This window comes from Melopsittacus undulatus, chromosome 1 (assembly GCF_012275295.1).
Source record: "Melopsittacus undulatus isolate bMelUnd1 chromosome 1, bMelUnd1.mat.Z, whole genome shotgun sequence".
Taxonomy (NCBI): domain Eukaryota; kingdom Metazoa; phylum Chordata; class Aves; order Psittaciformes; family Psittaculidae; genus Melopsittacus; species Melopsittacus undulatus.
This window is the reverse complement of record NC_047527.1, coordinates 7,887,394-8,175,751: the sequence shown is the minus strand read 5'-3', so window position 1 is coordinate 8,175,751 and position 288,358 is coordinate 7,887,394.

Genomic DNA, 288,358 nt, shown 5'->3' with positions numbered 1-288,358 from the left:
ATTTGCAGTTCCTTTGGGATGCCGTCTTTTCTACCACCCAAATTTGAAACATCGTTTCACATCAGACCTGTTTCTGAAACAGCCTTTGATTTTTTCCTCTCTATGTTCATGCATGGTTAAGTGACTCCTTGAATTGTACAGCTCAAGACAAAATATAATGCAATGAAAGAGAAGTATATTTTATGTCTGTAAGCAGTTTTGTACCACTCAAAATATCACCCTTCTCACTACAGTGATGTGCTAGCCCCAGTGAAAGACAGCTATCTCACTGGCATTTACTTCCTGCTTTTCAAATCACGATGAGGATAAATCCTGCTTATGTAGGAAAAGGTCTTCTCCATCTGAGAAACAAAATGAGGTTATTTGCTGATCAAAGCCCCCTCAATGAGCACATGTCCATCCTCACACTGGTGACTTTCCTTCTTATGCTCACTAAGCTCCTCAAGGCAATTGAGACTCAGTTTTCACTGGAGTCTGCAGGGAATGTAAATGATTTGGCATTTGCTTGGTGTATTGCAGGATAAGGCCTTATTTCATGCTGGTGTATTAAAAGGCCTGAAAGTATTTGGTTTTGTATTAAGCTATGCTTTCCTCAAACAACTGGGAACAGTATGCTTCCCTTAGGGTGGAAGTTTGTTCTGGTGATAAATATAGTGCTTTTCTGTAGCAGGTGGTCTTCTCAAAATATCACATTAAATTGATAACCTTCAAGGAAGCATTGTACTTCATGTGATGACTGCTTGGTATTTTACTATGACAGTGAAAGTTGTTTTGAGATCTCCTACTCTTCCATCTCCCATAGGACCTGCAAGGAGGTAGGTGGCACTCATGTGACACCTGCACTGGTGGCTCAGGCAACTCTCCCACCAAATCCTGTGTTATTGGTGCCTTTGACAACCGTCCTGAAGCTCAGAAGGAGGCAAGCAAGATGAGTAGGCATGAGAAATGGAGATATCCGTACGGTCACTCTATGCATGCGTGGCTAAAATGATGTCTTCAAGCTGCAGCATCTTTGTAAGTATTTCTTTCAGAATAAGGAGCTGCTTTACTTTTGTGAGCTCTGAGTTCTTTCATGGTCGTTACCCATTACAGAGAAATCAGTGCTCTTGAGTGAATGTTTTTAGAAGGCCTTGCCTTCTCCATTAAGACTAATTGAAACTGATGTAGATATGAGGATGTATATTTTCCTTTGGGGGTGGGAGACAGTTCTTTCATTAACTTAAATCTTGTCTACCAGGGAGTTTAATTAGGAAAAAAATCATGTGTAAGCTAATAAGGGCTTTTCCTAAACCCTCTGAAATCAGTGGGTGAGGTCCCATAACCCTTACCAGTTTCAGTGATTCGACCATATGCACCCACTGTTCTGAGATTACAGATGTTGCTGTTGCTCTGGTGCTGAAAGGTCTTAAATCAGGGGCAATGATAACATCATCCTAGTTCATAGATGGGCTTGGGACAGCACTGTCATTTCTATCTTGCGGACTTGCAGTCTTCTTGCCCATGTTTTTAATCACTATGTAAATTCCCTGTTTCCTTGGTTATGTACGTGTCCCACATGGCTCCTGCATAAGCATTTCAAAATAATCAAAATGCCTCCAGTCCTAAGTCCAATTTTATTACATTCTTCACAGTTTATATTTAGAGTTAGCAGGATGGACAAATTTCACTTCTGCCTAAGCAGTGCATGGCCTTTAACTTTCCTTAAAAACGGGACGCTCCATCTGTGCGATCTTTATGAAGCAAAATGTCGTTCAATTAAATCTTATCTTCTGCTCACAGCTCTTGCCAAGGTTGCTTCCACCACTGCTTTGGACCCAGCTGGCTCTACATGGACCGATTTCTATGTGAGAAAAAGCATATGGACTGAAGGGAAACTTCCTCACTTGTTATTTAACTTGGAGTGCTACACTGCTCATAGTTACCAGTACTGGATCAGGGCAGGATTAAGCTACCCCAACCACAGTGCTATTTTACAACTGTAGAATGCAAACTGTATAAGCTTCACAGTCAAGATTTCCTGTTGGTATGGTATGAGAAGCAGGTAATTGCTACTGACTGTCTCCATGTCCTCCAGCAAGTTACTTAAACCTCTGCTCTTTCCCATTTCGTTTTCAGTATCTTTGTCTCCCAGCCTGCCCTATAGTGCAGGGGAATTCATGCTTTGATACTGAAGTAATGAGCATTTTGGAAAAGAAATATCTATATTTATACATACGTGCATATATGTGTAGCTTGTATCTCTGTATCTCTCTTCATAGCTCAGTCTGTCTCCAGCCATCTTGTCTATAACATTTGGCTTATTTCAATATTGCTGGATTTCATACTAGGTACCAACAGAGCCCAAACCAAGTGTATGAGTGCTTCCCTTCTTTCCTAGAATCATAGAATGAGAGAATGGTTTGAGTTGGAAGGCACCTTAAAGATCATCAAGTTCCAACCCCTCTGCCATGAAAGTACATTTCCAAAGACATTGATTAACTGTCTGAAAAGAACACAGTGGACTTCTGTTCACAGGGGTGTAGTTGAGTCTTGGTGCAAGAATCTGGACAGCTTGTGACAGACTTTCGTATCAAAGCTCCCCAGACCAAGTTTAATCTGTTTAATATGCATTAGGCTCCCTGTGAATCAAAGTTCAGTAACCTGTTCCTTGAATTAATGTTATTATATACAAAGGAGAAGGAACACAAAAGGCTTTAAACCCATGGTATATGTCCAGGTCACTAGAAACAATACCTGAACTAGCCTAGGTATAGTTCTATCTGGACATCTTAAAATAGACCCCAGAAATGTTCCCATGTTTGCTACAAGAGAGATTTGTCTGCAGTAGAGTCCCTTGTCAGAATTGCTATGGCAGTTGTAGCAAAGATTCTTGGCAGGTAAACCATTGTCATTCTTTGAAGGATTAGATCCTGGATCACTCTTCACATCCTGGTGACATATCCTGCTATGCAGAGGGAGGGTATATAAATAGGATTGCATGCCTTGTATTCAAAGTAATTGATTGGTACACTGTACAAATTCAGTAAAGCAGCAGTAGATAAAATCCAGGACATGCAGCTATCTGGTGTTCTCACTGCATCATGAGAACAGCAGGTGAACAACACAACCCTAGGAAATTAAATAACCTTGTAAATTATGAGTACTGACTCACTTCATCTTTAACCTCACACATCTAGATGGAGGGCTTAGAGGCTCTTAGCTGATAGGTAAACAAAGTTCTCTTTAATTGTCTTGAGCAAATCTAGATGAAGTAACTTCCTGAATTCCATGGGGTGAGGAGCCAGAATTCATTTTAGGGGTCTGTAATCAAGCTCCTTTTCTGACAATAAGATTCAAAGGGTGTCTGGGAAATCAGTGACAGTGGAATCACAGCGGAGGGAGAATATAGACATGCATTAAAGGACAGCAGCAGTGACAAAGAGTTGTTCACTGCTTACAGCTAACAGCTAAAGCAATACATGGACAAGGGCTTATTTAGGGAGCAATAGGTTGTTTCATTCAATAAGGTGATAATCCGCTACTCTGTCTCCCCTTGATGGATAAAGTTCCTGTCTGAAGGCAGAGTGGATTATTCTCTATGTGGAAATTGGATTATGGCTGAAGAAAACAGAGCACTCTGCTGTTACGGCTCATTATGTACAGACTTAAACATCACCTTCCCACAGATCTGCTTGATTCCAGTGCTGTAGGAACATGCTGCAAGCGATGCCTACCAGTGCAGTTTAGGGTGCAGATGATAGCAGTTGGCAATGCTTTTGCTGCTGTGAATGTGAAACAAGGACCAGGATTCGGCAACTGGCCAGAGGAAACTCTTCTGATTTGGGTTTCACTAAACCCTCAGGGTTTAGGGTTTTAACGTTCAACTTCTTTACCAAAACAAGATCCATTTTAACCTCTTCTCTCTCCTCTTTCCACCCAGTTTTGTCTGAACAAGTCAGTTGATATAGCTAAACATCATGACCACTAGATCTAGGTTGGTTCCTTGTGAGCCTTTGCCATTGCTCATGCACATGCACTGTGCTGAAGGCAAGGCTGGAGCAACTTTCTTGTTACCAGCTCAGGGACCAGGTTACACAGACATTCCTGAGATTTCTCCTCTCTGGGCTGAAGATGGATCCTGTTATAATCTTTCTGGCTTGTCTCCAGCTTACCTCCAAATGTATTGAACAGCTACCCTAAAAGGAATGGTGTGAGTCTTGTATGGAAATAGCATGTTCTTCCTTTGCCTATCCATTGACATTGGTGTGCTCGAAGGCGGTCTTTCCAACCCACTTAACATTGAAGCAGCAGATGACATTTGAGTGATTTCAGCTGCATATGGCTAATAAATCCAAACTATATGCCTCAAGGACCATAGGAAAAGCAGCATTCAATACTGAAGGAGAATATGTGACTGCTGCCATATGGCTCTTCTAAAAATGACTGGGCAGAAAGGAGACTGAGGGACCATGCACAGCTGGGCAATAAGAGAGGACATGTCCTTTGTATTAAGCCTGTGAAGTCCCTCAGCTCTTATTTGGAGAGATTACTTCCCTCATATACCTTAACTGAAGGTAAAATTTCCTCTGGTCCTTTCCCTTTCCTTTCCTTTCCTTTCCTTTCCTTTCCTTTCCTTTCCTTTCCTTTCCTTTCCTTTCCTTTCCTTTCCCTTTCCCTTCCCTTTCCCTTCCCATTGTCTCATTCAAAGATGTGTCTAGCACCACGGGAAGCTGTCAATTCCTTTCCAACAGGAGTTAAAGAACAGATTCACTATTGAATCCTCACCACTGGCAGCCATAAATTAGGTTTCTAGGAAGTAAAAACCTTGCTGTTTTAGCCCTGAAGATGGTTTTTATTGCACATAGGGGCTGTGCAGCATTCAAAGAAAGAGGGCTACAGGGAATGAAGTGAAGTCAGAAGACCCTTTCCCAAAGCCGGGTCTCGGTGATCAATGTTCAGTGGTAGGCCTGTATCACCCATTTATCTTCCAGTGGTTTTTAAACCATCCAAGGCTGTAATTCACCGTAGGTTCCAAAATCCAATCTTTGCCTGCCCTGTCATAACTTCTTATAAAATATAAGCCACCTTTTAGTCTAAATTTGTCAAGTGTGTGCTATAGGCATAGCCGAAGGTTACAAATAAGAAGTGATTTAGTAACACAGGATATACAGCCTTTGTGGGATCAGCTTTGGAGAAGCATTCTTGAATGTAACCTTCATGTTTCATTGCATTATTTTTTAAACCAATTCTTAAATAAGCCACTGTTTGGATGAAGGATTTGCTTGTCAACTGATAATGTGTGCTCGCATCTGAGCCCTGAGATGATTAATGTCATGTAATGTAATAACAATGGTGAGAATTATTTGTCACAGGGAAAGGGCTAAGACCATGCTTTCTTCACCTGGATATTACCTGTGATAGCCCTGGCTTTGTTCTCTGATAGTGGCTCCACCTAACAGAAAAGGAAGACAGAGCATATCTTGTGTGCTCTTCATTCCACTTCCATTCATTCCACACGGCTGATTGCTCACCTGAGGTTCAGCATGTCCTTGGGAGGGATCCGGGTGTGCTTTCAGGCCTTACAGTACACCTGATGATGTGATCTAATAACCCTGTGGTGAGGTTGAACTAATGAATCTTTGGAACAGTGGACGGCAGTCACAGGGACAATAGATGAAGATATCAAATGTGAGATGCTCTGAATCCAGGTGCTTTCATTCAAGTCCTGAAAATCTATAAAAGCACAATAATTTCCCTATTGAGACAGGCCATCCTCACAGGGGGTTAAGAAAACTTTTCTGGGAAGCTCATCTGAACTGTAGACTTTGTGTAGAACATATAATGAGGGGTTGATTGCTTTCCCGAATGTGGTATCCATGGACAACCCCCCTGTTCAAAACCTAAGCCATTAAAAGTCCCATGGCTGACAGCTTTCACAGTCACAGCAATGCATAGAGGTTGTCTGTATGGAAATGATTAACAGTGAATGGTGAAAGGAAAAAATAAGAATTGCTTTAGAGATCTACTTTGATAATCAGTAGAAATACTAACAAATCACAACAACTGGATTCTTCTAACACTACCTACTCATATGCCTTACCAAAATAAGAAATCTTTAGCCTTTGCCTCACTATTTAGTACAGTCTACAGCACAGAAACAAGGTGCAGCTCTTTGCTGACCTATCCTATCTTCTGTCCTCAGTATGGGACACAGCTCTTTTCATACCTAAGTTTGTAGGGCTACCAATGTCCCAACAGTCCAGCACACAAAGCTTGGACTTCATTTTCAACAACACACAGAGGAGGCACTGGAGGCAGTGCAAAGTATTATGAAACAGAAGTGCTAATTAAATCATAACCAAGCAGAAAGATTTATTGCACCTAATTTCTGAAGATAATTATGCCTCCTTTGGGGCCTGGATGATGAAAAGTCTCCTGTGTTCATTCCCAAAACAATATAAATCTGATGGTTCTGTAGTGTCCTCACCTAGAAAATGGTTCTAGCAGTGTGGGCTGCAGTAAGATGGATTCATAGAACCATAAAATGGTTTGGGTTGGAAAGAACCTTCAAAACTCAGCTGTGCCTGGGATTGCTCCGACCCAGGTGTAGGACCTTGCACTTGGCATGGTTAACCTTCATGAGGCTGGCATCAGGCCACCTCACAAGTGTGTCAAGGTCCCTCTGGATGGCATTCCTTCCCTCTAGCGTATCAACTGAACCACACAGCTTGGTGTCATCGACAAACTTGCTGAGGGCACACTCAATCCCATTGTTCGTGTCAGCGACAAAGATGTAGAAAAAGACCAGTCCCAACACCGGTCCCTGACGGACACATCACGTACTGCTTCCTGCAAACTCTTTCCCACTTTCATTCTCCAACCCCTCCCCTGCCCTAGTTTCTGGTTTTTTTCAGTGTCCTCTCATTTTCTCTTAGTCTGCCTTTTGTCTCTTACCCTGTTCCACTGCACTCCTCCCTCCCTTCCCTCACTTAGCCTTTGATTTTCTATCAGTCTTTATCAACTTTGTCCTCTGCACAATCTCCATCACTGCTTCTTTTCTCGTTTAATGTTTCAACCTCCTCTGGTGCAGAGAAAATGCAGCTTCTCCAGTTGCTTGAAATACAGCTGACCTCTCCATGCAGGAACCAGTGATCGGAGTTTGATGTAAAAGACATCCTTAGACTCAGATGTTTTTACTTGTGACAGCAGACACTGCAATTGCCTCTAGAGACCTGACTCTCTGCGTCATTTAGGCTGTCACCAGAGGTATCTTTTTATCTATTGCAGTTCTTCTTCTCTGATCTATAGCTTCAGAGCTTCTTAGCTTGTTGCCTCTTGGACAAATTCCCCTGTGAGCTGCAGGTGGGAGCAGCCTACTTCCTTCCATGCCTGCATCATCAGGAGTATAAGGGGACATTTAAAGGGAGTTTTAGTCCACCTGGCTTTTGGGGAAGACCCTTACCTGCAAGGTACATGCTGCAGAAGTCTTGAACCCGGACATAGCAAAGAGCATCCCTGAGCAGTGAGTGTCCTAGGAAATCTATGAGTCTATGGAATAGGTATTTTCTTAGTGAGGTTTTTTTCTGTGAGGCCATACAGAGGCAGGGAACTCTGGAGAAAAGTCTGAAGGAAACCAAAAGGTTAAGAATAGAAAGTCAGCGAGGATGTGCATTTATTAGATTGGAGGGTAACTGATGAATTTACAATTGCTTCATGTCTCTGACCATCCTTCTGCCTTTCCAGCTGAGCCACATTTGCCTACACTTAAAGAGATATAGATCTTGTTAGCCCTTCAGACCAATGGACTAAAACACAGGATGTTCTCCCAAAGCCTCATCAGTCTTCAGCTTTCAACTTCTTCATAGGGTAGCTTGACACTGAAACAAACTCTTACCCTCATTTTTCATTGCAGCTCTACAGGTGAGGGACATGTGGTAGCAGGGTCTCTGGGGATGCCTGCTCTTGGAAAGCAGGAGCAGCCCTCAGTCTTCCCAAAAGGCTATGTCAAGGCAGTGCCAATTAATCATAGTTATAAAAGGATTTCTCTTGGTCTTAATAATACCAGAGGAATTCCCTGAGGAAAACTTCTCTCAGAGTTCCTCTTACTGACAATATACATGCCCAAAATAAAACAAACCAGACTCAGAAAACATCATTTATTGTGTAAAAATTCACAGTTAAAAAACCCAGATATCCCATATTTATACCTGGTTCTGTGCTCTTTTTCCTCCCCCTCCCTTGACCCCATTTAGAATTCCCAGAGGATGTACTGAGATTAACTGAAAATGTGGAATGGGCTAAAATGACAGCTCTATTCCCAGAAGATGCAGGACTTTAAACAAGATAAAGCAAGGGGTTGGTAGCCCAAATTACTGCAATACTGCTATAACCCATGCACAGTGCAATGAAAGGTAATGTAAACTCATCTAATCTGTCAACACAAAATGAATAAGGACTAGAAAGGTGAAACTTGCTTGATGCTTTTGAAACTGGTAATTTGTTATACTGATGACTGCTTGTAAAATATTTTAATTGGAAAATTAATGTCTTTTCTGTCAGGAAAGTTGTATTGTCAGAGCTCCCAAAGGATCAGCTCCAAGAGGGAAGCTTCTGAGCAGAAATAGCCATGCTGGAAATTATGGCTCTGCCTGTTTCTTTACCCACTCACGCCTCCTGCACACAAAGGGACACAAGCTCTGTGCTCCCTGGGATTCTGTGTGCTGGCAAATCCCAACGGGCAGTGAAAAGATGCTCAACAGCTTCTGTTATGTTTGAGTCTCTTGTGGCAGAGCAAACCTCATGTTATTCATTATGAGTGTGTGGTCTGGCTGCAGCAGGTAACCCAGCAGACTGGAAAAGACCCAGGCAGGGCTGGGATGGGGAAATAGCTCCTTTTCCTCTATGCTCCTCAGTTTCCCATTAAACAGTTCTCCATGGGGTTGTCCTCAGTTATGCCCCATTTATTCTTATATTTCGGCATTTCCTATTGCCTTTTGTTGATTTTCTTCTGTGTTTGAAAATCATTTAATTGGCTTATTGCTAAAAGATGGGATCAGTTGTTCTACAAAAGAAACTTATATTCTTTCATCTGTGGAGGAACGAGCCCATGCACCAGTGCATGATGGAATCACAATGGAAATCACAGCTGGAACTGTGTACTTTTGCAGTATATGGGCATGCTGGTGGGCACCAAACTGAACATAAACCAGCAATGCGTGCTTGCAGCAAAGAGGGCTAATGTTGTCCTGGGCTGCATTGGGCAGAGCACTGCTAGAAGGTTGAGGAAGGTGATCCCTCTCTGTGAGACACATCTGGATTGCTGTCTCCAGTGCTGGACTTCACAGTGCAAGAGAGACATGCACATATTGGGGAGAGTCTAGCAAAAGGGCATGAATGTGATTAAGGCAATGGAGTATTTCCCATATAGGGAAAGGCTGAGAGCTGGGACTGTTCAGCCTGGTGAAAAGAAGGCTTGGGTGGATCTTACCAATGTACATAGATACCTGAAGGGATGGTACAAAGAACATGGAGGCAGACTCTTTTCAGTAGTGCCCAGTGACAGGACCAGAGGCAATGGGCACAAAAGAAAACACAGAAGGTTCCCTCGGAACAGCAGAATGAAAAGGTAAGAGCCTGAGATTCCCAGAATTGGAGTCCTTCCCCCCACAGCTACGCCTCTGAGGGACACTTCCATGCTTCAGGGATGATGGAACAATTCCATTTCCATGACCAATCAAGCCTTGGCTTCTCTCCTGAGTCACTCAGTTTGCAGTGAGGGTTGCTGTGCTGTGGCCAGCTCTGGCTGCTCAGCAGCTCTGAGCTGACAGCAGGGAGCTGCCCACTGGAAACAGAACAACAAGAATTGGTTGCACATGTAGTGAAGATAATAGCAACTTTCTTTAGCAGGAATCACAAATGTCTGTGAGGTAAAACACCCTCCCAGCCTGCCCAGGGATGCTGCTACAAGGTCAGATCAAACCTCTCTCTTCCTCTCTTATCTCGGCCCTTTTGCTGTGCTGGAGACAAGCAGCATGCAGGATATTGGTGGAGGCAGATGCAGCCCAGCTGTGGTGGCAACAGGCACTGGTGTGTGATCTTCACGTCTGCCCAGAGCAGAGATCATGTGTTGTTGTATCTCAAGGGGCTCTCCCCGCAGTGACGAGCCAGAGCAGCTGGTTTCAACAAAAGAGGCTTTTACAGCTCAATTTTCCAGGAAGGAATAACACAGAGTAGAAATGTCTTTAAGCCCACATGATGCTTCCAGAAAAGCTTGCGGATTGGTAATGCTGTGAGCAAGCATTATGAACATCTGCTCTGAACAAGTCAGCATGCCCCAGCAGCTTTTGCTCTTAGCATCAGTGAAAGGCTCCTCAGACCCCTGGTCCCTGTCTTGTGCAGGAAACTTCCAGAAATCACTTGATTTTCTAGGCCACTGCTCAAGATGAGGCCACAGAGCACCACAGGATTCTCAGAATTTGCAGCCTGGAGTCAATCACCTATGGTTAGTCCTGCTTTTCTTGGGCAGTGTGTTTCCCTGCTCCCTAAGGCTGCCAAGACAAAGGAGAAGCCATGAGAGCTTCAGCATGAGCTCTCAGGTGAAACCATCATGGAAGTCTCCTCTGCCACTACTACATCTTTATCAGTGCTGGGACTGATGCTCATTCTCCTCCCGCCTTCCCAGCCCTTGCTCAGCAGGGTGAAGCTATGTCAACATCCCTTATTGCACAGCCCACCCCATCCCATCCCAAGTGGATATTTCTGCTTTTCCATAGCATGATTGCATCCTAGAAATAACATCTGCTTATCACAGAATCATAGAATCACAGAATAGTTAGGCTTGGAAAGGATCTTAAGATCATCCAGTTCCAGCCCCTCTGCCATGGACAAGGACATCTCACACTAAACCATGTCACCCAAGACTCCGTCCAACCTGGCCTTGAACACTGTCAGCAATGGAGCATTCACCACTTCTTTGTTGTCTGAGTCAGGTTACACTAAACCATATATTTGGCTATTATCTGAGTCTGGGATGTGACCTTTTGAGCTAGTTATATTTTGCCTAGGTGCCAGTTTGCCCGGAGTTCTATGCAGCTATTAATCCGTTATCACTTTGTAAGGAGATGCAGCCTTTAAGATATACACTGGCAGAGTGCACCCATTCTTATTTTCCAAGCAACACATGAAAAATGTGGAAAATTTCCCAGCAGCTGTCTTCAGGTGCCAGGATTTAAAACAAATCCTTTCCTTCTAACTACTTTCTGTGATGTTTGTGGAAAGTGTCTGCAAGCCTGAGTGCCCACAGACGTTTGTGAGTCTGTGAAAATTAACTTTTGTTTCAGTAAAACACACTAACTGCTGAAACATTTAAAAACCATGGTGTGTTTTGAAAGCCCACAGGAGTCTCCAGATAAAGGAAAGCTTTTTAAAATGACATATTTCACCTGGAGAAAGGGGATTTGGACTCTTCATTAGGGACTGTAGAGATAGGACAAGGGGTAATGGGTTCAAACTTAAACAGCACGGGTTTAGATTGGATATAAGGAAGAAGTTATTTACTGTGAGGGTGGTGAAGCACTGGAATGGGTTGTCCAGGGACGTTGTGAAGGCTCCATTGCTGGCAGTGTTCAAGGCCAGGCTGCATGGGGCTTGGGTGACATGGTCTACTGTGAGGTGTCCTTGCCCATGGCAGAGGGGCTGGAACTGTATGATCTTAAGGTCCCTTCCAACCCAAGTCATTCTCTGATTCTATGATTTCAAGCAGTTATAAACTTGGATATTTCTGGATCAGGAAGCTGCTTTTTGAGATATGGAGAAACGAACTCCAACTGCTGTAAATACAAAGCAGAGCAGCTGAGATCTCTGAAATTCATATACCTGATGTTTGCCATGGGGGAAGGCTGGCTCTGCCTGGTATGTATTGTGAGGCTGGAAGGAGGGTTGTAGCTCCCTCCTAATGCTGAGATCCTCGGTGGGATGCTCTGGTCCTGAGTGGGACCCTGCTCCCATAGGACAGCTATGGAGGCCAGGTAGGGTGGGCTATGCTTGTGTCCTTGCCCTGGCAGCCCTGCCAAGCTGTGCAGCTGCTTCACACTCCTGGGAAAGCCAAAATAAACAGCTCTGCCTTAGAATCATAGAATAGTTTGGATTGGAAAGAACCTTAAGATCATCCAGTTCCAATCCCCCTGCCATGCCCAGGGACACCTCACACTAAACCATATCACCCAAGGCTCTGTCCAACTTGGCCTTGAACACTGACAGGGATGGAGCATTCACAAGTTCTTTGAACAGCCTGTTCAAGTGCCTCACCACCCTCACAGTAAAGAACTTCTTATATCTCACCTGAACTTCCCCTGTTTCAGCTTGAAACAATCACCCCTTGTCCTATCGCTATGATCCCTGATGAAGAGATGGTTCTTGGAGATGGTTCTTCAGCCTCCTTGCAGAACCACCTGAATCTTACTCTTTTGCCTCATTTTGAAAGTGTTAGGGTATTATACTTTTTATGTTATTATATTAAAGAAACTCTGAAAGCTGTTCCTCAAAGAGGGAAGAGAATGGTGTTGCTGTTTCCTTCTCTCACCTCCACTGTCACCTCTCCTTTATGCCTTGATTTCCACTGCAACAACTTAATGGCACATTTCACTCTTAATGCACACTGTACACAGTTGCATTAACTTCACAGAGGCTGCATCTGCTACAGCATTAGGGTGAATTTCACCTAAAAGCTTCTCCCTCCTCTCTGACAAGTGCTTTTTTATTTACTTTTTTCTTTTTAACTCTTTTCCCTTTCTTTCTCTTTCTCTCTTTCTCTTTTTCTTTCCCTTTTCCCCCTTTCTTTGCCTCTTTTTCTCTTTCCCTTTCCTTTCCCTTTCCCTTTCCTTTCCCCTTCCCCTTCCCCTTCCCCTTCTTCTCCTCCTTCTCTTTCTCCTTCTCTTTCTCTTTCTCTTTCTCTTTCTCTTTCTCTTTCTCTTTCTCTTTCTCTTTCTCTTTCTCTTTCTCTTTCTCTTTCTCTTTCTCCTTCTCCTCCTTCTCCTTCTGCTTCTTTTTCTCTTTCTCCTTTCTCTGTTTCATGTTCTTTTTCCCTACTTTGCCATCTTAACCAGTACATGGATGGAATTCTCTGGTTCTATTGACATCACTGAAGTCGGGATATTGTTACCATTTGACTGCAACCCATAGTCACATGCTACAAGGCAGTGTGTATATGTATCTGTTTCCCTTTATCTCACCCCAAAGGTCATAACAGTTTTGATTTTAGATTAAATGCTGAATGGATCAGCTTCTACACAGGAGAATCCAAAATTCCTACAAAAACTGGATTTCCATAACAAATGCAATGACAAGCATGAAGTTATCTTACAGATGTTGATTCGACTGGCAAAAAAAGAATATACATGAAAGAAAAGGGAAACACCAAACATGTACATAAATAATCCAAAGTATTCTGGATTCTCCACTTGCATTGCCTCCTTTTAACTACAATGTAAGACTGCTGGATAAAACTGCATAGACAGCAAAAATGAGACAACCACTTGCAGTACTGCCAGACAGAGGAATCAAAATGCTCAAGCTCCTCCTTGTTCCACTGCTTTGCCCAGGAATGTCTAGGTGCCATCGTGAAAGGTGCTGCAAAGCCCTATTTGGGAAGCCAGACCATTACAGTATTGAGTGTGATACAGCCAGTACATAACTCAGCGCATAATCAGTACACCCACAGCCAGTACTTGGCATCTTGGCCATGCTTTAAACATATTTGCCTTCCCCTGTGGTAAGGTCTATTTTGTGTATCTTTTCCTTGTTCTTGGCAGTGTTTTTTCATGGAAGGAATACCTCTGGACCTTAATGGGGCTGTTCATTCCTGTAGATGCTTCCATGTTTGCACAGACAAATCAAGGATACAAATTTCTAGAGGATGCCTTAAAAGACACCTATATCCTCTCAGTGCCATTGGGATCTAAGTGTTTAATTTACTTTTTCAAAGAGCATGAATGATGTCTAAAGCATGACATAATCTTTAGGATAAGAAATGGATGTTTTTCTAGAAGGAGCCGAAAATGGCAGACTTCAAAATGGATCCCTTTTAAGCACCAAAATGCACATTTTTATCCCAGACCTTCAAAGCATCATTAGTAATTCTGGGTACACAACGTCTTGTATCAGAAGCACTTGAGAGAGTGCTGAGCATGGTGAATCCTTAAAAACCAGGTCCCTCCAAGGTCTCTTAAGACACCCATCAAAAAAAAGACTAAGTTAGGATCACAAGTCACTCTACAGATCTTTTATCGTTTTTAAATAGCTGTGTTCATCCTGTACCAAATAGACATAGAAACTCCATATCTGCTGTCCCCCAGCACTACCCTTTTGGGTGGAATTATTTGGTAGCAACCAATACTGTATGCCCTACAAAACCCATAAAGTGTAATAATGGAAGCACTGAATTATTTGTGACCTGTCAGGTTTGATTTATATCAAATGACATATTCCCTTTCAGTCTTCCTAATTACCAGGACTTTTGTGTGTGTATGTGAAATAATATCTGGGAGTATTTACTGTTATCAAATCCCTTATTTATGTCATTCCATGCAATTATCAATTTGGGAGATTAGATTATTGCTAGTTCTGGAGATGTTGCCTTGAATTATTTGGAAGGTATAAATCTGTGAAATGTAATGAATTCCAGGAGTACATTTCCATTAAATATGTATCACAGGGGTTCAGTGTGTGATTTTCTAGAGTCACACCAGGCATTTTTAATTAATTTTTAAAGCTGGCAAAGTGCAATTTCCTCAGTGTGAATAAGTTGTCTGCCAAAGGGAGTTTGTGATGCTCTGAAATGTACGCTGGGCTCTCTAGCTTGTCCTTTGACTTGTAAAAAGATAAAATAAGGCAGGGGAGACCCAAAGGCAGCTATTCCTCTGTGAGAACAGTATTGCCCACTATGCAAATACTTGGTCCTTACAGCTCCTACTTCATGATTCCTAAAATCCTAAGGCAAATCTTTAATGAACTATGACATGGCTCGCAGTTTCTGCATAGTAGCACATCACGCATTCTGTAAGTCAAGAGGACTGAAACCTTGATTAAAAAACTTTAAGTAATTTTAAAATTGAAATCATTAACTGCATCTTCTTGTTTGGTAGAGCTGTTTAAGAAATTTCTGATTTAAATGGCCAAATTCATTTTTTTCTCTATTGAAAAGCATCATTTTTTCCAAGCCGTTTTGATGTTTCATCAGGAAAACCTGTTTTACAGTCTCACAGCTGTCACAGGACAGCAAAACTGACATGAACATTTCAGATCAAGGAGCTGCAAACAGACTGCGATTAAAGAAGGGATGGTCAATCTCCTTCCTTTGCTTTCCTTCCCTTCCAGCAACAGGAGAAGGTGTGGGGAAGCAGTACTCTTCCCTCTAACCGACCGGGAAGATTTGGTGGGTTTACTTCTCAGCATTGAGGTTTGGGACCTAAAGCTGCCATTTGACCTCTCCTGGAATTTGTCCCATAAAACTTACTGAGGGTTTGTTGCTGTTGCTTTTTTTCCTTTCTGTCCATAATAGGCTCTTGTTGTGGTTTAAGCCCTGTTGGCAAGTCAGCCACACAGTCTCTACTCCCCCTCACCCCTTTTCTTCCCTTGCCTCCCCTCCCCATCCCTCTCCTGGAAGGATGGGGAGGAGAATCGAAAGAATATAACTCATACTGGTTGAGATAAGAGCAGTCCAGTAACTAAGGTATAACACAAACTACTGCTGCTGCCACCAATAATAATAGTGATAAGGGAAATAACAAGGGAAGAGAATATGATACCACCCACCAAATTGAGCCTGATCAAGTAGAGAGTGCCCTTCTGCGTAACTCCCAGTTGCATCCCGGGCATGACGTGCTGTGGTATGGAATACCTCTTTGGCTAGTTTGGGTCAGGTGTCCTGTCTCTGCTTTCTCCTGGCTTCCCCTCCTCCCTGGTAGAGCATGAGACTAAGAAAGTCCTTGATCAGACTAAACATCAGTGTTATCAGTGCTGTTCCCAGGCTGAAAGTAAAAAACAGCGCTGCAGCAGCTACTAAGAAGGAGAAAAATGCCTGCTATTGCTGAACCCAGGACAGTTCTACTGCACAGAAATGTCATTTTCAGCCTTCATCTGCTACTGTATGCTATATGGAACACAGAGCAAGATGCTAGATGAGGATGGCTAGGGAGCAGGGCAGGAGTCCCTGCCTGTGTCACTGGTTTGAAATACTCGACAGGTATTGGGCATCACCACTCATACATCTCACCACGCTGTAATCCCTGTGCCATCAAGGTGGGTATCAAGCTTCCACCTCCAAAAGCTCTGTTCTGGATACATAGAAAAGGATCCAGCCTCCCTGTTAAACCCTACACAAGCTGCTAGCAAACATTTAGATCCATCAGAAAACAGCCAACTTGAATTCTCAGTTAAAAGAGTCGTGTATATATATATATATCTCTTTGTGCTGTTGCTTGCAGCCCCTGGAAGATGTCAAAATCTTGTGGAGGAAGTATTTGCTGATCTCTATCAGCAGTGCAAATGAGATGGGTGACTCAGTGTTGCTCTGATTAATGCATGGAAAGACCTTTTCTAAAATACATTTAGTATGTTTCCCCCTGGAGACAGGAGATAATCTGCAGCAAGCACATCCTCCCACACCTCTCCTGGGCAGTAGAACTTAACAAATTCCCTATGGATGCTCTTTTACTAGGGCAGGTACTTCTGTAGCAACCATGGTAGGAAATGCAGGGTAAGTGGAGCTCAGGAATTTTGGCAATGGTTTTTAATTCCATCATCTGTATCATCTAACCATGATTCCTAATGGCATGTGCTAAAGGTCTGTCATCAAACCTAGTCTGTAAATAAAATGCTTCCGTGTGAAGGTGGGTAGACCAGTCAAAACCGGTAACATAAGTCTTTGGCATCACCTCTGAAGAGTATGGGTAATCTTTGGGACATCCTTCCTCCAGTATATTTCCATCATGGAAGTTCCTTAGTATTTTCCCAGGGTTACTTTCACGAGCATTCCTTAGCTGACTGGGAAAAAACCCTACTCAACCATGCTGCAAACAGCTAAAGACATGGCTTGAATAGAATAAAACTCCACCAATACCCTGGCAAGGCATTTGGAGGCATTTACACACTAGAAGTTAACCTTGTGTCATTTCTTTTCTCACTGGAAGGACTGACAGGGTTAATCAGTGTTCATAAAGTGGTAGAATTTCACAGCTCAGACATCTGTCAGTACCTTTGGCCAGCAGGTTCAGAGGTTATTAGTATGGATCACACAGACACAGAAAGCTTAATCAGACAATTGCACTGGTGAAAGCAGGCTTTAAATAAAAGGAGAGACAGGCAAAGAAGTGTTTATCTGGAAACTTTGACTGGAAGAGAAAATTGGTGTTACTCTGGGAGAGTGAGATAATTTCTGTTGTCTTCACATCACACCCAAAGTTTGTGCAGTTGTTGCTGCTGGGCCACAGAGCAGAGTTGTTGTCTTGAACTACCTCCTGTGAACCAGGTGGAGGCCAGTGAGACCACCCTGCAAGAAGAAGATTCTCATCCTGGAGAGGACAACAACATGATGTAAGCTTGGAGAAGAGAAGCTGTGTGGAGACCTCATAGCAGCCTTCCTCTATCTGAAGGGGGCCTACAAAATGGGGAGGGGTTGTAACAATAGGACAAGGGGTGATGGGTTTAAACTTAAATAGGTGAAGCTCAGGTTAGGTATAAGGAAGAAGTTCTTTACTGTGAGGGTGGTGAGGCTGCCCAAAGAAGTGGTAAGTGCTCCATCCCTGGCAGTGTTCAAGGCCAGGATGGACAGAGCTTTGGTTGACATGGTTTAGTGTGAGGTGTCCCTGCCCATGGCAGGGGGGTTGGAACTGGATGATCTTAAGGTTCTTTCCAATCCAAACTATTCTATGATTTTATGATTCTGTGATTCTATTCTATGTCTCTATTAACATGCCTGTCTGCAACACCTTCATCAGTGGTAACACAGGAGACCATGAAGCCTCCATTAATGGCTTTACTAGTGGTGAGTTAGCAGTGATCCTGTTTTATGCAGTCTTCCCTTCCTCCTGTGTAGTGATTTTTGGATTGTTTGCTGGGCTCATTTACCACTGCCATCTCACTCTGGGTTTCACAACCTTTTTTCTTGTGTTTGGCACCATCTCCTGTGTCAGCTGTTGTGGTGGGTTGACCTTGGCTGGCTCTCAGGTGCCCCAGGTGCCTGCCCAACTGCTCTATCACTCCTCATCATCATCAACACAGGGGGAGAAAAGATTAAAAACTAATGGGTCAAGATAAAGGCAATTTAATGAAAGAAAGCAAAAGTTATACATGAAAGAAGAAAAGAAAAACAAAAAAGAAGATTTATTCTCTACTTATCAGCAGCCAATGTCCAGTCTCTTCCTTTGTTGTTTTGGAAGATAAATGCCTTAATAACATATGCCCACCTCCCTTCCTTCCACTGGCTTTTATTGCTGAGCACGCCATTATATGGTATGAAATATCCTTTTGATCAGCTTGGGTCAGCTGCCCCAGCTGTGTCCCTGCCCAGCCTTCTGTCCACAGCCAGCCAACTGGTCGTGGAGGGGGGATAGGAATAAAAGCCTTGGATGCTGTGTACTGCTCAGCAACATTCAAAACATTGGTGTGTTTCCAACACCGTGACAGCTACAAATACAAAACACAGCACAAAGAGGGCTGCTATGGAGAAAGTTAACTCCACCCCAGCCAGATCCAGTACAGCCACTCGGAGAAGACAGGCTGAGTAGGGCTGCAATGTAATCACACTGAACTGGCCTGTGGAAATCAACCTTTTCCTTAGGCTTAAAGTGGCTATTGTCTCTACGAGGGTATGAGAAGCACCAGTTCCCTACTGTGACATTCGAGACAGGGTTCAATGAGAACTCTGCCTTGGATTGTGCAAGAGAATGTGCACAAGGCAGCCTCAGACAAACTTTCCTGGTTGTGTAAAAACTAGTAACGTAGAATCCCCAAAAGTGCTCTTTAGGTTCATTGTGTGACGTACCACAAATACTTATATCTGCATGATTGGGAAGATAACAGCCATTGCACCTGCAGTGCAAACCTGTTTGTCTTGCCTCTCTGGGAGCAGTAATGTGTGACTTTCCTGTGTGCTTCCCCATATCTGTGTGAAAACGTAAGCCATGCACACACGCAGGCTAACACCTCTCTAGGACAAGTGGCTGTCAGGTCGCAGATCTTTGTGGAGACACCAAAATTATTAGAGTTTCTTGCTCTCCACTTCCTAATTATAAGGAACTGTGGGGGATACTGTTCTTTGTGGAGTTTAGTTACTGCAGGATTAGATAAGTTTCATCCTGCATTCTCTTGTCTCTACTAACTACATACCCATTGAACCAAAGGTGCTGAGATTGATCTCTACAGATGTAGTTTTCTATATGGTATAGATCTGTAGACTGCCTTAGGAGAGTCCTAGCAACATGTGGGGGTAGATTTATGTCTTCGGGGCCATACTGGACCACATTATGTGCCATTACTCTCCACTGATAACTTCTTCCAGAGTCTACCTGGACCTGTCTATGCTGTTCGGGAGTTTCTACACAAAACCACAGGTGTTTATTGTACTTCTTAGTCAGATGTTTGTGCTCCTTGAGTTATCCCACACTCAGTATTCAGAAAGAAGAGTTGAGCTAATACCTGAGAAAACCTTATGTAAGTCATCATGCAACAAATCCAGGCTTTCCTGCTGAATTAGCAACATCTTCTGTTGTGTCAACAGAGGGCCAGCCAGGCCATTTCTGTGATATTTTTAGTCATTGACAAACACTTTGATCCAGCAAATTTATAGCGGTCTGATAAAAGCCTTCAGCTGGTGTTTGTCACACTGATTTACACTAGCTGGTTACCTACCCTGCTGTGCCTCCCAAATCAATACAAGCTTTTTGTGTTCAGTTCCTTTCTTGCTTTAAGTGCAACCAAAAAAATCCACATCCCATCCTATCAAGTAACAATGAGCACAGGACACATGAAATAAGCCCATGAAAGGAAGACATTGTCTCTTGGAAGAAAATTGAAACTCTTCTGAGAGAACATTCTGAGAACATTATAGCCTATGGCACTGTCATGTAGCTGCACTCTTGTAATGGACACAATATAATGAGTGTTGTTCATGAAAGTTGGTTATTATATTCTAGCTGGAGGTCATACTTTGGCATATATAGAGCTGGTAATTTGTACACAGTGGGAGTTCTGCTCTTCTGATTTTCTTAGATTATGTCTATATCATAAGGTATCTGCATATCCGAGCTCACATTGCTTCCCAAACTATCCAATCCTCCACAATGGAGAGATGAGTATTTGAAGCTCAGTTTTCAGCTCAAGCCCTTAAGCTTTACTGATGTCAATGCTCTTTCCTTGATCATTTTGTAGAGCAGTTTCAGCGTGGCTCTGAGCGGGTTGTTACTGAACTTGAATGCAATCAGTCCCTCCTCTGGTTTCCCACCAGTCTCAGCCCTTTTGGACTCTTTTGCTTCTGCTCTGTGTGATGTTAGACTTTGGGGTTTCCTTATGCACAATTTTCCATGAACTGTAGTTTAAGAAAAAGCTGTCATCGAGCTACTCCTTTCAGTGAGTAGCAGGGTTTGGTCTATCCTCACAAGAGTATTGACACAGAGGTTGTAGGATGGCCACAGGAAGGAAAAGATTTTGGCTGATACTCTCTTTTATGGTGTCATCCAGTCCCCCTTCAGGGACAAGGTACAAACACTTCTAGTTTCACATCTCTTATGGTGCTTCTTAGAGGAGAGGGAGCTAGTCTCTGGGTACCAGTCATATTACACCTATATCAGGGGCTCAGGGCTTAGCAATGTTTCTCTGGCCTGCACCTTGGTCCTGGGAGGTGCTGCTTTTGGGTTTGTCATGCAGCAAGAATTCTATCTGGTGGTGTTATCGCTGAAACAAAACAATTTCTGCTGGCAGGTCTGACTGTGCTCACCCCTTTGTTTGTCATTGTGAGCTCAGTAAAACCTCCAGGGTTTTTGTCTGAAAGCTTTACATTGCTGTCCTTTCAACTAAGAGAGAAGGGAGAACAGCAACTACACCAGAAGTGTTATTGAAGTAGAAAAAATCCAACAAGCAATCTAAAATGGCTAATAAAATCATGCCCTGTGCCCCAAACTACAAGCAAGATACGTTACATTGGAACTGGTACTTAATCTAATGGATAAAGCAGCTCATGTTCATACATAAAATTAATTAGGCACAAAATACTCTGTATAAGCAAGCAGTTCCTATTATCCCTGAGGTTTTATTCTCTTAAGTAAACAGAAACAGAACCAACATATTAAAAGCGTGGTCTTTTTCAATAAAGCATATTCTATAGTAGTTTGCTCTTCATCATAAAGCAGGTACCTTAGGTTACTTATTAAAATAACTGATGTGTTATGGATGAGAGGGCATCTTGAATCTGTGTTGTCCCTAGGGTCTCCTGATTTTAAGCTTGGAATAGGAACAGAGACATTTTCTATTCATGTTGTTTAGTGTGCTGAGTCTGCTCCAGAAGAAACTGCTGACTGCTAAGACATCTAAGACATCAATTGTCTTAGAAAACAAGAAGCTGCAGATCTCCACAGCAGTAGGAATATTATCACCCAAAGTTGTAGCATCTCCCTTCCTTCATGTTATCACCATATGGAAAAGATAAGAGTAGGGTCTCAAGAGTAAATCAGTGAATGGACCATTAAGGCTTCAAGTCATCAAAATTCTGCTACGATTTCCTTTCCTCCTATGTGCCTGCTTCTTCTCCAAACACTGTCCCTATCTCTTCTCCACAGAAATAGTCTTTGTTTCTTCTGTGTCTCTTCTCTTCCCTTCTTCCCATCAGTGCTACTTCCTTCCCTCCCTAAACCCCTAAGCTGGTCAAGCAATACATGCTGCCTCTCTCCATGGTTGGTTTGCTCATCATGTCACTTTACACGCCACGGATCACATAGACCTAAAAATGAGAGGAAACATATTTGCAGCTGCCTGCTCTTTGACTATGGTTTTATCCATGGATTCCCCTGAGGCAGATAGGGCAGCCAGAAATAATTTGCAGTCAAGTTTTTACATGGAAATAACATTACCAGGCTACATAAAAATGTAATGGCATCTCTGCATGACAGAGTACTCCATATAGTTGTGTTTACAGATATCTCCGCTAGCACTACAACAGGCTTAGCTACAAGTCTTGTTCTTAGCAATTTACTTTGCTATGAAGAAGGCCAACCAAACCCATGGGAGCAGGATCCTTGGCAGTACTTTCATTGTGCATTTTGAGCACAATATTTTGCCATCTGCTTCTGGGAGGAAATCTATGGGCAGTCAAGTGTCATCCAAAGCCAGGATATAGTTTAAACACTGGATTCTGATATACAAAATGTGCATCAGTAGCAGTTATTTCTGACATATCCCTGATGCTGGCATATCTTAGGAAAATTTTTAGAGTCCATAGGAAGAAACACAGTAAGCAGGAGGTGGACCATACATAGGAGTCAAGGAGTCATGGAGCAAAGATGGTTTTGATTTGCCTTCAACGCACAAGGTCTTATGTCAGGGCAAGTTTATGCTGCTATCTTTTAGCTCCTATGGCACCAGAAGAGCAAGGAACAAGGCAAAGATACTTGGAAGAGCAAAAATGTGGACATGGAGGACAGCATGGCCAGAAAGCCACTTTCAACAAGTGTAGCTCCTGAGATGCATTCTAGTGTCCCAACTGTCCCCCAGGTTGCCCTAAAAAAGCTTGGACTAGATAGGAAATGAGTCAATGAATGCAGCTTTGAAGTATCCTAGTAGTATGTGTCTAGCAAATCTCTTGTGCATAGAGAAAGAATGTTCCAAGGCTTTTTTGCCCCTTTTTTGTCTCTAAGGAGGTTATTATTTAGAGACAGTGCAAACGAGCAATAAATTTCTCCTTGAGATTTTGATGCCAATCTCCCTCCTTCCCCCCTCTGCATACAATACAATTAACAAAGAAAACACTGAATTGCCTTATGCAAACAAACTCCATGTCGGGCTTTTCTTCAACGCCAGGCAAAGTGACAGATTAAGCACAAAGGACTTTATATTTCTGTGTGGTATGAGCGCCTCCTCCCAAAATAGGGTGAAGTCCTTGTAAGAAGGGCTGTTCCCAGCAGACAGTGATGGGAGCAGCAGTTCTCAGCTTGTTGTGTGCAGCCTGGGGAAGAGACAGATGGAAATCAGTTTCTTTCTTATTTGCTCGTCTTCTTTTCTGGTTGTGGAGATAAATAACCGGTTACTGTTCAAAGGACAGTGTAAACACCCCAAAGCAGTTGAGGGGAGCACTGCCCCAGGACAGAATGAAGGAGGCAATAATGTGGCACAGCCAGATAAGGTGTCAGTGTGTACATTGTGCCAAGACATGTGTACCATACTCGCCATCCACCTACAGGAAGGCACAGCTACTGTGTTAATGCTACTCTTTGGCTGCACTCTTCTGTTATAGTTGTATTATCTGACCATGATTACCTACTTTTTAATGAATGGATTGAAAAACAAGGAGGTTGCCCTGTTGGTTGGGCAGAGGGTTCCATCTAGATCCAAATCTCTTGTCTATGGGAAAAGACATTTTTTCATCCTTTATGCGCTGGATTGGATGAATTTGAAACACTTTTTCAAGGCAAAACTTATTTCCATTCCAAAGGAGTAAGCAAGGTAACCTTTGGGGTTAAAAAAGAAGAATTCAATAGATTTTGGTTGTCTTGTTTCCAAAAAGTAGAAACAATTTGTTCAGATTTTGACATAACATTACTTTTACTTTATATTATAATTTTAAAAGGAAATGCCTATGAGACTCCGTTTTTTTTCCAACTGCACCATCTAACAAAAGACATTACTTCCCCATATAAATCCTGTTTCACTATAAAATGAAATAAGTTTCAAAACAGAAGCTAATTCAACCCTGGTATGTTTTGTTCTCCTGAGATCAAACTGCTGAGTTGTGTGGTTTTTATTTGTAACATTTTTATTTTCTACCTTTCTGTATAACAAAACTTTATCAAATCATTTCCTTTCATTTTGTAGCTCAGCAATGAGGCATTTTCCAACACAAAAGCACTTGTGACTTGTCTCTTTTGGAAACTCCATCAATTATTATTATAATTACCAGTGCATCCTAAGGACATTTCATCAATGGCAAACCGGAGGGAAGCTGAGCAACAGAATTTAGTAGTTATCCAGATTTCTGGAGTCCTTTACTAAATGTTCTAAAGGGTCTGCTTCTAGAAAGTGTAACAAAAACCCCAACACGCTAAAGCAAAGAAGCAAGAAAGCCTGTAATTATTCATAAGACAAGTGTAATGGGTGTTTGCAGAACAGCTCACATACCAAAGCACAACATGGGCAGTCGACCCAGGAACTCCAATGCTGGCATATTCCCAAGTATCTGGAGTAGGAATGGAAGGATTTAGGAAGCTGTACTCTATGTCATTAGTAGTTTGATTCGGGATTTCAGTTACTGCTTCTGCAGCTTATTCTGGTCAGCACTTTGCAGTGGCTGAGGCAGTAGGTGGCAAACTGGCACTGATGCCATGCTGTGCTCCTCTTTCTGTCGTTGTCAGTGATGCTAACGCAAAATGTTCTCTGTTTTCTACTGGTGCAAACTGATTCAAGACTTAACCAACACAGGAAAAAATAAATTCTACGTAAACGAAGAGCTCATTCCAACAATAAGATATTAATAATATGTCTCCACTGGGAAGAAAAAAACAAACCAGAAAGGAAACGTCAATAAAATTTATTTGTATGAACACTCTCAGAATTGCTGCACGTTTAATTACTGCTTCTGATTTAGAAATCTTTTTTCTCTCTTTCTAAGCAAACAATGTTTATTCAGCCAGGAACAGAGCTCCTCTCTCAACAGAAACAACACAAAAGGTCTCAGATCTGTCCTCATAGGAGGCAATGTCAAATATTTGAGAAATAAGAAATCATTCGGTGGTGATTTTTTAACTGGGTTTTGACTTGCTTCTTGCTTGGCCAGTTCAGCTTTCCCTTCCTTGGTAGAAAGCCCTGCTCCCATGTTGTCTACTCGAGCTTCACCACTTGCCACTGTTTCTTCCACACTCTGCAACTGGTGAGGACAACCCTGCTTCCATGAGTGACCTGAATGATGGTAAAGAGTCTTGGCCATAGGCATTGTTACCATCATGGGCAAAAAGTTTTCTTGAGCACTGGGCTGAAGTACGGTGACAATAAAGGGCAGCTCAGTGTCATTTTAACTGGTGTGAAAGGAAAGTCAGGCTGTAACACAGCCACCAACATACAGCCTGAGGTTAATAACAACATTGGCACAGTCTTCTCCATTGCAGCTCATTGAGTGGCAGCTGCAGCATCACCCCCGTGCATCTTTCTTGAGGACTCCTTTCTTGTTCAGCTTCTCCACATTGTCTTGCTTTGACTTTGGGTACATACCACTGGAAAACACTTTTTTCCTCTGAAACAAGATACAGCTTTCAATACCTGCTGAGTTTGTGTGAGCTGATGGACCAGCAAGAGAGGGACCTGCAGTGCAAGTCACACCCCAGAAAGCCCCTGGAAAACACCATATCTAGTTGAATATGCATATATATAAAAATATGCATATTCATATATATGCTTATCTAGACATGTATGTATATGTGTGTGTATATAAATACATGTATATACATATATATACATGTATATATATGCATATTCATACGTATGTATATATGTACGTATATATACGCATATGCATATGTGTATACACACGCACACACACACACACCTTAGGCTTAAACACTGTAGGTGAAACTGTGGGAAATCCCAGGGGAACACTGCAGATATAGATACACTTTTGTACCTTAATATGGGCATGTATGGGGTGAGGTAGCAATTTGCTAATTAAATGGTGTCAACACCAACTCTGAAATCTCACCAGAAGCATCTTACAGCATGGCTGTAGCACGGGCTGAAAACAATCCTGCTATTAGCAAAGGTAATTAGGACAGCATAAGCTTGTCATTACTTCTCTTGAATTTTGCTTCTTTTCTGTAGCCCAAGGTAGAGGCTGCATTTTCCAGCTCATAGTCTCCAGGAGATTTCCATCTAGTTCTGCATGATTTCGTCAGGATTTTGAGTCATTAAGTCATTCATTTTTTTCTCTTAGTTTCATTAAACTATATGACACAAACTGTGCACAGAAAATGGCTTCATTTGCCAACCATTAATATTTTCAAGCATTAAAAGAACACCTTATCAGCTTCTATTTCAACACACAGCTTGCCTTGTTAATGTTTCAACACAAAATTTGGTTTAGTTGTTATGAACAAAAATGTACATGTATATAGTTCTTTCTCCTACCAGTCCTATGATAGCCCAGAAGAGGGATATAGGCAATATCTATACATCATGAAAAGCCTGCAGAAAGTGAACAGGAAACAGTTCGCTCAGATGGTTGTTGTGTTTTTTTAAGCAAAACTTGATTACATTAAATAATACCACTGAGAGGCAGAGTAAAAGCATGCAAAGTAAGTACTATTCCACACAGCACATGTCTATGCTGAGGAGCTCCATTCTGTAGCTGAATTTTATAACTGACACAGCCTGGGCAACTAGATGTTTGCAGTCAAATGAATCTGTTCTGTTAATCGCACTATATTTGCACTGAATGAAAGCTTCATGTACTTTGTAATTCTTCTGCCCAAATGGGACAAAATAGAATTCCTCTCCCTCATCAGAATCTTTACATTGTCTCTTAATCCAAATTCTATCTGCTTTTGTTTTTTTTAGAAGCCTGGATGTGTGCCCTGGGATACAACTTTTCCAGAATTCCTAGAAAATAAGTTACACATCTGGCAAACTCTTGTCCAGTTATCAGAAAGTAGAACTGAAGCTCTTTTCACCTGCTGGTTCAGAAGAATCTCAGGGTATCTTCCCCTTCAAAAGATATATATCCCCTCAAAACATTTTTAGAGCTTTCATGGTAGCATTTAGACAGGAAAATTAGAGGTTCTGAAATACAAGAGGAGGCTCATGCTTCATCATTATTTTCAATTACTTCCAATTACCTCAATTACATCCAATTTTGCATTGGAACAGGATGATCTTAAGGTCCTTTCCAACTGAAACCATTCTATGATTCTATGACTCCTGTGTGAATGACATAAAAGCTCAAACCCCATTGGAAATGTGGAAAAGTTTCAAGCAGTGTGGTGAGTTACACTGCAGTGTGTTTTATGGTAACACAAGACAATGTGCAGACCCACTGATCCATTATGGCTTACATGATTAGGAATGTCTAGTTCCTTCTTCATAGCAAACTACTAAGAACAATAGACTAGTGTCCATACATACTATGTGTCTTAACAACAAGAAACCAGACGGATCTTGATGCGAAGGAATCTTACTTGCATTGCCCAGTCATTGCTGGTCATCTTATATCAATATTAATGCAGTCTGCACGCACAGAGGGAAAAGGGAGAGGCTCAGAGGCTTTGAAGAGCACACAGGAATACTCTGTTTTGAAAAAGAAGGTGCTCTGAGGAGAGCATTTGGATTTAGTAAACTGGAACCACAGAATCACAGAATCACTTTCCAGTAGTTACACAGCCCATCAACAAGCATGGTCCTGACTCCACCTGACTGCTGTCTCCTAATATATTTTGTAGACACAGTGTGGCTTCCATATATCCTGGATTAGCAATTTTTAGGATACTTTGGGAATGTTTATAACACTAACATCATCTCATCTGTGTGTGAATCTGTGTGGTTAGATGAATCATAGAATCATAGAATAGTTAGGGTTGGAAAGGACCTCAAGATCATCCAGTTCCAACCCCCCTGCCATGCCCAGGGACACCTCACACTAAACCATGTCACCCAAGGCTCTGTCCAGCCTGACCTTGAACACTGCCAGGGATGGAGCATTCACAACTTCCTTGGGCAACCCATTCCAGTACCTCACCACCCTCACAGTAAAGAATTTCTTCCTTAGATCCAATCTAAGCCTCTGCTGTTTAAGTTTGAACCCGTTACCCCTTGTCCTATCACTACAGGCCCTAATGAATAGTCCCTCCCCAGCATCCCTGTAGGCCCCCTTCAGATACTGGAAGGCTGCTATGATGTCTCCACGCAGCCTTCTCTTCTCCAGGCTGAACAGCCCCAACTTTCTCAGCCTGTCTTCATACAGGAGGTGCTCCAATCCCCTGATCATCCTCGTGGCCTCCTTTGGACTTGTTCCAACAGTTCCATGTCCTATTTATGTTGAGGACACCAGAACTGCACACAATACTCCAAGTGAGGTCTCCTGAGAGCAGAGTAGAGGGGCAGGATCACCTCCTTTGACCTGCTGGTCATGCTCCTTTTGATGCAGCCCAGAATACGGTTGCTTTCTGGGCTGAGGGGCTCACCCAAGAAGATCTTTACAAGTCCTTTTGCTTCTATGATCCCTTTAAGCCTGAAGGTGACAGGGTTTTCTGAGGAAATGGTAGACAAACATTGTGGCTGCTGCAATTCCTAACACCTTGGCAGAAATACACATTCCCAGTGTAATCCTAGCCTTATTTGAGTGTCTGTAAGTAAATCCTTGCTGTGGGAGCCCTTGGTCTGCCAGGCTTTATGAATCCTCTATGCAACCTGTAGGTGTTTGAAAATGCTTGTTGACTCACTAGATGGAGAAAATGGTGCTGGGACACTTTATGCAATGGAAGTGCCTGGTGGGAAGTGGCTCATGGTGAATAGAAAAAGTCATATAAAGCAACCAGCTCTACACAAGCTGGGTTAAAAATATCCATGTGCCAATGGCAGCTTCCTTTTATTTTTCTTTTATTAGAACAGCAGTAATGACCTTGGCATAAAGCACTGCCTGGAGACAAATGACCAGCTGGGATTAATGGTCCTTGACTTAATTTCTGCCCATCAGCGCCTCCCAGCCAGTCATTAATCCTGCTGAAATGCTCTGTGCATTGATTATTATTGATTCATTCATTGATTGTGTCCTGGGTCTGAAGTTAGAAGCTGAACTACTGAAGGCACCCTTGAGACTCTTCTAATAAAATGAGTTTGCTTAATTCGTAGACTATTTGAGGTGCTTTAGAAAAAAGCCTCATAAAAAAGGAGGTAGAAAAGGCAAAGAACACTATTAGGACAATGAGACCTAGACTCTTCTGGCTGTTAGAGTTGATGGCATGTATCAAATTACTTCGACTAGGCCTAGTATCTAAAGGAGGAATCTGACATGTATTATATGTGTTACTTCCCAAGGCAAAGTAAGATTCCAAGCAAGAAAGCCATCAAATACCACATGCTTGGGGCAGAGAAGGCATCTGCCTGATTAATGTCCTACCTATCTTATTGGAGACATCACTTTGCCTTCAGAAACAGTGATCCTCTTTTTCTGCAGATTACCTGGACATGTTTACTTCTTTTTCCCTTGTACTTCTTGCTGTCTGACCTCATCTGTTCTGCAAGGAGCTGCATCTGAATAATTAATCTATCACCCTTCAGGATATCAGATTGATTGCTTTTAATACCTGCTTTATCACAGGATTTGCAAATTGCAAGAAAGAGGAAAAACAGTTCAAAAGATGATGCAGTTTAATAACCTACTAACTCCATATTTTCTTTTCAAGTTGCCTTCCTGGGATTCAATGAAAAGGATAAATTAAAGTGAAGAGCAGAGTCTTTGGTTGAATACTTTCATGTCTTTTGATGTTCCAGTATGCATGAAATAGCAGAGGTGTATACAAAAGGGGAAAGTTGGCATTAAAAGTGTTCCCAGATACACATTGCTGAGGTGCTTCCAAAGTGCTGAAATCTGCCAAACACCTCAGAAAGGATTGGACAAATTTTCCCACTTGTGAAGAATGTGGGTAGGTTTTTCTTAATGAAAAAGAAATAATGTTGGCTGAGGAATTGTTTCTGTGTTCTTGATTTGCAAAACTTTTAAAAGATCCCAGTTATTATAAATAAGCCCCCATTTTATTCAGTGCTTGGCCAATAAGAGGAAGAAGTTTTGAGGTTGTAAAGGGCATAGAGATCTTGTTCCTGTTTATCTCTGCCCACTCATTTATTGATGACTTTGTGACCCTGTTTAAATTCATAATTGTTTTCTGTTTCACATACCTTTACCATTAAAATATAATTATTGTTTTCTTCTTCCATAGGATGCTTATATTTTAGTGGTGTAGAGAGCACTGAAGTCTTTGCATGGGAGAGATCTCCTACTGTGTTATAGTGAGTAAGCAACAAAAGAACTTGGTAAGATTAACTGTCTTCAAGCTATAAAACTGTGAACTGTTTCTTCAGAAACAATCAAATTCATATAATCAGTTTCTGATAAAAATACCTTCTGTGTGGGAGAGCAAAAAATGGACTTTAGAAAGTTGTGATCTCCCTGAGTCTGAGGTCAGCTCTCTAGAACATTTTTCTTTTGAAACTATGTGTATATAATAAAAACTGTGATGCCTTAGAGGTATTGTGGGTACCCATATAAATGCATCCATCAAAGCTCATTAGGGTCATTCTCAGTCAATGGGGAGAAATAGGAATCTTCAGGATGTGATTTAGTGCATCTATTTTACGCATCTATCTTAAAATGAGGTGGCACCTTAGATCCACTTTTAATGGGAGCTTGGGGCATCTAAGTTCCTAGTGCTATTTTAAATATCCACACTTAGGTGTATGAATCTTAAATCAAATCTATGCCAAATGTCACCAAGACATCCACAGTCTAATGATTAGGAGGTGAATCAACACAGCAGGGGTGCAAAGGAGAGACTGGGTCCTGATTATCTTCTAGAACAGAATGTGATCAGTTCACTTTCTTATCCCTCCACTTTTCTGTAGACCAGTGAGTATCTAACTAGCCTGCTGGTTTTGAACCTAGGTTTTCAGTCTCATGGATGAGGTTTGTAAGCTCTGATGTATTGGATAAAGGAAGATGAACTGCATTTTCTGTCATATTTTAGGAACAAGGTGCAGAGTGGCTGTGGAGGTTTCTTGACAATGTTGGTCCCTGAGTATCCCTGCCTGAAGCCCCAGGTTAAACACCCTGATTTGAAGAGCTGTGACACATATGATCATATCCTCCTGGATAATTTAAGCAGCCTTCCAGCTAGATTTTGCGGATCCCACTCTAAGATGTTTGACTTTTACTGACCTGCAGTGACAGCTGAGGTGTCTAATGGAGTCACATAAACTCCATGAGGTGGAAAACACCTAAAGCTTAAATGCCATCATCGCAAGCTGTTGAAAACATACAGCTTCTGTGTTTTTAGCCTGGCTTGTTTATGTCTGGGTATAGCAGCAAAGCCTTGCTATCTCCACACAGAGACCATTTCATCTCTACGTGTTTGGTTAGCTTCATTTCCCCAGGGGCATAGGATTGAATCCATCTGGGGAAACACCAAAAAGGCAGGAGTTGGCAGTGATGCTGTAGTCCTTCTTTTAACATATGGAGATATCCATGCACAGACACTGATGAATGTAACCCGTGTTTTGTGGCCACCTGCTTTCTCCCCTTCAATTGAATCTACTGAACTTTGTGTGGTTGTTTTTGTTGCTTCTGGGATACAGGCTCTGACTAATAATAATGTAACTGGGTCATGCTCTGAAATCTCCACAGGAGACCACTCACTTGTCTCAGATAGTCAAATAATTCTGCTTTCCTCCCATTTTCATTTTTAGAGATCCTAGAAGGCTTTTATAGTCTTAACAGCCCTATACAAAGATATCAGTGATAAAGACAGAAGAGCCTTACTGCTAGGGCCATCCTGAGCAGTGAGCTGCCACATCTTACACTCATTTCCAGCGTCTGTAAATCCATAAAGCTGTGAGATTCACAAAGTAAACAAACATAATCTTTTTTGGAAGATGGAATATATTGACAGGTAAATCTTAATGATAATTGCTCCTAATTAGCACTGCCACCAGATGACAAATCTTTTAGTCACAGCAGTGTCGTTTGGAAATGTGCATATTCTCATTTTGCCTTTGAAAACATCAAAGAAAAATCATGTGTATTGGGTTTTATCTGTTGCCATAAGTTTTCATTTGAAGCAGAAGAAATGAGCAGTGAAGGGCCAGAGTGGCTGTGACAAAATGAAAAATGGCTTGGACAAAGTGAGGTCTACTTTGAGGTCTATTTTAAATGGAGGTTTGTAGTCTATTCTGCAGCCAGTTTCGTACTTCAAACAGGTACTATCTAACCCTCTTACACTCACATCCAAAGCTTCTTCATGAGTGTTATGGAGAGGTTTATTTGTGAATAGTTACTGAGAGACATTCTGTTCCCTGAGTCAGGCTTTCCCTGGCTGAAGACCGAACATAGAATCATAGAATAGTTAGGGTTGGAAAGGACCTTAAGATCATCCAGTTCCAACCCCCCTGCCATGGGCAGGGACACCTCACACTGCAAGGAGTATTCTCCAGTATTCTGGGATACCATCATTAAAATACAAAAAAGACATGTTTTTCTCCTGTTCTTTTACTAGTATAGAAACTTGAATGGCCTTAAAATTGATTCTATGACACTATGCGCCTGAGGTAATCCTTCACTGGGGTCCATGGTGCCAAGCAGAGCTGCTACTGCAAATGCCCATATCACAGACAGTTAATGTGTATTTCTGGGGTTTTCTTAGAAAGTTTTAGTAAAACAATTGTGAAATTCAGAAGAATGGAAAGCATCTTCTCAGAGAAGCCTGTACTATGCATTGCTTCCCTACTGCTCTCCTTCCCAATGCACGCTAAGAAGTGTGGTAGTAACCCATCTCTTCCCATAATGTGGTGCAGCCTACTTCTTCCTCTTGCTTAAGCGAGAAATACAGCTGTCTTACACAGCCTTTTTAACAGTGTGTGATTTAATACTGCCATAGGTACATGGTAGGCATTGATAGATAGTTTTGAAGAAATAACCTTTGAATGTAGGATAAGGACTAATGAGATTCACAGTTATTTCTTACTTCCTATGGGAGCAATTTCCATTTAGGTTAAGGGCTGCTGTGCCCCAGAAGTACAGTTACCGATCTCAGGTGGGAGCACTTATGCAGGATTGCTGCCTAACCAACTTGTACCTTGTGGAATGATTATGTCTATCTAAATATGAGATTTTGCTTTTGTCTTTACAGAATGACAGAACACATTACAGAGCATTGTGTCTTTACAGAATTTACAGAGCATAATTACAGAATTATGCTCTGTTCTTTTACAAGTCATCCTATCCATTTTCTGAGATCTTTCTGAATCCTCATCCTAGTCTCCCAAATGTTTGCAAATATATTCCAGTGTTATATGAACTGTTAATTCAATGAGGACAATCTATATTTCTTCATCCAGGCCATTAAAGAAAGCATTTAACATGACCCAATGGATTTTTGCATAACACCATCCAATACCTTCTTTCAGTTTGGCACTAACCCATTGATAACTAGTCTTCCAATGCACTTCCCCATCTTTCCCTTAGTTTATGCTATACCCTCACTTCTTGAACTGTAAAGCAGAGATGACAGCATTCTTGCAACTCGCAGGAATACTGTGAAGATAAATCCAACTCTGGTTGTCAGATCTAACATGCTATAGTGGACTGAAACACAGATTTTGTCCATCTTCCTATAATCCTGGCTGTTCTCATTACGTGCAATGAAAAGTAATGCATGAATATTTATTCAGAACCCTTATCTACATCTGGAAGTGTTAATTGGAATTCCAACATTAATTAGAATTTCCTGAAATATGTCCCAACAGAGTTGGTTTTCTTTGTCAGGGGGAACAAGTTCCCTTTTGGGAACTTGATTCCCTTTAGGAATGGGAGCTGGTTCACCATATTATCTTATGTCAAAACATAAGGAATGACAAATGAAACAAGAAGAAAAAGAAATGACCAAGAGGGACACAGAATAAGTCAACCTTTTCTCCTACTTTCTGCTACAGATTTCCAAGTGCATACCTCCTGTCGGCTTACATGGGCACTGAGTAATTCAGATGTGAGAGCATATCCAGATCTGCCTAAGTCTTTTTATCCCTACCACAATCTAGCCTTTGTTTTGGCACTGTAGAATGAAACATTTAACTACAGTGGATTATACATTCCAGCTCATACCATGGCTAAATTATGACATGGTAAAACCCTCAACAATAAAGGCTATTGTTTAATTGTAGAACATAAGAGTGTGAGGACCTCAGAGAAGAAAAAACAGAGTTCTTGTTTCAAGACAAAAGAGGAATAGGTTCATCTCAATTAGAAGCTGCCCTTAAGTCAATTTATAGTCCCCCAGGGCACTGCTCACAAATGCATCATTATTTATCTTGAGCACTCCTGCTGTTACATGTCTGGTAAAAAGGTATACACAAAGGTTGATTGCAACTCATTCTACATATGTCAGTCTTCCCATTAGACATGATCCAACATTCAGGGACCACACAGACTTTGCAGGAATCATAACGAAGGAGCTTTCTTCCTCTTGCTCAAAGCTCAGATTTATTCATCCTTGTTTTGGTCCTATTGTTGTTCCAAGCTTCCACTCTGGTGAATGGAAAGGTATTCTTATCCTCAGAGGGCATCTGAGATCTCCAGACTGCTCAATTGTCTTTAGGAAACACCACCTTCTTTCTGTAGTCTATAGTAGGAACACAGGGTCCATGCCTAACTTAGGTTCCTTTGTTAAACACATTTTTTCAGTGGGGTGAATCCGCAGCTATCCATAGGTGGTTTATGATCATCAGTGAACTTAAAAGCAGCCAGAAACCTGAGATGATGTATGCTGAGTATCCTAAAGCAGTGCCAGGCCATTCCATCCATCTAAATAATGTTTCATATTGATTTCTATTCTTTCTGTCTCTAAATCAGCTGATGGGAGAAGGAAAGCCCAGTAGAGAACCCTAAAGTCTAAACATTAACATTTTGCTGCTAATTGGACATTTTTATTGTGAAGGCGATGTCAGTGGAATGATGACATGATTTAAAAATACTAGGTTTTAATAAATTTTAAGTGTATTTGTGAAATTGTCTTTACTGCCATATTGTCCATACAGCACCATTGAGACTATCTGGAAGGTAAAGTGAACCGTGTGCTTCTGCTTCCTTCTCTATCTCAGTTTCATTTTCTGGTTCTCTTGATTTTTGCTAGCACAAGGCTCTGTGTTTCTATTTCTCCATATATGAACAGTTGCTTTTCTGTGGAATACATTTCCTAATGTAAATATTTGAAATAAGAACCTTTCCCTCCATGACTTTAGATGAGGTTTTCAATTTAAAAATCAAATGATAGATCTCTTTACATTCATAATTTCCTGGTGTTTTTCCTAACAAAAGCAAAACAGTAGCTTAAAATACCTGTTCTTTTTGCCTAAGATAGGTCACGGGTTTTGCTTCTTGCTTTACTACATTTTATCAATTGCTTTTCCAGTTCTTCTAATCTTGGAAATAATTTCTGTCTCCTCCCTCTATTTTCCTCCTCTTTTTTTCCATTCTCTTTTGTTTTCTTTGCCTATTTTATTTCTTCAGTGTTTTTGTTCTTTATTTCTTTTCATCTACTATGGCTTTGTTCACTTCCTTTTTTTCATTGTCTGCTTTTTGCTGTTATTGCTGGAGTTGAATCAAAGAATATTCTGTCATAATTTTGAAATCCTTCCTTTTCTTCTAGAAAAGACATGAGTTATAGTTAATGGAACTTGCTGAAAAAGAAAACAATATAAAGTTTTGTGGCTATGCGAAGAAAAGAGATCTCCACAGCTACATTCAACTCGAGGCAGTCTTGCCCACTTCAGACAGTTTATTCCAAAGTTTAATCTGATTTTATGATTTCTTCCTGGCATTGTTAACGTCATCTGAAAGGAAAAAGGCTTTTTTGCTTGTTTGTTTCTTGCAAAAATGCAATCACCAGAAGTTGTCCATATTTCAAAATAACTTCAAGAGTGACAGGATTAGGAGAGCATTAATCCTCTTGGCTTGCAGTGAGCCTTTCTTTCTACTTATGTGCTATACACAAGTTTTGCTTTTCCTGGTGCTTTGCTCAGAATAGATAACTTCAGACTCCTGATAAATAAAAAACCTCCAGGCATTTTCTCATTCTCATTCCCATTTCGGATGGCTCTGTCTTAGATTACCTCCGAAATCCTGACACAACTGCATTGTCTGATCCAGCTGCAACTCAGCTGAGTCTTCCTGCAGGCGGACAGAGAATCAGATTGCTGCTCATGAGCAAATGTGTCAAGCTGTTCAAAGACAGCATCTCCAGCAATGTAAATTCCTCTTTAGGCACTGGCTGTAGTGCTCGTTAGCATAGTACCTGAGCCTCCAAAATGTTAATAAAGTAGACACTGCTCCAAGACAGAGAAATATCATCACTTCAGCTTTCATGATGCAGGAAACAGAGCTACGTTAAGCTGGAATCAGTGGGAGCCTGAAAATAGTAGCCTGAGGTTTTTCCCAGATTAAAGACTGAGGGATGTCACTAGGGCAACTCTGTTAAGTTACTGCTCTCAAATTTGTCCTGGAGGAAACTTCCAATATTTGCTGGTTGATTATAGAGCCTAAAGAGACAAAGTAAATATACAGCATCATGCTGGTACCCTGAGCACAGCAGGAGTCACCAGAGAGATACAGTTTTCTTGGTACAGAAGCCAAAGCCTGTCTTCCACGAGAACTTGATGTCCAGGAGCAGCTCAGTCTCTCAGCTCACTCTCCACCACCACAGGAGAGCATCTTCACTCTATGTTGCACTATCTGCTAGTTCTGTGATGGTTCTTCCCTCCTTCTCCTATGTGCTCAGTTAGCCAAAACCAACAGATGATGAGATCAGCCCATTAAGTCACTTTTGGCTCCCTCATTTTGGATTTTGGTGTTTAGAAGGGTTTGCCAGTGCCATGGGCTGGCACCCCAGTGTTCTCCCTCATTCCACACCAACAGTGGCTGTATCCTCTGATTTAGGTGAAACAAAAGGTATAATTTACACCAGTTGATTGTAACTAGGTCTGCAGCTTATCTGCACTGAAAATATTTGATAGTAGTCTTTAAAATCTTCCTGCATAATGCTACAGACAAGATGCTGCTTCTGTAAATGGTAATGAAATTTAAATGTCATGAATACAAGATCTCATTTAGAAATGGCTAAATGTTCCAAAAAGTCCAGATCCTGAAAGGGACTTGGGTATGCAATTCCTTAAAACCTATGTAGCTAAATCCCTTCGGGACGGATATAATCTGTGTTGTTGCAGGATGTTGGAATGAATGGAGATTAGGCGACTTGCTGTCAGGCCTAAGAGGAAGCTTAAGCTGCTATTGACCCAAGCATCTTCCAGTTTTCCCAAGCATTATCATTCAATCAATTGCTCATGATTGTGAGCCTGAGCAGTCCCAGTGAATTTCCAGCCTTCACAAGATCCCAAAACTGAGTCTTGAAAACAATACCAGGCTACTTGTAATATGGGATACAGCTCCTCAAGAAAGGGCAAACCACTTTCCCATCTCATTAGTATTTCTGTCTTTAGTGAAATAATACTCACTGGCAGACGCTTGTTCTTACAGTTCTTCCTTTTAGAGTCTTTGCCATCTGGGATGTCTAACTGTTCCTTTTCTAGGAGAAGACATTAACATCTGCTGACATTGTCCTTGACCTTCTTTACATTGCAATATTCTTGAATCACTGCATTCTGCAAACACTTTACACACTAAACCCAAGCAGTTGTACACTTCAGTTTCTTCCCTTGGAAAGTCGTATTTTATGACTAATCATGTCCTTAGGCTTAAGAAAATAAAAATAAGTTATGTTTATACCATCAAACTACAGTCCTGATGCTTTGTAGGCTGTTCTGTGACTCCCTCATGCATTGTATTTCAGCGTTGAGTGTAATACGAAATGAAAAATAGCTATATGGGAGCTTTCTTACTCATTTTACTTACTTAAAATGCATACTAGAGGTGACTATTCTTGCTCTGCTTCTTCACAGCTTTTCCAGGATGCAGCATCAGGGTAAGCAGCAGCAATAGGGAAAAAAAATAATCTGTTTATTTTTTAATTTCCTTTTTATTGCACCAGTCTGGAACACTTGGTACTCCATAAAGTTTAAGGCACACCAAGCACATCATTGCCAAGTAAACATATAATGTGGTATTAACTGGTGTCACTCTTTTGAAACCATGAAAATATTATGAATCGTGATGTAATTTAGCACCTTTTTTTTTTCCCCCAAGTGAATATATTTGTGAGTAAGTGGAAAGGGCAGAGGATAGCAGATTAATAAAAAACTCAATTCCAAATACTGGCGCTGTTTGTAGTATCATCTCTATATTCCACAAACAGGATGACAGGATGTAACATTTGGATTAAAGACATATTTTGGCAACCTCTGAATCAAATGTCATTATTTTAAAGATAATTTGACTATTTTAAGCATGTGACTCATAATCTTTTGCAGTCTGAGGAATGTAATATTGTACAATGAAAGAATCTGAAATATACTAGTAAGGTTTAGTGTTATTTTGCAACTACCTTTTTGTGCAAAACTACTGAAGGAGAAACCATTTACTGATGAGCAGTGCAGTGTATTCACTGCATCACAGGATGTGACTCCCTTTCTAACTTCATTTTAGCCAGTTTAAATTCCACTTCAGTGTTTATTTGTAAACATCAAGATGATATGGACCAGATCTTTTAGATGATACTGTTCCTGGAACAGTAGTTATCTGAGATTACAAGATTGAATTAACTTCAGCTTCATCATCATCTAACTCTGCTGAAATGAATGAATATATCTCCCTTAATAATAGCTTGCATCAGTCATTTCCAGGCACTGTATCTTTATTTCTGAGATAAGACACAAATAGTCCTCTAAATCCCCTTTTTCATCCTTTTCACTTAAAGAATCAAGGGGATAAAGAAATGCTTCTCTAAACAGTTCTTTTCAACTGATATCTCTCAGTTCACAGGAAAAGGGTGTAAACTTTGCTTCCTCTACAAGGAATATCTCCTGCTCTATACTGGCAGCTTACATGCAGTCTATATATCCATGAATACTGTCACAACACTTTATCAACAAGAGCAGGAAATACCCATGCCACATATGGTCTTGGCAATAATCATGACCTCACAGTAAGGAAAGGTGATTTTTCTTAACATATAAACTGAAAGAAAGAAATGCTTTCACTGATTCATGCTCTCAGTCTCACACTCATGAGCAACCGCATGTTTGTGGTGACCAGAAATCAACCCAACAGCAAGGCACCGCAATGCTTGTGTCAATATATCAGATGTAGGATCTATTGTAATGGTATGGAGGGCAAGGAACACCAATTGTAAAGTCTTTCTTGGGTTTCTCAGGATGTGCACATTTACAATATGCATTTTTGCACTCTTTTTGCGTCTAACAGTGACCAGTGCCTCCATCCTGCCCCACCTCTGTGAGTCTTCAGGTCACCACCATTCTCATGCCTAGACCCATGTCTCTGAGGGTCCTGTGAAGCTGGAGGTAGATGTGCTGGGTCCTGATGATATGCTAACCTGTGTGCCCTTAACACAGTCCGTTATGAGAGCCCTATCCCTGCTACGTGCCCAAGCTGGTGCCTCCACACCAGCTACCCCCAGGCACTCTGCATTCCCACCAATCTTAGTCTTCCTATTACAACGCTGTACACCCTGACTAACATAGATCTCTGTGATTAAATTGCAGTGTCACGTTACACTGTCTCTTAGAGTCATGCTTTGCTTCTTGATAATCTCTCCTGGAGTACTGCATTTCAATCTAATAAAATATGCAACTCAGGACAAAATTAGATTTTTATGTATTTTTCCACTTGTTCAAAACCATTGAGAGTTCACTTTGATTTTCCAGATAAGGTTGATTTTAATTGACTTCATCTATCAAGAATTAAATTTGTACCTAGTCTTTGCCAACTGGAAATGGTCACTACAATGAATCACATAGCAGCTTCGATTAGCTGCACCATCCTAAAATAGATGTTTGAAGGTAGAAGAAATCATCTTCTGATGAAAAATGTGTTTTCTTGTCACTGACAATAAGAAAGATTAGACTTTGCTTTCTCCAGACTTCTGGTTGGTTCAAGCTGCGTAAGAAGATTCCCACTTCTAAAAGAGACACAACTGGAAAAGCTTCCAGATGCTCAGCAACCTCTAAAGACCCACAGCATGTTCTGACTAGCCAGTATTTGTCAGACAGCCACTGCTGGTCTGAGAAGGTGCAGGAAACAAATGGAATTCAGGCATGTAAAGCTATAAATAAGCTGTTTAATAATTTAGAGTAGGATGAGATTTAGAATGCTTGAAATTACTGATCTACAAAAATAAGGTCCTTCTTGCCTTGTTCCTGCTGATCTAGCACCAAAGAAGAGAGACAGCCCACTGCCCCCACCGCCAGCACTGTGAACCTCCATGGCATGGGAGACCTTAATCAGAATCTGCCTTTGGAGTAAAGAAAGCCACTCTCCCAGTTCCTAAGCTTTTAAGAAGGTCAAGGTCTGGGTCTGAGTTTTGTGCATTGGGATGGAATCAAAAATGAAAGTTCAGCTGATTGTTTCTCTTTTTGGAGGGAACACAGGAAATTGTTTAACCTGTGATGGAAATCCTGCTTTTGTCTGTGGATGAGGGGACAAACCACTGCCTTTTTCCTCCTCTCTTATACTTTCACAGATACCCAGACTCTTTCTGCTCTAGCTATGCACTGTAATGGCTTACAGTATGCTCAGCATTTTCCAAGCACAGACATGAACATCAGGAATGCCACTGCTGGAAAAAAAAATCACTCTCTTACTTCTTTTACTGTAATGGTACTACCAGCCCTTGGAAATCAAGAATGAATGAGTGCTGGATAAAGTGATGTTAATAATGCACAATATATGAACTGCTTTTGTCAACAGGTGCTTAGGGATGGATATTTAGGGACTGTACTGATAGGATAAAGGGTAATGGGCTCAAACTTAAACAGGGAAGTTCAGGTTAGATATAGGGGAGAAGTTCTTTACTGTGAGGGTGCTGAGGCACTGGAATGGGTTTCTCAAAGAAGCGGTAAATGCTCCATCCCTGTCAGTGCTCAAGGCCAGGTTGGACAAAGCCTTGGGTGACATGGTTTAGTGTGAGATATCCTTGCCCACGGCAGAGGGTTTGATACTAGATGATCTTAAGGTCCTTTCCAACCCAAACCATTCTATTATTCTATGTTGCATGTGAAAAATAAGCTATGGATTGAGATATTTCCTTCCAGAAGTACTGGTGTTATTCTATGTTTCCTGATATGATAGAAAAGAATGTCTTGGAAAGCTGTTGTTGCATTGTCTGGATGAATGCCAACAAGTAGATTACAATATTTATGGAAAAAAGGCTCACCTTCTCTTTTGTAACTGCAAGGCAACACACATGTCATGGAAAAGCAGCCTCCAAATTGGAAGCAAACAGCTTTATCAGTGGTCACCACTGCCTTGAAAGCTTTACGGAAGCAGCTGCTTCTGAATATCCTCTTAAGTCCATTGAGCCTTAGTCCAGCTGTTAAAAATAACAATGTTCTTCCATAGTAATCGGATACAGCAGGACACTGCTGGGGAACGGTTGCGTAAAAGAGCTTTGATTGCATAACAGAAATGCACAGCTCACCGTGTGCCTGCGGCATCTGCCCAAGGGCTTGGACACCCTTGTGCCTCTCAAACAGGCATAGAGCTTTCTACCATGCTTGGGTGGGACATCCTCTCTGTCCTTCTGCATAGGAGGGTCAGGGAAAGAGGATGTGTCTATGCCTCATCAACTGTGTGTCACCTTAATCCTCTGGTGACACTGGTGAAAAGGCTTTGCAGTGGTCATTGCTCTGTTCTCTCTACTGCAGTATCCAGTTGCGAAGCAGGGTACAGAGCAGGGGCAGTCGCATCTTCTGACACCATGGATGCATTCACAGCAGCCACCTCTCAAAGCTCACTGTTGTTGTCTTGAACTCTGTAGCTGAGTACTAGCAACCACCCTGAGGTGATGCATCCCTTTCCTTTCTCCTGCATCCCCAGGAGCCAAGTTGACACCCACCTGGGACACATTCCTGAGGTTGTATTTTCAGATCAAGAGACCAGAAGCTCCCCAGCAGCAAAACACTTAATCACAAGCACAAGCTGAAGCATTTGAGCATTCCCTCTGGAAGTCAGTAGGGCATTCATACTGTTAAGTGCTTCTCTGGATTGGTCTCAGACAGCTTGAACTTTGCTGTGTTACTTACCATAAGATTAAGTAAGGATGAACAAAAGCGGAAACAGTTAAAACTTTCCTTTTAAAGAAGCTGAAAATGAAGACAAATATTTCCCTGAAGATTTCCCAGCAGTAAGGCTGGAGAAACTGGTGTGGAAAAGTATGAGACCTATTTTCAGAGTTTTCCCACCTATTTTTAGCAGCAAGCTTCAGCTGATCTTCCATCGTACACTCATTACTGCACTACGTGTTGCAGTTGGGGTTTTACAACATGTAGAAATCCAAAGGCAATAGCAAAGTAATAGCAGTTTTAATTAAGAGAAATTAATTCAGCTGTTCTTAACTAAACGTGCATAGGCAAGATGGAGTTTGTTCTATTACTGCCTCATGCCAGGAAATCTCCAAAGAGAGAAGAGACTTATCCAGGGAAACACCTGAAAATGCATTACACCTCAGGGCATTTTCTGTTCTTTGAAGACACATCAGCCCTGGTTGGCATGAAACTAGAGACTGGCATTGGGAGGCACTCAGAAAACATTTCCCTTCCAACTCTCCTTTTCCAGTGCTGACTATGACTAAAGCCAGCCTGCTGCTGTGAAGGGGGAAATTGCTTCTGTGAGGACCCTTTTGGCATGCACAGCGTGTAGAGGACATCCATCCAGGCATTTTGGGTACTTACCTGAACACCATTAAGAATGTTGGATAGTTCCCAGTTCACAAAGTACACACTAGAACCACACCTCCTGAGCACCTTGAAGAGGATTTTAAAGTTCATTTTCAAAGAACTCATATTAAGCCAAGCAGAAACCCTGAGGTTAATGCTGGACTATTTATTTGCTTTACCCAAAGGTAGCCTGGCTCTGAACTTCGCTGCTACCCACCCATGGGCAGAGCCTGGAGGAGGATTTCCAGCATCTGTGCTGCTCAATGTGTAGTAGATAGGCTGTGTTGGAAGGAATGATCATTCTGAAGCAGGTGTCTTCAGGTGAGTGAGGGAGGCTGCTGCTTATCATTTGAAACCTTTGGAAGAAAGGACTATTGAAAGCTATTCAGCTTCAGGAAATAACAAAGTGCAAGTAAGAAGAGCATCCTAGGACTTGCTGAACACACTTGGTAGCTCCCACCAGTACGCAGACAGAGCTGGCAAGTCCACCAGACACTTTGCTTTTCAGCCCAGGGGTGCTGGGCTCTGCCATTTCTATGGCTTCAGTGAGGCTTCTGAGAAAGCAAACCCACCTCAAACAAAACCTCATGGGTTTTGATCTGTCAAAATCATAAGACTTTAGATAGGCATATTTCACAGAGCCCTCATATTTCCCTTCCTCCTGCCTGCAGTTTTCTGTCATCTAGGGTACCATTTGTTCAATCAATTACAATGTGCTCTTGATTTCAGTCTCTTACTTTGCGACCTCAGTGCAGCTTCTTCCTGCAAAGGATCACAATATAAATCACTAGGTCAGGGAATAATGAGTTTTGTATTTTTAAAAAGGCTCCCACACACAGGCAGGGTATCGACTGATGATTCAGCAGGTGATGGGCTGTAATGAGGGGACATTTTTTCTTTTAATTGCTGCTGAAAAGGGAAAAAGGAGCAAGAAAAGTACTTGTATTTCTGAGACAAGAATCTAGGCTTCACTAGAATCACTTAATAGGCTTGAGCATAAAGAGCTGGACAAAGCTAAAAGGATAAATAAACTGATGAAAGACTCCAGTATGACTTTCCTTTCCAATCTGCAAGTCAGATTAAATACGGTTCTACCATCGTGTAAATTGTAAGAAAAGACTGACTTAATGTAATGGTCCATGAGCTGAAAGGGATGCAGGATCTCCTGGTTTCTCTGCCACACCTGTTTGACTATGACCTCAGGGGTAAATGTTCAGAATCACAAACACAAAGGCCAGAAGGGACCATTAGAGCCACCTCACTGAACTGTTGAAAAGCTGATCATAGGACATTTTTTGCCCAGTGATTTCTTCACTGAGCTAGTTAGTTCTTTGAGAGAGGTGAGTATCAACAAAGACACCTGTGTCAAGCCTGGTTGGCAAAAGCATTGGGTGCATCATGTTTTCTTTCTCAATTTAGAGGTTAAAGATGCTAACATAAGCTCTGTGAAAGGCAGAAGAAGATTTCTCAGAAGCAATATGGAGATGACATTAATGGTGTCTGTGTGAGAGGGGAACTCCCAGTTCTTGCCCATCCCTCGTGGGAATGGAATTGTGATTTCTTAACAAGCTCATTCTTAATCATGGCAGCTGCCAAGTTCAGCCCTCACCCAACCCAAGTGCGTCATCCTGGAGCTGCAAGATGCCATCTCTGGCTGTTGACCCTACAGCAACCCAACAAGATGTCAAGATGCAGTAAAGAATCTACAGCTCTTGCTGGTAGATTTCCTTTCTGCACAAGGGAGGAAAATCAAAACCTCAACCTGATGATTTATTATTTCTTGTCATGAAACTTTTCTTTCCCAGTCTTCCTATTCCTTTGAATAAAAGTTAATAGCTATCATGCTGCCAAAAGGACAGGAAAATTAATTGGGCAGCAGGTGGGATGATCTCAGAATCAAGCATTACAGAAATGAAAATGTTTTGACAGACAAAAAGTAATGTTTCAACATCTATGAGCAGATGTTGAAGCATCTGAAGTAGCTGAGTGGCCATTTCTCTAGTGAAATTATCCTGAATTGTTTTAATCTACAGCAGCTTTGTGTAACATGCTGTTTATTGTATGTAAATCCAAGGAATTCCCCCTCTTTCTTCAAATGAGTACCAGTTATACACAAAAATCCCCTCTTCACTTACCACTTTACAGAGTTGCTTTATTCCTTGAAACAAACAAAACCACAACAAAACTCCTCCAAACAAACCACACACAACCTCCTTCATAGGAAAGTTCCACCAGCCCTTAGAAATTAAAGCTTGACTACAAAGAATGCATTTGCACTGCTTGTTTCTACCCTGGCTTGTGTTTTCCCCTCATATTTTACACTCCCTCCTACCTGAAACTTTCTTATCTGAAGCTCATTCTCTCTCTCTTCTGTTTGCCCTGAGGTCAAATATGTCATTAATTTCCATGATATCCTTCAGCACTTGCATTTCCCTGTGAAGTCCTCAGCCAGTTTGCTCTTTACTAAAGATTAAAGAAGGCTGTTTTCCATGCTGTTTTGAGTAACCACAGTGTGAAACTCTGTAAATGCCTCTAGTACATGCCAGCCTCATACCAGCCTCACTGTCTGTGCCCTCTCCTCTTCACTTCCAGGAGGAGAAACAGGAGTTTCTACTCTGTCGGCCCTTTGTACAACAAGAGAGATGAGCATTACTGCAGAACTTACAGGCTGTGATGACATCCTAGTGACCCTGTGAAAGTTACTGATATACTGATATACAGAGACAGCAGAGCAAGATGATAGATAACATAGTCAAAATACCTGAATCCTAGTCTGGCAGCCTCTGATCTGCAGAGACGTTCAATTCAGAAGTAAAATCACAGCTGACCAGTTTACAGCTTTCCTCCCAAGCTGAGTAGAAGGGGAAATCTGATATGAATCTTGTGTCAACTTCTACCTGCAGGTCATCATCTTCTGCATTTACAAGGTATAGGGAATGACATAACTCTGGGTTCTAGCTGTTGCAAAAAACATAAATGGCTTTGGGGATGAAAGGAAGATGTTTCTAGGATATTGCCTTATACACTAATGCCAATTAGCAGAAAAGTAAAAGCAAATATCAAACCCAGCTAGCTACAGTGATGGTGTTGGGAGCTCAAATGAATGTGCATGAGGAAAATACTGTGGAGAGGATTTCTGAGGTGTGCAGGGGGATGGAGTTGAAAGAGACAATAATATTGCCTGGACTGTGGAGGAGAATTAAAGTTAGACAGGGAGATAGTAGGAGTGGGGAGTTCCACAGGTTAGCATGTTGTCTGGAGAAACAACCTGCTCTGGTTTGCTTTGATCCAAACCTGACAGCAGGTTTATTCAAAGTACCTAGCTGTCGACTGGCAGGGATTGGGAATAACTCTTCTCTCATCCCGGCTCACTGGGACTCATGATTTTATAGATTTCTCATAGTTCCTACTTAACTGTTTCTTATGTACTTGTAGCTTGATGGGCACTAATCTCCTTAGCTGCTTTCCATTTCCTCAAGTCACATTTTCCTTCCCCTTGAACATTTTCCCCTTTCTGAATAAAGTTTTGCAGTCTCTACTCAAATGTGCATGATGGATCTGTGTTTTTACTATAACAAAGTTCTATGCTCTTTTCCCTATTTCTTCTCTAATAATATAGCATTATTTTCTTTTCTTCTTACATTTTGTTGTTCTTTCTTTTGGGTATTTCTGTGGACAAGACAAAGGAAGAAGAAGGCATTGAACTTAGCATTGGACTACTTTTTTTCACTGAATTATCTATGACCTGGAGCACAATCAAGGGCCAGTGGGGAAAAAGAAGCACAGGAATGAGGTTGTCTATGGCGAGACACATGCTGATGCTGATTGCCAAGAAGCTGGAGAAGGCACAGAGGACAGGCAGTATGTCACATATTGAACCTGGATGGGAAGGAGGTTCCACTGAAACAGAAAAAGCAGGGGACAAAATACAGTACCAAAGTAAGCCAGCCTAAGTGATGGGAACAACCTGCTCTGCCCTCTCACCTTCCCATCTCTTTCTGTCTTTTTTTCCTAACAACTCTTTTTTTCCTCTCCTCTCCTTTATCCCAAGCCAGTTAAAGAAGCATGACAGCCCGTCGGTGATGGAGGGCTTATGAGAAGGGCTAATCGCTTTCCTTGCTTTGTTCAGATGTACACACAGACCATTACTTACAATCATTACCCAGTCATCATACATCATACAGACCAGTTCAATTTTCCAGGCACTAAATATGTCACAGGCACCGTATTTGTCACTAATTGTACAATAGGCTATGCAGGCCTGGTTTAGGAGCTAGTAATTTGTTAATATAAGATATAGGACTTTGGCTTTATCTTGAATTTCCAAATGTTATTGAGGTAGTTAAATTTCTTATTTGTTTAAGAGGCACCACGAGCCACACTTTCTGTCACTTTTATGAAATGGCATATGAATCACAGCAATGCCCATATTACGATATTACATTTGGTAATAATAGTGATATAATTCCTAAGTGCAGTTCTGAAAAATATGGCCATTTCTTCCAGGCATGTTCAAATCTTTTCATTCTGCTTTTCCTTGTCTTTATGGTTCCCAGCCCATTTAAGCTGTGTTTCAGAGCTGCTCATGTTGTCTTTCACCATTACATGAGGGCTTGTGGCAGCAGAAGCTTAAACAGAAAAGTGAAAAACTGAGAAAAAAAGGGTTTGGAGGTCCTACTCTCACCCTCAGTTACATCTAGGCAATGACAACGAATGCAATAGTGCTGCAGGGACATTCTAGGGACAGGAACTGGCCTCAAATAAATCTCTGCAGTGAGGCTATCATGTGCTGTGTAATTCCTTTACTCTCAGCCTATAGCATATGCATAGAGCCAAAATGTGTGCTTCAGTCCCTGCTCTGGCTACTGTGCAGGCTGGGGGGGATGTTCCAACTAGAAAAATGCCTTAAAACGTGTGATTCAACTTAGTTATCTTTATACTACCATATGGAAAGTATTAGCTACACAGCCAACTACAACGGCTAGATGCTGGCTAGTGTGAAAATGGGACAACTTCTTGACAATGTCTCTTTGTTTTAGGGGTATTTTGCAGGTTGTCCTGTAGGTTTTGGAAAGCATAAGTATATTGTAACACATTACTTGGATCTGATTGTTTTGTGCAACTAGTTGAAACAGGAATTTGAATACACATGTGCCAGCTACAGACCTAAATTCACAAGAGAAAACTCATCATTAGGGAAGGGTAGTGATCCTTGAGCTCCTTCACCCTGGTCTTTGTGTGAGCAGCCATTGTGGAAAGCTCCTTCTGGACCAATAGGTTCCCCCCTGACTCTGTAGTTTCCTGAAAGTTATTTTGTGGTTGGACTCAATGACCTTTTCCAACCTAAATGATTCTATGATTCTATTGGGCTCCCTGGGGTTTGTGCCCTGCTTTTTGGGTGAAGCTGCACAAAAGATTCCAATGGGAAGAGTTCTGAGACACCACCAAGAGGCTGGAACATCCATTCATGCCATGCAGAGTCTAGCTGTGATGTGTGAAGTGATGTAACCACCAAGAGTTCTTAAGCTTATAATCAACTGCCTCTCAACAAGCCTAATTTATTCAGATAGAGTTGCTGAAGTGATTATTAAGTGTCCTGCTCCAATAATTGCCTGGGTGTGGTGAGTTTGGGGACCTCTGCAAGTAGCTTGCCAATGTAAACGTGGCCTGTAAACATGGATAACATATCCAGGCACCTGAGGAGAGGATGCAAAGATGCCCTAGACAAGTTGCTCATGACTGATACATCCTCCTGTACTCTCATTGTTAAATCTGTGAGCTGCCAGTGAGCAGAATTTAAGCACTGATCTGCAATCAAAGCAGACAGACAGGTTGATGGAACTGAACCTCCAACTATCTCAGACTGTGTAATATAAATTGTCTGCCATTCCCAAAGGTCTTGTCACGAAACACAGTAATCTTTCTGCTGTTTTCTGTGATACATCTGGAGAGAGGCTACCCACTATTTAAATGTATTTCCATAGAGTTTAAAGAATGATTTTCCAGCCTGTACACCCGCCCCATCAACCTGATGGTGATTTTAAGTCAGGTGAAGTTAGAGCTGTCTTCCAAGGTGTAGCAGCCATATGGGTTTGCCACACAGAGCTCGGAGCCTGGCCTTATTTGCCAGTCTTTTCAAATGGGATTTTCTGCAAGTACCAAATCCAGACTGTTAATACCTAAGCTAATGTATCTAAACCTACATTATGCTGTGGTCAATGATGGGGGTACTCAGTCATGACATGGTAAACAGGATTAAAAAGTAAAAAAGGTAAGGGTAACAAGAAAAGTGACTTTCCTTTTATCCTGTGATATTTTTGGAAGACTTATTTTTTGGGGGGAGTGCATAATACTGATTTTAATCCTTCATAGTTGTAAATACTTGAAGTGCTGCTTAGGTATGGATGGAAAGGAGGAAACTGTTCAACTTGGAGCGAGGATAATGTCTGCCAAATGGCTCAGCACCTGCCCTATAATCCTATACACACACACTGGCAAGGATATGACATCCCTACTCCTGGTAAAATCCACCTTGAACCTATCAGGGTATGATATATAAGGCAAGATTTCTATGCTGAGCATAGACTGCTTTCTGAGCTGGTTGTTGCAGCACAAATGATAGTTTTGAGCACCCAAGTTCTAAAGAGAGAATAATTCACATCCCTCCCTGGCTCTTGCTTTCTACATTATGCTGATACATTTTTCATGGCGTTTGCTTGTGTCTGTGTATCTATAAGTCATGTATATGCTGCCAGTTACCTTTCAGAGCTACATGTAATGTGGCAGAGATTTAGTGGCTGAATGAATGCTGTCACAGTGGGCAAAATCAAACCTTCATCTCGTGGCCTTCAGCAGTGTGATGAATGGGAAACATCTCCTTCCTTTGCTTTAGAGGTTGAGCTCTTCCATTTAACAGTGTTTGGATAATGCTCACTTTGTGCTCCAGGGGGACAGTTTTCTATCGTGTCCTTCAAAGTAGAGGCAAAAAAATATATACATCCCCAAGCAAACACCACAAAAATCATCTTAACAACTCCTGCCTTCAACAGTGCCAAGAATGTAAGAGAAGTTAAAGAGAGACCTTAAGATGACTTGTACCACTGCATTTACTCCTGAAACCTCAGACCCTTTCCTGCCTTCACCATCATCACCAACATAGAAATTCAAGTTTTTCAACTCCAGAGATGCTACTCCTTGACAGACTTGTTCTGGGTCACAAGTTCCCTTGAATGTGCTCATTTGATACCTGATCTCAAGTGTACACCCTCCACATAGAAAGCCATTTTATTCCAAATGCCGGTACAGTTCTTTCTTCTCCTTCCTAAGACTTGGCAGCTGTGATGTTGCACTGACTGAATATACAACACAGGTTTGAGCTCAGACCTCTGTTCTTGCCTTATACCTCCATGTTTGGCAACTCTGAGAGAACGTCTCATTGGAAAGACCCATATTGAGCCAGCAAGATGTGAGGTTGCAAGGCCAGCACAAGGTTGATAGGACCTGAAATCTCCCCTTGTTTGATTCAGATGTCTAAATGTAGGCATCTAACAGGGTTTTGCTCCCTCACACAACCCAACTGCCTCCCAACTGCCCTTCCAGGAGAGCACAGCTTATCCATGGGTCTTATGTCATTTCTACCAGTCTTGTGTGAGTATCTAAGATAGCTGAGCAAGTCTAAAATAGACAACAGAAAATTAAGTGTAACATCCTGAGGTGTATAAAAAGGCAATAACCCCCTTGTCAAGGCAACTGGATGTCACTGGTGAGTGGTGACATGTATGTACAGACCACTCACCTGCCTCTCCCTATACAGGGCTGCTCTGAAAGTCCAGGTGATTTCTGATTGCCAAATGCAGCACCATGTGGATGGGCCTTCTGTGTGCTATTTCATGGCACTTACTCCTTAATTTCTGTGTTGCCCTTCCAGTGCCCAACATGGCAAGCAGAATAGCTCTGTTCTTTATTTTCCCAGCAAGTGACCATTTGCCTTTCCCTGGCCTTTTTCCCCTTTCAAACGAAAAAAGCCCTTGCAGTGATTTATGCTTTAAGGCAAGTTGGGATGATTATTTTCTAATTGACGTTTGGATTGTCCTTGTTAGTCATCATTTGCAATGTGCTATTGTCTTTAAATGGTCATAATTATTAACAAATAATTGGTTATGAACTTCCAGGGGTTTGCCAACTCATTACAACTAATTAAGAACATTGTTTATTGTAAGCTCGACAGCTGGCATGCACCTAAAGGAGCATTCATTGCCCAGTCTATTGCTGGTGTTGCTATAGCAGGTTCTGCACAGGAGACACCTATTCTTTTTATTCCTCTTTTAAAAGAAGTTTTTTTTTTCCAGGCTGAAAACATTCTTGTCACTGGTTCAACAAGTCAGGGAAAGGGAAGAGCAAACAGGAGGTAGAAAAGCAAGATGATGTTGCTGTTAGTGCAGGACCTGTGCAACCTTTGCTTTTCCTCCTTTTCCAGCTATGATTTTTTTTTTCCCCACAGACTTTAACAGCTGCTTTTTAAGAAATTCAGGTTCTTTTGCCCTAAATGTGTCTAAACTCAAGTTAAACTTTCATTTCCTAAGCTACTTTTCTGTTTGAATAGGGAGGACCCTTCCAGAACAGATGTAGCAAACTTTTCCAAAGGAAAGTGCTCATTTCCTAGGGAAGGACAGTGTGGTTTGCACTCCCTGCTAGTGCAGTCCTTTGAAACTCTCGCTGAAGATTACTGCCTTCTGCAGATCATGTGTGTAAGGGAGATTTAATTAACTGAAGTTCGTAAAGCACAAGGAGCTCATCAGAGAAAGGATGCTATTTAATTGCAAAGCCATAATATATTATGATTTCTCGTTATTGTTTTAATACTGTAATTATTCTTAAAATGGTTTGTGGTTCAATCCGTCTCTTCTGGCTCTTGGTGTGTTAAAGGAAGTTCTATTTACGGCTGGTTTTCCTTGATTTTTTCCTGTTGCTCATTGTCCCCCTGCTAGTAACTGCATTTAGAAATTCCAGCAGACCTATAGAGGGGAAATCCGGTTGAACAAAATAGTTCAATATCCAAAAAAGACAAATGAAAACAGTCAGAAAATTCAAATATTGTCCTCATGGGTTGAAAGCAAAATCTTTACACAACTTTCTTTGCCTGTACCATTGCAGTTCAAGGGCTTGGATCAATAGGAACTGTCTCCAGCGGGCTTTTGGTCAGGTCCTATGTGAAATTCAATTGCCTAATGAGCTCTCAGGAAGGGCAGCAAGCCATGCAGGCAGGATGCAGGGGCAGGCTCTCATTGTAGCCCTCTCAGATAAATACAATGAACAAAACCATTGCAGGTTTGAATAGCCACTGGGTTCATATAAGGATATGTTCCACACATCAAATGTATGGGCACCACATAGCCTAAAGGACCTCTATTTTTAACATGGGCTCAAGTGTTAAAGGAAAACAGGTCTCACAGTTACACACCTAACAGCTCTTGAGCTGGGCATGGCTCAAACCCTGATAGGAAAGTGCACCCTGTTTAAGTGCTTGCTTCTCTTGCCTTCCAGTAGGCAGTTCAGGAAGAGCTGAGGTGCAAGATCTGTGCTCATGGCAGGATTTGTAGGCCTCTTCACACTGCAAGAAGTGAGGAAAGCATCCTTTTGGAAGTTCCCTACCCATCCTCTCTCTGTGCAACACATTGCATGGAGACTTACAGGAGAGAGGACTGAATGCAATTACTTTACCACCTGAAGAAGAGAAAAGGCATGTCAGTACAATGTCACATTTTATCACCAGCCTGTCTTTAAGTCCTACAGGGGCTCAGATGCATAGTCACGTGCAATAAGAGCTGGGGCAGGCCTGCAATCTCAAGTGAGGTTGTAAGCACACTTCTGAGTTGAGGCTTATTTGGTTTTTATTATATTGTCAACCTGAAATGAAGGCTTGACTTAGGATCCACTTTCAATTTATAAGTCAGAATCTGTCTCCCTGTTGACCTCCCCTTTCACTGCCATCCTCACAGAATGGTTGGGGCTTTGCTAACAAGGACAGTAAGGATTTAGGACCACAGCATGATGGTGACAATTGTTCGGTGGGGGTTTTACTTTGCTTTGGGCAATATATGGCATCATCTCTGCATCTTTGAAGCCAGAATAACCTGGTGAAACCAAATCATTTTCCTTTGCCTTAGCCTTACCCTGTTTCTGACGCCCAGTTCTTGTACGTAAGTGTACTGGGTTTGGCTGGGATAAAGTTGATTTTCTTCATAGTAGCTTGTATCGGGCTATGTTTTAGATGTGTGATCAAAACTGTGCTGACAGCAAAGGGATGATTTCATTACTGCTGAGCAGTGTTTACACAAAGCCAAGGCCTTTTTTGCTCCTCACCACACCCCATCAGTGAGTAGGCTGGGAGTGCACAAGGAGCTGGGAGGGGACACAGCCAGGACAGTTGACCCCAACTGACCCAAGGGATAATCCAGACCATATGGCATCATGATCAGCATGGAAATCTGGAGAAGAAGAAGGAAGGGGGTGATGTCCAGAGTGATGGCATTTGACTTTCCGAGTCACCATTATGCATTATGGAGTCCTGCTTTCCTTGAGATGGCTGAACACCTGCATGCTGATGGGAAGTGGTGAATTAATTCCTTCTTTTGCTTTGTTTATGTGTGCAGTTTTTGCTCTACCTATTAAACTGTCCTTATCTCAATCCCCCATTTTTCTCACTTTTACTCTTCCAGTTATCTTCCCCATCCCACTGGGGTGGAACGATGAGTGGCTATGGGGGGGCTGAGGTGCCTATTGGGGTTATCATAACACTTTAGAGAACTATCAGTTGCCCATTTCTTACACATGTTTGTGTCACTTCAGGGCACTGAGCTCAGAAACGAGCCAGTGCTGGAGATGAGCTCAGAGCCCCTTACATGGTACGTCTGCCAGTTATTGAGTGATGAAGTTGCACAGATCATTGCTAGCATTCGAGTACTCAAGAATGGACATCACAGTCAAATATGATTCAGCACAGATGTTCAGATCACTGGAATATGAAATAAGCACTTTAGGCTTTGCACACAAAGCTAGGCGGCGGGTGCTTGCAGGTCTTTGAGACAGTCTGAGGCTGCAGCTCTGTGCTCAGCCATCTAATGAGTTCAAGCGGTGCTTCACTGGGCTGTTGAGATCTGTGCAGCCTTGAATCAAACCTCTTGACAGCATCTGGGTGATGTTGTGTAAGATGCACTTGGAAGAGTAAGACAGGCAGTTGATATGCAGTCCAGAGCTGGGAATAATAACAGTGCTCTCTTTGTGTGTACTGGTGGTAAAAGAGAGGCTTATGGTGGCCTAAAAGTGGCAACACCTGTGACCTGTAAGAACAGCTGTGGTCAGGGATGCATCTGGTTCAAAGGAAACTGGAAATTATATCCAGAAACTACATTCTGGGAAAGCATTAGGGGTTATAAAGTACATAATCCATTTTCATTACAAAGATAGTTTTAATAAGGTAGCATTATGGTGTCCTTATGTTCTAATGGTGCACATTTCATATACTTACAGGAGAGATTATCTACCCCACTCTACTGCTTCAGAATGCAAGTGCTGGCAGAATGTGACTGACTGAAAGTCAAGTATGATGTTGTGCTCTTTAATACCCACAGAGCTCAAACTGGCCCTAGAAAACCCTTTGCACAGCATCCAACTGACATGCCTCAGGGCTGATTTGGAAGGGACTCCTGTTAGATGGGAAAGAAGCCTAAACCCAAAGTGATTTGAAATCAAAGAAGACCTTTGACTGGCTTTAATGGATCTTGAATCAAGCCTCTGCCTAAACTAAGACTGACAGAGGGAGACTGTTGCCATTTCTAGGCTGTGCTGAGGGGTGTTGTGAAGGTGGCTACACATCCCTAGAAAAGGGGCTGGGATGGTGGTCTCATTTCTTTTCTAGCCTTGGTAAGGCTTGATGAGAGTGCAGAAAGATGGGGTCCTGGGAGAACGAGGGATAACACTCTTCCCAAACTCACAGGGGGAAAAACAGGCTAAAGAAGGTGAGGTATTCAGGTAACATGGCACTGGGGACCTCATGTGCTCCCAAGGGGCTGCTGCAATATGGTTAACTAAAGTCAAGGCCAAGCACTGAATGAATCAAATCAAGATACATGTGTTAGAGCAAGCCCAGCACCTACATATGGGATTGTATTAAAGTATCAGTTAGCTTTAGAGGAACGTCTACTTGAAAATATGATTATGGGGTAAGCAAATGATTAGATAAATTTCAGCTATGACTTAATAAGAATCTGTAAGCCTAATGTATTAATGGTAATCCCTTGCAATAAGTGACTACTAGGTATTTGAAATGGGAAAGATGTTCACTAAGGACTAGCTTCAGTGCTGAATTTTTCCTCCTCCTCACTTTCTCATTACCCATTTCCAATTACCTAATGTAATTCCTTATGCCTATAGTTTGTGATTGAGATGTGAACTGCTCCCAAGTCTTTTTGCTGCTCTATGTCCATATGGTGACTTTCCCTGAGTTGGTATATTTTCCTCTCTGAGGGTATACAGGCAGGATCAAATGTCTAGATAACGTGACTATGCCGGTTTTGTACATAAAGATGTCTTAATACACTTCCCTTAATTATAAATAATCTATAATCTCCTTAAAAATTTCATTATTTTCGGAATTTTCAGTATTTTTCTGTTTGGAACTTGAATACTTTCGTTTTTTCTTTAGCCTGATGAAAAAGCTTTTTTTTGCCCATTTCTTCTTCCTCCTTCCCCTTTCTTCCTACTGCAGTGAAGGTGAGGAAGGCCCAAAACCTTGTAATGCACTGCCCTGGGCAGCATTGCTGAGCCCAACGAGGAACTGCTCCAAGCACCAGGCACATTCCATCAAGTTTCTGGTCTGAATGAAAAGCTGAAGTGGCTTTTCTGTGCAGGGAGGATTGAAACCAGATCCTGTTATTAAATTTGCTAAACGGGAACGTAATGATTTATGAGGGAGGTAGTGAACCCTCAGAAAGAATTTGGTAATAATAATGCTGGGTGAACAGCAGTGTGGAACAGGCTTCAGGAGCAAACGATCTGTTAAAAAACCTACCAAAAACAAAGAAAAAGAAGCTAAACAAAGGTACTAAATATGAACCAGATAAAAACTTTAATTATGTCTAATGAGATCAGCAAAGCAAACAAAGGGCTGAAGTGGGATTCATCTGATATAACCAATAAGAAGTACAGACAATATCCTTTTACAGTCACGCTTGAGAAACTGAAAGCCTGCAATGTATTTAACCACACACCAGCCCTGCTGGCAGATATGTAACTAAATTCCAGGCATTGCTTTGGGGGAACAGTAATATTCAATCATCTCCATAACTTTTCTTTCTTGTGGAACACATATGGCAAAATTCAAAGGGTACTGGAAGGTTTAGGTGAGCCCTGTGTTGAGCACAGCAGGAGCTTTAGTGCTGTTTAAAAAGGCTGGCTTATTGATGCAAATTTTAGCCAGTTTGGAGAAACAATGCTTTGAATATAAGAGAAGGGGTGGGGATGTCTGTTCATGGGTTTGTGTATGTTTAAAGCTTATTCAAGAAGGGTATCTCTTCACTTAATTAAAACAATGATAATAATGAAAATAGGGGGAGGATATTGTGGCTTTCCACATTGCTCTGCAGTGTGTCCATGACACATCTGGATCACAGCAGTGAATGTTATGGACCAACACTGACTGAAGTGAAAGATCCAGATCACAGGCGAGCTGCTTGTGTGAACCCTTCCAAAGCTAACCCATCCCCTGATTTCCCTGGGACAACAGGTAGCTCATGGGGTCACTGTGGTCAGGTCCTCATCCAGGGAAAGAAAGCCAGGTGCTGAGGAAGAGGGCAATAAAAGAAAGCAACAGCTCTGAGCCAGTAACCACGTATTGCCCTCAGCTGCAATAACATATAGCAACATGTATAAAGATCTGGCTCCTATGGGCTCTGTCTGACTCAAGGGAGAATTGCTGCAATACCACCACTCCTTGAAAACAGTGGTGGCCCATTGCAGATGGAAGGAAACATTTCTATGGGATTTATTGGTTTCTGAAGGCCTGCAGGATACCTCCGCTTTGCATTCCTTTGCTTCTGGGGCTTTTTCATCACTAGACTTTTAATATTGCAGCTACATCACTTTTTCCACCCACTTTGTTTTTATCCTGTTGGTTGTTTTTATTTCTCCAGCCCCTCCACACTGTGTAACAATGTGTGTAAAAGGGAATACTTACTTCTGAACGCTACCTGCCCTGAGACCAGTAAGGCATTCCGTGTAACAGCTGTGGTCACTAATTCACTGCAACTGCAGTCTGTCTTCTCAGCATCAGCTACATTTCTTTTCCATATGTTCACTCCCTTTTAGCTTAGTTTTCCCATTACACAGCAGTAACATTGAGTAACTGTTTTGGGCTGCATTCAAATGCAAATTAATACCCGCTTCTGCCCATTAGCTCTTCTGTTTCTTGTCTAACCAAAGCAATTGGAAACAAGTGAGGAGCTTGGTTCAGTGTTTGGACAGAGGGGCCCTGTCTGGGCTGAGATTGCTGTTCATCCCCGAGAGCAGCCATGAAACAGCAGGCTGCAGAAAGGAGAGGTCCTTCATCAAGATGTTTCCTGTCAAATAACCCCTGAACTCCAACCATTCAGCATCTGCTGTAGCTCTCTTGAACTTCAGTGTTTGACATATATAATTCACACAATGCCTGTGCTGTGCTCTGGACTGGAAACATCCGGTGGGTTGACATCAAGAGACCTTTAAACAAGCACGGGTGAGCTGCAGGGAAGAGAGATGTCACTGAGCAAACTGCATGAGTCAAAACTTAAATATCATTAACGAGCCAATCTGTTAAGCTGGAGAAACCTTTAAGCAGGCACAAAGTTCCTCAAAACAGGCGATATAGCACGAACGTTGTGGATAGCACGAAGGGAGGGGAGGGGATGGATAGAAGAAAAGGAACAGAAGGAAAACTGACTTTCTTCATTCTAGGCGAACATTGTGGTCTCCTTTCTAAGCTCTTTCTTTTTCAGGATCACTTGGGACAAGAAGTGCTAGCACCACATTGGGAGGAAAAAGCTGGTGTAATTAATTCCTCTGTACCCCCATCCAGGAAATTAAGTTCCACCCATGTGAATCACCAACCCCAAAGAGGCTTATGCGTTACTACATGTCTGTGCAACTATGAGCTTCATCTTAATTTGTCTGCCACTCTAATCCTCAATCACCTACTGGTGTCAACTTTCCCTTTCCAGCACAGGCATAGGCAGTGTCTGCAAATAGCATTAGTCCATGCTAGGCTGCTATTTGGGAGAACTTTCAGTTTAAGTTGATTGCTTCCCTTTGAAAATCCCGAAAGTGAAAGGGATACAAGGACAGGAATATCATCCATTGCTTTAAAGGGCTTCAGTGCATGATAAAAAACAAAATCAGGAGGCAAATCTATGATGCTTGAACCCATGTTGAGACTAGTTCAAGCTCAGTTGCTGGTAGGCATGCTGACGTGGAGAGAGTGCATTTGTTAAGAACGGATAGGCACCAATTTTCCTACCAGAGTTGCAGCTGGTTGAATTAGCAACAACAGCCATTCAGTCAGGAGGCATCAAAGAAAACATTCTCCCTATCAGAAGATTCCCTGAAACTCTGATCAGAAATTGCTTGCAAAAGGTTATGTTCAAAATGGCTTGTACCCATTCGGTAATGGTAATGAGTAAAGGTATGTACCTAGCAAGTGAATAATCACAGAACCATAGAATTGTTAGCATTGGAAAGGACCTTAAGATCATCTAGTTCCAACCCCCTTGCCATGGGCAGGGACACCTCATTCTAGACCATGTCAAATAAAGAATAAATAATGAATAAATAAGAGATAATTGTAGTTGAATCACAAAGAGGAAGGGAGCAAAATAGTCCTGGGATAAATTACTTCCCATGAAAAAATCACTGCTGCTTGGAAAACCCACACCCTTGAGTTCATGATAAGTAAAAAGATGGTTGTTCACATTTTCCATTTCTGAGCTGTTCAGAACATTGCTTATGTTCATGTATAAGGTAGTTTCATGCGTAAGAATTCTGTTCTTCCAGGGCAGAGTAATGAATGTGTCAGCCCAGATAACTACTAAAATTCAGCCATTTGCAAGATGTTGTCATGGAAAGAGACTATTGCATGGGAGAGTTTGACTGTAGGAATTGGTCTGGAGGTTGTACTTTCTGTACAGGACCTTAGGCTTTTGGTCCTGTTTGGACAGAGTAAATCCCATGGCACATCAGTGTTGTTGTTTAACCTTAGGCACTCATAAAACAAAGGCAAAGCTCCTTCAGCACAAATGTGGGATAGAGGGGAAGGAAGTTTTGTTACAAGGTGTTGAAAAAACATTTTCTGGACAAAGATGCGAGAAGCTAATCCAGAAGTGACTGAAAGAAATCAGACAAATGCTACATGAAACAGATCAGCTTTCATCTCTTACCTACCCATAAAGGACAAGTACAAACTAAAGACAGGAAAAACAACCCTTGCCCTGCTGGCCTTTCTTATCTTTTTAGAGAGACAGCAACTGAGTCTCCAGCTTTGAAGTCCATCGAATTGTGACCCTGCTAAAACTGATTAACACATGCCTGCATGCTGGGGTGCTGATGAAAAGGGAGCTGAGAATGCAGCTCTCTGAAACAGAAATGTCTGGAAAACTGAGGCTGTGGAATCACAGAAAGACATGTACATCCCCTCTGTCAGCTGCAGCTGTGAGGGTGAGCAAAGTGAAGGAATGGTATTTCAGGCCACATTATATAGGACATTGAGAAACTTGGTCTAGTGGAAGGTGTCCCTGCCCATGGCAGGGGATTGGAACTGAATGATCTTAAGTTCCTTTCTAACCCAAACCATTCTATGATTCTATGCTGCTGAATGTGCATACTGTATTGCTCTTGCTTTTGCATCTGCAGCATTCTTTATTCTGCAGCTCTGAGCACCCACTGCATCCTGAATCCCTGAGGTCCCTCCCATCCTGTCAGAGCCTGACACCAAATATGACAGATGAAGTGCAAAAAGCCCTTGTAATGAATGATAATGAAGTAACGGGCCAGAGGGAAAGTTCCTCCCTAATAGCCAATGGTTGATTCAAGAAAAGCAGAGCAGAAATCAGGAAAAACAGAGGGAAAACTGACAGCAGGATTAGCCCTGCTATTGCTGCAGACATCCAGCTACCAAGAGCCAGAGAGTGGCAGCGGTACCAGGGTGCTAGCCTCCCTCTGCAGGATACAAATAACTCCCATTGAAATCAATGACATTTATTCATGTCCTGTGGCAACAAAATGGAGCCTCCTCTGTACTTTTCTCAGTGGTTGCTGTTGTGGCGAGATCAGTGAGGGTGAAGCATATGACCATGTGTAATTTGTGCTCTCTGTTCAAGAGCACTTAACTATCATGATACGCTGCAAAAACATTGCCAGCCTGGAAGGCAGCTTGCAGGTCCCTGTCAGAGGTAGAGGCAGAGACACAAGGCAGTGTGCAGGTGTTGGGACTGTTTGCTTGAATCCATTCCCATTTTATCTGTTGCTGGCAGATAGTTTGTCCAGTGAAGCACTCTCAAGTGCTCTTCCTTGGTCTCCCTCATATTTTGGAGTAGAAAATGACTATTCATTCCAGTTTCCCTTCTTGCCCTACAAACCCAGCTATCAGCATTAGGATGTGGGGAATGTCAGGCATGCAGCCAGAGTGGAGGCTCTGGAGTGTGGCCTCTGAAAAGGCTGAGAACTTCATTTAGGACTAAGGGACAGGCCTTGATGAGTTTGCTCACACAAGTGGATTTTCTTGGGCTTAAAGTGGGGGAATGAGACTTGGGGACACTTGCTGGAGGGCGGGCTCTGAAGCCAAAACCCTCTTGGAAATGGGGGAACTGGTGTGAGAGAAAAGGGCTTGAATCCAGAGTGGCGTGCCCAGAATGCATCAGGGATATTCTATTGTAGAAACACAGCAAGGTAAATGCTCAGGTAGTTGTTGGCATAGGCTGCAGTCAGGCTTTGAACAGCTAGCAACAGTTAGCAGCTAAAAATGAGATCAAGATTTGACTAAAACCACCAGAAAACCATTGCTGGTGATTGTTTTGTTCTGGTTAGTGAAGCATGTATATCTCCAGCAACTGCTGGAGGTATAGGTTATGCCAGTTATAGGTTAATTACAAGATCAAAGCTTTCATACCGGAAGAGCTGCACCCAGACATGGGGATAGTTACTCTGATTGAAGTAAATATTTAAAGGAAGAGAGCTGCTATCATAACCAGACTAACTCCTAAGCAGATACCCTGCGAGATGTAGAAAGTGGAATTTCTCTTCTCTTACTGGATCAGGAAGGCACTTTTTTTCCCCCCTTTCCTTTTTACTTCTCCACTGAAAATCCCATTAATTCACCAGATAGGAGCCCTGAGAGAACTGTTGCATTCCAGGGGATTAGATAACAGGCAGGGAGGAAGGGAAGGAGTTGAAGGAGCTGTTGAAGAGCCTTCCCCCCACATCGTTTCCCTAGTCTCTCATCTGCCTTGCTCTTCCCTGGTACTGAATAGCATCAGAAGTGATAAAAGCCTTGAATTCAGACACAGTTGCAGACACTTGCTGCAAATCCCCATATGGCCACATCTGTTGTGGAATTCATAGCAGTGTCTTGAATCCATTTAGTCAGCATCAGCTGGAGACCATTGGGTTTTTTCAGGTAGAGCAAAAACTCCCTGTGTAGAGAACCTTAAATTTCTAGAGCAATATTTTATGTAATTTAACTTCACTGCATTGAAAAAAAGTATAAATAAAATGAAAACCCCAACACTCAAAAAAATAAAAAGAGGACTCAGCGCTCTGAAGCTGAAATAGTTCAGCTGGAAGTGTGAATGTAAACCAATAGAAACCTTCTTATAAATATATTATTTCAATTTAGATGAACTCATCTAGAACATTGACTGATGGAGGATGTTTCATTGGAAAAACCCTGCTCGGTTCAGACTGAATTAAATTTTTCATAATCTAGAAAATATTAAAATGCATGAAAATTATCTCTGTTCAGTCAAGAGAGCTTCAGCTGTGGGGGTTGCCTGTTAATAATTTCCTTCAGAGTTTTATCCTTTATCTTGGGGCAATTCTGTTATTATAAACCTGGATTAACAACTAGTTTATGGTAATTCATCTTAAAAGGAAAGAACAGTGTCCCCGTGGCAGTCTGCTTCGTTTTAACTGATGCCTCTGTGTGTCTGAGTACCACATGGGGCTTTTATCCACATTAAACTGGAAGATCTGACTGCAGCAGATGGGAGCAGATACCTCTATGATCTAAACGGAGGTCAGCATAACTATTACTTTGTCAGAAGTGTCTGCACAACCAGCTGTCAACATCCTTCTCATCCACCAAATCTGCACCCAGCCAAAGCTGAGTATAGAAAATCTCAGTGTTTTTGGTACCTGGAGGCACTTTGGATATCACGGTGACTATTGCAACCTGAACACTAGATGTGTTCTAGTCTGGCTAGGCAACCTTCTACAATCACATCTTCTTGTGGGTAGATACATTTCTTGCATTGGACTAGGGACTGGCTTTACTTATATTCCATGACTAACACCTAGTTAAATCCACTGTAGTTGGATCAATTTTGAAAGAAATTTTGGAAGTACAGTTGAAGATCAGGACCAAGCTTCTACCAAAAAGAAATCTCAGCAGGTCTATTGCAAATGTCACTAAATGAATCATGACTGTAAGGACAAATCTACTCCATGATCTGGGGAGCGACTGAGTCTGAAATCTAATAGATGCACAATCTTTACTTTCACAAACTACACCAATATCTACTGTTTTATACGTGAGGTGCTTTCTCCAAGCATCGAGTCACCTCACACACAGGAAGAACCCATCCTTTTTAGTCTTGCAGAACATTGAAAAGTTACTGGAGGATTTTTGATAGCTGGGGGTAGGATTTGTTGCTTTTTCTCCAAAACACCCATATAGTTATTTTCAGAAGAGAGAAGTGTTTGATGAGCTCAAAGTGTAGCCAGGGTAAAAGATATACCAGTATGATATATCTTATGAGCGTCTCCATACATTCTTGTTCAAGCAATTCATCACCACGTGGAAAGGAAAGACGTGGTCAGCTGGTAGCTGTAAATCCATCCATTTCTATAACTCACTCTAGTCAGACATGTTTGCAGAAAGCCCAGGAGCAAACTCAGTCCTGTTTTAAATAGTAGCTGAGAGTTGTTCACATGTGCCTTATCAATCATAGGGCCTTAATGCAAAGGCATCCATGCTATAGATGGAAATAAAGAAAAGACCAAGCACTGCTGGGACTGTTGTTTATGCAGACAAGCAGGTTTTATTGGGCATTTTTATTCTAAAGAGCACAGAGTACCAGAAGAGTCAAACTCATTCTATTTCTGTCTTTAAAGGTCAGTGCCTGATTCTTGTCTAAGTGTACCCATGCAATTTTGCTCTCTCAAGGTAGATGTTCAGAATCTTGACAAGTCCTGGGGCTTTACCTCACCTATCTTCAGACACCTGTAAATCAGGCACCTCTTTTTCTTCTGCAACTAGCAAGAGAAGCAATACAGCAAAGTTGCTCCTGCAGTTCCTTTTCTCTGTGTTGATGATGGAGGGAACCCATGTTATGAAACTAAACAACACTTTTAGATGCTCAGTGTTGCCCCATACCTGCTTTTTGGGGTTTCGGCTACACCAAACGCACTTTTCTGACGCCCGTGGAGCCTTTGCATCACCAGCACTGGCCTCAGTGCAGCTGCAGCAGCTGGAAAGAAGGGTCGTAATTAGGACACTGTCACTTTAACTGAATGTGCACTGAGCAGGTAGAGGATGAAGTGCATCAGTGCACTTTTAGGACAAAACTTAACTCCTAATACCTAATTTAAATCTACCTTCTCTCAGTTTCAAGCCATCACCTCTTATACTATCACTGAATGCCCTTGGAAAAAGCCCTCCTCCAGATTTCTTGTATGCTCCCTTTAGGCACTGGAAGTTGCTCTAAGTTCTCCCAGGAGCCTTCTTTTCTCCAGGTTGAACAAGCCCAGTTCTCTCCGTGTCTTCATAGCAAAGGTGATCCAGCCCTCCCATCATCTCCATGGTCTCCTCTGACTCACCCCAACAGGTCCATGTCTTTTTTATGTTGGGGGCTCCAGAGCTCAATTCAGTACTCCTTATGGGGTCTCACAAACAGCAGAATAGAGGGTGGAGAAACACTTTCCTCAGTCTTATAGAAGGCCATCACATTGGTCAGGCATGATTTGCCTTTAGGGAAGCCAGGTTGGTTGTCACCGATAACCTCCTTATTTTCCACATGCTTTAGGAGTTTCCAAGAGGATCAGTTTCATGATCTTGCTGGCCACTGAGGTGAGACTGACTGACCTGTAGTTTCCTGGGTCTTCCTTCTGTCCTTTTGTAAAAATGGGGGTCATGTTTCCCCATTTCCAGTCAGTGGGAACTTCACCAGATTTCCACGACGTCTTAAATATGATGGTTAGTGGCTTGACCACTTCATCTGCCTGTTCCCTCAGGACCCAATGGTGCATCTCATCAAGTCCCATGGACTTGTGCACCTTCAGATTCATTAGATGATCTTGAACCTGTCCTGTCCTGAATCCTTCATAATCCTTATTCACACACTCCTACCCACTTAATGCTTCTGCCTGGGCCACATCCATGGCCTGACCAGTCAATTCCCACCATGCCCTGCACTCCTCAAAGAGGTATGAAGCCTGAATTAAAAGTAACGTCTTTATCCATGTGTGTTTCACACATGAAACACACAATTTGGTTTTCAAATTGCTGACAACCAGTGACTGCTTTTGGTACATTTTGCACCTCAGAGTTCAACAAATAGCATGGATGAAAATCCTGCATGTCCAGTTCACATAAGTAGGGAATTCAGATGCAGTTGCCGTGTATCTTTATGAACTCCATGAAGTGCCAGATGACCAGTCACTCTAATTGCTACATGGGTTTAGGAGAATTTGATTTCTGAGAAGCCATTATGCCTGAAATAGATTGTGCCCAAAGAAAAATGATCTGCATGGAAATGCACTTAATTATAAACTGCCACAACAGAAACAGAACCTGACAGCCCAGCTGCCCTGTAGGACTTCTGCATACACCGCTGAGCAGAAGAAATGGTTCTAAGTACCAAGCTTGTAAAATTCACTGACAGGCACCTAAAACCCCTCTGATTTTAAAAACCAATTAGTTCCCAAGCAGCATTCATAGACCCAAGGGGAATTACTGGGGACGCAGGGCATTTGAGAGGAGAATTTGCAGCCATTTATAACCATCCAGAACCAGAGGACTGATGCACCTGGAGGTTATATATGTGTGTTGCAATCTCTTGTAGAGATTGGAAGTCTGCTAAACAGTGCCATACATATCTTACCATGTATTAGGGCTTTACACCTTTCCCTTGTTAATTCCTTTGTGCTGGGATTGAAGCAGTTGCAGCTATGTATTGAGTTCATTGTGCTTTCCCTAAGGAATAAGATTCCAGATATCACACACAACCAGTGACAGTATAAGGGAAGTATTTTCTTCTACCACAAGTTCTCTGCTGTGAAAGGCAGTTGCTCATTGCAAGGCAACTACACTTAATAAGGAAGCACAGCACAACCTAAAAGTATTCTAAAATCACCGGGATTCATCAATTTCCAGACCAGAACTACTCACAAGTGTGGTAATAATGATGGAGAGCCTACAAGCATGATCATTCAGAATAAAGGAAAGAAAATAGAGCTGAAGCTTTATTACCTCTACCAAAGAGAAAAATGGCAAGAAATAAGTAAGACAGGAACAATGTCCAATCTACTGGCATGGTAAATACTGTGGATGCAGACAGAGCAAAGCTGTTGGGAGGTACTGTTTTATTTGGAAAGAAACCAATTAGTAAAAGGAATACTTGTGTAAAGAGCAAAGAAGTAGATATGGGTCTATTAGTGGAAATTCCAATTCTAGCAGATCAGAGCAGATATAAATCCTAGTAAAATGCCCACAAACAGTAAGCACAATAGGCATCTGTGAGGAAGACATCAACACAAGGGCAGCCATTGTGTAGTATAAGAATACAAGTACCAAACTAAAGCAATGGGACAAACATGACAAGTAAATTGACTGGGGATGGTCCAGTGAGTTCATTAAGAATGCACCATGGAAGGCAGAAATGAGATTCCAGGCACCCGTGCAGGGCCATGGAAGCTGTGGGAACACTGGGTGCAGTACAGCTCTCAGCAGGACTAGCTATCCTCAGTAGGGTACTGTACTAACATAGTTTAACTGCTTTTGACATCCAGTCTAATCTGTTCAGAGCAGAAAGAAGCAATATCATCCGCAACAATGCAGATCACGTAAACATCTTTTATATCCCTGCACTCAAGTAGTCTGGGCAGGAAAATCAGAAGATCCTATAGACTGGTTGTAAACCTAGGGGGATTTCTAGAGAACAGGAAAAGATCAGTGGTGTGACTATAGCATGTTCTAATGATTTAAGTGTACAGACACTGTTGAAGAAAGCCAGCCCTTCTCTTGCTACGTGAGCATCCAAACTGGCCTGATCTCACCTAGGCTATGAATCAGTCATAATAAGGAGCAAAATTCTCTTGGACACACACAGCCAAGGTCTGAGAATCAGAGCTAAAATCCAAAGGGAAAATGTAGACTGTCAGAAAAAGAAAAAAACCCCAAGAAACAAAACATGTTGTAGTTTGTCATTTGTGTTAGTTGATGTGCAGAATTATTACCTACTGTGGGACACCAGGGAGCTTAACACCAGAAATGCTCTCTGTGTCAGAATTGTCTCTATCTATAAGCACATTTTCCAAAGCAATGGGCATCTATGGGACAAATGTGAGACAGAATTAGTGTAATCTGAGCCTGGTGAAATGGTTGGATCTGTTTGATCTGCTGGTGTCAATGGAAAAGGAGTTGTCAGGACCACAGAGTTAGCAGCACGGGAAACCAGAAGGTAAATCTGAATTGGCTTAAAGCTGCCGTAGACAGCAGGATTTACTTTACCAGGATTTAAGAACACACCCAGTATTGTCTGCAGGACCAGCTGGATACCAGTGTTTCACAGATATATGTGATGACGAGGGTAAGGCCCTGCGTTGCTGCTATGTGATGAAAAAGCTGTGTACCCTGGATCTCCCAAACACAAAGATTATAACTGATGATGTTTGCATTATTGGGGGAAGCAAAGTCCAGACGAGAACATTGGCCTATAAAACTACCATGCAGGAGATCTTGAAAAGATTCTCGTAAAGATAAATGTTTAAGGTGGTGTAGAACTAAGTTCTCTTAAAACTGCAAGGTTTTACTGGGCTTCTCAGACTCTGTTAACAAATTCAGCAGTATCAGGGAATGTTCTTGAACACTGGGACATATTACTTTAAGCTGTTAAATTGCCAGACTGGTGTCTGCCATGGTTTTGGCTCAAGCAGCCTGGCACTCCACTGAATAACTTCCAGGCATGGTTTGGAAGTTAACACTGGCCAGAACTATCCCCAGTAGCAGTTTGGATATAGTCACCCCATTTCAAGGCAGGGACCTTGTGTCCTGTCTCTGCTGGTCTTCACGTCAGGAACTTTTTCTGGACATGTTACACTGCCATAGATATAACTTAGAGACTCTCTGGGCAATCCAGTGAAGATAGTTACAGAGTAAGCCTACTCCATAGCTGTCCTCCTCTCCAGAAACAAGAAAACAAATGTGTGAATGGGGCATGTTGCAGAGCTGAACATGTTTGAGTCTGACAGCAAAGACCTTGCAACCTGGTGGGAAAACACAAGTTAGGCTGGCTAAATGTGTGAGCTACAGACTCAAGGTGGTGGATGAAGCAAAACTTCCGAAGAGTGGTAGTGAACAGAAAACATATTGTACAATGCAATGTAAAGTCTAGATGCTAGGAAGACCTAGAAAGAGTATGAATGTCCATTAGCGAGCCTGAGAGAGGAAACAGAGGGCAGAGGAAACAGAGCCAACAAATTACCACGCAACAGAATGAAGATAGCAACAAGGTTCAATCAAGTTCACAATCAAGATAGTGAAAACAAATAGGGGAACGGGTTTGCAAACCAACTCATTTGAATGTATATGACTTGAAAACGCTGAAAAAGGGTTATGGTTAAAGCCACATCTGTAGGTTCAGGAACCTATTAATATCCACTTGCCTTAGTGGCAGTTAATCCTGTAAAGCACTTAAGCTAAAATTGTTCCAAATAGTGGTTTAAGCAGTCTTAGGAGGAGGAGCATGTCTTTCAGGAAGAAATTCTTTGGAGGTTTACCAAGGAGTCACTCTCTGTACATGGCTACATAGAATCACAGAATCATAAAATAGTTATGGTTGGAAAGGACCTTGAGATCTCTGCAGAAATAATAAATGTCCATTTTGTGTTGCAAACATCTCATGATATTATCAAGCACTGAGAATATGAAATGTCGCTTAGTCTTTGACTTGCACACTTGTTTTGCACAACTCGACACTTCTTCTGTAAGCAGTCTTGACCCAGACAAATGAGGAAAGATAACAACAGAAACAGTAAAACAGAGACCATGTTGTGAACTTGCTTCAGGTGATGATCAATTTCAGAAAAGAAACAAGATCTGTAAGTAAGGATGTAGAAAAGGAGGGGGAGAAAGTAAGGGAGATGTATCATGTCGCAGATCTCTCATGTCTTCATCATAAAGTCAGTTTATGATGGAGAGAAGGGGGAGATTTCATTCTAAGGTCGGCTCAGGCCAACCTCATGAAGTTTAACCATGACAAGTGCAAGGTCATACAATCCGGGTTGCAGCAATCCCAGGCACAGCTACAGGCTGGGCAGAAAAGAGATTCAGAGCAGCCCTGCAGAGAAAGACTTGAGGGTGTTGGTCAATGAGAAAATGAACATGAGCCAGCTGCAGTGTGCACTCACAGCCCAGAAAGCCAACCGTATCCTGGGCTGCATCAAAAGGAGCGTGACCAGCAGGTCAAAGGAGGTGATCCTGCCCCTCTACTCTGCTCTTGGGAGACCTCACTTGGAGTATTGTGTGCAGTTCTGGTGTCCTCAACATAAAAAGGACATGGAACTGTTGGAACAAGCCCAGAGGAGGCCACAAGGATGATCAGGGGACTGGAGCACCTCCTGTGTGAAGACAGGCTGAGAGAGTTGGGGCTGTTCAGCCTGGAGAAGAGAAGGCTGCATGGAGACCTCATAGCAGCCTTCCAGTATCTGAAAGGGGCCTATAAGGATGCTGGTGAGGGACTCTTCATTAGGGACTGTAGTGATAGGACAAGGGGTAATGGGTAAAAATTTAAACAGGGGAAGTTTAGATTGGATATAAGGAAGAAATTCTCTACTGTAAGAGTGGTGAGGCACTGGAATGGGTTGCCCAGGGAAGTTGTGAATGCTCCATCCCTGGCAGTGTTCAAGGCCAGGCTGGACAAAGCCTTGGGTGATATGGTTTAGTGTGAGATGTCCCTGGGCATGGCAGGGGTTGGAACTGGATGATCTTGAGGTCCTTTCCAATCCTAACTATTCTATGATTCTATGATTGTGTAAAAGAAAGCTGATTATCCTGTAATAAAATGTCTGACAGCAGAGAAACATCACTGTGAAGGAAATACAAATGAAAGGCAAACAAATATTTGCTTTCTGTCCTAGGATATTTGAATTGTGTAGGGCTTCATCTAAGATCCCGGATATGCTTTGGAAGGCAAAGCCATGTCCTAACCTCCTAATTTTCCTAGGTGTGTATGCCAGTTCATACCCAAACTGTTTCCTGCTCTGTGGCACCACCTCCTGGCACAGAATGACAATAGAAATCCTAAAAGAAGATGGAAAACAAACTCTCTGAAGTTGTTTTCTTTGATTTAAGTTACTGTTAGAACAGCTTTTATGAGGGAAGCAAGGAATGAGACCATATTTTGATGCAAAAGTCTAAATACATGCAATTGCATGTCATTAGCACTACAGAATTAAATCATGAGTAAGTATAATGGTGTATTTATATGCTGTTGTACAGGTAATCAAGTGATTTTTGATAGAATGTACATTCCATCCTCACCCACCCAAGCTTTCCTGTGTCTTTCAAACTTGCTATATATAAACATAGAGAAAGCAAGGAAATGCTCAATGGGAGAAATCACCAAATCCTCTTTTGTGTCATGTAGCAACAAGAGGCTTTGAAATAAGGTTTCATCCACACAGGCAGTTCTGCCACTTCTGAAGCCAGAAGGAAGCCCTGCTCTCACACTGCAGGAAAGATTCCAATCTTACTGTGCCTAAATCACAACTGGATGTTAAAGGTGCACTAGAATGAAAGCCTTCAGAGACAGTCCTTGGGCTCTGCCCAGCATCTTCCCTTCTTCCCAGAGGGGAGCTCTGCCTTCCTTCAATGTTTAGATAAGGCACAATGTGTGAAGGTACAATCAGGGAAGCAGGCACATGGCTACAAGTAAAAAAATGGTTGCTATTTTTGTTTCCTGTAGCTTTTTTATGTCTTCACCTTCAGTCTGTGCCATTGTTCAACCCCAGTCAGCAACTAAATACACACAGCCACTCTCTCGCTCTCAACACACAACCCCCCTGGCCTGGTGGGATGGGGAGAATAGGAAATAAGGTAAAAATCCATGGGTTCAGATAAGAACAGTTTAATATTTGAAAGCAAGTAAAATGCAAAAACAGCAACAATAATAAAAGGAAATCAAGAGAGAGAGGAATAAAACAAAAAATGTCAAGTGCTGCACAATACAATTGCTCACCATTCTTATTGATGCTCAACCCATGACCTAGCAGAGATCAGTGGCTCCCAGACAGCTTTTCACAGTTTATATGCTGGGCATGATGTGCTGTGGTAGGGAACACCCCTTTGGCTCGTTTGGGTCAGGTGTCCTGGCTCTGCTTCCTCCCAGCTTCCCATGCTCCTCCTCACTGGCAGAGCATGAGGGATTCAGAAGTCCTTGATTGGGGTAAGTGCTACTGAGCAACAACTAGAACATCAGTGTGTTACAAGAAGTGTTCTCAGACTACAGCCAAAACACTGTACAGCTACTAGGAAGAATTAGCTCTATTACAGCCAAAACCAGGACATTCTGTGAATTGATGAAACATCAACATTCCTGCATCCAGCAGTCTGCAATGTCCGTTTTCTATGCATACACTGATCAGCGCCATTCTTACCCTCATTTCCATATTGAAAAATGCTTCAAAATAGGAAAGCTAATAGTTTGGGTGGAAAAGCCACCTGAATATATTGGGAACACCTTGATTAAAGATTGAGAAGTGAGTTGGCAAAAATTTCTTCTCAAAAAAAAGGCAGAAAGAATTCCTTTAGGAAGAGCTGAGAAAAGTGAAGTCAGTAAATAGGTGGAAGGCAAAATTATATTCTATTTGAATAAGACATTCCTGCATTTAGGAGGACTACTCAAAAAAATAAAATTTACAGCTAGTTGCTCATTATAGTAATTTTAAAAAATTGCTTAAATGACCACAAAAGAGGAAAGGAAAAAAGTTTCTAATCCTGCCATTTTCCATTGAATATATACTTACAAAGCTATAACTTGACATCTTTATTCCATGTAGTTGAGAAAAGGAAACATATTCACCAATACAGTGGAAGAGGAGGTGCTGTGGGGAAGAGGTTCTTACTTAGCTAGATCTTCATTTTCAGCTTGCTACAAAATAGAAAACCTAAGATTGCCTTTCTTGCTATTGTGTTTACCTTGGCCACAGGAAAGTTGGGCTCAGTTCCTCCTCTTGTCTCTCCCGTGCCCATGGTTTTGTGTAAAACATCAAAACCCTCTGTATCTGATCATAAGAGGAAAATAATAGTTTCTCCTACTAGTGTGGCTGCAAAAAGCATTGGGAGTTGCTGCCAATACCTTCTGTACATAACTGTCAGGGCTGTTAGATATTAAAAGACATGTAGATGTGGCACTTCGGAACATGGTTTCGTGGTAAACTTAGTAATGTTAGGTTAACAGTTGGACTTGATGATCTTAAAGGTCTTTTTGACCCTAAATAATTCTATTATTCTACAGTCTGCATCTGAATGTCAAGACTGGATGAACTTTGCTTGTTGCAGTTTCAGTAATCTTGTAGTCTAACAACAGCACTGTTTTACAATAAAGTGCTTCTTGTTTAATAAGGAATAATAAAACCACACTCAAGAATGTTGTAGAGGCAGTCTATGGAATGCAACTCTTGTTGTAGTTATCAGAATCTTATTACCCAGGGAAAGGAGGTGAACTTGAACTAACATTCAGATTTCATAGGTTTGCCTTTCAGAACATAAAGGAAACTGAAATCCAGACACTAACTTAGATCAATGTTCTGTTGATAACAAGATTGCTAATAGGACCAGTTTTGTGATGACCTGCTTCTTGCAGAACCTCAGAAAAACTTGGCAATGAGTAAAGCAGGTTTTTGAGAACTGAGATGTCAGGCAGCTTATTCAGCAGGTATTTATATAATCTGTCCTTGTAACAGGAAATGTGCCATTGTCTTTGAGAGGATAAAATTAGATGTTAATTCTATACATTCACTGGAAGTCCTCCAATAACACATGTCAATATTCTTTGAAGTAAAGCAATACAGCAGAAAAAGAGAGGATATGATCAACACGTGGTTTTGACAAAAGTGTTCAGTAGGAGATATAACCAGTGCCAGGAATGTGAAGCTGCAGGAGTCTGGGTCTTCTTCCAGTCATGGAACGAAGGAACTGGACCATTGCATGATGTCTTAGCAAAAACAACCTTGTCAGGCAGCACCATTGGATCTCAAAACCATTTAACAATTCACCAACCCCTTTTTCTTTAACTTCTGTAGTCCAACCCCATGGTTTTTCTCAAAGGTGTCTCAGGTTTTAAGCACACTCTCTCATCTTTCAGGCTACAGGAAAGTTTCTCATGTGTTGATTAGTATTTCCCTACTGCTACCTTCTTCTCCCCTATGTATGTCCTCTACTTCCTATACTCCCAATAAAGAAATAATGTTACACAGGAGTAAGAGGATTCCTGGACTTAATTCAAGTGGTGTTTTCACATCATATTCATTGACATAATGCTTTCATGTTTAAGCACTTTGCTCAGGATATTTGCATAGATACTGGAAAAAAAGCTTAATTCTTCCTCACTTTGGTTTAAAAGCAGGGTAGTCAGTAACATAAATAACACACTTAAGGAGGAGGTCACCTCAGATAAATAGACAACTCCTTAAAAGATAGTAATGACCTACTTATAACAGCTTTTTGAGGCTGATCTCAAGCAGATGGAAACATCTGTTCTCCAGGGTTCTTCCTCTTCTGAGCAGCAGCGCTGATTGGAAAATCAAATTGCATGTGTTACAAGTTGTCTTCTCTCCAGGTTCCCAATGCATCCTAAGATGTAATTTTTGCTAGTAAATAGTGCAAAAGACACTGAAGCAAGAGACATGGCAAATTTCCTGTTGGAACAGCTGGAGTCTCTTACTATCCAAAAGAGGGTGACTGCATTCAACCTGCTTTTTGAGAACAGTCCTCGCTCCTGCTGTCCCCCAAGCTGTGTCCAGGCCTTGCCTGAGACAGGGATGGAAGCTGTGCCAGGGATCAACCTAGCAGTTTCCCAATCCAAGCCAGATCTTCAGGTGTGTGCCCCATTTACTTGAATAAGTAAGTATAGTTGAAGTTTCCAGAAGGACCTAAGCCAGGCCAATGTGCTGCCTTTAAACACATAAAAACTAGAATTACTTTAAGTATTTTATAGAATTTCATCAACTGGAAAATAAGATTTTTATTTCACATGTCACCTGGAGACACTTCCTTCCAGCAGAAGCACCAGGACTAAGGCAGGGACTGTGGGTATTTGCTGTGTGAATGCAGAGGATACTGTAGTATGTGGTGCCTAGTTCAGGTTGTGACCTGGCACAGCAACCTGGCTATGGGACCTCTCAGATCTTCTAATTGCACACTGCATTCATTGGGAAGTTAAAGATCTTGTGAGATTTATTCAATCTCTGCCTATCTCTCCCATTGTTCATGTGCAGAACACCTTAAACTTTAGAGATCTGCAGCTACCCACATCCCAGAGGCATTTCCACCCATGTGATGACCATATTCCCAGTCATCATAGTGGCATTTGGACAAGAGACCTCCTTGCCTCCAGACAGAAAGACTCTGGTTCAAACAACAGAGGCCACTGCATAGAGGCTCATTAGTTCTTATAGAGGGTTTATCCCGCTTTTTAAATTGAGGTATGGATGGGCAGATCAGGAGAAAAACTAAGGAAAGGAAGTTTGGGAAGGGAGAAGAGATGAGAATGGGTATTGGGACAAGAAACAAAAGTCACACCTAGGGCTGGCCAGAAACACGAGTTCTTCCACTCATCTTTAAAATGGGGTCATACCCCTGAACTTAACAAGCATTATTTGAGTCATTTGAATAAAAATGTGGCAATCACTGAAGATCTCCCTATAAATCACTGTTGTGATTCTCAGGGTACTCACACAAGGTGATAAGTTCCTACTGGGTAGTTTCAAACACCAACTATCTAGTGCTTACAAAGGGATTATGAGGCACCCTTTGTGAATGCTCACTATATAGCAATTGTTTAATCCTTAGCCTTTTGAAACCCAAACCAACCACTTTCAATAGCTTACCTAAGAATGTGAATAATTCAGCACTCTCCACCTCTATGGTAATGTTTTTCTAATAGACAGTCTTCTTAAGGATCTCTCTCTCTTTGGATGCCTTTATTCAGTTGTCTTGCTCCTTGGCAATCAACAGATACCTTGACACCCTATTCTGCTGTTAATAAGTGAAGTCACCAACCCTGAACGCTTTGACAAGGGCACTACCTTCTGTCTGTCTATAAAGTCTTCCTGCTGTCGAACTGCAAAGCTATGCCCTAAGGGCATTTTCATATAGTTCTCATGTGTTCTTTGGAAGGGCAAATTGTCTCTGTTCTTCATTAAGTCATGCAGTACCAGCTATGACTCAAAAATTAACAATGCTGGGTTCAGCTTTGGGCTGTGGTAGTTTCATTCATCCTTGTAATGACATTAAGAGGTATTGATTTTCATTAATTAGAGGGAGAACAAAGTTCTGTGAGAAACTTGATCACTGTCTTGATCACATGCGTTAACCATGGATAAAGAGGTGATGGGTAACTTGGGCAGTGCCTTTTCAGGGTGTTTCCTGTACCAGAATAAACAAATTCTCAATGACTGCTGTTATTTCCAGTTCCAGTGCCAAAGCCTTTTCATAGCAGTGACATTGCTTGGTTTCTTAAAATAATACAGAGGGGAGAGATGATGGGATGGGATGGGTGCAGCTTACCCTGCTATGTCACCACAGAAACTTAGCAGTGAATTCTCTTTATGCAATTCTGTTAGTCTTCAACTCTCCTGTGTGCATCCATAAACTTCATCATGATTGAAATCACACCAAATAAACACCCAGGCACATTAACTGACTTCACTTCCTTTGAAGAAACCCAAACAGGCATAGGAATAAGCTGAAGCATTAGCAGGAGATTCTGTAGAAAAGTACAACTGAAAATTCCTTATGTGTCCAAAACTACCTTTGTCTTAGTCTGGGTGTAAAAGAAAAGAGGTGCCACCTGGAAAAGATGCACAGTTCCATAAGTAGTATTTGTTAGGAAGATTCTCTGGCCTTAAATACATTACACTGCCCACATGCTGGGCAACTGATATCATAGGTACCCTGGGATGAGTTAGCTGAGATCATTCTTCTGCACCAAGACAGCTGTTCAGTTAGACAAGGCATGAAGCAAACCTTGGGAATAGCAGACCTTTTGGGCTCTGAGTGATTTAAGAGATAACACATAGTTGGTACAAGTAGGAAAATATCTGGAGTGGAAAGAATGAGGCAATCAAACGCCTCCTGAAACATCATAGAGCTTTCTGGAAATGTAAAGTGCAGCTGGAGAAAATGTGATCAGATAGATAGTCATTCTGTCTGTGTGAGCAGCGTGGTTGTGTCAAATGGGACATGCTCTGAATGTGACCCAGCTGTCAGGTGCTCTTCAGCACAAAACTGCTGGGTTACTTCAGCATCTCTCCAGGACCTGAAGGCAGAAATAGCAAAACAACAACTTGCAACAACAATGACTTTGCTTTAGGGGACAGAACAAAATAAACTTGGAAAGGGCAGCATGTGTAAGGAGATCTTTGCAGGATATCTCAGCAAGGGTCTGACACCAGCCCTTCCCTCAGACTGTCAGTGGCTCAGAATAAAGTGCATATTTAAATAGATGTGCAATATTTAGCTATATATTTAAATAGATGCTATTTTTTTCCTTGTTATTCTTCACTCACACTTGTTTATCCAAGGTGATAGAGTTCAACTTCTGTAGGAGGCCCATCTGCTGGTATAGAGAATATGTTAATCCCAGGATTCCCTGGGTACCATTTGGCTAACCCAGATAAATGGACACTGATGTTGGGTAGCAATATACCTTCACAGGATTCATTCAACAAAACTACTGCTTTCTGCACCTCTAACCTAAGCAGTTTCAGCTCTGCTTGAAACTCTAAACTTACATGTCCATTTTATCACTTCTGCATGCTATTTCAAATGAATCTATATGTGTTTCAGTTTTGCTTGCCAGTTCAAATCTGACTGTATTGCTTGATACCTTAAAACCACCTTTACACATCTCAACTTTTCTCACCACTTAGATGTTACCTTTTCTCCCTCTTAGCTTGACTTGCCACCTGCTTGTCCCTTCAAAGCTTCCTCTTTGCATTGTTGTTTGAAGGAGGACTTACGGTACATAGGACATCATCAAAGAATCTGTAAAGCACCACAGTCATGATAGCCTCTTTTGTTTCTTTTGTCATACCCAGTATTCTTACCCTGTTAGTACTACTCTTGCTGAGGTCAAGTTCACCCTTCCCTAGGTACTTCTGATATGGTACCATCATCCATTCAGCATGACATTAAAGCTGACACATGGTTGACATGAAAATAATCTGTTCAGTTAGTTCTTACTTCAACAGAGACACAGAGAAAGATGCCAGAAATGTGCTGAGATTGTCCTTCTTTGTTCTCATATCACAGAGTCACAGAGTGGTTAGAGCTGGAAGGAACCTTAAGGTCACCTAGTTCAAATCCCTGCCACAGGCAGGGGTGCCTTCCACCAGACCAGGTTTTTCCAAACCCTATCCAACCTGACCTTGAACACTGCCAGGGATGGGGTAGCCACAGTTTCTTTGGGCAATTTGTGCTAACAACTCCCCATTCTCACAATAAAAACTTTTTCCTAACATCTAATCCCCCTAAGTGAGGTTGTATAGAAATCAATAGGGAAGAGACGTATGAAACCCTTTTTTCATTCTTTAGAAGTGCAAGAGACCAATGGCACTGAAGAAGCATCCTTGGCGTAAGAACCTGCATGGATTGGTTCATACACTGGAGGGAAGGGATGATATCCAGAAGGACCTTGACATGCTTGTGAGGTGGCTGATGCCAAGCTCATGAAGTTTAACCATGCCAAGTGCAAGGTCCTACACCCGGGTCAGAGCAATCCCAGGCACAGCAACAGGTTGGGCAAAAAGGAAATTCAGTGCAGCCCTGTGGAGAAGGACTTGGGGGTGTTGGTCAATGAGAAAATGAACATGAGCCAGCTGCAGTGTGCGCTCACAGCCCAGAAAGCCAACCGTATTCTGGGCTGCATCAAGAGGAGCGTGACCAGCAGGTCAAAGAAGGTGATCCTGCCCCTCTACTCTGCTCTTGTGAGACCTCACTTGGAGTATTGTGTGCAGTTCTGGTGTCCTCAACATAAAAAGGACATGGAACTGTTGGAACAAGTCCAGAGGAGGGCCATGAGGATGATCAGGGGACTGGAGCACCTCCCATATGAAGACAGGCTGAGAAAGTTGGGGCTGTTCAGCCTGGAGAAGAAAAGGCAGCGTGGAGACCTCATAGCAGCCTTCCATTATCTGAAGGGGGACTATAAGGATGCTGGGGATGGACTATTCATTAGGGACTGTAGTGATAGGACAAGGGGTAACGGGTTAAAACTTAAACAGCAAAGGTTTTGACTGGATCTAAGGAAGAAATTCTTTACTGTGAGGGTGGTGAGGTACTGGAATGGGTTGCCCAGGGAGGTTGTGAATGCTCCATCCCTGGCAGTGTTCAAGGCCAGGTTGGATGAAGCCTTGGGTGATATGGTTTAGTGTGAGGTGTCCCTGCCCATGGCAGGGGGGTTGGAACTGGATGATCTTAATGTCCTTTCCAACCCTAACTATTCTATGATTCTGTGATTCTAAGAAAGCTGTTGAGAGAGAACAGAGCTGGACTGAAAACCACAGCCCTCCCACCTACTGAACTCATTATCACTGTCCTTGTCCTGAGGCAGTGGCTGGCAGAGAAGCTTACTTGGTTTATTGCTGTAGGGCTCACACTAGTTGAAGCAAAATAAATCAGCTTTGCCTCTCCAAACAAATGCCAAACTTCCCATGAGTACAGAGCTTAAAGAACTACATACATTTATAACAAGGAGTCACTTTCTCCTCCATACCCTGAGAGAAATTTCAGGAGAAAAAGCTGAAGTCAAATATTTTTCTACACTTGATGCATCAGCAGAATTCTGGCAGGTTCCCTAGGAAAAACAAAGCATACATTTGTGAACACTCTGTGGGCCTTTTAAGTGACATTATGTGTTGGACTGTGCTAAGCACCTAAGGTGTTTCACAGGAAAATGTAACATATTCTTGATAGCAAAATAAGTTCTGAGATTTTCTCTGTGAAATTTTGAGCTGTGGAAAAATAATAGCATTTGCAAAGCCCCTGAGGGGAGCAGGAGAGCCCTAGAACAATGGTGGGTACTGCTGTTCCTCCTGTCAGATGTGACTTAGCAGGGATTGTAATTAGCACAGTGAGGTCACAGGTAAATCACAGCAATGATGAACCCCTGCTAACACACCTGCTCCCCCGAGGAAGGATGGGCACAGAGATTAAAAGGAAGTTTTAAAGAGTTAACTATCATAGGGAAGTTAGTAGGTGAACTACTAGTATGAAAGTGCTGCTCTGTCAAGGTGTCTAAAAGACACTTGAATAGAAATCCTGCTGGAGCATGAAACCATCATAGAGTTAATCAGAGGTTCTCATTTGGAGATCTCCTGACAAAACTAAAGCCCCTGCAGGGTCGTCTCTCAGGAGGTACTGGCAGGGTGTCCTTACAGTATCTCAGTCATGTGTGCTAGGAGTGCCAAGAGAAACAACGTCAATACAGCTGGAATAAAGGAGGATATAAAAAGTTCATTTATTTCTGAGACAGCAATGTTGGCTATCTTGGAAACCAACTTTGTTGCCATTGCCAAAACGGGTCTGGCAAACGGCTCCTTGCCAATATAGACATAGTTTTGGGAGTGGGTTTTGTTTTCCCACAGCTACAGATCTGTCATTTGCAAACTGAAAACCTGGGAAAGATTTGGATTTTGGGATTACGAACACTTTTTAATGCTGGAATCCATTGCCTTTTCATGCCAGTGATGGCTCCATTGTAAGTCATTCCCTCTGTGTGTGGTCTGTGCTTCCTGTCTGTTGCTTTTGGGCTAACCTTTCACTGTCCATCAAAGAGATGACTGCACAATAATTCTTGAGTTTTGTGGTGGCCCTCTTTAGTTCACTGCTGCAGCTGTAGGGTCAGACGTGTTAGTTCACATTACCTAAATATGAAAAGTCACCATATTATATCCAAATAAAGGACCATCTATCCCAATAGTCTCTGGTAGCAAAGAATGATAGCAAGTGCAGAGTAAAGAATAAGGTAAATATAAGAGGTATTCTACAGTCTTCTAGTGACTTACAGATGTATGCCTTTGTATCCAATAGCTTTTGCCTAATTTCCTTCTGAACCTATGTCATCTTTAGCAACCACAGAATCTACAGCATACTCATGAACCTGTCCAGTTGGTAAGTTACTGATTCTGAGTGTGTTTGACATTTCATGTTATGTTAAATTCGTTGTTTGGTGGGTGAGGGTGATGCAGACCATGGGCAGCCCCCTGAGATCTGAATGAATCTGAACAAGACATCCATTAACAAGGTAAAAAACATTTCTATGAGATCATTAATTGCAATGAAACTTTCAAGATGCCCCTGGGTAGACAAATAACATCACTGGAGCATTTGGAGCTGGGCCAGAGACTTGCAACAGCTATATTGTAAGTGCTAAGAGGAATAGTATGTTAATTATGTGCTGATGCACAATGTGTGCACCTTAAGACTGTAAAAAAAGAAGACAAAGAAGACAAGAATTGATAATGGTATGATTAGGTATAACCACTGCTCTTTTTTCAAGGATTTTAAGATTTCAGAACGCTTATTTATGGAGTTGGTTAACAGCAATGACAGCAGTTTTACTTCAAGCAGAGGCATAAAGCACTGGCCCAAGCAAAGACACTTGTAAAACATGCATGAACAATGAGGATTAATTCTCTATTCTTCAGTAAGGCTTTTAGGTCTCTGAGAAGCCAAAAGATGATACAAGCAGAGCCTGAAGAAAAGTATCAGATTTGGGAGGAATAAACTGTGGGACTCAGAGGCAACTTGGGGGAGTGCTGGGGAGAGTTTGGGGAAAGAAGTTAAGACAATCACATAAATTGTGCCCTGTTTCTCTAAATAAAAGGGTTTCCATTAAACAGGTATTTGTCTCCTCCAGCAGTCTTTCCTAACTGAAGAAATCAGAGACCACCCTGTTGTAACTAACAGTTTGTGTCAAAAAGGGTGATAGGAAATAATCTGTCATTGCAAGATGCCTGTGCTGATGATCTTTACCATAAACCATGCACAGGTAAAGATAACAGAAACAAATTAGGCGAGACCTACCTATAGAAAACCAGCATCTCCACGTTCACTTTCAAGCAGTTATATTCCTAACTATTCCTTTTTTCACAGCCTTTCGTTTGCCACTTCTTTAGAAACCAGCGATCTGGCCCATCACACAATTATCTCCAGACTGAAAACACTCCTCAGTAAATCTATTCTAAACTCTTCTTGCCACAGTTTCAGTCTGTTAGCAATCTGGTCATTTTATTTTCATTCTGTATGTATGAGCTGCCTGACATAAGATGAAATCCAAGGGAATGATTTCCAATTCATATTGGCACCAATCGAATGTAACTATGCTGGCACCAGCAGCATAACGATGAGTTTCCTAAACTGTGCAGGATGGAGGGTCCTTTTGTGGTGCTGTTACCTTCTACAGGCTTTGGAAAAGCTCAGTAAACCCCACCGAATTGTGTTCAGTTAGCCTTAGTGAATAGCCAAACTCACATTCAGCTGCTTATTAACACTGCCTCAGTAGGACAGCAGAAGAAAATAGAATGAGAAACCTCAAGGGTCAGGATAGAGTCAGGGAGATCACTCACGAATCACTGTCACAGCAAACCAGTATTGATGTGGGGAAAATGAGCTTAATTTATTGCCAAGTAAAATAGATTCAGGTAGTGAGAAACGAAGACAAACATTAGATCACCTTCCCCTCCATCCCCTTTCCCATGCCCACTTTCACCCCTCTCATCGAGGCACAGGGGTGTGGAAGAGGTTGCACTCAACCCAGCAGAGCCCATCTCAGCCTCTGCTGCCTCCTCACCCATCTCTGCTCACACAGGGTCTCTCCAGCGCTGAGGGGATCCCTGCTCTGGGCCTCCAGCACCTCTTGCCCTCCTCCTCCTCCTTCACAAAGCCAGCCATTAAGTACTGATGCTTAGACCTTCTTATGGGTCTGGATTGGATCTTCCTTATGCTGACAGTGTGAGGATGTTTCTGGACAAGCTCACACCATCAGGGTGAGATGAAGGCCACCATTTCTCCTTCAATAAAGCTGAACTATGATGGAAACTGCAGCCAGCCCCACCAGTGGGAGGGATGTGAGGTGCTATCACACATGTCAGAAAGCCTGGGACTGCCTTCCAGCTGCTTTCCACCCTGTTTCATTTCCTTCATGAAATGCTGTGTCTTCAGAAGCTGTCAGATTTGGAGATGCACCTCTCCAACCTGTCAAGTCACTCACAGGAACTGACAGCTGCCTAATAGCCATGCTGGCTGTCATCTCCTCTCTTGAAGTGTTGCTCAGCAGGCAGAATGGCCTCTCCCCTCTTCATTTCCCCCTCTCAATGACCAGGAGGCATTTCAGATCAAGTAATAGAGGCTTCTTCGCATTTGTCATCATATTGGTCTCCTGCTTTCTGGTTTTCTTGTGCTTGGTCTGGGCAGTGAAGGAGGTGAGGTGGATGCACGGCTAGGATTGCAGCCACTACCTACATGTATGGTGGAAATCCAAGCCAGCAGAAAGCCTTGACAAAGTAAATGAGCAGGGGGATGTTTAACAAAGCAAAAGAATAGCAAAACCAATCAACTTGTGTAGGTTTTATTCAGCAGGAGGTTCCCAGGCCGATAACTCAGCAAGGAGTGAAAGGGAATTAGACTTTTAGTTACTGAGGTCATTCAGAGGCAGAGCAGTTCATGGTGATAATGTTTTTCAGTGGGATATCTCAGTACATGGGGCAGGGATGGCATCACTAACAAGCTCAGATTAGAATTAACTAACAGGTAGTGGAGTAGAGCAGATAATACCACATCTAACTTCTAGTTTCATCCCAGGAACGTAAGACTCTCCATATGCTGAGCTGAGGGTACCTCCAGTCTGGTCCAGCTCCAGATGCTGCCTGTGTTTGGCAGCATTCCATCTTCTTTGTGAGATACTTCATTTTTATGGAAAAGTTTTGCTTGTTTGCTTTGATTTGATGCTCATTAGTGTGTGGGAGTCAGTTTAACCACATCCCAGATTGCTTGGGAGTCACTTTCAATGTAAGAAAGTGCCTGATTCAGATTTCTCCTACTGGATAAAGCAGGTTGCTTGTAAACAGAACAGTAAAAGAGAGGGGAAGATAAATTTTCCTTTTCCTCCACGTATATTACTCAATGCAGCACATGATCCTAGTCACAAGAGAACCCAGTTCCCCTCCTCCTTCTCCTGTGCTAAAGTAAGATGTGAAAAATCATCACAGTGAGGAAAACAGCTCAGAATATTGGCTGAAGGAGCATGACATCAGGACACAGCCACATTACAGAGCTAATAGTCTCTGCTTATGGTGGCAACAGGGAACCTGATGAAAATGCTTCTTGTTGAGAAGGCAAGTTCATATAAGTTTCCAGTTGAAGAATTAAGGGCCATTATATGAGATTAGGAGCTGTAGGTAGAGTTTGTTAACAAACAGTGGTAGACCTGTGCAACTCACAGTTAAAGTATTGTGCGGCTGCAAAGAGGTTAAATGGGTTTAAGGGAGACAGGACAAGAATGAGATCCTTTTGAGGCTATGAGTAGGCAAAACACATCAGGCTTAGACTCCTTGAAACAGTCAAAGGCTGGGCGAGTGCTTGAACTTAGACATGCTTGTCCTGTTCGCTTTTTTCCCTGGGCATCTGGTTTTGTACTGTTTGCCACGGTTCTCAATAGATAAGGGATTAGGCTGACTATGTGTATGCTCTTATGAGAATAGCTGCTACTCCACGGAGCTGTAAGCATGACTGCAAAGTAATCACACTTGAAATGTTTAGATAAGACCAACTTTTTGACAAATTATAGTTTTGGAGACAAAATTAAGGTCATCCAGTCTGGTTTCCTGCTCAGACTTTCATCCAGAAATTCCTGCTGGAATAGGAGGAAGGACTCGAAGGCGTAAGAACCTTCTTGGTTTGAGGTCATTCTAATCCATTACCATACCAAATGTGTGGTTATATTGAAAGCTCTAATGTCTGTTAGTTCAAAAGAATTGTTTGGCTTTCCTCGAGTGAAGTTGCTCCTTGCAGCCTTTCAAAGGTCTTTCCTGCTCACCTTTCACCAGTGCAGAGTTCTGAACCAGCTCTGACTCCATCGGTCAGCCTACATATAGGCTGACTAGGGCTCCAGCTGTGAATTCCAAATTCCTCATCCCCAAATATAAGAGTGTGAGAGCCAGAAAAAGATGTTTGTCAGTCATAGAAATATCTCTGTATTCACCGTACCTTTCAACAGTGGTGCTTACACATCTCCTCAAACCTCATGTTTAAATTCTATTTTAAAACCTAGTGCAGGAAGAAAACTTAAAATACTTTTGCCAATAGCTGTAGACCTTGACTTTGGAGTGTGTTGGAAAGCTCAGGCGAGGCACAGGGGATGTTAGCTGTTTCAATCACCTCCACAAGCTAATATCTATTAATACAACTGCTTCAGCAGAGGTGGGAGGTTGAAAGGTGATATCCCCAAAGAGTCAATGTGTTGTGTTTTTTCTCCAGCAGCCTGGTATGTTAGCAGTTTAATAACAGCTCCTGGTAAGCTTTTTTTTCTCCATTCATCTTCACACCTACATTCCTGTGGTGTGACTTGAAAGGAATACAGGATGTAAATCTATACAAATGCCAAACATACTCCCAACTCCTGAGCTGAGTATTTCTGATTCAGAATAACACAGAATAACTGTAGAGAACAGGTTTGGAATAGTCTTAAAAAGGAGTGGAAAAAAGGACCAAACTTTACAACATTCCCATTGGAAAGCCTGTAGGTGCAAGGGTGACAGTGACAAGAACAGACTTGTCTTTGTCACCATCATAAAATTATATTAGCTATATATCAAAGAGCTGCCAGCCTAGGCCTGATTCTAGGAGAGTCTAAGCACTAGCACTTTCAGCAGTGGATTTTAAGGCTTATGAGTGTCTTGTAGGAACGCATCCACTCCCCCAGCTTTTCCTTGGAAAGTGAATGCATTTGCAAAGCTCATCTGTTGGAAACAAGCCATTCATCCTTTTAATTATGATCACAATACTGAGGCTTCATTGTTCCAGCTACCATACAAATAGTACTTCAATTCTGCATGTTACAGCAGCATTTGAGATAATGGCCTGTTTCTTGACAGTCTAAAATGTTTTAATTCATTTTGTAACATCTTTTGCTTTCTGGAGGTCTCCTGCGTAGTCCCAGGACATTGCTCATGACACATACACACAGCTTAATGTAAGTCAACACTGAGATGCAGATCTAAGTGACTTGCCAGTATCTGAGAAAGTGAAATGTTATATTAACTATATATATTTTTTATACAGCTCTTCTTATATAATTTCCTATGACTCACATTTTCTATTGAGTCTGGGGTGGGGTGAAGAAATGGACAAATGACTAGATATAAAACTACATTTGGTGCTGTTGGTGTAATACTCAAGAGCTTTCACATGTAAAAATGCACACTAAATAAACATTAAGACTGAAGATTCAAGCACGAAGAATTTAGAGACCGTTCAGGTTTAATTTTCGTGTTCACTCTTCATTCATCCTCCTCATTTGTACACATATGAACTCAGTCTTCAATGACAAATTTACGTGATATTTTTAATTTGGAGCAAATCTCCTCAGTGACTTTATAAAGCATAGAATAAATGAAAAAACCCTCTTTCCCCCACACTTTTGCTTAGTGATCATATGGCCTATATACTTTTTGCTTCTCTATGGTATTTATCACCACACTTGTGCACACACACATACTCACACATAGGTAAAAAAGTAATCTGTTTTCTCAACGCCTCTATTCAGAAGTATAGAACTGAGATTAAAATCTGGCATATATGCTCATTCTGGATATGGATATCAGCCTTTTCTGGGTTTTTTTTTAATCACTGTGTCCTCCTTTTTGGTATTCCCAATGTTAGTACCCAACTGTATTTCTGAAAATTCAGTTCTTTTCTCTTTTCATTTTTGGACAAATTTATTTTGGACATTTCATCCCCTATGAAGTACCAGTCCCTTGCTTTTCTGAGCACTAGCAGTCTTACAATTCCTGTGCCTGAAGCACAGCTTGCTATTGACTTAAAATACAACCAGACATACTGGGCAATTTTGCAAAGTAGGACTTGAGAGCCTTAGTTAGGTATGCAGAGAATGAGGAAAACACAATAGTGAGCATTACATTGAAATCTAATTTTGAAACCCAGTATTTCCAGCAAGCTGGAAACCTTCAGTTTTTGCCAGCTCTTACAGAAACAGTTTCCTTTGCATTGATGAGGCATGCAGGTAGTGGAAACACTGATGAAAAGCATGTGAATTAAAACTCAGAAAAGATGATGTGTCCTCAAGTTCCTTCAGTGATTAGATAGAGAAAAGAGAAAATACTTCTCTTTTTTGATTAATGGAAGTTCTTTCATTGACTCTAATGACAGGTAGATGAAATCTCAGGGGACAGAATCCCTCATTTCTGTGCAGTTCTCACCGATTTAATTTAATAGAGACTTATATTAGAAAGCAAAACCTCTTGCACAGTTTTCTCAGGAACCTCCCCACCCCCTCCCATCCCTGTCATTTATTTAATGAAGCTTTTTAAATCTCCCTTTTCAGAGTTTCTCAGACTGAGCTGTCACTCTGCATCCCGGTGATGAATCACATTTTGCTGCAGTGGTTGAAGGTAAAGACATCCAAAGTTCAAGGGCTACAAATTAATGGATATAATCAGTCACTTGTTATGGTGCTAATTTACCCTCCCGCTTTCTCCAGACCTGTACCTTGTTAGATGTCTGGTCCAAAAGCTTAGTGCTTTGTAAGTGTTGTCTCCAATGCATGGAGAATTAGGCTTTTCAAACCACATCATTTAAGTGAACCACCCTCCTTTTGGAGTGTTTCAAGTCTCCTTTTGAAGCCAAGATGTGCTCATTGCTAAAGGCCTTGGGGCACTGTAACTCCTGCAGTATTAACTTGGGCAGAACCTCGAAGTGGGCTGCAGCTGGACATGGGTATCAGCCTTTGCTGAGGTTTTTTTTAAACACTGTGTCCTCCTTTTCTATATTCTCAGTGTTAGTATCCAACTGTACTTCTGAGAATTCAGCTCTTTTCATTTTTGGACAAATTTAATGTACGTAGCACTAAAATTAAGGATGCTTTTAAACAGTATTTTACAAAAGAACCCTGTAGGAAAGAGGAAAGGGACATCCTGGCCTTTCTCCTCTTGATTCATTGTCTTGCAACAAAAGAGGAAAGTGACAGCTGAAACTGCATTCATCAACTTTACTGGCCTTACCTTGCCCCTTTCCTCAGTAACTACACCATGAGCTCACCCACCACTCACCAGGATCTGCTGCTCTGGTTTCACTTCTTTGTTTACATCAACATTAGCCTGAAGAATGAATCAGCAAGCAGGGGAATAATCATGTACACATAAGAGCACACACACGTGTGCATGTGGGTTTTGGAGATATGCATAAGGGTATGCACTGGACCAAAGCTTGCTACAGAAGTTAGCCATAGAGAGCAGGAAAAGGACCACAGACATCTTCTGTGGCTGGAGAGACACAAGTTAGCATCATCATCTTTGGTTCTTTATAAAGACCTATTCATTGCATGGCCTTGGATGAATCCCTGAGGTCGGTCTTTTATTCAGTGTTTCTCCAGTGGGCAATGGGGAAAAAGAGCAGAAATTCTTAAGGTCAAAGCCAAGAGACAGCAGCTTGAAAGGAAAGAATGACCAGTGCTCCTGTGGAAAGGAGAAGAGTATTGTGGCATCTTTGGCTTTGTACCTGGGAAAATAACCAGCATCTTCTCTCCTGCTATTGCTGTGTGAAACAAATGCATACTTCTGAAACAACCTTTATCCCAGTCATATTTAGGTCAAGGTTATGCTTTAATAAAAGTCATTTGCTTTGATCTGGGTGACTGTGACACTCAGGATATGCACAGACCTATTCTACCTCCAAAGTTTTATTAATTTTAATAGGTTGACATATTAAAACCAGGGCTGTGTATAAAATCTGTCACGAATACCAGAAGACTAAAGCCTGAATGAGTAAAATGTAAGTATAATTTATCTTGCAGTTGCAGCAAAACCCATGACTGGGCTCAAGGCATCACTGTGTGGGGTAGCATGTAAAAAAGGAATGAAGAGCAATCCCCAAGCTGTGTTTCAGAGAGGAAAGAAAAGGACACCCAGGAATGAGGATAGATGATATCTTGCCAAAAAAGCAGGAATCACCAATTTCCACACATAGATCTTCTGGGGAAGATGCTAGCTTTGTCTGTCAACACCAGCCACTGGCCCCACACCAAGGAGATCTTGGATCTAAACCAGAAATCACCCATAATAAGAAAAAGCCAGACATATGAAGCAATGTTCTAATGAGCTGGAGACGACCGGTTTATTCTGGTTGTAGTAGCCACATGTGTGCCAGCTGTTGAGTCAGCAGGCAGGACATGCATGTGAACCAGAAGCTTGGGAATGAGATGAATGAGGTTGTACTGCGAGCCCAGCTCTGTAGCTGGGGGCTATCCCAGCCCTTATGCTCTGTGGGCTGGCACAGATGGGCACTGTGTAACTCACTAGTGAATTATGCACACTGCTAAATGAGCATTTGAAAATCCCCATTTGTCTGGAAGGGTGTTGAACCAACAGGAAACATGCACCAAAAATCCCTGGTAGGGATATGGGCTTGATGTATTTTAATCTGAGTACCAGTGGTCTCAACACTCTTCCCTCAAGCTTACCTGAATGTCCTTATTCCTAACTGTAGCCAGAGCCATAATTCTGAGAGATAAGATACACTTCATTGAAAGGAACAGCAATGGAAAGAAACATCCATGAGCAATGTGCTCCACTTTATACAATAAGCCTTTATAATGCATGGACAATGAGGAGTTTGTTCTCAGCATCTTTCCCAGACACGGGTGCACTGTCTAGCATAAGCATATATATAGACATAGATGACACCAGACATCTGGTGCTACATTTTGACATTTCTCCTGAGACTAGGCTGATTCCTTGGGTAGTTTTGTCCCATGTCTAATGGCACTCACACAAGTCCCAGTGCAGGTAGGAAGTTAATGTGGCTGCAAACTGCTTCCAGGAGAAACTGTGAGTGCAGAAACCTTGCTCTGAAGGTGAAGGGAGTCTAAGAGTCCAGTCTGGGGCCAGTCAATGACAGCTCATGTTGGTATCAGAGATAGGTCCTGGAAATGATACTCATTTTACTAATATATTTTAACTTAGCACTATTACTCTGAATTCAATTTGATCGATCATTGTGGTTCTAGGGCCAGACAAAGCAGGTAATAAGAGCCACAAACAAATTATCTTATAAAGATCTGTATCAGCTATAGACAGAAAATATCCTCATACCTATCCAGTCCTCCTTAGACTTGAGATTCATGCATTAAGGTTAAGCCTGCCTTTGTGTTTGCTTCTCTGGGTCCATATTATCCCTTGCCCTGCTATACTTCTACAGAGGAAAAATGTAACAAAAAAGTGCTAAGACTGAGGCTGAACAAAAGGTCCCTTGTTTCTGTAGGTATGGATTAGTCCTTGCAGAAAGCAGAGAGATGAAAGCTGCTGTAAGTGTTCAGAGGATTTTTTTGGGTAATACTTTAGAGATGCATGTGCGTATGCTTTGTGAAATGGAATTTAGTGCTAAGAATAAGAAGCCTCAGAAACAGAGTTCTTCTATTTATCCATAGATATGCTACTGAATAGGTTTCCCATACTGCTTCATCAGTGTGTCACAGTCCTGAAGGGGAGTAAAAGACCATCCACAGTTTTCATTCCATTCTTTAAAAAAAGAAATAGATAAAACACACTGCACAGCCTTGTTTCCAAAGGATGTTTGCGGAACATTTTTGTTCCTCTTGAAATATCCCAACTGATTTATGGAAGGAGATTTTTAGAAAATAAAATCCATTTTTCACATATTTATTGAAAGCAAACCAATTAAAAAAAAAATTAACTTTGACGATGAGAGATTCACATTGCCCAGTGGGCTGCCAGATTGACAAGTGGTGGAGCTGTGTGGGCTATTTGATATTTGGTCTCAGTGCTGAGACTCTTCCTATTCTGAAATGCACTAGAGATCTCTGGTCCTTATTCAATACTCTGGAGCTTTTAGGAGAGGTTGAAATCCCTTCTCTCAAAGCAGCTTGTAACTTCCATGTTCAGGCCTCAGTATCAAGTCTTAACAGTTTGTTTTATGACAGAAAAATCACCAGTTCTATTCATGTGACAAGCCTGAAATGTGGTTTTTTGACATACGGTTTCTAGGGGCTCAGGAGGGGCACAGCCTGGGTACTGTAGTCTAAGATAGAAGAGATTATATATGTTCAGGGGAAACAGGGTGGTGGTCAAACCCAGAGCTCCTAGCAAGCCTTGCAAACACATCTTCAGACAGGACAGCTTCAGGTACACTGCCCAGGTTTATCCTAATGCTGCTTTTTGCAAATCCCTTCTATAATATTTGGGGTTTCATCCTTAGTGGAGTTCTTTCATTATTTGTCCAGGTCATTTGGGATCTGGTAGGAATTACAAGGGAGAACTGTGAGCCCTATTGTCAAGGAAAAAGTGCCTCAGGACAGGCGCTTGTGTCTGAATCAGGATTAGTGTCTGATACAGAAAGCCTGTCTGTCAGTCCACATTTCCCCAAGACCTCTGCTCCATTCGCACCAGCCAGGCCCAGGTCCTCAGGCAATATCTTGGCTCCCTGTTGCAATGAGCGTTAAGTGCTTATTGCTGATTCAGACTACAGTCCCTGTCTGCTGCCTACCCAAGAACCCAGTTATGTCATCCTGGGACATGTCCTTGTAGCCCCATTGCTCCATCTTGGGGTGAAACCCGGGTTTGTTTAAACTCATGCCCTGATTGTACCAAGAAGGAAACAGGGCAGCCAGGAGCTATGGAGCTCTCCATCCAATCAGGACAGCAGGAATTCATGCTAAAGCATGATTCTGTCCCCCAGCCCAACATTCTCTGTGCCATCTACCACGTAGGTTCTAGGAATTAGTCAAAGAGCTGAAGGCAGTTAAGCAGATGTACAGGTTGACTCACTTTCTGAGCTTCAGTGCCCCATCCATAGCAGCTTAGGGATTCTCCTTCCTTACAAAGTAGTGATTCAAGTTCCTGCATGAGAAACCTGGATTAATGGGAACCCTATGAATACCATAACTAGATCACTTGCTTATTAAGTCTCATACTGTAATGCATTTACCCCTGAGGAAAGAGTAGTTGCTACAGCACAGAAAATGTCAGCGCCATCAACAGAACCTGATTATATCCCTTCCTTTGATTCTGTTGAGAGTGACCTATCTCATCTAAGCAAAAATTCTTGGACCCTATTCTGCAGACAAGAAACATATATAAGGTTGTCTGCAGCAGGTGAGGTAGTTATTACACAAGAAAAGAGACTTCAGAAAGAGATCTCTTGGAGACAGGAGATTCCCGATAGGCCTTTCTTATCTGCCCTTTGCAGGATAACAAGATAAGTTCTGATCAGGACAAAGTGACGCTGTAAATTACTTTTGCACCTTCTCTGAATGCCTTCTGCCACTTCCACTCAGCAGTCCACATGCTTTGTCTTCAGTAATGGAAAAGCAATTTTCCCCAGTTGCTTATGGCAACATTTGAAGTAATTGAGAAAGGTGAAAAGACATTTTTATCGTTTTATTCCTCGCAGGTCAGGACCCTGATGTAAATTAGGCTAACCTGCAAACCTCCAGGTATTTTGATTTATGCAGAAAGTCTTCTTCCAGCTTACTTTACAATCTATCATTATAACGCATAACTTTGATAACTGCATTCAGACAGCAGGTGACTGCCGCAGCACAGGAAGGATGTGGTGTATTTGCAACAGTGATGAATAAGGTACAGGATCTTTGTCAACATCGTGGTTGGAAACTCAGCTTTACTCTTTCTTATAAACCATATTAATCGTGGGTGGAAATTCATCAAAATGATTAAATTAGCCCAAGCCTTACTGCCATGTGATCATGCACCAGTTGAAATTAGCTGAATAATATTCCCTTCTTTTAAATGCTTTTTGCTCAAAACGAGTATGAAGGATTATTAGTGGTGTCTCGTATGCATGATGTGGATTTCTTTTGCAAACAAAGGACACTGTGCTGCAAATGCCTCTTTCAAGGGAAAATTCCAGATCAATTCCTTAAGCGTTCACATGTCTGAATTAACAGCACTATCCTGTTATATCACTGAAGTTTAAAGTTTTCTATTAAACTTTCCTGTTTGCAAGGGATGTTCAAGTTAATAAAATCTTTCACAAAGATTTCAGGCAAAAAGAAGAAAAGCTTTTTCACTGGAAGAAAGTTTCCATTGTCCTTGGGAGCAAGGAAGGAGGAGAGGCTATCATCTCACCAGTCCAGTAATTTGGTTACATTTTGTCTGGGTTTGGTAAAGAAAACAATGCCTTGTTACTGTTCCTCAGTTAACAAATGTATTCTCTCTTCATAGCATATTGCAAGACTTCTTGAAATCTGCTCAAGCACCATCAAAACTTTTTGTTGCTTCTGAACAACATATATTGAATGAGAAAAACTTTTACAGCATTTTCTGTAAATGAGAAGTAAAAGAAACCTTTTCAGCAGGAAAAGCAAAAGGAACTCTCTTTTGAATAGAGCCTTCATTGCTTTCCAGTAGTTCATTCATTCCTCCTATCTATGTAATTTTATACTGTCAGTACTTATAATCTTTCAGCTTGCAAGAATAAAGGCAGGAACATCAATTTTGTGGATGAGCTTTTGAAATTGTATTAGACTAGCTTCTTCCTGTATTTCTAAAGCTAGTTGTCTTTTCCTCCTGCAAGCTTTAGTTTGCAATTTCAAATATGCTACTGTGTTTATTCATACAGATCTGAATATTCCATCTATAACTGGAAGTTTGAATAAATTATACTGAACTTGCAAATGAAAGTAAGTTGGTTCCTCAAGTTATAATGCAATTAGTTATTAATTCAGCAAGGTGCTTAAACATCTTTTAGTTCCTTTGAATTCAATTAGACTATTCCCAAGTTTACAGTTATGCCTGTGTTTAGAAGTTTCTCATTGAACAAAGTGTTATTGATTTAATTTTAGAAGTTAACCCAGACATGAAATGTAAGAAACTTTATGAGGGTTTCCAGAGATTGAAAGAATTATTAAATCATTGCGTGAGTTGATGTAAATTATAGAAACTCAGCTATAACTTAAATAAAAAGTTGGCTACATGCAATACTTTCCCCTGTCATTGCTGGTTATTTTCTGTAGACTAGAAGCTGTACTACTGATGGTTTGCAGGGTTATTTGAAGGACAGCTGTTGCTATTTTATCCCTATCTCTGTTACCATTTTAGCCCTTTCTGTGTTGCCTCTGGGAAATGTTTTGCAAGTTATTTGACAGAATCCTTCCAGGAAATAAAATTATAGTCTAGGCAGTTTGAAACAGAAAGATCAAAAACCAGTGCTATAAATGTCATAAAAGGTAAGGTGCAACTGCTGTAACTATAGACTCTGGAGCCCTCTTGCAGATGGAAAAGCCCACAGACATGCTCTTTCCCCTTGTAGGAATATCCTGTGATGGGTGAACATAAAACTGGTAAAGCAAAGGTTTCAAGCAACCCAAGCTAAACAGAAAACCGGAACCAGGTCTGGCTTTGTGTGCCAATTTACATTGCAAACAGCAAAGACTTCCCTATGCTCCAAAGATGCAAAGTTACCTCTTCCAACTGGATGTAAAAAACTTTCCAAATCTAATTTTTGGATTGTGTGAATTGCTCAGCTTGGTTGTGGCTGGTGTCTTCAGTTCTGAGTCAGGACTTCTCTTTTTTGCTTACACACTCAGAGAAGCAGCACATGGAATTGAGAATAGGAGAAAGAAAAAAGGAAATTCAATACAATACAATACATCGTAACTGGGAATCAATGGGGTGAGTACTAGTCTTAATTCTATACTGAATATTAAACAAGCCAGATTCCAATTAACTAGAAAAAGAAAACTGTGGTCATGTCACATCTCTGATCATGCTCACAGTTACTTACATGGTTAACCATCCCAAGTAAATCTATGGGGCAACTTTTGCTAGGGTGCTTTAAGTGTCTCTTTCCCAACCAATTTCCAACCTGTGTCTCACTTCCAATCAGAGTCCTTGACCGTTAGTCAAATACAAGAATAAAATCCACATAACTCAGTGTGATTGATCATTGTTGGATCTCTATCATATTAATTTTAGATATAATGGTTTGTTAGACTGATCCACAAATGATGGATGGATGCCAGAGAGAGACTCTTCATCAGAGACTGTAGTGATAGGACAAAGGGTGATGGGTTAAAACTTAAACAGGGAAAGTTTAGATTAGATATAAAGAAATTCTTTACTGTGGAGATGGTGAGGCACTGGAACAGGTTGGGCAAAGGAAGTGGTAAGTGTTCCATCCCTGGCAGTGTTCAAGGCCATGTTGGAAGAGCCTTGGGTGATATGGCAGGGTGGTTGGAACTGGATGATCTTAAGGTCCCTTCCAACCCTAACTATTCTATGATTCTATGTGGCAGGTGACCATCAGAGGCTTTCACTGGAGAAGGGTATGTGAAACTAAAGCAGAGGATTTTCTGTACCTGAACAAATTACCATCAGAGAGATGCTGATAGGCATCCTGCAATGACAGAAATGCAGGTAGATGCTAGGCTAGCAGGCAGGATTTGTCTGTGCCATCAATGTATTAAATGAGAGCTGTACAAGACTCCTGTGGTAATATAGACAGGAGAATAGGAAATATTTCCAAGTAGTATTTCAGGTTACATAGCACGAACCAAACACTTGTTCCTCATAACAATCTGAGTTTGCCACCACGCTCAGTGTATCAACAAAGAAACTAACCAGTTGGAAAGCTCTCAACAGGCACACTGTATAAAGTGATCTCAGCAAGGAGACTGTGATGCACAGTACAAGGAACTGGCTAATTGCAGGTAATGAGGATCAGGGGATTATAACCTTTTGGCTCAGGCTCTGGGAGGTTCCTGAGATGTCCTGGGCTGTCTCCTGGGCAGACACACTGCATGCACTCAGAAAGGCCCAGGGAATGGCCCTGCTGATAACCTGGTAGGCCAGATTGAGGGAGAAAATGTGTATCTTCCTGTTCAGCAAATGCAAAGTGTCCTCACAGTGGGACTGAGATAAAAGCAAGCCAAGCATTTGTTTATTCAGTAGTTCAAAAACTCCTGTTGCTGGGATGGGTAAGGCCTCTCCAGAAAGCTGTTCATGCTGTATGTCTCAGGGGAAGCACTGATTAAAGTAGGCCAAACCAAGTAGAATAGACTTACCTGTGCTCAACAAGTAAGAAAGTGTTTATGAGGTGAGCACAGTGTAGAATGAAAGGCCCATTTTCCTTCCCCAGATTTCTTCACACTTGTGGGATTAACAAAGCTCATCTTCCTGCCCCAGGATCTCAGCTATCTGAAGGACAAGAACCTATGGAATTGAGCTATCACATTTTCAGAGGTATCTCATCTTCGGAGCTATAAGATGTGCTCCTCACAGATAGCTTTCACTGGAACCTGAGTCAGACATATCCCTCTCATGAGGCCAGGTACATGGTGTGTTGTATCTTCTCTCATGAACACATGGGAGAACACATCCAAGAAAAACACATCCAGAAAGAATACACTTGAGAAATTGGTCTAACTCGTGACAATCCATTAGGATTTTATGTAATTTTTAGGGGCTTTATGTAATTTTGAAGGGCTTAATAGACAACCCTTCCTACTATGCAGGGCTCTTAAGAACCTCAAAGGCTGGAATCCACTTTCCTTGGTGCTGGCAGTGCTATCCATTTTGCCATCCTCTCCTGCTTCCTTGAATGTGCACTCTCTTTTCTGAACTCTCTCAGGAACTGCAAAATCATCCCAATAAAATATGAAAGTATAACTCTGGGCAGCACACATAAAAAGGACCACAGACACAATATTGCAGAATCAGTGAATTATCTCACTACTTTCTTTATGGCCCCTTGGCACTCCAAGAGCTGTTAACCCTGCTCAAGCAGAGGAAGGTCATTCAGTGACCTCTAAAATTGAAGCTCTTGGGAAATGCCCATTCAGTCTAGGAATATAAGTCAGCAGCTCCTGAGCAAAACGGACTTCCCGACCTGCGTGTGTCCGGACCATCACCTTTCCTGCCAGGTGGGAATTTCACCTTTACACCTTCTAACTCAACACTTGCTTTTTTAAGCTGTCCACCTATGTTTCTGCTATAAAGCTAAAGTGATTCTTCTGGGAGAGCTGACTCACACAAGTGGACACAAGCTGGATGACAACTGAAGCTGGGGCTTTCTGCCATGCGTGCAGGCTCCTCACAGCAAGGATAACTTATGTGCTTGGCAAGTGGGTCCCACTGCTTGAGGTCTGGCATTTGAAAGTAGTTTGGAGACAATTTTGTTCCCATTCTTCCAACAGATTCACAATCTTTTTTATTTAAGAGTAAAGTCACGAATTACTGGCAGCTCCGCACTGGTGTGTAGATTGTCTTCTCTTCCCTTAAATGTTATACAATTGAAAGCTAAAAGACCGATACAGTAGAAGTTAAGCTGTCATGGACCATGCAGTCATTATATATAAGTGTTGCCATTATGTAAAACTGCAGTCATTATGTATAATTACAAGGGAAGTTGTGTAACAAAGGAAGAAGTCTATCTTATAGAAATAAAAATGTTATCCCTGAGGTCGCTATTGACACACAGCCTGCTGAGACCTGCAGCTAGCCCATGCTTCTTTCCTTTCTTTTCTCTAACTCGTTATTTCTCAGATTGCCAAGATGTAAATTAAAAACAGACTTCTTTAATTAAAGGCATTCAGCAACCCTGGTGGGAAAAAAAATGGCATTTAAATGCAAAATCAAAATCAACTTATGGATTCCCTCTTTCCCACAGCCCCAACTCTCCCAAGTGCAATGAAGATGTCATTTTCTGGTCTCTGTATTCCCATTCTTAGCACGATGAAAATGAAATGATAGTTACTTGTCCCTGTTTTGTTAAAATGTCAAACTGTGTTGCAAGCAAATTGATTTCAGGCCAGTTCAGTTGCGTTCAGCTTAGCAGCACGTGAGCTTTCTTCCTGCCTCTGCTCCTTCATTGAAAGGCCACAGCAAGACTGATGGGGAGTGATGGGCTCAACCCCTATTAAAACTAATGCAGCCACAGGCAGCAAATTTAAATGGGAACCATGTAGAAAATGCTATAGTTGGAAGTGAAGACACCAACACCCAGACACAGCCACACAAGAGCAACTGAAGCCAATGGGAATTTCCTCAGCTCAGCCTGAAGATCATACAGAATCATAGAATCATAGACTTGTTTAGGTTGGAAAAGACCTTTAAGATCATCAAGTACAACCCTTAACCTAGCACTACCAAGGCCACCACAGAACTACATCCCCAAATGCCACATCTACACGTCTTTTAAATACCTCCAGGGATGGTGACTCAACCACTTCCGTGGGAAGCCTGTTCCGATGCTTGAAAACCCTTTTGGTGAAGGAATTTTTCCTAATATCCAATCTAAACTTCTTCTGGTGTAGTTTGGGGCCATTTCCTCTTGTCCTATCATTCCTTACATGTGAGAAGAGACTGATAACCATCCTGGGTTCTACAGATGAAACTTTGGATAACCAGAGCCATGGTGAGGAAAGTCTGACTGTTGGAAGGCACAGCAAAACAAGAACACCTAGCCTTGTTCTCCATATGGAGACAGAGTAAGGCAGAGGGTGTCACTAAGACAGAGTTTAAGTCCTCCTCAAAGCAGCCACTGCTTGCTTCTATCCTATGGAGCTCCTGATATAACTCTCAGAACTGTCTCAGATATCATTCTTCAGCATCTGGCACAGGCAGAATCTAAATGGCTGTAAGGAAGCTGAGGCACAGACCAGTACAAAGTCTGGGCTGTAAATCGCCCAAGGTTGTGCTCTACTTATGCTTCAGTATGTAACGTGAGCCAAATGTGACAATAATGCTGGATATGGAGAGCCCTTAATTTCTTTTCAGTAGGCTTTGCAGTAATATATGTTGACACCCAGTAACTACTTCAACCTTGCCTCATTTGTGAGGGTATATAGCATGTGTAAGAGGTCAGTGTGAACAAGATGAACCGAAATGTAACACATTTCACTGCTGAGGTGCATTTCAGACTGTCTGAGGCTCAGCCTATGTGCTTGGTCCCTGCTTGCGTGACATAAGCTGTCATTTTTCACTTTGGACTTGGTCTCAGTGCTATGTCTCCAGGAAACAAGTGTTAATTGCTGTGAGCAGAAATGAAGGTTCCTGACTTGTTACAAAGAGCAGACAAAGGGCTGTGCCATGGCTCGTCAGACAGACATTCCAGAACAGAGCTCTCTGTTATGAACTTTATGTCATTAGAAACGCTTTCAGCTTGGGAATCTGGGGGAGAAAATGGCAAGCTCAGGAGTTTAGAATGAGACCTTTATATTTGACTGCTGTTGCAGTAGGCTGTGTTCTCTGGTAAGTAAAGTCTTCCAAGGGACACTGGGAGACGTGCGGTCCTAGCTTCACATGGAGCAAGTCACTTCAAGTTTCTGTACATTTTACCTCTATTAGCCCTTCCTTCTTGTTACACTTCTATGACCGATGAGATTTTACTGTATGTTTATTGTGCTTGTATCACTACAGAACACCCATTTCTAGTGGATCTTTTAAGATGGTAATTTGATAAAAAGCAGCATATTTGAGCAGGCAGCATCTTCAACACCAGTCTGGTAACCAGTAGAGTAAGATTAACACCTTATTAAACATACTTCTGTTTTTTGGCAGGGCAGAAACTACATCATCAAATTTGAGTCATCATTTTACAGAGAGAAGTGGTTTGTGGCTTTTCATATGGCACAAACATATGAACCTTGTTATTTCTTTTCTCTCCCAGGCTACTGTTGTCAGGACACTTATACCTTGATGTGAAAATCAAGTGTTGCATTTAACTAACGTCTGCTTCTGTTCCAGCAGTAGTTGTGGAGAAGAAAAAGAATGAGGTACTAAAAGAGAGGGTTTTATAAATCAACAGCTTGAAGCAATTTGTGTCCAAGTAGTTAAAAGGACAAATAAGACCCTGGCTAGGAACTCCTGGAAAACACCCATGTCTGCAGCAGGAGAACCTGCAGGGAAAGTGAGCACAGAAGGACATTCTCCCAACATCTTTGCTGGGGTGGAATTGGTCTCTCAAATATGGAGGTAGGTTACAGACACAGAAAGGTCTGGACAGCTGCATCCCAACTCAGAGCTTGCTGACTTGAACCCAATGCTAATGCTTATCCCGGTTAGGTGAATGCATTCACATGAGTGAGAGCTGCTTGGCTTTCTGTAGAATTTATGGTTTATGTCTATGATTGATAGATTTCACATGGACATTTTACCCTTCAGTTGCTTGCTTCAGACTGGGGTCTGCCTAGATGGGTCTTCCAAGTCTAGGCATAAGGGTCTAATGATAGTGTAGACAGAAAAAGCCTCTCCAGATGTCAGCTTGCAACAACTCTGAAATAAGTGAGAAGCTACATCAGTCACAGGAACAGGCTGGATCCTGATCTCATTGACATGAAGGTAGCAGTATCCTCAGTTAATCAATTAGTCAAAGCAATAACAGTGGCCATCAACATTGAGCTCCCCTACCCTGTGCCAGACCTTGTCCCAAGCATCCACTTTGGCAGCAAAAAGCTGCTCTCCACCAATAAGATCACTCCAGCTATGAAAAAGAAAGGAGAAACTACCTTTCCTAGGTGATAAAGAAATACAAGGCAAGACGAAGCAGTGACTCCTTCTCTGACTTGCTCATCAAAGAAAAAAGCTATGTCATTTCTTTAGGGGAAAAAGATTGGAGAGGGCATTGCAGAGCTTACAAGAGATTTGGTCTGAAACAGATTAGACGACCTGCAGTTTGCCAGCCAGGTAAGTTAAACCTGAGATTAATTAGTACGGAGAAAAGAGAAAGAAAGGCAGTGGAGGTGTCTGGGGTCTAAAAGAGAACAATGTTCCAGCTCTCAAGGTGATTAATGCATGAAATGAGCAGTGGAAGGAACTGATCAATGAGCACAATGGAAAAGAAAATCAAAGTAGGTCTCCATTTTTTGAGGAGACAGAAGTGGGCTGTATAAGATGAAATTATCCAAATGTTTTCTCCTGCCATGGTAAACACCCAGTCTCAATTGGTTTACAGAGCTGGTGAGCAGTCACCTTTTTCAAGATAGGAAATATAGAGGAAAATAAGTTATAACCTGTTGGAAAAACAACCGATAATGGCAATTAGTGCTAATGAACTCTTAGTTATTTACAAAGGTCTCACAAGTCCCTCTCCCTAACTTCAGAGCAATCCCATCATAAGTGTCCTGACACTCTTAAACTACTTGCTATTGAAACCTTTAACTAACATGTCTATCTCTTTCTTTTTTTCTTGGTGCAATCCTATGAAGGCTTCTCTGACAGCAGTTTCTCTGTGCCTCTTGATAACTCTCACACGGCTTTTCCATGTGTTTTGTGGATACACACAATACTAAACTAATTCATCATCACGTTTCTTTTTCACTTTTTGAGTCTGAGTGAAACCCCTTCACCAATGCAGTGTAAATATATAAAGATGACCTTAAATGCAGTTGCTTACCTGTATTAAGCCAGATGCTAGACTGAACCCCAGTTTTATGGTGCATCAAGAAATGTTGCCAACTCTGTTGTGTCACTTGATCCCATATAGGATGAGATCCAGGTATTACTAAATGGCAGAATTAAACTAAAATGATTATTTTTTTTAATTATTTTTCATTATTGTTTTTTACACTGTATCTGTCACTCTCATTCTGTCTACAGTGATTTATCTTGGTTTTAGATTATAAAGTTTATAGGATATCTTGATTCAACCACTACATTATTAGTAGAAGAGAATTGTTGTTGAAACTGCAGATGGTTGGAGTCTTCATAGTAGGAAAGATCATACTTCCAGACTTTCCTTTCACCTCCACCCTTACCAATTTTGCTTATATATACATTTCTTAAGACAGTATTGACTTTGGGCAAAAGTTTTCCAGAGGTGAAACGCAATTCTTTGGCAGGATTGAACCCAGTCATTTTTGCTGTGACCAAATGGGGAGGAAGAGTAAAGATGGTCATCTGATTTTAAAACTATCTATGAATTTTGCAAATAATCCTATAGGGGTATACAATATATTGAAAAATTCTTAAGTGTTTATCTACTTCTGTTCCCACTGTCATCAGGCACTTTATCAAAATTAATTCAATACTGACTTTGGCAGAATTAAAACAAGGTGAAACAAAAAGTTGCAGCCCTCATGGCTTTAGAGTTCACTGGGCTAATCCTCTCTGATGCAAAAAGACTGTGACAGAATATAAATAATGGTGTTTCATGTATCTGACTGAAAGTCATGGTTAATGTAGAGTCCTTGTATAAGATCAGCTGAACCCAGCTCTTGCAAGTCCAATTTCTGTATTAGTTCCTGCTTTCCCAGAGCATCAGGCTAGGCTTGCTCTCCTGCTAATAGCATCTTTTTGCAAGGTACCCACTTGCTATCAAGTGGTGTCTGTTAATTGAGGTGGGACTGGTCTTGGCTCCCTTCAGTGGTCTACAATGCAGACACTTGTATCTGACATATTTGTCAAGTCTCCCTCAGTAGGTAATGGAGACTGATTTACTGAAGGCAATATATTTTACTGTCCTCTTTTAGCTTGGCATAAATGATCCTGCCTTTCCACTTGCTATAAAGGGAGCACAATGAGTTTAAACAAGATGGCTAGTTTGGGATGATGAAGTGAAATGCATCTCTGATGATAGAAGTATAGGGAATACAGACTTTTAAAGAATTCTTTATAGCTTATGGGGAGAGCAGATGGTATTTGAGGCTGTTCTATATCATCTTGGCATGGTCTTCTCTTCACACTTCCTCCACATTTTGCAAATCTCTTTCTTCTGTTTATCTAAGCTGGGTCTTCCTAGTACTTCCTGAAAACAATCTTTTCCTTTCATGTCTTCAGCATACTCCATTTTTCAGGTTAAGGTATTTGGATTTGTTTGATCGATTGGTTCTTTTTGTTTGAGAAGCTGTCTTTTTTAGAGAAGGCAAAGACTGCTATACCTTACCTACAAAAGTTCCTTTCAGAGGGCGCAGTAGGATGAGCACTTGCACTTGACCTTTAATAGGCTCAGAAGTAAATCAAGGGTCCAACATGCTTTAAGCAACAAAGCTCAGTTGGTGTTTCTCTCCTTCCTAAAGGAAATATGGTCTTTTTCAAGGTTAAGCATGCAATAATACAAACTATGAAAAGAGTATGACTCTCACTTAACCTAATTTGTTCCAGACAGATGGCGAAGGCAACCAGTCTTGAAGAAGGTCACAAGCTCCTCGTGTCTAAAAGTAATCAAGAATTCCCTTATGCAGGACTTCAGTGGATTAACAAATACAGCTGCATAAGCAAATACCCCTGGAACCAAGTGTTTGAAGAATCAGTAGCGGGTGTTATATTCAGTAATGCTTATCATAGGCTCAGAACATAGCAAATATAAGTCTAGAGATAAGTTGCTCTGTTAGAATAAAGTAATTCTATTTTATTTGTCTACAGTGCATTGCTTTCCCCATTAGCAGTTGGGGCATGGCATAAGCAGCTATGAGGTTTAACTTGGGATTTATTATCCACTTCCTTTGAAGACCTGAACTTGTAATGAAAACTAGATCATGCTACATCATCTCATTTTAATATAAATGCATATTAAAAATGAGTCTATAAAGCAGAAGCTGTCTGCTGGTAATGAGCTACAGTCATGAAGGCATTTGTAAGTACCTTAACTGAATAGCTTATACTCTAAGAATAGCAGGTCGATTCCCTTCACAGCATGTGTTGCAGCAGCTGTGCAGGCAGGGATGGTGGGGTCATCTGCAAGTTAATTTACAAACAAACCCAGTTTCATATCAACATTTCCACAACAAACAATTTTTTTTCCCCAAAGCTTCCTCCTCTTTGAACAGGCTCATGCAACACTATTGAAAGTTCAGTTTGGACTCTCTCAGCTGCTCTCAAGCATCAGAGCTTATTCTGTAGCAATCCACCCCCAATGCTCTGCCAGTCTTGGGCCATTTATTATTGCATGAGCAGCCTGATTCTGTATTCCTCGCTTAAGGAATATGCCCTAAGAGTGTCAGAGACTTTTCAGAAACAACCCCCATATGTGGCAGGAGGTGACATGTGGGTGTGAGAAGTAGGAGATTTTGACAAAGATTTCTTTAACGTTATCCTTGCTGTGAATGTCTTTATTTACCAGAATTAATCAATTCAGGGGTTGTGTATTGCCAGTACAAATCTTGCATTTACACCTTAGTGTAAGTCTGGACCATGGGGCTCCTTACCAGCTTATTTCTGTCTTTAAAGTGCTTGTAAAGCCTTGGGGACCCTGGTGAGGAGAAATCTCTGTGCAGTATAGGTGTGCTGTCTGGGACATTTCCATTCCCTGCTCAGCTGTAAATTTGCTCTGTGACTTTTGACAAGTCACACTGCTGGTCTTCCTGTGCTGAAACTAATAGCCAGTTACCAAACTTAAAGGCTTGCCAAGGCCTAATTTAGCCATTCTTTGGAATCTAGCTGCAAAGTATTTGAGAATTGCAAAGTCTCTTGATGGACCATCCATCACATTGTCCCCATGACCGGAGCATTTACTTCTTCACTGTTTGAAGAGCAAATACACCAGTGTTAGAGCAGTGCTGCTCTACACTACCATCTTTCAGATGCCAAGCTGTCACTGAGTGTGGCAATTTAAGAAGGTATGACAAATGTTTAACAAGATTTCTAATGGTTGTTAAACCCAGAGTCCTGGATATATTCCAATTCAGGTAATTACATTCAAGGCTGCTTAAAGACACTTTAATGGGATAGGTCATTCTCCACAGAGCCTCCAGTATGGAAAGAATATAGGAAATACACAGTGCTGCTGGCAGGCAGGGGAGGGAGGCAAGCAGGAGTATACCCAAAACAGGACAGCAAGGAGAGTCATCAGTTTGCAAGTCTTTGTGTGTGGCAGCTGAGAACAAGGAGACTTTGGTAAGGGAAATAAACTTACCTTAGAAAAGAGGAGAAAATGGCAGGCAGAACGTTAGGGAGCTGTGCTCAACTCAGCAGTTACTTGATGCCAACTTCCTTGTTTGTTGCTGCATTATAAACAAGTAGTATTTTGGAAGCTGCCATCTCAAATATCAAACCCCAGCCTCAGAAGCCTCAGGATGTTTTCCGAATAAGTAAGAAATTAGGCTTGACAAACACTATCTTCTGGTTTTGAACTCCACAGGCTCTTCTGGGTCGTGCTTTCCTAAGAGGAGATTTCTTCCCACATTTCTGTGAGTGCCAGCCTTTTAAATTTGGTAAACGTGATCACCCTGAAGGGCCCTTTATACAGCTATCAGCTCGTTCTTTTCTTACAGCTGGTCTATCTTCCTAACATGATTTCATTTTCTTACTAAGGAAATTGAGACACGCTCGCAGATCTACAGCCCCAAATTAATCTTCACATGCAAATGGATTTCAGTAAATTGGGTAATATGAATCCGTTTGAAACAGGCAGACTGCTGGCCTTTGAGGCAATGCTGTAGATAACATCTGTTTTGACAGAATTTTGAGAGGACTGAGGATATGAGGACTTGGTGAGGGGTTTTTAGTGTTGCTGATTGTCTGTCACTTGTATAAATAGTTAATTCTTAATAATTGTTTCTCTGCTAGTAGTAGGCAGAGCAATCAGAGACAAAGTGCATAACAGCAGTCAATCATCCCGCTCTATTTCAGTGATTCCAGAGTAATTCTATCAGCCATGATTACTGCTGCTGATTGGCTTTGAGCAGTGCCTACACCTGGGATAGCCACATTTTTGTTCCTATTTGCTTACTCTCTCTTATTTTCCATTGTCCACCTACCTTGCTCACCGTTTACAGCCTGTGCTATTTTATAGAATTAGCTATTTGTATTAGACTACAATCTACAGGCTTGGTTTGATTAGGAATATTCGGTCTAATTGTACCAGAAGTGATAAATAATTTAAAGCAGCTAGGTGAAATGACAGTTCAGCTCTTACCCTGATTTTGTCAGGTCAGTTTTATCCCATGCACACTGAACATCCTTCATTGTTCAAGGAGCCAGGAGGGATTAATAATGTCTTAGTTACACCACTTCTAGCTCTGAGAAGTATCTCTCAACTAAACAAGTACCGGAGTTGTTGAGATCTTACAACGACTTTATTCCCAAAATATCACTCTGCCTAGTGCCAATCTCGGAGGGCTTCACACCTCACAGCAGATTATGAATTAGACATAAAGGAGGGCTAGATGTGCTGTATAGCTTTCAGTGGAAGGTGCTGTCTTTTTTAATTGAACAGCAGATAGGGCAGGCAGGGCTCTCAGCCCTGTGACCTGCTGAACACAAATTATTTCCAGATAAATACTGAACCTCTTCACAGGCTTTACTTTTAGAAGTTTCATAAGTGTACTTAATGCTATTACTGTCTGAAAAGCAATGGTCTCCTTGGTGACAGAGATGAAAATGTTCTTTAAAAGTGAATGCATTTGACCTTCATTTTTAAAGTGGGAACCAGTTTAGAAGACAGGATTATAGACCATGGTTCAAGCTTATTACATTAGTATCAAGCATGGGTAAAACCATGGCTTTATTCTGTGTTAACCTCCAGGCTACAGTGTCTCAACTCTTTGCTGGAGTTTATTTTTGTATTGCTCTACTGCAGTAAAGCATCTAAGGATCCAAGGGCATCTAAGGGCATCAGTAGTGCCAAATCTGTTAGCTATATGATTTTTCTCATGTTCCTGGATCACGACAGCACATTAGCTGCCTTATAGACTTTCCTAGCTGGCTTTTAGACCTTCCTCTGTTTAGAACTGAGTAGCTTTGCCTGAGGAGAAAGCTAGGTATGGGATAGTTCACTGCAAGGATGACTCTTGAGAAATGTGCATCATTTTCCTCCCTCTACAACTGTGTTTCATCAAACCCTGAGAACTTTCAGCCTTGCTCTGGCACAATACAGTACCCTTGACCTTCACAGTCTCATGACTCTCACATTGCTTTGGGTCCTTTGAAATGAAAAGCCACAAAAAATCCCTATAGCCTAACACATCCGCATTGAGGCTCAGTGAACACTGGCCAAAGTTATACCCCAGCAGTGCAGGTATAGAGTATGATAGGGTGAAGGCACCAGCCTCGGAGTACTTGACTTTAGGAAAGGGCACACTGAAAGTATCAACATTTCAAGGTAGGTAAAGACAGTCTTGGATATGGTTTCACAAATGACATTGCACTTTGTCCTGTGGGTTTTCTGACAGACAGTGTGAAGGATCTGGCACTGAAAATCCTCCTGTAGTCTAGAGCAGAGAAAACATAATTCTCACACTCCTCCAGCCCTCTCCAAGCATTGTCAGGCAGAACATGCACAAATGGTTCATCCTTATCTGTGTTACCATCAATATATAACTTTGTTATTAAGATATGGAATGAGATGTGCAGAAAGCTGTAGAGAGTTGTCGTTTTAAGTCTAAATGAAGAGTTCAGTTTTGAGAAAATAATACCTTAGAAAGTAAGGCCATGTTCCAGGAGACAAAAAGGTAAAGGCTTAGTTCTTAATATTGCTTATTCTGTATCTAAATCATACGACCCAGTGTCCTATTCCAACCCCTATCCCCCTCTCCTTTATTTTAAAGGTATAACACTTCAAAACCTTCAGAGAAGGAAGATAAAGTGTGAGAAGTAGCCACAAGGAGTTCTGATACTGTAATGGTAAATACCTATATATGGTTTTATCTGGTGACTCACATTCACATAGGTCACAAAGCAGTTCATGAGGCATTGGAATTAGCATTCCCTAGCAATTACTGCAGAAAACAATTGACTTACAAACATCCAATTACAATGTCTTAGGGGTATATTCCTTATGACCACAGACTGAGTTCTTGAAACATGAAAATAAACCTAAACAAACCAGAAAGAGTAGAATCACTTGTTCAGATGGGATTTGTTCATTTCTAGGCTGCAGAGGAAGACAGCAAAATGTAACAGCTCAGCAAGTATATCCAAGACTGAAAAGATATATCTGTCTGAATTTTGCCCATGAGAGGATGATGTTCTGCTTCATGAGTCAAATACCATTGCTTGGGAGAAATGATGACTGATCTACTGTCTAGTGCTCTGCCAACAAAAGTGTGAGCTTAATTATTTCTACCGCTAAGAGAAAACAGAAACTTGAGGCCCCTGGCACTCTCTCTTTGAATTTTCCTCTTGCTTTTTGTCCTAGAGGCTTGGGCTTCTCCTTATGACAACCTCTCCTAAATGCTGCCATGGTGAGGCAATGCCATCAGCTACGCGCGACAGCTCTCCTCCTGCTGCCTCCTAGCTGAGAAATCACCTAAGGCAAACCGTAATAACTCATTATCCCACAGTCTGAGCATGAGAAATAATGAGCTGGCTGCTCAATTAAAATCCTATATCCTGTAATATAAACGCAGTGCATGGCTTACAGAACTTAAGAATCTCAGGGCTTAATAAGTATAATAAGAAATTCTGGGAGCAGTGATTTATATAGAGTGGCACATTGCAGCTTGGAATTAATACATTTTATAAGTTAAGATTGGGGTCTGGAATATGATGAGGGACTTGTATGGCTGACAGGTTGAAGAACAGGAATATACTCCCTTCTGCTAATGAACCTGGTACTTCAAAGCCTGCTACTCACCATTGTGCTGACCAATAATGTCTTGTTATTTCTCCATTCCTTATTGTCCATCTACGTGCATCCAATATCTCTTGTTTTGCACTGGGTAAGCTGATGCAGTAGGTGGCATTTGCTTCTACTTCTGTACAGCTTGATGAGGTAGATAATAAGATAGTCCTTAAAAAACAGCATAGCTATTCAGAAGGTTTAATGGCCTAGAATAACAGTGAAACTGTTAATGCTCTCCTAGTTCTTTTCTGTAATTATAAGGTCTTAGAGGAATTGGAGATAACTGGTAGTAAGAGAAGGCTCAGAGAAAAGGTCCGATTGCTCAAAGGTGGCAAGAAAGATGAATTGTTTAATCTTACAAAGGATCTCCTCAGCCAGTCCTGCCAAAAGAAAGCAGTTTAACAAGCATATCTAAAAATAACATCTATTTTTTTGTTTGATGTTAGTTTTTTGTTAACCCTGATGGTGTTGACAACAATAGGCAATGGAATGGCTACAGGTGCCATCATATCCCATGAGGGAACACTCACCTCCAGTGCAAGCATGGAGGAGACGAGTATCTGGAATAAAATGGCCTCAGCTCCAAACTGAGCAGTTCCCAGGCCACCATGCCTGGACGTGTTTGCGTTTCTATAAGCAAATGTCTGGCATTTCTGCTCAACATCTTTGTTTCATGTACTTCGACCCCTCCAGTCAATTGCATTTCATCTGGGAGGTTTTAAGCCACCTCTCAGTTCTCCAAGTCAGAACAGCCAAAGTCCTTCCTTCACTAGAACGGCTTCATAGAAAAATCTCTCACTGATGGCATTTTCAAAATGTTTTCTCTTCTAAGGTTTCTCCTAAACAGAAGGGTTGTTTTGTTTTAGAGTTGTGACACAAAAACGGTGATTTGTTTGTTATTTTATTCTGGTTTTCTGCTTTATATTTTAAACACTAATTTCTGCTTTTTATACCCCGTGGGGTAAAATAATAGTTGGAAAAGAATATGAACCAAATTTTCTAAGACTGAAGAACTGGGGAAGGTGGCTCTTCTAATTCACTGGCTGCTGTTGAAGCAGGTTCCTGTGCTCTTCCCCTCTGTGGGAAATCTGTTCCTCTTTTAAGCAGGTCACTGGCATGAAGCTTGGGAAAAACAGGCTCCAATTCCCATCCCTATTACAGCTTCAGAAATGAAAGATAGGAATGAGTGAATTCCTTCATGTGGCAAATTTGAAATGCTTTTCCTCAGGTCTCTCAGGGACTGACACAGCCTGTGTCTCCATCTCTCTCCCTTTCTCAGGGTGGAGCTACAGCCACAAAGCCAGTTACAGAGCTTCCCACCACCCTGTCTCCAGATGAACATATTGCAGGTTTTGTTCCATCCACTGAGACAATACAAGCACTTCTATAGATAGGAAATGAATCTTATTACCAAAATGGCCAACAGATCCCTGTGACATGCAGCTGGCTCCTGAGTATTTTGCATCTGAACCAGAGGATGATCCGTTAACTGACAGCAGCATCACGACTGGCTCCTCAGATCACTCACAAAGCCCTCTCTGCTCCCTCCCTTTTTCCACTCTACAGAAAACACTGTACTCATAAATTTTGTTTTTATAGGGAGTGTTGCACTCCTCAGAAATGTAATGCATGTTCATATTTCTCCATCTCCAACCGAGGTAACTGGAAACTATTAAATGCCCAAAGCAGCTACATAAAACAGCTTCTAAGTGCTTTCTTTTCCCTGGCACCCACTGCTTGCAGATACACAGTGAAGTGTTTGAGTTTTCCCTGTTTGTGTTTTCTTGCAACCTCACTCTCTGGAATGGATTTTAACTGCCCCGTTCTTCTTGAAAATGTATTTTTTATTTGACAGATTGTGTTGTTCAGTAAGAGCCAAGAAATAAGGCCCCCTACACCAGAGATCCTTCCTGGAGCTGCTGTTTAAGGACCTTCTCCTTGCTTGTTCCAGAGACCTTTTTGAGGAGCACCTTTAAGGCAGTGACAAAAAGTATGCACCTTGTCCTGGATGTGAGTAATTTAAACAGCACAGGCTGATGCAAGCTAGAAATAGCCTCCTTGGGAAAAAAAGAAGATTTCTCATAGCAGAGCTAGCTCTAATAGTCCAAACCCATTAAGTTAAGTGTGAGCAGCCTGGGCTCAGTGCTTGAAATCTGTCCTTGTCCGCTTTTTTAATTAACAGTCCAAGCATTCCTGCTCTGTCTAGTGCCTCAGAATATGAGCCTTGAGCAGCAAAGCAACAGGCTGCAGATGGGTCTTCCTAATAGTTTCTAAAGCACAGCCCTAAACAGTTTGAATCCCTGTTGCTAACAAGGCATGAAGGCTTCACAGGCATTTAGCAACTGTCATTGATGTTGCATATCACTGTATCCTCTTTGAGGTACTCTTTTGCTGTGGTTCTTGTGTCAGATCATGTTGATAATACCTTTTTTTTTTGTATTGCCTTTTGCCACTAAGGCTCTTTCCTTCTAGAAAAGAAGGAAAGATCTTGGCCTACCTACGGTGAAATGCACCATATCTTACCTGCTGTCAGGAAACTGGCTGTTATATGGAGCATGGTGAAAATTGCTATGGTGGATAGCTGCAGTTCACACTTGTGCTCATCCAGTAATGCATTTTGACTGCTCAGTGTCAGAGGCTGAAATATTTCCTTTTCAATGAGGTCAGATATTTTTAGTGTAGATTCTACAGAATTTAGATGAAACACAAGGTATGTAAAACTCTTATACCCCATGGAAATAAGGAGAGCAAAAGAGAGGGCAATTGCTCTATTGCTCTGCCTTGAATAGTGGAGTTCCTGAACACAAGAGGTCCAATTTTGAATCAGCTGCAGCTCAGCACAATTCAAGATGTGCAGAGTGTGATTCTGAAAGGAGTAGGGGTGAAGGTTTCCTGATGAAAGGAGGATGAGAAGGCAAAAGGCATTGCAATGAGCTAATTAAATTCAATGCCAGGAGAGATCTCTGATGCCTGGGTGGTGAGCAACCAGCAGGTGTCTTCATTACTTAGACTGCTGGTGACAAGCTACATAGAAAATTACAGGGTAGCTAGTTTAATTTCAGCTGCAAAGAAAGTCTCAGCAAGTCTCTGGAGAGATGGAGTGGGAGGAAAGCCCATAGAGGTTCAATATGATAGCTTGATATTTGGACAAGAAAGACTGTTCCAGAAGAGAAGACCTGGGTTCCTTTGAGCTTAAAACCTTTTTCTGTAGGAGCAAAAGAAAAGAATAAAATAAAGTGGTTTAAGAGAAAATAGGGTGGTTTAAGAGAAAAAACAATCAGCATGGCTGACTACTGCTATTTTAAATGTTTTGACCAGTATCTCAGTGGAAAGCTGTTGATTTCACACAGTCACTCTCATTTTCCACCCAGGAATGTGGGATTGACCCTTTCTCTAGCAGCCCCACTTTACGCCAAGCCATGAGATGGATGGAAGGCACTGTTATTGATGCTAATGGCAGCTCTTCAATTTTGTTCTTCAAAGGAATTGCTTGCAAGCTGGAAAAATGTTTCAGCATTAGCTGTGAGCTGTTATCAGACTTCTGCAGGTTGCAGCTATTATAGTTAAGGATGCAAAGCAGCGTTCATTCAGGCACTGGCTTCATATCAGAGCTGGGCAAATATGTGGACACATTTTAATGCAAAAATATATGAAATTTTCATTGCTTTTTCATGTTGGTTCGTACAGGTAACTTCTGTCAATGAGATTTTGATAGCCCCTGCCTTGGAGGGGTTAAAAAGCAAGTATGACATTAGACTGCAACTCCCCATTTCAGGGGCAAAGATAAAGAGGAGAGCAGCCTATTAGGAGGACATCTCTTCATCACATAATTTGAAGATGGGGTCTACAGCTTTTTTCTTCCTCCCTAGTGCTCTGTTAAATATTCTTCCAGTTGTGATAGTGCAGGAATTAGGGGGAAAGATAAGAAACAAAATATATGGAAGGAGTGGAGAAAGTGTTATTTCAGTTCTGCAGTGATGATGTTTTACAAAGGTCAAACCAGCAAGTGTTGTTCAGGTACTTTAATAGGATATAGGAACATTTTCCATACATCAAAACCCGTTCTTTTGTTACAAATCAGTAAAGTGCATTTGAAAGCCAGGACAAAATATAATTTGAAATACCAAGATATCCCCTTGTATTGACTTGCCAAGACTGGAATTTGGAATTGGGTTTATTTCAGTGTTCTTGTCCCAGTTAGGAGGAGGGTTTGAAAGATTAATGTAATGTGATGTGTCTTGCCACGAGGAAATGGGAAGCCTTTGATTTATTTTTAAATTCTTTTTGCTGACTCAGAGTAAAGGTAGGGTGAGATGGGAGATATAAAGCACTGGTTTGGATTTGCAATTGCCTTTCTGTTGGCATTGTAATGGATAGAGAAGATATGAGTGGTCCAGGTTTGACACTTAACAGTACATTCAATTAATTTTGAAGGGAAAATAAATATGTGGAATGGAGCTTAGCTAAACTTTGACCAACTGGAAACATAGCTTGTGATAAGATCTTTAAAATATGCACATTTGCTGCATCGCAAATCAATGTTTAATAATTTACATTCTATCTTTATCTTTTTAGAGCTACATTAAAGCTATGTTCATTTACTGAATAAAGTGGTGGCAGAACTGAAAAGCAAGGTGTAACAGACAATAAAAATTAACCATTTCCCCTTCAATTTCTCAACAGTAACCAAGTCCACCTTTTTTTACTGATGAAAATGAAGTATCTCTCACCCAAGATCAAGGTTGGATTGTTGGCTAAGGAAGAAACTCTGGAAACTGGAGGAACAGAGTTAGTTTTGCATCTTTATTTTACCTCTGTGAACTGCAGAAGATGATAGCTTAGCAAACCTGAGATTGCTGCCCAGGCTGTATGCATGGCAATCAGGGGAGCAATTACAGACAAACAAAACCTGGTGCCTGACACATTGAGAGGGAGTCTGATTATTTGTGTTTTTCACCTAGATCATGCAGAGAGTAAGAAATGGGCAACTGTTCCTGTGCACATTTTCTCTCTACTTAACATAAGATGTTTGTATAGTGCCTAATTAAAAGCAAGAAGGGGAAAAAATATAGCAACCCTTGAAGATAACTTAAGGATTGCAAAGGAGTGCAAAACCAACAGGGAATGGAGAAAAACTGTAGTCTGTAATGCTGTTATTTCTAGCATGAGATAGAGTTTTCATTTCTAGGTCTTTTCTTGCTAAAATTGATGTGCTTACCTATCAAGAGGGTAAAATAGGGTAAATTATGCTTGATGCTGTGAAAAGCAAAGCTGCTTCTTCGATCTGCTAAGCAAACGTGGCTCTATTTATTAAACAGCACCTTTTAAATACACAGCACAGCATATCATTATAGGTAAAGAGACCTGAAAAAAAACAGTGAGACATCTTCAGAAGAGGAAGGATGCGTGCCAAGCTTTGTTAAGTTACAATGCCAGCAAGCTATTAGCACCTCTGTAATGCAGATGTATATGTGAAAATTAACACTAGGCAGGTGTTTCCAGAAATAGATCCCCTCAATTACTTTGATAAAGACCTGACATGGAAGCAGGTCTGTATTTGCTCATTTGTCTCACCAGCAGCACCTGGGCAGGGTTCATCATTTTTGACTACACATCCAAAAAGTAAGTAGTCAGCAAAAGCAGGGGACAATATACAGGCATGTGTAACATGGGCTTTTAAAGAAGCTGAGCTATTACAGCCATTAAAGTGCCCGTGTCTCTTGACTGAGTAGAGAGGTAGCATTGGTAGTAACCCTGGGCTAGCTTCTGGTGCTGGAGGTGGTCTAGCTGCTTATAGCTTGATGGCAGCATTCAAGCGTGACATTCTGGTCTTCTCTAGCAGTGGAGAAGACCCAGTGAACAGAGTTGTTGGCATGAGTATATCCTTGGGTACGTCCATTCTCATGACTGGCGGAGTGATCTCCACCAGCTACATTGACTAGCTCTTTTTGACACTGGGGATCAGGTGTCTGCAATGTAAGCTTCTGCTGCTGAATTAGGTATGATGATAATAACAGTTCTGATTTTAACCAGGTGAAGTCAGGTGGCATGCATCTTAGCAAAACAAGATGAGTTGGTGTATTTGTTTTCAATTGGCACACAGTTCTCAGGATGTAGTACCTGAGAATCCTCCAAGCTCTATTGCACAAATCCTCACTGCATCCACCTGAAGTAAAGCAAAGACACTTTCATACAAGGAAACAGAGAACACAAGCCTGTTGATGTATCCAGTAAAGCCCATGGTCCATAAAGGCCTAGGTCTTTAAAATCTTTGTAGCTACATGAACACAGCACTACATCAGTGTCCTTCAGCACGTTAGTTTAGGCTTGGTGACATGCTCTTCAAGTTCTCCTCTGGAATGGTGGGAAATTAAACCAGGGCTTCTAGAGGTCAGGCTACATGTTGCTCATGAGCAAATCATCTCATGAACTCATCCAGATTCTCTTTTTCTCACACTTGGCAACCATATATGATCAGGGGTCAGTGCTGGAACCAATAACAATTAATGTTTTCACCAGTGACCTGCAAGACAGGACAGAATATACCCTGCACATGTGTGTAGATGAAACCAAATTAGGGAGTATGATTGACATGGTAGAGGATAGGATTGTCATTCGTGTGGATTCATCTTGACAAGCTGAAGAAATAAGCTGGCAGTAACTTTAAGAAGTCCAATGAAGAAGATAAATGCAGACACCAGGAAAGCCTCACACAATGCGCTGCTATTACCACAATGTGCTAATACTATTACCACAGCTTTCTATTTAGCTCTGAGGTGTCCAGGTGGCTGGTTATCACTGTGTGGATTTGCTCAGAAGCTATTAAAATTGTTAAAGGGCAGTTTTCTTCCTGCTACTGGATCAATTATATCTCCGGTTTATAGTCCTCATTAAAAGAAAAGGATGAAGATGCACAAACAGTACAGTAAACTTTAATGGTGGTAAACTCAGGCACTTCAATATATAGCCCTTGAAGAAATTTAGTGTGTACTTGATTTAATTTATTTTCCACTAAATCTATTTCTGAGTAATAGCTATTAATTAGCACTGTGATATAATAGGCTAGCAAGGTCATGTGTCCTTATCTTAAAAGTTTATTTGAAAACGAAGTTTGTGGCTACATCACTAAAGAAATTCAATTTCATCTTGAAACCAGCTGTCAAGCAGTAATAGTTGGTGCATGTAAAGAGTTACTGCTCTTATGGATTCTTGAGCTGAGTTTTCAGTTACCTGATGACACTTCTGTGTTGCTGAAATTGTCAGTTTGCAAGGTTCATACAAGTATCTCCTGATTAAGTCTCCCCAGGTCTTTGTAAGATTTTCAGAGAGAAAGAAAAATGTTTGGTTAAGTTTAGATGTGAAACCTGTTGCAGAGGCAAAACAGTAATATCTGTTATATTCATATACCTGAATACCCAGGTCTGTTTCTTCAATGCTGTTCTTCTTGGACTGTATCCTATGATACATCTCTATTTAGTAAAAATTTGAAGCTGAAATACATGCCTGACACCTCTGAAATCTGCTCAGGTCTGGCAAATGCTCCGTCCACACCACCCAAGACTTGGAAGGCAGACACAGGGACTGTGAAAACCTAGACCTTAGGCCCACTGTACACGACGATCTGGTTCGAGACCATCTTAAGAACCTGAATGTACACAAGCCCATGGGACCTGATGAAATCCATCCTCAGGTCCTGAAGGAGCTGGCGAATGAAGTTGCAAAGCCACTGGCCATCATATTTGAAAAATCATGGCAGTCAGGTGAAGTTCCTGATGACTGGAAAAAGGGAAATATAACCCCCATTTTCAGGAAGGGGAAAACGGATGACCCAGGGAATTACAGACCAGTCAGTCTCACATCTGTGCCTGGCAAAATCTGGGAGCAGATTCTCTTGGAAGGCATGCTAGGGCACATGAAAAACAACAAGGTGCTTGGTGACAGCCAGCATGGCTTTACTAGGGGGAAATCCTGCCTGACCAATTTGATGGCCTTCTATGATAGGCTACAAAAGTGATGGACAGGGGCGGAGCAGTTGTTGTCATCTACCTGGACTTGTGCAAAGCGTTCGACACTGTCCCACATGACATCCTTGTCTCTAAATTGGAGTGTCATCAATTTGATAGGTGGACCACTCGATGGATAAAGAACTGGCTGCATGGTCGCACTCAAAGAGTTGTGGTCAACGCTTCAATGTCTGGCTGGAGACCAGTAATGATTGGTGTCCCTCAGGGATCGGTGTTGGGACTGGTCTTGTTCAACATCTTTGTCACTGACATGGACAGTGGGATTGAGTGTGCCCTCAGCAAGTTTGCCGATGACACCAAGCTGTGTGGTTCGGTTGATACGCTAGAGGGAAGGAATGCCATCCAGAGGGACCTTGACACACTTGTGAGGTGGGCTGATGCCAACCTCATGAAGTTTAACCATGCCAAGTGCAAGGTCCTACACCTGGGTGGGAGCAATCCCAGGCACAGCTACAGGTTGGGCAAAAAGGAAATTCATGGTAGTTCTGCGGAGAAGGACTTGGGGGTGTTGGTCAATGAGAAAATGAACCTGAGCCAGCTTCAGTGTGGGCTCACAGCCCAGAAAGCCAACTGTATCCTGGGCTGCATCAAAAGGAGCATGACCAGCAGGTCAAAGGAGGTGATCCTGCCCCTCTACTCTGCTCTCGTGAGACCTCACTTGGAGTATTGTGTGCAGTTCTGGTGTCCTCAACATAAAAAGGACATGGAACTGTTGGAACAAGTCCAGAGGAGGCCACGAGGATGATCAGGGACTGGAGCACCTCCCGTATGAAGACAGGCTGAGCAAGTTGTGGCTGTTCAGCCTGGAGAAGAGAAGGCTGCGTGGAAACCTCATAGCATCCTTCCAGTATCTGAAGGGGTCCTATAAGGATGCTGGGGAGGGACTCTTTATTAGGGACTGTAGTCCTAGGAGGCCTAGTCCTAGTAGGGCAAGGGGTAACAGGTTCAAACTTAAACAGGGGAAGTTTAGATTGGATATAAGGAAGTTCTTTACTGTTAGGGTGGTGAGGCACTGGAATGGGTTGCACAAAGAAGTTGTGAATTCTTCATCCCTGAAGGTGTTCAAGTCCAGGTTGGACAAAGCCTTTGGTGCCTTGGTTAGTGTGAGACATCCCTTCCCACAGCAGGGGAGTTGCAATTTGATGATCTTAAGGTCCTTTCCAACCCTAACTATTCTATTATTCTATTGTTCTATGATTTGAAGTTCTGACCTAAATACCAAAGGACATACTTTTATCTCTAAAGACAGATTTTTAAAAGCCTTGTATATGCACAAGTGCAAAAATTACCAAAAAAGGGGCCTTAACATCAACCTCCACTACTATTCCACTAATAGGGAACTCCATTGGAAAAGGGACTACCTCCACTACTTCACTCCATCTACCTTCAGTACTCCTTGAGTAGCAGGCTTTGAACAGAAGAGTGTAAGAGCTGGGTACATGATAGGCAGGTCCAGAACTGTGTCCTACCATCAAGAAAATGTTGACATGAAATCCACCTTGTATAACAATATTATGACAAAAGTGTATGAATCGTGCATAGAACTGACACATTGACATGAATTTAAGGAGCAGAGAGACTTGCATTGAATTTTTCCCTAGTACAAGGATCAATAATTTGTTGACAGATTTAAAATTACTATAAGTGGCAGACAATCTCATTTTCAGTTCTCTGACAGATGATTTTTGCAGTAGACCTATAACTCCAGGTCATGGGAGTGTGCATATTACAGACCCCTTCTTCCCTGCTTTGCAAGAGACTACTGTATTTAGAATGTTTTTACACTGTCACTCTATTTGTAAAGTGTATGCTGCCTGCTTTAGTGCTGGAAGCCTGTCATTCAATTTTCTATCAAGAGTCATCATCACCAGAATATATTGGGCTGCACATAAATTCCCCTGTTCCTTCAAATCCTGAGTTAGGCTCTAATGAGACCTCTGGTGATGGTAGTGACTGTGATATAGTTGGCATGACATTTCTCATAAGCAGTGTGCTGAGTCAATGCAGGTCAGACTGAAAAGACTAAAAAAGCTTTTATTTATAGAACATACGAAGGAGAAGTGTACAGCACTTTATTTTCCACTGCTCTTGAGTTTGTCTTGACATCATCCTGAACTTTACCAAATGCAAAACCTGTAGAGGGTTATTTTAATTCTAAGATTGTCCTCAGTCTCTTAAGTACTGATGACAGTACACAAGTGGTTACTGTCCTAACATCCAAGCAGCCTGAGTAAGATACAGAGCGTGGTACCAACGTGTTATGTATTGCTGGAATATAATTTAAACTATTCAGGCATATAAATTGAAAACTCATTCTAAAGAATTGCTTTGCTTTCCTAAACTGAGTGTATGATAAAAACAGCCAAGACATTCAGGAGACTCATCACTGGAAATGAATGTAATAATGTAATTCATGCTGCGTAAGGCAGACTTTATTGTTGATGAATAGTGTTTGGTTGGTATTAAACTCTGATTTGCAGAATAGGAAATTCCTTAAGGAAGCAAAATTTCTTGCCAAAGCTGGCAATAAGAGTGCACAGTGATTAACAGCATGTCGAATCATTCACTAATAACTTAACTAGTCAGCCAACACAGCCACCGGCTGGTTTGAAAACACCATGAAAGCAACTTATGGACCGTTCTAAATTTAAAGTGGGGCTATATAATTGCCAGTATAATAACTCCATCTTTAACTCAAACTATTTCTTTAAATGAAAAAGATAGAAAACCCTCACCTGAACTAAGTAAAGTTGTTCTTCCTCCTCTGACCACCAGGAAAGTGTCATCTCCATTTTCTCTTTGTGCAGAACGTTATTCAGAAACAAACTGCAATTCTTAACTAACCTTTTATACAGTGCTGCCTTAAGCAATTTAGTGGGAGCTTTTCTTGGTTGAAGATGATGAGATTTTGCTGACAAGAAAGAAAATTTACTTAATATTCTGTCAAAATGACAACTCATCTCAGTCTTCCAGTATGTCAGGTTCAGACACATTTCAGATCTCCTTATCATCCCTTCTGCAACAATGTCCTCTGTAATATTTGGATATGTGATGGTGTCTTGTGTAGATGTTATTTGTTATTTAGAGATGTTATGGTGTTATTTGACATGTAGTATGTCCTGGGGATTTCTCTGTTCTTGCCAAAAAAGGTGCGTAAGGATTGAGTGGCTCCTGCAATTTATATAAGAGTTTATGAAGTCCTGTGCTGCAACAGGTCATGTCCAGCATATAGCGTTGACACAGGACAATGATGGCTGTAAATCCCCTATGTCCCCAGGTATTCCCGTAGGGAGAAGGTAGATGAACCTAGCTTATTTTATGCACTCTTTGTTCAAAACCATGAACAAGGGAATGAGACTGAGGAAGAGCTGAGAGGTCCAGCAGGCTAAGTTATGGCCATTGAATCACTTTGTCCTCTCTCTGCTAGTTTCTGAATGACTTTTGGCCAGATTTCTCCCAGACATCTTCAGGCTCATGGGCTGTTCTTTTTAAGGTGCACTAGTGATTTTATCACTACTGATGCGTAATCCTTCCTTATTTACTTCCTACCTTCCCTAGTTCCAGAAAAGAAAGTAAATCCAAGCATTGTGAACAAGGTTTGGTGGTGGCAGGTTAGAGTTGGGAAAGGAAAGAAATACTTGAATATCCATTTCCAGCTTCTGCTTCTACCAAGACAAAAGCCATTACCTGAGTTTGAAGAGCAATAATGCCACTTTCAGATTTAGTAAGCAGTGGGAAAGTACCTGCCCCAGTGACAATAAAATAAGCCATTATCTGATAGTAACAAATACAGAGTAAATTGGAGCAAACATATTGAATGGATGAGCCTCAGATGTAGCCTTTTTTTCAAGGTGTTTTCCCTGGATTTCACACAAGGACGCTTCTCTGTGAAACTATCATGTCTTAAAATAAAGAACTGGGAAGGAGCTGAAATTTCCTATGATTCCTATGAAATAAAAACCAAATAATATGTTTTTCTACCTGAAATACAAGTCCAGTTATTGGGGTTTTGTCCCACCCCCCACAATTATGGAATATTTCATTACAGCTGTTCAATATTTCTTTCTGATCTTAAATCAGAAGTATTTAGCAAAATTGTATAAGCTTCATTTCAGAAACTTTGAAATGTCAGAATTAAAATACAGCAATCAAAACTGTTAAAACAGACATTTTCTAAAGTGCTTCACACTTCAGTACATTTCTAAAACCTAGTTAGACTTGACACTCCAAAATATTTATGGGACTTAAAAGGGAAGATGCACGAGTGTGCCAACATCAATCTTACAAATTCATGAGCTCTCACTCAGAGCCAACATTGGGCATAGATCCTTTCAAAGCCTATGTGAGATAATGATAGAGTATCCTAATTTCATAGAGAAAGTACAGTTGGCCATTTGGTAACAAAAGAAACAGAGGAACAGAGATAGTTTGAGCAAGGAAACACACCAAAGGAAACAGTCAAGGTGAGCATGGGCTGAGTCTCTTAGGATGGAATAGGACTCTTGCAGGACTGAGCTGAAGACATGAGATTATTCTTCATTCTTTCAGTTGATTTAAGTACATTTGTTTTTGCCGTAGGGTTTTAGCTGCTTAATGTGGTATTGTTGTGGGGCAGGAAGCAACTGAAATGAAAGGACTGTAAGGATTATCCTCTTTCATAAACTGAGATTCTCTTTAAAATAGTCTTCTCCAACAATGAGAGTATGGTCTTCACTCACGGTAAATGTCAATGTCTCAGAAAGCACATATTCTACACCTAAAGTTGGTTATGAGATTTTGAGTTGAAATAATTTCCTTCTAGAATGGTAAAAGGGGAATGATAAAAGGGGTGTAAAATGCTGCCCTCACAATTTAAGTTCAAATATCACAACAGTTTTGGCCAGTTTGCAGCAGAATGACTTGTGAACAGGGCTTTATTTGGGAGCTCAGTAATACATTAATAGGTCTGGCTGTCAGGAAGATTCCCCTGAAACCAGCATAAATTTTTCCAATTGATTTCCACTGATCCTATATATACCTTTCTTCCTTCACTGTGTATAATTTCTTTTTCCTCGCTACCTTCAAATACTTATTGCTAGTCATGTTCCTCATTATTCATTCCCTCCAGGATCACACACAAAATTGAGCTCCTAATTCCTTGTAAATTTACTTTCCCATCCCTTTTTAGTTTTCACTAATATATATATCTAGATATATATTTATATATATTTTCCCAATAGGAACTTCAATATCTCTGATGCAGATTATGAACAAAATTGATTATGGTAATACTCCTGTTTACACTGCTTTAGTAGTTTGGGAAAGTTTCTATAGTGTGGTGTAACCCTGTTCAGAAAAGAGCATAGCAGACATGTCAGCTCAGTTAATAGACCCTTAGTTTCTTCCTAACATTTACATTTTTTTTTGTCTTTCCAAGTATTATCTGTGGCTTAGAGAAAAATAGAACACTTCATGCTTTTGATAATATTTTTACCCATATTAAAAGAATACTGATTTTTTAAAAAATTATAAAAATTAATGTGCATGGAAAACATCTGGAGTTTGTAGAATATTCACTTTTGTGCAAGCATCCAAATCCTGAAGGTAGTTTTTTGCTGTATAAAAAAATGTGGGAAAATTCAATTATTTTTGGGAGAGGGATTAGCAGACTTGAGGGGGACAACATCTTCCAATCATTTCCAAGACTCGTTTTCATCTGTTTCTAATCTTTGTGAATCATCTCTCCATTACCTCTGATATATACCCAAGAAGGATTGAGAGTTCTGTGATTACATCCCTTGACAGATGATTTTCTTGATCACTAATGACAACATCACTGTCTTAAAGAATTATTCAATAAACCAAATCAATGCACACTTAAACTTCTGAGTTCTGATGACCATCTTCAAGATCTGGATATTCAGGCTCTACCACCTTGGTGCCTCATAAGGCTACCTGGGATTAAAAGTTTCTCTTTGTAACAATATCAGTGCTTCCTATCCTGCAGGACACATGGATTTGATATACTCTTGGACTCATACCTCTTCAACTTGTCACTGTAGTAACTCTTGCTCCTCTCTATAGGCAGATTTCAATTTAATTAATGCCTCTACCTGCAAAGGATCCCACAATAAAGAGGTGATTTGAGTAGTTAACAACTTGAAAGAAGTAAAATAACTTCCTGTGGTCTTTGGTACCAATCTGTAGAACAAATGTTCCAGAGCAAGTTAGTCTTTTTGGTCTCTAACATGCCCGAGTCACTTTTGTTTTGCCCTTGGCTGTAATAGGTGATCTCCCTGTTCTTATCTCAGCCGAGTTAGGATCTCTACCCTGTCCAGTTGAGGAGGAAAAGTGATAGAAAGGCTTGGTGGGCACCCGGCATCCAGCCAAGGTTAACCAACCACAGAGACAAGGAGAAAAAAGTGTTTTCAGTGATGATCAAATGGAGCAAAAGTTTAGTAGGGAATAGTTTCCATCTGGTTTCGTTTGGCTTCACCTGGAACCATGTAATTTTCGTTTTCCTTCCTTGTATTTCTAGATAGAAGTTATGATGGCGAATGTAGACCTAGATACAACCTGCCAAGGGATTTGCACCGATTTAAGACCCAAACCCAGCTTGTGTTATTCTGACGGATAAAGGACTAGACTTTTCTCATCGGGGTAGACCAAAAATAAGGATTACCTGCATGTTTTCCAGAGTTTGATTTAAGCAGGTTGTGGAAGTTTGGATCCCGAGGGTTAGATCTGCTAAGAAACCTTGAATTCTCAGTATTAGATAATGTATGTCAGAACTGTGAGACTTTTAGCACTGCTGCTTCTGTTGCCTTTGTAAATAATAATCATTAGTTTTATAATGCAAGTAAACCCTGCTCATATCAGTGCAGTTGATCAAAGACCTTGACACCTACAGAACAATAAGGGGAAGCAGAAAAAGTGATCCTTTTTAATACCATTTACTGGGCAGCCTGGGAGGAAAGTGGATACTAGCCTCCTTATAGCATCAGGCACTGTGACTTGAGCTGATCTGATGGCCCATGGCTTGGGTCACACCAAGAACAATGTTGTTAAACCTAGAAGAAGATGTGACTTGAAAGATATTTCTCTCAAAGTTGGCAGTGTGGCGGTGGGCTATTCTGAGTATTCACAGCCTGTTCCAGTCCATGGTGGTTTGACACATACATCTCACACAAATATTACAATATCCAGTATAAGCCACATTAGGATAAAAGGTTAAAAATGGACTTTCAATAGAGTGAATAGAGATGCTGAATATCAAAGATCTCAGGAATCACTTTTATTACACTTTAACTTTGAATTTAAATGTTTTTTCCTTCTAAAGTTTTAACACTAAAATACAATTTTAATACAAAACAGAAATTTCAGGTTTCATACACCTATCATTTCTAAATAGGTATAATTACTTTTAATTATATACCTATTATTTAAAACAAGACATTGTAATGTCTCTAGATTACTCTAGCAAGTAATATATCCACTGCTGCTCCTACCTGCCAGTGTTATTGGCCTATCATATATGAACACAGTCTGCTTCTAAATCAGGCAAGTCGTGCAGTCTTCCAGATCTTTAATTAGTATCAATGAGCAAGAGGTAACACTTAATAAAGGCTTGTCTCATTCTTCTTGCAGCCCTGGTGTTATTCAGCTAAGCAATCTATGAGAGGGCATGACAGCCTGAATGTTGAGAGACTTGAGTTGCACTCTCATGTGGTTTGCATGTGACCTGAGAACCACACCACCCTCTTAAGCTCCATTTTCCCTCCTTGTGAAGTAGAAGTTAGCCACAATGATGTTAATCTCCTTTAAAGTTTAGTGCTTTGGAAAAGATTAATCTCAACATCATGGGTTTGGAATGTCTTTGTCCACATCAAATCTCTTAGTACAGTCAGCAGCATCCTAGTCACTGCATCCAGTAAAGTTTAGAATGTGATTCACCTGAAATAAATAAGGTTTCCACTATAAAATGAGATGAGTCCCCACTAAACTCTTTTAGTTTCAGCAATCAGCTCTGCTCACACTGCAAGTAAAGTCCAAGGTTATTTGCTCAAACAAAGACATTGACATAGTATATCCCCATATTCAATTAAAAATCACTCTTTAAATTATTATATTATTTTATAACAGAGTGAGTGAAAACTTTTGAGTTGTTTGGAGAACAGACTATTCTTTATTATGTCTGGAGAATTCCTAGTGCATTAAGGGTATAAGCAGAGTTCTCAGACTGCTATGGTATTTTGTGTTTGGTTTATGGAGAATTGCCATATCAACTTTTATATAATTTGTTCTAATCACAGCTTGAAATGAATGTATTTCTGGATATTTGGATTCAAAATCATAGAAAAAAAGGTTGTTGGAAGGGATTTTGGGAGCACATCTGATTTAATACCTTCTGCAGACTAGTGCCAACTCCAAAATTACATTAGGTTTTCCTGGATTTTCTCCAGTCAAGTTTTTAATATCTCTAAGGAAAGATGTGCCACAAGCAGCATTTCTCAGCATAACATATTACAATGTTTGATCGTGCTCATTTTGACTTTTCTTCTCCCTTATGTCCACTCAGAATTTCCCTTGGTGTAATTTGTGACCATTGCCTCATCTTTCCTTGAGAATCCCTGAGAAAGAGCCTGGCTCCATCTTCTCTGCATCTTATCATTGTGTACTCAGTCTTCCCATATTATTTATATTCAGTCACACTATTATATAGACTTCATTTTCATTTATGGAACAGACATGCTCTTAGTTAATAACATTCATATTTGCAGGGTAATAAAACAATATGGTGATATATCGGAAAATTCCCTGACATTTTCCACTGTCTGAATGATTGTCAGGGAGTTTCAGGATTCTTTTGAAAAGGCTTCTTCCATCAAGACATTTTAAAGACTATCTGTGTCAGCTTCTGTAGGGGGAGTTGCTGATGGTAATCATCACCTATGCGTTTTCAGCATAGATAATTGGGAAATTACCGAAGACTCCTTAATATTTTTGTTCTTTCTGTTATTTATGAGAATGAGTGAACTGTGAAATGAAGAAAGAACTGGTGAAAAGGGTCACAGTGTCTTTTCCTGTCATCTGCAGAGCTAGGCTCAGATGAATCAAATAAAAGAATTGAACTTGTGTAATTCTTTCTTGTTATGAATCCTTTGCTGTTGAAAATGAATGAAGCAATCTAAATTACTGATTCAAACTGTCCTGAAAGCATCTTCTTTACAAAACGAGAGACAGATGAGATTTTATGGCAAAAAGCACACTTTCTCTACTATATATAGACGTGATGTGGAAAAACATTGGCAAGGCGTTGCCAAATCTTTACCCAATCACTTGGTTGTTTGGGTATTTATACTACTAAATAAAACAAGCTACAACTCTCTTCTAGGGCTAACCTTCCCCACAAAAAGAAGATCTGTAACCAGTTTGTCTGCTGGGAATGGTCCTTGGGGTGTCCTTGTTGGTTTTCTCATCATTCAGGTTTTGTTGGGTGACCTAGAGCAAATACAGCCTAGAGAGTGTGCTAGCAATTAAACAGGACAAATAATCATAGAATGATAGAAACATGTAACGGTTTGGGTTGGAAGCTCATCCCCCTGCTCCAACCCCCTGCCATGGGCAGGGACACCTTCCACTAGACCAGGTCACCCCAAGCCCTGTCCAACCTGGCCTTGAACACTGCCAGAAATGGGGCAGCCACAGCTTCTCTGAGCAACTTGTGTCAATGCCTCAGCACCCTCATAGCAAAGAATCATGGCCTGGTTCTTGAACCTGAGATCTGGTCCTGTTTATTTGCTATTGTCTTTGAGTATTCAGAGAGCTGCCCTTGTCTTGTGACAAGTCTGGAGTCATTCTTTTCATTTCCAAGGATTTCAGTACCTTTCATTCTGATAGACAATCATAGTGCAATGAATCATTGGCTTTCTGTGGCTTGCTTTTTCAACATAAATTGCAAAGCTGTGGTTTAATACACATTCCCCCATTTTGCTGATGCAGCAGACAGCAGGATTTAAAACATGTCAGACCTTCATCACAGCATTACCTGTCAAATGGGTCCTTCTGCCAAGCCACATAAGTAAATTTAAGGCTAAAAACTTTCTTACTGGAAACAACAGGATTTTTCTTCCTAGACAAAGTGCCACATGTTGCCTTATTTAGTTGAAGTTGGATTGATGTTTTTACTAGCCCATTTCCACATATATTCTGAAGTCTTCAGACAAGAAGTGGATGATAAACAGGTCCTCAGCTACATTGAAACGTGCGTTTAGATACTGAAGCTAAAACTGCTCACTATGAGTAATTCTACACACTCGTAGGATCACTTAAAAAGTGTGCAGCTATTGAAAACACATGTGTAATGGGTGGGAGCAAGAGGTAGAGCTCTGCTGGGATTTATTATGTAGATCTTTGGAAAAAGTTGGCAACTTCCACTCGATTTCTACTTCACTATTTGAAATAATTGTTCTCCTCTGAGCTTTACATGTTTCATGGAAGTATTTTAGAATTAATTCCATATGTTCGGAGTTTTTCACTTGGAAAAAGCTAAAATAAAGGTAATTGTTCTGAGTAGTTGGTGTTTTGGCTTGGGTTTATTTTTGGATTGGAAAGCAGTCTCCAGAGATATTTAGTGCTAACGGTGACCTGTATGTGACTGCAGCTTATTTAAAACACCACTCTAAATGCAACCTTTTCTGTATAGTCACAGCCTTGCTTTAAATTCCAAGAGCTTGCCGGTAGCTTGATTACTTGTTCCAATATTTTTTGTGGAAATTCAAGCTGGTCTGACTGGTCCTTAACTCTCTGGCTCATTTGGTTTATCCTTTTAAAGAGACTTTCTGCCTGAATTCTATGACTATGTCCAAATTCACTGACACTGAGCCATGATCATATCTGAGCTGGTTGCTCTTCAGGGGAATGGAAGGTGTAGTTGCAGATTGCAAGGGCCTATCTGCAAGAACAGAAACCAAATCGAAGGTCTTGGATTATAGGCATAGCTGAGTGAATTCCCTTCTCTGCAAAGGATCCTGGTTATTCATGGAGTGACTTGGAATGGTGACCTACACTGAGACTTGGTAGATATTCCTGAAGAAACTAGTCCAGGATCATCTTCCTCTGAGTTACCTTATGTAAATAAAGGTAACATGTAATAAACCATTCAAGTCAATATCCAGACTCCAGTAGCAGGGATAAGACTAAGGGTCTTGCTTTGAGAAGGCCGCCACAGAGGGGTGAGGCAGTCATCAACAGGGTTTGTAACCTTCATAACTACATGGACTACAAGTAAGAGAGTAATAGAGAAGGCAGAAATGTCCAAATACTTCACCAATGGCAAGAATAGTCTTTTAATTCACAAGGGCTTGAAGGTGATCTCTACTGACTTTAAGATTGCCAGTGTGAGATGTCCAGTGGGGATTTTGGGAGATCATCTTCATCCGAAAAGGCTTCTGCTGTGTAAGAAACATCAAAGCTGAATTTTCTTTCATGTAACTTCGATGCTTTATCTTTGTTGATAATATCAATACAGTGATCATCTTGTCACAATCTTCAGGACAGAGGCAGAAGTCCTCTATCACACACTGATATCCCTCAAATAGGAATGGTCAAGATAGAAGAAAACTTCAGTGATGTTACATGGTCAATCTTTTATAGACATAAGGGTATTTATTTCATAACTGTAAGACTTTTGAATGTAAGAGATTGTACTGGAACACACAAAATCTTTTATCTTAGGGTAATTTGCACTTTGTTATTTTGTTTCTATAACTAAAGAAATATGAAGTGGATGCTCTATTGCATATGAGCTGGTGCCCAATCAAAAGAAGAGTTTAAAACGCCCCAGTGTCCAAAGGCAAAGGAGTGCCTTCAGAATGAAAACCAGCATTTAAATGTCTCATGTCTACGTACAATTGTTACGGGCTGAATGGAAAGCTGAGACCAAAGCAGTTCCAAAGCTTTACTATTATTGTTAAGATTTTGTTGAGCAGTGTTTTATACAGCTCTGTTGTCAGAGAAACAACTAATTCGGCGTGCACAACCAAGGGCAGTAGAAAGATTTACTACTTCATTTTATGTGGGTGACCAAAGCTAATTATGTAACTTGCCCAAAACCCTGGATAAGCAGAACTGAACACAGGTCTCTGTCATGTGTACAAGGCTGTCCTTCCTTCCTTCCTTAGGATTCTATAACTCAGACCTGCTGCTGTTATCTGACACATGCAGCAGTGCTGCTGATTCAGAGTGAGCACAGCCAGCAGGGCTGAGTCTGCAATCCCACACACAGATGTGATGGAGCCTCCACCAGATCCCAGCATTCAGCTGGGATGGAGGCAAAGAGAAAATTGAGGATGGATTAAAGCCTCTAAGTGTCCTTACTTTTCTATGAATTTAACATCTACTTCACAGCACAATGCAGCCATCATCTCCTTACAGCACATGCTCCAGTTATCTGCAACCTCCTGCAAAGGGGCAGGTTGTAGATCATAGTAATATAATATGGGTCTGAGGCATGGGACCCAAATTTGTTCTAATTTAGCAGCCAGAGTAAGGTTCAGAAGCATAAAGATCCTTGCATTTGCTTTTCTCTGCACAGTTCCTCATCTTTAAACCTGGGATAACACTGACCTTCCTCACACAGGGGTTAAGAGAAATCCATTACCGTTTGTGCAGTGAAATGAAAGCTAAAAGGTTAAGTGGTTGTTGTCCATGCCAATAATTCATCACACGGGCATAAAATTAGACTTCTAAGTGACCTTTACCCTTCTGAATTTCTCTTTTGGGCCAGACTCTGGTATCTCTTCTTTTGGCATAAATGCAGAATGCATACCTTCATAACAGCAGAGCTGTTGTAGGTTTACAGTGGAAAAAACTAATCAGAACATTTCACTCCCTTTTTTACATTAACAACTCTTTTTATTCATCAGATATCAAAGTTTATGCAAATCCTTTCAGGCAAATAAATATTTTTTATTGCTAGCATAAAGCTGGTGATAAATTAATTGTCCCTCATTTCCATAAATGTGTCCAAGAGGACAATAACTTTCCTAGGTAATGCAATCGCCTATTAATTATTTTGTTGTCTTTCTGAAAATGAATGTAAGAGGCAGAGACAGAAAAATTTATGTAGACAGAATAATGTAGGGGAAAACATCTCTTGCATGGATATAGCGCTTTACATAAAGATTCATTAATGATTTCTCTATCAGCTACAGATTTTCAGGGTCATAAGAGTAATTACGACTTTTGGCTCCAACTCCTGTCATAAATGAAGCTTTAGTTTTATGTACATTTTTGCAGAGGAAAGTATTACTAATCTTCAAGTCAGCAAATTCCCGAATTAGTGAAAACTTGGTACATACACATGCATGCATACAAAGCTTTGCCAAATATTCTCCTTGTCTGTTTTTTAGGGGGCCAGGGCAGGGGAAGATCATTGAAACTTCTGCAAAAAGGCTACAATACCTGACTGTTTTCTTTGCATGCCAGAGAACTGAACTGTTACATCCAGAGCCAATCTCTCCTTCAAGCATTTCCTGTCTTAAAAAACAACATATTGAATCTATGCTGTGTGACCTGAGTTGTCCAGTTGCAAAAATCGTAGTGAAGACAAAAGATTTGTAACATCACGTCAGTGTAAGTCCCCACAGCTGAGGTTTATTGCAATTAGATAAATCAATCTGAAATTAAGAGTATTTTGTCACTTCTTAACTCAGATTTAATGATCTTGATTAGTAAGTACCTCTTTCTGTGTTGAAGACAAACTCTGAGACACTGCTGTGTAAGTTGTTGATACTGGAAGCCTAGAAATCTGCCTTTTTAATTAAACAATGGAAGGCAATGATGTATCATGGTTTAAAGGAAAGAACCCAGGTCATATTTTACCCACGGCTGTAACCTCTAGAGCACCTCCATTTGCATACTTCTGTCAGCAATTTATATTACAAGTAATTGTCCAATCTTGCCTTTTATTTATTCTCTCTAATTTATTGGTTTTCAGCACACTATTCCTGAAAACTAGGTCAGAAGAAGCGGAAATGCCTGTGTCACCTGTATTAAAGATGTCTATTTCAGAAGTCCTGCTGATTGGCTCACTTCAGGTATGGATGAGTTGAAATCACCATAAGCAAACTGTCTCCATTTGGCTTTATTTTTTTTTACATTTCCTCAAGCTCAGGAATTCCTGGAATTTCTCCTGAGCAAGATTAGTTTGTAAAATATTAGAACTGCCAACATCCAAAGCGTCAGTTTGACCAGTATCTCTCCGTTGATGTTAGAACACATATCAAGCACAAGCATCAGACAAAAAGATCAAACCCTCTTGCATCAGAAACTAGTAATTGTCAGTGTTCTCCCTTCTCTTATAGAAGGAAGGGAGCAATTCCCTGTGTCTGGGAAAGCCATTCAAAGGGCTGAGCATTTCTGTCCTTTCTGAAAAATACCCAGAGACAGCCAAAAGTTCAAGACAACAATAAAGACAGGGTGTAGCAAACTGAGGGTGCCAGGACTGGGAGCAAAGCAAGCAGTGGCATTTCCAGTCTCTTGCCTTCAGTAAACCCAGCGCTAGGGAACTGAGATGAAACTGAAGTGCTGCCTTCTACTGTCATCCTGCTGCAGGCAGTTTTACCATAAAGATGCACTTTGAGGCAACTTTATTCAGAGAAGATGAAAAGCCACAGAAAATTATAGCAGGACAGAGGTACATGTGGCTCCAGGGATCTGATATACAGAGATGTGCTCTGTCTCTGGCAGCTTCACAAGGATTTCATAGAATCATAGAATAGAATCATAGAATAGTTAGGGTTGGAAAGGACCTTAAGAACATCCAGTTCCAATCCCCCTGTCATGCCCAGGTACACGTCACACTAAAGCATGCCACACAAGGCTTCATCCAACCTGGCCTTGAACACTGCCAGGGATGGAGCATTCACAACCTCCCTGGGCAATCCATTCCAGCACCTCACCACTCTTACAGTAAAGAATTTCAGGCTGTCTCCATATGAGAGACATGAGGATTTCCAAGCTGGCAGCTCTGCAAATAAACCTGCACCAGAGGAAAGGTGCTTATATGCACCATAGTGGGTATCCCTAGGGGATCGCTCGTGTTTCTGTACATGGATATGTAACTAACACCACCATAATTTGCATTGAGACCTATAATGAGCCCCAGATATTTCTCACTGGCATTCATCAGAATCCTTCCTAAGCAGTACAATCCAAGTGAAATCTCTGTATACTCACTCTTGGGTGAAAGTAGTCAGATGTAATGTTAATTGAATTGCAGGAGTAACTACACTGAGGACCAGGGCAGCAGGTGGCTAATAGTATCAATAGCTACATGCTACCAATACAGCTTCTACCTATGGAGAACATCTATAACCACCTGAAAGTCAGTTTTCTTTTCTTCTTGCCTTTGAAACCTGAGGCTGTGTCTTCACTATTAAATTCAATAGTGGCAGGGAGTATTTGTGGCTAATAGAAGTCATTGTCTCTATTTCTACATTGCTAGAATTGACTCCATCGTGTTTGTGATAGGGGTCAGAGACACAGCCCAGGAGGCAGCTCAGGCCCATTCCCAACAAGTGCTCTGAATGTCACTACCCTGATTTTAATGTTAACGGAGTTTAATAATATGAGTGCAGGTTTTACTATGCTTCAGTGCCAGAGAACAATACAGACATATTTAATTTCTTAGAACAGACGTAGCTTGAATTTCCCAGGGTTGAAATGATAATAACAAAGGAGATCAAGAATCCATCTTACACATTATGTCAGCAGAGTATGTTGTACATGATCTTAAAACATAATGTGCACTTCGGTGCTGGCGATTCTATATCTCAGTGTAGAAATCTCACTTTTGTAATTAATGTTCCTCCATTTTCTACTGGGAAATATAATTCGTGGGTGGAATGGAAAAACATCAATGAATCAATGTCACAGTGTTTAAATGCCTGAAAAACCTTCTTTTGTGGCAGTGGCAGAAAGTAGGATGGTATAAGTGATACAAGCAAGTAATCCTATCGCAAACTAACAAGACCCTTTTTATCAGCAGGGCTGAGGTAACTGATCCTCTGCCCATCCCTTTTGAAATACACCACATTTGTTTAAAATCCCTTTTACAGATACTGAAGCTCATTCCACCTGCCCAGAGATTGATTTCCTGATAGAAAACTAGTACCAGCAGCAAAAAAAATCATAAACCTTTGAAAAGGGTTAAGCTGAAATGTTTGTTCTCTTGACCAGCATGATAGAAGATGCTAAGTATGGTCAGTACCCTGCTAAGTGGGATATCATTAAGCTAATCCTGCCTTTTATAGTTGTCTGTTCATCATGGGTGAGCAGTCATTGTTTCCTTCAGTCAGTGCTTGTGTCTAGCTGTTTAAATGGTAAGGAGTCCCAGCAAAAGTGTATCACCAGTAGAATACATGGGCACCCAGAGAAGAGACCTCAAGGTTGCCTGGGATCTTGCAGCGTGCAAGCTGCCCCTTTCAACTACTGGCAATGGTCTTTCTTGTGAAATATGAGGTTGCTTAGCTGTGTCTGTGGGGTGAGAAGGGACAGTATCTTGCGTGTGACACAGAGGAGGTGACCCCACTGTGGGTGGAAATACAAGAGGAGAAATTGAAAGGTGGTGAAGTCTTGATTCACTGCTTGTTTCACAACTGGTGTAAGATAAGTTGGCTTCCAACGTGGTATAAACATCTGCTGTAGCAGCAAAGTACTGCTGAATGAAAATGAGGGAAGTTGGGGATCTTAATGGGAAACTCCTGGCTAAGCTGTTGTTTCCCTGACAGTCAATGCAAAGGATGAAGATAACATGGGATGAAGAAATCATTGACCTGCAGACCCCAAAAGAGAGTGTAACACTACTTCTGTCCACTTTCATTCCAACTCAGCTCTAAAAATCACGTGAACTAAAGCCATGAGTTTCTGCATTGCTTGTAAATATCATAAAGTGCTGTTTGAGAGCTTTGATGAAGATTTGTATGTTGGGAGATTTTTTAGTTTTTTAAATATTTTTTAAAACTTAAAGACTGTTGTCCGATAATTTAGGTTAAATAAGAGTTCAAGATGAGTGGATCTGCCAGTTCGAAGGAATCTTGTCAGAAAACTGATTTACAGAAATATAGGGCTCAAAGTTCACTAAGAGGATCAGCCTTCACTTTGACTTAAATGTCAAAATTAAAGAAAATTAACATTAAAGAAAATGAACAGTTGCTTTTTCAGCTTAAGCCAACCCAGGATCTTAGGGGTTACTAAATGTTCAGGTATCAACAGTTTGTGTTTCATCTGCTAAGTGAAGTTTCAGGAGCTTGGTGGCTTAAGAAAACCTCTGTTATTTAAACATCTGTTAAGGAAACGGCAGTTCAGTCATCACTTGCAGTTACTTTATTTTTCTGTCCCACCCATGATGTGCTATGATAGAATCATAGAATAATAGAATAGTTAGGGTTGGAAAGGACCTCAAGATCATCCAGTTCCAGCCCCCCCTGCAGTGGGCAGGGATCCCTCACACTAACCAAGTCACCCAAGGCTTCATCCAACCTGGCCTTGAATACTGCCAGGGATGGAGCATTCACAGCTTCTCTGGGCAACCCATTCCAGTGCCTCACCACCCTCACAGTAAAGAATTTCTTCCTTATATCCAATCCAAACTTCCCTTGTTTAAGTTTCAACCCATTACCCCTGGTTCTATCACTACAGTCCCTAAAGAATAGTCCCTGCCCAGCATCCCTGTAGGCCCCCTTCAGATACTGGAAGGCTGCTATGAGGTCTTCACGCAGCCTTCTCTTCTCCAGGCTGAACAGCCCCAACTTTCTCAGCCTGTCTTCATACAGGAGGTGCTCCAGTCCCCTGATCATCCTCGTGGCCTCCTCTGGACTTGTTCCAACAGTTCCATGTCCTTTTTATGTTGAGGGCACCAGAACTGTACACAATGCTCCAAGTGAGGTGTCACGAGATGATGTGGGCTTTCTATTGAAATGCTCTACAGGGACTTGAAGAACTCAGTCTTCAAAGACAAACCCTTCAAATTATGCAGTAGAACTGATGTTCAATTGTCACCTTGGGGTGTCCTTCTGGGTTGTGAGTTCAGGAAGAAATAAGAATAAAAACATAACTGAATTTCTGTTTCTGTCGTGAAAATCACATCTGAATATAAATTCAGCTACTGGGTTTTATCTGGAATTAAGAAAGAAAGAGACATTTGTATTGTTGCAGGACCATCCCTGAAGGATTGCTTATAACCAAAACACTATTCTGTGCGGAAAGTTTGGAAGCTATTAGAAATCTCTTAAATTTCTGACCTTTTCTCTTAAGTAACACAAGAAAAAAATGATTTAACCTTTTTTTTCACCATAAATTAGAAAATTTAAAGGAAAGAATGAATTTTCCAAAAATTTTGGACTTAATGCCTTTTATCTCCATCAACTCTTCCTTTAAAATGACTGCATTCCACAATGTGTCTCACAGGGAAAACATCTGCATAACCTGACTATGAGTTAAACTTGCATCCCTGAAGTACCAACAACGCTTCTTACTTGTGATGAGGTTTGCTTTGGACCAGAAGGAAGAGGTTAAGCTGTATTAACACACATCATACAGACAACTCCAAGAGTATGTACTAATGAGGCAGCTGCTCTAGCATGATTAGAATTACAGTCGTTACCTCACTCATTTGCCCTTGCAGAAGTGTTATTTCTAATTGGAAGCGGCACTCCTGAATCACCTCACCAAGTTCATTATCAAAGTCCATTGTCATGAACTAGCAGGCAGCATAATATATTTATAGGGCATTGCGTGAGCTCCTGCTCCATGCCAGCTCCATGCTTTCCCTCCCCCTGGAGCAGAAAGCTGATTAAACATTCTATCTGTTCAGGTGAAAGGGTAGGTACATAAGGGGATAGGCACAAGGACCCTCATGTGTTCTGGCAGGGCTGAACCCTTGCAGGAAAAAACCTGATTATCAATCTTGAAGTGCTCTTGAGGATGGTACCTGCCTCTGGCTGCACTGAACAGGAAAGAGGAAACTAAGGGGAGGAATTAGAGGAGAGGTGATGAATAATTACTGAAATGGGACCCAGTCTGCACTGCTCGAGCTGCAGATACAGAAACTGGTTGTGTTTGTACTCTCACAAAGGAGATTTTTGTCCTGCCTGAGATTCCCTCAGTGCTACATATGCCAGTTTTGCAGTGAAGACACATAGCGCTTTCTGTTGTGTGAGGAATGCGTCAGGCTGTCTTTGTGGTGCAATTCCTGTGGCTAGGCAGGCAGGACAGGAAGGTGAAATCAATGCAGACAGTGTCCTAAAGATAGGAACCTTGTTTTTACAACTCAGTCGTGAAAGAAGTGCCTTGAACCCTGGAGAAATCCTTTGGAAACAGTCGATGCTCCAGCATCTGGGAGGACAGTTTTGCTTTTTGCAGCCATTGCATATGAAATAACGAGCTGAAGTCTAAGTGAGTTCCACATGTACCTCTCATCTTACTGGATGGTTATGTTTGAGCAAATTAATCTGCCCTTTAGATTTAAATATCTTAATTCAGAGCTGAGTCCCATAACTTGGTTCTTTCTAGTTTTCAGATGTCTAAAACAGAAGGAAATGAATTCCTGCTTTTGTGATCGATTCCTGCTCTGGAAATATTAGAGAATAAGGATCAAAATAGAAATAATTATCTTTCTTCTGCCTTCAAGGTGACTGCAGCTGGAGTCCTTACCCGCATGCTAATTTCTATCAGATCACTGCTAACAGAAGAGCCTAGACCACAACTGAAATTTTTCATGTACCAAAATTAGATGAGATGGACCCAGCCTCACAGGTCTATTAAAAAGTCATGCCAACTTGAGGAGTATCCTAATTACCACTTGGAAGTATTGTGCATGCACTGTGTCTAATAAATATGCATCAGTAGAACACAGCACAAGTACTCCTTGCAGTGCAGTATTGTTGAATTATTTTAATTACATTTGCAAACAAATATAATGGGAAGTGAACGTCTGCCAGTTGATAGTTCCACTGTGCATCTAAGATTTCCATGCTCTTCTGGTGTGTCCCTAATCAGTATTCCTCACCCAGCACCTTTGCCTGCTGACCTAAAAGTATTACACCTTTTTCAAAACTAATGGTCTTGTTTAGGTGTGGTTTAACGCAGTGATTCTTCACCTAAGAGCTAATCTCTTCCAACCACTGGGTTATTTTGTGATGGTAATGAAGGGAGAATAATCTGTCATCTGTATAGTGCTAAGCATGCAAGTCTTTGCCTGGTATGTGAGTTATTTCTGCATTATTGGTTGAAAAGAAATGCTGGAAGGAGTTTGAGGAATGAAACGAGCCTTCTAGGATTCCAGAAATACAGAAAACCTGAAGGCATGCACATTCCTGAGAGTTTTAACCGGTTTGATGCATTATTCTCAAATGGTGACATACGTTTTCTGGAAAATGAACAAAAAATATAAATCAATAATTACTTGTACCCACCCAGAGGGTGATTTTATCCCTACTAATGTCCTTGCCTGAACCCAGAGCGCACTGGATTTAGAATGTGATTTCGATGAGCTGCATTTGTAGGCAGACCTAAGTAAACTTCCCTATAGGAATGCTCAGATAAGGTGGGTTTAGCTTTGGAAGTGTTTGTCTATATAATGTCAGTACAATGGGTTTCTGAATATTTGGAGATGCTCTGTCATATCAAAAACAAGACACATTCTTCCCTGCAGCAATACCCGGCAATTTGAGTCTAGATGAACCTACCAACTAGGGCATGTGTTGCTGTATTCCCAGTTCTTGAGCCCCAGTTTTTGTAGGATCCCAGAATTTTGTAACTGCAGGAAAAAAACCTAAATATCAGGAAAGATATGAGATTCCTTGCTAGTGGAAGGTTATAGTTATTTAGTCCATATAGCTGGATCCAACTATTTAAAGAATCTTCAAAAAGTTGTCCAAAAAGGACCCTTTTAACCAAGTACAGTAGTAATTCTTTGCTATTGATACTCTGTTCTGGGATACATTGTAGGTACTGATGTTCTTCATCTACAAAGAAAATGGCAAATTCAGTTGAACACCATGTATCTTATTTGCCAACCCCAAAGAATGCAATCAGGCTTATACTTAAAAAAAAATAACTACAAAAAGTCTGGTTATAGAAAATGACCATATATTTCTGCAAGTATGTTATTTAGACTTTATTACTACATTGCCAAAGGACATCATGAAGTCGGTCTTCCTGAGGATGACAATTATATTTCATCATATTTGAAACGATTGTGCTGCCTGAAATAAACACACGAATACAGATAATCAAAACAGATATTGTTTTCCTTTATCAAATAATAAAAATGTATTACTTTTTATACTACTTTGCCAAGGAAACAAATAAGAACTTTGAGTTCTTTTCTACCCAAAGATGGAAATGTATACCAATGTTTTTTTCCACAAAAATGAAATGGCTTCCCTTAAACTTAAATGGTGCATTTGAGTTTTGTAATTGGGAAATAAACCAAAATATGACTTCAATGTAAATTAAACAGCATCTCTTAGGGAAAAAAAAATGAAAAAAGAAGGAAAAAAATATCCATACAAAAAGGATATTTTTCCAAAAGTGTTACCAATATGATATGTTGGGATATTATTATTATTACAAACTATCAAAAACAAGTTTTACGCTAATTGTAAGCAAAATTTCAGAAAACTTCAAGGACTTTTATGCAGACATAAAGTTTTCAAGGGTATTGTTCCTAGTGCATAAAGCCACGGGCAGTAACTCCAGAACTCTTTGTATCCTACCCTAGAGAAGCCCACACCACAGGACTGTGCCAGAGCCGCACAGCCTGGTAACAATAGCTGATCATGATTACAACTAAATGAGCTGGTCATTTTCACCCCTCTTGTGTTGGGGTTCTTGGGGAAAGGCTAGATCTTACCTGTGTATGCAAGAAGGATATTTCTAAAGCACATTTTCTTTAATTTGGTTTTCTTAAAAATGATCCAAAACCGATTGAAAAATATTTAAATATCCTGTAAATCAGGACTTGAGCTCCTTCCAATTGTGGCCTAGACTCAACTCATTTTAGCAGAGTAAAGGTTTAGAATTTCTCATAACTCACTGACTCACAACATTAAAGTGCCAGTTGATACTCATGGACTAAGAAGGTAATTTAGAGAACTAATTTTGACCTGACATCTAATTGTAGTGACTGATGCTGCCTTCCCATAGAACCCACTTCATCTATGCACTTAAAAATAGTGTCTAAGAAATTTGCCAACTCTCTCACCCACCAGCAAGTACAGATTATCTAAGGATTAATAAACAAGTCCAACTTTCATTGGAGCGATTCTTTAGTGAATTATTCCAGAAGCAAAATGTATGATCTTATCAGCAGCTCTGTTTCAAAATATTGCTATATAGTCATGAATATCTGGGCATATTTTTTAACATTGTCCTGGTGAATTATGGCTTCAGCTGTTTCCTTATGAAAGGAGACACCTTGCAGCAAAGACAAGTATTTATTTTTAGTGAAAACTGTGCAAAAAGGTTAAAATGTCTATTGAAAGAGGGCACACAGTTCTTTAGTATGAGTTCCTTGTGTGGTCAGTTTGTCTCAGTTGTACTAAGCACGAATTCAACAGACTTCTATAATTCCCTTGAACCACTCATTTCTTTCAATCCAAATGTAACTTCAAATGTTAAAATATTTTTATACTACACATTCTTAATTAGATGATCCCTTCTTATGCCCTTTTGCAGTGTACCTCAGGTTTGGGTTTACTGGGGTAAGCAAAGTTCTTCCCTTGCTGTAGAATCACTCAGTGCAATCAACTCACAATACCTTTTCAACAAGAATGGCCATAAAGCTGCAGAGATCAAAATCACTTAGTGGTAATTAATCTCAGAGGCATTTATTTCACCTCTGGAACTATTTGTAGTTAGTTAACATTGCAGCAGCACAACTGAAGCATATACACTTCCTTCTCTTTAGCACATTATCCTCTAATCATTAAGTCAATGGTTTATTATTAAAAATTATGATATTCACAAGCTCAAACCTAACTCTAGATTGCTGCAATATCTCATCATCACTGCATTTAATATTGTATCTATGGAACTACAGTGTGGAAAATCTGAGAGAGAAAGATTATATATACATGTATATAGATATGACAATATGTAAGCATGTAGATGTAAATACATGAATTGTGTATCTACTTATACAAGTATTAATTTATAAAATTTGAAATTTCTAAAACCACCATCTTCTTAAAGTATTCAAATAAATAATGCTATATCTGAACAATGGTACCACTTTTTAATATTTCTCTAAACCAAAATTAACTGTACCTCGAGGCATGTGAACACACAAAGGCCATTATTACTGCATCAGAACATCTGTTGTTGCACCAGCTTTTGGGTATTATTAATTTCCCACTTACAGATTACAAAACATTACATTACCTTGAATGGCTCATCAAAATTATAAGCAATTGTTGTAACTGTATCTGCACTCCCATGAGTCTAAGCACATCAAGGTTTACACAGTCATCAAGGTAACAGAGTAGTACAAAAGTTTTGAAGGAGAATGAGGTTTATCTCCATATACCTGAAGAGTTCATTTCACATAAGGAAGAAGACCTTGAAAGAAAAATGTTTTAAGTCTTTCTCCTTTGACTGGGTTACTTAGTTCATCACCTTCACAGGCACTGCTGTAAATTAGCTGTATTTAACAATGAGAAGATAGCCTTTGTTAATTTGTTTTTCCCAACCTTAGCTTGGTCTCTGGCTGTTAATGAAATCTAAGAAACGTTCCCTATCAAATGTGCACAAAGCTTCTCAAAGTGAAGTCAAGCTTAAACACGCATAATGGTGTTGGTCTGGTGAACCTAAGGCACAACTTTTAGAAGCCAGCAGCACATAAAGGAACCTTGAACGAAGCATCTTAAGCGCCCATGTATCTACCGGTGTACCACATTTACAGCCATACCCACAATTATCTCTGCACTTAGCTCCATGGTGAGCTATTGTGTATTGAAAAGAGTCACAAATATTTACCATCTTAGACATATATTGTCTTATATCAGCAACTCTTGGATACCACTCCCTTTCAAACTTCTCTACAGCATGTTTACCCTGTAATCAGACTAAACAATTTCTGTTCAAGTCTCTGATGGCACATCAGCTTAGCTTGCTCCCCATTTGACTGCAAGCATCGCTCCCTAGACCACACAAACTGTACACATGATTCTTCAGCTCCAGGCTCCTAGCAGGAGTGAAACAGTTGGCTCCATTTACCCAGGCATGGCTGACAAGACATTCTTTTCTGGGGGATGCTCCAAGCAGTAGGAATTCGTTTTGCATTATTGGCTCGAACATACAGTCTCAGTGCCAGGCTGTGAAATCGTGTAAGGCATCAATTCATTATGTCACAAACTTCAAAGTGAAACAAAGCATAAGGATGAATCCTAACTATGCCTCAAGACAAAAGGAGTCACATAGGACCTAGAGAAGATGTCAACTGAGTGCTATGCAACATGTATACAAGCTAGTCTGCACCACGTGGGACTGGGACTCTTGCCCAGGTGTTACCCACAAAACCAAAGTATGCATATGCCATGTTCTCTATTCTTCAGTAATTTCTGGGGCTTTTATTCTCATCCTCCTTAAGTCTGCCCATTTTCTGTCTCCCTATCCTCAGTGCAAACAGAATGACAGCATCTCCATGACTGTGTAGGATACAGGCTCACTACCCACAGCATTTGTGAGTTAGGAAATTGCATCAAGTCTGTTTGTATTGTTTTAAGAGAAACAAGACATTTCTAAGGGCAATCAGGCTACACTGACAAAAAATGTATTTCAATAGTTTACTTATCCTCTCAAAAGGAAAAAAATATTATTTAAGGCTCCTGAAAATGTCAAAAACTCAGATGAAACAGGAAAACCTAAATTCAGTATTACAACTATCTACAGGAAACCCCCAGATACTCTGAGGAAAGTGAAGTTCCAAAGCACTGGAGCTACCCACTGTTCTAGGTACTTGTACATAACATCCCACACACCCTGCTGCTCATAACTATCTAGCTTTGAGGCAGACTTCTCAGTGTTATTCTTAAATAGTTGGTTAACCTTAAACAAGACCTAAAACACATTCAGGAGGCAGCAATATGACCATGCTGGTTTGAACATCCCAGGGATATTAAAAATTCTAAGTAGCCTAGAGGAGAAATGGAAGGTGAAGAAGCAAGGGAAAGCGTTTCCCCTTGATTCCCCATTAGATTGGCTCTCTGAAGAGAAAAGGTGAAGGGTGTAATTATTTATAGTTTCTGAGGTATGATTCCCAAAGTAAGGAGATGACGACAATGCTGAGTGCAAATACCAGATTAGTCTCACAATCAGTAATTTTATCATATCATAAGCCAGTATTACATAGTACAGCAGAATGATAACCTTAATCGAGCCCTCACAGGTGACAAACATCACAACAGGGAACATAGTAAGAAGGGTGTCATACAGTGCAAGTCTGAGAAGAAGCACAACTCTGGGACCAGCAGCTGTGAAACTAAGGTAATGAATGCTTATAACGAATTTGTTTTAACATGCTCTGGGCAGACCTGTTGTTAACTCTTCATGCCCCACATTGAGCACCAAAAATGGCTGTTGAGGTTTAAGCTGGCAGGTAACTGAACATCACACAGTGGTGTTCACACACTAAAGAGCCATTCAGTTCAGATATTCTCACCAATAACAATCACTGGCTCTTTAGAGGCAAACATCTCAAAATAGACAAAGAAAAAAATGTGTGAGAAGCTGCACAAAAACTCCATTTCTGTAATGACTTGTGTCCTCTCTTCCCTAAATCCCCCCTGGTCTGAGAGTCCCACCTGCCCTCCCATTTCCATGGCAGACCAGAGGTGGTCCAGGCTGTGGTTAATGCAGACATCAGTGTGCAGGTTGGCTCTACATGCTCATGGCGTGGTCAGTTGCTGCTAGGCACTACCTATTAGTGCCTGAGTCATTTGCGTCTGATTCACTGAGCTCTAATTTAAAAGTTTCTATTCTACTCAGGCCCCAGTTTCTGCACAACTTTTGGAATATAATATTTTTCAGACCTCTAGCCTTCAAAATCTGGTTGAAATCAGCTAGCAGATTCAAAAGTTAAGGAGAAGCAGAGAGACTGATAGATAGACTGCAGGAATACATAAAGCTTCATTTCTCTAGGAAACAAGTCTGAAAATCCAATTATTGTATGATATCTGTACAAGACTCCAGAACACTGAAGCTGAGAAAAATGTAGAACACAAAATGTTTCCTCAAACCAAGCAGGCACTCAAACTTTTTGGCATTAAAATGACATTATTTCCATTGCAAATTTGCTTCTCAGTGGCATGGAAGTTACATCGGTTTCCACTGTTATGCAAAGACATTAATCCTACTTTAAATGTCTGTAGGCTTTCTTATCCAGCATCCCCAGTGTGCTTACAATAATTAAGTATGCCATGTAATGCTCCAATGAGCAAAGTATGATTTGTGGGAAGGGGTAATATCTTTTATGAGACTAACTGATATAGTTGGGGGATAAATCAAACAAGCTTTCAGGCACACAAGGTTTTATTTTTGGGTTATTCATGTAGTTTGACAAGTGGCTGTGTGCCTCACACCTTTCCAAAATAACTGCCTTAGGCTGAGTTATGTGTTAATACTCCAGTGAGATTTGGATGTATTACATAGAGAATGGGATGAACCTTCCCTTCCAGGCGTCGGAGCAGTTTCCATCAAATTGCACATGGAAGTTCAGATTCTTTTTTTAAACCCTGCAAACTAATGCACAGTTAAGGACCCCAATTAATACCTATGCCCTTACTAATTGTTCCAAACTATTATGCTTAAAGATAGGAAAGGCAGGCTAAAAGGAATGCAGCATTAAATGGCAGAAGTCCTGGAGAGAAAAGGATAAAATATGTACAGTCCTCTCTTCTCCAAGCTTCCCACTGCTCTAATGATGCAAAGATCACTGCTGTGGACAATATGAAATCGTAGACAATGTATAAGGAGCTTGAGTTGGAAATTACAGGTCTATTTAAGATACCTAATCAGTTTAAAAAGAAGCCACACACTTTCCAGCTCAGTTGGGGAGATGAATTGTTTTGCTTGTACTGCAAAAGAAAAAGGAGAGGAAGAATAATGCAAACATTAATCTATCACAGTATAAAGATAAAATTGAAAAAAAAGAGAATTATGATGATCAAAAATATCTAAACAACCGAAAACATTTTGAGTTTCTGAATATATTGTTTCAACTTTGATTCCTGTATTTTGCTCTGCAGTTGGCTAGCATGGACCACCATTGGGCTTCCTGATGCTCAAGATGCTCTTGGATCCTCCAGCACAGTGGTCTAGAGCTTGTGCAGTAGGATGGTTGCTCCTCCTTCTGACAGACAGTGGCTTGTAGGTCTATACCCTGCCTTTGCATAGCAAATGTTAAGTAAAAGTCAATACATATGTCTAGTACTGCTTTCTTTCACATAAAACTTTAGGCTAGAAGGAGCCATTTCATAGGTGAAGTATTACTACATAGTCCATCAGTTACTGCTTTATTGCATAGGCCCCAGTTGTAGTAGCTTCCCATGTTAAGACTGGCTGTTTGGGTGTTTTGTCTTTTCTCACAGCTCAGTCTCTCCTCCCCTGCTCCCCAAACTGTACTGTCTATCTTCCCAAGCAATCAACATGAAATGCAGAGATCTAATCTCAACACTGAGGCCTTGGTACATCGCCATAAGCCACAGACTGCAAATCCAAACTAGCTCTAGACCCAGAAGTGTCAGGTCTGGGGCAGCTACTAGATCTCTTTACCAATGAATATCTGGGAACATCCTAACTGCAGAACCTAAATACAACAATTTATCCTTATTCATCAACCTACTCCTGGTTAGTACCAGGATTTTGAACTTGGCAACAGCACAAATCACTTTCTCGCTTATGAAATATTTGTCTTTCTAAATCACAAAGATCCTTTCTGTCCCTTTTCTCTGAAAGATGTTATTGGAAGTGCCAGCTCCAGACAGAGCTGAGGGGAATAAGCAGGGTGTTAGCAGTTGGCAGGAGAGACGCCTGCTTGTCTTGTTTGTTGTGAACAGTTTGTGAAGTGGTGTTATATGAATAGCCTCGTTTTACAGTGTGTTACCTATGGGGATTGTCCCTGGCTGTATGCAAGTGCCCACCAAAGCCGCTCTATCACACCCTTCCTCAACTCAAATAATTGAAGAGACAAAATATACCAAAAGGTTCATTGATTGAGATAAGGGCAGGGAGAGATCACTCAGCACTTACCATCACAGGCAAAACAGACTCAATTCGGAGAAACCAGTTTAATTTATTACCAATCTGGTCTGGATTTTACCGTGAGAAAGAAGTTAGTGTATGTCCCATAGGAATTGACTAGTCAGGTTTCTTATTACAAAAACAAGAGGTCTCCTCTAAAAGATCTCTTCATGTAGATGTTTGAATAGATTACAGCTGCATGAATGGAAAGAAAGAGCTCTACATGCTACAGTGATACAGAAACTTAATAAGTGGGTGGAGCACACAATGGCACTAACAAAAAGAGAACTTTCTCAGCACATTTGACTATTGCAGAGTGATTTCCTGGCTTATTCATATAGCCACAAGGTGTGTGCAGAAACATTGCTTTTCGCTGACACCTTGAGAAATCCATAACCTTCCTTTCACAAGGCTGAATGTCTTGTCACAGCAACTTGAAAATTTAGCAGGGAAAATGCCTTAATCACTGTACCTCTTCCAGCTTGTTTTTGCTGCAATGGACTCCTGACCATAACATTCCTCTGCGTTACGAGTCTCACAGCATAGCCTTTCAGATCTTGTTTGCTCAGGCTTTTTTATTGTTTGGTTACGGAGCAGCCACGTATTTCAGATATGGTTGTAATCTGAAAGGAGCTATTTTAAAATGTCATAACGAATTCCATGTGACCTTAGTGTTGGTAGATTGGTTTCGGTGCTTTTCCAAATGAAATGGACTATTTCATACTTGAAAGATTGGAAACTCATGGCATATGAGAGCCAAACTACAGTTCATCATCTTCACACAAAGAGGGTTGGAACAACCTTCTCTCCATGTCAATGGCTTGTACAGGGCGATACAGTGGTTTTCACATGCAGTGATAGAGACCCTGCAGGTCACTGGGGGACACTTTGAAGCTAAGAAGGTAGACACAGAAATGGCTTAAGAGGGGATCTCCATCACTGTAGGGGTTTATGAACAGGGTAGTCAAAAATCTCATGGGAATAATGGAGGTGTGGGTCACTATATGCCATGTTAAGGAAGTTCTTGAAATGATCTCTTGCATGGAGTCCCATCTGACCCCATTCTCTGTGATATGAGTTAGTAATAATATAAGCTCTTCAGCATAATAAGGATCCACCCATTAAAAGCCTGTAATAAACCCAAAACCACAACCAGGGTTACCACTGGTTTGTCAGAGAACATCATAAAATCATAGAATGGTTTGGGTTGGAAAGGACCTTAAGATCACCCAGTTCCAACCCCTTTCCATGGGCAGGGACATCTCACACGAGACCATATTTCCCAAGACTGCCCAGCCTGTCCTCGAGCACTGTCGGGGATGGAGCATTTACCACTTCTTTGGGCAATCTTTTCCAGTGCATTATCAGTTTCACTCTTTTCTCTTTGGTAGTCAGTCTGAATACCAAGTGGCCACTTCTTTTCTTGAATTGGAAATGTGGTTTTTGCTGCACATCTACCTCATTCTATGCAATTTTCTTCCTCAAAAAGGTTTATATCCCACTTGTGCTCTGATTCTTGTTGTACAGCTTGGAGCATAAAGCAACCTCTACTTTGTGTTTCACCCCTGTCATATAATTATTTCCTTACACTAAGAAGAAACAAAACCTTTCCAGCAGGGTAACATTGTTGTAGGTAAAACCAAAAAAGGAGAGTAATTGAAGTTCTACGGGAATGTGCCCAGTAACGCTTATTCAGTAGCGCACACCGAACCCTGTGAGAAAAACAGCTGCTGAAATGCATGCTAGAGGACTGGCAGACAGGGTAAAGAAATGATACTGGGGAGGGAGTGCAGATATCCTCTTAAAGCACCGACCTCCAGAATCCAACCCAAATGTGCTTTGGGCTAGAGGGGTCCCTGCCCTTCTGCTGCATCTTTGCACTTCAGCCTACTTGGGCTACACTGCCTGAAATCTCTGGGCTGAAGCCCTTGGTTCTCTCTTTATGCTCTTTTTTATTCTTTTCCCCTTTGATATTTTTTCCCACAGAGCAGAATGTTTCCCACAAAAGTTTCAGTTTTGTGTACCTCAGTCATAGTCAAAGCACAATGGGGGAGAATTTCAGGGTCACCATTGAGGGTTTGGTACCCAGCTCCGGTGAGAAGTCAGTATGAACATGAATGCTACTATACTCTGCTCTTATGCTTTTGACCTCTGAGAGTTTTTCCTTCTGTCTTGGTCTTCATAACTATATTGAAACTCACAAAGTGCATGTTGAAGTTCAGAGGAAAAACTGTCTTTCTTTGGAACCTGAAGACCATCAGGACATTGTGTCTAATTATCATTGCACAGCAATGTGAATTGTCAGGATCTGTTCCATAGTCTTTAAATATCCAGCCATAATATTTGACCTGATGACTCTGTGCAATGGATTTGACAGTCTAGACAAACCCATATGAAAAGAGAGATTCTCACATCTTTTAAATTTGCCATTCTTTTCATTTAATTGACTGACCCTGTTCCTGTATCGGGGGACACATTACAAACCTGTCTCCCAAGGAAACTCTTGCTGACATTCCAGTCATAGGCTGTTAGATTTCACCAGGAATATGAACGTACTGGTGGTATGCCTTCAGTCTGAACCTGGTAATTGCTTTCTTGCAACACATTAAGCAGGTTACTTTGATTTTCTCTCCTGTTGAAATCAGTGTGAGATTTCTGTGCATCATCGATAATAGCACAATCAGACACCAATAACAGTAAGCAATCTATAGAAAGACTTTGTGTAGACAGTAAAATGCTGGTATTATTTATAACCTATGGAGAAACTTAAGTGACACTCCCCACTGAAGTGTTGGTCATGAGTCAGGATTTTCCAGTGCACTGGCCCAAAATGTTCTAATAGAGTGGAAATAATTAAACTCCAGAACAGTTTATTGCCTATTGCTTTGAAATATGACCCTGATATACAGAAAACAAGAACCTAGCTATCAAGAAGTGTGAATTTCATACTCAGAAAATAAAAGTAAACTGGAGTTAATGTGATATCATGGTGTCACTTTAGCTTGAGAACTTTGGGTGGCATTTCTAAGTTGTATTGGCCACTTCCAGTGATACAGACATATATGCTCAGATAATTCCTTGGCACCCTCTGTGTTGTGCAAAATATTTGGCTAGCAACAATTAATCCAGTCCAAGAAATGATGTCAGGAAATAAGTCATGTCTAATAAGACGGAAGGCATTTTCAAACCTTTAGGTTTTTTATAACCTTAGTGCCAGGAATGGGCACTTTTGGTACCTCCCCTCTATCCTGTTTTGAAGGGTTTATATTATTTATCTTCCTAAGCTAAAAGTTCAAGACCATTAAGGAACTACAGTTCATCTTTAAGATGAATTGCCAGCCAGTTGTGCACTATTTCACATTAATGATCCAGTGCATACTGAACAGCATGCAGAGAAGCAGGATACCAACTCTCTCTGCTAAAGACAGCAAAACAGTGCAATGTAAAATCCAATTAACACTGTTAGAAAAGTACAATGATTCCAGTTGTCTAAACTAAGCTACAAATAACTTTAAGCAAGAAATGCAAACCTTTTCAGACTGCAACTGAGTTCTACACAGATCACAACTTGAAGTCTTACCACTCAGTATTCAGGTTCTCTGTAAACAGCTACCCCATGAACCACTGAATGGTTAAAACTTGGGTTATTTGAATTTTGCTCTGTAGCTTCATTTTCCAGGAAAAGATAACGGCCATGCTGGGAATTATTTCAGCCTTTAATGAATTTCCAATTTGATTTATTAATGTGCATCCAATGTAGGTTTCAGTATGATGTGTAACGGCTGAAATATGGCTTTTAAATGATCAGTGGTTTACCAAATAGCTTTTAGACTAATTAATGAAAGCTAAGGAGAGGTTTGTTTCTTGCTCTGTATCTGGTAAGAGGTGGGATAAAATATGCTGTAGAGCTTATCTTCATGTAAGGGATAAAACTTTGGCTGCTAAAGTAAGATGATACTGGCCAGGGACTCAAAAAATGCCTTTATAGAGTGATCATATTGACGTTAAGATTAGACTAAGTTTTTATTCTGTTTTATTTCCAGTTAAAAACAGCTAACAACCTACACAAACTGTTAAGGTAAAATGTCAGAATTCTCTTACTCTTTAAGAAAAGCATAGACAAGGGAAACTACACTGGTTTTCTATAGTTTTCTTTCTGAATTGAAATATTATTTCAAACAGGATATGCTTCTGTACAACATTGAGCAATTCTTTCTTGTGCACATGTGGTTGGAAGGTCATATAGCAATGCTGAGTCTGTAGGTTGCTCAAAAGAATGAATACTAGGAGGCAACTCCTGTGGATTTGTCTGTCCATAAGGCAATGGAAAGGGGAGAAAGTGGGTTTCCTGTTAGGTGCCCAATATCCTTTTATTTCCTTTTCTTGAAGTTCTCTGAGAGAACTGAGCTGCAATGGTCTGCCAAGAATAACAGCATGACTCTTGCACTACTATTTCTTTTAAGGGCAGTAAAAGGCAAAGGAGTTATTCTTGGCTTTGCAACAGAATTGCTTGTTAGTGCTTCTAGCATATAGCAGGCTAGATAAACAGACATTTGACTTCCCTATTATTAAGATCAACTTCTTCCTGCTTCAGATTCTTTTTCTCCTTCCAGTAGCAATTTTCTCTCAGAATACAGGGACAAAATCCCTGACGCTTTCGGATGGACAAGGTTGTTTTTCAAGCAGGAGTGTTAACTGGGACTCAGAAACCATCTGTCCATCACAAGGAAGAGTTGTTTATGAAATTGCCAGTATGAGGTCATTTCCACTACTGTTAAACCAGATCATGCCACTGATAACATAGGACTGAGCTGCAGCTAAGACGTTTTGGAAGAGATGGAGGGTGATGCACAGATTCGGGCACCAAAACCACTCAGAGCAGTACCCATATTTCAAGTTTAGAGTGGTTCACCATGTCTCAGCACTTTGCCAGACCAAGGACAATGATGTGATGCTGATTAGACTTCCCTGGTGGCCTCTGTGGCCAACCAAGCTGTTTAATTCTTCTTCAAGAAGAACAGCCCAGTGTTAATAATATAAATAGCCCAGAAGTGTGAGTCTAACTTGAGGTCTCCATGCCCATGTGCTCTGCTCACAAGCAGGACACTCTGTAGGCAAGGTTTATCCCTTATACACATCAGTAATTCAGCAGCCGAAGGTGAGATTCCTAGGACAGAAGGCGTTTTAAAGGGAAAGTAGCAATTCAAAACATCTTTAAAGAAAGATAAGAAAATGCTTTATTCAGAGAAAACTGCAGAGGAATATAAAACACTTTGCCATTGTTAGATTGTGTGGAAAACATAACTAAAAACAAATAATTATTTCTCTAAAAGTTATGTAAATCCTCTAGTGCCTGCATTGATTGCTGCTTTCATCACACTGCTTTAGCTTTAATAGGTTTGCTTTTCAATGATAAAATCTCACAGTGCTTTCATCTGACTCTGTTAAGATGCTGAGAAGCCAGCAGAGTGTTCAGTAGTGGCTCTTGTGCATTCATTAGCAGTGGTCCACATCCCTCATTGTCCTGTCCCTGACTGCATCCCCACATGAGACCAATCCCCTTAAGACCCCTCTTACCTGAAAGTCCAGCATCCACCATACTAAAGAGAGATTTATAATCTTTCTCTGAATATGGCTCCCCTGCAACAGGAAACATCTCAGCATCACCAGATCAATTGAAGAGCCCTGAATACCTTATGCAAACCAGAGAGATCTAATCTCTTTGAAGCCACCCAAAAGAGGCAATTAGAGTACTTGCAGCACTGCAGGTACCAGATGTGCTGCTGCTATTTGCTGATTATATTTATTCTGCTGTAAACTTAATCTTTAGACTCTTTCTCTCTTCTGACATGCACTTGCACAGCCTCCCCTTCCCACGGGATGCCTGAAAAACAGACACAAGACCAGAAAGCACCTGAGTCTGTAGCAAAGCAAGAACAGGAGCCCTCTTCATAGTCCATCCTTGAGATCCTGCTTATCACCTGGGGAGCCATCACTCTCCATAAACCGAGTTGACTATAAACTGCATCTGACAGTTTTAATTTCTCCAAGGGAAGTCTTTATTGGACAGTCTCTCCATATCTCCTATTTTATGAAGGGCATCACACTTTGGGGGTTTTTGTCATGGAATGGGATGCTCAGAAAGTATAATGGAGGGAAAAATCCATTCTGATAAAGAAAATGTAAGTATCTTTTTGTAGATATTATTTTTTCTTCAATAAAAAAAATGTATTGAAAGCAAGGAAGGACTAGGATAAGCTCCACAAAAAAAAGAAACCACAAAAAAACACCCCAAAAAACAAACAAACAAAAACAACAAACAGAAACAGGATTGAAAAAAATTAGCAATAAACTATATATTCCCCATTTACACTTCTCTAACTTCTCTGTCTTTCCTGTTCATACAATGGGGATGAAGCTGACACTCAGAAAGCAGATAGTGAAAGAGGGAACATGGCAAAAGGGTTGCTTTGCAAAGCAAAGCAAGAGAGAAGTGTCATCTCCATGAAGGTCTGGTTGTTTTGGAAGAGATGTAGCAGTGTGGAGCAGGTTTCAGTAACCGTAGTGACGATGTGAAGAGCGTCCATAAGATACCACAGTCTGAAAACCATCTCCCTCCTTCCACAGGGAAATAAAGATACTACTGAGGGAGTGCACTACACTAAAAATAGACACGGACAAGCAGTTGATTTCTTCATAAGCTTCAATTAACTATTCAAGAAATTACAGTGTTTATACCCCCTGTGTACCATCCTTTTGTCTGCTTCATCTCTGGGGCCATGTATTGTCCGCTTCATTTTATTTCTTAATATTATCAGCCCTTGTTTCTCCCAGGGAGCCCAAAAATACTGTTTTACATGGGAAAAATGTTAACTGAGCAAATTGTGAACGTGATCTTTTGATGTGGAAGGAAAATTTTTCTTTCTACAGGCAATTGTTCATTTATGTACCTGGCATCCACCTACACAGCAGGAAGAGAACAGTGTGAGCAATAGAGCTCTGTTTTGTGGCCATGTTCCTCAAAAGGACAGCCTTCATTTCATGAGATCCTATTTTTAGATCATCAGTAATTTCTCTTAATTCTTTATTTCACAGATGCTTACTCTGGACACGAAATGTTCCAAAAATGTAAATGGCCAACAAAATATTAGAGACCAATGTAAGACAAATGAGCAGGACTCAAGTTCAACCCAACTTCCTGCAGCAGAACCAAGACAGGTAATTAAGGATAAAAGCAAAATGCAGAGAAACTTTCTTGATGCCGTAAACAAAGGTGTAAAGCAGAACAACTCCTACTGTCACATTTTCTGCTGAGGAACTGTGTTGTGCGGCATTAACTAACACGTTACTGACATGTTTAAGTATGTATGGAGTCATGTCCTCTGAGGGGTTTTAGATGTTTGATGAAAGATGAGCTGTAAGGGATTGAAGGTAAGACAATCAGAGCACAAAACTGGTCATGACGCAAGTCATTACACACTTAGTATTGACTTCACTGTCAGATTAAATCTGTTACACAGCAGAGGCAATAACTGCATGTTTCTAACTGAATAAAAATCCTTGCTAGTAAAATAATACTGGCTGCTGGGATTCTTGATCATCTGAGGAATAGCAGGAGAATTCATAAGTTTGAGGCTACTCTTCATGATATCCACTTGATCTTGGGTGTAAAGAAAATCTAAGTATTATTCTGGACTCTGTGACTTCTGAATAAGTTTGGAAATTATGTAGCAGTTTATCCATCCATCCATCCATCCATCCATCCACAAACTGTATACTTCCCTTTCTACAGCAAACATTTCCCTTTCTAGAAGAGTGGGAATCATAAAAAAATCAGTGAAAATATCAGTACTTTCTATAGACACTTCTGGCCCTGGGAATGCAGTTGGTCTAATGAACCTTTAAATCTCTTACCAAAGTCTGCTGGCAGCTCCTTGGAGATAGTCCATGAATTTTAGTGGGTGTTGTACTAGCTCCTAAGGGACTAATTTCCTAAGCAGTAAAAGATGCAATGCTGATTTGTATGGGAAACAGGCTGCCCAGGTGGATGACTGCTATTTTTTATATGACCAGAGATCCATGGTGGCAAGACAATAATAGCAAGCAAGGAGAGGGAACTACAACCTCCTTGCCTTGCTGACTGTAATGACAAATAAAGCTTTCCAACCTGATTTTCATGATGCCTTGGGCCAAACTTTGCAATCTTTACCTGGGTAGCATTCAGCCAGACCTCTCACTGAAATCAGAGACAGCTTAAGCTAGGAAAATGCAAAGTCAGGGTGAAGAGTCAATTGCCTTTTAACCACATTTTCTCATTGAAATCAGCTCCACGCTTTGCTTATGTGACAGATGGCATTTGGCACTCATGTCAGCACACAGCAGGAAAGACAGATGGAATTCTGCACAGTGCATCCCCATCTTCCTCAGTCCTTCATGCATGGGAGACAGATGTGTTTGCAATGCAGCTGTGACTGAGCCCTGAACCAAAAGCAGGAGGTACAGTCCTGGGTACAGGCTGAAGGATTCGATCTGTCAGTGCCCTTTCAGACACTTAGAATTGTGTTTGGTGAATCCATCACCTGTGAGAAATGGGCAAATGGCAAATTTTACTATTTCAATTTGTCTTCTATTTCATTATCTCCTTAAATTTTTAATTTGACTGCTCTAATAAAATAATCAACTTTTATGGAATCTTGTTTTTCTGCTGGGTAGGCAAACATCACAGATATCAAAATGTAACACAAAGGCAAATACTCAGGATCATCAAGACACCCTGTATCCATAGTGATTCATTTATAATGCATTAAAGTTATAGTGCTTTAGGCTACTTTAACTGTTCAAACACATTAGGAGGAGTGCTTCAGATAACTCCATCTTGGGAACAGAGAGAGACTTCAGAAAATTATGTGTTCAGGGAGCTTAAAAAGCAAAATGTGTTGTCATGAACTTTTCTAAGAGGTGATCTGAGATCCAGGCATCCTGGAGGCAAAGCTCATTTAATTTTCCAACCATTTTGTCATATTTACAGCTCAAATTTCGTAAGAAAAGAAAAACAACATGAAGAATACTTTTGGGGTGCACATTTCTTCCTAAAGGCAGTGTGATTAATTTTCCAACATGCAAACTAAATACCCGGTGGAGACAAGGAACAAATCTTTGCTTTTGTGTTCCCTAAAAAAGGGAAAATAATTCTGTAATGTTTGCTTCTTTCTTTAGGTAGCTATTATTATGAATAGGAAAGAACCCTGATGGACTCAGGCAAAGCTTAATAATGTCTGACAAGCCATTCACAGTAAAACTGGTTAATGTCACCTTTGCTTAGCTCAGATGTTTCAACTTCACTTGCCCCTTAGCCCATTATATCAAAGAGGAAACAGTAAATGCTTGGGAAGGGATAATTAGCTTTGTTTCTGTGCTCAAATGGAAGAAAGCAATACAATAAGCAAACCCAGTCCATTTTCTGTACACTGTATAAAGAACAAAGTCTTTTTCCAACAAAACTTCATATTGGATAGACAATCTAATCCACAGCATTTACTCAAGGAAAACTGCCCACAGGGCTGGAGATCCTTAATGCACAGGAAAAGTCATATACAATTATCTCTTCTAAATGATACTGGAAATTCTTTGCAGGCTCAATGGATCCCACTATTTCTGCCACATAGGATTCCCTGACCACATGTAAGGAAACTGAAATTAAGGCAAACAAAAATTACCAACATTACCAGTCTTAACTGTGTTGCCTTCAAAGATGGGAGGGGGGAAAACAGAAAAGAGAAAAGCAGCAAATAAACAATATACATTAGGAACTTTAGGTTCTAATTTTCCTGCCTGCTCTTGTGGGGAAAGATTTTAAAGGAAATTGTTCTACTAAAAATCAGTCCACATTTTATGTCACAATGCACCATAAAGAATTGAAATAGATTATAAGATATCAAAATCACTGTAATAAAGAGCACATCAGGCATCCTGAGTTAACTGTTGATAATTTCAATATTAATAAATGGCAAAAGTAATTACTATGATAATCAAGTAATTGTTATAATACTAAAATCAGGTGTATCCAAAAGAATGAGTCCCAAGACTACCAAGGATTTAAATCCTGTATTAAATAATATTTTAATTTGATTGACAGAATTGCATTATTTTCCTTTGCAGGGAAGCATCATCTAAATAAACAGGCTGTGATTTCCAACGAGAGGCACTATTATCTTCAATCAAAATAGCATTTCTCCTAATTACAGGAAAAACATAAATACAATTCCTGTCAAATCGTATGTTGCCTTTCCAGTAATACAGTACAAATACCATCCTCTAACTGCGAAGTTATTTCTTTCATATTTCGATGTATGCTTATTTTCTCATGTACCTTACACCTGGAGTTGGGCTGAGCAGAGATCTGAGGCTGTGATGATAAGATGAAATTCATGAGGAGACGAAGAGCTTGCTCCATTTAGAGGCTTTTACAACCTCTTTTCATTGAGGAAAGAGAGAAACTAAACTGTTGGTGCTTTGACACATTAGTGACCGGTTCTTTGGTAGAACTCTTTCCCAGCTCATCATATTAACTGCTTTATGTGAATTAGTAACACAAACACATTAGAGCTGGAATCTATCTTTTGCCTTCATGGCAGGAATTTCTCAGAATATAATTTTTCCTTTCTTTGGAACTAGATGATCTTGAGGTCCTTTCCAATCCTAACTATTCTGATTATATGATTCTATGATTCTTTCTTTTTAACTAACCCACTTTTCTGAAGTATCCCTTCAGTTTTCTCAGGGCTTATAGAAGATGAAATAAGTCAAATACTTTCATTCTCTCTATATCTTTAAACTCCCTGGTTTACAGTTGGAATCATAGAATAGTTAGGGTTGGAAAGGACCTTAAGATCATCTAGTTCCAACTCTCCTGTCATGGGTAGGGACACCTCACACTAAGTGAGGTGTTACACTAGTTTTGTATAAGTAGCCCTTGAAGATGATTTGACTTTTTCTTGGAGGTTTTCTTTTCTGAAGTTGTGTCTGTAACTAAGAAAAGTTACTCAATTAATATCCATGTTTATCCTAAAGCAGACACGAGTACTCTTCATACTACTTTATGATTGTGCCATGCATATGAAGTTGGAAAATATTCAGTTAAATAATAAGAAATGAAGATATATAGCACTTTCAAGGGCACAGCCCTGAAAAGTACACTCTAGTTCTTAAAGATCACTAGATTTCCCATCTCTGTGAGGGCACATAATATGATGGATTTAACCATTGAGAAAGAACCCTTCCTCATTATTTTCTGTGTGTAAAGGTTTAAACTTAATGCATATATATAATATTTTATATAGCAAGACTTCTAGGTGTTTCCACTGCTCCAAGAACTGAGCCTGCGCAGGGATCTCAGCTTCCACTTGACTGCTTCTAGCACCTAAATCCATTTCTCCTGAACCAGCTGCACATTGAAGTGTAAACAGTATTCCAGATAATAGGAAGATATGATGAGAAAGGAGCCATTTCATGACTTGTTTTTATGCTAGTGATAATATTCATTATGTAGAAGCCTTTCTGAAGCAACCTGAGTAAAGTGTCCATAAATATGTTGGTTTTCTTAGGTACCATTTTCCCAAAGCAATTTTTCTCCCCAAAGGTAAGACCATATCTGTGGTATCTTCTGTCTCTCCATGAAATTTGTCTTGTTCTTTGATAAAACCAAATAACTCGACATTTGTTTGCCTCCTGACCAAATATGTCAGGATTTATGAGCTGACAGTTGCAGTCTATCTGCAACTTTGATGCTAACACTTTTTAGAAGATTTTGCATAAACCACAAAACATAAAAAATGGTCATATGCATTTTTCAAATATATAATAAAAATAGTAATGAAAAAGCACAGTTGGATTCTGTGAAAACTGCTTTTTAGAGTCTTTCCTCAGCACACTTTGCTGCAATAAATACTATTTTATGACCAAAGAAATATTACCCTTCTAGTCATTTGGATTGTTGCTGTGAGATAGTTAGCTGAAAAATTCTAGAATATTTCAAGTTACTGAAATAAGTAACAAAACCTTATTAAAATGCAAGCTTCTCAAATTTCAAGCCTTATATTATTTATTATGTTTTATCTTCTTTTACACTGCATAAAGGTTCCAGTAAGATTGTGATGACCTAACAAATAAGACTAAATTATAACAGGATAGTTAGTTGGTTTTGTGATGTATTTGACTTTAGTCCCTGGGAGATGAATCAATTGAAGAAGAAAGCTTTTCATTGGCATTGTTTCACTGCAGAAATGAAGCAGCAGAAGGCTCAAGGGGATTTGTATCTTTAATTTATTCTCAACAACACAAGCAGCAAGACAGTGGAAATTTTACGCAGGTAACTGGGGAGCTGAACCAGGTAAGAGAATAAGGCAGCTACAAAATGTCCCTCCACAAATGTCCATGTTATCAAAGCTCCTGCCTAGGACCATTGTGGGCAAGCTCTGTAGAAGAGTTGGTTGATTGAATGGATTTGAAGACTGTATCCTCACCTCTACTGCTTATTTACCAGTCACAGAGCAAGAGATTAAGCAGAGATAGGTTAATTTGTTCTACCAGCCTATTGTATCTGTTTCTTTCCTGCTATATGGAGTGACTACATGCCATAAAGAAAAAGGAGAAAACAGAATATTGTGATCTCACGATTGCTCGATGTATCCAGTAAACAGAATCTGTAACACAGAAACCTTAGCTTAGGTTTAGGGAGGAAAAAATGCAACACACTCAAGTAAGGGCATCAGTATTGATTTGAAGGAGCATAAACCAGTCTGACCAGGAGAAGAAAATACTTTACAGTTGTCTGAAGAGATGAATCCAAACAATTTGCCAAGATCTGCTTCCTTTTAGTGGTAAACTAGAATCTGTGAACAAATACATCCATTCTGACTTCTGTGATGTGAAGGTTCAATCCCACAGATAGAAGTTAAATGAAGGCAGGATTGTTATTATTATATTGCTATGGCAGATAATAAATGCTTTGCTCATTTTGGTGAAGGCTCATTTGCAACTGGTGAACATTCCTGAGCATTGCTGCAGAACTTCTAACTTGCTCACAAGCCTATTTTACACAGGGGAATGTTATTTCAATGATGAGGGACTGGGTTCTGGTATAAAAAGGAGTTCAAAAAGTGCAGCTGAATTTATGACTGCAGGGCTTGAGTTTTTTAAATGTCTCGGCCATCTCACTTGGTGCTAGGCCAGACTTATCCCTGTGTTACTCCTTTGACCTAATCCTCCTCAACCCCCCCCTCCCAGTCCTGCCACTTAATTCACTAGCTTTAATGAAGCCAGCGTTTCTCTGTAATATTTATTGCTGCAGTCATATGTGGCCCATGAGGAATGTGCGTAGTGTTGGGAACAGTACAGGACGTGTTGGGATGACTGTTTGCTTCTTACTGAGTGGTCTTGTGTTTCCTTGCTATTGCATTCAGCTTCATCCCTTGGGAGCTGTGGCTTAAGTGAGAGTTCTTAGAGACTGCCATTGCTATGAATGATCACAGCTGTCATTGACAAAGTGGGAAGTGAAATAAAGCTAGTGTCAAAGAAGTATGATCTCATGCTTGGGTCTTTTGGCTGGTAGCCTGTGGAGGCTGGGAAAGGTAGAAGATGAAGGGCATGGGTTCAGTTATGTCAGAGCATTATCAGATTAGATAGCCATCCTCTCAGATACCCAGCTGGATGCTTCTGGCTCTCTTCACCAGATTTTGCATCAGGAAAAATTATACAGTTCTGACTGGATGGGATTCAAAGCATTTTCATGTTTCTCTGCAGATATGGATCCTGTTTGCTTGCTGGGACTTTGTGGGAATTATCCAGCTACATCAACCTGCAGCAGCTTCTGATGCTGGGGGTTATGATAACTCCTTTAATGCCTTCCATGTTCACCTTTTAGTGAACTACCTGCTCTGGTGCAACTACTCTGAGGATATTCTCTGGGATTAGTGAGTTGTGGTTTTATTACTCAGATCGAACAATCTAAAGATTGCTCCTCATCATAACTCCTGGAAACAATATGATAAGTCTCAACCTATAGGGAGCCAAAACCAGCCTAACTGGCCAACTTATAAATTTTTAAGAAAATTGTTCCAACTGATTTATTTGTGAACACTAAAATCTCTTTTCTTCTTTCTGATGGACAGAAGTCGGCAGGAGAAATGTGGCTCACATCCTCTTGTGCTGGTGCAAATCCTATCGACATCATCATAAATTAATCCTACAGGTACAAATGAATGCAAAATCGAGTTACACCAGATTATTCTCAAATGTGTCAAAATTCAGATGGAACAGTGAGCTTATGTTAACAGATGTGCTACATTCTAGAGAAGACCACAAATATTATTTTCCCTAGAAAATTCTCCTTTTGAAATTTTATTTAGGAAAAAATAATACAATTTTGAAAAGTTTTCCCTTCACACTCTTCCCTCTTTCTTTTCTGATTTGTCCGATAGTTAAAGAGAAAAGATATGTAAAGTTGTGAAAGTACATGCAAGTACATATATAGAGACCTTTCATCAGGAAGCATTGCTACATTTGTTTATGTGCTCATAAGAAATCCATAACCGGGACTCAAATGTTTTTTAAGAATCAAAGTTTTCTCACACAGATTTTATAAAAAACCCAAATAACAGTAATGGAAAAGTTGCATTTGGCAAAATACTCTTTTCTGACACGATGTGTTTTCTTGGGAAAATGGTGAATCATCTCTAATGTTTTGTGAGACAACGACCTCACTGGTGATGCCATGCATACAGTCACCTTTCTCCTCATTCTGTAAAGAAGCCATAATTTCACTTATTATGTGATCTGTCACTGTTTTTCAAAATATAATTTTAAAAACTTTCTAGTTCTTGGAATTTCAGAATTTGACATAAAAACATGAACCAAAACACAACAAAACCAAACCAAAAGGCAAATGCTGGGGTGCAGGGGGAGGTGAAAGAAATGTTGCTCAAGAGTAGTCTAGATTTACCAAATAGACCATAGAGATTAAATGGATTTCAGATATCTTCTAGTCAGATTTCTAATTCCCACAATTAGCAAATGAAGAGATGACAGAGAGAACCGATATGGGCGTGCACAGCCTGTATCCATTTCCCAAGTGGTATTACAGGCTTGTCCTGACTTTGGACATTACTTGTGGAGGCCAGATCTCCTCTACCATGTGGACGGCAGCTTTCCCTGGCTGATACAGCTGCTTCCATCCAGGATTCACATTTCTGAGAAATCAAAAATTGTGAAGGACAAAAGGACTCCAGAGGCATTGAAAATTGCTCTCTTGCTTTCAAGCACATCATGGTAGGAGACAGGAAGACTATAATGATGATGGGCATTGATGATAATGAAGACAACACTTACAAGTTGGCACATCTACCTGGAATTTCCTAAGCCCTTTAGCACCTAAAGGCTGCAAACTCCTTTCTAACATGAGAGGAGCTGAGAAACTCACGTTTTGCTATCCATGAAACCTGATTATTTCACCATCTTTGCTGAACAAGAATTCAGAAGAAATCAGTGAGTGCAGAAACTGAATAGCCAACAGCTGATCTCAGAAAAACATGATCTACACTAAATTACATCACCTAAGACCCTTGACTTCTGTCAACATGCAAAACAGTTCATTAAGTTTTTCTAGTTGTTTCTCAGCTCTAGTTATTCCTTTCAATTCAGTCCATGATACATACCAAACATCTGATTTCTGATCAGGGCATCATCTATCTCTGCTCTTTTTTCAGAGCATCCCAGTTCATTCTAGCTTTTGAAAACTGCACTGCAGAGAACAACAAAACTATCCCAGAATTTCCAACATAATCCAAGTTTAGGAGTACAGATTTTGGCTGTAGGACTACAACTTTATTTATCAAGCTTTTGCACAAGGAACATCTCACAGCACGGCACCTTTGCTCAAGCTTCAGGGCTAGACTATAAGTTTTATTCTCAATTTTGTCACTCATTTTTATTCAGATGATGAATAGGAAGTCAACATGCTCTGCTGCAGGGTATCTTCCTCATAAGATTATTTGTATCCAGAAGTGCAGATAGACTAAATCTTAATTAACTAGATCCAGTTATAATCCCTTCCAATGGGCACTCAACTTATTTAAAAAGAGGTAGTGCTGTAACATGTTAATTTAGCTTTAAAAGAAACCAAACAATAAAGCTGTCTGCTTAAGAAGACAAAATATGGCTAATGATCTCTGTGTGATAGGTTCCTGAAATCTTCTAGACTCCTATAAGACTTTACTGCGTCAGCCCCAGTCATTTCATATTCTAGGGTTGGTCTTTAAACCCAGATGTTCAATATACCTGCACAGTTCACAATTGTACACCCAGTTTTCCTTTCATTTAAGTGGTGTTACCTATTTCTTACATTTCATTAACTTTTGTGCAAGTGGATGGAAAAGATTCCAAAATAAATATTTCAAGTAAGTACTGTGATTCTGAGCCTGAACTCACTTCTCTATGTAGCACTTTCTGTCCTCTAAGAAAAGATCTGTTTCTATGGTTTAGATTTTCTTTAATGTAGCACAGTGATCAAAATAGACCTGTATATTTCAGTATGCCTTAAGGATGAACAGTAGCTTTTACAACAGCTGTGAGATGGTATAGAAATAGGATTCTTCATGTTGCACCATGACTGTATTTTTCATCCCCAGCATCTCTAGAGTTCCATACTGACCTCTGTCCTTGCTTCCTCCATCACTTGAGGCTATCGCTTCTATTAGTGTAGCAGTACTATTACATCTCATTAAGTCACAACACTTTATAGTCCTAGCACAAAGCCAACGGAAAGCAGCTGTGCTGTTAGTCTGTTTTTTTGACTGTTTCCTAGCAAGTCTTTCTAAATCTAAGCTGCTTCAGAAGTAATTTCAAGCAGCATTATGTGTGCCAGTATTTGTTAGAAATTTGTTTGGTTTATGGCTGAAAGAAACAATGTTGATGGATTTAGAAAGAGCCTAAATCCTCAGTTACACAATGCTATTGAACACGATGAATGAAGAATCTGGTCAAGTTAATTACCTCCTCATGCCAAGTGTTCCTTGTAATTTTATTGTGAATTCTACCGCTGGTTCATATGCATATATAAAATCCTCTTTAAACATTTTCTGCTTCCAAGAAGAAAGGTTTACCAACTTTCCATTTAAAAATCAAACACCTGATAAAGCATTGCCTTTCAAGTGCCTGATTCTTGATTGCTGTGAATAATAGTTGCTGAGGTACTGGAAAGGGTTGCCCAAAGAAGTGGTAAATGCTCCATCCCTGGCAGTGTTCAAGGCCAGGTTGGACAGAGCCTTGGGTGGCATGGTTTAGTGTGAGGTGTCCCTTCCCACTGCAGGGGGGTTGGAACTGGATGATCTTCAGGTCTTTTCCAACCCAAACCATTCTATGATTCTATAAAGCCCCAAGAAGATTTAACTCTAGCATTATCCCTGTCAGTTTTAAGTTTATTTGCCTGCAGGTCTATGACAGGTGCAGTTATACCTCACAGAATCCTGAGGCTTTATGAGTGGTTTCTGAATTTAAAAAATACCCATAATGACTATTTTAAACATCAGTTGGGGTTTTCTTTTAATTTGTTTTTTCAAGAGTATATGTTTAAAAATAACTCTCAGTGTAGCTTAGGTAGCTTTGCACTTTAGAGTTACATTGCACTGTTATTGGATCCTGCTCTTCTGTAGTTTTGGGTGCTAAAGTTATTTATGAGATGATGCTAACACCATGGAGAGATAGAAAAGTTCCCAGTCTGACCCTGATCCAACATAAATCAAGAGCATCTCCTGCTAAAGCTCATTATGAGATTGGTGAAATAGAGAGCGAATTCCAGCCCAGTATGATACCCCTTAATGCATTGTGCTCAAGTGTGGAAGCGCTTTTATTAGCTTTGGATGACCATACATCTGAACACTGTGATACATGGCGCTGTCAAATGCGGTGTTAGGCCATCCTTCCCCAAATTTGTTTCTATTTTGTTATTTTTTTATAAAGCCCAGTGTAGGATTTCAGTGGAAACTGGCTGATGAGTAAGGAAGGTGTTTTATGTGGGGATATTTAGCTCAAAGTTAAGTACAAATTATTGTCTTTGTCAGCTAGTTCTGCCCACAGCAGATATAAATGAGCATGAAAGCTGTCCTTGGGTGAATTAATTTACTTGAGTTCACATGGTCTGGAGTCTACATTTAGTTGCATCTACCTGTCTATGGCATATTGCATCAGAACTGAGAAAGAAAATGTTTTATAGTTTAACCATGCCAAGTACAAGGTCCTACACCTGGGTCGGAGCAATCCCAGGCGCAGCTACAGGTTGGGCAGAGAAGAGATTCAGAGCAGCCCTGTGGAGAAGGACTTGGGGGTGTTGGTCAATGAGAAAATGAACATGAGCCAGCTGCAGTGTGAGCTCACAGCCCAGAAAGCAACCGTCTCCTGGGCTGCATCAAAAGGAGCGTGTCCAGCAGGTCAAAGGAGGTGATCCTGCCCCTCTGCTATGCTCTCGTGAGACCTCACTTGGAGTATTGTGTGCAGTTCTGGTGTCCTCAACATAAAAAGGACATGGAACTGTTGGAACAAGTCCAGAGGAGGCCACGAGGATGATCAGGGGACTGGAACACCTCCAGTATGAAGACAGGCTGAGCAAGTGGGGGCTGTTCAGCCTGGAGAAGAGAAGGCTGTGTGGAGACCTCATGGCAGCCTTCCAGTATCTGAAGGGGGCCTACAGGGATGCTGGGGAGGGACTATTCATTAGGGACTCTAGTGACAGGACAAGGGGTAATGGGTTCAAACTTAAACAGGGGAAGTTTAGATTGGATATAAGGGTGAAGTTCTTTACTGTAAGGGTGGTGAGGCACTGGAATGGGTTGCCCAGGGAGGTTGTGAATGCTCCATCCTTGGCAGTGTTCAAGGCCAGGTTGTATGAAGCCTTGGGTGACATGGTTTAGTGTGAGGTGTCCCTGCTCATGGCACGGGGGTATGAACTGGATGATCTTAAGGTCCTTTCCAGCCCTAACTATTCTGTGATTCTATGATAGTTCAGACTTGTAATATTTTAAAGTTCTGTGAAGGAAGGAAAGGTCTTCAGGAACTATCTGGAGACAAGGTATTTGGCTAACACCACTGGGAACTTCATTGAAATTTGGTCTGCCTAATTCAGTTTAGGAAAATTAATTTCTCTTGATAGGAATATTCTAGAATAATATTGTAAGCATAAAAATATTTCTATTATCTGACTAATTGCTAATATGATCACAACCCTTGTCATGAAACATTAAAAAAATAAACAAACCCCCAACCAGTGCAATCCTCTAAAGGAGTGGGTTTGACATGAATGCATTTTATCTGAAAGTTGCTGAGCAGCTGCAGCTTGGGATACCAAATTAGAACCAACACTTTCCACAGGAGATGAGAGATTAATGTTTCCTTTGATCGAGGTGATGGGACAGAAAACACCCTCAGCAAGTTTGTAAATTACACAGGCTGGGAGGTGCGGCTCATATGCCACAGGGTTGTGCTGCCATCCAGAGGGTGGACAAATGGCCCGACCAGAACTCCATGAAGCTCAACAAGAAGTTCAGTCTTGAAGGAACAGCTGTGGAAGAACAAATCTGTGCACCAATATATACTGGGGGTTACTGAGATAGATAGCAGCTTGGGGGAAAAAGAGCTGGTAGTTCTGGTGAACACCATCCTGAACACAAGCCAGCAGTGTGCCCTTATGGCAAAGAAGGATAACTGTATGCTTGGCTGCATTAGATGGTGTACTGTCTGCAGGTAGAGGCAGATGAATCTTGCCCTCAGTGTTGCTGAGGCCACATATGGAGCACTGTGTCCAGTTCTAGGCTCCCCAGTACAAGAAAGGCTTGGACATACTGAATAGAGTCCAGCAAAGCGCAGTGAAGATGACGAAGGGACGGGAGCATCATTTCTATAAGGAAAAGCTGAAACAGCTTGGACTGTTCAGTCAAGAGAAAAGAAGGCTCAGGGGGGGATCTTATTAATGTATATAAATACCTTAAAGGAGGGTGCAAAGAAGAAGGGGCCAGGCTCTTTTCAGTGGTGCCCAGTGACAGGACAAGAGGCAACACACACAAACTGAAACACAGAGGTTCCATCTAAACATCATGAAACAGCTTTTACTGTATGTGAGAGTGCTGGCTCAGGTTGTTCAGGGATATTCTGGACACTTCACCCTTGGAGATGTTCATAAACTCTCTGAATGTGATCCTGGGCAACTCAGTCTAGATGGACTTGCTTGATCAGGGTGAGCTCTAAAAGTTTTTGCATCCATGGGTGTTTTGGTTTGTAGCAGGGACAGTAGATCAGGTTATTCAAAGCTCAATCCAACCTAGCTTGGATTAGTCATCTGAGCTAGTCAGCCACATTGTCTTGGTAGGCAGGAGAGAGAGATTATCTCCTCTACAGTTTGTCCCACTAGGAGACATCTTAAGGACAATGGTGTGTCTCATACTCTGGAAGCACTATTTTTCCACTGATGATAGAGGGAAGCTGAGTGAGTTATGAACTAGACCCCAAATTTCTAGATGTCTTACAGAAAGTGAAGTAAACCCACTCTTAAGTGTGGTATATTTAAAGTTTGAATTACATTAGAATTGCTTTACAGTCTTTTCTACATCTTAATTATACCTCTTTTCAAAGCAAAATTAAATCAGCACAGATTATGGTAGGATGCCTATGACAGTGGAACAATGTCCCTGTCCTTTCTTTTATCTGCCTCCAAAGGCAACAACAGTAAAATTTCTGTTGCAGTCATAACAGAAGCTAAACATGCATAAACTCAGTATGGCTGCATAAACAAAAGGACTTGGAGGATTATAATGAGCAAACATCACTATATGGTTGTTTCTTTTTCTGGAGCTGTGTGAGGTAATTCTGAATCTGCAGGTTTTCTGATATCCTCATACAGTGTAATGTCCTCTATGCTTCTTGTCACTGTTAATGGAGAAGCTGGAAAATGCTTTACCCACCAGTGAACAGTGTCCTTTTGAGCACATTTCTGTATTTACAAAAACGTGATGTTCTTTGCCTTTAAAATGGGATTATTATCCCATGAGCATTGCAACCATCAGTTTTCATCCGAAGTTTACTGCTTAGACCAGGCCTGTTTTCCAGGCTGGGGTCAAACAGCCTCAAGAAGGTCCTCAATTGAAGCAGTCACCAAAGTCAAGCTGTGCTCAGCAACCTGCCACGACTGGAGATGGAAAATGAAAGTCAGAAGGTGTAAGAACTATAGAAATACACATTTAAAAACAAAGAAGGGCAATTTTACATAGTGTGGTCTAAGGCAGAAAGGCAGAAACTTCTACACCTTAATCTTTGGTCTTAGAGGACCCATACCTCAAGGTTTTAAACTGAAAGAAACCTCATGCTAGGGGTTAAAAGATTCTCCATTACATGCATAGAGGAACCAGCCTTGCTATGTATGCAATACAGCTACTGATATAAACACCAGATATCCATCCCACCCCTGCCCTGGTCCTCCCAAACCTTTACACAGTCTTGTGTGGGAAACAGGGGGAGGAGAAGAGAAACCACTTTTTAATGGCTGTGAAAATAGCTTGGCATACTGTGTGAATTCCTCCTTTCCCAACCTCCTCTCCTTTTTTTACACTGAAGAAAGCCTGATTATGTTAACTCAGTTATGCATATGAAATAGTCCATCATGTTTTCACATGCGTTTTGTGGTTTATTTGGTGGGGGTTTTTTTTGTGGAGAAAAGAACCTATAAATAGCATGGCTGTAAGCTGCTGCTGTAAACAGCCTCATAAAACACAAGCTGTTTGTAAAGCAGAGCAGAGTGGTCTGTTCAGATGTGCTGCCTGTGCTGACTGAGGGGCTGCAGTGGAGAACTCACTTGATCACTTCATTATAAACACGGCCTCCTCATATGTTATCCTCTTCTGTGTGTATGGGCTATACACAGTTCTGTTTTTCATTTGCATACAAGCTACACTATTTCACAGCCTATGCAGTGTTGGCATCAGCTGCACTGCTCATGTTGACCCCAAAAACTTATTAAAACTACTATTTTTGCGCAACGAGTGCTTTGAGGCATATTTGCTAGGAGATAGTTAAGTAAATTCCAAGCAATCTTCCTGTGTAGTTTGGGGTTTTCATCTTTCAATTTCAGAAAATATTTTGTCAGGCTCAAACTCTGAAAACAAAATAAAACAAAACAAAAAATGTTAAAGTGTGGCAGAGCATATTCATTGTTTCCTAAAGCAGTTTAATTTCATCTTTTATGGCTGGGTAGAATTTTACGGTTCATCTTTGCTTTCTTTCTGTGGAATCATATTCAAAAACACTTCTGTGTTTTTACATCACTTGTTGCATCTCTGTAATCTGAAAGAAATCTTTGAATACAATACAAAGTTTCATACAGAAATATTACTTCACTGGCCAGCTTAGAGAGAAGATCCTTCTGTAATCTGTTCCTTTTCTACAGAGGATTGTTTTCTTTCAAATATTCCATACTATATTTCCATGCAAGACCATGTCTCACCTTCAGACTGTACTGCACGCTATTCAACCTGCAATTTTCTTCAGCTTTAATCCCAAGTTTTCTGTTTATATCATGCTGGGACAATATTTTTATACTACACACATCTCTGTAGACCATTAAATTCCTTGCTTTTGGGGTTTTTTTGCCAAGCACTTTTGTCTCTTCCAGGTTTTGCTTTCATGTATAAGCCTGAGAGTTAAGAGGTCTCTGCACCTAAAAAACCATCTAGATATCCCTGAGCAGCAAAATCTTTCTCAGAAGAAGCTGTTTTCCTACTTCTTTTGACCACAGTCCCAAAATATGATCCCATAAATTTCCTCCTTTGAATTTGTTAGTACAATCACTTATGGGGCCAATCCCAGAATCTTAGACAGAAAACAGAGCTGGGTAATCAATCTATTAAAAAAAAGAATGGATTCTTTTCTGAATTTGGGTTTTCAGTGATCTGGCTTCAAGTGCAGCCTCGAAAACAGCTGCACTGGCAGACCTGAGGGAGCAGGAACCTGCGGCATGCAGAAAGAAAATGAGCATTAGGAAGTTGTGATGATGGCATGAATGTCTTAAGCAGCTTGATCATCAAAGACAGCCAAGGTTGCATAAGGGCACCCTTAGGAGTGTGTAAGCTTTCTCATAAGTCATTCCTCCCCACCTTGAATCACTGTCAGCACTTCATTCTCACCTCACTGTAATTTTTCAGTACTTTTTCCAATAATGAGAAAAGCAGATGGCAGATGCTTTCACTGTAGTATTGCACAGAAAAGGGTTCTTTTCTTCTTTCAATACAAAATATGTAGATAGTTGGATGGATAACAATACCCTTAAGTGAAAAGATCCCTGCATGGAAGAAGAAAATACAGGATACTGTATTCAACAATGGTGCCGTGTTACAAACACATGTTGAACTCGTTGCTTTTTAAATCTTGACTAAACCCTTTTGCAAAGGATTTTGTCATCAAGTTTTGCTCTCTGATTAAATAGTCACATTTAAGATTCTTTGGATGGACTTATGCATGTTAGAACTGTATTTGCTATTCTCCCCCTATATTTTTTCTTTTTCTGAGACCTCATGTTGACCTTTTTTGGGTGGGTCTGTCTTAATTTGATGTATTCCTGGTATTCACAACACTTTTCCATACAGAACTGTCTGCAAATTCTCATCAGTCTGCAGCTGTTTGCTGCTCATGCTTCCATTTCATTGCAGTTGTTAAAAGCAGTCACACAGCACAGCCCCTCTCCTGCCTCTATCTTGCTAATAGGATTTGCTGCTGATCTCCCTGGCATGCCAAGGTATCTGGGTTTATATTTAAACAAAGAAATTTCATGGATAAATTAGGTTTCCTAAATTTATCCTCTTATTGCAACCCATGATTAAAGCCTTATATTTGCAATCTTTATCTTTTAATTTTTATTGTAAAGCAAGCATATAACAAGATTTTTCAAGGTAGTATTTCTTCCTGCAATAATGTGTAACAGAAAGGGACAAAAGATACTAAGGATGAAAGGAATGCAGGAATGTTCCTCAAATGCAGTAAGAACTGTTTTCATATTAATTGATTCGTTTGCTATTGGGAAAGAGATGGATTGAGGATTACGTCTTGAAAATTTAAAGTGAGGAATAGTGTTTCAGTATATATTTGAATGTTAAATTCATTTGTTTATAAAATGTAGTTTAATTTAGGTCTATAGAAAGTTAGAAAGCTTACTTCCCATGTGTGGGTCCTAGCACCTAGTGCCTTTTCAGCCCCTCACCTATTTTGTTTTTCCTATTTTCAGTATTAACTCTAGACAAAAATGAATAAACCATCAAGAAAGGAGAAAACCAGCCAACCAAATGAGTTAAACTTGCAAACACAAGTTAGGGAAAAAGATATATTTTTTTATTTTAAAAATGCAGGTAAAAAAAGGATAGTTGGGAAAATATGAAAATTGTAGCAGGGGAATTTCACAGAAAACTGAAGCTTTTTCTTTATATTCTGGTTAAAATGTGTCTGGAAATTACTAATTAACAGGAGGTTCCAATGAAGAGGTTATATATCACATCTTGTCTTGCAAATGAAGATTAGGAAATTATTTAGGAGTGTTGGTATAAGAATAAATCAATCCAAGGTTGAAGAAACTCCTACCTCACCTATCCACAGAACCATGAGTCACAGAAACTTCCACTCCAAGTTTTCTTTTCCTTTCAAAGTTTAAGGAGAATTTGTCTTTCAATCAGACCCTCATAAAAGTAAAATGCCTCTCAACATGCACTGTAACAGAGAGCAGATTATTACTGAACATTTCAATGATCACATATAATTGAACATATAATTATAGGATCACACATAATTGAACTTCTTTCTTCAAAAGATGCAGTTATAAGCTATATACAACAGGAAAGCAGCGAACTGCACCCAGTGCCAAACACCCATTATTCTCTCCATACAGGCTCTAGCCTGAGAGCCTACCTCTGATCCTGCTGCAGATCCAAGGAGGTGGATCAATGTTTCAACTGACACCCTGCTCTGAAAGGCCATTGCTTCCACCCACCATGCACCTCCTGAGGACCAGGTTATCAGACCTGTCAGTACCAAGAGGCAGCCACACTTGAGGAGAAGAAGCAAGCCCCAAACTACCACAGTGTGAAACAAGGATAAGAATGTCATGGTTAACCCCTGGGACCATGAGTAACCCCTGGGGCCATGCTCTCTGCCTTGTGGAAGTGACAGTGTCCTTGTCCAAGCAGGGTAGGAAGAACCTGTGGTGGGATAGGAGAGGGTTTGGTTTGTTTTTCAAGAGCCATTATAAAGAAACAAAAATTACATATATTTCTGGGTTTAATAAGTGAACTGTTGAATTAATCTTACTGGGATTTGACTGGCTGTGCATGGAATTTAGTGTTCAGTCTTGCTCTTATGACAAACACCTTTCTTCCATTTCCTTTCCATGATCTCTGTTTCTCCAGCAGCTGTCAGGTCAAAGAAACAGACTAATGTTTTCTATATGCATCTTTCAGTTATTTCCTACCTTAAAAAACAGAGAATCAATTATTGCAATGGCCATATTCTGACAAAGGGCAATAAACCAAATATTGCACTGAAAAGGTAACCTCCTATCTGCAGGTGGGTTCTCACACCATAGAGTATTAGCTTAGTGTGCAGTGTTTGGCTAATGCTTCTGGGCCTTGATTGCAACTTATAAGACCATTTCAGAGTATGGATGGAGAAAGGTTTGGTCTTTCACATTGCTCCTCTGGATTTGTAGTTTTTTGGTCACACTCAGAGTGAGGAAAATCTCAGTTGCTTTGGAAACAGCAGTCATTGCTTAGGTTTTTAGAAGTTTCAGTTTATTTCATGCAAGAATGATTTTAGTCTTATGATCAAAACAAGTAATGTACTGTAGTATAACATAAATTGTCATGACTTAAATAGTTTTAGACTTGACAGACTGTGTAGTATCCAAGTCGTTCAAGTATAAAAGCAATGAATGGCATTATGCCTATCACAAGAAGTGTGGCTGTCAACTGCAATCACTTCTGTAGCATTCTGGAAACAAGGATAATTCAAATCTTCAAACCACAAAGCATCTGCTTCTGTATAGTTGTTTTTTTTTTCTCTGGTGTTATATCACAGAACTTCTTTTATACGTAGCTTTTTTTTATATCCCTTGTAACTTTGGTCATTTGCCTTGAAATATAATATAGATTGTTGTATAACCAGAATAATAATCTCTATATAGTTAGAATTACAGTGTGCACAATCCTGGGGGAAAATGCCTTGTAACATCACAAGAGAGTAAGATAATAGAAGGACAGACACCAGGACTGTCAGTAGGAGTAACAAGGAGAATTAGAAAGCCTGTAGGAGCTGAGCATTTCTGTCTAAACCCATGCAGAAATACCATTAACAGGAACAGCTTGTGCGACAGCAAGCTTACAGGGCACATGGTGCTGTATACTCTTAAAACTGCAGTAAGCATCCAGAATTTTTAGCATAATGTCACTTACTGGAAATAGTGCTAGCAGAAACAGATGGAGCATGTGGTGGAGATTAATCTCTGCTCAGGTATATACACATATAAGAAGGCCGTGCTGACCTTACTTTAATGAGTGTCATGTGCTTGAAAAGCAAAGTAACACACTACAGCTGTATCATGGCCTGATGAACAGGTCTTCGTTCAGTTCAAGTGGCTCTTGGAGAAGGGATTGGCTTTGCTGATGTCTTCTGGAGCAGCAGCTGCTCCATCAGTAATTGAAATCATTCTCTGTCTGGCTTGTGCTGAGTCCTCTGGCAGCTGACACTGGTTCCTGGCCAGGGGAGCAGAAGTGGAGCCCTGCCATGGGGAGAACAGCTGCAAACTTGAATGCTGACCTTCTGTATAGCATTTGGTTCAACCTTACCTAAGGCGTACTCCAATGAGAGTCCCAGTGCTCAGTGTCCATCAGTATCCCCCTCCCTGTGGCCCTATGCAAAACACTAAGGATGCACCAGCTCCTACTGAAGGCAATGGAAGTCTGCTTTGTGAAACAATTCTGCTTGTCGTTCGTCAAACTTTGGCATATGTTGGATCTCGGATAACATTACGTTTTCTTCTTCAATAGGCCTTTTATCAGCCAGTAGCCTTCCCCCCTCTTCACCCAAGGAACAATCTCTATCCTCTCAATGTGATTACAGTCCATTTCATTCTATAATAGGTTTCTTTTATTATTCCCTCAGGCATGCAAATCAAATTTTACTCAGCACCAAAATCTTTGCTCTACCAAGAATGCTGGCATCGAGTGCAGTGAAAAAATAGCTTTACTATTGAATTCTGTGTTAATTGAACTCCACTATCTTTTTCTTTTTGCTTTGAAAGTAAACATCTGTCAAAGTTTATTTGCTCCGTCGGAAAGGCAGGAGCGTCTTAAGGGAAGGCACAAGATAGAAACAGACTATTCTGTAACTATACCTTCCTCTGTCTTAATGTTTAATTAGATAAGCTGCCACAGAGACAGAGATTACTTTGGCATCCATCTGTCCTGTTTATCGATGTTATAAATGCAATGGAAGTCTTGGCAAATTTGATCACAGCAGAAGCAAGGAGCTGGCGGCCTCAAACTAAGCTAATTTCAAACAACTTTTCAGCACGGCTGCCAGTGGTTGATCTTGTGTTATCGATGTCTGGGGTGTACCAACTTGAGTGCAAATGTAAACATAGTATTTGAAGCCACTGCATCTCACCCCCCTCTGCAGGTATTTAAAAGTGTATTTATGCTTGATTTCAAAGGTGGCTAAAGAGCTATATGTATCCATCACAATATTAGTTTGATTGAAGATATTTTAAGTGCAATGGTAATAGAGGTTTCTATTGTAGACCTTGCTTCGTGCTGGGCTCAGAAGGAGCGTAGAAAGAGGACATGATTTCTGTCACACAGAGTCTGCAAGCTCAGGCTGTGCATAATACATGGAGGAATGAAAAAAGAGAATGAGGCAAATGAGCTTGCAAAGATTACAGATCTATGAGAGTTTTCCCACTTGATATGTAAGTCTAGTTTAAGACCATAAAGGAGCAGGAATATTCAGACACTTGACAGGAAAGATTTTATATTCTAAACACCAGAGCTGCCCAGTCCTTTGCTGTATAGAAAATGGTGCATTGTACAGATACTGTGTTTTTTAAAATTGCAAGCAATAAATATTGAAGTGCGAAGGCTCCATCAGCACTAAAGCTCACAAGATTAAATGTATTTATTTCCATGACACCTCGTAAGGACACTTTATGGGTGATATTAAGCCTACATCCAATCTGCCCAGTAGACTTGAGCTAGAGTGTAAAAGTTAATAACCCAGGGTAACATTTGTATGGCTAAGCGTAAGAGTAACAATCAATTCCAAAGTAAGAAATCTAAATTACGTTTACCTGAATTTCTAGACTTCCTTCATCAGAACAATCAATCGAGACTTAGTCCATCCAGATGCAGGTAGATTCAGATACCTGTGAGTGATGAGTTGCCTCATGTCCTGTGCTTTGGCAGCAAAAACCTTATGATATACCCTAAGTATTCTTGGTGTGGTCCATGTTCAGAAAAGAACATTTCACACATAGTCTTTATATTATCTAGTAACCCAGTATGGATATCTCAGATACTTGGGGCATCTGAAATGGAGGAATTTCCAGGATATGATTAATATCCTCCCTTTTTGAAAATGTCAGTAGGATCTAAGTACTAAATAGTTATCACTTCATGTCTACATCCCAAAGTCAGTTACAGCAACGGTGTGGGAAAAATCCCAGCTATTACATAGTTATTTTTGCAGGTTTTTCCCCTACACTATTCTTTGGACCTACTATTATTTCTTGTTTTGTCATCAGGAGACTCTCCTGGGCTTTGCAAATGCATTAAACAGTGACTATCAATTGTTTTTAAAAGAGGTAAGAAATTCTTAAAAGTAGTCTGGTACATTTCACCCTCAGCAAAGACAGAAGAGACATTGAATAATGAGTTACAAAGCAGATGAGGTCTCACAATCTTTTTCCAGTTTACCAGTTTTAGACTGCTATTTAATGATTCAGTAGTGTTTTGGAAATCAGATCTTTTAGTTTTGGATGCCATTTGGTTTGTATGGGAAAATAAAGGAAAATATATGAAACATTCACAATGAAAGAAGAAAGGATGTGATTTCAGATTTGGCTGTAGACTCAAATACAAGCCATGAGCACTGTTAAATTTGCTAAGAAATCTTATCCAGTTTATGTATTGTATCAAATCCACTCTTTTTTGCAGCTACCACAGGTTTTACTCCAATTATGCTCTGGAGTACATTTTAAAGCAAAGAGTGCATGTGCAGTTTGTGCGTTAATATTTCTATTTGCTTAACATACCAAAATAGGATGCTGTTGTGTTTCTAGTGTTCCATAATCTTTATATGTATGCCTACAGACACTGCATAGGAATTTTAGAATTATAATCCTTTCTTTGAAATGCTCATGGCAGTTGTGTTCCTTCATGCCATTACAGGGCAAAACCACTTATTTTTTAAATCAGAGAGATGGAGAGATTAATGCTTCTGCATCATCTGTTTTTGCAGATGTTACTGAAACACTTTACAAGAGGCAAATGTCATTGTAAATCAATATTTGTAATTGCAGGGCAGAAGGATCTGTTTCCAATGGCTGAAGAGAAGCTAAATTCAAACACAATTACAAAACCATAATAAAGCAGACAAGCAAACCTGCCCTCTGAATTGAGCATGTTACATGCCACGGATTCATTTTCTGTATTGCAAGCTCACCACTGAAGTATTAGCCTGTGAATTTCTCTTTTTATTCTCTCTATATAAACACACTCTACTAAATTCACCATCTTGAATTGCATCATCCTCATCTGGACACCAGCACTGAACATGCACAGTACTCCCAAAAAGACTTTTTTTCCATGTCTATGTTTTTGACCTCTATTTCCTCCACCAATTTTATTATTGCAGTATTTGTGCTCTTATCCCCTCCCTACCCCCTAAGCTCTTGGATATTATGATTTGAATCACTGGAATTCTACTGCTGGATAAAAAGTAAGTGAGTTCATAAGCTCTAAGCCTTTAACAACACAGAAGATGAACCATAAAATATGCATCACTCACAGGCCCAAGACATTCTGGTTCCAATTACCTGTAGCGGTTGCTATAACAATACTTCTATGGACGTGCTCACAGAGGCACATTCTGGGGAGGTACAGAGATTTTTTGACTGCAAATACTAAGTATTCATAAGCAATATGATCCATAAGAGCAGCAAAACACTTCAGAGTGAACCATCAGGTTCAATGACACGTTAAATGCCAGCCAGAAGTACCAAGAAAATAATATGAATTTTAATGATCTGTTTTCTTGTACTGGGCATCTGAAGACGATGAGATCAACAAGACAAAGTACTTCCTTACATATGGGTCTGCCTGCAAAATGGTCTTTAAAAGCCTGTTTGGAACAAAGAGTTTTTTTTCAGGTAGAGAAACTGATTTACCAAAATATTAAGCAATTGTCAGAAAGTTGTGATGAGCTCATTCAGAATTATTCTGTACTTTAATTTACATGATTCAGAATGAATTTATGCATTTTTATATCAATTATGGCCAATTGCTGCTGCACTCTCACTGTTATTGTTGCTCAGGATTTTGTCAATTTGTATAAAAAGAAAGAAGGAAAAGCTCTGATTTCTGCCTTGTTCAGGTCAAAGCAAGCTCAGAGCATTTAATTTCAATTTACTTCCTGGAGAAGTCAAAGCCACCTTTCAATCTGAATTGTTTGTTAAACATGACTGTTTTGTTTCAACATCAGGAGAAAGGCTTTACCTCTTTGTGACAAACACCAATAGTTTAACTTGTTCTTTTCTCTTTCAAGGAAACAAATTGTTATACTTCCTCTAAAATAAATGTTAAAAATATACTTGAACAGATTTTCAGCTTTGTTTTAATTTTTAACTAGCTCTATACAATTTCAACAATAAGTTATTGTAAATGTATTAAATATTGTATTTTCAACAAATCAAAGTATAGGATGTTTCTACTGTTTCATCACTACTACTCATGTTCTAATGAATTCATTTTCTGAATCAATAAGTAGTTGAGATAATAAAGTGATAAAGTAAATTCCAAGTAGAATAAAAAGAGACCCTAAAAGCAACTTTTGAAACTAATTACATTTAAAACCTGAAAATGAAGACATTCTGCGTAGGAATTTTTAACATGCTCTTGTTAATTTAGTCCAATAAACTGTGCCTCGGCTGTTAAGGCTGTTACCAAATTCCTGATCTCTATTAATTCTCACTGGGACGAGAGGTTGGGAGAGTATTATGGGAAAGAGTCACTTTATTTTTGCACTGCTCCTATGACCTTTCCTTATATTCTCTATAGATATCTATTGTTAACAGCTAGTGGAAGACGGATGATGGGAAAAATGAATCTTCTTTGTTTTTTAATCTGATATAGTGTCTCTCCTCATCTTAAGTTAGCTAGCAGCAGCAGTCATTGAGATCTAAGAAAGTGAGCAATGAAAAGAGAATATTAAAAGGAAGTAAAATATTATTAGTTCATCTGTGATATTTGTAGCAGACTGAACAATCCATCACACTGTATCCATGTCTGTGCAGAAAGCCTCATTTTCTTTCTAGGGCCCATTTACTCTGACAGGTAGCACACTTCTGTGGTCAGAGAGACCTTTTTAGGACTGTATAAGTCAGGTTTGTTGGTTGTGCTGGGTCAGCTTGACATGTGAGAAATCACTGTGCTGGCTCTTGCATTGCACACAGAAAGCATTTCGAATTGGTGTGTCTGCACTCTTGAAGACAGTCATGGCCTGGTTTATAGCCCTATGAGTAAGGCACACAACACAGCTCTTAGCCAAAGAGATAAACCTTTTTCTCCCAAACCAAGGCACATTGTTGCTGCCCTGTGACATCCCCAGCTACTCCTAAATCAGCATCTGACAGAGAGCCTGGAATGAGTCAAAATCACCTATGCAGTGTGTTTACAGATGGAAGACAGCTCAGCCTCACGTGGACACAGCCTTGAGATCCAACTTTTCCTTTTCTGGGTTTTATATTTGTTTTATCCAGCAGAAGTCTCAGCTGGGAAACAATGGAAAGAAACAGAAGGGGAGAAACAAGCTCCACTCTAGGGATGGCTGTCCTTCCAGTTTCTTCTTGCCAGACTTCCAGATCTCTTCATAGAGACACTTTTCTGTTTCATTCCCCAAATGCAGCCATCTGATCCACTGTTTCTGGCCAACCAGATATGTCAGCATAGCATCTTCATAACCTTTCAGACCACTCTAAACTATGGCACAGAGGACATGTATGGTTGCTTTAGCACTTAGTACCTCTGAAGAAAAGTGCCTCAGATTTCTGAGACAGCTTCTCATAGCCCTCACCACAGGAGCTATGAGTGACCAGCATCCATCCAGAGCAGCAGCTCTCAGGAAAGGAATCCTTTGATACCTCAAACAACCAAAGGGCAGAGCAAAACTCAGTAGCTGTTTCTCCTGATTTAACACTTTCATGTCTTGTGCTTGTCTCACTTGGACCTGCACCTTGATTTTATTTCTTTGCTTATACCCAGTCTTGCAGAAGGCTTAATCAAATTCTCTAAGTTCATGCTTCTGACCTTATTGATTTCTCTGAACTGCAGGAGAGAAAGAAAAAGGTCAGCTTTGCTCTGTGCTACTCATTCAGAATGACTCAGGAATCTGCTATGTAAAGCCAAGCATGCTTTGCATTTGCAGAATCAGAGTTTTAAGTCATATTCTCCCAGGGAAGGGAGGAGGGCAGAAACTTCATGAGGATGATGTAAATACATGTTCCTATATTAAATGGGCATTGCTGAAAACTCCCCTTTCAGCATTCTTGTTTTGTGCAGTGCCCCACAAGCTTTGTGGTCTTACTAACATCCTAAACATTCATGGAAGGACACACAGGTTCTCTGAACATATTGAGCAGACTTGGTGTTGTTTCCAAGTCAAACACTGCAAGTACATATTCTGCTTGTAGTGACTTAGACACCCTGATTGATTCTCTGCAATTGGAGAAAGTGTGGATTAGTTGTCTGGGTTCCCTCTTATAATGGCAAAGAAGAAAGTGAACACCAGAAAGAGGACCAGCTGCCTTCTTAAGTTGCACCAACTGTGAGGTGCAGAGAACTTACACTTTCAACTGTTCTTGCTTCCCATTGATTCCAGAGGGAGCCTGGACAAAATTAATCTAGGTTATAAGATTTGCTTTTAGACAGATAAAATTAGGCAAGAGAAAAACTGCCTTAGTTTATCAGGGGACAGATAACACACAGGACAACCTTTATGCCTTCACTGAAAAACAGTCATCCATAAAGAAGACACTGAGGAGCTACCACACGGGCTCTCAGTGTGCAATGGTGCACTGGCTCCCAGTCTGTGCGGTGAGACAGTCATGTTTCCCTTTAATGTACTGTAGTGCCATCATGACAAGATAAAAAAGGGACTTTTGCTGAAATCCAGATCTATTTGAGAGAAATTACAATAAAAATGTGTGCATCCCCTAGCAGATAAGCCTAAAAATAATGATTTGAGTATAAGGAAAATAGATGATTTGCATCAGGGTTACACAAATGTCAAGATCTACATATCAGGATGCAGCAGTCCAAGGAACCTCTTTGCTTCTATAAATGTCTGTGCCTCTTGAGATTTGTAGACTAGACATAACCAAAGAAGAATTCTAGCCTACCCTTGCTGGATTCACTAATATAGTTCAGTGAAATGGAATTTAACTTGAAATTTGAACAAAGCAGTGTGTGTGAGGGAGGGAATGTTTGTTCTGTGTTTGACTGTCTATTAAACAGGATTTTCTTTTGTCTATCTCACCATAGCTTTATTAGCTGAAAAGGCTGTGAAAGCCTGGACATTGCCTTCCAGCTGCCCAGAAGGAAATAAACTCATACAGGCTGTACCGGATAAAGTGGAAATCTCTACAAACACACACAGAGATCCCACATTCCTTTAATAAGTTGTAATAGCATTATTAAATGGGTCAGTTGTCCTAGGAAAGTTCAAGGCTTTCACAACATTTCACACAAAGGTCTCAAAGAGTACAGAAATGTATTTCCACAGCTCTCTTTCTTAAACAGGATAACCCCGTCATGGAAAATCTCCCCACAGACTCACTTGGGATAGGAAACTTAAGTAATTTTTATGTAGATATACACAAGAACATAGTAAAAGAAAAGAGAAGGGTTCCCCATGCAGTTGGCAACCAAGTGAATGAGGTATTTCTATGTACTGGTTTATACAATTGTTTAAAATACCCGGGGATATGTACAAATATATATACATAAAGCAAATCTCAAAGGAATAGTTATTGGCATAAAAGGCAACTGTGCCATTTTATCTTTAAAATGTAATCTTTTAGAATAAGAAAAACATCTTCCTGGGGAAATTAATTCTCTTTCCGAATGTATATAATAGAAAAAGACACAATGATTATGGTAACATTTTATTTAACCATATAACGTTTCTTCTTCAGAGGAAAGCCAGTAACACATTTTACAAAGGACATCTTTGCTAAGGGCCAAGTCTTATGCTCTCCTCATGTGAGAACAGAAGAGACTGGTATTTTGGCCAAACACCACTTTATGTGAGGGTATCCTGCAAGAAGAAGTGAATTGTCAGCCACTTCTAGGGAAGAAATGTTCAAACGCAGACAAAAAAAGGTCAAAAACTGGCCATTCATTCCATTATAAAAGCAAAATATATTTCTCACCAAATCCTTTTCTGAACAAATCTATCCAGGAAAGAAACCAAGAAAGGGGAATCTCTAGAGATGCTGAAAAGAGAGGGACCATGGAGGGAAGGAGGAAGAAACTGCTAAGAGACGGATAGAAAGGTCAATGCAAGGTAAGGGATGGAAAAGAGAGAAATCTCTCTGTGTTTTGACAAGCTCCTCGTTGAGCAATACTCAGGAAAAACTGATAGGAACTGGTTTTAAGAAGAAAACAGATCTGCATCACCTTTTCCAGAATACAGTGACTCTACCTGAACATATCTGCAAATCCAAAGTGTCCAAAGAAAAGCTTAAGCTCCCAAAGATGTAAAGGCAGGATTCTATACCTTTGAATCTTCAGTTAATTTGTATGGAAATGTTTCATTATATTTGTGGCACCTAAAGGCGAATTTATCTTGGGATTTCTTTTTCTAAAGTGTCTTTTTATATCGCTCATGTATAAGGGCTTAAATATTAAAAATAAAAGAATCTCTACATTAAAAATGACTTTACATTAGAATTACATTTTGGGAGTACGCTCTAATAACTGCAGCTATTCTGGGAGAATTGCACTTACCTAATAAACAAGTATTGAAAATCAAAGGAATGCAGAGGCATAATTAAGATTAAAATAAACACAGTTTAGAATCAGAATTGTGTAGTTTAGTTATCTCAACAGCCTTCATTCAGCCTTAGGAGAGTACTTTGAAGAAGCCATGTAAAAAATTCAGTGATCCTGTTGCTAAGAAAGCTGTCATGTTTGTTATATATGAACTACTATAATAAGCTTAATTACCCTGTTGTGGTCCATGTCATGATGGGAGACAGCAAGGATTTTTAAAGCAAATCCCAAGTATCACTCCCCAGAAGATACAGAAATACAGACCTTTTATCAAGTGCATATCCAATATTAAGGATGGGAGTTTTGTTTCTGTTGTTCATACGGCAAAAAATGTTACAGCTGTTTGAGATTGTACAACCCCTTTCATAGACCTGTCAAGTTCATCATAGAGACTTCAAAACAGCTCTGTGCAACCACAAAATAGTCTCTGTGTAAAGTATATGTACATCAGTGTAGTTACAGGTGGTATTTGCACAAAGAACATGGGATAAGAGAACCCGAAGCATAACTTCTTAAATGCTGAATGCTTGACTTAGCAGCTCTCTGTTGGCAGAGCAGTTATTCGCAGTTAATGCAGAGCATCACTGGGAAATAGCATTTCTTCTAAGCAGAGGTGAGCTGGTTAAGTAATTTAATTGTGGGGTTTTTTTTTAGTCAATCAATAATTCATCTGGCTTTTGGGCATATATGTGGTATTATTCCTACAGTTATATTTAGCAGCAAGAATTCAGCTTTACCAGAGTAAAGAATATAGGTTTGTCAGGAAATTGAGTGAAGGGTTGGCTGGTGGAACAGAAGTGAAGGAAGAACAGGATTGAGGTGGGACTGGTTCAGAAGCTCTAAGTTCCAATCTCACCTTTAAAGAACAATGTTCTTGAAACCAGACAAAGTGTCTGAAGGTCATTTTCTCTCCTGTTCACTAAGCATCAGAGAAAGATACTAAATTATTGACCCTGGAGATTGATTTATTCCAGAGTATCCACAAATTTAGCATCAGGAAGTCATCACCAGGGAGGAAAAATGGCCTCATGCTGCTTTAGAAATTAAGAATTCTTTAAACAAGAGTGTGGGTGCCTCTTCCATCCCATCCCTGAAATCTGACCTTGGCTCTCAACCAATCTCATCTCCTGTCTGTAAACTGGGGTTAAAGTACTTCCTTACCTTGCAGGCACATAGGTCGGTAAAAGCATTAAGACAATGCTGTAGGGAAAACCTGTGGTTTGTACATCTGTGTATTTGAAGGAAGGAAATCTGAACAATTAAACTCACCCTAGACTGCCTGCAGAATTCTTTTTTTGATCTTATAATATTATGGGTAGGTCTTTCTCTGAGGAAAATATGGATGTGTTTGCTGGCTCTTCTTGGGTGATGCTGGAAAATTACATTGGAGGTGGCCAGTCTCTTTCACCAGGTAGAAAACACTGAAATTGTGGGTTCAGACTTAGACAGGGGAAGTTCAGGTTAGATAAAAGGAAGAAGTTCTTTACTGTGAGGGTTGTGAGGCACTGGAACAGGCTGCCCTAAGAAGTTATGAATGCTCCATCCCTGGCAGTGTTCAAGGCCAGGTTGGATGAAGCCTTGTGTGATATGGTTTAGTGTGAGGTGTCCCTGCCCATGGCAGGGGGGTTGGAACTGGATGATCTTAAGGTCCTTTCCAACCCTAACTATTCTATGATTTTATGACTCTGAACTCTTTGTGGTGTCCTCTTCTCACTGCCTCATCTCTGATCACATGCTTCAGCCAAACAACACACTGCCTTTGAGATCTTCTTTTCACTGGAGTCAATTTTCTATTTTCTGGAAGTTTTAAGCAACTGTAGTTACTTTTTTTTCCTTTGTGATGTGATACAGGACAGGCAGCTCCAAGTCCATCAGGAGAGGAATTCTGGGGCTCCTGGTTCAGAGGTAAGGGCTATGGAGGCTTCACTGAATCATTCTTTTCCTTGCATTTTACCTGCTTCATGCACTCTCTCCTTTACTCATATTAAACGTTATTCTCAAACAGTTTGGGAATGGCAACAAACTACCAAAATTTGCTGATAATGCTAAGATATTCGGGGTAGTAAAAGAAAAGTCTTGTGTTATGTCCTCTGTGGAACTCTCACAGAACTTGGTGACTCAAGAGAGAGATATCAATCCAACTTGCACATGTAACATGACAGTCTCTGAGCTGAACATTACCACTCAGGTGTGAGAACTTGGGTTTGTGACAGTGTGGTGAACACATCAGCTTGATGCACTTCAGCTGTCAAGAAAGCAAGTGAAATCTTAGCAACTATTAGAAAAGGGATAGAGAACAAAGGAAAGAATATCACTATGCTACTGTAGAAAATCCATATTATGTTCATGCTTAAATGTTATATACAGTTCTAGTATTCCCATCCTGCCAGGTCTATATAAGGCTGGAAGAGGTTCAGAAAAGCATCTCAGGTGCAATCAATGTTAGAAACTGCTTCTGTGTCAGGCGTGACTAAGCTGAAAATTATGGTAGGATAGATTATTTGCAACCTCTTTCAGTAAAAGAGCTGTGGACATAAAATTAAAGTAAGGGAAAGGTAATTGAGAAGAAACACAAAATATTTTTTCTTCACATCGCATGTAGACTTTCTTTGTGGACCTTCTTCTGCAGAATTTAGCACATGACAACGTTTTCACAGAAGTAAGAAAACACTAAAGAAGTTAATGAAAGACAAAGACATTGAGAATTCCTAAAATGACAGAAATGATGTTGCAAAAGAAAAAAAAAAGAAAAATGGTAGAAATTCTCCAATAAACAGCTAAAAAAAATATTAAAAAAAGCAAAATAGAATTTTTATATTTCTTTCTCAATTACCCTTACCAGCCTTCCAGTGTTTGAAGGGGGCCTACAGGGATGCTGGGGAGGGACTATTCATTAGGGACTGTAGTGATAGGACAAGGGGTAATGGGTTACAACTTAAACAGCAGAGGTTTAGACTGGATATAAGGAAGAAATTCTTTACTGTTAGTGTGGTGAGGTGCTGGAATGGGTTGCCCAGGGAGGTTGTGAATGCTCCATCCCTGGCAGTGTTCAAGGCCAGGTTGGGTGAAGCCTTGGGTAATATGGTTTAATGTGAGGTGTCCCTGCCCATGGCAGGGGGGTTGGAACTGAATGATCTTAAGGTCCTTTCCAACCCTAACTATTCCATGATTCTATGATATCTAGGAATAGTAAGATAGCTTTCATAATGAGTTCATTGATGGGTCATGAATATATGTACCTTTAGTCAATAGCTTCCAGGCAAGATAAGCCATCTCTGCTTATACAGAGACACAAGTTGCTGTAAGTCTGGTGGTGTAAAGGAGTTGTCTTAGGAGACTGAACCACACAGTTGCAAAGTGAACAGTCATACACTGCAGCAGAAACAGACATAGCAGAAGTTGAAGAGATAACAGCTAGATTGATAAGAAGACGAAACAGCTCTTCTTTTATTTTCTATGGATGATGAAAAGCACTGCCCTTGGACTTAACTAATTCTTTAGCAAAGTCTAAGTGCAGAATAGTGATGGGACTTCATGGATATTGAAAGGCTGTTAACCTGCCTTTGCTGCCACTGCAGTGATTTGAGATTGCAAACAGATGGAAAGAGAGTCTGCAGAATGACAGGGGAGGAGGCATTTCTTAATACGTGACAGTGGCTTAAAGAAGAAAACCTGTAAGGGCTGATGGGCTGCAGATACCCTGTTTTTATCAGAACATAATGAAAAATGATCACCCTGACAAGGAAAACTAAGGGTAAAACATAAACAGTCTCTGTTTTCTTGGAGCCTGGCTCATCTGCATATCACTGCACATGTGATAAGACCAGACTTCTTCAAGCTCTGAAAACCCACAGGACCCTCTGGCTGGAGGCCCTGGATTCAATCTGTTTCAAGGTGTATCTTGTACAAATGCCTTTGATGAGATCAGATATTTGGCAAGTCACTTGAAAAATATCTGAAGGACTGCAGTGAGCTTAGTGCTCCACTTCCATCTAGAAATCCTGCTAACACAGGAGCCAGAAGCTAATGTTGCTGCAGAATTTATGTGAGTTATATTAAACCAGGGTTAAACTAGACAACTTTTGGTTCTCTGGGTTATTTCCCTGAATCTCCATGTAGGTTCGGTAGAACCACAGCTTGGTCATCTAGCCCAGAACAGCAGCTCCTGGACATGCTGTACTGAAATCTGTTGTACCCAGTGTGACAGATATAACACTTAAAAAGAGTATCTTGTACCTCCACAGTGTCAAGGCTGTGGGAGACTGGCAGTGGTGCATCCCACACCCCTCCATCTGTAACACTAAAGCATGTTGCGCTTGACATGACTTTTCCATATAAAAGGCAAGTCAAGACAGCAGGTGCATAGGGTCAGAATGAGTTCCCTCTATTCTCATCACCTCTCTCAGCCACCTTCACAAGATGAAGTATATTTTTCTAGCTATGGTATATGGAGGAATACAGCAGGCAATGGCTAATAGCAATGGCTCAGGCTATTTCCCAGAGAGTGAGCATGCTTCTGACATGACCAAGGCAGAAACACGTGTGGGATTGTGTTAGAAAACAATCATGTACACTTTGTGGGTCACAGACCCTTAGGCACGAGCTGTCTTTGAGGCCCTGGGATTTCACTCTCGAGGCAGCCATCCCATCCATATACTTGGCTGCAACATCCTTCAGACCTTACAGTGCCTTCTCCTTGGGGCACATTCCCAGACAGGGGCCCCATACTCACCAGATTAACATCTTGGCGTTCACATTCATGTGCTGCAGCATGATCCATATGTGAAAAGCTCATATTAACAGTGAAGCTTTGAACTGAAGCCCACAAAGATGATGTCACAATGATCTTGGGGTCAGTCAGTCACTGTTCTTATTTCCTTCACAAAACATTCTGGAAACAGTGAAAAACAAGGGCTAAAATTGCCATTGGAGGGACGAAAGGGTTATTGTCTTTTGTCTGAAGAAAATCGACTGAATCAAACCATTATAAGATTATGTTCATTTTACAGGTAAAAATGTAGGCAGGAATAGCTACCTTAAAGACTTTTTGACAGAACAATTCGTTATGACCTTATACCATGTGAAATAACAGCTATTTCAGTGACAAATCAAAACCAGGCACTGGAACATTTTAGGGAGTGATGTTTCACCAACTGAGTGTTGTAAAAGCATAATGGAAAGGGAGCAAAGTTTTTCGAACTGATCCTGTCTTTTAGGAGCCAAAATCCCATTTTTTGAAGGAGAAAAGTACTTAGTTCAGGAAACTGCTCTGAAAATTAAGTCTTAGTTTCTAAGTCACTTAAGAGACTTATTGAAAGTATTGACTGAGGAGCTGACTTGAATTAGTTCAGAGTCCATCATGTTAAGGGACACAATATACTATGTTCTCTTCCTTCTGGAACAGAGAAAAGACAAACTTGCCCATGTTACTGTGAATACAAAGCTTTCTGTACTGGTCCAGTTCTGGATCACAAGAGCAAGAGATTGATTTTTACCCTGCAAGCACCCCACTGCTATCTTTTAACCTCAATCAAGCTACATTTTTACGTAAGATTGAAGGGGAAAAAATAGATTATTCCCCTCTAGAATTACTGATTTCTTCAACAGTAGCATCCTGGGAAATAAAATGTAGTATCTTCTGTAATATCAAAGGCAGCAACTAACAAATGTGCTTCTTATTCAGTCTGTGATTCTGGAGATTCATCAGGCACAGGGTGAAATGTGGTCACTGCCATCAAAGTATATTGTCTACTCTGGGAACAGGATTTTGGATGTGAACCAAAACTTTCTTGAGGGAGATGCGCTTGTTATTCAGACAGTAAAACTTGATGATTAGCACCTGATAAAGCATTAAAGAACCATAAAAATTCTGCTGCCTAGGAAAGATTACTTAGCAGGAGGTTGCCTGCCCTTTGGCAAGCAAGTGTGTAGCAGGTAAACTTAATCTCTCACCTTTCAGTGAAAAAATGGCTTCACACAGTCATTTTATGGTGCAAAGAAAAGCAGAATCACCCAGTCAACCACAGACATGTACAGACAGATTCTGCTTGTGTTTGCACCGGAATACTCCAGTTAATAGGAATTCTTGCCCCACCTATGGATTGCAAGTACAAAAGAAATTAAATGCAACTTAAGTAGGATTTAGATTTGCTTTCATAGCTTGTCAGGCATAGCTGTTTGTAAATCTGCCTATTTCTTTTATTATGAGATCCCCCTACTCGCAATGGCACCATCACTGTGCACCCCAGTATGCTGCTGTCTGTCCTGTATTGCCTGTGGGCTCTCACCAAGGCCATGCCTCTATTAATCTCCTGAGGGGATGGTGCATGTCCAGGCCTCATCCTAACATGTATCAGGAACTCAGTAGATGTGGTAGAGCGATGTCTTGCTGAAAATCCAGACTGATCTACATGCTGAAGCCTGTATATGGGTCCTGTTAGGACCAGTCTCTAATACAGACCTACGGTGGATACTGCTAAACTAGGGCCTGATGAGGCATCTAGGCTTCAGCATTCAGCCTTGCATGCTTGAAGCTCCCACTTTACTCTAAAATAGCAGAGGTTCCATTAGGGACTGATTATGCAAAAGGAGTCTTGAGAGATGCTGACCAGCCTCATTAGCAGACTCTGCTAAGCATCAGCTGCAGAGCCACAGACAAAGTCGATAACAATGGTAAGTTACTGGGTTTGCATGTTCAGTTTTTAAAGATCTTAAAACATTTTAAGGTGACTAGCTAATTTATTTTTCTTTTCTTTTGTTCTAAAATGAGGCTTCAAATGAGAATGAAAATTAATAGCCAGCCTTAGCAAACCTAAGTCACTGGTCCTGAAGTGAGATTAACATGGAGTTATAGCTCTGTTCAAGTACAAAGTGAAACCCAAACATAGCTGGCACCTGGACACACGTACACCTGTACAAAATGAGATCAAGAGTCCACCCCCTTTATCTATGAAGATAGGTAATTAAGATAGTGGATTACGATGGATGATTGAGTTTCAGAGGATGACTCTTCATGTATGAGATTGAGCAGGAGCAGTAAAGACTTCTCAGGAAATCAAGACTCTGTGTCTGTTATCCCTATCTGCTAATAAAAGTTAATAAAAGTGATAATGAGGACAAAGAGCTGAGGGTGTTGGTTCACGAGAAGCTCAACAAGACCAAGCAAAGTGCACTTGCAGCCCAAGCCAACTGTGTCGTGGGATGCATCAAAAGAAGTGCAACTGGCAGATCAAGGGAGGGGATTCCTCTCCTCTGCTCCCACCTGGAATGCTGAATCCAGCTCTGGGACCTCCAGTATCAGAAAGTTATGTGCATTTAGAGCAAGTCCAGAGAAGGGCCACAGAGATGATCAGAGGGCTGAAGTACCTTTCCTATGAAGACAGGCTGAGAGAGTTGGGCTTGTTCAGCCTGGAGAAGGTTTCCAATACCTAAAGGGTCTTACAAGGATGTGTGGTGATAGAACAAGGGGTAATGGCTTTAAACTAAAAGAGGGTATATTTAGTTTAGACATAAGGAAGAGATTCTTCCCTTTGAGGGTGCTGAGGCTCTGGCACAGGGTGCTTAGGGAAGCTGTGGCTGCCCCATCCCTGGCAGTGTACAAGGCCAGAGCAAACAGGGCTTGGAGCAACCTTCTCTAGTAGAAGATGTCCCCAGCCATGGCAGGGGTTAGAACTATATGATCCTTAAGGTCATTTCCAACTCAAGCCATTCTATGATGATTCTGTGATAATGCTACCTTTCATGTGCTCTGTTCACACAGTAAACCATTCGTGGCTGTGCCGACTGAGTCTTATTATGCATAACTAATGTAATGGTTTCCAGCCTCCTCTGAGATCTCCAGCAGAGCAGTAATCCAAATAATGATAAGTTGTTTTGTGTGGGGTTAATGATTCAACAATGTAAGAGCCTGAGAAGAATCACCTCCATGTAAGCATTAAGCAAGGGGGTCCTGGCACCTTCATGTGTTCCAATGGTCCCGTGCTGGTTTGACCAAATGAGCAAGTTTGCTCATGCACTTCACTCATATTTTCTTTAATCCTCATGTTTCCTTGTTGATATTTTGGGTGATTTCATGCTCCTGTAATCTCATTTGACTAATTTTATCTGGTATGAATATTTGCATACATAAAAAAGTCATACTTTTGTTGCATACTGGTTGTATTCTAAACCACAGACGTGATTAAGGAGAATAAAAAGGGATCTGAAATGAAAGAGACATGATATCCAAACCCCAGATAATTCCATTATGTTGATTGGGAATAATGGAGAGGAAAGGAGCTGAGACAGCACAGCTGTAAGTAAACAGAGTCTGGATTTAGGTTATGATAATGAAGTCCTGGAGTGTACTTCATGGTACAGCAGCAGATCAGCAACCTCATGGGTTGGCTTCAGTGGAGATATTCATATGATTGAAATATATCCATTGTTTGCAGTGTCTGAAAGGGTTTCCTTGGTCAAAGATGCTGAACATGATCGTATGGAAATGTCGTATTGCCTTACGTTGAATGATCTTCCTTATTTCTAAATTGGAAATGTCCACACACCAAATGTGGAAAAGACAGCAGCACAGGTTGGTGGCAAGTGAATAAGCCTGTGGCAGTGAAAAAATGCGTTAAGTGCAAGAGAGGAAGACTAAATAATGGCTCTGCATCCAAGCTCTTTCTATTGAATTTCTTATGCTGTTTGGAGGGGCAACAAAGGATAATATATCTTTGTATAAGTGAACCATAATGGTCCATTTGGTTTCAAAGACACTGTTTTGTATCCATACAATTTCATTTGCTGTTACGATGGTGACCTGAATGTGGAAGTGCTGACCCAGTTTTGGGAAGGCTTTGAGTAAATGTCAAGCAGTTTGGAACACGTTAAGGAAGGAGCAAAGCAGACAAGTTTAGAAGAATATTTGTAGGTTCAAATGTTGTTCAAGGCCAGAAACTAATCAAGAACTGTGGCGAAAGACCCTCAAAGGAGAACTATTACAGTTACCAAAGGAAAGCAAGATTTAACGTGATACACCTAGGCATGGAATCACAAGAAACGACATGTACTTAGAAAAAGAAAATGCCTGTCAAGTGTATTTTAATGTATATTTCAAAGTCTCGGATTGGGGCTCTTGGATTTAGAGGAGCAGGGCATTGTTTTTTGCTTTCTTGGTTTTATTTTAGCAACCTAATACAGTTCACTCATGCCATGGACCTATTTCTCTATTTAGTAATATCTCTAGGAGCAAACACCTACATTGCTAGTCACTCTGGGCAATATGTATTCTACATTCTTACCTTCTGTTTGGTTAAGTCGGGGATGTATGTCTTGTTTCTACTGAACATAAGCAGGGAAAACTCAGAGGTGCACTTCTGTGATTTTATAACCTGATCAACTGCATATATCATGAGTCCATAAAGGCCTTCAAACTTCATCCATAGCAAATCTGCATGTGGTCCAAGCGTAGGCCTGAGGGCCAGAAGATATTTCACTGCAGTCCTAGCTTTTCAGATGATTTCCTCCATGACTTTGGGTGAGTCACAAAAAGTGCTTACATTTGAAATTCATTCTCACCTTATTGCTTTGTAGTTGGTCTCTCACTATGGAATTAGTAACTGAGCCTTAGGTACTTTGCTTGGTGTTCCGTATCAGAATTAAGTAGTTGGGTATACAATACAGTCCTGATCAATAAAAATTATTTGCTCTCAAAACTGATTTTGTTTTATTATTAATTAAAATTATTAATTATTTTCCTTTACATTTAATTGACATTTCTTAAAGATTAATTGGGACCCTTTTTCCAGGACTCTGTTCTCAAGTTTGAACTCATATTTTAGGGACATATTTGAAGCAGGAATATATTGACATTTTACCTGCTAAACTGTTCTCTTCTTGTTTTTCAGTTCATGGTATAATGTGTGGAGATGAGACACATAAGGAGACTAAGCAGGAGCAACATCGTACACTCTGTTCGTCTCCAATTCTCCTGTGAACTTTATGGATGGTCTAGGGACATGGGTATGCTTTTAAAGCTGAGCCAGCATTGCAGGTGCTGTCAGATCAGAAACATACTGGAAGCCTTATAAATCAGACACAGTAATAGTTTTAGAGAAGTGTATATCAACCAGCATGGGGATATGACTGCATGCACATACAGAGTTCCCACTCCATATAAATCAACTCTATTGCAGTTTGCGTATCTGTCCACTACTGTGCTTATTTATCATTGGGGCATTGAAGGGTCTGATGGTTGTCACTAAGATAAATGTAAAGCCACACTGTTACTCTTGTGGTGCAGTATTTTCCACCACTGCCACTAAAGTTAGATATAATCAATACTAAATTTCCAAGTTTATTTACAGCATCAGAGGTTAGGGAAGCAATGGTGTATTTTTTAAGTTGTCTGGTATTTTCCAGCTGTTTTTAATATGTACATCTCTGGAAGGGCTCTGTCTTGAGTCATCAGCTCAACACACAGTGCTTACTTCTCATTGTTAACCCCATAATTCACCTTAGCAGTGCCTCCTGTACTATCCAAACCGAGGCGATAACTAACAAATCCATTAGGAGACATTGTAATAGACTGTTACTGGAAGATATGGGTTTGGAATTATGTTATTTTACACAGGTTAACATATTCTTCCATTTGAAGAAATGGTTATCCTTATTAGGGCCATCATTTGACAGCCACTACCATAGTGAAGGAAGTAGACAGGGAATATTTTTCAGGACCTTTATGCAGCAGAGACAGCACAAACCCCTTAGGTCAGTCTTGTATGAGGTGGGAGGTTGGAAGCTGTAAATGACGTTTTAATTTTGTGTTTCCTTAACTCTGGATGCATTCTTGAACAGTGTGGCTTCTCCTTCATGCATGGAGCATGGGGGAAGCTGAGCATGAAGCAGCTGTCTCAGCTCCAGTACAGAGGAGATAGAAGAAGGCAGTGAGAGATAGAAATGTCTCAGTTTGAAGGGCAGATTATCTGTGTGAACATTTTAAGCAGGCCCTTAGGTTAGGTTATTCAGGGCCTTCTATACCAGGTCTTGAATATTTCCCCCATTCTCTGTACAATGTATTCCAATGTTCACGTGCTCACTCAGTGAAACTTTTTTCTTATATCCGGACAAAATTTCCCCTTAAACAACTGGTGCCCTCTGCCTCTTGTCCTGTCACCATGCATCCCTGTGTTAAGAGCACCTCCACTTTTTTACAGCTGTCTCCTAGGTGTTAGAAGACCATGGTAAGATCCCCCTGAGCCTTTCCTTCACTAGACCTAGCAAAACCCATTTCTTTTTGTCTTTTTTATCAAAACCAGGCTTTCTTTCAGCCTTTCTTCAGATGGCAAGTTCTTCCAGCCATCATCTTGATGGCCCTTCTCTAGATCATCTTTAGTTCTTCAAGGTTTCTCTGGAACTGAGAGGACCAACTCTGGCCTGACACAAGATGATTACAATGGAATGATCACCTCCTTTGATCTACTGACTACAGCCTTCTATATGTGACCCAGGGCCTTCTCCTCTTTCTTTGCTGCAAGGGCACAGTACTCCTTCATGTTCGTTTTGCTGTCTATCCATACCCCATGTCTTTTTCTGCAGGAAACTGAAAAGTCTTTATGGGCAAATCCAGTTTACTTGATCAACACTGATGGTCACCAGTGCTGGTGTCAACAACTCAGTGTTCCTTTGGAGTATAACATCCAGGACTTTGAAATGTTTAATGTGAGTGTTGCTATGATGCATAATTATAAACTGAAAGAAGATCCTTGTGGTGGTAAAACCAAGCCCTCAAACACTAAGCAGCAGTGAACTACCCATACAAGCACAATTCTGTCCCTGCCTTGGTTCATCTTCTCCATGCTTAAGGCAGGGATCTTTGTGTGCAAAAATTAGACTGTGGACATATAATTAAAGACTAAGCACATTATGTATGCCGTGTCAGGCATTCAATTAATATTTGTGCTACCTAACTAATACTCAGCCTTCTTTTTACATTCCTCTAAGCTGCTGGGTACTGGTGAAATGTTGTGACAATAAGTTTCAGGTTAATTATGCATGACTCAGGTTTTCTTTTCTAAGCTTTGAATCATTGCTTTTTAGCTTAATTGAAAGTCTCCTTGTTGTTTGAGTGACCTTTTTACTATTCGTTGTTTTATAAAAGCTCCCCACTGTCTGCCACCCATCCACACTAAGTGTGTTGAGTCTTTCAGATCTCTGTATCCAGAATCTGTACTTTGAGGTTTTTCACAGTGGCAGATGTTTGATTGCATGACTGAATCTCTTTTTATTGCATCTTCTGTATTACTTCTTGTGTTGCTTCCCATACAGTTAAACACCATCTTTGTTTTCCTCTCTGCAGTCAACCTTCCTGCAATTATCAGCTGTGCATAGTGACATTCCTCACTTCCTCTTAAGTATTTAAAATGAATTTAAATGTTATCATTAAGAATAGCATTTAATAGCTATTAATGTGGATGGATATTTCAATATAGGTCAATTCTCACTTTTTGCATTTCTCTTTGAGAGAAAATGGCTTTGACTTTCACTCTCAAGACTGGTTTTGAATGATGGAGGAAGCTGTTTTTCCCCACTGCAACTGAGAGGACATTTTGATGGCTATGAAGTGATGGTGAAACAAAAAAAGAAAGAACATCACGTTGGCAATAAAAATGGCATTCACTATTTCTCCTTGTCACAGATGTCAGTTTACAGTTCAGAGTGGAGGTAAAACTAGGAAGCAGATTTAGTCTTAGGAACAACACTGTCATTCACCCCATAGCTTTTCACCGGGTTTTTTTTGCAATGTTCTTGCCAATACTAAGGGCACCCACAATTCTATGTATCTCCTAAACTGTTGCTAAGGGATGGACTGCAGATACATGCTGTGATCTGCCTACAAGTAAAGCTTATGTAATTTAGTGTAGTTATTAGCACATTGCCGATATAAAATTGCAATGCATTTTTGCCCATAAAAAATATAATCTGTTTTCTAATCCCAAATAAAGGGTTTAGGATTGCTGATCTTAGTGTCCTGTGAAATTGTAATAATAAAACACTGTAAGATGCTGTTGAGAATTCAAGTGCTGTGCTTGTAATTTCAGGAGATAATTATTTCTCTGATAACATCTTCCATGTAAGAAGCTTTGTATGTTTTTGTGTTAGTTTCCTTTGGAGACAAATGGTTTTCATTTCATTTTCTAATTATAGAACAATACAACTTACAATATAGCTCTGTTTTGCACCATAGTAAATACACATCGTACTCCCATATGCCTCATAGTCAAATAACCCAGGTGTATAGTAAATAATAACAAAAGTGTGTTAGTGAAAAGAAGTACCTAGGCAGTTTCAGAGAGGTGCACTCTTTAGATTCAGTCAGAGAAATAAGGTCTGGAAGCCTTTGGAAGTTAAGGGCTACCTGGAAAAAGGAAACGATGCCAGCAAATGATGCTGTGATCTCACAAAGCTTTTCATGTGGGAAGGCAACCAGAAGTTGCAACAGGTTCATTCACACACACAAACAGAGCAGCTGAAGCTAAAGAGTGCAGCAGATGGCAAAATATTACCCATCAGTTGTTGTTATTGTCATATTTGTGTAGCCCCTGGGGTCTGAAACTCAGATGAGCAAGAACTCTTTGCCACCATCTACTGATGAACTGGGGGAAGAGATGTAGTTAATTTTCACAGATAATGTTCATGAAAGGATGGAGAATTTTGAAGTTTTTCTGGACCACTCGTTCAAGGAGAGGATTAAAAGCAAAACAAACCTTCATTGTCTTCAAATCACTTCTAAGAAGCAATGAATTAGCTCTTGTGTCACTGTATTACATAGGACAGGAATGCTGGCATGGGGGGAAATTAACAAAAGAACTTGATTTTCAGACTTTTCCTTCTACTTTGTAATGAATTGAACTCCTCAAAATGAGACTGAAGAATTAAGCTGCCCTGAATGTGGAGAGATGATAAAGAGGTGAAAAGATGCTTTTATTCAGTGCCAATGGAGCTTTAATTACTGTAGAAGAGGGAAAAACCTGGACATCTTGACCTTGTGTTAAATATAACTGTACCTTGGTCAAGAGCCAGAGACAGAAAGATGCTGGGAGATGAGAGAGAAGGAAACAGTGGTACAAAAAGGACAATCTTTGTGTCTCCAAAAGACACAGTAGCACAGAGGTAACATGTCAAGGGACAGCAGGATGGTTGCTTAATGTGCACCTTTCTTCCCCTGCCAGAGTCAATGCTACCTAAAGTGCTCTAAGCCATCACCACGGCAAGAATGTCCTGTTGAGATCAACTGGGGAAATTGCCTCATTTCCTTAGGTTTGGGGGGAGAGTCTGAAGCGCGCATTTCTTTAGTAAAATCATGTTGTTCTATTTGGTATCTGGATTTCTTGATGTCAGCAATTTCTCACAGAAAAAAAAAGTCACTCTATATACATGTCTATATACATCTTATACAAAAAAGTCGCTCTATACACATCTTTCTGAGGGGCCCAGTACAGAATACTGGATGACAGATTGTGGAAGCAATCTTTCAGGAAGAAGAAACTCATCTGTGTCTTGCAATAACTAGGCAAGTATTTCTTGGAAATGTGCCCTTTTTTTGTCTGAAGCTAGAACCTGCCACTTTTCAGGGACAAAAATCAGGAGGTAGATGTTAGGAGCAAGGACAAGGTCTCTAAGTAGTCTCTCATAAATAGACATTTTTGTGCTATTTATGTGCTACAAGCCATCCAGAAGAATGTAAACATTAGTAACCTATAACCAGAGCTGAATAAATGCAGCCTATCTCTCCATACAGTTTCTTGACAGCTTGAAATGAAAACTCTTGCCTGCCTGCCAAAGGCAGAGAAGAGAGGCAGCGAGGCAACTTCAATGCAAACAACAGGAGATAATGTGCGTTAGAGTGAAATAGAGCTCTTTTGCTACTTCTAGGTTTTCCTACCACTGTATTGTGCACTGTCCTTGAGGGAAAAAAGTCACAAAATCAGGAATATGTTTTTTTACTTCAGGAATGCACTTGGTGTTAGCACAGAGGCCTTGAAAGACTGGCTTCTGTCTGCCTCTTTGTTCCTGCACCAAAGACCAACAATTAGGAGAGCAATGCTAAAGCATAAGGTGCTCCAGGCTCCATGAAAAAATGGATGCTTAGATTAAAAATGCAAAGAGAATTTCTCCTACACAGCAGGAATCTCAGCTTCCCCAGACACATCCCACTGAAATCCAGGAGGCACCCTGCACATTATGTTTCATCTCACCACACTCTGCCTTTTCTCTTGCACTGAACCGATGCAGAAATAAAACTAGCCCTGATTCATTGTTGCTTTCCTAACATGAATTTCTCTCACATTTGGCTGCTTTACAGCAGAGGTGTCTGTAAACACATCTAACTCTCATTCCGATTGTATAAAAACATGCTGCCCACAGTTCTGCTCTCTGCATCCTCAGCATCTGGCTGTGAGAGCAGCATTAAGATGGACGGGTTTAACTATTACTTTCCTTTAACATTTAATCAGTTTTTGTTCTTCCAAAGAGCAGAAACTCCTTAACAGTCATGCAAGAATCTTGAAGTCTGAAAGAGGTCCAAAAGGGCAAACAATGAAAGAAAAGTCATTAAGAGAGATTTTTCAACCTCAGCATTTTAGTTCAGATGACATTAAGTTGTGGAAGTGGATTGGGACATGCTTGTGGTTTTATTTACTTTAGCTTGTTCCACCCCTTATCGATTGAAATTTGATGGCCCTTGAAAGCATTCTGCCCCTTCAAACTCCAAGCTTTCATGGAAAATAAACTCCGAAAACCCAAACTGTGTGAACCAGCATTCAACAACTGAGTGATTTCCACCTACCCCCCTGCACCTGCTCGAGCTCATATTTTCAGTCTGTCTCAGTCACCCAGTTCACTTTTCCCCTTGCCAAAAAGTGAGCTAATGTCTTTTGGTGTTCCAAGGCAGGAAAAGTGAGTCAACTCAGCATGTTCAAATTATCTCATGACCACATTTCATCTTTTGCTGCCCTCATCTACATCACCAGTCTCCACGAAGGAGACAGGATAACAGAAATGCTTTTCATGTCAAGCAAGGGCTACTGGATCAAAGGCCTAACAGTCCTGAACTGTACAGACTGATAACTTGAAATAAAAGCAAATCCTCATGTCCAAACTTCCTTGTCTGAATCCTCCAGCAGGGAGATTCATAGGCTGGATCAGGGCTGGTTTAGCCCTGTGTTACAGGGAGGAGTATACATGCGTCCTCTTCCCATGGGAACTGGTGTGCCATGTGTCCTTGACCTGAAGATAAGTTATGTGGCATGCATAGAATCATAGAATTATAGAATGGTTTGGGTTGGAAAGTACCTTAAGATCAAATAACTCCCCTGCTATGGGCAGGGACACCTCACGTTAGACCGTGTTGCCCAAGTCCTTGTCCAACCTGGCCTTGAAGACTGCACTGGAATACATACCCCAATGATTCAGACTTCTCAGATGTTTGGACATTCTTTGCTAATTAGATGTTCATTAGAACTTGCTGACAGCCAAAACTAAGCAGCTGAAAATATTCATATAATGCATTAATCAATTTAATTTAGCATGGTCTATTTGTACGTCATAATGACTTCCTAAAAGCCTTTCTTGGTGGCACAGACATCTCAGAGGGAATACTACTGCACAGAGGCAAGGAGGGCATTTCTAATTAACTGAAGAACTTGCTAAACACCATTTCCCTAACTCAGCACTCTCGTGACTTTTACAGAGAAAAAGAACTTAGAATTGCCAGTAACCTTATTATCTTTTCTCATGGCTTTCTACCTCAACTATTAATTTTTTTCCCCCAAAATGGTACACATTATGACCCCACCTTTCCTTGACACCTAAAACGTAGCAAATTAGAACAGCAGTGAGAATATTTTACAGCTTTCCACTTCTATTACCACTAAATGCATCATTAAGTGTAAATTGATATCAGCAGAGAGCACATTAATTGTGACCAATTTTCTGCTGATACCACACTGCTTTCAGGGTGACTGCAGTATTACTTCCCCACAAGAACCTAACTAACAGTTGTAGATTGGCCCACTAACATGAGAATCCAAGGGCCCCTGGAGTCCTAAAGTACAGTGGGATTTTATCTGGAAAGCTCATTAAATCAAATTTAGCATCTCTCCCAAAGCAATTTCTCTTCTCACACCTACACAGGCTCTTCCATTCTCTTGTTACTCAAATTCCCATTTCTATGGTTTTGGTCATTCCATCTCCTAGATTCTTTTGTAGAGTGTTACTTTGCTGTCATCATAGATTGTTGTGATGGACTACATGAAGACTTGACAACCAGCACATCCTCTGTCAGCATAGGTGGTGACAGTACAGACATAGCTAAACTAGTTTTTAGCCATTATATTCCAGCACTACAAGCACTGGTGCTATTATCTCTTGGAATAAAAGACATGCTGCAGCCTATCCAGTTCTCATCCCCCAGTCCCGTGGAGCCCCAGTACTCCTGAGGCCAGCCAGAGTCACGATGTGAATAACAGGACCACATCCTGATAATCCCACATCTGGAATGAAAGGAGAACCAGGAACATCACTGTGGCTCCTTTAGAGGTGGAAAAGAAACTAAAAGAGCAGCAATACATGTACCTTCAATAGTAAAATACTCTAAAGTTGCAACTAGAGTCAGAGAATACCCCTGATGCATTTTTACCACCTGACCCCCCTCAGTGACTTCTTAGTCTGAAGTGGATCTTTCTTTGTACATGAAATCAGTCAGGCTGAGATGCTAAGGGTATCACTCCCCTCCTCCAGTAAAAGCCTGTTATCAGGACTTAGCTGCTGACTGCTGAGGTCAGGGGTGACTGCTAATGTCCTGATGTTGACTGCTGATGTGCCATAGTGCTAGGACATCTAGTCTAGGTCATGCCTTGCTTAGAAAGGTTGGACCAGATGATCCTTGAGGCCCTTCAAACCTGGTATTCCATGATTCTATGATTGATAGGAAGGACAGACTAGCCGCAGCCAGATTGCTTTTAGAGCATACTCTGTCAGAAACCCGTTGTGTTGCCAGCACTATGCAAGAGATGACTCAAGCACCAGGAGGAGATATACTTAGCTTATTTACTAAGGTAAGCACAATTTGAACTCAGTCCATTTTCCAGCTTTATTTTAAAGATCATGCTCAGGCTATGCCCTGGTTCAATATTGTATCCAGCAATAAATAATAAAGGGAGCTGGCATGCCCTCCTCAAACTCAACTCTAACATTTTCTGTGATCATGCACTGAACCCTGCACTCATGTTTTCCTTCTGACAGTGGACTTCCATTGCTCAGAGGGACATTTGGAATCATTCAATCCACCAGATATGGAGTGGTAATGCTCAGGCAAACCAGCAATTCTGCTGTTGTCCAGGCAGCAAACACCACATCACTGCATAATGCTTTCATCTCTCCAGGAATAACAACACAGCTTCACATCCTCAGTTTTGTCTTGTGAGAGCTGGCTCGTCTGAGCTGGTGGCTTTTGACAAGGAGCATCAATGCACGTGTTTGTACTGTGTGCACACATGTCCTGTTGCAGTTTACTGAAATAGGATAGCTATTTAGAACATTAATAAAATGTCTCCTGAAATAATAAGCATTTCAATGGTTTCTTTAAGGCTAGGTTTCTATAGTGAACATGATAGCACCTTAATTTCTCTAAATTTTAGTTTGGTATAATGTGCATGATTTACGGGTTCAGACTTACATGGGAGAAGTTCAGGTTAGATATAAGGAGGTTCTTTACCATGAGAGTGCTGAGGCACTGGAATGGGTTGCCCAGGGAGGTTGTGAGTGCTCCATCCCTGGCAGTGTTCAAGGCCAGGTTGGACAGAGCCTTGGGTGACATGGTTTAGTGTGAGGTGACCCTGCCCATGGCAGGGGGGTTGGAACTGGGATGATCTTGAGGTCCTTTCCAATGCAAACCATTCTATGATTCTGTATTATTTTTAAACATGCAAAAATTAAACTCCTTCAGAAGAGGTTTCTACAGAAATTAACTAAGTTGACAACAGGCGCCTTGGAATACAAGCTACAAATAAATAAACATGCTAATGGTAGAAATAAACTTTACTATGTAGATCCAAACCCTCTGTGATCAGTTATGCCTAAGCATTTCAGCAGAGGTGTATTACTGTAACCTTAAAATTAACTGCTTGGAAGGCTCTTGTTCTGTGTGTTTCATGTTCTGTGTGAATAATGAAATTAGAGATGCTTTTTCAGTGAGTGCATGGGGATTTACAATTTCTGTTTTCCTCACAGGGAACAGAAAAACTGTGATTTCACAAAATACCTTTTCCATTTAAAATCATTCCAAAAAATAATTGCTGAGCATCTCTAAAATGGATACCATCTGTGGAATATTCTTTGAAATCTGCTGTGGAAAAGTAGTAATAATAGACCATCTCTTCACTTTCATTGCTTCTGTCTCAAAGTTAAGAAACTCCTTGAGTTTAAGAATTATAGTGAGCCATAAAAACTTTTTACCCCAAATTGTAAATCCTTCTACTTTATTACAATAAACATAGGGATCTGATTTTCTTGGCACAGGTAGTTTTATTGCATCTGTTACTAACAGATGCCAGCTAGTGAAATCCAAATTACTGGGGGGGGGAAAGTTACATAATTTTCAGTGGGTTTTACTAAAAGCTGAAGGTTTGAGGAACTCAGAGACTGTGGGAAATCATTATTTTTAAGTATATACGAGAAAAAGGTTTTTATTCTCTCCCTTTCCCTCTTCTATGATTTTTTCCCCCAAATCTCCTTTGAATAGAACTTTTTTGTATCTTCCAGTACTAGATCTGCCATTAGATTTTTTTTCACTTTGAGGATTTAAGTCCTTTCAGCAAAATATACTGAGGTTTTCACAGTCCTGCTCAGGTGGTGATTTTCCCCTTTTGTATTAAGAAAGAAAAGGAAGTAAAGAATCCCAGTGCGCAAGTACTTGGCAATTGGCAATACTTGTTTAGTGAGAGTGGCTTAAAAGGGATTGAACATAAACCAAAATGGATTTTAGTCACTGAATAACTTCTCTTTCTTTCCAGGCTGGGATACATGTCTAACCCTTATGGGAAATGAACTCTTCCAGTCTGTATTTACTCCAAGCCAGGACAAGAGCATGTTGCTGACTCCTATTGAGCTATTCATCAACCAACACCCCCAAGTTCTTCTGCTCATGGTTGGCCTCAATCCATTCTCTGCCCAGCCTGCACTTGTGCTTGGGATTGCCCCAACCCAAATTCAGGTCCTTGCTCTTGGCCTTGTTGAACTTCATGAGACTGGCATTGTCCACCTACCCGGCCTGGACAGCTCCCTCTGTATGTCATCCCTTCCTTCCAGTGTGTCAACCACATCATACAGCTTGGTGTTGTCAGTAAACTTGCTGAAGATGCACTCAATCCCACTGTCCACAACACAAACCATTCCATGATTCTATGATTCTGTGATCCAGTCAGTGCATTCAGGGGAGTCTAATGAACAATGCAGCTGACAGGAGCCTACTTCAGTGCAAACTAAAATCTCCCGAAGTTGCATACAATAACTCCTACTTAAAACTAAAAAGACCAAAAGGTCGAGGAGGGACAGGAGGGATTTTATTCTGCAAGTCTTCTGTCTCTGCCTTTTCAAATGTAGCCAGTTCATGACCCTCAATAGCAGTCTCCAGTAACAGGTTTTCAAGTATATCCATGTCTTAATTTTTTCATTTTGGGTGCTCTTTTCCCATTGTACCACACATTCTTGAGGGGTTCAACGTAGACTCCTCATCCACTTGTAATCTCTCTGGGGCATGAGAAATAGTGGGAAAAATTGTTCCTACCCTGCAGACCAGACTTCTCTGCCTTTTCAAACCCCAAGAAAGAAATATGCTGTAAATTACATACTGCAAAGGCCAAAAAGAGCATGTAGTCATATAATCAGCCACAATAAGACTGTAAGAAGGCATCAGATTGAATCTAACTTTTATTGAAACACCAAAGTCGGCTAAAGCCTCATATTGCCAGGGGTATCTTTCAGATCAAATACATGTTACAGCCTGTAAAAATTAAGCTAGTCATTATAAACATAATCTTCAGTCTGAATGGTAAAATTGAAAAGCACTCAAGCATTAAACTGAGCTTCTTAAAGGTAAAATAATAAAGCAATATGGATAAAATATAAATAGCTTTAAGGATTCTTGGGAGCAGGATAGCTGGGCTGAGCATTTCAGTGGAAATTGTAATGTGTCATTGCTCTCAGAAAAGTTGAATATCTTCCGTAGGCTGCTTTTACCACTAGCTGGTTTACAACCATTATTGGCATTGTGAAGAATCCTATGCACCCTTTCTTGTTTGTTTTTTTTTTTTCATTATTATTATTTAAGAAAATTAGGTAATTTTGTCATTGCAAAGTGTTGCTTGGAAACCTGTTAACTCATCCTTAAAATGCATAGCCTGCTTGGCAGCAAGTTAATTAATGCTTATTAATAAACTTCTTTTTCATTAGCCAAAGATCTTTATTATTCTAATTGCTTCTCATAATGAAGGTGACCTTGGCTACAGGGTTCATAAATAGTCAATGTATACAATGAGAGCAATAGAAATAAGTATACATGCATTCATCTGTGTTCCAGACTGTTAAATTTGACATGGTGTCGTAACTCAGAAAGGTTAAACCCTGTTTTGCACCACTCTATCTAAAACCAAAATCTCCAAGTTCTTTCATCATGTTTGGTAAAGTATGCATCAGTTGCAACACCTTAACTTTAGATATATGATGGCTTGGCTTTGAGAATGAAGATTTGGTAAGGGATTTACCCACACTTACTATAAGCACGATAATGACTAAAAGGGCAGATAGAACTTTAGATATATAAGACCTCATCATATGACCTACTGTTAATTTTAATGAGACTCTTTTGTGCTGAACTGCATATAAATGCTTAAAATGGGACAGCCTTGGGGTGGCTGTGGTGCTGGCCATAGGCTGTGCTCTGTGGTATTTACTCAGCTGAAATTCTACCTTACCCCAAGTGAGGCTTCATGGATTCCAAGCAGTAGGATCACCCATTTATTGAAGGTGCTTTGCAGAATGAATTAGTTGTATGTATCATTTTTGAGATGTCTGTTTGGGGCCTTCATCACCACTACATTTGTGGCTTCATTTTAGTACATGATCCAGACATCTTTATTCTGCAAACACTTCTTCACCATGCATGAGATCAACATTGAAGTATTTTGCTGAATAGTGATGAGATGAGCAATCTGGCTGTTGCTGTTTATCTCAATAAAAAGAGATGGTAATCATCTGCATTAAGAAATTATGGCTATGCTTTATGCTCAGAACTTTGCAGCAGAGAAAATGCTGCAGGTGTGGGAAATGAGTTACGATGAACTGAGTAACTAAGATCATAAAGAGATTACAATATATCTGGGATTCTAATCCATCTTTTCTCAGATCCAATGATCAGATAAGATTCCTGAGCTCAGAGAAAAAAATATAGAAGAAAGAATGACAATTGCTTGTTAACATTGAGACAGTTTTCCAGCATAATCCTGATTTGTAAATACCATGGTTCCGCTATTACGCTCCAGTTAGGTCTAGAGAGATACAAAGGTACAAGGGATAATGGATTCACTATAAGGAAGAAGTTCTTTTATGTGAAGGCACTGGCACAGGTTGCCCAGAGAAGCTGTGGTTGTCTCATCCTTGGCAGTGTTCAAGACCACGTTGAGTGGGGCTTGGAGCAACCTGCTTGAGTAGAAGGTGTCCCTGACCACCTCAGTAGTTGGAATTAGGTGAGCTTCAAGGTCTCTTCCAACTCAGACCGGTCCCTGATTCTATGAAAGTGGTGTATCATTGTAGTTTGGATGTTTGCCCACAAAGCCCCATTAACTGACCATGTGCTCATTCCTGCCGTGTTGCAGCTAGTTTGTAACTTGAAAAAGATCTCTCTCCTCCTGATATCCACATTTTCTTTCACAAGAGCAAAAGAACACTTCTTGTGTCGAAATAGTTTCCACAAGTCTGGCTACTTGGTCTATCCATAATTGGTGTAAAGTAGTTGAATGCTCTTGCAGATGCATGTTTCAGTGCTTTCATAGCTGAAACCTGCAGGAGAACTCCAACTAGGCTGAACTTCAACTATAAGACCCAGACTATTTGCATTTTTCCTTTAGGTTTTGATTCTATTTACAGTTTCCAGTAAGTTCTATGTTGAAACAACACCAAAAATTTCCATGTGAAGCTCTTTCTTTTACTTTCCACAGATAACCTCCTAACACATCTAATCATGTGCAGTTATGGGTAAAGCTGTTGTTTGGTTATGATGCAAAACCCAGAGCAGGTTTCCTCAAATGGCATGTTGTCCTGAATCAGGTCTTCTGAGCCTGGAGCTTTAATAAAAGTCCCAAATAAGACAAAGTTAAGCATCCTTTGGGTTTTCAACAGCACTTTTCTCCACTTTACCTTTTTGTTGACTACAGACATTTTTCCACCATTATCTGGAAGTTATGTTAATCTTGGCCTAATTGTGCAGTGGTCATTGACTATGATTAGGCTCAACTGATCCCATGTAGGGTGGAATGTCCAGACATCCCAGTTAAGCAGATCTTACTGCAATATATTCTACATGAATGGAGGCAAAAGAAGATGATTTCGTATGCAAGGACACATTTCCCAAGGTGTCACTGAAAAACACTTCATCTATTTTTTTCAAGACAAGCATCACATCTTCCTTCATCCAAGTTCCAAAATGCTTCTGGCATTATAATTTGTGAGACAACTGAGGTGATACTCTACTGCAGATATGTCATTCCTCAGGTCTCTAACAGGCTTCGTGTTCTTCCTTAAAGGGGGAGGAGACATCAAGGCTTAGTCTTAATGTCTAAGACTCCTTAAGAGTCCTTAAGGAAGTCTGACTAAGGAAGTAGATACTGGATGAGATTACAGGACAACAGGCTGATACATGCAGAGAAAAATGAGACAAAGTCATGATGTATTTCAGCGAGACTCTCTTTAAATTCCATTTAAAGTGCCTTTGTATGCTTGTTTCTCTGAGTTCAGGTGTACCTGTGATCATTTTAAGAAACAGAAACCTCAAACAGCTTCAAAGTGATCCTAACATGAGCTGATGCCTGCATTTGCTGCATAAATGCATATACATGAAAACAACTGTGACAGGCCAGTACCTTACAATCCTGTCAAATTCTAGACATATGACAGAGCAAATTAACAAATAACTCAGGCAGTGCTAATGAAACTTGGAAGAAGAGCAGTGGGAAGATAATAAAATGTTCCCACCCTCATGTTGAGTATAGAATCACAGAATTAAAGATTGAAAGGGATTTCTGTAGTTCATCCACCTACCCCTGCTCAAAACCAGGGCAACTTCAAAGTTATAAGAGGTTTCTGATGGCTTTGTCCACTTGGGTTTCAAGTGACCCCAAGGATGGAGATCCCACAACCTCCCTGGGCCCCTGTTCAAGTACGTTTATTCCCTGTCCTACAGCTTCTGCCAGTTGTCATTTTCCTGTGTGGCTCTGAGAAGTTCTGTCTTTGTCTGCTTTATAGTCACTCATTAGAGCACACTGCATCCTTCCTTTGCCTTTTTTTCTGGGATATATCTCTGCTACATCATGTATTACAGCCCCATAACCAACCTGGCTTCTCTGCACCACACTCACCCTTGTTTGTCAAACTCTCTCCTATACTGAGGGTCCACAGTGAAACCAATTTTACCAGTTGGTTCTTCCCATTAACTTATTCTTTGTTAACATGGTCTCTGAGCACAGAATCAGTAAGTTAATCACTACCAAGAATATTTTACTGAGATTTATCTGAGAAACAAGACACTGCCAAGTTGTAAGATAAATCCCAATGACATCAATGAGAGCTGATTCAGAGCTTTGTCTCAGTACTCCAGTGTTATGACTGACAGACACAAACCAAGAAAGAGAACAATATTCTCCAGTGCTTCCTCATTGTTAATGACCTCTCTCAAACTCACTGAGACTTTTTGACCCTGGGGACTTGATGATAACATGGTTAGTTGGTTTCTTCTGTACTGCCTGAAATCCCTGAGGGCTGAATGCAATTTCAGGGCCAGCAAAGGGGACAGAGCTCTCATCTGTAATTGTCAAAAATGCTACAAAACACAAAACCCTGATGTTCTGCTTCATAATTTAAAGCCTAGCCATCAGCTTTTCACAGGTTATTGTCAAGGTGCTGATACATTCAACTTAGTCATTCCACACAGACTACTAAATTTGGACACAAGAGACCCTGGGGATGACTCAGTGAGAGGAAGAAAGAAAAATATAACAAGATGGTATATGCTTAGGTCAAGGCAAAAGCCATCAGGGTGTTTTCTATTCCTTCCAGGAATAAGGGACAGTGCCTTTTGGACACTGCTGTTAAGGGTAAAAGGCTGTAGTTCCACCTTCAGCTATATCTAGCTGGTGTATGAGAGCCACAGGACAGAGAGGCCTGGACTGGAGCTGACTCAGCATCAGTGAGCCAAGAGAGACAGAATGGATTTGCACAATACCCAGGACATGCACTTACCCCTGAAGCATCAGATATGTTTGCCAGGAGCTGACAGCACATTTATCTCCCCATCCATCCTGGCTCAGTCACCTTTTTACTGAGCGAACATTATCCATGTTAATATGGACCTCTGTTCAACTATCAATAAGTCAGAGCCAGACCTTTCCCTTAGAAGTTCCCCATCATCAGTCTTTGTGTGATGGCAAACCCTGGAGTCTGGGAGGTTTTGTCTCTAATTAGCAGCAGGAACAACTCATGTGTGTTCATCTGCATTGCAGAGCACTAGTTTCGCTGCTGTACTGATTTAGGACCCACCAATTTTGGGGCTACTGAGCCATGTTGTGCCTGATAGAGGATAATACTGACCATGAGAAGGGCATCAGCAGTGGTTATATTCTGGCCTGAATGCTTCTTTTGTGGATTTGATTTATAACTTACAACTTTGTTATTTCTAAACCAGCAGGGGTAGGAAGATTGCTTTTGTGCTCTCCTTCAGACTGGGGTTTTGTTAACAAGATTGTGTGAGGTGTGCTGAAAACAAAACCAAACAATCTTATATGGAAAGATAACTTTGTCACTTTAACTTTCACACTACAATACAGTAAGACAATGTTTCTTTAGCATGTTCCTCAGTTGAGGGAGAATTGCCAGGAGATTTTGTGGGGAAGTGTTCAAGGCAAGGCTGGACAGGGCTTGGAGCAACCTGATCTAGTGTGAGGTGTCCCTGCCCATGGCTGGGGGTTGGAAACAGATGAGCTTTAAGGTCTCTTCCAGCCCAAACCCTTCTATGATTCTATGATCTGAGCTTGCTTCTAAATTGTGGAAGATACAGATGTGTGGAAGTTTTGTAAATCAGATGAAGGCCATTCTGTTTAAAGCACAGGACTTAAACTGACAAAAGACATTATCAGATGCCACATTTTGCAAGACTTCCCATGTGAATGTGTCTTCTCTCTGCCTCAGTCCTGTAAAATGAGGACAATTCCACTGCTTCTATTTTTTGAGTCTTTTTTCTATTTAGGTCTTAAGCACAGAAGCTGCTTCTGGCTCTGTATTTGTACAGTCTCCTGGAAAACAATAACCTGAGCTCAGTTCATCCAGCTAAATAAATCACAGCTACCATTTTACATCCAGACATTAATAAACAGTATTCTCTTCCCTCTGCATTAAGTGGATGTTTTTCACTCTGAGTTAAGAATTCTTTTCTTCATCTTTTTCTTGCAACAGTTTGCAGATAATGTAGTTTGGAAGTTTTTCAAAATTGGTTAAGCAAAGAAAGACAAACTTGGTACCAGCCTCAGCAAGACTCCATTTAAGCACTCGATGATACAAACAAACCAGAAAGACAAATGTAAATGTTGTTCCAATTAAGTGGAACCCAGGATGTCTCCGTGGGTACATTATAGGATGCAGTAGAGGTGGTAATGTGGAAGAGGTAGCTATGAATAGCCTCCAGCATTAAAAATTTAAGCCTGCAACTCGTTCACAGCTGTGACTGTGCATGCACTGGGAGAGAAATGGCACAATTGAAAACAGAATCGGCATATGTCTGCCAAACTCATCCCAAGGAGGAGGAAATTTAACCTCTGTTTCCCCAGTAAGAGTGAGGGTTCACTGCAGAGTTCGCGAGGGCTGTCTAATGGCAAAAGGGGAAATGTCAGAGGCTGGTAGAGGAACAGCAGCAGCTTCCACTCAGCATTGTATGGCAGGGCTGAAAACCAGTGTGTGGCTTCCCTGCAGGACAGACTAGTCCTATAAGCTGTGGGTGACAGTCATAGCTGTGCATAGCTGCTTGTGTGTGGCAGTCCATTGTAGGCTGTCCAGGGTTGAATGGAAGTGAAAATGAAAAAGTCATGGCTGGGTAATTGTGTTATGGAGCTGGATTTAACTAGGATAGAATGGCAGAGGGATCCATTATCCCTGCTTTAAGGGACATGTTGAAACCAAACACAAGACCTTGGTTTATGTTTTGTAAGGTGAGTCTGCTCCTTCTTGGGAGAGCAAAGTTGTTCCTGATCAACTCATAATTATCCACTGCTTCATGCATTATCTTTTCACCTATGTCATTTGGTCTTGATGGCCTTTTTATACTTGGATTTAGTTTATATGGTAGAGGTGGTCACATCTTGCAGGTTATGATCCTGTCATTTTCAGGTAGAACATTAGTCTTTCCCAAAGAATGTCGGAGCTGTCATGTCTATGTATGTAGGCCATATCTGGATTATTTCTTAACAAGAAAGAGTTACCAACCAACTCTTGGAAAGATGACAGGCCCAACAGTTCCTTCGGTCAGCTCAGACAAGTCTGTTTCTAAAACAGAGATATGAATCAGCTCTATGTTTGGTGTGAAGGGAGGGGAAAACAGCACAGACTCATCTCTGTCTCCTGTTAACATGGTAGATCTTGCCAGGGACTGTTACAATTAAGGGCAAGGTTGTTTGTAGGATTCTGCAATCTCCAGGAATACAAAACCTTCAAGGCATATGCCAACAGCTTGTTATGTTGCCAAGAAACCCTACTGGGCGGGATGTTCTGAAATACCTGATATATAATCACAGCACTGGATAAAAGTATTGCTGTCCTTCCCTGAAAGGCACAGGAGAAACCTACATCTATAGACTTGGTAGCTGACGAGGCAGTGAGCTACCTTTGGGCAAGAAGACCTCAGCCCTAAGAAGGGAAGACCAGCCCTAACGAAGGAAACTGCTGTCTATTTACAGAGACAAGCTCACAGTCAGAGCAGCTTGGACAGCCACAGATCGAGGAAACAGCAGGACCATGGGTCAGTATTTGGGTGTGCAGGAGATGGACTGGGCTTGCTCCAGAGGACACTTGTCAAACTGACTCTTTGCAGAGTATCCTAAACCTCATCTTTCTCTGAAACTTCCTTAAAGGAGATGTATTCATTTACGTTTTTACCTTTCCCTGAGCTACTCTTGAACATACATTTGGGGAGGAGGAAACTGCACTACAGATGAACTTTGTGCTTGCTGTGGGTGTATCACGATTTTCCATTTAGGATAGTGTAGAGTCTGGCTCTCAGTGGAGCTCTCAGATGAGTTACCCTCATTATATTGTTACTATTACTCTTTTGTCTGTGGATCTCTATTGTGTATTGCAGCTTATGTGAACGTTTCAATAAAATACCAGCTTATGTGGGCAAAAGCATTGAGCCATCAATTCTGTCATGAGCTGGATGCACTTACTATGATGAAGCAGTCACTTATCAGAGGAAATAAACCACAGCCAGAGGAGGTGGAGGGATGTGTTCAAGCATCTGAATGCACATAGGAAGGAACCCTGGCTTACAGTATCCTGCCACTAGAAACTACCTGAAAGACCGTAGCAACAGAAATTCCACAGTGTTGTCCATTATATTTGCAAAATCAATGGGACTGCAAAGCTGAGAAGATGGAATGTTAAACAGCCCTATGGACTCCTTTTTTACATTCAGTTCTGAAGAAAATGTAGGCAGCAGATGAACCCAGTTCAGAAAATAGCTGGAATACCAAAGCATTTCTACCTACCCAAAGCTTCCCTTTATTTTAACACTGCAAATTAGGAATATTTCTGTCAGATTAAGCAAACAAAACAGATTATTACAATAAGGGAGGAGTCATATTTAATGGTTTCTAGTTGAATCTGTTGCAAATGGTGGATAGATGCAGAAGACAAAGCAAAGATAGCTGAAGCACTGTCACAAACAGCTCAAAACGGAATGAGGATGTGCCTTCATGTTCTCAGGGTCTATTTCTTTCCATGATAGAGCAGCAATGGGTGACTTTACAGCTTCTTTTAAAGGTTTGCTGAAAAGCCTTATCCTGTGATGTGCTTAGGGCAGCCAGCTCCGGTTCAGTTCAGCCTGAGTGAAAACAAGCAAAACCATTTGAGGCCTTGCTCTGCCCTTTCCCAGTGTGGTACTTGCAGTGGCCTTCATTTTAGTGCTTTTATTGTTCACAGATGATTCACCTCCAGCAAAATTAAAGGTGTAGGCAGCTTCACAAGGCTTGGTGAACAGGATACTCATTTAGTTCTCTTTAGTTCCATGTGATGGCTGTGCCCTGTCCACTCAAAAGTACTACACAGCCACTACAACAGGGCTGTTCCTGTATATACTTCCCTACACATTGTAGGAGGAGGCAAAGAGCTATCTACAGACAACAAAGCCACAAACACCTCTGGGTAGTCTTCCACTAGCATTCAGACTGTAAGGACCACCCTGTCTCAAGGGTGTGTAAGGGAATGGTGTTCAGACCCCAGACAAAATGAAAGCAGCTTCAGTGAGAAGTTGCTCTTTCTTGCACTTTCAGACACCTCAGTTCAAATCCTGAATTGCAGACTTTCACTTAAAGCCAGGTACCTAAGTTCTGTGTATAAAAATTAAGGAGAAAACCGCATTTTTTGGGTGCATTTTGGCTTAGGGATGTAAATAGGACTCTGGATCTAAATGTATCCTCAAGATAACATTAATCAAAGACTTGATTCTGGCTCTCATTGTACAGCTTGTCTGCAAGGGTAGCTATTCAAATAGATGTTTTAGAGAAGAGAATTAAGCCTCTGCACACTTTCTGACAGGTGGTATCCTGTAAAGTCAGTTGAGAGAGTGACCAGCTTAGGATCTTTAAATTAGAAGTGGAAAGCTCATCCTAGAGGAAGTCTGGCTGACAAAGGAAGAACAGACACAATATTTGTGAGCAAAGAAAGAGAAGCTGTTTATTTCTCAGTTTGTGGCAGGTAAATCTCTGAAATCTTCACATGGGACACAAGCCTGAAGGAGGTTTAAAGGATTTCACATTCAGAAACACACAAGAGACTTTTAGAAGTGTTAAGTTTAGTTCCACCAAAATCTTAAAACATTTGCAGGTTGAAGTTCAAATTTAGATGCTGAATGTTAATATCAAATTTAGGTATTCTTGCACGGTTGTAGTCTACAAAATCAATAAAAAAAGGTGAAGAGTCTCTGCCTTTCCAGCCACGTATGTTAGCTCATGAGCATGTCCTATGCTCTGAGTGCAAACATTGGCCTGTTTCGAATGACATTGTACTACCTATAAATTTAGAGGTATTAATATAAATAAATATATATGTTATATAAATAACATTTAATATACTTGGGGAAATTCAAACCGAAGAACATGTAAAAGTCGGCTAATGATCTTTAGCAAGTTAATATTACAATGTACCAGAGAATGAATTTGTCTTCAGTTTGGTTATTTTTGGCCTTATGACATTGAAGCTTAAACATTGGGATGAAAATAGCTTTTTATGACATAGTAAAGTGGCCTAAATCCATCTGCCCACCATTTCACCAGGTAGGAGTGCTTCTTATCTTTTATACCAAACCTTTTGTGACTATCATTTTGACTTCTATGCAAATACTTCTGACTTTGAAAAACATAAGGCAGAATTAGGTTCATGAGGTTTTCCAGACTAGCAGCAATCCATGTGGCACAAACGGTGTATTTTTCCTTCATAAAGATTACTCCCTTATCTAGCCTATACTTTGGCATTGGTTTGTTTGATCAGTTATCTGGTTAACATTGCTTTCTTTCTTAAAACTGGCTGCATTTCCACAGTGGGTTCCTGAGCTTCCCTATCGTGAGAGGAACTTCATCCTTACCTACAGCAAAGCTACTGATGGAGTCCCATAAGTAATAGTTTGAACATTTATTCTTTAGTATGTTACATCTTTAAAAATTAGAAATGAAAAAAAAAACCAACCAAACAAAAAAACCCAAACAAAAATATAACCAAAGGGAAAATCTCTGGGATACTTGAAAGCAAAAAGTTCCCAAGTGCACAGCAGATAAATCATTTTATCCATCAACAGATACAATCTTGCTTCTGTAGGTTTAGCTCAGGTGCTGTAGTAGCTTTTTCATGGCATAGAATCATAGAATAGCTAGGGTTGGAAAAGAACTTAACATCATCTAATTCCACCCCCTGCCATGGGCAGGGACACCCCATACCAAACCATGTCACCCAAGGCTCTGTCCAACCGCACCTTGAACACTACCAGGGATGGAGCATTCACAGCTTCCCTGGGCAACCCATTCCAGTGCCTCACCACCCTAACAGTAAAGAATTTCTTCCTTACATCCAATCTAAACTTCCCCTGTTTAAGTCTGAACCTGTTACCCTTGACCTGTCACTATAGTGACCTAGTGAAGAGTCCCTCTCCAGCATCCCTGTAGGCCCCTTTCAGATACTGGAAGGCTGCTATGAGGTCTCCACGCAGCCTTCTCTTCTCTAGGCTGAACAGCTCCTACTTTCTCAGCCTGTCTTCATAAGGGAGGTGCTCCAGTCCCCTGATCATCCTCATGGCCTCCTCTGGACTTGTTCCAACAGTTCCATGTCCTTTTTATGTTGAGGACACCAGAACTGCACACAATACTCCAAGTGAGGTCTCACCAGAGCAGAGTAGAGGGGCAGGATCACCTCCTTTGACCTGCTGGTCATGCTCCTTTTGATGAAGCCCAGGGTACGGTTGGCTTTCTGAGATGTGAGTGCACACTGCTGGCTCATGTTCAATTTTTTATTGATCAACACCCCCAAATCTTTCTCCACGGGGCTGCTCTGAATCTCTTCTCTGCTCAGCCTGTAGCTGTGCCTGGAATTGCTCTGACCCAGGTTTAGCTCAGGTGCTGTAGTGGCTTTTTGATGACATAGAATCATAGAATAGTTAGGGTTGGAAAGGACCTTTAGGTCATCAAGTTCTAACTGCCATGTCCTTTCCTTGTATATTTTGGAAATGCTTTTGACTGATGCAAATATTTCTGAGTATACAGGGTTGACTATTTTTTTTCTTTCATGACTGCTGGCAGGTCACATTCCCAGCATTGCTGCCAGTTGACTTTGAAATCTTCCCCTCCATCAGTTGCAAGATGCCATAACCAATAGCTTTCCATCTTTTATTTTTCCTACATTTCTTCCAAATCATGCAGCTATTTAAAATCCACATCCTTTTCTCCCAGCTAGCTAAGGAGGATCATGGGCTCCATGTCAAAATTATGAGGTTAGAAGATAAATCACACTGCCTGTGCTTGAGCTTAAAAGTCCAAGAAAGAGAAGGGCAAATCATATTTAGCATTACTTCTAATACATCAAAACAATTTATATCAGAGCCATCCTATTTGCTTTAATCCAGATTTCAAATAAAACCAATTTTCTTCAACTTGAAAGTGCTAATTCATTTCAACAAGTTTATTTGTGAACTGTTTTTGTGTGTTTTCTTTGACTGTACTTGTGAAGCTGCCTGGAAATGCTGGTATTTCACTTTGAAGAAACATCCCTCAGGAAATGAGATAGACCATTGAACTTCTAGCACTCGACTGACCAAAATAATTAAGTAAAAATAAAATGCAGATAAAACAAAGCATAGTTTACACAGAGCGACGAATGCCATCTGGTCTCAAAGTTAATCTACTAAATGAGAATTACAGCTTTATAATTAAACGGCTAAATGCTACAACAGCAGTTAAATATGTTTCCTCTCTAGAGCCCAAACATGTCAAAATAGATGCTCACTGACCTTAAGAGTGTGTGCCTAAAGTGAGAAGGACAGGAAAGGAACTAGAGAGGTGAAGCCCAATAGGCAGATGGAAAACCCACCCTTTTGGAGACTGCTGTAGGTAATATAGCTCTCAGAGTTTATCACTCTGGTGAGGAATGCAGCAATATCCCAGTTTTATGGCTGACAATTCTGAGGCTGAAGTATCAATGGTAATATTTATCTGCTTGGCAAGAGACATTTTGGGTACTAATTCAAGTTACAAGGGTCTTTTCAACTATACTGTTCTCTTGGTTTTGAGAAGAACCTGGTAGCCTTGGATATTAGGGAGAAAATAGATCAGATATGTATTAAAGAATTTGCTCTATAGGTGTTGGTATAAGCATAACACTTTCCTAGTGCAGTACAGACTTGTACATGAAAATGTTTGGGGTGTTTATTGTTTTAGTGTTCAAGAAACACCATCCCTTAGAAATTTGTTCAGCTTTGAAAGAAGATGATCATTAAATTGGGAGTGAGAACTGAAATAAAGGTATCCTTGACTGTTATAACTGGTCCATAATGGTAATTTCTGGGGAGGGAGGAATGGTTCCCTCTGCTCACCTTGCCCAACTTTTTGAGAGTGCTAGGGATGAAAGCCAGGATTTGAAGCAGAACTTGAGTTCATAATGAGGCATCCAGAGATGGAAATCACTCCACCTGTGTATCCCACCATTCTCTATGTCATGTTCTGAAGGATATGATTTTGGCTTGTTTAAGAAACAACCAACCAGAGTAAATGGCCAGGGTCATTTGGGTCAATGGCCAAGATTGACCCAACCATGGTCAATGGCCAAGATTGCAGAATCCCTGTCCAGCACCAACAAGAAAGAAAATTAATGAATTGGCCCTGAAGGTAGCCACCTAAGCATGACACAAAGTGAAGCTAAGGAAAACTTTCCTATGTCTTTGTTGAAATCTTTGTCTAAACTCAAAGTGTTGTGAAATATACTTGGGACATTATTCTTCAGGTCTCACTAGTAAACTGGACACTGAATTCATCTTCAGAGTGAAACTAGCTGGGACTCATTTTTACTAATCAGCCAGTAAAACTGCAATTCATTTACTGTTTGTAAATTAAATATGATCAGCACAGTTCTCTGGAGCTGAGGCAGAGTGGTATGGAAAGGTGCATATCTGACATTCTTATTCCCTAGGAACAGACTGGCTTACTGGGAAAGAGTGCAGACCTCTTACTGGAAATGGTCCCTGGCTTGTGCTTGTCGTAGAGTTTGTGTGGGAGAGTGCTAGCTGTTTTGGGCAAAGACTACAGTAGAAGCTGATCCAGCAGCATGTGGATAATCATGCTTAAATGCCTGTGTGCACAGGCTGTAGAAGTGCAGGTATTTGTTTTTGCGTTCACTGGTAGGGTGAGCCCATTGTAAAAGCTGGAATAAGACCTGAGCTCTGCTGTTGTGGAAAGGGTCTGAGGACAATATTGGCTGAAAAGGCCTCAGGATGATCTCTCTGTGCTTCACAGAGGATACAGAATTATCTCACTGCTGCCCAAAACTGACATGTCAAGGGCAGGAGGCATATTTATTCTACAAGAGATCATTTATAGAATATTCATAGAATAGTTAGGGTTGGAAAGGACCTCAAGATCATCCAGTTCCAACCCCCCTGCCATGGGCAGGGACACCTCACACTAAACCATATCACCCAAGGCTTCATCCAACCTGGCCTTGAACACTGCCAGGGATGGAGCATTCACAGCTCCCCTGGGCAACCCATTCCAGTACCTCACCACCCTCACAGTAAAGAATTTCTTCCTTATATCCAGTCTAAACCTCTGTTGTTTAAGTTCGAACCCGTTACCCCTTGACCTGTCACTACAGTCCCTAATGAATAGTCCCTCACCAGCATCCCTGTAGGCCCCCTTCAGATACTGGAAGGCTGCTATGAGGTCTCCACGCAGCCTTCTCTTCTCCAGGCTGAACAGCCCCAACTTTCTCAGCCTGTCTTCATATGGGAGGTGCTCCAGTCCCCTGATCATCCTCGTGGCCTCCTCTGGACTTGTTCTAACAGTTCCATGTCCTTTTTATGTTGAGGACACCAGAACTGCACACAATACTCCAGGTGAGGTCTCATGAGAGCAGAGTAGAGGGGCAGGATCACCTCCTTTGACCTGCTGGTCACGCTTTTTTTGATGCATCCCAAGATACAGTTGGCTTTCTGGGCTGCAAGCACACACTGCAGCTGGCTCATGTTCATTTTCTCATTGACCAACACCCCAAGTCCTTCTCCCCAGGGGGTGCTCTGAATCTCTTCTCTGCCCAACCTGTAGCTGTGCCTGGGATTGTGTGGGTGACGGATAGATATTGTTAGCAAAATGGATCCAGGTGTTATCACCCTAGCCCAGCTTTAGCCTTGGGAATGGTAAAGAAAATACCAGGTGCTGTTGCCCTGGACAGTCTCAAGCCTTGTGAACCAGGAATAAAACACCAGGTGTTAATGTCCTGCTGGGGTCTAAGCCTAGGGAACTGTAAGGAGAACTATGAAGGGTAAAGATAGGTTAACAAAACAAAGCAGGCGGTTTGCAAGATAAAGCAGGATGTGCAACTCATACACAGACCAAACAGTGTGAATATTTATAACTCTTAGTAGTGTTGCTAAACCGGGATGATAAGGGAGTAAAAGAATGGAAAGTTACTGCTTAGCACTTAGTAGACTATAAAAGGGATGCGAGACGACCAAAGAATGTGTGATTGCATATAAAGGAAGTATAATGATATAAATATGGGCTTGTCACACAATAAAAGGTCATATGCTGGATTCACATTGGATCTGGCATAGTCCGTTTCTTCCCTCAGGATTGCTCCAACCCAGGTGTAGGATCTTGCACTTGTCATGATTAAACATCATAAGATTGGCATCAGCCCACCTCACAAGCATGTGGAGATCCCTCTGGATGGCATTCCTTCCCTCCAGCATATCAAAATTTTCCCCCTCTTGAAAATGGGGGTTATATTTCCCTTTTACCAGTCACTGGGATCTTCACCTCACTGCTGTGATTTTTCAAATATGATGGCCAGTGGCTTAGCAACTTCATTTACCAGCTTCTTCAGGACCCACAGATGGATTTCATCAGGTCCCATGGACTTGTGTACATTCAGGTTCTTAAGATGGTCTCGAACCAGGTCCTCTGCTACAGTGGGCCCAAGGTCTTTGTTCTCACAGTCTCTGCGACTGCCATCCAAGACTTGGGTGGTGTGGTCAGAGCCTTTGCCAGTGAAGACTGAGGCAAAGAAGTCATTAAGAACCTCAGCCTTCTCCAAATCCAGGGTAGCCAGTTCTCCTGACGGCTTCTGGAGAGGGCCCATGTTGTCCCTAGTCTGTCTTTTATTTGCTATGAAACTACAGAATCCCTTCCTGTTATCTTTTAACATCTCTAGCTAAGTTTAGTTCTAACTGAGCCATAGGTTTCCTAACCTGGTCTCTAGCTTCCCAGACATTTGCTGCAACATACCTCCAATGCACTGTGGCTTCTTGTGACTCCCGCTGCATGCCTGAGTGATGCAGAGGAATTGGATTCTCTGAGATGGATTTGTCCTGTTTTGACAAGAAAAGCACATTGCACAATCAATATTTCAGTCCCTCTGTCACAGTGGCTTTTTACACTGCTCAGCGGCTCTCTGCACTGAAGAATGCTGCGTCTTATCACAGATGTCTGTGACAGTGACAGATTACGAGCTTCTTCACTGTTTTGATATCAAATGAGCCTTGCATATGTCTCCTGTTAAACATGAACCCAGACAGCAGGATTAATAAGAGTAGCAACTGGGACTCTCATCTGTGTATGATTTCATTTCAGCTGTGATCTTGTTAATGTTAAAATAAATCAGATGCATCTGCTAAGTCGAGATGAAAATCAAGCAACTCATTTTAGTAATTAAGTAATGATTTTTCAATCCTGTTTTAGGGCAATCTCTTAGGAAACTATAAGCACACACAATGGGGAGTAGGTAAAAGTTGGGTACGTAAATCCAAACCACCCCCAATCAAAACTACTTCACTCTCTGCTTTTACCATTGTGATACCTCAGTTGTATTTCTGTGTTTCATCCTGTGCAGGACTGGCCAGATGTACACACTACACAGCACCAGGAAAGATGTAGTATGTGCCCTTTTCTCCAGTGTTGTGCTGTCCAGAGGGATGTCCTCAGTCAATGTACTGGCAGCTTCCCTTGTGATGCTATGTGGCGGTACCTGTACCCAGGCTCTGTACTGCAGTCCAGTAGACAAATCCTGGAAAGAGAAAAGTCTCTGATGGTTCAGTTTTGTAGTCTTCAGCCCTTTGAACCTAACCCTAAGAGTTTCGCTTAGTCCTGTGATGTGAATTGATTGCAGTGTTAAGGATAAAATGCAGAAACCCTGGCTTTTCAGTGCCAAGTGCTGAACTGTTACTCCTCTGGGTCAGGCAATGAAGCTAGAAAAGCTTTTGAGGCTCTGAACATGATTAATAGATTTAAAGCTCCAGCCTGGGGCCAGATGGAGAACATATATATGCTCTTGCTCTTTATGTCTGCATATGTTGAGGTGCTGCTCTCAGGGAGCTTGTCATCTGCCTGCTTTCAGGCAGCTGACAGATCTGCCGCAACACAGTTTGACTAAATGTTCAAGCATAAAACGGAGTTTAACCAAGATAGCCCTTTAATAACACCATCAGTTGAGTGATCACATCGACTGACAGCAGGGACTGGGCAGAGTTAAATACGTATGCAAGGAAAATTTATATTGCACCCTTTGCAGGTACTTCCATTCACATAAATACATGCAGGTATATACCCTGTGCTACCCAATCACACAGTTCTGTCACCAATCTGACTACCTGTCAGAGAGTGGGTATGAATTCCTGGCAGCTGACTCACTGCTTGTGCCAACCTCCTTGCAATTTACTGCATGATGGTTGGATTTACCTGGTATCTAAATCTGGTATCTCAACTCCTTTGTCAGCTTGTCCTGGTGAATCCTGTATCAGACAGAGGTGTAGTGAAATACCTTAAACATGTGTGGTGGATTGACCCCAGCTGGACACTGAGTGCCCACCAAAGCCATTCTGTCATTCACCCTCTTCAGCTGGGCAGGGGAGAGAAAATATAACGAAAGACCTGTGAGTCAAGATATGGACTGAAGAAATCACTCATCAGTTATTGTCATGGGCAAACCAGATTTGATTTAGGGAAAGTGAATGTAATTTGTTACCAGTCAAATCAGAGGAGGGTAATGAGAAATAAAAATTCAATCTTAAACCCCCTTCCCCCACCCCTCCCTTCTTCATGGGCTTTTCTCCCTATTTCTCTACCTCCTTTCCCCCCAGCAGTACAGGGGAACAGGGAATGAGGTTTGTGGTCATCACACATTGTCTTTGCTGCTCCTCCTTCCTCAGGGACTACTCACGCTCTTCCCCTGCTCCAGCGTGGCTCCCCCACCTGGTCACAAGTCCTGCTGCAAACCTGCTCCAGCGTGGGCTCCTCTCTCCATGGGGCCACAGATCCAACACAGTCCTCCATGGGCTGCAGGTGGATTCTGCTCCAGTATGGACGTCCATGGGCTGCAGTGGCACAGCCTGCCTCACCATGGGCTGCACCATGGGCTGCATGGGAATATCTGCCCCGGTGCCTGAAGCACCTCCTGCCCCTCCTGCATCGACCTTGGGATCTTCAGAGATGCTCATCTCACAGATTTTCACCTTCTCCAACTGCTGTTGCACAGGTTTTTTTCCCCCTTCTTGAATACTTTGTCCCAGTGGTGCTGCCACCATCACTGATGGGCTCAGCCTTGGCCAGCACTGAGAGCAGCTGGTGTTCGCTGTGTCTGACAGGGAAGCTTCTGGCATCTTCTCATAGAAACCACCCCTGTAGCCCTCCTGCTACCAAAACTTTGCCATGCAAACTCAATACAGCATACTTTCTAATAGGCAGAGTCTCTTCAGTGCTTTCCATTAAACTACCAGGCTGCACATTGTAACTCTCCACTGCCTTTACAGGTCTTATTAGACACGTTTTGGGCAAATACAAGGCAGCCTGTCAGACTAAAAAGGTGCTGGCAAGTTTTGAGCTTGAGAGAGAGGGAATTGACAGAAGAGAAAAATGTCTTCTAATGGCAGAGGTTTGAGGCAAATTAAAATACAGCAGAAAACTGCATTGATCAAAGGAAGCAATGAGGTAAAATCTTCTCTGGTTTCTTTATTAAAAGGAAGTACAAAATCTGAAGCATTGCTTAAACGAGGGCAAATATTTGAATGAATGTTGTTGGATGTGATATTCCTCTCCCCTGGGTAAAAATTGGCTTTTCTGTACTTAACAGAAGAACAATTATTGACTTAAATTTGTTTATGAATAGAATAGACTAGACTAAGAATAGACTAGACTAGACTAGCGTATTTTAGACTGGACTAGGATAGATTAGACTAGACTAGACTAGAATAGAATAGGATAGAATGAAGTAGAATAGAATAAAGTAGAGAAAGATAATGTAGAGCAGAGTAGGACAGAACTTCTTGTGTTTGTGCACAATTTCTTGCTCTGTCTGTATGAGACTCAGCAGTTTTGCCTTATTCTCAAATGTACCCTCGAATACTTCCACTAATAGAGAAAAGGTGGAAAGTCATCCCATTAAAAGTGCCAGAGTTCATTGGCATCATTTGGAATAAAAGGATCTGTAGAAAAAGATGGTGATTAGGGAATGTTTTTTTTAAAGGGCAAATACTTTCAATATTTTTCTTTGCTTTTTTCTTTATTCATTGCACTTCACTCAGAAAGGAAACTGGACTTCCTGAACTATCATTACTTCAAGGAATTTCCATAAGGAAATCATTGGGGTTTGCTTATAAGATGTTCTTATTTTGCCCAGATATCACTTTTTGCCTACTGTGTGATCCTGCTCTCAGTTTACTGCCATGGGAAAGCTTTCCTATCTCACACAAGAAGCAACTGTGACAAGAGGTTGGGTAATTGTGTGGGGCCATGCTCAGAACCTGCACCAGCCTTTGAGGCAGCTGATGTTTGGGTTGGGACCACAGCTCTGGTGACTCATCCCCAGCCATAGAGCAGGCTGCAGCCACTGTGACATATTGGACCAGCCTCATCCCCAGTGAGCAGCTCCATCGGTGCTGGTTGAACACCTATGCAATAGAAGACACAGGGAAAGGAGGTAATAAACAGCTTTGGCTGTCCCCTCTCCTCCCCTTTAAATCTCTGCCTGCTGCCTTCCAGTGATGCAGAGAAAATTAATTTGGGATTCAAGCATCTGGAGAGCAGTGGATAAAAGGTGCTCTAGAGGAACATATTGTTACAGATGTTCCTCTCCTTACTGCTACAGCAAGTCAAGATTAAAATGTACTGCATAAACTGTGACGTGACTGAAATCTAATGCACAGTGTTCCCTTTTAAGCAAGCCGTAAAAGCCTGGAAGCTCAATCTGTGTCCTGCAGGCAGCAGAGGAGGAGAAATGCTCTCTCCTTTTTATTTTTTAATTCTTGTATTATTAAAGATAAAATTGTGCTTGGGGGCATTCAAACAATATGGTGCTGAGGAATGTGCATGAAGCAGATAGCACTGTTTCCTTCCACTAGTAGGGAAATATATATAATAACAGGAACTTTATTCATTAACCTGGAAAAACGATGATTACATTAGTGAGGCTAAAGGAGAGGAAGTATCTTTTGCCATCAGATAAAGGATGGTCCAGCTAATGCTGGGACCAGGATTTGGAAGTTCTGACTGAATGAAATAGCTGATGAAGGCGGGAGTAAGAGGAGGGAAAGAGTTCCCAGATGGAAACACTTTAATTTTTAATTTAGAAAAGTTAATATTATTCAAACCTTTATACTTTATATGAAGAAGAAAGCACTTCAGGCAATGCCATATTCTTGGCTCCCTGGTGGGTTAAATAAACCTGTAATAGCAGTGCTTTTTATTTAAGGGACAGCTTGTGCCTTGGACAGAATGTCTGCTCTGAAGCAGTATAATGGTGATCCCCTTATGGTGACTATCTGATCTAGTATGTGATCTGCTCTGTGCCTGCTACTTTTCCAATCCCTTTGTTTGCAGATACACAGGAAACAATCAATCAGTTATCCCACATTCCTGCAGTGTGGGAACCCGCAGGAGCTGACCAGAGCAGACATATCATAGTAATACTCTGCAATAATTTGCTTATCTAAAATGGAGGAAAATTTTCTTGGCAAGTGGAGGGGAAACAGAACAGAGATGTTCCTCACCAAGGATTTTGTAGGAGAGTAAATCCTATCTGTACCACCAGCTTTGCCACCATTATGACTGGAGTCAGAATACTGCGCTGTGCGGGATTCATTATGTACTGTGACATTTCTTCTTTCATTTTAGTCTGGATCTTCTATTTCTTACTAAGGCTCCACTCAGCAGGCTGAAAGGAGTAGTGTGTTATGTGACATACCATTCAGGCTGGAAGAGGGGAAGGTTGGAAAGGAAAAGGAAAACTCACAAATTGTCAGGGTAACTCACTTCGGAGCTCTATTTGTCATCCATTCCCCTACCATATACCATAGTTTTCCATCCTCCTCTCCCCTCTTTCGTTTTTCCAGGCAACTCCTCATATTCAGTGACTTCTCGCTTGTTTGGTTTACAAATAATTTCAAACCGCTTTCAAGAACAGCACAACGCTGAAGGTCTAGGGTTGGAGAGAGGGATGTGGTATCACTTTGGATAAGCAAGTCTGAATGGCAGATCCCAGGTTGAATTCCCATAGTAGCCAAACACAATTCTGGACAGTGAGACTGGAAAGTTTAAGGCATTGTTATCCATTAGGCTAAAGGGAATAAAATCCATCCACTTCCCAGGTCCCCCAAATTAACAGTCTTGTGATAAATGTTTATTTCATTTTTACTCCTAGCTGAGATGTGGAAATCACTCACTCCATATCAGCAAACCTTTCCCCTCTCCCTCCTGCAAAAAGCATAGTTTCTTTTATTCTTTCAGTACTCCATGAAATTACGCTTTTGTGCTATGGAACAATGTTGTTTTGTTATGTGACCCTGGGGCTGGTGATATCTGTGCTGGGCACTCTGGACTAGAAAGGACTTTCAAAGTCATCAAACTCAAACCACCACTGTTACAAGAAAGCTGTAAGATACCATAAAACTGATCAAGCTCCCTTTTCGTAGAATCATAGAATAGGTTTGGATTGGAAAGGACCTTAAGATCATCCAGTTCCTACCCTCTGCCATGGGCTGGGATGCCTTATCCTAGACCATGTCACCCTAGGCTCTGTCCAACCTTGAACACTGGCAGCTTTTTCATAGCAGCTGCCTATTTTTGTCTCAGAAATACCCAGACTTCACTATTCCACTGATCCATTAGAAAGTTTCTTCTGATTTCCATTATCCAAGGTTAACTTTTTCCCAGTGTCCTTGTGCCAGCAAAGACTTCTGGTCGAAACAGTTGCCTCTATTTCTGGTGATCACAATTTTGCATAAGTTATCAGCAATATTTTTATTGCGAGCTGTCTCTGGGCAACATCTGACTTCTGTAGCAAGAGGTTAGGGAACTTAATGTTATTTAGTACATCATTCCATTATGACCTTTGCCCAATGACACAACAGCTAGAGCAGGGAACAGGACAGCACATGAAGGGAAAGTTTTTATTTATGATGCCATAGAAATGCCATGCATGATTCACTGGGTGGAATTGTCCCAGAACAGGAAATGAAAATAGAGTGCATAGAAAACAGTGATAAACATCAAGCTGATAAATGCTCCTAATTACTTTAGCATAGCTTGCTGTTTTTCCCATTAGCCTGCTGCCTAACCTTTTTGTACCAAAAATATTTTTCCATGAATCACAGCCATATCATTACAATGAGTGCAAGGAAACATCAGTTTATGTAGGATCGAGTTAAGTAACAGGAAATAACACATTAAGTATAATCTAATCAATAGAAGGGACAGATGTATTTTTCTGATAAGAGTGAAAAGCAGTGTAGAAACATGAAATTTGGAGACAGAATCACAACACCTACCATTAGGCTCTGCAGAGTCAAGAAGCCAATTGAAACTGCCTAAGACAACAGCTTCTCTGCTGATACTGCTGGGAGTGTAGTTCTTAACCAAACAGCTACATCAAATGTGTAAAGCTACACAGCTAGACACCTTCCTTCACAATCAAAAGTAAAACCACAAAATGCTTCTATTCCAAGACAGGCCTTCCCAAAGCAGCAGCCAAGAACTCTGAAATATACCCAAAGGTCCTACCATTTCAAAATGTCAATATGTTTGTGTTCCTGAAACTCCGCAAGGGTATGATGAGTCATAAAGACTATTACCAGTGTCTTGTCTGCCTTCATAATTGACATGGGTATTAAAATTTAACTCAGTATTCCCTGCACTGGACCACGACTTGCATGTCAGATACAGTATTTCTTTTGCAAAGATATTTGATCTTCATCTGTATAAATTCTTATCTCTCTTGCACCCCTGTCTGAAAGGCTCAGAAAATGTTTGTGAAGTGCTTTGAGAACTTCCTTGGGGATGAAATGCAAAGAAGCAAAGAAAAGGTCCATTTCTATCTAGCTGCTCTCATGTTTTTACTTGGAAATGCTGCTCGTAATACATCTTGAATGTATTGAATTTTTCTTGAATACATCTTGACTGTATTGCTCTTAATACAACTTGAATGTATAATAGCTGATTAACAAACTGTAGCACATATAGTACATTAGTACAATGTGATGTGTTCTGTCTTTCAATAAACGCTATTTACACAGGATCAGATTCTGCCAAGAATTACACCAGAGTGAAACCAGAACAAACAGATCTTCAAGGCAACAGTGTCGCTCCAGATTAATACAGACAAGTGAAGGTTTTCTGAGACTACTGTCAACTCAGTCAAAGCTTTTTTAACCTCCAGGGTTATGTGTGTCAATATTGCAGTAATGGGCTTGGAAAATCATGCAGCTGATTAACAGTAGAGACCTCTGAGTGAGATATAATTGAATTGGAAAGAAAAGATGCTTAGTCCCAAGGTAGAGAAATGTAGTCAATACAAAGAGCTATATGTCCAACCAAGATCCTGTATCAGAGGATTGACAGGTTTATTATTTATGGGCACAAATGTACCTGTTAAGGACTCAATGAGCTACCTAATGTGTAAATCTCTGTGATACTGGCACAGGATTCTTGATCACAGGGTTTCCTTACCATCGTCTCAGTCTAGTCCATGAAGCACAAATCATCTCACCCCAAAGGAGAAAGGAGAGATTTACCCCACTCCAGTGCAGATGTAGCTGACTTATTTTAGTCAACTGAATCCCATTCCTGATGCAGCTGAATCCTATTCCTGCTGAAACAAGAGCAAACACCACTGTTCCACCCTCGAGTTTGGTTCATGCATCACAATATAGTTAATTCCAATCAGTGGAATGGACCTCTCAGGCATTTCACCAGCTATTCTGCTGGTCAGAACACCAGTGTTGCCTTCCAGTAATAGGAAATACCTATAAATTAAATGATCTAGAAAAAAAATATTGTGGTTTAGCCCCATCCAGTAGCTAAGCACTACATTGCTGCACATTAAGGCCTTGCCCTGACACATTATGGAGGAGAGAATAATAAGGGCAAAAGTGAGAAACAGATTTGTGGGTTGATGTGACAGCAGTTTAACAATCAAAAATAAGTAATAACAGTAATAATAATAATAATAATTTAAAATGTAAGGAAAATAGAAAAAGAGAGGAGAATAAAACTTAAGACACATGAAGCAAATGAAAACAACTGCTCACCAGCAATCAAACAATGTCCAGCCTCTCCCTGAGCAGCCCCCTTTTCCTCCAACATCCACCCTAGTCTTGTTGTTTAGCATAGCATCTTATGGTGTGGAATATCCCATGAGTCATTTGGGGTCAGCTTTCCTGGCTGTATTCCCTCCCAGCTCCTTGTGGACCCTCAGACTGATCATTGGTGGGATGATGAGGAGCAAAAAAAGCCTTGACTCTGTGTAAGCACTGCTCAGTAGTAATGTAAATGCCCCTGTGTTATCAACACTGTTTTCAGCACAGCTCCAAAACATAGCACCATACAAGCTGCTATGAAGGGGTCTAACTATTTTACAGCCAAAACCAACACAAAAATAAACAATGGAATTTAAGTTGTTTTTTTTTTAATGATAAATAACTGCAGATATATTCTCCATGCCGAATGAGTTGAACAAGAATTGTCTTAGATTGAAACAAAACAGGAATCCACTAGACATTAAGAAAACCTATTCCCTATCTAATGAGTAGCAAAGCTAAGCACTGGCACAGGCTATGTGAGGGATGGAGAGTCTGTCACATATTCTCATCTGCAATCAGTTTGAGGTATAGCTAACACCATAGTGAGCATGGACTGAACAGCTTCTCAGTGTCCCTCCCAGCCTTGTTTTCCCTGACTTCAATGGCTTTCACGTTGTTTCAGAATGAGATGAGGCAAAGGCAAAAAAAATAACTCTCTTAGCACCCTGCTCTGATTCCTAACAAATTACTTCTCATTAAAAGTAACAGAATTCTCAAATGCTTGCAGCAATCAGCAGGGTAAGTCATTGTCACTCTTGCACTACACACAAATTCTCTTTGCTGTTTTATTTGTGGACGTAATTATTCTTTCTGGTTTATTTTTTCTTCATAGGATCATAGAATAGTTAAGATTGGAAAGGACCTTAAGATCTTCCAGTTCCAACCCCCCTGCCATGGGCAGGGACACCTCACACTAAACCATATCACCCAAGGCTCTGTCCAGCCTGGCTTTGAACACTGCCAGGGATGGAGCATTCACAGCTTCCCTGGGCAACTCATTCCAGTGCCTCACCACCCTAAACAGTAAAGAATTTCTTCTTTATATCTAATCTAAACTTACCCTGCTTAAGTTTGAACCTGTTACCTCTTGTCCTGTCACTACAGTGACTTAGTGAAGAGTCCCCTCCAGCATCCCTGTAGGCCCCCTTCAGATACCAGAAGGCTGCTATGAGGTCTCCACGCAGCCTTCTCTTCTCCAGGATGAACAGCCCCAACTTTCTCAGCCTGTCTTCATATGGGAGGTGCTCCAGTCCCCTGATCATCCTCGTGGCCTCCTCTGGACTTGTTCCAACAGTTCCATGTCCTTTTTTGTTGAGGACACCAGAACTGCACACAATACTCCAAGTGAGGTCTCATGAGAGCAGAGTAGAGGGGCAGGATCACCTCCTTGGACCTACTGGTCACACTTATTTTGGTGTTTGGCTTTCTGGGCTGTAAGCACACCCTGAAGCTGGCTCAAGTTCATTCTCTCATCAACGAACACCCCCAACATTTCTTCAACATTTCCCAGTCTTGTATAATTTCTCTTTAAGTTGGTGATGATCTGAGGTTAGTTTTATCAGTTTTGTTTCATACTTTTTTCATATTTTGAGACCTTATTGCATACATATATATAGTATTGACATGACTGAACAGATCATCAAGAATTTTTCAAGAATGATCTTAAGAGGTAACAAATGGTAGGAGAGTAGAAATTCACCTGAAATTGTTGGAAAATCATAGAATAGTTTAAGTTGTAAGTCTTCTCTTAAAATCATTTAGTCCATACCCTCTGCACTCTCTCCTCCAGCTCAAGCAGGATCAGCTGGAGCAGGTTGCGCAGGACCTTGTCCAGACAGCACTTGGATATCTCCAGAATGGAGATTCTGCAACATTTCTGGGCAGCCTTTTCCAGTGTTTTACCACCAGCATGGCAAAAAAAGCGTTTTCTTGAGTTCAGATGGAATTTCATGTGTTTTATTCTGTTCCAGCTCCCTCTTGCCCACCCAGTGGGCACTGTTTAGAACAATATGGCTTCTTCATCCTTTCAGTTCCTCCCATTAGGTCTTTATACACACTGATAATACTCTGCTGAGCTTTCTCTTCTCTGGACTCTGAATAGTTCAAGCTCTCTCAGCCTCTCCTCACATCACAGGTTCAAGCAAATCTAGCAGTGAGAGCTCCTGAATCTATCACTAAAGCTACTGCATGTGGAGGATGCACTGGTAGTATACTTCGCAGATGACTGTGAGTTGAAATAAGTGTGGAGAACTTGGATATAACATTAGCATGAAGAATGGAAGAAGGCCTGGCATAAACGTGCCACAGCTTATTCTATCTTACATAAGGTGTGAAGACTAGGCAATCTATTTTTAATTACAGCTCAGTCTCCAAGCTAGGCAGTTGATATCCTCAGGCCTCAGTTGGGTAGCAGTGACAGTGAAGTATCTGAGTCCTAACTAAAGAAGAGATAATATATCTCCTGTCTGCATGCTTGACGCATTGTGCTGCCCTGTTTCCTCCACCTGCTACAACAGCGTCTTACATGTGTATTGCTGTGATGCATAATTCAAAGTGTTGTGCAGCCCTGACCTTCTCCTGCCCTCCATTCAGATCAGTTTTCAAATGCTGTGACTCCAGGCACTAACGTTTTAGACAAGCTTGAAGCAAAGGAGACAAAGCTATAAGCTGAAAATAATGTGCAGCAGCATAGTTGAGTTGTTAATCAATACTGAGCTGTCAGCTTTTCAGATCGAGGAATTAACAAACTTATTTTGCAGTAAATGAATTGAGTTTTGGGGGGAGAAAAAGAAAAGCTGTTAACAAGACAATGTCTGGGTTGTGCTGGGCTTTTATTTTTAAAGAAAATATATAATGAAGGAAAAAACTCAAACATTAACATTTGAATCTTCTGGTACTCTTAGTTGTGCTTGTTCTAATTAGTCATGAGGAATTGCTGTGGTATACATACAAATGAAGAGGACTCACCACAGCCTGATGATGGGAAAGAACTAGGGATGGGCCTGAAGCTACAGCTCCACATGTATCTGTACACTCAGCAGTGTTCTCTCCATAAACAGGAAAAATTTAAAAACTACCTTATCACACACTCACTGCAGGGAATACTTGATAAAAAGAATTAAAGAACATCTGTAAAACTTCTTCTTTTCTTGCTTAAATCAAAGCATGACCTTTTTTGAATGTCAAAAACTATTAATATTGCCTTTGTCATTTCAAATTCCCCAAATCAAAGTAAGATTGCAGAAGTCAAAAACCATCAAGAGCCAGCTCAGGCAGCTGTCAGATGCTTATTCCACATCCATATCCCATAACCCTGAGATCCTACCCACAGCAGGCAACTGTCAGAGCCACCTGTCACAAATACTATTTCTTCTATATGAACATTGTCATAGAGAAACCGTGCTCTGCGTGTTTACATGGCTGAGAGGGGAGAGAAATGTACTACCAATGAGGTGTTATTTGAGCCCTGCATCCCTGCAAAATTCACTGCTTTGTGTTGCAGTGTCATCATCTGTAAAAATTAACTTCTCTTGTGTTCTGTCACATGTTCCACACGGACTGGATATTGCTGTTATTGTAAGCTTTAGTACCTAGGTGATACCCATCATGAACTGAGCAAAGGCAGCTCCTGAAGCTTCCCAATCAAAGAAAAATCTCCCAAGGAGAGGATCTTCTACCCCCAGTTGCTGGTGAACAAGGAGAATTGATTGAATGCTCCAGACCTCATCTGCATGTCTGTAACATGGTGATGAGAGACATTTTGGTTGAAGTACCATGAAGTTTTGAAGTGAATAAAACACCATCTTTTATATCTGACAATGGATGGAAAAGAAACCTATATCTAGATGTGTTTGGCATATGGGTTCATCCTAACCTTTGGTGGAGCTTGTGGTGATGAGTATGTCTAGGCAGCTGGGAAAGAGACTGCATCAGTGGATACCTGTGTAAAATGCTTATACATGGTTGTGCAGGCAACTCGTTCACTCTAAATGAACTGAATCTTTGCAAGGTTTGCATTAAGGTGACTGATACAAAATGGTAATGGAAGCAGGGAAGATTTGGTCTTAAACTACTGTAAGTAGTGATGGGTGACTCATTCTGGGAAGAGCAGATCTACCCAAACACCAGTTTAAGGTTTAAAATACTGTTTAAATAGTTTGGTAACAAACATTAGATATTATTTTCCTGGAAAATTAAACACTTAAAACTACCACAGAATTATAGAATCATAGAATATTTAGGGTTGGAAAGGATCTTATGATCATCTAGTTCCAACCCCCCACCATAAATGGTATTTCCTCCTATTTGAACAAACCACTAACAGAAATACAGGTTCTATAGACATCTTAGACCCAATATATGGAATAAGAATGTAATCTGAGAAAGGCAAGAGAAGGGGTTCACACTAAACACACTTTCATTAGAAGCATCCCAGAATATTTTGGAGTATAGGCAGTTTATTTTCAGGCTTATCCATGTAAGGGATGGAGAGTAAAGCATGACTTTGTCAAGCAGAGACAACCTCAAAGAATTCTCCACAGCTCAGTTGATGGCATAGCCTATGGGGATGCAATTCACACGTGTGAAAGGCAAAAGTCCCATCACAAAAGCCCAGTGTGTGATATTAAACTTTCGGTAAAAGGCCATCTTCAAATTAGGCCCATTATCTCTGACATACAATCTCCACACAAGTGAAATATTTAGTGCTAAGAGTTTATGGCATTTCCCTAGGTGAAGCTATGTGCAGTTCACAGTGCTTTTGCTTGCAGAGCACAACTCTGAAGCCTTTCTCAGTTTGACCAAGACCATGAAACAAATCTTGTGCATACAGCCTCCCTTTGCAGGATCAGAGCATTAACACACAGGGCTACAGGCTGAAAAATAGATATATACCCTTGCTTTACAACACAGCTTTGGTGTATGCCCAGTGTAAAGGACAATGAGTTATTGTGCTGCCCCAAAGGTATAGTTGGATCATTTCTCTAGAAACCAATGCCTCTTTATGAGACAGAAAGAGAGGAACAAAGACCTCAGACTGAGGCTATAATAAGCTGTTTAATGAGATGTTCCTGACATTATCATGGATTCCTTACAGCTGGGGAATGTCTCCTGATGCAGAGTAGAGAGAAAGAGCAGAGGAACTGGGAATGTTCCTCTCCTCAGAGTTAGTGTTTGGAGAGGTTTTGTTTGTCCTACCAAGAAAGAATCCACAGGAACAAAGATCTATAGCTTTGGGTACTACAAACACACACACTGAAAATGAGAGTCCCCAGAGAACCTTCTGCAGGATGAAGATTGAGGGGTAAGAGACAAAGAGTGACTTGTCCATGGAGCTGAATCAAGTGTTCCACTGCTGCCTCGTCAGCTTTATTCCTTCCTGACTTCTGGACTGATCCACTGGCTGGTCTTTAAAACAACATGCACCTTCTGGCTGAAGTTTTTGACTGTAAATGAGTTAGCATTAACATCAAGCAAATCTTGAGAACATACTCGGGTTTAGTTCACTCTTCTCTTGGAGAAAACAAAGTAATCCTTTCTTTTACTCTTTCTAAATAAGAAAAGGCAAGGATCTCATATTTGCTTCAATTACAATTCACTTCACTGTGCAGCCCCAGTGAGAGGGAGAGGATTTTGAAGTCTGCAGCACTGAGAGTTGATGGCTAATTAAATTTGTCTTTGGGAAGTTAGTTATAACTAAAGTGTACTGAGTAAAAACAATCACGTTGTTTTGCTAGTGCTGCATGTTACATAGAACCTGCATGAATCAGGTGCTTTGATGTAGCTGGGCAAGTCGATCCCAGAGGTGCTGGATGTCCTGTTTCAGGAGGGCACTAACTGCAATGGGCCAGTTCAACACTTCTGTGTACTTGTATCATGATCAGCTTTCGTGAAGGATTTGTCCTCCTTGCATGGGAAAGGCCAGTCATGATGTCTCCACAGTTTTCTACAGAGGCAAACATACCCACTTGGGTAGAACAGGGTCTTTTGGCTCTTTCTGTGTTCCACTGTGGGTTTGGGACTGGGTCTTTTGGAGCTGGGACTGGAACTGAGTATGAAACGCAAGGTATGCTCTGCCTTCACCTTCACAGGACTCAGTTCCAAGATGCATTAAAACATGACCCTGACGGTAAATCATGATCCAGTAGAACACAGCTGTAGCAAGTGATTTTATTCAATGACCTCTCATTTAACAGGTTTCAAAGGTGTTTGTGATTTTTTTCTGCTTTATCTGGTTTATAAAAAAGTGCCTATTTTTTGCGAGTTACATATTTTATTTACCCATGCCTGTTAATACAGTGGCAGATGGTGCAGGCAGGTATGTGTTAAGGTACGTACAGATGGCTCACTCTGTCTTGTGGTGCCTCTGACAAGATAAAGACATGAGGAACTGCAGGATGCTACAGATTACAAAGGGAAGTAATGTATATGCAGATGGCCTACACTGACCCACGGTGCCACTAACAAGACAGCAAAATGAGAAACGGCAGGACACTGTAGATAGCAAAAAAGTAATAGCTTGACAAAATTGCTGTCAAAGTTAGAAATTACCAGGGGAACCAGAAGATAAATAGCAAATAGGGACATAAAACCAGCAAAACCAGGGCTGATGGGGAAATGGTGCACAGAAGCGAGCTGTTTATTTGGAAGGGGATGAGAGTGATGGAGAGGAAAATCTTGCAGGAGGAAAAGGGAATGTAACTATAATGAGAGCCAAATCACATGTCCACAGCTCCCTGTCAAGCAGCTCTGAGCCTGACCAACACAGCTTGGAACAAGACTGTAAACGTATTGGTGCTCCAACGTGCTGGCATCTGACCCTCTTGTGCACTCAGGAGGGATCTGGATTTGTTCCCCACTGCTTGGAGGGGGCACCCAGAGGAGTGGCTGGACATTCTGAATTGTAAATGGTGTGAAGGTCAGAGTGCTGACAATTCTGTGTAGAAAACTTTGCTCCTTATGACTCTTGGGGATGATTTGGTTGTTGTGCATACCCAGTCTGTTTTTGAATACAGTGATTTTCTTTCATTCAAGGAAGCCTAAGCCCTAAGTTCAGCTCCTGATGTTATTTATACAGCCCCAAATGCCCAGGTGACATAACATAAATAGGAAAGATAATGCCTTGGACAGTGAGTTTAGTAACAGAAATATAAATTCATAAGAATGAATTTAAAAGTATTGTCCTTGTTTTGTACAGGACAATCCACAGGGGTTGAATTGGCAGCTGAATTTGTCCTCAGAGGCCACCTTAAGATTACTGCCAAAATCAGACTTGTAGGACAATATCGGGCCTAAAAGAAGTGATGTAGCAGAATATGAAGAGGTTAGTGCTTACTGCACCCAAAAGTTTGCTAATTTACTGCCAGGGAGAGGGATTCCTAAAGAGCAGGGGTCAGGGCTGACTGCAGCCAGCTGGTTGTGGTGTGGCGTGGTTCACTGCACAGCTTCTGCTACAAGGTTCTGCCTCTTCCCAGATCCCCCTGCCATGGAGCTTATTCCCCATAGACATGTAAGAGTAGAAGGGAACAGCCCAGCTCTGCAATCAAAGGCAGAAAAACCACAGAGCAAACACTCCATGTATCCATTGGCCTCATCAAAGGTTATAAAACCTTTCTGATTGTTCTGGAACAGTTTCTGGCTATAAAGAAGCCCTGGGAAGTGAACAGAAAAAGTTAAGGAACCACCAACATTCCATTTTCCCACCCAAGAGGGGAGACAGTGACAGACTGCATCCCAGTAGATAATGCCCCAGGAAGCATCTAAAGAGAAGGTCACAGCAAAGTTTTCATAAGTATTCCAGATGTCCTGAGGTTCCTCATATGCTGAGGGATGTGGATGTGCTACAGCAGAAATGTAAATGCACATTTATCTCAACATCTACTGCCTTTGTTGCAGAGTTCGATGCTCAGACTCAAATGATTCTGCAGGTAGTAATTACTGACTTTGTATTTGCAAAATGTAGGTTTAGTTCAATAAACAAATTGCAATTGACTTGAGCAGATTTTCTCATTCTGCCTCACCTCCTGGTTTTAGTGTCCATTTACTGGTTTTCATGACCATGCTGCTTTTTCTGGCAAAATAGGTTGATTTCAGGATGCAACTCTAGTGACAATAATGATAGTCCTACACTGTACTGAGTGGACTAAGTAAAGCAGTGGATGTCTTTGTGCACCCTGCATAGTGTTAGGGCCTTTTGGGCAATGATCCATTGTTCCTCAGAAGACAAGATCCTAAGAAGTTATAAAAATAATCATATAGTGACTTGGTTGCAGGCAAAACAGCTGTGACCTAGGCATTAATTTAATTACTTGCAATTGAATACCAAGTTCTGATCACTTATTCATGTGCAGGATAATGAGAAATATAAAATACTACTTCAAGCTACATTCCTTCCCTTTCTCAGTGGTCATCTTAAGCCCAAAAACCCTATTATACCTATTCCCAGTCTCAAGTTCCGTTGGTTTCATCACAGGTTATGCTTGGTCTGTCCCAGTCCCTTTGGTGAGGTGAAGGTGTGCAGAAGGTTTGGGTTATATCTGTAATGATTCAGTCTGTCTTTCTGTCCATACTAGTTTCTATGTGCCAGCCTTTGCTTTTGACTGGTTTCTGCCAGACAAATGTTTTCCATTAGTTTTCCTCCATCATTCCCTGTCTCTTAATGGTTTTAACTGCTATACTGTTCTTTGTGCTCCTGTATTGGGGTGGTTCATCCACAGGCTGCAGTCCCTCAGGAGTGTCCCTGCCTCTTTGGTCTAACAGAGGCCCCCTCTGAGGTATGGCTGCCTACCTAGGATGTCAAGAACTATGACAGACATTTCAGTTCTGAAATAAAAGCACCTCTAGGACCAACATGAGCCTCTCTACCCCAGCCCATGTTGGACAGGATTCCTCACACTGGCACTTGAGTTCCTCACTAGAAAGAAGCTGACCTTCCCTACCTGGGCTTTGTTGGGCTGAAGACTACCTAAATGACATGCACCACTTGTTGCAATGTGCTGTGTGGTGACATTCATGTCTTTTGGAGTTCTGTGCTTTTCTGTCCAGATGTGTATTCATTTTAGTCCAGGCAAACTTTGTAAATGGAGAAGGAAAGAGAAGGTGCACAAGGCAGAGACCCAGGTGGTTTTTGTATCTTTATAGAGGACTACCTGCTCTTAGGCATGAAAACAGGAAGTCATCCCTCTTCCACGTACAATCATGCCTGGGGTTTTCTGTCACTAGTAGTTTTAATGGCTTTTTTTTGTGAAATAAGGTTGTGTTCTTGCACTAACATTATTCCCAATCTTCTTCAGCATGATGCTCCAAAGGGCTACAGTAGACCTCGACGAACAAAATGGCATTTATATTCCATATGATACCAATGGCAGGCTATTCAATCTAAGGCAACTGAAGGCCCACACTAAGACCCTAAATCACCTCATCCATGAACTGCTTTTTGCTGATGATGCCACCCTTGTTGCCCACACAGAAGCAGCTCTGCAGCGCTTAATACCTTGCTTTACAGAGGCGGCTGAGCTTTTTGGGCTGGAAGTCAGCTTGAAGAAGACTGTAGTTCTCTACCAACCTGCATCACAAGAAGATTATCATCATCCCCACATTACCACTGGCAAGTCAGAGCTTAAGTCAGTTCAGCAGTTCAGCTATCTAGGAAGCATTATTTCCTAGGATGCCACAATCGATAAAGAGATAGACAACAGAATAGCAAAGGCTTACAGAGCCTTCAGAAAACTCCATAAAAGACTCTGGTGCAATAAACACCTGAAGAAAAGTACAAAGATTAGTGTCTATAGAGCCATTGTACTGTCTACTCTTATATGGCTCTGAATCATGTGTTGTCTGCTGCCATCCCCTGCGACTCCTCAAATGCTTTCATCAGCAGTGCCTCCGTGCAATTCTAAACATCCATTGGACTGACTATGTGTCAAACATTACTGTCCTTGAAGAGGCAGGGTCACCCGTATTGAGGCCATATAGCTGAAATCACAGCTGCACTGGGCAGGGCACATCTCTAGGATGGAGGATCACTGCCTCCCTAGGACTGTGTTGTACCACGAACTCACCACCAGTTGCCACAAGAGAAGTGTCCCAAAGAGGAGATATAAGGACTCCCTGAAACAATACCTCAGCATTGGGCATATTGACTACCATCAGTGGTCCACCTTGGCCTCCAATCGGGAGACTTGGAGACACACCATACATAACGCTGTTGTCTCCTTTGAGAACACACACAGAATTAGTCTCAAGGAGAAAAGACAACGTTGAAAGAATCGCACCCCACCTATACCACCCAAGGAGACCTTTTGCTGTGTTTTTTGCAACAGGATTTGCCTATCCCACATTGGCCTTTTTAGTCATCAGTGCACTTGTATTAAGCGTGGGTAAAGCTCTTCCCAAATCTTCGTTCAGGAAGTCAAGTCTTGATGATCATGAGTTTTAACATTTGAGGATGGCATCTGTGCCTCCCTTTAATGGTCCTCCAAAGCCAAAGAGAAATCAATAAAAATAAAGGAAAGCAAAAGATTTGTCATTATAAAAGAATTGACTGGCAGTTTCTAAGGGGATATTTGAGTAGCCCCCAGATCCTGCAAATGCCTTCTGGTTACATTTGATTAATCTGCTGTGTTTCAGACCAGTGGCTTTCCTAATCACACGTGGCTACTCCCAGGAGCACAAATGACTTTATATACAGCAACTAGAGATGTAACAGCAAAGTAGCCACCCATTCAGGCATCCTGCTTTAAAATACATTTTTTAGGGTTTTACTTCTTTCTTTGCCTAAAAAGCAAGGTGTTTGTTGACACGGAGGTTAAAGAGGTTAACAAGTATTAAATAGAAAGAGAGAAGATGGTTTCAGAGATCCTCATTTGAAGCTTTAGCTTCAGTTTTTCCAAGGAATTTCCAGCAGCACTAAATAATTAGCTGTTGTACCAGCCACAGCGTCAGAGCTCATCTCCACAGCTGTAATTACTGCATGTTTCTGACACCATAGATATTACCATTAACCCTGCTTGTGAATCATCATCTAATTTATTGTCTGAGTTGAAAGCAGTTCTGTCTTTCCAGTTGAAAATTTGCAGCAGTGCTTTGTCATGTTAATCTTCAGGTTATGATCTCTCCTCCATATGCATACATTGCATTGCCAGATGGAGCCTTACCGAAGCACCTCCTGCTGTCAGCCTCTATGCGCAGACTTGACAATTTTGGACTTTTTCCTAAAAGCACAAGCAATCTTTATTTCCATATATAATCAAGAAGCTCATTTAGCAAGCATTGGTATTTACAGCTCAGAACGAAGGATATTCAGAGAGACTTGAGATTCTGAAAAGGCTAATTATTATAATATCTGAAAAAAAATAATGTCCTAACTGGTACTGCACAGTTAACAACTGATGCTTCCCTACTGCTGGTGAATCTGAAAGAAGAGGCCCTTGGCAACCATTAAGCTCTAAGGGTCTCTTAGAAGATGGAGCACAGACCTGTGCCACATGAAAGTACCACAGCAAGCAAATGAATTAAATGATTGAATGACCGTAATCAAATCTTGCAGTCAAGTCCACTCCACAGGAAGAGCAGGGCCCCTGTAGACCCCCATAATAACCTCTGTGTCTTCTGTCTTAGTGTTAGATTACTACATTAATCTCAGCTACCTATCCTTATTGTATCCTTCATTACACAGAAAATTAGCCTTACACATTTGCTTTTTCCTCTCAGGCACTGCAGAGAATCCTGTCTCTGTTAGGCATCTGTAATTTTGATGCTGGCATTTGTTTCGGTTAAGAAAAGAAAGTTTTCATAAAAGAAATTTAAAGCTTATTGGACACATTACAGATAGATGAATAAATATTGATTTTACATCCTTTTACTCATTTATAGAGGAAAATGGCCTCATATTAAGTTGGCACATTTCTCAATAACGTTGATTAGACCATTGTGAAATATCTTGATTACAAAGAAATTAAAAACTAACACACACCCACATTTTTCATCTAAGAAGAAATAGTTTTAAATGTTCTAAATAAAGTCTATCAAACAATTGTGTAGTGTACGACTGCTAAAGAAAAATATATGAACAGTTATCTACATTGTCCATAAGATCTTCCAGAAATATCCTGGAAAAATTAAGAAAAAGGGGAAGATTGAAATATCCCACCTTCCACAGGAAGAAAAAAAAACCAAATATATCTGGATTCTTACAATTAGCAGATTTTCCTCATTTCATCCAGTTAGAATGGTATTTTTATAACCTTGTCATCTTGGACAGAATCCTATATAAGTAAAATATGAAATTTGTTTTTTTTTCTGAGTTAACTGGAAGGTCTAAATAACAGTAAAGACTTTTATACACTTAGTATAAAGTTGAAAACAAAATGCTTCAATCACTTGTGGGTTTCTTCAAACTTTATTCAGCTTTTTGTACACAATGCAGATTCATTGGGTTAGTTTTGTTTTTACTCCTATGCCAGACCAATCTGAGAGAAAGATTCAACCTCCTGTGAAAGGAAATTCTCCTTAAGTATTGAGATGCTATTGGCTCTGAAAAATATCTAGCCACTCCTAATAATACCTACTGCCACTACATAATAGCACTGGCAATAATTTTCATCTCACAGCAGGACTCTCAAGGAAGACAACTGGACATAGCAGAATTTGATTGTTAGCTGAACTGATAAAGAAAACAAACAAAAAAGCCCATATAAAAGCGCAAATATTCTTTTTAAAATACATGTTTTAAGAACAATAAAAATATCAAATGCTTTATAGCATCAAACAGAATTTCATTTCTCATATTTATCTGAATTATTTTGACTTTCTCTTCCTAAAAGATTATTTATTGCCAAGTTATGGCTTTCATGGTAAAATACCCTTGTAATGTCTAGGACAGATTATTCTTTCAGTGGCTCTGGTATAATTCAGCATAATTCCGTTGAAATCATCAGTATTGTTCTGAATCAATTTTAATCTGGCCAAGACCTCTATAGTCTAAACTTTGGCATCCTACAAAGACAACAACAAGAATAATAACACAGATTTCAGTCAATAATGCTACTTTTATGTTGTTCAGTTGCAGACCAAAAAGACTTTTTTTTTAAGCAGAGATACACAGACGTGATCCTCACAAACTGAGGTTTGTTTGAAGACTACTGATTTACCTCATTTTCTCTGGACAAAGAAATATGTCAAAACTTTCCACTAAGAGAAATAGCTCTTTTCAAAAAGAAGGGTCAAATGCTTGTCACTTTTCCATTCTGCTTTCTCTGCTCTGCAGTCTCACATGTTTGTGCTCAAGGAGGATTGTGGCAAGATATGTATATATAAAGCAGATTTTGTAGATTTCCTTTTATTCAGTCAGGCTCCAAGACTATCCATGGGGAATAAAACTGCAATGCTCATAGGGTAGGTAAAGAACAGCCAGTCAACTTTGTATTTGCCTGTGAAGATCTATTTCCATCCTCAGGGAGGACTTGTTTACCAAAAAAGTTTGTCTCTTGCTTTCCAACTATACCGGTTAGCCTAATAAAACAGATTATCTGCCTATAATTCTCATTTTTCCTATGTCCTTGGACCATCATGACTAAGATATCCATGAAATAAGCATGACGTAGGCATTATTGTGTGGGCCCCACTCAATAATGACAGCACAGGAGGCAGAAACACAGGATGTTCCATCTGAACATCAGGAACATTTTTACTTGGAGTGACTGAGCACTGGCCCAGAGAATTTATGGAGTGTCCATTCAAGGAAATATTTCAAAGCCATCTGGACAGGATCCAGAGCAACTCTCTTTAGGTGGCCTTGCTCAAGTAGTGGAGGATGGACCAGATGACTTCCAGAGGTCTCTTCCAATCTCAACTATTCTGTGAGATTATGAAGTTGTGATTGATAGCAAAATACTTGCAAACTTTCCTTAACAAGTCTCCAGCAGGGTAGATATTTTAGGGGGGTAGGAAAATGAGAAGGGAAGCTTGCAGTTACTGTCTGATGGTCTTATATGAAATGGTACGAATCCCTCTTCCATTTTCCTACTCTTAACCTGTTTAGTCAACTTAAGTATCTCAACTAAAGAAGGCATTTGCCTCACATTTAGATATTTCCTTCCTGTAAACTGAATTAAGAGCCCCTCTATATTTTACATCCATAAATTGCCTTTACAGGTCTTTTACCAGAATATGAAGAGGCAAAGATAACAAGTCTCTTCTTTATACCAAAATCCTCTTATACATTTTATTTCCCTCAAAGTCTCTGCTGTAGTTCTTCAGTCAATAAAATCAGGCATGTAGGTCCAGATCTCCAAATGCTGGAGCACCAGCAGAATTTGGAATTAAAAAAGAAAAGTTTATTATTTTAATGGTTTCTGAACACATTATTTTAATTGGAAAGTTGAAGGATGTTCAGCCTGGGGCTGGATTTAGCCCATCTCTGTTTTTAACCAGACTGGAAGGCATCTGTACTCCAGGCTGCTTTCGTCCTACTAAATAAAACTGTGCTTCAACACTGTCATCACTGTCTCTTTGTCAGCATAATCCCAGCATGGTTTTGCTGCACATCAACAAGCAACTTTTGTCAGCAGTGATGAGTTTCACACACCTACCCCAATCAGCAGCACTGACAAGATTTGGTTTCCTATGCCCTAAACACTCCTCTAATCCTACTACCCAAACTACATCCCGTATTTCAATTAGCTATATAAATGTAGTTTGTAATAACAGGAATCTGTAAGAAGTGTGGCTTGTGTTGGCTTTTCTTACATGAACAATGCAGCATATGAGTGTGAAGGCCTAACACTACTGATGTCTATCTCAAAACTCTCACTGGTTTAAACAAAGAATTTCACCTTGGGTGTTTATCCAAACTTTTTATGTGTAGCTAAGCTGGTTAGAGATCTCAAAAGTGAATGTTTTCTTATATAGTGTAGAGTATTTGTCTAATGGGGATAGGAAGGTTTCTTTGCTGCATAGGGGCACTGTGAGGATTGATTAGGTAATAACTTAAAAATGTTATAGGAATGAACAGTTCTGTGCTATATAAATGCTAAGTATTGTTATTTTCCCTTTAAAAAATACCTCAGGAGAACCTGACAGGTTCACAACTAAGCTCTCATAAATACTGAGATATGTCTGTCCTTGATTTTGTAATACTACACACAGCACTTAGGAGAATATTATGATAGTATTACCTGAGATTGCTTGTTGTTTCTGATGAGGTAGCAAAATGCTGGCAGGAAATGAGATTAGGTGAAGGTTTTTCAGTGTAACTCCTTGTATTTTTATTTCCTCTTATACAGAAAAGCTGTATGGAGGGATGCATCTTCAGGGGTATGTGAAACCAGAGAGAGACAAGAAAATACTTCCTACCCACCCTCAACACCACACTGCTTCGTTAGGATCTCTGCTTGCATAGCTCTGCTCTGCAACAGTTATTCTTTCTCTTCAACATATTAAAGAGGCTGTTATATGTGTAAGGTGAGGGAGGTGGCTATTCCTCCCTCTGCTTCACAAGCTTATCATCTGTGTTCAGAGGATATAGTGGGATGACAAAGCTCCTTCTGTAGTTGGTAGAAGAAAAGAAGCTTTTACAAAAGACTGATGTAAGTTAGAGACATGAAACAGACATTTTCAATGCATCATTCTTACTAAGTTTTCAGGTCTCTTTCAGCACTCTGGGCTCTTCTGTGAGATCACACACCCAAGGGTTTAGCTTTGTCTGAGAACAGATATACATGGGTCTTACCAGCTTAGGAATACACAGTCATGTTTCTTTGCAGACAATGTGTAAGAAATGCCCGTGTCATGCAGGAATCTGTGGAGAAGGTCTGGATTCATCTTTCTCTATAGATTCACTTAATGAGGGAGCCAAAAGATGTTAGACTCCCATGATGTACCCAGGAAGGGTGCCTGTCCATCTTTTTCAAGATAGATGCCTCCACTCCTTGAAAGAGGGAGCTGAACATCTGAATTTACTGAGAAAATGCTGCATAGTGTAGCCCAGCATATTAAAGAGAACAGGGCTGAAGATTTTCTCATGCTCAATGCTATAAAACATGTAATTCAGGAACTTCTTAATCAGTACTAACGCTGTTGCCAGCTGTGGGCCTGTGTACCTCAGTCAGAAGAGCACAGGAGACAGCTGTGAGCTAAAGCCTCTTCAGCTGTCCTTGTACCGTCTGCTAACAAATACAAGTCATTGTGATAAAAATAAGGAACTTGAAAGAAAAAAGTAGTAAAAATAAATATGTATTAAAGACATAATAATAAGAAATTGGAAAATAACGTCTCTAGACACCAGTCTGCAATCTATGGATAAGAGGTAACAACATCAAGCTGTGCCAGGGGTGGTTTAGACTGGATATTAGGAAAAATTTTGTCACTGAGAGGGTGATCAAGAATTGGAACAGGTTTTCCACGGAAGTGGTGGAATCACCACACATGGAAAGTGTTCAGAACAGGTGTAGGTAAGGTGCTTAGTGACATGGGTTAGTGGTGGACTTGGCAGTAGAGGGGTAATGGTTGTACTCAATGATCTTAAGGGTCTTTTCCAGCCTAGATGATTCTATGATTCTGTGTACATCTCAGTCTATCTTACCCAAGTGTCTACAGAGGGAATCTGGGGCAACTCTGTTTTTAACTCAGAATGTACTTATGATAAATCATACCTAAGTTACTTTAGTCAGACTCATGAGCAGAACCCAGACTGTGTAATTGTCTTTGTTTTAAACCCAAGAACAAGGGTCCCAGCCTAATGGCACTAGCTGCAATTTGTATGCTACTCGGAGGAACATACCTTAATGACCCTCACTCTCATCTTCTGTACTTTTATATGCTCTGGTTGCAAAAAGTTCTGGCTAATTCCTAGCATTTGTTTTAATGGTTTTGTTTTCTTGTCTTATTTCTCAGATATTGCATAGGATATTTTATTCTTCCTGAAAACAGTTATGATTCCCCTGTGTATGATATTGAACAATCATGCTTTAATCAATGCTACTAAATCTAAAGTATCTCTTGTGCCTCCAGTTATTGATTCTACTCTGTTCATTTATTTCATTTCTCTAAAACAATGCAGTACTTTCTGCATATAGGATCAAACTTTGTGTTCAGGTCTCTCTACAGTTATCACCACCATTCAGATCAACTAGACAATCAGAAAAGACCAAGGCTCATGAAATATACTTAAGCCTTCTCCCCTGCTGATGAAATTACATTTATGGTTGTAAAAATTCCATCAAGTTTCCCTCCATACACAGAACAACATATTTCATGGTCCATATTTACATCGTTGCTTTCCCAGGAGCTATTCCTCTGATGTTAGTGAGATTGGAATTCAGCTTACAATATTCAAATCAGGCACTTGGTTCAGCCATGTTGGTGGTTGCTCAGCTGTGCAATTATTTCCAGTATAAAGAAACTCTGGTTATTTGGACCTGTGCTTAATTCCAGTCCTTGTTATCACTGCTGACGCAGGTAATCTAAAGCAGGACTCCATGACAAACACTCCAATACAAATATAACCACAAATGTATTTTCAGTTTCCAAAGAAGTGGCTGAGTCAGAGCTTTACATGGTGATGATCAAAACCATTGGGAAGAGCAGTATCATGGGACATCACCTGCAGAATCAATTGTACTGCTGAGACTACTACATTGTAGTTCATTATCTACCATAGCAGCATGACCAGGAAGAAGAGTAAGTGGTAGATAACAAGCTGATTAGTGAAATCTCATGTCTTCTGTAAGCCTAGTGAAGATACCAACATAAAGATGAGATGATCTTATTTATGGAGTGCTGTGGAATGGGATACCACTAAGAAACTGGTGTGCTTTCAATATTAGCACTGTCTTTTACAGAATCATAGAATCATGGAAGTTGGAAGGGATCTCCTCAAGATCATGCAGTCCAAACCCCCTCTTCAAGCAAGGTCAGCTAAAGGAGGTTGTCCAGGACCATGTCTGAGAAAATGTAATGTAAAGCTCAGTGATGGTGTGATGTAAAAGACGTAGCAGGGACCTTGATAATAAACAGGAAAGAAATGTTGGCAAGATCATTGAAGCATATTTTAATTAAGAACTCTCTGAGAATCTCTGGTGAGACAAGTTATACAGGTGTACTCTTTCACTAAGACAGAAGTGGCAAAGACAAATGACAAGAAGATTTATTAGCATCACACAGACAGATGACTTTAACCAGAAAGAGAATTTGATTCAGCCCAAACTTACGCAGAGGTGAACTAATAAATTACTTAAGTATTAGGCAGTTTCAAGCTTGCTTAGTGTTCAAGAATTGCCTCTAATTCCTCTGGAAGGAGAAGAGACATTCATGAACTGATGAAAGCTTACTCTTCAGGCTGCAAACCACTGACAGAGTCCAGCCATGTCATTACAGTCAAATACATTCTGTTTGGCTCAAATATGTGTCACACAGATATTCTGTGATTCTATAATTTGAGGTAATATGAACCATGATGTCCCCTTCATAACCAAGGATATGACAATTTATTAATTACCCCTTAAATGTGTAAAACAAGTGACGATCCAATTACATTGTAGGAAAGCTGTAATAATTTAACATTGATGGAAAGGTTTGCCTTGGTTACCAATGAGTTACTTTGAAAACTGAAAATATTCTTCCTCAAAAGAATGTGGATTTTAAAATGTGTTGCCTGTGATTAAATCTCAAACTTAACTTCAATTAAAGATATTTACAGGAAATCTATAAATACTGAAATCCAAGCTTTATTAGGTGCTTTCTTAAGTGATTAAGTTGCAGTTGTGCTCTGGTTTGACTCAAAGAATGATTATGACATAAACACAAACCATTTTAAATGTGATGTCATATATTAGGCTAATTCTTATACTAATTTAATCACAGAGTTATGTTCTCTGTGGAAAGTTTTGTAATATATAGGAAACACAATGTTTTAAATTATGAAAGGCACCATATGCACTTTCGAAAATCATAGAATCATAGGATCATAGAATGGCTTGGGCTGGAAGGGACCTTGAATATAATCTAGTTCCAACCCCTGCTATGGGCAGGGACACATTCCACTAGACCAGGTTACTCAAAGCTCCCTTCCAACCTTTCAGGAAGGAAGGAAAGAAGGAAGGAGGGACTTCAAAGTTGTCATCATGTTTCTAATTTGAAGTTTCCACACACTTTTTTTCTGTCTTTTCACTGTTCTGTTTGTCAGTTTTCTTTTCTCAACTAGGTCACGAGTCATCAATAATTTAATCCAAAACCTCACAAATTATGTTCTGTTTTCTCAGAATTGTATGTCAATGTGCACATATTAAAATGTGAGAAAGTTGCATTCCAAGGTAGATGCCTTGAAACTTATGGTATTCCCATGATTTTTATTTAGTCTCTGATTATTTCTTCATGTAGAAAAAGCAGTAACAATAATAGCTTTTTTCCCCTGAGAAAACCTTACAAAAACAATATACAATTTCAGTTTTTCCCAATTATATGTTTTAAAGCTTCTGACTACAATGCCTTCTTAACCTTTTGCAGATCTATTGCTGCATGAAACGAAATAACACCACATTAAAAATGTACTCATTTCTGTTATCCAGGTCATAACTTCCCAACACTTTTTGCTTCCAGGAATAACTCTGGTAACTATCAACAATATATTTTTTTTGCCACTTCATTTTTCTTCCCCAAAAGCAAAGCTGATGAAAAAGAAAATCCCTTAGACAATGACATCTGCAGCACAATCTGTCATGCAATTCCTCTGGAGTCAACAAACAACAAATAACTCATTATCCAGACTCAATCATGAAGCTACAGAAGGAGCAGATTGCACCCAATGACTTCTTTCTGCACATTGCTCCGCTCTTCTCTTATTTTGTTGTCTGGTTTGGGTCTGTCTTTTGCCTTGTGCTGTCCTTTTGCCATACTCTCTTGTTAATCTCTGATAATTCCCAACAGTCTACCTGTTTTCTGTTAGGAATGGTGAGGGTGGTTGAAGACAGCCTGGTGCCCTTTGTGATGGGACTCTGCTGGTGTAATGTCAAAACAGACATCTCCTCAAGAGATCCCTGACTGAAGACGAGGGTGTTTTTGTGGAAGAGAAACAAGAACAATTGTATGAGGCCTCCAATATTTCACACTTTCTTTTTGACACCTACAGCTTTCCCTTAGCAGCATCATTTCTGTGAAATAACCAGGCTGAACATACTGACCTGGATGAAACCAGGGAGCTCACTTTCCTTCATGTGGCATCTGTGCACCTCTGCATGAGACAAAGGCTTTTCTCAGAGCTCATTTCACAGGGTATGCTTAGTCAATCAGTTACTTCAAAATCTGATAGCATGTACCCACTTCATTTTTATGCTCAATTGCTTGCTACAGTTAAGAATTAAAGATGCAATGGTGATCTGGCAGCTAAGGAACCAAGTTTTGCCAAAATTATTATAGACATCCAATACCCAACAGAATTTATGCAGCCACTACTGTTTGATACAACAGGGATGTTACAACAGGGTTACAAATTTTGCATCTCTATTGCAATCTCTGCCCCTGGTCTCCTTGGGCCAGACCATAGGCTTTAACATTGCAATGAACTCTTCCCTTTGCCCCATGTCTGGCTTGAACTTATCTACAGACTGCAGTCCCTTAGAAGTGTACCTGCTCTCTCCCAGCTTATCCATATCCACATGCTTTGAGGTGGTCTAACACAACCTCATGCACATTCAGCGATGCTTCAATGTGTACCTTCTCTAGTATGGACTTGTCCTTGGGCCACAGTGCCTTCAGAGGTACAACTCCTGTGATGCAGACATAACCACGGTCACAGATGCTTCAAGATGTACCTGCTCTGGTGTGCACGTGTGTTGATGTGTTCCCAGGTACAGTAGGTAAGATGTCAAGCAGCACAACAGTACAGCAAGCTCTGAAAGCAAAAACACAGCCACTAACAAGCACTAGACTCTAATGTAGAGTGAGACAAGCAAAGCAAAACTCATGGCAAGCAAAGGAGCCTGCAATTAATAGCTAAACAGAGATAACAGCTATAAATTTGATCTAGCACATTGCAATAAAATCTGTTGTTATCTCAAACACTTTGAGGATCACGCTGGGCACCAAAAGGGCTGCTGCAGTTTGGCCCTAACTCCAGTAGCTGCTCATGGAATGGGGGAGAGAATAGGAATGGTAGAAGTGAGAAAACTCATGAAGTGAGATAAAGACAGTTTAACAGGTAAAGCAAAAGCCGTATACACAAGAAAATCAAAACAAGGAATTCATTCACCACTTCCCATTGGCACACAGGTGTCCAGCCACATCCAGGACAGCAAGGCAAAGACAAACACCATCCCTCTGAATGTTTCTCCTTCCTTCTTTTTCCCTCAGCTCTATATGCTGAGCATAACACCATAGGGTCTGGAATATCCCTTGGGTGAGTTGGGGTCAGCTGTCCCAGATGTGTCCCCTCTCAGTTCCTTGTGCATCCCCAGCCTGCTGGTTGATGGGGTGAGGAGGAGAAAAGACCTTGGCTCTGTATAATCACTGCTCAGCAGTAATGAAAACCCTGTGTTATCAGTGCTGTTTCCAGCACAAATCCATACTAGCTACTCTGAAGAAAATGAACTCAACTGACTCAGGTTCCTAAATACCATTGAAGCAACTGAAGGTTTTGAGAATCTAGATCTTCGCATGCTGGGGACTCAGACTATATAGAAATCTACATTGATGGATATTTGTGTCTCTTCCCATGGGTAACACTAAGTAACATATTTATCTTAAAGTAATATAGCTGATATTGTAGATTGCCAGTGAAACAAAGGCTGGGTTTACCAGTCACACTTTAATTTGATGTGATCAGCTTCAAATAACTTATTTGTCTCAAAGAAATGACTGAGCTTCTGTTTACACACTTTAAGCTCATAATGTTTATGTGCCAACTACAGTCTAATAAGATTGTTATTGTCAATTATATTAGAAAATAACTACTCTCTTATTGCTATCTTAATTGGCAATAATGTTGCAGATAAATTATAGTCTCTCATTCAAGTTCAGCAGGAGCTTACCTAGAATTTTAAACTTTCTGTCCTATAACTTACTAGAGGAACAAATCCAGAAGTATTTTCAAGCTATTTCTTCTCATTTGTCTGCAGCTACTACTATTTGTAATCTGGGTTTTGCAGTGTGGTCCTTATGCTGTGGTCGGTGGTGGCCATTAACTGTAGATAAGGCAGTGAATAAGAATCAAATAGAAACTGCAATTTTTAGCATTAATCTGAATGAGATCCTGCTGGAACCAATTTCTTGCCTTCCTTGACAATAATTAATATATTGACTTTCAGCACTAGTAAATTATGGAGTCATGCAATGGGACTGTGTTATAAAAATATTTCATTTATCAGAACCGGAGTATTTAGCTAAAGATTTACTAAGTCTAAATTACTTCAGTGAGATGGAAATCGTCTCTGACCCCAGTAAGGTGCCTGGGAAAGGAGTCTGCACCGCTTAAATCTGAAAAGCAGTCCTATATGCATCTGAAATGATGCATAGACTTTATGTCAGCCCTCTGAGGGAGGAGTAACTTCAGCAAATTAAGCACATTAAGGCCTGAGGATTTCTCCAAATTGTTGTCATTGCTTATTTTCTGAAATTAATGATTATGTGAGAAAACACAATATAAAAAAACCAAAGCTGCTGCATTCCTGATGCTCATTTATTTTGACAATTGTTAGCAAGTAGAAGTGGTACACTCAGTTGTAATGGTTCTTCAAAGGGCATTTGTAATTACAGATGTGTTTGCAAAAACAAAGGGAGAAAATGACCTCATAACTAATACAGCAAGAAACAGCCTTTTGGGAGGTTTCTAAAGTCTATAGATTAGCAATGAGGGGGCCAGTCTGGCCATGCTGTTGTGCAGTATTTACTATAAATATTGTTTGTATTTTTATGATGATGAAAACTTGTTTTTCAAAACTTAAGAAAACCAGTGAAGTGTAACTTGTATTTGCTTTAGACATCACTGTTAATATTCTATATTGATTTATTCATTCATTGCTGCTTTTTTCCTTTTTCCCTGCCTTCCCTTCACCCTTCTAATTGTGATTGTTGAGAACCTAATAAAACAATATTAAATTACTAAAATTTGTCACAGAGAAGATGATCTGCCCACCACCTAGTATTACAATGAGAAAAAAGGGGGGTTCTGATGGCTGTGGATATGAACAAGCTTCTGTAACTGGTGAATTAAGCTGCTGAAGTATTGAAGCAAAATCAGGGCCTTTCTGTCCTGTATATGTAGATCAATGTGGGATCTTGGATAGGGATGGTTTCATGTTTTGTAGGATATATGAGATAAGGAGTTTGTGGATTATGTGGGATTATGGTTGCCTGAAATATAAAGGACATGGATTCAGGTAAAGAAAAATAAAGATTTTACTAGCATTTGAGTCAAGGTAGTGACAGTTCTTTGCAAGTTTGAGAAGGATATTTGAAATCTGAAACAAAATTAGGATCTGGAGAGGGTGATTTGCATTATATTAGCTCTGTTATCATAAATAATGAGGATCAGAGCTATTATGGATGTACAGAAGCAGATGGCAAAAGCCAATATTTGCCCCAAAGAGGAGCTTGCTAACACAAAAAGCATAAAGACAGGAAGGACAGAGGAAGGACAAACAGTAATATAATGTATTTTCATAGCCTGGCTTTCTTCACTGCTTATCTGGCTGCCCTGTTACCCTTCTTAAAAAGCCTCCTTCCTGACTCATGCAAATGGTGTTGCACTGGGACAAAGCACATGTTTCCATGGGAAATAATGTACAGTGAGGACACAGGGCATGGTTGTTCCTGGCACCAAAAGATATCAACAGTTTTGAATCATACCTGCCCATAAAAAGGGGAAGTTATGACCTAGGAGTACATATAAACTCCTGTGTTTTAAAGAGAAGTTTTCTCTTCATCTCCTCTGGGTTCTGAACTGCTCACAGTGAAAAACTGGCACCTAGACTAGAAGCAAGCAAAACACACAAAACTACCTACACTGCCACGGTGAAATAATGTACGTTTGAATTATATTTACTGTTCTGATTTTAGGTAGAAAACGCACTTTCTCCATTTATAAAGAATACTTGGTGACTAGAAGAAAATCCTGAAGTAAATAAAAGCTATAGACTTAAGTGCTTACAGTTCGTAAAGAATTACTCTTTTGAAGAGCAACTAACAGCTTGGAAAGCTTCCTCTCTCTCCTTGTGCTTTGTAGATAGTTTGAAATAGCCCTTCCCTCTCCTAAGACTTTCTCCTCACTTTCAAATGTTTCCCAAAGCGCCTCTAACCAATATGTGCTGCAGGATACATATATTCCCCCCTGATTTATTGGTTTATTTTAACCAAACCTGAACAGACATATTTGTCATTCAACTGTTGCTGAAGCTCCCAAAGTTCTCTGCAAGGATGTGCCATTTGGAGCGATAAAGGACCAGGTCACCATAACCATGCTCTACCAGGAGACACCAAGGCTTGCATTTTCTATTGCTCCAGCAAGCTCATTTTTGGTCTTGATGCAATTCTCCATGGCTGCCCATGCCAGCAGCATCACAAAACAACATGCAGGATATGCAAAGCAGAGGGTGTGTGATAGTGTTGAACATGCCGTTTTCTGCTGTGTGCTGGTGTAGTCACACACAACACGCAAGACATGTAAACCGTAATGAATGTTGTAGGAGAACCTGTCTCATTGAGGCAAAGGGGATGGTGGACTTACTCCACTCAGTACACAGGATGGGCATGACCTGCATGTTTCAAAAGACCTGTGGCTTGATTAGTACAGAGATGAGAGAGTGTATGCCTGGGGGTACTGGAAGTTTTCTGGCCCAGTTACCAAAAGGAGGAAACATACTTTTCCAAAGACAGCTTTTAGTTTTGATTTGAAGCATGTGTTTGTTATACATGAACTAGGTGCAAAAGTGTAAGACGAAACGCCCACAGCTCTTAACTACAGTTGTCATCTGAAATCTTCCTTTGCTGTTTTAGCTTGTTTATTTAGGTAGCTGGAACTTTAGTCTTTCTTTCTATCCGTGGGTGGCATAAGGTGGAGAGTTTATGGTGGCTTTTTGTCTTTGGGTCCCTCTACGTCATGCAGGCTGGCTATTCCTTTGTCTTCTCTGAGTACCTTGTCTATTTCAGCCTACATTGCCATTACAGCTTTCTGTTTACCTTCACCATATCTCTATCCCTCCTTACATCTGCAGCGTCTGGGCATTAAGGCATCACATCACCCTGGAAGAGATTAAATCACTGCCACTCCCTTCACCCCCTTCTCTTCAATGTTTCCTTCTATTCTAGTCAGAATATCTCTTACTGCCTGCTTGACTCCTCCTGTTAATCCTCTTGGAAAACAGAGTGATAAATTTCTTATAAATTACATATCTGAAGAAACAATAGTTTTCCAATTAAATTACATTAGCTTTCAGAACATACACTGTGAATTTCAAACAACCACTGCATCTGATGCAAGATAAACTGAAATTAAGATTGCCAGGTTGGTGTCGGATAACATCCCCTAAAATACATTGCTAAACTTAACAGGACTCCTGTGGGAACCTTCCTATGTGGATTAGCCAGGTGTTAGGTTTTGGGAAGAGCTTGAATTTTATCTCCCACTCACTGAAACTCTTTGAAGTCCTTTGGTGTATCAGCTGTAGGCAGGCATCATTTTAGTCACAATAGTTTTCATGCAGCACTGGGTAATGAAGACAATCAGGCACAGCATCTTTCCGTGACCAAACTGCAATGCCAATGCCATTAGGTATGGGCATTAAGATTTGTCTATGGTTAAGCTACAAGCACAGTGTCAGCTGGAGCTGGTCATGCCCTTAGAGCATGCAGATCATGGCATATAGCTCCATTAACACCATTCAGCAGCACTGCCTACACAGTTTTCTTGTTTGCACTGGATCATCAAATATCTCAGACTCACAAGCGAGATCTGATATCCATGAAACCAAAGAGGCTCAAATTCACTTCTTGGCTGAAAGGAGAAATCTCACTTTAAAGAGAAATTAACAGATAAGCTTTATTTTGATGACCATGCAAAGCCCATCACTTAAACACTACATTAAGCTGGTGAAATTAGCCCTACTTTTCTTGAGGAGGCTTTTAGGGCAGTGGATTGCTGTTACAGCAAAACATCTTTGTCTTTACAACAGCGAGGTTGAGATGGGAAGGATGGGAAGCTTTCGGCTCCTAATAAGTGTTCCTTCAAGTGGCTGGCTGTCGTGGTTTAAACAAAGCCGCACAGAGCTCATGCACTCCCCCCTCCCCGCTCCCCTTGCTCCCCCAACTCTCGGAGAGCTGGGAAGAAGAATCCAAAGAATGTAGCTACCACAGGTTGAGATAAGAACAGTTTAATAACTAAGGTACAAGACAAATCACTAGTTATTACTACTACAAACAATAATGATAAAGGGTATAACAAGTGAAGAGAATACAACACCTCACCAGCCACCAACCCATAACTCACCCCACCCTGCCCGACCGAGCACCGACCGATACCTCCTCCATCCCCCAGAGCTCCAGCCTTTCCAGGTAACTCTCAGTTACATGCTGGGTATGATGTGCTGTGGTATGGAATACCTCTTTGGCTAGCCTGGGTCAGGTGTCCTGTCTCCACCTTCCTCCCAGCCTCCCCTCCTCCCTGGCAGAGCATGAGGCTCAGTCCTTGGACAAACCAAACATTTGAGCAGTAACTCAAAACATACTTGCTATCAGCAACCATTCCCAGCCCGAAAGTCAAAACCACAGCACTGCACCAGCTACCAAACGACTGCTACAGCTCAAACCAGGACACTGGCTTTTTTCAAAGTCTGAAAATCAAAGAATGTGGTCATAGAACGACATCTTGTTCATCTTTAGCCCAGCCTTTGCAGGAAGCATTGTTATATTTCACACAGAAAGGTTCCAAACAGCTGTTTTAACAGAAGTTTTAATTTTGATTTTCAAACTTTCTTTAAGGATCCCATCTACCTTCAGTTCCTGCATACAGCTTCAGAATTTTTAATGACGTCAATTCCCAAGATATTGTTAGGAAATGTTTCTCCATTAATTGAGCATCACGGTCTATACCTTAGGAGCCTTTTAGGCTCCAGTGTTGAGACCTTATGCATTCTGCAGCAAGTGCTGCTAAATATCCTTTAGTTTGTCATTTAAATGTTGAGTCATTCAAGCTTTGACAGCACCAGTTCTTTAATTTTAGTGAGCTCTTCAATACCTGTTTGCCAGCAGAGATGAAGACAAATATTTAATCTATGCCATAATGGACACACATATTTAATGGGTATTTCTACATTAGAAGTATGTTGCTATGGAAATGCCAGTCAAATTGAGCTGTGAATTTTACAAGTAAGAAAGTACATATCTATGTTTACTTAATGTATTCTTTAGTCAAAGGATGGTTTCAGACCATCAAACCCAAATCAGTCAGATACAGTGAAAAACAACACATCTAGAGTGAAATAACGATTTATATCCTCTAGTTTAGGTTTTTTAAGTGGTGTATGCATCTGAATTCTCAGTCTTTAGACAGCTTAGATCACTTGGGTCCCAAAGACCTGATATATTTGTTTCAAAATCTGTCACTGATGGTCTAAAAATATCATTGTTATTTACTAAATAAAGCAAACACAGTAAAGTACACACCATTTGCAAAGCACCAAATATTCTTATTTTAACACCTCTTCAAGTCTACTTTTTTCCCTGAGGCTTATCTTTATGTAAATTGAATTCCCTTCCCTCCATCAGGTTTTTGTTACTGAGTTTTACTTCATCTTAAGGGGATAAAAACCTTCCTCTCACCTCTATTAGTAAAATATTTGCCTCCTCTTTGTATGACTTTTCATCTCTCCTCTAAGATTTCATGGCTGTCTGAAAATTAGCATGGGCCTCTACAGCTGATAAACCTGCTTTGAAGGAAAGAAGCCAACCTATTAGTGTTATTGCACTACTATAGTTATGCATTTAAATATTTCCTTAACCTTTTCACTACAAGCTTTCAAAGTTGCAGTCTAATATCACTGAAAAAGAAGAGAAAAATGAAATAAGAGAATAAAATAGATATGCATATCTGAAATGAAGACTGTAGTCTAAAATAGGCAGAAGGAACTAGTCCCTGATAAGTCAGACTTAATAATCAGTGATAGTCAATAAGGTCAGAAGCTGCACTTGCCACATTCAGCATCAGGAAAAGTTCCTCCACAGTGTGTAACTCAAGGAAGTAGACATGGGATATCCTGGCAAGAAAGGTTACCATCATCAGTGATTTCCCTGCTACCCACAGCTGATGGGTCTGACATTGCCTCCAAACTGCAAGCAAGATGAATTTTCCACTACAAAAAGTCAGGGAATTTTTATTTTTTAAAGGCAAAAAACTTGCAAGTCAGAAGCCTTCAGACCCTGAGCCAGGTCACAGAATCACAGAATCCCAAGGGTTGGAAGGGACCTCGAAAGATCATCTAGTCCAACCCCCCTGCAAGAGCAGGGTAAACTAGAGTACATCACACAGGAACTTGTCCAGGCGGGCCTTGCATATCTCCAACGTAGGAGACTCCACAACCCCCCTGGGCAGCTGCCATGATGTGTACGTCTCAATATCCCATGATTATTTTACATGTCTCAGTGGAAATGTCATTTTGCTCAAATACAACTATGCCTTGAATTGCTTTAATAAAGGAGTTATCGCACATTGCAGCAACAAAGGCTGTGCAGTTTGAAGAGACAAGTCTAGGAGATAATACAAAGACGAGCTTCCCCCCCTTCATCTTTCCAATCTCCTCCTACACAATGGAAACACAGGGGTCCTTACATAGTGATCCCTTTACAATATGCTCAAGACTTTAACCTATGTGATACAAAACTGTCGACTACATCAGGGTACCCAACCCACTTCTTCTCTGCCCTTTCTCTACTCAAATAAACAAGGTCCAGTCTGCAGCAGGACTCCAGGTGGAAGTCAAGACAGATCCTGCAGCAGGAGACCAGAAAATGCCTTCCAGATCTTCTCAGGACAGTCATTCCCATAGATCCCTGCTGGGCATTTGGCAGAGCCTCGTTCTAACCCAGGGTTCCACAGCCTCCACCTAGCTGGAGTACCCCATGCAGTTCTGTGTCAGTCTAAAGGGGTCCTTTGTTTTTTCTTGTGGACTCAGAAAGTCTGCAGGACCAGGGAGTTAACAGAGTAAAGGGCTCACAGTTATTTCTGTTTCCAAGGTGCTCCTGATGGTCTGACTCAGATTCCACAGTCTGTAGTCTTTAACGAAGAAAGCTAGAAGAAGAAGATGATACACAACAACAGTAAGTCTGGAAAACTTTTGGGAAGGCATCAGAGAGTAACTCTAAATCACTCCTAACATACAGTGTAACAGAGACAAAACCCCACAAAGCACTCTATGGCTCTGAACTTCCATAGATTTCTCCACTTTGAAGGATTAAGCTTGGGATGGGCACAAAGCCATGTATCACTTGTGCACCATTACTTATTATCTGAGTTAGAGGTGGCAAGTGGAGACAGTAGCCAAGCCCTATTTTGTTTTCAGCCACACAATGGAAAACTGCATTCCAGCTCCGAATAATGTTCGCTTAAAGTTTCACATAGTAATTGCCCATCATAAGTTTATAACTCATTAGCAAAAGCATTTTGCTTCAAACTTCATTATATTGTTCTTTTTCATGGAACTGTAATATATAATGTCATGGGGAAAATGGAAAGAGGGACATGGTGTAGTTATATAGGGCCAACCAGCATAGAATTTTTTCATGAGTGTTACATCTATAATTAAGCCATCAGCCCACCTAAAAGAAATAAAATTGAATCTTTTAATTAGCTTCTTGAATAGGAATAAATGCTTCATTATTCTTAGCTATATCAAGCTGAGAACACTAAAGTCTGAAGGAATAATGAACAACATGACAGGAAACACAGAGCACATACAGGAACACATTTGCCACCAAGCAATCTGCATAAATACGCTTATCATTGCTATCTAGGAAGACAAAAATACCAAAGGAAAAAAAGAAAGCAAAAGGACAGTATAGAATCATAGAATCTTAGAATCACAGACTGGTTTGGGTTGGAAAGGAACTTAAGATCATCCAGTTCCAACTGCCTGCCATGGACAGGGTTTCCTCACACTAGACCATGACACTCAAGTCTCTGTTCAACCTTGCCTTGAACACTGCCAGGGGTGAAGCATTAGCTACTTCTTTGGTCAAAGACATGAGGAAAATGACATGAAATCTGCGGTAGGGAATATATTTTTTGGTATCCTGTGCTGCTGAGCACTAAACAGTTCAGCTGCTCTGCCAAATCTTGTCTAAGCTCGCTGAGTGCCTGCACTCAGTACCTATTCATTAAAATTCATTGTGTTTCCTTTGGCTCATAGGTTTTGCCTCTCTGAGGTATTTCAGGGGAGAACATGCATCTCAAGAAGCTGTAGAACAGAACAGCTCAGAACTTTTAGACAAATCTCCCCACCTGGAGTCTGTAGGGAGGATGACTAATCTTTACCGGCTTTCAGAAATCCCTTGGCTAAAGGGAGGTGTTATTCTCTCTCTTTAGAAGTCATGCCAACAGCACGGAAACACTTTCACAGCAGAGAAAAGGTATATAGCTGATCATTCATAGCTAGATGTGTTATCCCACAATCCCTTGGGTGATATGGTTTAGTGTGAGGGGTCCCTGCCCATGGCAGGGGGGTTGGAACTGGATGATCTTAAAGTCCTTTCCAACCCTAACTATTCTATGATTCTATGATAGTCTGAAACTCAGACCAAGCAAAGCCTGTATCCCTATTTTTTAATTACAGCTCATTCATAAGCTATTTCTACTCACTAAAGCTCATTATTTTCAGCTGTATTCAAACAGATTCTTAGAGAGCCATGCACTTGAGCACCTGCTATAGAAGGACTTCATTGGATCCAGACTCCAATGTCTTTACTGTGCTGCTGAAGCAGGTATACTGTGAGGATTTCACACAGCTTTCCTTGTTCTGACATTGCTTTGAAACTGCTGAATCCAACACATGGATCCACTACTTGGGAGGATAGGAGGACAACCTGTTCCTATCCTATCTCTTCCTCTCCAACCCATTCTCTGCCAAACTCCTGCACAACAGTGCTCTGCGTCATGGGATTGGACTTGAATTTGTCATCTGGACATTTAGCTCCACTCCAATGACATAACATTACATCTATACGAGCACCTAGGTACCTACACACTGGCACAAGCAGGAGCAGAGGCAGGGAGAGAGGATGTTAATTTGCCTTTCTGATAGGTGTCATGGGCCTCTTTCAAAATCTACCTTTTAATGGAGGTATAATAATTTGAAAGCACTGTGAGCTAACACTTTCAAAAGTATAGAGGAAGGAGAGCTGTCCTATTTTCCATTCACAGAGCCCCTGAAGGCTAACACAAACATCTCCCAGAAGAAACTCAATCAAAAATTGACTCCACAATGTGGTGTTTGCCAACCTTTGCTCTGGATTTGACACTGCTTCTAATCAAACTAATAATATACCCTACCTTCTAAGTACTGAAAATTGTATCTGCTCATTCAGCTTGAAAAGAGATTCATTTTTGGTATTTACCTTTGGCATTTTTGCCTATAGGACAGAAACAATTGGAGACAATAATTTAGAGTAATTATATCTGCTCCAGTCATATGCTTTGATTTCAAGCTTTCTATGTGTTTTCATTTTGTGTTTCAGAAGCTCTGCAATTGCCTACATTTAAAAGGCAGTGGTTTCAATAAATGCTTCAGAAAGTTCAAGCAATTTCTCAAAACATGATCTTCATCCCTAATTAATGTAATGGGATAGAATGGCTAATGTATCAAATTTCATGCTTTTGATCCCAAAGGGGATCAGGAGATGAGGAGCTCTTGAAACAAAGATATGATTCATTATGTGAAGCAGAAAAATGGAATAATCAGATTCATGGAAATGAATTGTGAAGATGATATATGGTGAGAAACAAATAAGTTGGGATGAAAAGCTTGAAATGTGCCTGCAATTAGTAGGAAGGGGGGGCTGAACCCTGGAAAAAATACACTGTCTGGATTTATTTATTAGCCTTCAGCAACTGCTATCCTGAGATGTGATGAGAAACTGGTAAAGAAAACTGTGGTCATCTAGCAATTCCATTTGAAATGGGCTGAGAAACACTGGTGTTACTGTTATTTTCATTTTCTGGGGTGTTTTTCCTTCCTTGAACTTGACCTGTGCTGTCTTTCTCTTTTTCCCATCCTAAGATGAATCAAGCAGCCACATCCTTGTGCTCTACAGAAGAAATTTACCATAGCAAAGTCAATCTTGCTTGCATTCTCAAAATTTTGCATTCCTTTTATGACTGTTCCATTTTCTCTTCTGCCACATTCTGTGCAACTTTGATATCTCTAGTTGAGCTACTGCACTTCTTAGAAAGTCTGCATTTTCCAAGTCTTTTAATTGCTGCTCTTCTACTCTGTTTCCCTGTTCTTTTACAGCTATTATTGCTTATGGCCTTTCTTTAACTGTGGTGTAAAACATCCCAAAGTTGGAATTACACCTTTCTTAGAGGACATAAACAATAGGATGGTATTTATTAAATAATAAAATATGGAGGCATCAATAAGTGTCTCAGAATTCTCCACTTACTACCATTCGAAATGAGAGTGAAGTAGTCCCTCTGTAAGGGTTTTCCTCAAACTTCCTCACAAGTCTTCCTAGATAAGCTTTTTAAGATAATTAATGATTTTTAAGGACAGAAATTAAATACATTAAAGATAAGAAAAGAGAGTGTGATTTCTAAACTGACATAGTATTTGACTTCATGAGTCACGGATAACTGAAGCATCTAGAACTGGGCACTGAAGATGAATGGCCTTGACTCTTTGGATCCCTGAAATGTAAGAACCTTAACTTTTCAGATCTTCTTTCTCCAGGCTTTTTACACAACTCTGATAGACAAGTAAGGTCAATGGGATTCCTGCACAGCACAACTTTTTGCTGCTGTAATTTTTTTGTTCTGAAAGAATCACAAGTCTGTCTCATATCTGGACAGAGCATTGACAAGGAGCTTGTGGTTTGATATCACTGTGTTTCCTTGCTCCCTCTCACCTGTAACGAGGAGAGTCACAATCCATAACTGCTTGGGCTTTGTATACAGACCTCATTTCCTTCACTCTCCTCATCACTGCCAGTTTAGGCACTAGTGTTTCACCAACTTTGACATTTTGTAATGATTGCTTACATCAGTATTAGTATCTCCTCTTTTAGTCCATCTCCCCATTAGATTCTTTAGCCCTTCCACTAACAACTTTTTTCAGTCAACACTACTGTATCCTTGTTCACCTGATTTTCCTCTTATGCCACATGACAATGTATGAAGATTACATGAACTTCATAAATGCATTAATTGATCTCTTATTTTGAAGCTCTTTGATTTAAGGTGATTCCATGCTCAAAGCTCAATCCTGCCATCCTTCATCCCAGGAGATGATTTTCTCTATTCCTCCTGCAGACTCCACCATCTGAGAATATTCTTCTTTCTCTAAATATCTCCTAATGCTCTGACATGTTGAAATCTTCATTATTTTAATACGACTTTGTTGTGCTTTCTGAGAACTGGAGCAAATGCATTGACGAATGCAAGAAGACAAGAACTTGCACTTCTTATATGCTCTTCCCCAGACAGACATTTTTGTTTCCTTCTTCTGAGTATTCATCAATAGCACATGTTAATGTTTCTAGTGTCCTGGAAATGTTTCTCTGCTTCAGATCCTCATCTTATAGTCTGAGTTTGACAAATTCTGAATGTCAGACTCATTTATGAAGAATAAGCTATATTCTATTCCTCCTCTGTTGTATTTTTCAGTGATACAGCAATGTGGGGGAAACAAAAAGTAACAAGTCAAAAAGTTCTCTAACACAGCCAGATAAATGCTTTTTCTCTCTTTTTTCAAGAGCCAATGGACTATAATACAAGAATTAACACTGCACAGAAACATAAGTTGAAAGATCAGGCAGCAAGACAGAGACATTATGTTCTAACACTTTTTGAATTAGAATTGCACATTATCTGTCTGAAAGTGACTGTGCAGTGTAGCAAGCTGTGTTATCTGTTAGAGAGCTATCAGAGATTACTTGAGTCAGCACTGCATCCACCAGTAGCTCTTTGTTGCTGTCACTGATTTCTTTAAATACCCAACACATTATGAAAAATGAGGTGAGAAGAGGTTTGATGTTTGGATTGGAAAAGGAAATGTAACACACAGTGTGCATTTGAAATATGAAAAGTGTTTTATAGCTGGAACTGTTTTGCAGTGCCCAGAGATTTAGATTCCTGCAGGTGGTTATGGGGAAAAAAACCTACATGTTTTTTTCTAGGCTGTTAAAATTTGACACATGTGCACCTTTTTCAAGCCCTTAACCTAATAAATTGCACACATACACACCCCCCAAAATGGTTTTATCCTCACAGTAAAAGCACTGTTCTTACTGAGTTTTAGGAACAAGTACTAGAGCACATACTGTGTGGAATATTCTTGCTCATTAATTAATTATTAAGGTAATTGCTTGCTGACTTCTTCTTTAGTGAGCTTGGACATTTTGCTGTGCTGGGAGATGCTACATTAAAGCCTTTGCAGATTTAAAGTGAAAGAATTGTGTTTCTTCCCACAGATTTGAAGGACACAGGTATCACTCCAACAGGTGTTGGGTTTACCCATATATAAAATCAGGGCAAACAAGGAGAACACCCAGTTTTTACGTTTTACGGCTAGAAATGCAGTGTTACATACTTGTTATTCAGCTTCAAGTAGGAAATTTGTCCTCATAATTGTGGCCTCAGTGAAACTGTTTCATATTTTCACAGAAAAGAATAAATCCTTTTCTCAGTGGTAATGAGGTAAATCTTTTGGGAAATTTCACAGACTTGTCAGGCTTTATGGATGGATAATAGATAGCATCTTGTACTTCTCTCTAGAGGTAAAAGTGTCTAAAAAATTCTTTAGAGGAAAGTGTTCCCTCTTAGATAACTAAAGCCCAATGAAAATTAAAACCCTGATGTTATCTTCTCCTTAGGAAAAAATTGTATTTGAGACTGTCTACATTCTATTGCCATAGATGTATAATTTACTAGACAACAGCCCCTGCATGCCATCTTTGCATTCAGCTCCACTGATCAAAAAATAAATTAGATTCCAGAATCTTTGTGCCCATGATAATGGCTTAGTATAAGGAGCCATTAATGCTGTAAATTATACTCACAGCTGTTAGCAACATGTAAGTATCTTGTTTGCCCTCTTTTGGTCCAGAAGAACGTCAATTAGCTCAGTGATATTTACACTAATATTTAATATCATTGGTGCAATTGTCCATCTGTTTCAGTCGTGATGGAAGTTACAGTGACTCTGCTGGAAGTGAAGGGATTAGATTTACTTACTGTTAAACTTTCCCAGGAGGTAAGAGAAGCCATGTTCATAATTCTCCTATACGCAGGCAGTAATAGAAAGGGAATGTGGCATCTCTGAGAGGTATGAGAAATAATTCCAAGCAAGGGAAAAAAATCCAAAGACAGTGTTTTACATGTGAATATGCAGATGAAAATAGTACTAAAAATATCAACAATTAGATGATAAAATGGCCAACATTACAATGGAGTTAAGCGCACTGAGTAGAATTGTGGCATTTAGTTTTATCTTGGGTTAAAAAAAGAGTGAAAAAACACCTTAATTTTTGATCATCTAAACAGGATACCTCTTGCAATCCTATTGGACTTCAAAGTGGCATGGGCAGATCAGAACCTTTAGGTTTCCTGCCCTGCCTTTTCACTCTTTGACAATCCACCGACCTTTCGTGATCTGAAGGGTATGCTCAGATAAATCTATTTCATATAAACCACACTTCAGACACAGACGGCATCTTCCCTCTCTACTTTACAAACTCTTGGTGAAATCATCACATACATTGTCAAACCATAAACTTCTCAAGTCTAGGTGAACAGTTAAAGTAACAGAGTTCATTTCAAGTTATAGATCTATGGATTAACCCCATTTCACTTTATATGTTGAAGTTTTTTTTATATAGGATTTATATAAATTGAAATTATACAAATTGAAAAAATACTGATATAGGTCCCATCAGCATTTTGCAAAGCACAACTTTTCTCTTTTACAGTTTCCTTTAAGGGCTCTAGCTTTAGGGGTTGTGGAAAATGTGAGCTGTCATACAGCTTGAGAGGATTTTGTACATAGTAGTCTGGGAAGTCTCTAATAAAGAAGAGCTTAAAGCGTATGATTTGTCTAAATGTTTTACTGTTGATTAACTAAAATTAATGAGGTGTTCATGTTTGGCTCTTTCATCAGGGACTATAAATTAACTAAATTAATTACAATTAAATAGTTCTTAGATGCATGTTATTTCTAACATGATACAATGCAGAACATCCTGAGAATCCTGGACATTTTATAATGTGACTTCTTTATGGAACAAGGTCCAAACAAATGTGATATACAGTTTCTTATGGATTTGTCATTTACTGTTAACATAATGTATTTTCTTTTCACGCAACTGCATTGATCAGGAAAATAAATTAGGTCCAAAAATTCCAGGTTTTGTTTTCCCTTAGGATAATGTCTCCCTATGAGAAATCATTAACAGTAAATCATAGTCAGAAATGTTGACACCATGAAAGTATCTTATCTGCTCCTTTTGATGTAACTGAGCAACAATTACTTCAGTGATATTTACATTAATACCTCTATTTTGTGGATGGAACTGTCCATCTGTTTCACTAAGAACTTAATTACAGTGTTTTTTCAGGAAAAGAAGGAATTAATCTTTCTGAATGTTAACCTTTTCTACAAGACAAAGCAGTTGTGTTCACTAGAAAACAGCAAGTAAATATGATCTGATGAAATATTTTCTATTGGAAAATAAGATGTTCATTAATGAAAAGTTGTTTCCAAAATATAACAAAAAATCAGCACTAGATTTGTAGGCCATTATTCTCATTCTGTGAACCATACAGCTTGGTATTGATGCCTTCTTTCTTAAGAATAATGGCAAGAGCTGTGGGCTTGTGTTGTTGTTTAGAACGGATTTGGTGCTAACAGTTATCTTACTTAGAGTCTCAGAAGAGACTAAGAACAGACACCTGCAAGAGCCACTCCACCATCCCATCTGAGTTGATATGCATTGATACAGTGATATTTATCACCTCTTCTGCTCTGGATCTGGATTCTACTGAAAACTCACAGAAACAGCTTGTCGTGGTTTAAGCCAAGTCGGTGACTCAGCCATGCAGCCCATTCGCTCACTTCCCCTCCAGCTTCCTCCCTCCTCCCAGCTCCTGGAGGGATGGGGAGGAGAACTGAACGAATATAACTCCCATCGGTTGAGATAAGAACAGTCCAGTAACTAAGGTATAACACAAACCACTACTGTTACCACCAATAATAATGATAGGGGAAATAACAAGGGAAGAGAATAAAACCACTCACCACCCACCGACTGATACCCAGCCCAACTGAGCAGTGATCTAGCCCTTCTGAGTAACTGCCCCCAGTTTATATACTGGGTGTGATGTGCTGTGGTATGGAATACCTCTTTGGCTAGCCTGGGTCAGGTGTCCTGTCTCTGATTCCTCCTGGCTTCCTCTTCTCCCTGGCAGAGCATGAGACTGAGAAAGTCCTTGGTCAGAGTAAGCATTACATAGCAGCAACTAAAAATATTGGTGTTATCAGCGCAGTTCCTAGGCCAAAAGTCAAAACCACAGCACTGCACCAGCTACTAAGAAGGAGAAAAATGACTGCTGTTGCTGAACCCAGGACAGAGCTGTTTATCACAAAATGACAGAATCATTTATGTTGGGAAAGACCTTTAAGTTTATCAAATCCACCTACTACTGCCAAGGTCACTACTAAACCATGTTCTCAAGTGACACATCTACACGCTTTTTAAATATGTTCAAGAATAATGACTGCACCACTTCCCTGTGTGTTTGTGTAAGTTTCTCATGGTATTCCAAGGCTGGTTTTGTCTCTTGAGCTTTCTGTTCTCCCTCTGACTTTCAGTGTCCCACATAATTTCCCCATTTAATACAAAAGTTACTCATGAACATCTGAGAAAACTGCTATTTTTCAAAGTGATGCCTAACTGAACCAGTTACTGTAAAATACTAGCTCTGGAGGTATGAGCATCCACCTTCCAGTAACTGACCTGCAATGATGAGAAGGGACCAGTTGCCAAGAACGCTTATAAGATATCTCCTTTTATCCAGGAGATAAAGGCCTTTGTTCTTGGAACTGACAAGTCAGAGTTATAGTTTCATTTCCTTGTGTGTCATCCATTCTATAATTGTGAAGCTTTTGGCTTTAACGCACGGATTTATTCCATCTCCAACCTAGCTTTAATCCATAATTTACCCTGAAAGTTTGAGTTAACTCTCATGTCCAGAACTATTAAATCAAGAGTAACTTTGTTAAAGTTGGTGGACAATCAGTGTGGTTGCTCCAGTGAAGAAGAAAGTAAGACATCTAATCTGGGCCCAGTTCTGAAAACCTCCTCCTTGAATTTTCCTTAATTCCTTGAAGGATTTCTTCCTTGGGAATGCTGCTCACACGTATTAATTCACAGCACTTTGCAAAGTGTAAAGCCTTTTGAGTTGTCAATAGATCACAGGAAAAAAGGCATTTCCCAAGGATTCTTCCTTGAGTTTCCTTAAATTTTTGCATAAGCTATATTGTGCAGATTGCACACACTGTACCTCCTATAACACTTTCTCTTTTTGCTTAGAGAAATATTTCTGTTCCCAGAAGCCACAGATCTTCAAAATTATTATGCTCTCAAGATTTAATATTTACATAATTGAGCTTTGCTTTTTTTGTTCCTGGTGTCTCAGTGTTTGTATCCTAATGCACCTATTTCCACATGTGCTCGCCCCATGTACATTTAGCAATCAACAGAACTGCTTCAAAAACAAACCAAAATGGGTTTCATAAGTCTATGTTTCATAGCCTTTAGTTTCACAGAAACATTAGCACTTAGTAGAGCTCTCTGCATTCTTAAAATACCTTTATTTCTGCAGTTGGTGGCCTGTAGAGTGCTTGTCATCTTCCCCTGGGAAAAGCAAAGCCTGCCTTGCCCAGCAAGCCGCACACTAAGAGTCAGTTAGCATTCAGATAAGTCAAGCACTTTTATACTTCTGGTTTCAGAAAGGTTTCTGTAGTTGAGAAAATCATTTTTTCCCAGCCTTAAGTGAAAGACATTGAAATTACTCATAATATCAGTATGCCATTAGGAACTGAATTGATTTATTGGCTAGTGATGGTAAAGCGCTATGAAAATGTGAAGTGTTCTACACTTGGTGCTATTGTGATAATTAAGAGTGATCCTTCTAAAATTCTTTTCTCAAGCCTTAGACCCACTGCTAAATTAGCTTAATTTAAAGAGTTACCAAGCATTAGTGGAGCTGCAGGAGCTGCCCTTATGTCTACTCTTATCCCATAGCAACAGCCTGATAGCTACATTTGATGTAGCCTGTAGTAAAATTAGGTTCTTTAAATTGGCACTTGGGATGCTCCTGCAAGACAACATCAAGAGACACTAAAATAAACTGTCCTTCGCTCTCCCCAATGCTATTCAGTCTCCATACTCTCTTTTATTCACTGGTTGAAACATCTATACAACTCTGACTAGGGAACTGATCCAGTTGGAAAACAGATTATCATTATTATTGCTATTGTTGTTATTTTTGTTATCCTGAAGACTGGATAGTTTTCAGCTCATGTTCATGGGAGGTTTGGATATAATCAACCCAGAGAAGAGGAAAGGTAGAATTTCTTCTTTTAGTACTTGTGGCAGCTTAAAACATGTGTTGAACCACACTGTGTATCATCTTAACCTGAATTTGCTGTAGGTGAGGAGAATGCAATGCACAGAATAGATGCTTTCTTAAAGCCTTAGAAAATTCATAGGAATGGTGAACCCCCACTACTCATGATGTTTTTGAGGGAGCTGAATATTTTATGCCATTAGTTTCTTTAATTATCAACTGAGAGCTTATGTCTTTATTTATCTAATGGTATTTGGGATGTGAAAGCAAAAAGGATCTACATGAAACCAATGCAGCCTTTCAGTGGAGTTACAGCTGTCTATTTTGGCTTATTTTTCATCTTTTAAAAATCAATTTTAACTATCAAAAAGTAACCCATCTTGTTGCATATATTTAAATATAAAAGTTCTCTGGATAAACTTTTTAGGTCTTCATCTGTTTTACAATCAAGAAGCAGCTTCTCATATAGCAAAGCCTATAGTTATGGGCTTTGTGGCTTAGATGATTTAAACCACAAAAAATAAGAATTGAATCTGTGGTTTGCTTGAGAAAATGCCAATGCATTTTTAAAAGCTAAAACTCACTTTCAGGCTGGTTTTATTGATTTTAGAGACATAGGGCCTGACAATTTAGAGCACCGGTAAGCACTGGGCTTACTACCAAAGTAATTGGCAGAGACCAAGGTAGCAGTAGATATTACATTCTTATAAGAATATTTAGCTACAGATTTCTTGGATGTTGATTTAGAAAGAGGTTTTAGAAGCAGAGAGAATAACATACAAGAAAATGTAATTGTAGGCTATAGATTGCTTTGCAGTAGGCTTTGGATGGAAGAGCAGCTCAAAACCAGTTTTCCTGTAGGAACAGTAATGACAGCAATCTAGAGTATCAGGAGAGCCTTCCTATCACAAAGCTTCAAAAAGCTTTTGAGCAGATATTCAAGCATATTGTTGCCACCAGGAACTGACCAGCTGTGTGCATGCCTCTGGCAGGAAACCATATGATTAGATAACTTGTACCAGCAGACGCTTAAGTTGCATGAGGAATTTAGGTTCTTCAGCAACTGGCAACAGCTTTTGAGCATTTCAGTTCTGGATACATGCCCCAAAGCAGCAGGGATAAATCCCTTTATGAATACATCCTCTCTGTGCATTCATTTTCTGCTACATGAGGGCCATTTTGAAACAGATCGCTGGTCACAGGTGAGTTGTTCTTGATTGTGTCTGTGAGATTGCTAAACATTTTAATGATTTCTTATTAATTTGCTCTTCACAGTGTTTCTTTTATGCCAAGTTCACTAGTTCCTCTTTTTTTTCCTGTGATTTATTGACAGTTCAAGTGGCTTTACACTTTGTAAAGTGCTGTGAATTAATATGTGTGAGCACATGCTACAATTCAGCAACGCTGAAATGTGTAATATCTTCACTGCCTGGCTCCTGTGAGGGAGAAAACCTCAACACTTTTTATTCAAGGCTAAATACAGTGATATTTTGAATGCCATGTCTTTCCACAAAGTGTCACTACTATGCAGAAGTTAATAGATCTGTGTCAATTTGTAGTAGCCAGGGATCTTGGTATGAAGAGTTCACTAATATACACAGTTTTAGGCTCTTTCTGTGTCACAACATTCATTCTGTTGTTTCTGTTTTAACTATCAGTCCTCATGCTTTAAACTTTCTTGAGTGAGAAGGATCTAGTGCCTTCCTTTGATTTTTTGTAAGTGAAACCCCAAAGATCTGAGAATAAGAAGCCTTTGGAGCAACTTCATAGGTCATGCCCATCAGCTCCTTTAACGCTGGATGTTTCTTCTTTCTTCTGTTGTGAAAGTCATTTCAACGGGGATCCAGGGGCAAATGCTGTGTGGGTCTGAGCATCATGTGCATTAAGACCCCAACTTTGCAAAAAGGCTGGATTCCCTTTCCAGAGGTTTGGACTCCCAAAACACCTAGGGGAAAAAGTTGATGCACTCTTATGCAATATATGCACTATAGTGCAGTAAAATCCCACCAGGAATATAGGCACTCCATGGACCTGGTATCTAAATCATCCACTCAGAGCTAATGACACAGGACACACAGTAGACTCTTGCTCTTCCCAGAAATGTACCTGGAGGCCAGATGGGATACCTGAAGGCATGTTAAATAGCATTGGATGCCTGTGTGCAGACAACAGAAACAGGTGTGTAAGTCAATGGATGCAGGAGGGCAGTTCTACTCCCCCTGCAGTAGATACCTGCTTGTTGGCCAGCTGAATATCTTGCCAGGCACCACTGCTTGTGTGGACTGAGGACTGTTCATTTGCCCACATACAATCATCCTAGGTGCCCCACCCAACCTGGCTTCTGGGCACCCCTGAGATAGGTGCACGTCTCCCACTAGTCCTGTGTCCTGTCTGACAGCCCTGGGTGATCTCTTGTGCCTACTAATGCAACACTGACAATGCTAAACGTCTGTGTTTAGTGATTATGTGATGGTAGTGAGAACTTAAACAGAATCAGCTTGTTTATTACTTTGGGCAAGTGAACCCAAGTCAAATTTCTCAGCCATTGTTTTCTTTGAAGGGTTCACAGCTTAATTACTAAACTCTCCTACAAAGAACCCTGTACCTAGCTCCAAGGTATCCGTTGAGTTATCTAGATCTTGTCTATGAACATTAATAGTCCTTATCTGAACTGAATACAGGGCTTTCTTTCCCTCATTGCTTAGTGTTGGAACAGCAAGAGGATGATACAGCTGGATCATATAAAATTAACAGACTGAAGTGAAACCTTTTTAGTGCTCTCTTGCCTGTCACAAATGCAGAGAACATAAACGTTCCTAGGAAAGATGGATACAGTCCTGCCAGATCCCAATGCTATAGATACACCTGCCAGCTTCAGCTTTTCAAAGATAAACACCTTTTCCATAGCTTTCCTCCTTCATTTGCTCCCTGGGGCTAGACTTGTCAGCAGTAGGTTCTGCATCTTCCTCTTGCCTTTACCAGTGGAAGTAAACCAATGCAGTGCCCTTGGGTTAGATTTGCTTCTTGAGCTATGTTTGGTATGCAGGTGTTATAAAGAAGCTGCATAGATGAAAAATAATTCAAAACCTGAAACGGATAAAAACCTTTTTATTTCCTACAGTTGACTGTAAAACACACTGCCCTTTATTGCTCAGTCAAGGTAAAATATTTACAGGTCTTCAGTTCCTTTGATATGCCTTTGAAATGACTCTTTATAACCTCCAAATGGCTGTGGCTCTTTACCAAATTCCTAGAGTTGTAATTACTTATTTCTAACAACACAGCATTCAGAAACGGGAAGGTGTGACCTGGGCAGACTGGTCTATGCTGACTAGCTCTGAGGTTTTATCTATAGTACAAGAAAAAGACAAGCCTTAGGAACCAACTCCAACACAAGAAGTCTCATGCTCTTTGCAGTTTCCATCTGCCTTGCTCGCTATTTGACTCTTCACTGGTCAGTGTGAAACATTCAGGATCTCCTTAGGAAATGCTGAGTTCAAAAATCAAGTGCTCGACCCAAGTTATCCTGCCTCAAGGTGTTCAGGAGCTCAGCCTAAGTTTGCATTTTAACATGGGATAGTGATGGTGTGGTAGATGAGTCTGACTTGAGTGCTGTCTTGGAGCTTGGCTCTGTGTTGGAATGGAGATCTGAGCATCCAATATAGAGCAGTTTGGCATCTCTGTGACTGAGATGATGCCCGTGAAAGCCCCTAAAAGACAGCATTGGCAGACGGACCTAGTCCAATGTAGCTGTGTGCACATATATATATACACCATAAAGACACAGAACAGCATTTTGCCTAAAGGAAATTTTACAGCTCTGACCTAGCAGGACTGATTCACCTGTCATTTATGCCAGAGTGGCTTGACTGATTTCAGCAAACCTTACTCTAAAATGAGGATTGAATGAGACCCTCATTCTCCCACTGTAACAGTAAATCTGTTGCTTTGGCAGTTAGTGAATGCTTGGAAGCAAGAACAGGACCACATGACAGTGTTAATATAAATTTATAATCAATTTTATGGTGTTGGTAGATTTTCATGTGTTTTTTAATGTGGTGTTATTACCTTTACACATCCTGACATCTAAGTCTGGGAAAGTACATAATTATGAGGCTTTTATATGCATTACCCTTATCTAGAGATAAGCAACCGTATATTATCTAAATTACCATTCTAAGACCTTCTTTGGAAGACTGAACATCTTAGGCAAACAGACACAGTGAGGGGGAGGAAGCAGCTATTTTGCTGTATTTTTTCATTATACCCAGGTCTGGTGCCATTTCAAAGAGCTCATTCAGCTAAGAAAATGACACAAAATTGATATGACCAAGCAAAGATGGGATAATCAGAAATATTTGCACTTCCAGAATTTTCCTTTATCTTTACTTCCAAAGAGGAATTCAACCACATGGAGGGACCTCAAGCACCAGGCTGTGAGAAGCCACTCAGATGCTCCTCACTGCACAAGGAAGTGACTGCCTATGTGTACTGACTTGTGGCTTCAGTAAGGAGAAGTGCATGCCAAGGGAAACAACCACTCAGGTGCTCTCCCATGACAGAGTGGCAGCTCCTGGTATCTTCAAAACTTCTCCAGGTACCCTCATTTCTCTGCTCCTTACTCACTTGACTAAATGAGAGCTTTCACAGTCCAGCCCAGTGTATATACCATTGCCGAGACAACTGTTTTATATGTTTATATAGCTTGTTAGCCAAAATCCCTCACTCTGACAGCACCCTTCATGAGTGATGGAGATAAAGCAAAGCCATATCACCCAGCAGGGGTAAATGTGCCACCTATGCATCAGCTCCTATTTGCTGAATTATGCTGAAGTCTTCTCTGCGTTAGCATTACATGGCCACAGCTGGGGGAGAGACTGGAAAAACAGAGGTTTGGCTTCACTCCTCTGACACATGAATGAAAGGAGCGGAGGTGGTGAGGATGGAACCCCCTTCAACAGCAGTGAAACCTTGGATTAGCTGAAAGTAACCACGGATCACTCCTAGAAACCAGTTTCAAGTGCTTACGCCTCTGTGAAATGGGGAGAGGGAAATTGGGGATGGCAGATGAGCTTAGTGAGTCAGTCTCAGAAAGGTTTGCCATCAATTCACAGCTATGTTTTGCCTTGACAGTAAGAACACAATGCACAGCCTTGCTTGCATTTCTGCTGCGCTCTTAAGATCTGGCATTTGATTAAAGTCATTATGGGCTACTACATTCTGTGTGTGAAAGGCATGAAGAGCTCCCACAGGAGTGAGCCTTCACTCAGCTCCTCCTGGTATCCCAGCGTGACAATTATTCCACTGTTGTGCTCTCTATAGAAGACAAATGTTTAATGACTTTTGATAGACATTTCAGACTGTCTCTCTTTGATGCGTGTTTGTGATTCAGATTTGTTTCCTTCCTTTCATACAGTATTACCAAAGGGGAAAAACTGCCTCCTGGCAGGTTTGCAGGTTCTAATAAGCCCCTCAATTCCCTTGCAGCAAAACTCATGGCAATAGCAATAGGAGTGATTGCTCTTTCTGAGTTGATTTTTTCTCCTTTTTCAGTACTTCTGGCCCATCTGAGGCAGGGTTTCATGGGCAATTCAGGACAGATGGAATTCTTAATAAGTCAGAGCTTGAAAGATCAAGTAAATTAATAGACTTTATCTCGTGCTTCTTTTTGGCATTCCTGCTTCCCCTGTTCTTCTCTCCACATACAAAGCTTTCTTCTGATCCCCCAAGTTTCTCAGAGGGAAACAAACATGTTGTTGCTAAGTGTTATTGCCCATGGGTCTGCTGCCACCAGATATTGTCTCATCCCATCTTCTAAAGTAGAAAACAGTTAAATCCAGCCTCTTCTTGTGCAGCTGCCTGGCAGGAGACAGTGGGCAGCAAGGATGTCATGCAGGGGGTAGGAGAGAGCATAGGTCTTAGAGCAGATCAGAGGTCTTCTGCAGACAAAGCTGCAATGCATCTTCTCTTGGATGGGATGCAGTCAGGCAGCAATTCCTTCTCTCTGCTCTGGCTGAGAACTGACATGCATTGGTTCAATGGGTTTCAGCTGTGCAGCACATTCAACACAATTTGCCATGATAAATCTGTAGTCCTTTGCAATGGGACACAGTGACGGGCTCTTGTCAGTGTGAAAACATTTGCACTGTACACAGCCACCTCTCTGCATTGCATATTCTGTTAAGCAAGCATTAAATTTATGTGCTTGCTGGCATAGCCAGATGTGGAAATATGATGGATATTACTTCTCTGAGAAGAAATGCATTGGAACTAGAGGTGCAGCTGTGTTAGTCATCACTCTAACAGCTCTAAACTCTACTTTTCAGATAGGACTGGAGATTTTCATTACTATTTTCCCTTGAGGAACTTGTTTCAATTTAATTATTCAGCCCATTCTTTTCAATTTGCCATCTCTTTCCTGGCAGTTTCAAGAACCTGGAAGAACTCTGCCACATGCACCATGGTGGGTTGATGTCTGAGAGCCTTGCGTGTCCTGCTGACAGGCAGAGTATGCAGCAAAACAAACATACACTATCTGTATAACATGCACAGTTTATTAAACAAGCACACTAAAGCAAATAAACACATTGAAGAAAACATTCACACTAATGCAAATCAAATATATCTCTCTATATATACTAAGTTAGTACAATAAAGCAAATCAGATATATAGATACACAAAGTACAGAGGAAAATTTGCAATGCATGAAATCATTACTGCATAGAGAGAACAGCGATTAAGAAGAAATACATCACCAATCACCACCTAATCATCACCCAGGCCTACACTTCAAACTGTGAAGCCCCACTGTGGCCAGTGCTGGGAGTCTCAGGCAATTGGGAAAGTTCCTACATGGTGCATCCATCCAGCTGCATTTATGCCAGTTCTGTCATTGTTTACTCATGGGGCCATGCGGTTTCTCATGATCTCACTGTTTACACCCAGAGCATTGGCCCCAATGTGGCCAAGTGTGAAGGTCATTCAACAGCTGCACACCTCTGTTTTTCCTGCCTCCTTCTGACAGTCACGATGAACATACACTTATATACTCTACCAAATGCACTGTGACAAAAAGCAGCCATGAGTGGCAATCAGCTCTCAGATAGATTCTCATCCATTTCTTTCATTTCTGTGTCTTTTCACTGTTTGGCAGTTTTCTTGCCACTCCCTTGCACTGGAATAGCATCCTCATGTCAAACACCTCTATTCCCTTGCAAGCCTCCTCCCACCTCTTCATTCCTTTCTCCACCTCTTCATTTCAGCCTCACATTAACCATTCCTGTCCCCCCTGACCTCCTCTCGGATAAAAATTGGTGTTAAACTTTGGGAAACAGTCTTTTTCTAAAAAATATGCAGGAATAAAACAGCTTTATTGCATTGAAAAAGAAAATCAGCAATGCTTTCAAGGATTATGGGCTACACCTCCACTCCCAGCCATCTGTTTGCCCCTTCCATTTGGTATTGAAAATTGGAAGCATTTCAGTTTATCTGGCAACTTGGATTGACATGGGGTTTAAAAGGTGGAAAAATGTGATGGTAGGTTGGTCATGGGTAAACCCTACAAAATACCATCTGTACTATATGTTTGTCAGGACAATTTCCCTTTGGATAGAACACACACACACATACAGATGTAGACGTACATAGGTGTGTAGATGTAATAATAAATAAAAAGAAACAGTCCTTGAACTCTTTAAGTTCTTACAAATACAGCTCATTCTGACAGCAATATGGCCCAAGTTATTTTTTATGTGGCTCATCACCCCTTTCCTTAACTCTTTTTTGCTCATCTTCTCATATTTTATGTTCTTCTCATTTAGACTGTGACAAAAAAAGGAGCATGAACTTTCTTTCTCAGTCTTTATAAATAGAGAGTATCTGGATGCTCAAGAATATATGACTGTAAACATATTGATCATGTTACACACACATATATACACATAGATGACAAATAATAAAGGAGGAATTTCTGTTTGCAAATGACTCAACCTGCCCATCTGGACCATGAGCAAGAGTCCAAATACTTTACATTACACTGATTATGAAGCCCCCTGGTGCAATCCTGCACTTGAACATGTGCTTAATCTTAGGAGTATTACAGCAGCAGTCAGGGTACATAAACCATAGTGAAAGTTGAACATGTGTTTAATTGCCTTCCTAAAATGCAACCTCCAATGTTAACCCTGCAGACTGCAGGTAGAAAGCACAATATCCCCTATTCATGCTCTTGAACCCTGTAGTTTTCAAAACTGTGCTGAAGGAGGAAACAGAACAGTTCGTAAGAGATCTGTATTTTTTCACAGCTACTTGGTGAGAAAAGTGTAGGGAATTCCCAGACATATCACTGGGTTTGTAGGAAGTGAACATCCAAAGGAATAGTGAGCTACCTCAAATGTATGTAACATGTATATTTATGTATCCGTGGTGGATATGAGGGAAATAGTATATCTAAGAAGGCACATCTAATATGTTTCTGAGCTGGCAGCTGAAGCTTTTCTTTACCCTCCAGTGATTTATTCAATAACAAGCTGTTGGGCTCAGACAGAAAAGGGATATGAAAATAAAGTGTCTCAAGAAAGGTCAGATGATCACTGAAGGGCAGAGATAATACAATGTCAAAGTTACTTGGCTGGAGGCAAATCCACTGATCTACGGTTTCATTTGTTTGATTCCCAAGAGATGTGGCTCATCCTATTCTCATCCTAATAATGTGCATTCAGGTTAATTTGACAATGTTCTCCAGGAATAAGCTCTGCATTTATTAAAACAGCTTCTTCTTTCTCAAAGTCTTGAGCCTCTGGGTCAAAATAAATGTCAGCTTTCAGTGTTCTCTTAAACATTTTCTTAAGAGCAGGACCAAAAGGGATATGAGCAAAGACTTTGTGAACTGCTTAGAATTGCAGTCAATTTATAAAGCCCTAAAAATCAAGTTTATACGTGCACAATTCAATGTACTTGTGATGCAAAGTCAAGTTTTCCAAAGCAGAAAGACCGTGTAGCTCCATCTGTGCTGTCTTTGAGAGCAGGCACAGCTCAATGCAGAGCCTGGAGCTGCAATTCCAGCTGGGGTCTGCAATTATTGCTGAAGGTGACACCTGGCAAAGAAGTTTGTAACTGATGTAGGAAAAGACACCACTACCTTGAGAGAAAAGGGACTAGAATGTGCTTTTGCTGCTATTTCTGTTGGGTGGGCTTATGGTTTGACCCATTGCTTATACTGAGCTCTGTGTCATTTCCCTTATCCTCATCGCTCAATGCCCTAATAGGCCTAGAAGGGTCCTCATTCAAGTGGTATAGCCACGTTGTCCTCCTTGGACCTTCCCTGTCTGTTACAAATTAGATTCATGGAGTTTAAAGGGAGGCAGTGGAAGGGGAGAAGGGCAAACACCAAATAGAAATATGATTTAAACATTCTACACTAAAACTGTCTTTTTTACCCTTTAAGACATTTTTTTCCCTTGTGCTTTTTCTCATTACATGTTCCTAAGAAAAGGGAGGCAAAACTTTCTCATGGTGTTATGAAAAAATAAAATGATCCCATTTTTTTTCATGAAAAGGCAAAGGAGAACACACAGGGAAGAAATAGGTGACTCTTGGTCTGAATCAAAAGTAGTTTTGCTTGAGGTGGGGGTCTTCTTTGATAGTTGTTTTATTCATGTTATATATATCAAAATAAAAGCAAAACTTTATGCATATAAGATCTGAAGAAGACCTGGCTTCAAATTTCTTCATGGAACTTTTCCATTTAATTAAATGTTTACATGTGTTTCAAATATACAAACAAAATGATGGGCTCTGGGCTTTTGAGGATGATAGTGCAGGCTAATAGGCATAACACTACATGGTAGATTGTGGAGATGTCTTGCTACAAAATCAGCAGCATTAATAGACCAAAGTGAAAGTCCAATCACTTAAATTTGCTGATACAAGAAGGTGTAAGGAAAAACTCTTTTGATCTTGAACCAGCAAACACTTGGTCTGAGTGCAAAGAGAATTTTTAACTGTAGCACATTAAACACATGCTCTGTGCTGCAACAGCTGTGTATGTTTAATTCAAAGGAGAAACAGGAATGCTTTGACTATAAAATAATCAACAGGATGGTCAGGATCCAGACACAGGTTGTGAGGGGTGTAATCAGTGTCTGAAGTCTGTTAAGATATGCCTACACTATATGCTTTTTCACTGCTGAAGCACAGCAGATGCCAGGCTGCCTGCATCTCTGCAGTAGGTACTTGAGGGGCCTTATTCAGTGTGATGAGAACCAGCTGGCTCTGCCATGCCTTGGTGTCCACAAGCTCCTATGCTTATGTGCAACCTGAGCTTCTAACAGGTATTGGGCTCCAACTGTCTTTGTTTTGTAGATAACATCACAAGGCAGAGTAATCCAGGCCCTTGGTTAGTATGTAGACTCATATAATTTCATCAAAAGTATTAACCAAAGGTCTCAGAGAGGCCATGTCAATAGATGTGTTCTCCATGCATAGGACATAGAAACCCAAGACAGGTATAAAACAGACAGCCCTGCAAAAGAAAGAGGAGAAAAAGAAAACAGGACAGGGAGACGTATTTAGTGAGCATAACATTAGTATTTACATAATGGCACCATATACCAGTGTCATATGAGAAGGTTTTGAACATTTAAGCAAAGATGCAATCAAAACTTAATATATTAACATTTTGAGTGCCTTCTAGAGGAGACATAGAAATCAAGTTGACTTTTTACTGACTTACTGGGTATAATGTTATAGTAGTGCCTTGTCACAGGCATCTGTGCATATGAAGACCTTATTTTTGGATCATCCTTCCCAGATGATAGAGCTATGTGAATATTTTTCCACCAAAGAGAAGCTTTGGTCGTGCTTTATGAGACAAGGTTTGGACAGCAGATGTACTTGCACTGACACCTCCTGATTTATAAAACAGCACTCACTATAAGCAGTAAGCAGAATAGAACAAGGTGTGCAAGAAATTGCAGTCTCCATGATGAAACTCTTCTTAATGGGAAGACCATCATCCAGCTCCCTTGATCCCTTACAGTGAAGAAGATGCGATTCCACTGTCCCAGGCAGAACACAACAGCTGTCCCGTATGCAGGTGCATCCCTTTTGCTCTCTTTGAGCAGACAACACGTGGTCGTTGCATCTGTAACTCTACATGGATGCCCCATTAACACACTTGTCTCTTAGTTAGAATACATTGAGAAAACACTGCCTTGTCCTTCTCCCTGAAAGTGTGAAAGGATCCCACTTAAGAAAACATATTCAAACTGATTTGTACCATTCCCAGCTCACAGTTTCACTCTGTTTTTCTCTGATTGCTCCTGCAAATTTTCAGGCCCTCTTTGGACACCCACAGCCTTCAAGGAGGGTATTTTTCTTCCTATCTGATTGATAAATACCTCTCAGGGTCTCCTGATGACTAAATCCCCTTGTATTTGTGAAATCTGATTAACAGAGCACTAAGTTTCAGCTAAAATCAAATCAGCAACACCCAGTGTGAGATCTGCTTTCTCTTCACATCTGCATAAGTTAAGCTTGATCTGTTGGTCTATTTTACTCCAGGGTTTGTTCATTTGTTCCTTCTTTATGTATTTTGCCTATGCTAGTGACTTTAGAACTATATAAATCAACTTCCTTGACTCCCCACCCCCAATACTTTCAATCTTCTTGTCCTTTTGGAAATACAACCGCATGCTCTTTCTTTATCCCTGTGAATGGCCAAATCTCTTGTCAAGAAATTTTCATTCTTCAGGAGACAGCATTGGTAATACTGTAATAGTTTATCACCAGACTGATAATTAACAGCTCTGGCTTTCTTGTCATAATAAGACTTTTTGTCTCCATTGTGCCTTTACTTTAGTTTCATCTTGTCTATTTGCTTGCCTTATTAAATGCAGAGCACTCAATTCCTGTAATGTGTTATATTTTCTTCTGAAGAAATCTTTGCCTCCCACTGCTTTTTCTTCACTATATGTTCAATCTTCTTCAATCGTTCTCCCAATTACTATCTTAAATATAGAAAGACCTGAAATGCCTTTGGGTACTTCCAAAACAGAAAATACCGAAGGAGAAAAAGTAGTGCCCTTACTTCACCTTTAATAAATATACACATCTCTTTGCAAGCATATTTGTCAGGCTAAATGCCATTCCAATCCTTCCTTTTTGTTGTCATTGATGGTTGTCATTGATGGCGGAGACTTTAGCACAGCCTTTAAGTGACTTGTGAATGCTGACCCCATCCTGAAAAATTCACATTCAAAGAAAAATATAAAGAAAAGGAAGAAGGGGAAACAGGAAGAGAAAAGAATTCCGAAGCCCCCAGTTTAGTGGCAGAGCAGGGAGTATAAATTATCCACAAAGCACTGTTCTGTCAGCACCTCCTCAAATGTCATAAAGTCATAGAATCACAGAATGGTTCAGGTTGGAAGGGTCCTTAAAGCTCATCCAGTTTCAACCCCCTGCCATGGGCAGGGACACCTTTCACTAGACCAGGTTACTCCAGCCTGGCTTTGAACAATTCCAGGGAATCAGAGGTTTACACTTAGATACAGCCTAAATGCTGGGACCCTTACTCAGGACTTTGAGTCTTCTCTTCTGAATGTATTTTTTGTGTGTCTGAATGTTTGGACTCTGGGTATAAAATGGACAGGAGAGAAGAATAGTGGGAGGCACATGAATAGGTGAGGATGAATCTTGGGGAAAAGGTCAGATTCAGATGCATCAAAAAGCCAATATCCTGCACTGATCCTCCCATCCAGATGAAAGTGTCCTCAGGCTGTGCCCATGCATAAGACCTTTTCTTTTAATTTAGCACACTTTACAGTCATCACATGTAAAATATACACTAGGATTAACTGAGAAATCTATACCACTCAGGATGTTATTGGACTCCAGCTGAGAAAGCAAATGGAGTTGGGCTGAGCCTACTCAGTATGGGAAAAAGCAAGATTATGATTGATGCTTTTCCTCTCTTCCTAGGGTCTTCTTTCTAACTGTTTACCTTGTGAGTAATCACCTTGGGCTGACTGACTGAGCACACTTTATACTACCATGTTTCTTAAATGGAAAGCCATGTCTGAATAATAGGTTTAATATTCCTTTTCCAAATTGGTTTTCTATGCCATTTAGTACTCAAAGCACATAAATCAACTGAACATAGCAGAAGACATCCATAACTAGGAATTTTACTCATCTGAGCTCTTCTTTTAATCATTTCTGTATGACTTCATTGAATACAGCCAACAACCTCATTTTATGTCATGCTTCTTTTCATGTCATAAAGTGAACAGTTTACAAGCTTTGCTGCATGTTAAAACAGTGATGCTGTTGAGGTGGGGTAGGGCACAACTGTGATTTTTATTTGCTTTTGTTCTCCCGGAAAAGGTACTTCATTGCATGCTGTGATTGGAATGTTGTCAAGTACAAGCCAGTCCAGGCAAGCCACTTACTTAGGTACAGCTTCTCAAAATCCTTGGTGAAATTTAGCCTTCTGTGAGTACAGGGCAGTGAAGTACGTACATGACATCAATGTGAAATACATGCGTCACAAGGATGGAATATATGAGTAATGATGAGAAAGCGCACTGTGTTGAGTATGTACACTTTAAAGAAAGAAAACACTTTTGTTAATATAAACTTTACAGGATTTTGAATGTTCTTAGAGAAACTAAGTTGTGTCTTAAACACTAGCGCATTTGATAGAAATAACATATATTTCTAGTGCTCCAAAAGTGAAGTTGTTATAGTTCAGTGCAGCAATTTCATGGCTACATAGGATAACTGCCTGGTGTCCGGTGTACTGCTGTACCCAGACAGTACAGCATCTGCACTGTACCCATCTGGGTACAGCATCTCCACTGATCAAGGTGCTGGCTGGAGGGGATCTCTGTGCAAGCAGAAGACAGTGCTCAAGCTGACTGCTAAAGGAGCTGGATGGGGATGTCTCAGAAGCTTGTACAAGTTCATAAAAGCTTCAGCCTGGTTTGCTTTCCCTATGTCCAAGGGGCTCTCAGTGTGGTGTGAGCAGGGTGTTCTGACTCCTGGAAGTTACTTACCAGAGCATTGCAAACACAGCAAGTAGTCCAAGTACCTCAGACTGGCTCTTCAAGGCTGTGAGCAATCACACCAAGAAACAGGAAACTCAGATAAGGAACAAGAAGTTCCTCAGGGAATGACTTTTGGGGGTCATTTAAGCTTTAGAGTACAAGATCATTCCAAGGGGATGGAGAAGAAATTAAAACAAATAAGGCAAGTGTAGTTTTACCAGTAACATGCAGTGAAAGTTCCAGTCAAGCATTTGATATATTCACTGGAGAGCAAACCTACTGTGAATCTCCTATGTGGGCAAACTCTATTTTGACTTCATAAGGAAACGATGGAGTCACAAAGAGTGGTTTTTCAATTGGCAGGGAGCATGACAGCTAATTGGTGCAGAAACAAAAGTCAGCAAAAGTTACGTTTCCATATGATTTGGGATTACTTTGGAGCTACTAAATTAATATGTATTGCTCTTCCTACAGTGCCTGAGTCATATGCATCACGTACTTAGTCTTTACCATGAGAATTTTTGTGAATCTAATAACTTCAGCCTTATAAATAAAAATAATCCAGTGCCTGAAGGCTGTAAATAAGATATATCAGTATATGCATAGAATTCTGTATTAAAAAGGCAGATAAGAGAAAACAAGATATGCCCAGAAAAGACTGAGAGGCTTAATTTGGGCCTAATACAGGAAAGTCCAAGAATAACTCATCCTTGCAGAAACATATTACCTATGTAGTACTACAAAAGACAGAGAGTCTGCCAGGTTCAGCTGCATGAAACTCCAACTGGGAATAGAGTTTAAATGAAATTCTGAAGGCAAATGGATCATCTCAATGTTTTTGCTCAGAGCCTTCTTTCCTGTTGATTTCAGCTGTGTTTGTACAGGCATTTAGAGAAGAATGAAGGAAATTTCAGCTCTTTGGGTCTGAGTGTGCGACCTGGGGTCTCGCTACGCTACAGGGGTGTTGTTTTCCACATCTATTATCCTGCTAATTGTAGCAAGGTTACACTTCTATAAAATTGAGATCATGGTGTTTTCTGAAAAAGAAATGCATGACTTAACACTTATAACAACTGCAATTGACTTGAACCATTTTGGTAGCACAAAGAACAGGGTACGGTATCCATAAGAAGCCTGCTGGCATTGTACCACTAACACTCAACAGACGTAGAGGTTTTTGATCCATTCCCCACTCTCCCACTTATTTCCAATGCCTTTTAGATGAAGCAGCTCCCTATTTTCCAAGTCTTTCCTAATACAGGGAGGGTAAGGAGGATGTCACATGCACAGATTCTGTCACTGCTCCTCATCACTGGTCCCTCTGGTAAACTAAGTCATTGCCTGGGATACCAGCTGGAAGTCCCACTCACTGAGGCAACCGTGGGTGGATCCCTTCCTAGAAGAATTAATCAGCCTTGGATAATGTTGTCTCTATATAAACAGATCCATTGGATTCTCAGTGGTATCCAAAGTCCTGTGTTGACTTTGACATAAGTTTAGACCCACATCCTGGATCTTCAGAGAAGGTTTTGTGAGAGGAAAACACTGTGTGTGGGGTTACACATCCATGAGGAAAGTGGGCTTAATGTTTGGTGGACTTCCCAGAGCAATGTCATAGACAAGGTCTGGTTTTCCAGGACCTCAGTAAGTCCCTGCAAGAAATAAAGAGCTTTAGCATTATGTGTACAAAGCTTATAGAACTCCTCCTCCTCCAGAGGCTTTAAATCATTCAGGCTAATCTAATTATTTCAGCAAGTAGTGGGCTTGTCTTTCTTTATGCAAACCCCCCCTCAAACACTGCAAACACTCCAAGTTATCTGGCTACCTTCCAGCTAATTAACTTAACACTGAAGGAAGTACTGAAAAACAAAATTAAAAGCCATTCAATCCCTAACCATCACAATTCCTCACAAAAAGTGATGGCGTTACATCTGTCTTCATGCAGAATATGAAAGCTGCTTTCATATGACCCCAACTCCCCTTTTTTATTCCACATCCTTAATCACTACTTGATTAAAAAAAGAAGAGGAAGCACAACCCCCAACACAACTGATTTCAGTTAAACAGAGAAAGAATACAGGCATTTAATTTGTTGGAATTCTAAGAAAGTCATCTGGCCCAGCAGATTCTATTGAAGCACGCAGAGAATACCGAGTCCCTGAGCAGCCCAATGATCATACTTTAAAGGTATGATCAGCAAAAGAAGATGAGCACATTCCCAGAGTCATCACGCACATGCTTGAATCCTCGTTGGATCTAGGGGCACAGGGAATTCCAGCAGGCGGACAGGTACATGGCAATTGTGTACAGGTCAGGGGGTGTGCTGGCATCTACAAGAGACACTGGGGTTCTGGAGTGGGTCCAGAAAAGGGCAATGGAGCTGGTGCAGGGCCTGGAGCACAGTGTGATGGGGAACGGCTGAGGGACCTGGGAGGCTCAGTCTGGAGAAGAAAAGGCTCAGGGAGGATCTTATCGCTCCCTGCAACTGCTTGAAAGGAGGATGGAGTGAGGTGGGGGTTGGTCTCTTCTCCCAAGTAGCAAACAATAGGACAAGAGGAAAAACCTCAAGCTGCACCAGGGGAGGTTTAGATCGGAGATTAGGAACAATTCCCTCCCCAGAGGGTGCTCAGGCATTGGAACAGGCTGCCCAGGGCAGTGCTGCAGTCACCATCCCTGCAAGTGTTCACACACCATGTAGATGAGGCCCTCAGTGCCATGGGTTAGTGGTGGCCTTGGCCATGCTAGGGTAACAGTCGGACTTGGTGATCTAAAGGTCTTTTCCAATGTAGTTGATTCTATGATTCTATTTATATCTGTTTATATCTATTTTATGATTCTATAATTTCTGTTGCACCATCATCATGCTTCTTTTCATGTGCTGCTCGCCGTGGGTCTGGTTGTATGCGTGAAATTAAGAATGCATTAAAATCTTTGCAAGATAGCTTTGTTCCTGTACGCCTGGTAAGACTGCTAAACTTAATTTCTCAAATGATCCCTCTATTTTCAATAGGATCATATTCTTTCTCATAGCATTTTATTCCAGGATTAGGTTTAATAAACATAAGCTTAGTGCAGATAACATACATATATAATATTTGAGCTGCCAGCACTATTTCTCCCACTCTACCATGGAGCTGGGAGAAAACTGGTGTGCCAAAGAGTAAAACGAATTATACCTGATAAATGTGGTGTAAGTCAGACTTCCCCAGACTCCTGGGATCCTCGTAGCTAAACTTGATAAAAAGGCAGGGGAATGGAAACTCAACTCAGACCAAGGAGAGTCTGTAATAGGCAAGATAGGGTCTTGCTCCATTCAAGGAGTGCCATTTGACAAGCTCATATTTTAATGGCAACATCTCTTATTTAAAGTAATATCTGATCCTTCCTGTCCTAGTCCACATCCTTGGAGCAAAGCAGGAACAGAGACTCAGTCAGAAACCCCTGTGCTTTGGACCCATCTCTGCCACCAGTGTTCTGCAGCTTGCTCTCTGTATATTGATCCACTCTCAACCTGTGAAGTGTGCGCAGACCTTCCTTCTCCTGGGACTGGGAGAGTGAAAATGGGAGTATTTGTGCAGCCCCAGGGAGATGTGAAATGTTGCATGAGACACAACCACCCTTGTGAGCAAGGCACTGATTTAGTGCTGGCCTCATTTCAGTGCAGCTCTGTGCTGTGAGGGAAAGGAAGTGTTAATGCCAGTCAACAGAAAAACTCCATTTTTCCATCACGCTTGCTCTTCTTAGGAGAGCTCACAAATAATGAAACTCGCATAGGAAAAATCAATATTACATTAAATAACACATGTAAAGAGCTCTCCAAAGTCAACACCAAGTCAGGTTAACGAGCTACAGGACACTCTTGCTGCACTGTTTGATGCGATCTGAAATGTTATTTTGTATACACAGGTCTGGAATATGATGTCTTTTCAGTATTTCTTTTATGCTTTTAATTTTAATTCTTATTTATTCCCTTTTGCATCTGCACATTCTTTTCTGCAGGAAAAATAAGAGCATCTCTGGCTGTCTTTTCACTTCTCAAGGAGATAAGTGTTAAGGATGTGATCTTGCACCACTGAGATCAGGGGAATGCTGCTGTTGAATGAATGCAGACACATCAAACTCATGCTGCAGAACGATATATGTCCATTACCTCTTAGTGATCAGTGTTCAGTAACCCAAAGGCACTCAGCACCCTCCATTGCTTGCAAGTACAGCTGGAGCTGAAGGAAAATGGCTTTTCCCAGATTATTCCTCAACATGGCATGCAAATGCAGACATACACCATGTAGGACATGGCATCTTTCATTTTCATGCAGCGCATGACAGCGTGCAGCTGGTCCTCAGAAGTGTTTCAGAATCTGAATTACCACCCTTTTAAAAGGAGCTCTGTGTCCAAGTTCATTTTGAAGACTGGTGCCCTGGACATGACTCAGATCACTGTCGCTTTCTGTTCTTCCAAAAGTAGGTTCACCAGCTCTCTCTGTGCCTGCTGCTGAATTCTGGTGGCACTTGAAATCAATTATGTGCTTATATTTGTTACACTGATAGACTCTAAACATAAAGCACTATGTCCACCTCACACCTAAGCCCTTCAAGCTTCCCAATATGTTCCTATACCTCTTCCACTTCGGGGGCTCAGACTGAAAAGTGCCTTCACAGTGAGCTCATTGCTTTATATCCCATGTGAAAATAGAGCAGACCCACTGTCCTATTGACTGTTCACTGCTTATAGACTTAAAATTATGAGACTTTAAAATACATAGAAAAACGCAGAATACATAGAATACATAGAAAATACATTAGAAATACAGAGAAAAACTATGAGACTGAGAGATGCAGATTCAAAATCCTTTTCCTTCTCCTTAAACTATATTCTGACCCTGGGTAACACAAAGATGAGTGTGGCTGGGAAATACATACAAGAGCAAAGAACAAAGCAGGGATTTATTTACAGCCTTGGAAGGGAGATCACCTTGTGATTTCCTAGGGGAAAAGCTAGCAGTGGGATTTGGTTGGTGCCTAATAAAGACAGTTCTGAGGTGAGGATCCTTATGCATTTCTGGAAAAACTAAAGGAAGCCCAAAGAAGTCAGCTTGGGCTGGACCCAGGTCAGTGCCTGGGCTTCCCCCAGCACAATGGCAATTCTGTCTGCTCAGCTTTGGTGAAAATGGCCAGAGAAATACAAGCTACCCTGGAAGCCAAAAGCCTTTTGGCAGCCTCCAAGTAAATATGTGTCGGTGGATCTGAGCAAGGTAGAACAGTGTTAATTCATTTGCTCTACATTGATTTCTATACCATGACATTTACCCGCTGCTGAAACAGGTCCCAGGGCTCCATATATCACTTTTGCCTAAGGCAAAACCTGACTTCACAGCAGATAAGCTATTGCTGTACACAGTGGTACCAAGCCTAAAGTGATTAGGGATTTTCTGTCCCACTAAAAAAATAAAATCAATGTCTAATGACCACTTCAATGTTCCACCAGAGGAAGCTGGGTTCACTCTGTATAAAGCAGCTCATACAATGACCCCAGGGTGAAATCAGGATCCTGATTGGTCTTATTATTGTACCTCCCAGTGCCAAGCATCTTTCAGCTTAGCTCCTGTATGACTTTTCTCTTGAAATTTCTTAATGTTGGGCCATAAAGACATGATGACTTTGGGGAACTGTGTGGGGTACACACACGTTTCAAAAGAGAGCTTTGTGGGTCCTAGAGTGAAACATCCCTATTTGTTCTTTTTCTGTTCATAAGAGGATCTCTCTGTAGCCACTGCCTGTATTACATTTCCTTTTATTTAGCATCACAGTTCAAAACCATCTGGGGAACAACAATGTCATTTCTTTATCAGTGCTGCAGAAATGTCTTCAGATACAGGCAGTTTTGCAATGGTATCCATTTCTGTTACAAAGGCCCACAACCCTACCCAGAGAGGCACCTTTTGCAGGGGATAAAATGAACATCAATACTAGATCTCACTCACAGAGTAGTAGACTGCAAGGATTATACCCTGTTCCTCTTGGTATGCTATAACTTCCCAGAGCTTTTAAAGGATGATTTGCAGTTCTGATAATAGTGGGATGAATGGTTAGAGCACTTTTACAACACAGCTAGCTGTTTTTCTGTTAATATAATCATCTTTCTGTTGCAATTTTACTAGATTGCATCAATTCCTAGGAAATGCCAATTAACACCCATTTGTGCAGAAAAAGCCACAAATTGAAAAGTGCTTTACAAGTGCCTGCCATAAAACAGAGCATGGTTTTCATATTCATTTTCAAAACATAAGATAAGATGTATTGTCCTTACAGGGTGGAATGTTCATTAGTGTGAACTGCCTGAATAGAAACAATAAAGGAGACCTAAATAACTTCATTTTCAGAAATGGCTTCTTTTACTCCTTAGGGTGTCTTCTTTACCTACGTGGGGACAATGTAAAGTGCTACAGTCAGGGTTAATAAAGAGAGAATTTGGATCTGATATTCTTGAACACAATGTGCATAGACTCGAGGCAGTAAAATGTCAACATGTCTTTTCCCTATTTGTTATTGTGATTCAGACTGATTTGCACTAAAATATGTGATCCATCTACAGAAGCAGGAAATGTTATATAAAAACCCCAAAGATGAAGTTTCCTGTTGATGGAGAACCCATCCTAATTTACATCAGCTGAGAATATAACCCCAAATCTTCCATAACTTTCTGAGATGCCAGTTTGTTCCCCCCATTTTGTGAATGGGAGAAATAAAAGACAAAGGAGAAAAGCAGAAGAATAAATTGACAGAGCTGCGTGTTTCAGTTTCTGCACAGATTCATGTGTCATGAGTTGGACGTAAATGCATCAAAGATACATAAATTTGAGATCAATTAATCCAGCGAAATATTACAACCAAACACGAGAGGGAGAGCATGCATGAGATTGGAAGGCATCTATCAGAGGTCAGAAGACTCCATAGACATCCTGGAACTACAGACAAAGTCTATATTCTGTATGCAGAGGATCTGAAATATAAGCAAATACAAAATCAGTAATAGGGAATGATTTTACCACTGTGCTGTTCTGACTTATAGATGGATTTAAACCACAACACTGATTTGGATGATTCTTTGTTCACAATGGTTCTCACAAGAGAATAAAACAGCAAAACAACCTGAACAAAACCAGAAAAAAACCCCAACTTGCTTGGTGTTTCTTCCCAGCTGTGCTCATAAAATGCCTCTGACTTTCCCCAGTGTATATAGAGTCGGTTTTCATGTCTGCAATACGCTGCATGAAACAAAGGGCCAAATGTGGGAAAACGATACATTTTTCAGTGGAGGAAACATCCTCTTTGAATGCAAAATCGACATTTCATAGAAACTAGGAAAAAAGATACCCTTCTCCACAGCAAGATCAAAAAGGGATAATGCAGAGAGAGATATTGAGCTACCTGTTTCTTTGGCACTTGGCAGCCATGAGACCTCAGTTAAACTCCCAACAGTGAGCTTGAGACTTCGCAGCTGCAATGATGATGGTGCAGAGAAAAAGGCACTCAGAGATGGCTGTGGAAGAAAGCTCTTTAGAAGAAACTGGTCTGTTTATAGGCACGTCTGTTATTGTAGTAAGGTATCAGTGTAAGACCTTCCAAATGCATAATAGCTGCTGTCAGATGCTGGGGTGTGAGAGTTGTGGGACTTATGACTACTTTAATTACTAACTGTTAACATGTATTTATACATTTTATTGTTATTTTCTGTGAAATTTTCATTCTACCTGGTTAAAAAAAGAAAATAACAGTTTTCATGCATGCTACTCCTTGAAATGATTCTATTATCTGTACAGTCAATGAATTTTAACATAAAAATGAAATATGCCTCTTCTATCAAAATCTTCCTACATGCATAAATTTAGAGATAATAGGCAGAACCAGCATTTTCACCACAATATTGCTTGTCCAGAGGACCTTTTTCTTGTTAACATAGCCTCCAAACTAAAGTGCAGCTATATGTGTTTTTCCCCACTCGATACCAAAACTCCCATTGGATATCCATTTATGGATTTCGCACTTTTCTCCTGAACTAGGGGTGTCCTAACTCTGCTAAAATAAGACACAAGCATGCCCATCTTGCTCAGTCTTCTTCCACAGCACAGTTCACTTAAGGACTAATGGATAACAATAGCCATGAAAAAAATGTGGCTGTCAAACATATCTTCCCTGGAGATGTGGCCATTCTCCTATGCCTTATAGTTACTGTATATTTCTTTGAATGTAAAAGGCTCCCTGCAGTGGAATTCAGCAATTCAGGTGAAAGGTTGCCTCTGTAGAAATAGTTTCAGTTGAAGTTTGTGGCGGTTGTTATACTCAAATGTACTTAAAAGGTCATAAAATTAAGCACTACATTGACATACTTGATTTAATAGTGATGCATGGGTAAAATAAATTTGGAATGGATACTTTTCCCTGCCTTCAACTCCTCATATATTTTGCATTTCTAAAGAAAGAGGAGATTTTCTTTGCCCAGAGACCTATCTCCTGGCACTACAATGCTAAAAAAAATAGGGGATTTCTTTTAACTAGATTTTCCGTGCTCCATAAAGCAGTGTATACTTGAATGGCACTTAAAGACTGGTTTATTCCTTCTTTAAACTCTTACAGTGCAGTCATATAATGCATCTTAGTCAAGTCTTTTCTTGTGTACATCAGGTACAAAAGAAAACACTATCAAAAACAACCTGACTGATAAACTTGTTGGTTCTAAGAACTCTTTTAATCAGATACATGAGAGGAAAAGTATATAACAGCACAACAGGAGGGAAAGGAAGGTGAACTCCAAAACTGTTGTGAGTTTAAATGAAACATGTCAGTGTCCTTCTTTTCAAGAAAACTTGAAAGTATCTACAAGACACTTATCAGTGATGTACAGGAGTTAACCACTGTTATCTGGTGCAGCCGCTGCTCTGTGGGAGCTCTCCATGGCTTCTCCTAGCAACCAACAATACAGTTTGGTCTCCAGCATAAGAGATCATGTGGATGCCCTCTGTTCCATGGAAGTTCAGAAATGCTGAAGTTGCGCCTATTGTGGCTGTGTTCTCTCTATTTGCTAGGAACCTCCTTTGGCAGAGAGCAGACAGTGTTGAAGATTCCTCAGTTGTCCTCAACATAAAAAGGACATGGAACTGTTGGAACAAGTCCAGAGGAGGCCACGAGGATGATCAGGGACTGGAGCACCTCCCATATAAAGACAGGCTGAGAAAGTTGGGGCTGCTCAGCAGCCTCATAGCAGCCTTCCAGTATCTGAGGGGGGGGCTATAAAGATGCTGGTGAGGGACTCTTCATCAGGGACTGTAGTGGTAGAACAAGGGGTAACAGGTTTAAACTTGAACAGGAGAAGTTTAGATTGGATATAAGGAAGAAGTTCTTCACTGTAAGGGTGGTGAGGTACTGGAATGGGCTGCCCAGGGAAGCTGTGAATGCTCCATCCCTGGCAGTGTTCAAGGCCAGGTTGGTCAGAGCCTTGGGTGATATGGGTTAGTGTGAGGTGTCCCTGCCCATGGCAGGGGGGTTGGAACTGGATGATCTTAAGGTCCTTTCCAACACTGACTATTCTATGATTCAAATTGCAGTGTCCAAGGGCCTCACTGTGTATAAAAAGCTATTGATCTGTTTCATACAGTAGCTGTAGTCAATGCTGAAAAGCCATTTCTGGAACAGAAGTTTTATTAATATGTCTCTGTGTAAAAAAATCAGCTATTGTCTTCCCCACCGTTCCTCTTCTCAGCCCCTCATTTCAAATGGTAACAGGAAGAGAAAAGTAAGAAGTACATGGGAAAAATAAAGATATTGCATCTTCACCTAAGGGTATGCAGACTAGGCAATTATATGCAGAATAACCCCTGTGATATAAACACAAGAGCCAGGGTTTCTTGGCTTTCCTAGGAATATTTATAAAAAAATGGATGAGGCTTTGAGCAACCTGGTCTAGTGAAAGGTGTCCCTGCCCATGGCAGGGAGCTGGATCTAGAGCTTTAAGGTCTCTTCCAACCCAAACCATCCAATAATGATGATGATGATGAAACAAAACTGATCTAAATATTCAAAGTTACTTTGTCAATAAGGGTCTCTTTGTGATTATGCTATAAAACTAGACATCATCAGACTTTGGACTGAACTCTGATGTCTCCTGTACCAGCAGCATTTTAGGACCCAGGGTCCTCTCACTTGAGAAAGGCAACACTTCCATCATACAGTGAAGCATTAGAGAGACACGTAAGCCAAGCAGACTTTGAAAGCATAAAACACAGATCTATGTCAGGGCAACTGTGCATCAGCAGGAAACTAGCTCATGAAAGGACATCATAATCTGCTAATTATGAATCGATATAAAATTCATACTATACATTTTACTTATCTCTGATGAATTATTGACTACATGAAAACCTTTACTAATTAGGCTAAGAGGAAGTGCTGTTTATAATAACATTTCTGATGTCAGGAAGAATGTATCTTAGAGAAGCTTAAGTGGGGACTGTTTTCTCTTGCAAAGCTCACTCATAAGAAAACACCTCCTTAGACTCCTAAATAGCCATTTTCTGTCATCACCTG